Raw genomic sequence first — 288,358 nt, forward strand, 5'->3', positions numbered from 1 at the left:
TGGGGGACGAGGCGGGATCCCACCCGGGGGATTTGGCTTTGGCTTTGGCTGCAAAATAGAAAAGGGCCCCACATACGATGTGTGATTTCTCCCTCCTCCCGGTGCCCGTCCTGCACGGTGACAGCAGGATGAGCCCCAGGTATGGGTGGTCTCATCTCTCGTCTATCAATAAGGAGCTTACTAGCCGTACTGGAAATGGGAGGGAATACAATACCGTTGCAATTTGATTTTAAGCCCCACAGGTCAATCTCCTGAACCCCCTTTTCAGGCACTTTCTTTTATCATTCTTCTTCCTTCATCCTTCAACTCTCTATTTTGCTTTCTCTACCTGAGTCTCTATCAGTCTTTTTTTTTAACTAAATGTCTCAATCATTCATTTTCACTCGTTTCTCGTCTTTGCTCTTTTGGCAGGCGGCGAGGGTTTGTGATTACATCGAAATTTGTAGAAGTCACAATTTCAGACTGAAAATATCAGAATGACGTTTCTGTCCTGCTTCCAAGCGGCTCAGCAATGGCTGTCGCATATGTCTCTCATTGTATCCATGTTATAACAGTTATTATTCATAACTTGGTATTTATATTTAATGTAAAAAACATCCTGAAAAGCATTGACTTATGTACATTATATAGCCCACAGGAGTTGTTTCTATGAAGGCAGTGCTCATACTTTGTCAACACTTCCCCTGTATCATTTTACCCTCCGCACTTAATCATATTGATGACGTTGTTTATAAAAACTGCTTCTATACACCCTGTGCATTACGATTTCACACACTTAAATCTGAGAGTTAAAGTGATAATCTCGACTATCTCAGTTTCGTTCTCTTTGGCGCCACCTATGGCAAACGGTAATTGCGGGATTCATCTGAGCGTTGAATTTGTTTCTTCTTCTTTGGATTTTCACTTATTTTTGAAGTTGTATCCGTAGTCATGGATCTGTCCTTTGTTTGTTCAGCCATGTAAATTACTGTTTACTTGCAACACTCGCAGAGACCGGAAAAGCAGCCTCGTAGCTCCGCCTACCCTCTCTGCCAGACCAACCACTGCTGGGTGATGGAAAACGCGTCACTAACTACGCGCCGCTTGTGATTTTTTCCACGACACCCAGTCTGTAATACTGCAAATGCAAAAGCTTTCATCAGTGGGCCATAGGCTCAATCGCCATCGTGTTACCTCATTCAGCGATAGATAGCAACTTAACAGACATTTATTTAAATGTAAATCTTCTAGATCATTACTTTAATGCAACGAAAGCAAGGGGGGAACAAAGTCAGTAATTGCTGACAAACAGCTTCAAGTGGGATTGGACAGAAAAAAGAAGCCTGTTATGTTTTGTTTCTTTATTTTTATTAACATCAACATCATCATTATCATCATCATACATATCCTAAACAACATCCTCAATATCATCATCATCAGTACCATCAATATCATTAAGTGTGGAGGCGTTGGGTCTTTAGCTGTCTCTTAAAGGTGAAAGGAGCTCTGCAGACCGAATGGAGTTCCACCACCGGGGGACTACTGAGGAGAAGAGTCCAGTTAGCGACCTAGGGCCCTGTTGTGATGGGATTACCAGGCCGCTTTCACAGGCAGAGCGCAGTGGGCGGGAGGGAGCGTAAACCTGGAAGAAGCTGTTTTTGTTGCGAGCAACATGGTTTTGAATTTGATGCGAGCGGCGACTGGGAGCCAGTGGAGGGATATGAACAGTGTACAACAAATTGTGACATTGTAATAAATGTTTAGCAGTGGAAAACTAGCTCAAGAAAAAGCACGCTCATCATACATCCATCAACCTGATGAAATCATTTTGATTTGCAGTTGTAACATGACAGCAAATGGAATAGTTCCAGGGGAGAGAGCTCATGCAAGGCACTATCAGTGCAAGTCCGCCTATAATCTCTGTCTGTGTGCAAGCATACATGCGCCTGCAGGCCTGCACATACTGTGTGCATGCTCCTGTGTGTTTGCGTGTGTGCCTGCATGTCTTTGTCTTTTGTCTGTGTCGCTGTATCACTAGTATCTGATTGACCTCGCACCCCTGTCAACAAGACGTGGCCCCTGGGCTGTGAGCTCAGAACACCTTCGTCGGCCCCTCTGTATCGAAGTCGGCGTGTGTGGTGGACAACAAATTGGCTCCTTCATGTCTCCCTCTCCAAATGCTAAGGTTAGGCTTTAATTGTGGCACCTGGGTTGGAAAAGCAGCCACGTTATAGACAAAATAGCATCGCTCGTGTCAGTGGACGTGTTGTGAATAGTTCACATAATACCAGTGTATACACAGTGGACACGGAGCCAGCCACCTTTGCTCCTCTCCCCTGTTCTCACTGAATAAGAATCTGACATAAATTCTGCACATATAAAATTAGTAAATGCCACTGTAGCCGTAGTTAAATATCACACAAACCCCGGGGGAGGGGGAGGGAGGGGCTGGAGGGGGGAGGAGGTGCTGGCAAGTTACCTTGGCCTATTTTTGTGTAGGGAGGGGGGGAAAGCCCGGAGGAGGGGAAGGGGAGTTTGACAAAAGGAGAGAAAGGGATTGCGGGAGGTTACAGAGAAAGGAAAGAAGGAGGGGAAAACATCTGTACGTCGTCAGAGAAGGTGGGGTAAGGGCTGCCTGCGACCGAACGTTGCTTTCAGACACGGAGCTGTCACGCTTCACACTCCTCCCCCGCTCTCCCCCCGCTGCTCTCCTTCCTTTCTTCATATTGAAACTATCAAATAAAACAGCTTCGTGCAGAAACCTCTTTCTTCAGCCTCTCATATGGCATCATTAGAGGTTAAGTGCAGTCTAATCTCTCCCCTAATAAAGTTACTTTGAAGTGAGGAAAGAGGGTGGAGTGGGGCCAGGGGTTGTTCACACAGACTATTTAGTGAATTAGTTCAGCCGAAGCATCACTTGTGACGGCTGGAACCCTGTTCAATGTAAAACCCTAACCAGCCTCGTACAGCTGTGTTGATCCTCCAAAGAATCTTATTATTCTTGTAAAATGCTGGTTCTTTCATTAAAAAAAATATACTTATAATTAAAAAAATGTGACAGCTGTATACTTGTAACGCTGTTTTGATTTGATATGAGTGCTAACGTTTTTGTATGGCCTGCTGCAGTACCCTAACTCCTAAGCTAAAAACAAGCTAGCACTTAGAAACAAGTTAAGCTAACCCTAGAGGAAGCTTATCTCGCAGCTACGCTTGATGTCCTGTCCAAAACAACTCTCATTTTAAACTTGTAAAGGCTTTATTTTGCGTTTCTACAAGTTTAAATTATCTTAATTTTAAGTTTAAATAAAATACAGCCCAAAAAGTTGTGATGGGAAAACAATAATAGCTAAAAAAAAAAGTACACTCTCAGCTAGCAGACAGGTTGTTTTTTTGCTACTGTCTTATGATTATGTTCTGGAAATCAGTTATTATTTGCTGCTTTAAAACAGTAGTTGCTTGTGGCAGCCATAATGCTCATTATCATTATGTAGGCTAACGTTTGGAGAAGAAAATGAAAGTGTTTTTGGGGGTGCTAATAAATAATGGTATCCGATCAGTGCATTAACTGCCATACTCGCAGATAACCGACACCAGTATCAGAACACCTCTACTTCCTGATATTTTCCTGCTACAGACACATGAAGTGTCCTTGGGCAAGATACTAGGGTATAGCCCATGGGTATGAATGGGTATAGATCTGATTGGAGATTGGCACTTAGGCCTTTGCCATCAGTGTGTGAATGTGACATGTAGTGTAAAAGCAGCTTTGAGTGGTTGGAAGACTAGAAAAGCGCTATAAGTACAGTCCCTTTACCATTTACCAAGTGGTGCCTTTTGTGATATTTGAGCTTGAGGAAGCCTTGGATTTATTTACACCCTTTCAAATTAATCCCACTCTGTCTCCACAGTTTAAGAAAGTCAGCTTTGTAACACCTCTTTTCATCAGTTTTTCCTATTTCCCGATCTCCCTTCCCTCCTTTCACTGAACATTATGTTCCCTCAATCCTTACATTGTTATACCAGCCTGTTGCCTCCCAGCCTGGCACTGGCATGGTACCAACACTGGGCGTGAATTCCCCTCCTCCTCATTAATTTACCAACAGATTACCGCAGACTGATCACAGATCACTGACAAGGGGGTGTTTACAACTGTTAAATGACAGCCATTAAAACCTTAATGTAGAGCAGAGCAGAGCTTGACTCGGCCCTGTTTGTCTGGCACACATGATGACACAGCAGCCGGCGTGTTGTTGGCATTCTGCCTTAATTGGAAGTCCTGGGCTGCAGCCAACAACAGCAGCCAAGATGCAACAGGTCGCAGACGCACACAGCCCTGCCAATGAACAAATATATGCACAAATGATGCATGCAAATTGTAAATATGTGTTCTAACAGGAAACGTTTTCAAGCTATTCCTTCATTAATAGAACATAAGGTACAATTTACCGTGTGACCGGTTATTGTTGGGGCAGCTTACCTGATACAACACAGCCCAATGTGGTAGTGATTTACAGAGTAAATGTTATTGCACTAGCATGCATCAACACCACATGTTTTCTGTGTCTTTTGTCTGAAATTTCGCTGGAAGGGGGCAAGATTCTTTTCTCCAAAGGGATCATGTTAAATTACTCCGAACCGTTTAGTGTCCAACGCACAAAATGGCGTTTCTCAACCATATGGAAATGTTTTCCTTGTTGATATACAGAATCTTTAACAAATGAGAATGGTTTGCAGCTGTGGTTTGTGTCGGTCTAAAGCTTAATGGCTTCAACGTGAGTTGTTTGCCCAATCCTAATGTAGCTCTCCGCCCAACAATACCTGTCTCAATGGGAAGTTTATGACTTCTTTATTTGATCCAGTTTGGGTAAACTGGCTGATGTATGAAGGGGGGGGGGGGGGATTTAAAGCTGCCATAAGAAAGTAGAACCATTGAATGTGAGGGGATTTAAAGGAGCCCAGCAGAGAGCTCAAATCAAGAAGTGTAAAGAACAATCAGTCGACTTGTCTGAAGGTTCTCAGTCATCCAGGTCATGGTCATGTGAATCTTAATCCAAATGGTGAAACATCTTCAACCAAGTCCAGTTGCCTTTTGGATTAAGCTTCGAATCAGTCGACTGTTGATGTAAAAAAATGATGATTAATAAAGTAACAATGTGTTGGAAGAGCATGGAAAGTAGATATGATACTAATAAGGAACACAATGTCACTTTGAAGCAAATAGTACCTTCAAGCCTGTTTCCTGTTTCCTGTTAGCTTGTTCGCGCTGTCGCCTCACAGCTAGAAGGTTCCTGGTTTGGACATACGGAGCCTTTCTGAGTGGATTTTGCATGTTCCCCCCGTGCATGCGAGGGTTCCCTCCGGGTACTCCGGCTTCCTCCCATAGTCCAAAGAAATGCTTTCCGGCTTGCTAGGTTAATTGGTGATTGGTTCTCTGTCTCTATGTGTCAGCCTTGCGACTGACTGGCAATCAGTCCAGTCTGGTCCAGTACCCCACCTCTCGCCCAAGCTGCTATAGATAATGGATTTGTTGATATTTGGAAGCCTATATTCTTCATTATACCATAGACTGTATATAAGAAGTGGATCTAGCCTCTAGTTTCAAACTCCATGTGGAAGTGCCTTATTCCTGCATTCTTTCTAATGGCCACTAAAAGGGCTTGTCAGCTGGTTGCAAAAAGAAGTCTGATGTATGAAACCAGATGTGAAAATCTCCCTACTTCTCAGTTGATTTATTACCCCAGTGGACATTTTACTGATGAGTTTATGCTCTTAATCGCTACCTTCATGTCTTCATCGACAAAGCATGACTTAATTTCGTAAATTATGGTCCTGTTTAGAGTAAAAGTCACGGTTGGCTATAAGGCATGGCTACCTGGATTGAGAAGTTGCTACCATTGAAACCTGAGACCTAACAATATGTGTCTCCCCTGTTGTCCAAATTTGGTCACTTCTGGTTCCAAATAACCAAATGGCGACGCCATGATGTTCAACCCAAAGCTTCAGAAGAGGGGTTCTCATACCAATGGTTGATGTCAAGCTAGCTAAGTCGGCTTATTTTACAAATTCTACGCGATAAAGCTAGGACTCTTTTTGGAGTGGCCACCTGGCGGCCTGTCAAACCTGACAGAGATGCAACAATGTATCCACCCTTTTTTTCCAAATATGGTGACTTGTGGTTTAAAAAAACATCGTGAAAATGGCAAAAATGACAAGCTCAAGGCATCAACAATGGTGTTGTCAGCCTTCTTTTAGACAGTCTATGGATTATACCCATTAGTGTGTGGCTGATTAACATTAAAACAATTCTGGAGCATCTCTTTTATGAATTAGCTTTGAACTACTGAACAGCTGGTAACCTGATAATCACTGAATTAAATGCACGTAGATCTTGTTAAAACAACAAATCATAACAGATGGATACCTATGAGGTGACTAATTCTCATCAGCTGCCACCTCAAAGAAGGTGAGATATCAGAATGCAAAGGGGGAGGGCTTGTGAAAGCAACGTTCCTTGTCAATCACTTCTAGCAAACTTGTTCCTGAAAGATGGATGAGAGGTGCTTTGATAGAGAGCAAAGAGGGGGAGCAGTATATTAAAATGTGTGCTCTGGGAAAGGTGATATACTGTCGGTGACCACCAAAAAATGTAGGCGAAGCGGTGACAAATTGCAATACTGCGCAAATGGACAAGTTTTTGAGAGGGCCCAATTTGTCGTCTCCAATAAAGGCCATTGGTGCTCAACAGTCTGGGCTCATTGCCCAACGGCGGGTTTGAGCCAAACTGATTGGATGTAATGTCTGACAGCTGTCGGGGGGAGGGGGGGCTACAAGAACTGAATCAACTTGTACGTGTCATGCCAAGTTTCTGTACATCAATATGTATAAGACGAAAAGAAAGGCCAAGAGGGCAAAGCTGCATTACAACATACCCATGACTGCCTGTTGTGGTAACAAGAGGCCCCATCTGGCGCAGCTTTAGGTTCCCCAGGCTCCCATGTGCAGAGGAAAGAGGAGGAGTGGGGGTACTACAGTATGTGAGGCTGGAGGGTAGGGTTGGTGGGGGTGTTGGTGGTTACAGAAGGGACACCCCAGGCTGTGGAGGCAGTTGGGTGAGAGAGTGTCTGGGTCGAGAGGGTCGACTCTGTGGACTAGCTCGGGGGCCTGGAGTGTGACAAATGGGTTAATGTGGTAGTGGTGGAGATGGGTGGGCATAACATCAGCCCTGTAGGATGGGTTTAGTGATTATATACTGTTATGTACAATATGTGTACCCTAGTCTAAGCATGTAGTGCTTAAATGCAAATAGTCTTGGCTGTGTACAAAGACAACAAATTAAAAAGCTGTTCATAGATGGAAATAAGTTTGTTATCAGCATATTGGTGGATGGCCGTACATGGTGTCCTCTGGCACTGCATGTCTGCCTTCTTTCAATTTTAGTCTATGCATGTGTGTGCATCACATAGTGAGATGGTGAATGTTGTAAGACTGTAATTATTCAATGGTTTTTATGAGACCCTAGTAATGCCTGAACACTTTCTACTGTAAGTAAGGGGATTCCAAATGTTACATAACTGCAATCAAAGCTGTATTGGTGAAGTCAGGAATTCAGTGCGTCCCACCATAACGAGACCGTAACCTGTAATGTCAAGAAGATCACATATTTCTGCATTTTTCCAACATTTTTCCAACAAGCAATGGTTTAACCAGCGCTCTTGTGATTATGTCATTGCATGCACCTTCATCTGCAATGATACAATTGCACCTTAAAGGGCCAGTTCGCCAATGTTCAAACTGAGTTCTATCATGCTATTATGGGGCGCTGGTGACATTATGGTAGGAAAAATAAGCAATGTCATTCTGTGCCTTTGGAGGACGCTATCCGCTTGTCCAATGGGCCGTGGAAAACCTCCGCCAGACTACGTACCGCTCTGAGCCATTGCCTGCAGTGATCAATGTCCTTGACTGGAAACGGTATTATATCACTCCAGCATCTCTCGCTGGGCCGTTCCTTTCAGAGGGAGGGGTGCAATGCATGCTGGGTGTTGCACAAATGTAGAATGGGCGAAAGCACAAGCTGTTCGTACAACTTTCTCCACAGCTATGGCGCCAATTTCAAATATTATTGCTTCTATCGATTACAGAGAACACCAGCTTTGACTGACGGTGGCTTTTTCCAAGGGCAGATTGCTCCTTTTAAGTAAGCATTCTTGCCACCTACTTATTAGCTCAAATAGGCAACTCCTAATACATTTCTATCCACTCCTGAAACTCCTCAAAATCAGTTGATGGATTATAAATAAATTAGCATTTTTTGCAGATAATTTGGTTGAAATGTGCGCTTAATTTGGCTTAAAAAAACCTTGCGAGTGAACCCCAGAAAAATATGGTGTGATGGAAGTAGTATTATCATTTACTGAAAGTCTGTTACCATATGTTACACAGTACACACTTTAATTCGGAATGATATAATACTCGTCCCCTATTACTGGCACACCTAAATGGAATGCAGCCATTATTAGAAGTATTAATTACACCTGGGCTTTTCCTGTTATGTCAAATGTCGATATACACCGTACCCTTTTCAACTGCTGCTGTATTATAAATGCAATAGCTTTTGTATTCACTTTTTTTTATTGGTATCATTTGCTTGCTTATACAAGTGTCACATGCCCTTGCTTAACTTGCATGTGCATTAATGTAGAGTCAGCCTGTGTAGGTGCAACAGTCTCACTCCTCTCTTTCATGCCCCTCCCCTCGCCCTGATGTGTGAGTTGGATCATACCCCGGGGCTTTTAGTGGATTCCAGATCTCTGTCACAGATTATCCCGCCATTAACGCTCTCTGTTTGTTTGATTTCCTCTATCGATTAAACGCAATCCCCAATCAAACAAGCTTTATTGATGAAACAACACAACCTCCCGCTCCCTGGGTAAACACAACACGGCTGGTTGTGTACGCCGCCGCTGTTGGGGGCAACGACACCAATATGTTCCAGAATATTCTCCACATTTCATCACGACTGAACCCACCGTCGCTGTTTCCCATAAGAGACTTGTAGAGGAATTAAATCTGACAGCACAGGCAAAGGCATGTGATTAGCTGCCATATTGTTAGCGCTGCCATCTTTTACATACAATATTTATCCTATTGATTTCTTTTGATTAAAAATCTAAGCAGTTGGGGTTGTCCTGTCACTGTGAAATTCCTCGCATTCCCATCCTTTTGTGAGGGATGTGTGTCATGTGGATTAATATTTCAAAGTCTGGTAATTCATTTATGACAAGCTGCGGTTGTTAGCGGATGAAAAGACGTGTTTTCACAGGGCATGTTGCGAAAGAACAACAACCGTGTTGCTGTTGATGTTTTCATTTATGTTTGTCAACGAGGCGCCGCGAATCGCACCGAGGGAGCCGGCGCGAGAGGAAAAGAGAACGTGCTAAATAATACAACAAATTACATGCCGACTTTCTTCCTGCGTGTCGGGAGAACAGATTTGAATATCTATTATTTACACAAACATCTTGTTAGCTAAAGAGTAAGCAGTTTGTTTACTAAATATGTGTTTTGGGTTGGATGCGAACACTGCAGTTGCATAATTCATGCAGGCAGGCATTGTTTGTTCACGTAACTCAAGCGCTGTAAACTGTTGTGGTGTCAGGCACATCCCTGCACATTAAAAATAGACTAGTGCAACACAGCAAAAGCTCCTGCTTCCAAGTCACTTATTCATACTCCCTTCCACACATTAATATTGCAGATTGTACACTGGCACGCCAATGCTTCGTGTGTTTGTGTGTGCGCATGCACGCTTCCATGTGCCTGTTTGCTAATGCGCCTTTTCTCAGAAAACAGAGGATTCCTCTGCTGCTTCTTCCCCTCAGTTCCTCCATCTTCTCTCCTCTCCCCCCAAAATTAATCCTCATTTTAAACGTCTGCTCGGGTAGCAGATCAGGCCAGGTGAGAGATTGTCTTCTCTTCCCGCCTTCAGGGCATCTCAAGCTCCATTTAATCCAAATGCCAATTTGTAGCACACAAATAGGAAGAGGCTGCAGCCAGCTGCCTGGTTGGCTGGCTTGTTTGGGCATTTTGTGAGCACGCGGTGCAAAGGTGTGTATGGATGAGCATGCATGTGCGCGTACACACACGTGAGTTCCTCTGCATGAGGGTTTATACGTGGCCCTCTCAGCTTGGTGCATCTATAATTGGAGAGCAGGGAGCGTCCGGAGGTGTGGGGTTGTCAGTCACTGTTTAGGTTGCCCCGGGGCCCCTGGCACTCCTGTGGGTATCAAAGTGGCGCTAATTAAATGTGGGCCCCGCCGTACGGCCCTCCACATCACGGGGCCAACGGAGAGCCCCCGCCCGGCTGTCCTCCCCGTGCCTTTGAGAATCTGCTGCTTGCACTAATTACCCATTGTCCATTTGACTTGCCCATTCTCACACACACATTTCATCCCTTCTTCCTCTACCCACCCCCATCCCCATCACCCCCTCCTATATTTATTATTTTATATTTTCCCTGCCCACTCTGTCTTACACTGGCCAGCCTAATTAATCTTATGGAAATCTCCTCCAGCCAAGGTTGGCCTCCGATGTTTGTAATTTGATTTGGGGATGATAAAAGTGAAAGCCGGGTTCCAGGATGGTGAGGGAACAGTGTCATTTCTCTGTCCTCTCGCCCGTCCCCCTCCACATCCCAACACTCGGGAGACGCGCGGGGGCTATCAATCTTTCCCACGTGCCCAGCAAACTGATATCCCAGAAAATTAACTTCAATTAATAACAGAAATCCCCCGATGCGGCTGTGGAGGCAAGCCGGGGCTTTGAAGGAGAACCTTCAAAGATGTCTCTCTGCAAGTCTTTTATAGGCCAGCTGGGGAGGGGTTTTCTTTTCATTATCATCAGCCTCCATTTGAACACTCACTTTTTCCTCTTTTTTGGTCTGTAGCTGTGGACATTTGAATAAAACCGCTGTCAACACAAAAAATCGATTAGATTGCCCTCAGGCTAGAAAAGCAAAAACAAAATGGCTGCTCATTATGAAACTGCACAGTCTGGCCTTTGCCTTTAAGTGCTCAATAAGTCTCCGCAACAAGACCTTGTTTGAATGAACTGAATAAGCACAAAGGTCAGCCATCACATTAGCTTATTGCTGTTTAGTGTTAAAATGAGTCCAGAAACCTTTGGCTAACAATGAAGGTCTGACCTTATATTGTATTTTGGCATTAGGCTTGGGTCCAAATTCATTGCTCATGTTCATACAAAGAAGAGAACATAACCAGAGCCGTACTGAAGCTGATATGTAACCAGATTAGCAGATTAGTTTAACACAAATGTATCATATCAGCCTATAAATTCCCTGATAAGAATTTGCAGTGTAGAAATGTCTAGACTGTGACACCATTACTGTACATATCGGTAGTTTGTCCATCAAATGGTGCTGCCAAGTTTAATCTCAATTGTAAAATGTCCTGCTTGGTACAGCTTGACCGATATAAGTCTGCCGATATTATAAGGCCGATATCGGCCGATCACAGATATATCATAGTGTTCTCAGATATGTGCAATAACTGAGCAGACAGTGGTCGACAACAGAATTGATTAAAGATCCATCCATCCAATATCTATACCGCTTATCCTGTTCAGGGTCCAAGGGGCTGGAGCCAATCCCTGGACTGATCGCCGTCAATCACAGGGCTGACACATCGAGACAGACAACTTTTCACGCTCACACCTACGAGCTACAGTTTTAGAACGAGCATGTCTTTGGACTGTGGGAGGAAGCCGGAGTTCCTGGGGGGAACCCATGCATGCACAAGGAGAACATGCAAAGTCCACACAAAAAGGCCCACTACGTCCGAACCGGGACTCGAAATGGGAACCTTCAAGCTGTGAGGCGATAGCGCTAACCACTGCACCACCGTGCAGCCTTGATTAAAGATGTATGATAATATTAAATATTCTTTCATTCAGTTTTGTTTAAGAAAGCAGTCTTCCGAGTACCTTTGCATTATTTTATCGGCTCGAAATCCATGCGCAGTCCAAAAAGTAATGTGATATTTTATTTCTGGGTCTAAAATTCACTATATAAGCCACAATAGCGGTAACCAATGGATTTTCACCACTAAAATCAATGTCAGTATCAGTATCAGTATCGGTATCTTATCATCTGTATCAGTATCTGTATCATCCGTATCAGTATCTATATCACCTGTTTCAGTATCATCTGTATCAGTATCTGTATCATCTGTATCAGTATCATCTGTATCAGTATCAGCCTCAGGAATCCCATATCGGTCGCTCTAATGCTCAGTACATATCTTTGTGACAGTTTTCCAGAAACAATTGTAAGGAATCCTTATCAAATTTTTAGTGTATGAAAAGTGTATAAATGTAAAAATTAATTTGCACCAAAATACGATTATAAGCTTATAATAACACTATTATTTATATTGTTGTTTTATTGTGAAATTTGGTGACCTCGCAGCACTTTTTGGTGACCTCCTGAGGTCTTATAAGCCCGAACAACTGAAGACACTTGTTTGGCTGTGGACTTTTATTCATCTGCATTACTCTTGTCCTAAATATAAACAAATATTTAAAACCTCATATTTAACCTTTAACATCAAAATATGCAGGCCTGCAGCTGTAAATAGCCCAAGCAACACATGTCTCCATGGCTGTTGTGTCCTCACACGCCCCTTTAGCATCTATTCCCACCGAAGCAGCTTTACTTTAAGTGGCACAAATACAACAAATACACCATGCTTATCGAGTCACAGTCCCCTGCCACCGCCACAATAAAATACAATCCTGTTTTCTTCACGCCGCCTTCTGCGGTGCTCGTCTGCCATGGCGGTCACGTCTGGGGAGAGAGATCTCTGCTTATTTATTTGTGGCTGTTTCCTCGCCTGTCAGGATAAAGAGGGCAACACGGAGCCAGTCTGAGAACATAATTTCACTCTGAGTGCCTTAGCCTGAAGGGCTGAACGCACACACATACGCACAGCAGACATACTGTACACACAGGCACACACAAACACATACACACTCCCAGGCAGTGAGAGTGGCTGTTGACCTGCTGAATAATGCTTTTCGACTGGTGAAGCAGTACAATGTGTGTGCGTGTTTGTGTGTGTGTATGTGTGTGTGTGGCTGGTTAGCAGCTTAGCCCTCCTGCTGACTCCTGTTAAGGGCTAAAGGGATCCATGTCAACAACAAGCAATAAAGAAGATGCCTCATCCAGAGAGACGCACACACAACTGATGCACACCCAGTCCTAGCACGCAAACACACACACAAACACGTGTACACACAACAGACTTGGCATGTCTCAAATAAAATATAGATAGAGGTGAGAGTGTTTGAAGGGTCTATTAGCGCGGGCTGTCGGGGAGTGATAGGGGTGGGATCAGTGTCACAACTCCACTCGGCTCGGCTCGGCCGCGCTGCACGCTGTGGGGAGCTTGGAGAGCTGCCAGCTGCCTGTTTACAAGCCAGACGTGCGTTTGATACCGGCCTGCTACCACTTGATAGCAGCCAAATCCCCTCCCAATGAAAAATAAACCAGAGGGCTTCCTCTGAAGTGGAAAAGGCCGGCGCAGAGCAGCTCAGCTCAGGCAGGCAGGATGCTGAGTCAGTTTGTTTGGCTTCCTGAGAGTGACTGGATTGTTGGGTGATTTAACGGTTTGCTGACTGTTGGAGTGACTGGCTGACAGGTTTGTTGATTGACAGGGGCCCATCTGCCAAATAAATCTTGCATTTATCATCATAAATGGTTCATTTAGGGCCTTACACTTGCACCTTTGTAAGAACAAGTTAAAACTCAGTCATTTTATGTCATTTGTTTCCAGTTACAAGTTACTTGTTTCACAAATTTTCTAGATTGAAGAGATTTTCCTTCTTGCTAATGTTCCTTATTTGTCGTGTTTTTGGTATTAGCTTTGGCAAGTTACATGTCTGTATTGGGGTGTCTGATAATGTGTAAACAGTAACAACAGTTAACATTAACAGTAAATGTAGTAACAGTAACAATCAAATAGTTTTTGGCTGTCATGGCAACTCTAATTCACTCTTTGGAGAGCTATCGAGCTTCTGCTAACGTTACCCACTGCAGATGAAGCTGGGGCTGGAACGTCACTTATCAGTGCTAATAACCAAAGCTCGCCAACCGTGACTGCACAACAACAGGTTGGAGGCTGCACAGAGGAAATACTATCAATAACGCTAGCAATGGCGTTAGCTGATTTGCTAAAGCAGTCAAGCATGCTGCACTGCTTCAGATTTATAGACTGTCGAACTTGTATGGGTTTCGTGAGGTTGCTGATGTTCACCCCTTTAAACACAATTACCTTTTTGCATAAATTGCACGAAGATGCATTCAATTTGGTAAAGTGGGCCCAAACTATCCAACGCTTTGCTTCGTCCACTATATAGACCTACTAGACTTTCTCCTTTGTGCTAGCATGCTAACTGCCGGTTAGCTTTGCACTAGCATACTTACTGCAGATTAGCTTTGCGCTAGCGTGCTAACCGCCGGTTACCTTTGCGCTAGCATGCTAACTGCCGGTTAGCTTTGCCCTAGCATGCTTAACGCTGGTTAGCTTGTCCTACCCGGTTTGAGGCACCTACCTGTCCAACAGAAAGAAGGACAACTCTGCATCGCTCTCGCCATGTTCGCCAGTCTGAATGGGGCCCAGTTGCTAATCTGAACCACTCCCACACTCACCTATACGCTGTGATTGGCTCAGGGAACCACAACAGCGCCCCTCCTGAAAATGTCCCGTGCAAATAAAACAACAGAATAAATGCAGAGGGAAGGGTCTCACAAGGGTCTGCACACACACCTCTTGTTCGAACCTAGGTCTTCTGTTGAGCTTCATCTCGGATGTTTGGTTGGAGCTAAGTCTCTGATGATGTGGGGAAACATCTTTCTTGGTCCCATTTTATCCTGCTACTGGCACACATTAGCCAAGAGTAGTCTTGATAATGGAGCACCTTAGGTCCAAGCTTGGTTAGCTCAGCGCTCATACCGGTTCTTATCCTGGGGCCGTCGTTCATATTCATGCTCATATTAATGTAGCTTCTCATTGTGCTGGCAGGCTGTGAAAGTTGTACACAATGTTAGCATCCCGCGGGCAACCCAGCAGGTGGTTAATCAAAGGTTGTTAAAATTCAGAATCAACCGTTTAATCCTGAAATCATCTGTTGAAGATGTTCTCGTGATGAAGTCGTACTGGAATCCTACAGTAGAAGACTTTTATATGCTTATTGATCACTCCTAACGTCTGTAACCTTTAGGTGCACATGCTTACTGATTGGTCGGACAGCGTGTGATTACATGTAGAGAACAGCGTGTGCGTACTGTACATCCCCACGTGCCTCTGTATTTCCCTCTGTCTGATCTAACTGCTCATTAATTAGCAGCCATGTTAATTAAAAACCCACTTCCTTTACATTCAGTCTGGTGATGGCGCTTTTTATTCACTTACATCTCATGCTCGCCTTTCTTTCCTTCCCAACCTGCTCTGCCTTTTTTCCCCTTCTGAATCAAACTTTTGTGCATTAATTCTTCTTCTTCTTTCTTTATATGTTAGATTGAATTAAGGTTTTGATGTGAAAACTGACAAAGCACGCGATATCAGAGTCATAATCGCTGTGATTTGAACCCTTTGTTGCAGACACAACCGGCGTGTTTTGCCTTACTTCTTCGTCTCTTTCTCCTCGCGCCTATGTATATTGTAGCATTAATCATTCCCCGCAACCTGAATGTCACAGTCTGCCTGCTAGCCCTGAATAAACACTGTCATCCCTCTGCAGGAATAACCTTCACATATTGCTACTGCCTTGTGTACATGTGTGCGCAGTACAGTATGTACGTGCGTCGGCGAGCCTCACTAAAGGTTAGGAGGGCAAGTAAATAGAGGAAGAGTACATGGCAGGCTGCGAGAGTTCGCTTATGTATCTGTACATTCTCACCACCTTCCCTCGCGCTGCGTTGTGTTTGATTAGCGTGAGCCTTGGCAGAGTATCCTCTCTCTCTATGTGCTGCTTCGTCTCTTTCCCTCTCTCCCTCCGACTGTATCCCTCGTTTGTTTTCATTAGTGTGATCGCCTCAATGTCTCCCTGACCTTCACCCATCTTCAGCGCTCTCCCACAAACATTCCTCTGGATGATCACTTCTGATTTTGGAGCTCATATTTTCTTCCCATCCCTTTTTTCCCCCCTTCTTGGTTGTAGATTTTTCCAGACTCAAAGAAGTTAAGGAACAATCGTCTTAATTACACTTTGACTCATATTTTTTATATGAACAGCTGGTTTTTCGTGCCTTCTTCAGCGACGGTGCCGAGGAAAGACTTGCACGAGGATGTATTGCTGAGTAGCCATGACCTTCAGGAGCGATTAGGGACAATTAAGTCCTGAACAATCGTTTGAACCGTGAAGCCAGCGGGACAGAAAAGACGTCAAAGGAAAATGGTCACTGACATACGTCCATGCACATCTGCGATATCTGCAGCGTCCCCTCACATCTGTATTTATCACCCACAGCGTGCACACGTAAGCGTTGTTGTGCGAGGCTACGAGGGAAGGGGTGATTAATATTAATTTCGAGGGCTGATTGAAGGCAGCACTCGAGTGAAGTGGCTCATGATGATGTCTCCTGAGTGACTCCCACGCGCCGCTTCCGCGAGTGGAAGGAGGGAGGAGAGGAGAGGATGCTGGAAGTGACAGCGTGAGGATGATGCGGGATGTGATGCCTTCCTCCATCTGCCCACCCACTCTACTGTCATCATGCTGCGAGAAGAGATGCTCAGACAATACTGTATTACTCATCACAGGGAAAAATCATTGTTAGCATTTAATAGCTTCTGATTAGCACGCTAGCTAATGTATCTAATTGAAACTTGTTGCAAGTGGTTTTCTTTCTCTAATGGTAAAGTTCATCCCTCAGCTGATGTCTGAGGTGATTTTGTTCAAGTCAAAGGAAGTTATCAAACCAAAATATGGGACACAAGGCCTGAATATGTGTCTGTGTTACTTTGTGATGGGATATTCTTGCAGCAGATTTGAGCTTTCCGCTGGATGATCCTGGGCTTTTATTTAGCTGGATCCTTCTGCAATCGAGGCCTTCAGGGACAGGCCCAGGGTCTGGAACTTTGGCATCATTTGGGGGAAGTCAAATCCATGCAAGTGCACGCTCCCAGTTCATGACATTGTGCCATCAACACCAACATTTTAGCATAGTAATTATATTACTACAAAATGCCATGCAGTGTCTGATCGTACTTGAAGTTATTTGTTGGCACATGACTTTGTTCCCTCCTGTCTTGATCCTTGCTTACGTTATATTAACTCTCAGATGTACGCTTTGGACAAAAGCTAAATGAAACTGTAACATTGTATCTTGTATGCCTGTCAGTCATGGATGCAAACCTCACAACACCCTTCCTTGATTGTATTTAATCGTCTAGGTTGTCCCAAGAATAACAGGCAGCCACTGTTTTAAATGGGGGCCTGATCAGCGAGCTGCACGGTGGTGCAGTGGTTATCCCCTCGCAGCTACAAGGTTCCTGGTTCCAACCCCGGTTTGGACATGGATGGGCCTTTCTATGTGGAGTTTGCGGCAGGTACTCTTGCTTCCTCGCACAGTCCAAAGACATGCATGTTGAGAGTATTACTTGACTGCTTATGATGCATACTACTAAAAAAGTTTGTGTGTAAGGATTTATCCCCATAGTCGAGTTCATTTCAAAGCTTTCTCTCCCTCTGTAGTGACTTCTAAAAGCAGACCAGAGGTCTGGTTAAGTTATGCTAATGTTGCAGGGATCATCAGAGAGTACCGCCAGATAACATGTTAAAAAGTCCACACTGCTTAGAGGTTGAATGGCGTGAAGTAAGGGCGTTTTTTTGGGGGGGCTGTTTGAGTAGCTGAGGCTGGACGGTGTTGGAGGGGAGGCCAGAGGGGCTGGATTGGTGAAAGCACTGGGCAGAGAAGGGCACCCTTAGGTGCTTTGTGAAATTAAGAATGATTAAGTAGCGAGAAAAACCGGGAGCAGTGCTTTGCAGGGCCTGCTTAATGGACATCGCTGGAGGAGGAAGGGCAGGGTGGAGGCTCAGAGGCAGAGAGACAGAAGGAAAGAGGTGGAGAATTCGGAGGGTGGATGTTTTTTCCATCTTTAAAGATAATCCCAACACATTTTTTTCACAGATTTGGTGCTCAGATGTCTAACTGAAAGCAGGTGAAGTGCCTGCTGAGAGGCGAGGAGGTGTTGCAGCGTCCATCAGGGCCTGACATTTATTTTGGCGGGGACAGCTGATGTAATTAACTTTTAGACCTTCCTGTTCGTGGCGGCTTCTCCGGGCAGGTGCGCCAAGGAAAATAAACCAAAGCTAACCCACCCTGCGTTTCAGTCTTTCAAACACATCCACGTTCGTTTCAACACACACACACACACACACACACTCTCGTTCCATCTCTAACGTTCCGCCTCTTTCCCCTCGTTCTTCCCCTTCCAATCTGCACTTACTCTCTCCCTTTTTTGTTGTCTCATTCTTCCCGTCAGCAGCGAGGCGTCTTCAAGCTTCAAGCCTCCTCGTAACCACCAAACTACTTTCAGTTTCCCTCCATCAACACTAAAGTGCTTCCTTACTTTGTAACAAGTCTGCACTCTGGGGAGTGTCGCTCGGTAGGCCTTGTGAGTTAACTTCCACCGCTGCGATGCTCCAGAGTCGCTCGACACAGCACTTTTTTTTTTTTTCATCAGCCTGGCAGTTTTGCGTCGGGATGACTGACAACACACGGCCGTCGACAGCATGTTTGTAGGATGTATGTGTCGGGGGAACGACAGGAGGTATCCTTAAGTTAGAGTCCTCACAGGTTGTGATCTTCTTAGAGTAACTTTGGCTCAATTGACAAGATTGATAATGAACATATGAGATATCTTAACCATGCAGTTTTGGACATTAACAACAATCACTCAATACATTTAATTATTATTTTTTAAATTCAGTTACTTGACAGGCTAAATATCTTCATCTTTCTTTCTGTAAAACTAAAATACATAAACATCAGTAATCTTGTGGAATAAAAAATGCTAATTTATTGTTTAATTCACTGTCAATTTACAAAATAAATTCTATTTGGAACAGAAAATGTCGACAAATTTGAGCAATATCTTTTGCTTCTTTACGTTTTATTTTTCAAAATAAAAGCCCACACTTTTTCCTTTGCTGTTTAGTTTTTCTTTTTACTGATTTTGTATTAGGGCTGCTACTAATGACTATTTTGATAGTCGATTAGTTATCGATTATTGAAACGATTAGTCGACTAACTGGATAATGAATGATGATAATTGCTCTTATTTAGCCGTCAGCTTTTACATTTAGTTGGAGGTCCTTTGAAGCATGTGCAAACTCACAATAAAGTGAGTTCTCTATTCAAAAATATGTCTTAATAAACTTTGCTGCTCGTTCGGCTTCTGCTGATAGAAAAGGTAAATAAAAGGAGGAAGAAAAAGATGAGAAGGAGAGAAAAAGATGAAATGTTTAAGATGAGGGACTGAGAAAAATCCCACAGTGTGGCTGAAACTTTGGACCGTTAAGTTGATGTTTAAAAGAAGGATACGTCAGCTTCTTTCGAGAGCACTACACTGTTAATTCAACGTTAAAAGCCAGTACAACTCTATCTGTAGATAGCTAACGTTAGCTAGCTGAGAAGCTAATGATCTTACCTGGACGAGTCTGCATCATCCACAAGTCCAACGTGCCTTCTCATCAAATGCTCGCACATTACCGACGTGCTCCTGTGAAAAAGCAACGTCCACTTTACAAATGCATCTTTGTGCAGCGTTAACGGTGAAATGCTCCCAGACTTGAGAAGTTTCAGGACGCGATGGTGTTGCATCGGCCGCTGCGATTTTGCTATGTTTTGTTCACCTGTCGCTTCCCGGTCGCTGTTTTGCACGCGCAGCTATCAGCAGAGATAATAAGGATGCGAGATGGCTCACTCCTCAGCAAACTCAGCTGCTGGAAAACGGTGTTATGTCCGCGGACAGCATGAAAAACACGACGTTAGCAACTGTTATCGACTATTAAATTAGCTGGCAACCTCTTCTTTATCAAGTGTTGACTTGCCTTATCTTTGCACCCTGATGTTGTGTGTTTGTATAAGCTCTATATTGCTTTTGGGTGTAGTGTGCAGGTCTCTAACACACACATTTTCTGTCTGTGCTTTATCTTTGATATAAACTAAACTTAACTAAGCCATCACACCTGTGAGTAGCACTTTGCATCTCCCTTACGAGACCTGTTATGCAGACTGTCGCTCTTTGAGCAGTGCAGGTGTACTTTATAAACAGCCTTATCATCTTTAATAATGAATAATGATGCCTGAGCTCTGCTGTGTTTATTTGCAGGCCTGGAAACGGGATTATTTTGAAAGGATAGGAGTCAGATATTCTCTTATAATGGTTGGCAGATGCACTGGCCCCGTTCGGAGCTGCGGAGAAAGCGAGGTGTTTGTTTGCACAAGTTGATTTCTCAGACTAAACTGGTATCGCCTCCGACCAGCTGCTTTGGATCAAAACAGTCAGCCGGAGCAGGGAGGAAGCCCCCCCTTCCTCCCTCTCTCTTCCAGTCCACCTGGCAAAACAAGATGGGACCTCGGCGTGACAGCAAGTTTAACATCTAAGCTAACAAACGAGCAGTTTACTGAGACGACACATCTGATCTGAAAGGCCTGTGCGCTCTGTTGTCTTTGCTGTAAATTTAGGAACAAATCAGTCAGAAAAATGGGAGTTTAAACAAAAATAAGTCGTCTTCACATCAGGGTCAGACTGAAATATGGGATGTATCTGAGGCTACGAAAGCCAGACGCTATATTTAGTCTTTGGGAGTCATGAGCGGAGAGAAGGTGTCCTCACCTCCGCCTCTCTTTACTCTCTGTCTGTCTCGTCTGATAAACTCACCAGATGACAGCAGCCTTACATCGAGGACCTACTTTTTCAGGGAGGTATTTAGCTCAGCTTGTGAGAGCATTTGGTTAACATTAATCCGTGCTTTCTTTGTGCACGTGAATGCATCGCTGTTTTTGCCGTCACGCGCTGTTGCTCGCAGTCAGACGCCATCAATTCGGTGTCGTTGGCTCTGAAAGAAACGGTAAATCACATCAGTTATTCAGGTAAACAACTCAGGAACGGCGCCCAAGAGAGCCGTTGCGTTCACTCAGCATTTTCTCCCTTAACGGCACAACGAGAAAGAAAAACAACGGCCGACGTGCTGCTTTAACGGCAGGTCGTATGTTAGTTTTAATGACGGGTTCGCCCGCCACACAGGTGCGTGGAAGCTGAGGCTGCGGTAAAGGAGGTTAATGCTCTCAGACAGTCACACAAACTTTAAGTACAGCAAAGAGGAGGAGGGGGGAGGAAGAGTTTGGAGGACGAGCAGAAGAGTTTGAATGAGTTCTGTGTGTTCCAACAGGTTTCTGCATCTCGAGGAAAGCAGCGCGTCTCATTGGCCAGCAGGCCGCTCGCTGCCTTGGGGAATAGTGAGGAAATGTCCTCATTTTCTGTTTTTGGAGGCACACCTCTCACTCTCTGTGTGTGTGTGTGTGTGTGTGTGTGACCCAGGTGCAGGTGGGGTTTCTAGAAAGTCTTTCACAAGAAGAAGCAACTTTGAGCTTTCTGTCTCCAAAACTTACTATAATGTTAAATGAATTAGAATTATCGGTCTGACATTCATCACATTGTTGCCTGATAAACGTAATTACAGTGACATTCAAATGTGTCAAAATACAATCATTTCTCATTTTTCAAACTTTAAAAATGATGCCTTCAGGAACCAAACATGCAGTCATTATTAAAGCAGTTAAAATTACTCGCGCTGCCTTTTTATGGCACATTTTGGTTGGAGAAAATATCTGATTAGCTCAAAGTCAACCAACTTGTTGCTCAATTTTAAGACATTAGCATCCTGTCACTTTATATTACACCTGTTGTTAGTTTAAGAGCAGGAAAATTAGCAGAACAAGTCCTGATTTATTTATTTGATTGATTGTTTATTTGACAGGGACAATGCACTGCTTCTTAGCTAGAGTTAGCTATAAGCTAATTTGCATGTGTAGTCCTTGGGCAGTAAACACAATTATAAAACAAACAACTACCAGACTGCACATATTCACTATACAACAACAACAACAAGAGTCAACAACATAAAACACAACAGCTGTTTGCGTTTATGTGTGAAGTCTGCATGATTGGGTTGATTTCATCTTACATATAAAATCATTAAAACTGCAGCACTCTCTGATTTAACTTGGTACTGAATACTTTGTAGCTTAAAGATTATTTTTGAAGGAGAGGGCAGTGGATAGGGCCGGAAACAGGGGAAGAGAGCGGGGGATGACATGCAGGCAAAGGGCCCGAGGGTGAGGTCGAGCCCGCGGTCGCCGCATCGAGGACTGTGGCATCTGTATGTGGGTCGTGAGCTCAACCTGCGCCCCACTAAATAAGAATAGTTACTTCCCTGTGAGTATCATTTCCTGCATGTTTTTTAAATTCTTTTTTTTTTCTTTATGGTACAAAAATGTGAGAACAATAAAAGTGCTGGGCAGATAAAAAGATACAAAACATGTTTTTTGGGGGATGAGAAAGTGAGTACGAAAATAATCTGAATAAAACAAAGCCAAACAAGTTTTTTTTAAAAAGACAGAAGAAGGGGAATTTTTTCAGTTTCAGTTTTATGAACTGGCTTTTGTGCCTCAGAGTGCATCTAAACCTGCTTACACCCCTCTTGCTTGCTCAGTGGTTAAGGCTACAATCGCATTCAGACCCAGGTCAAATGACTCTGCAGTAGACCCTGGAAATTATCGCCTCCGCTTCAATCGGCATTGATGGGAACACAAAACCCGTGTCAACACCCTAATCTCCACCCCCTTTCCGACGCGATGCTATGATGCGCATTGCAGTTCAGGCCGCTGTTGTGTAAATACAGAAGAACATACAAAGGCGAATTAATTCTTTGTTTGGTGCAAGATGCAGCAACACTGACAAGACAGCGAGGTGAGAGAGCTTCTTCTCTGAGGGGAAGAAGAAAAAAGGACAACTGTTTCATGGGTTCATGCGTTTGTGACGTCAGAGAGTGACGCAGCAGAAAAGAGACCGACAGGAGTATACTTCACTGGCAGTGGGAAAAGAGACAATCAGCATTTATTAGCGAGTCTTCCCGGGTCTGAAAACCTGTGTGATCGTCGTGTATCAATTTATTTATATCTTCTTTAAAGAAAATCACTCACCTCTCACTAAAGGTAAACAAATTCCTTCAGTGAGTAAATGATCACCTCTGCAGCGGCCATATTTACCACCACCACCTACTCCTCCTCCTCCTCCTCACTCACACGTCAAACAGTATCAATCTTTAAAAAGCCACGAGGACAGCATGGCTGCAGGCCACCGCATGGCATCTCCTCCTTTATCGCCTGCCTGTTACTGCTGGTGCCACTTCATAAATAAAGCCATTACACAGGAGAGACACACACACACACACACACACACACACTCTGGGCAGGTACTCTGTCTCCTGTCGCTGGGGAGCTTTAACCCTGACCAGCTTAGTTCAGAGGCGAGGGGGGCTTTATGGGACATCAGGGAGCAGCTCGTGTGGAGTAAATAGAATATCCAGTGGTGTCTGTCCCAATCTCAGATTAAGCCACCAAAATCTCAGCATGCTGAAGTACACACACTTCTGCTGCACACTTTCAATGCTCCCAGTGCAGCTACAGGTTTACGCTGACACAAAAATGTGTTCATCTCGGGAGAGGGAGCCTTTTTCTTTGTTTTTTTACCCGCCTCTCTGCCTTGCCAACGGACTGACTGAGCTGCAGTGTTGTGTGCATCTAAAAAGTGATCTTCAAGTGATCCAGAGCTGATCCCAGAAGGCCCAAAGCCAAAGCCAAGCTCGCAGGGTGGGCCTGGAGTTAAGAGAGATTTGTCCCTTAACAGGAAAGTCCAAAGAATGTGTGTTTTGTCAAAAAGAACGACCTCTGCTCCGACTGTTTTGGAATCAACAAAAATGTTGCTGCCCTTTCCTTGAGAGCAAACCAAGAGGCGAATGATTCAAAGCGAAACTTTAGGATTGTTTGAAGAGCTCTGTGCTCGACAGAACGAAGAGGAGAGAGAGAGAGAGAGAGAGAGAGAGGAGGAATCTGTGCCACTCTCTCCGCGTTTTCTCCTGCCCTGTCCTGGAGACGGCAAGGTGGAGAGATATAATTCATAACGCGGGCGGAGGGAGTTCACAAACGCATCGAGCGCGAGAAAGAAAGAGTTGGTGCAGGATTGAAAGCTAAGACGCAAAAAAAATGAGTGGGAAAGTTAAGGTAGAAAAACAGACAAATGTGGGAGAAAGAGAGGACAGGAGGAGGAGGAGGAGAGGAGCATCTCTGAGATTGGGAAAAGCTGATTTGGAAAAAGGGAAAATTCAATATTGTTTGACACAGTGTAAGATCTAAATATTATCCCTTCTGTCTCTTTGTTAGCTCAGACAGCTCTGGAAACACTTTACCTAGTCACAGATAATATTGATAGTTTTTACATATGGCTTCGTAGCACATCCAGACGCGGTTTCGCTTTCTCTGTGACGTGCGTTTTCACACGGCGCAGGCATGATTGAATTCCAACCTTGTATGTAAGTGTTTTTTGATCTGCCAGGCTTGATCCTTGCACACCACACACGACACCGTATGCATGCACATCACATTATACGGCATCAGCCAGGCTCAAAGTGGATCATTATTTACTAAACAGGTTGCCTAACAAGAAAAGACTGATTCCCCTCTAGGCTTGTGTAGAAAAAAAAAAAACCCTGGAAGCATGGCGGCGGAGCAATATCCATCATAATTGATGTGTTGCAAAGCAGATTACACACATTAGCGCACACTGTTTCTAGCTATGACAGCTCCAACTGAACATGACAAATTCCATAATGTGGAAAAAAGAAGGTATTTTGGTCTCTCTGGGTATTAAAAAAGCACGGCAACCAACAAAGAGGAGTAAAGTGTTTGTGCGTGCATGTGTTAGCGTGTTAGCATGCTCTCATCTCGCCTTAATTACATTCTATTTGTCCCACTTGGGGCGGAGGGTCCTGTAAACTGTCCCCCCCCTCTTTGCTCTGTGACAAGACTTCTTTCAACACGGCTAATCCTAACGTAGCATTTTGGCTACAAGGATGACAGCTGCGGCATTATTTACCGAACGCAGCAACAACAGATAAGCCCATTGAAACGGCGAGCAGCTCGCTCATTGTGCGGAGGCGTCAGGAGTGTGCGGAGCCGCCTAATCAGTGGGCTGGATGCTGGAGGAATAAATAAGCTTTGGGAAGAGGGGCGGCTTGACTCGCTCGCTTGCTCCCTCCTCTCTTCTTACTCACTCTCTCAGTCACTCTGCCCTCACTCTTCTAATCAACTCAACAGCATTACGGCAAATCTGCTACTAGAGTTCCTGCTGGTTGCCTCTATTTCTGTACGAGTGCTTTTAAATTAGAAAATGTTGTGCATAACATGTCACTGATTTGCACTTGATGCTGTCTAATTTTCTTTAAAAAATGGCACTATTATTATTATTTTCTTTAAAAGGTTGAGGTTTGTTTTTTTGCAGTCCCTGCAATTCAAAAGTCTATCTGGATTTCTTGCAATTTTACATAATTCTCGCCTGCTGTTTATTTGAGCAGTAAGTAGCACTTAAAAGAGGCTAAAATAAAGAGTGTCACTTGTTTCCTTCTTTTCTGCCATAAATTCATCATTGTTGATGTGAGCCTGATATGTGTTAGTTGCTATAAAGACATAATTTCGATTTAAATGTGGCCGAAAAATTGTGTTTTTTTAAATGCAGGTCCTTATCTTTATTTTTTCTTGAATATATCAAGTGTTTCTGTGAGATGATTTAATTTCCAGTGTATTCCTTTCCTTTCTTAAACATATTAAGAGATATAATTCAAATTATATCCTCTGCTCTAATTGTGAAATCCATTTTAATTGTAAAAGAAGGCCTTAGCTCTAAGCACAGCGTGTGTGTGTGTGTGTGTGTGTGTGTGTGTGTGTGTGTGTGTGTGTGTGTGTGTGTGTGTGTGTGTGTGTGTCTGTGTGTGTGTGCCCGAGCTGTTCGGAGCCATGTCGTTAGCCACACACCCACTCCTGACGACCCACTAATTAACACCCCATGTTAATCACTCTCAACCCAGCCAATAACCGGTGACATGCCATCATGCAGATCACTACATCATAGCACAGCACAGCGGTGCATCGAATCCAGGCAATATTTCCTTTGCTTCTCGGTGTTGTGTTGTGGGGACGTCTCAGTGAGTGTTTTGACTGATTTGACGGAACAATTTGACTGTTTTCTTGAACAGGAAGTTTAGCATTGCTCAGATATAAAGCGTATCACTATATAATTTCTAATAACACATGCCACATGTATTAGAGTGCCACATGTATTAGATCTAATCCATGAGTCCGATCCTGCTTTACATACACATATTTAAGTCCATGTTGGTGAAGTATCTCCTCCGTGAATCTGCTGTTCTGGCTGAAATAGTGATTTTGATATAAGTTAAGCTGATTTGCCTAAGCTACCGAGTAATTAACTGAACTTAATCATTTCATTTCAATTCATTTCCATTACCTGAATTATTTTGCCACTCTCTCCACTCTTTTGTAATGTCTGTGTCTGCTTTAAGCTCACACCGTTGTCTGCTAGGGCGGTTAAAGAGAGGGAGGCGTCTGAACTCTGTTACAACACTGACCTCTAGTGTCAGCTCGGCCCCCCGCTCCAGCCTGAGTTTTTAAACGTGACATTTTTTAGCAGGCTCATTGGCAGTCCTATCTAAGGTAATGAATCCGCTTTGGACAAACTGCCGGGGTTTTGAAGCTTTAGCCTGCAAACGCCTGGAGCGGGGATTGCCCAGGATAGGGCAGATGTAGATTAGGAGTCAGTGTAATGAGAGGCAAAGCATCTCTTTAGCTCACCCTTTGTCTTTTTCCTCCATCCTGCACGCCTTGGAGGAGAAGGAGGGAGATACTTCTCTGGCCGGTGGCAGCCACACGGGCATTGGCTTTATTTTTCATCATCCTCCTCTCCTCTGCTCCCTGACGGCTTCTTCCTCTTCTCCCCATCCAAGCTTATTTTTTTACCTCCTTTTCTCTGTGGACGCCGACGCTCACTCGTGCCAAAGTGGCCTCACGTCCTCGACAGGGGATTGTCAGATCTTCTAGAATATGGAAAAACAGCAGCACGCTGGTGTGCAGCGCACGGGTAATAGGCATAATAGGGTCAGGCCTGCATTTAATAAACAATTACCCATCTATAATAGATGAGTCCGGCTCCTAAAGGCCCAGGCCCTGGTCGAGAGACGGAGCGGGAGAGAGAGAGGGAAGATGGATGAATAATGCAGACATGATGCCCATCAAGAGCGCCCAAACGCAGGGGCCCACCTATTATCGTCCCCTTGCTAATGATGCTAACAGCCACCATCTCGCTATGCTGCCTAAATCTGACACTTGCGCCCCACCATGCGTCCTACTCACTAAAACTTACGTAGCAACAGTTTAAAAATGTTTCTCTTCAATTTGTTTTATTTTGAAGGCGAACAGTAGCCATCGTTCTCCCCCCTTTTATTCGAATTACAAAGCAATCTCTTCAGCAGCTTCCATCCAGGCCAAGGTCACCCCGATTACACAAGGTTAAAGTGTGTGTTCGAGTGTGTGTTAGCATGCAGAGAGACCTGAGAGGGGCGGGCAGGGTGGAGTGTCGCGAGTTGGATTAGCATACACGTCTGACAGAGCGAGGGAATTAAAGGCAGCACAGAGGTACGACGGCCGGGCGAAAACGGTCTCCCCTGCTCTCTGCTGTATTTGAATAGACGGACTAAGAATCGTGAAAACAGGAAGAGGAGCTCTTTGGCCCGCAGGATCAGAGGTGGGGAGGGGGGGGCGAGGCTAGTTTAGTAGATAGGGCCCCTGTAGACTGCTTCAGTATGGGAAATACAAGCAGCCATTTTTTTTTGCTCCCTAAGGCCCAAACTCTGCGGTAATAATGGAATCAGACAGAGCCATGACCCTCCCAGGACACCGTACCACTGTTGGATATTCTATTAGTTCCCTCTGCTGTGAAAAGAAGTCCGCGATCAGCTACTTTTTCCCCATTCGGAATCACATTTGTTTTACTTTTATGTAGCTTTAACAGTGACTAATCAAATGATTTGAAAGTTTCCAGGAAGAGACTTCATTAACAATTGAGGAGAGTGCTCTGCTCCTTCTGAGCACCGTAAAACCTTCTAGTATATAAAGCCATGTATCTTCTAATCATATCTAATGTACTTTATGCATGCAAGGATATTGTAAGCTATTAACATATGCACAAAAAAAGCGAGGCCCCATAATTGTTCCTTTTTACCGTTTAATCCCGACACTGGAAGATACAGGCGAGATCACATTAACATTTACATTTGTGAATCCCTCCACCTCCTTGATACAGCTCCAGCATCTCATCTGCCTTTACATAATATCAGGCTGTATTAACGCTGCATACGGAGCTGCGCTGGATTTACATTTTCCTAATGATGTGCTTTCATTTTTCCCTCCTGTCCTTCCCTTCACCTCCAGCCCGCAGCCCACGGTGATTTAAAACACACACAACTGTACTGCTGTGTTTTTTTTTACTGCAGAATAACACAAAGCGCCGGGTTGAGACACCTTTGGTCGCCCCGGCCTCCATCTGTTGCACATCTGGAAGTGGTGCGCCGCACCAATAATTGGAAGTCAATTTGTTTGAAGTTATGTATTTGGCATCTGGCTCGATTCATAAAAACTCTGGAAATCGCATTAATTTTATAGCATCTCGAGAAGGCCCGGCTGCTTTTTTTAACTCTTTTTTTTCTTCATCCCTCTCGTGCTGCGTCGTTAATGCATGTGGGGCCTTGCTGGTGGAGTGACGTGGGAGTTTGTCGAGCGCTGGACAGGGTGTGGTCCCTTAATAAAAGCAGCATGCAGGCTAATGCTAAAGAATCATGAGATGACTTACTTTGGAGACAATTCGGATTGCTTTGAGAGCCTAAAAATTCTCCTTCCTCTCACTCTGACCTCAACCTCAGATCATTCCTTATTTTTCCTGAAGGTAAAAAAAAAAAAACTCATCCCGGCTTCTAGTTTGCCACATTTCCAGCAGACGGGGCTGACTGATTGAGAAGCAGCATGGTATTGTTTGTCACACTGCTCTGAGTCACGGCTGAAAATAGATATGACACTTGATGTTTGGTGCCTCACTGCCGCCTGTCAGATTGTTATTCCCACTCAAATTTCACCTAATTTGTGCACAAGTCTTGTCACAGTCCAGATCCTGATGAGGGCTTTTAGGTGGGTATTTTTTTCCCTCCTCGCATTTCTGCAGCGAGACACACACCTGTGCGTGTGTGCAACTTTGTGTATGCATATGTGTGTGTTTGCTCTTGCACATTTGATTAGGCTTGTTTGTGTGCAGTCCCGCGCGTGTGCATGTGTGTGTGTTTTCTCCAAAGTGAGTCACCTCGGCGGGAGGTGATTAAGAGTTGCCAATGGCAGGCTCGACAGGTGAGCGCATTGTAGCGCGCTGGCAGCTGTGGCATCTGCACAGGTGACAGCTTCTCCCGCTCAGTGCCGGTGTCAGTGTTGGTGGGTGGCAGGAGGTCTGACAACGTTGTTTTGGTGACAGAACGACTCCGCTGTGAGGTTCACGACATCACTTGCCTTCTTTAGATTTGTCAGTTTATACTGGGAAGTATAGCTAGTACCATGGAGTTAACCATATACTGCCAAGGAACTATTCCATATGTGAAACTACTGTTTACCAACTATGCTTATGTGCTAAAGAAATCATCAATTCATTCTCTTTTTTCCAAAATAATCCACCTCAAATGTTCTCTTTTGTACCAAACTCCTGCAGTGGTTTTCCTTTTATTGCCATTCTGCACAATATGATGACAAACGCAGCCCACTGCTGCCACCTGCTGTTCGAAATGTGACACAGCAGCAGCTCTGTGATCCTGGAAGTGAGGTAATTCTTTAATGCAAACCATTTTGCAGTGCATGCAACACAAAAACAAACTTTACAAGGTGCAGTCTATGGTAGAAATTGTGACAAGCTAAAATTGAGTGTTTTGTGAAGGAGGTTTGGTATTAAGAGCAGCAGCTCTGCAGTCCTGGAAGTGAGGTAATTCTTTAATGCAAAGCATTTTGCAGTGCATGCAACGCAAAAAAGAAACCTTTACAAGGTGCAGTCTTTGGTTGAAATTGTGATAAGCTAAAATTGAGTGTTTTGCAAAGGAGGTTTGGTATAAAAAGCAGCAGCTTTGTCATCCTGAAAGTGAAGTAAGTCTTTAATGCTCACAATTTTGCTCTGCATGCAGGAGTCGTAACCCAAAAATGAATGGCAAGATGACTTTACCAGGTGCAGCCTTTGGGTGAAACCGTAACAAGCTAAAAATGTGTGTTTTGTAAAGGGGGTTTGGTATTAAGAGCAAGAGGAAGTGAGAGCGCGATGAGGGGGTTTGTGGGATTACAAACTTTGCCAAATTTGTTTTACACGTTCAACTTTAATGTTCTCCTCCAGATAATGTCTCTAACATTACCTGCGCTGCCTCTTTCCCACCACTTCCTGTGATTTTCAAAACAAGGGTTGATGAAGTGTGATACCCCAATAAAAAGTCCCGTGTTCTGATGTCACCGTTGCCTCATCCGACCATATTTCCTTTTGAAGCCTGCGTCCATGATCGCCTTTGATATGGAGGCAAATGAAGGAAATTTCTTCTTCTCCTTTGTCTCTTGAGGTCTATTTTTTTTTTACATTCAGTCAATACTCTCATTAAGGTAAAGTGCATTCATTTGTATTATTCTACCCCTGACGTTCATCAATTCCTGCGCCACACTAATTGGATTTGTGTATTTCCCCAAGTTTGCAAAGACGAGAAAGAAGCAAAAAAAATCATTGAAAATCAAAATGTAAATGAAGCCTTTTGAAATTTCCCTCATGCTGACTTTTCCCTTAGATACTCTTCATGTTTTTTTAGCATAATGAAAATCTATATTTACCTACCTACCGCTTTGGCCAATTACCCGTAAACATCACACAGCACTTTGTAGCTGCAGTAACTGTACTCGGAGCGTGTGATGATTGATTTGTTCTGTCTTGTTTGCAGCTACAGAGCGAGGAATGTTTCGATTTCATTACAGAGAAACACGCCGTAATAACACTCTGAAACATTAATTGAGGGAAGCTTTGATGAGAAATCCATGTTGGGATGTATTGGCGTGTTTGTGCATTATTAATGCATGACATGAGGATGAGATGTAAATGATTTTTTTTCTGGTCACAGTGAGGTTAAAGTTTCCAGCAAACTTTACAAACAGCTTATGATTTAATTCCTTCAAAATAAAAGCGCGCAACTCCTCACCCAGGAAACTTTTCTCAGCTCTCACTGCAACTCTTTCTCCCATCGCCATTATTCATCCTCGAGGGCTCATCAGCTCACAGTAGGCTCATCAGAATTATTACTCCTCCTCTACTTGTCTTTATTATCCAATTTCCCTCCTCTCTCTGCTCCTTTCTGCTTCTCGTTGCCAATCAGCCACCTTGTTCGCCGGCCCCTTCACCTTCCACAAAGAAACTTCTCAGGGCTGTTGTCGTGCAGTGTTTTTTACCCAATTATGGCGCAAAATTATGAAGAATTATGATGTTTTGGCAAAGAAAATGAATAACTTTTGTCATTTAATTATATAAAATAGAACTAAAAGTAATTGTTGTCATGTTTTAAGGGTGTGTAGTAAATGATTCTTCTGTGAGATGACAACAAGAAGCCAGAATCAGGTATATGAAAAAAAGGGGTTTATTATATTTTTCCCACCCCTGCTAAGAATAAAAAAAGGTAACATGTTAGATAATAATATATATCTTTTTTATGAATACATGGATTAAAACATATATAAATACATGAACAAAAACACTTAAAAGACACAGACAAAGACATGTTAGGCGTTGCGGTGAGTACATGAGTTTGAATAAGGCACGTCACATGATCACAATCCCGAACGAAAAAAATCCTTTCATGATGTAGTAGTATTTAAAAAAAGTCAGTGGTTATTTTGCATATGTTACAGTGTTTGGCTACCACAGTGTTTAACAAAATAAAAGCAGACATTTACATTATGTATTAAAGGCTGATAAGTGTCTCCCTTTTTTCTTCTGAGTCTGTTTCCGCTCTGTCCGGGAGGCAGAGAAACGTGTGTATCGTCTATAAAATAAAGTTTGGTTGAGGAGCAGGAGGTCCGTGAGCTGCTCCTGGTCCCACTCAGTTTTGGTGAATGCAAAAATGACACTTTATATACACTTTTTTGGCACTGTCAGGCGTGTTAGCTGTCATTTAAATTACTTATTATAGCACACCCGGAGCCAAGAGTCTTTTAAGGGCTCTGCTCGAGCCTTATAGCTCGTCACCCTCTGCCGAGCTGAAGCTGCTCCTGCGGCTGCTGTCTTTAGACGCAGCTCCGGGCGAGCCGGCAGAAAGAAGGGGGTCGGCGCCAAAAGGCGAAAGCGGGTCGTCCATCAGGATCTCGTCCAGCCGGTGCTCCTCCTTGAGCGTGGCGCTGAAGAAGTCTGTGAAGTGGGACAGCGGGTCGGAAAACGTTGTGCAGCCGTCGGCGCCGGGGATGTGATCCTGCGGCCCTGCAGCGCTGGGGATGGACGGGATGCCGGCCACCCCGGGTATCCTCTGGAGGTAGTCGCTGTTGGGGTCCTCCTGGTAGAGGGGCGGCTGCTGGGGTTGCTGGGGCTGGGGGGACGACTGCTGCTGCTGCTGCTGCTGTTTGAGGAGGTGGGAGGAAAGTTCGACTGTCCCTAAAGCGGTCGCCATGTTTGGGAGGCCATGTGCTCGTGCCTGGATCTCAAGCTCCTGGGAAAACAAAGGAAAGGAATCAGAGTTAAAGATGGCATCTAATTGTGGAGTTTGAGCCAATTGGATAGCATTGGCGTATCCAAGCGGGGGCATTGGGTGGCATGGGCCCCCCTGAAATCTGATTGGCCACCCCAGGTGCCACATAATAAAATTAAAAAACCTATATACAAGAATGTATCATCTGCATGTCAGTAGTTAAAGATGATCATTAATGGGGACAGAAATGCTAACATGTTTGTGTGCGTACACGTACAGTCACCCCTGAAAAACACTGAATACCAGCCTGATTATCGTGAGTTCCATTGGGAAAATCCCAACCACACCTTGTCCACATACTGTGGTAATTTTGGAGTTAAACACAGTTAGGGAGTCTGGGTGTTGATATTCTCCCACACGCACACTTATCACGGAGTATACAGTCAGCACCCAATTTCTCAGCAGTGTCATCAAAAAAGCCCTTGCTTGACCTTTGTTTACCGTCTTTATTTCGTCAGCGTTTCCTGGACGGTTTTGTCATTGTTTTTTTTTTGTTTTTTTAGATTATTTTTTTGGCCTTTTGGCTTTATTTTACAGGACAGCTGAAGATAGACAGGAAATGTTGGGAGTAAAGAGTGGGGGATGACATGCACAAATGATCGGCAGACCGGGAGTCGAACCTGCGATCAGTGCGACGAGGACTGTAGCCTCTGTATATGGGGCGCCTGCTCTACCGACTGAGCTAAACAGCGCCCCTGGTTTTGTCATTGTTGAGTAAACGCTGATAAACCGCGATCTTTGCGTGCTTAAAAGTGCGTGAGTGTCTCTTTAATTAATGGTCATCATCTATTTCTGACTGGCTTTTTTCCCCACTGAAAGAGCTGCAGTCATTTTCTGTATTCATCAGGTAATTAGCAGCGAGCTTTGAGATCAGAGGAAAGGGCGGGGGCGGGGGGGTAAAGCTTTGGAGTTGGAAATGAGTTTATGTTGTTGGGTTGTAAAGGTGGAGGTAGAAATTAGCATAAGTGTGAAGTAGCATGCGATGATTGATTGAGCTAGGAATGAGGGAGTGAGACCTCTTGTCAATACACTGATCTTTGATATAAAAAAGCGGCACTTTTAAAGGCCTGCAGAAGGTTGTTTTCAAATAAATCCCTAATATTAAAGTTTCATGTATCTCATAGACAATTCTCACATAGTTTGAGCTCATAAAGTTTTGTTTTCAACCCTGAAAACATTCCCACTGTGGTATTTTATTACCTGGATCCTCAGCAGCAGCCTCCTGTTCGCCTGCTCCAGCTTCTTCTGACGGCCCTCCAGCTCCCGAGCGTGCTGCTGCTCCTTCTGCAGCCACCTTATGTACTCCACCGAGGCCTTCAGGATGGTGCCTTTGTTCCAGCGCATGTCTCTGCAAGAAAGAAGATAACCTTTTACACAGAACCCCCTGATGTCGGCAGAATATCCTCCGTAATAAAAGGGGGGAAAAAACGGGCGGGAAAAGTTTTAACACAGAGGTTCTTTCCCCCTCCTTTTATGATATGAATAAGAAATGGTGATTTACATGGGGCAATTATTCATCCTTGGACATTACATGGGGACACTGAATGGGAATTTTAATAGAATAGTTAAGTAGCTATGTGGAAAGTCCATTCTCGTACCTCCTTGTTCGGTAAAATTAATCCTCGAGTAAAAATAGGTGAGGGAAAATGAGCTAAGTAGGAAGACGGAGGGTGGAAATGGAGCTTTGGACTCGAGGTGCTAGAGTGCAAGTCATTCTTTTTGCAGATATTATTGCTTTTTTTTTTTTTTAAAGAAGGGAAAGGGGAGCCGTAGTAAAATTGTCCTTTTTCACAGGAGTGAGACGTTGGTCTGATCGGCGTTAATAATCTCTTTTATCCTGTGTTAATGGCACGACGACAAACCCTCACCTTCCATTTAAATCCGAAGCAAAGTTCAACCTGCGAAAGATGGCCGACGGATTTCGATTCAGCCGCACGCTCCGTCTCTATGTTCCGATTGTGCTTCAAACTTTGATTCAAATGGCGCGGCCTGCTTCTTCTTTGCATTTGACCCCTTTTTTTCCCCTCATCATTCATGCTTTGAGCTGAACTGCCGGGGACCCAGCGAGAGGATGTACAGCTCTGAGAGCGAGGACTACAATGGAGGTTCAAGTGCACCCTTGAAAAATGACTGAAATGTGCTCGAGTTCTCATTTGAATTCAATGGAGGACGTTTAGAGTGTCTTTGTGCTTAGAATTTAATACGCTTCCCCGCCAGACAAGTCGAGCAGCCGTTAAAATGAAACGAAAAAGCTGAATTGTTTCAATAAATACATGAAGATTTGCAACTTACGGGTCGTTCGACTTTGGTATGAGCGTCCCCAACTCCTTAATCCTGTAGTTGATGTTGTATCTTCGCCTTCTTTCAACTAAGAAGAACAAATAAGAGCAAGAAATGATTAGATTAGCATCTGCTGCTATACTAAAGGCTAGCAATAAATCACTTTCAAAGGCAGTTGAGGACACTTACTCAAATTATGGTTGTCTTTTTTCTGTCTCTCTTTGGCCATCACTCTTGTGTCGTGCTCTGTCAACAACAAAAAAAAACACAGAGGGGAACAAATTGGTTAGCAACGCACACAGATTTAGCAACTGTAACACAACGAACCCAAAACACCACAAAAGGTCCAGTCAGGACACACACACAAGCGGTTGTTTTGAGGGAGTTCAAGGCCGGGGTCACGCCAGAATGTGGAGTTTTTCCGGGACACTGAAAGAGCCCAGTTCATCCCCTCGCATGTCTGAAGGATCCTGTTTAAACTGCTAATTCTGTAATCAAGACACTTTAGCAAATTCGCTAATCTGTCCCAAAAATGCCACAGCATCCATATTTGTATTCGCATTCTTCCAAATTACATAATTGGGGACCTGAGATTGGATTTCCCAATTTGTCTCTGTTGATTCAATCAGGAGCATTTAAAGTCTGTGTAACAGCCCATTGTCCTCTCCGCCCACACTCCAATGAAACAGATGGCAATTTACTTACTTGGCCCCCGTTTGGAGTGAAGGGTTTTTTGGGGCGTACTTTCTATTTCCTAAATCAATTAAGGCACTTTCGCTTGATGCATGACATTAATAAGAAATGTCTTAAAGGGCCCATTGTGTTTTGGGTTTTTTTACCGAAAAGTCTACACGTTTCTACGGCTTGTTATCGGAACAAATGACAAGGAGGACAGTGTTTGTTAAACATGGATACAAGTCAGTGTACGCCTTTTGTTGGTCTAACACAAGTTGGATTCAATTTGAGCAGGAGCAGACACACAACATGCTGCCGTTTTTAATGTAAGATTTCTACTGGAACTGGACTTGGTTGAAGTTCTTGAAGACGTTTCCCAGCATCTTAGTGTCATACTAGGTCAACAACTCACCCTTGATTACACATTTATTAGCATACTAATGACCTACCGAGGCTTATATTTCTAGCTCCGTCCGGTTGAGAAGAGGTGAAACATCTTCAAGAACTTCAACCAAGTCCAGTTGCCTTTTGGATTAAGAACTTCTTCTTAAAAGCTGAAATGTGTTTTGTTACTCTTTCACCAATGTGTGAATGTAATAATCCATTAGGGGTTAAATCAGTGCTATGGTATGAGTGCATACCTGTGTATTCTCTTTTAACAGTGAGCTTTGTGGGGTTAGAAGTGGGGCTCATTCCACCATTAGGGGCGTTCATACCTTGTTCACCCCCATACACGTCCAGCATGCTGCCGCTGAGGGACACCTAGGAGGGAGAAAGGGGAGAGAGAAAGAGAGAGGGTCAGTCCCAGGGGAAGCATGCGAAGACATTAGCATTTCCCTCGCATGTAAAAAGCACGACACAAATAGTTGTTTTTAGCTGCTGTGTGGCTTTGTTCTGCATTGACACAAAGGACAAGAGGCAAGTGAGGCGATCAGAGAAAGGCTGTCAATCCTGCGGAGTCCACAGCAGGGAGCTGTAGTTTCCACGTCTTTCTCAGCAGGACAAGGCAAACCCAGTGCTGTAGGCAACAATTGCTGCCATGCTCAGATTGCTTTGTCATCTTGTTTTGAAGTCAACAAGATCTAAACCTTGCTGAAACCAGGTCAACAAAAGTCCATCCTCCAGCGTTACCCCACCCAACCCTGACCTCCGACCCGGGCTTGCAGCCCTCTGAGCGCCTTGGTCGTCTCACTGCCACCATTATCAAAACCCCTCCACTTGAAAGCGCCCCTAACACAGAGATGTCCTCTGTGTTGAAAATAGCATCCCATTACATGAAAAGGCTAGTTAGGTCAACTGCTCGAACAGAGGCAAAACTGTTTTCCTACGGGTTCATGCCGTCTGGGAAAGCCTCCATCGGTTTTGCGATAAGACGTCTTTTCATGGCCCCGGAGACATGTCAAGATCTAGCGTGCTGGCACACATGTGTGTCTAATTCGCATTTGTGTATTTATGGGAAAATGCTACAGAAGCCAGCATGCATTCCAAGATGCGCACAGCCAATTTTGTCCGTGACATGTGTGTCAAATCTAACTAGGAGATCGGTGAACGCGATAAGGCCGCATGTCAAGCCGAGAGATTTGACATGCAAGAAACAAAACAGAAGAAAGTGCAGACATGTCAGATATCTGCACTTGGTTTGGTTTGCATGTGCATTTTTTTCTCATTATCTCACCAAGATTGGAGAAGAGGAGGAGGAGAGGGAGGAGGGGACAAAAGTGCTTATCAAAATGAAAGATTGCAACAATTCCCCCACTACTCCCATTGTAATCACTTCAATCGCTCTCCGGTCTGTGTTCCTGGATGTGTTGACACGGCGAAACGACGTGATGCATCGCACTGTATGACTAATTAGGATGAATTGATCCATTTAAGCATGGTATCATTTCTGAACAAGCCCACGGGGAGTTGTGTGCATTAGCCCAACCCAATGGCTCAGTAACTCTGTCTCAACAAAACCTCCAACTCCTCTGTTGCGCTTGTTTCCTCAACCTACTGGCTTACCCATTCCTCTTTCGCTTCTCCCCCCAATGCCTTATCTTTTCCTTCACTGTTGCGTTATCTTTGTGTGTTATTCTTTGTCTGCTGATGTGTCTTTCTCTGTGTTTAAGGAGTTTCAGATTCCCAGTGTTCTCATCCCACAAAATGCCTCTGTTTTTGGTTCAGGTGTTGCAATGTCGCCCGGCCAAATGGACCACTTGTTCCAGATGTTTGCGCAGAGTTTTTGAATTCCTTCTCCGCTATGAATCGTGCTAATAGTGCCTGTCTGTGGTGTCATCTTCAGTTGGTAGGTTGTCCACAAACATCCTTCTTTTGCAACCTAATCTGCACTGTTGATCGTCTTGAGTAATGTGAGAAATGTCTCTAAGCCCAGATGAACTTTGACTCATCTCTAGACTTAAGCTGACCCCAAACTAAGTCCGGTCCCCTTCTTCCCAAGCTTGCACTAAAACGTTTGGCTGGAAGGAACCCCACTTTCAAGTCCCCATTCAACTAAAGAAGAAAGAGGTCATTAGTTAAGGAACCTAACTTGACTCAAACCAAACCGGAATAATGCGAGCAGGTCAACAAACAAGGGAAATGCTGCAGAAATCAATACAAAAGACCATCAAACTGTTGATAGTCAGAGTGATTCATACTTACATTGTTTTGCATTATGATGTTAGACTCCATGCAATCCAAGCCCCCATCATTGAACCCGGATTCAAGACTAATTAGGTCATCAATAACTTCATCCATTGGAAACTAAAAGAAAACAGTATTTTCAGTATACTCATGGACAGTAAATTATGTTAGTACCAGAATTGTTTAACACTGTCCAAGTCTGATCTTTTGCACCATTCAAACCAAAATAGACACCAAAAGGAAAGGGTTCTCTCATCAGAGACTGCATGTCTGAAGTTATTGATGAGCACATCAGAGAGAGAAGGAGATCAATAACGGCATCACTTTGTTTGGATGATTAGTTGGAAGCACTCTCCCAAAATCAAACACACAATTTAGACAGAAGTTTTACAGGTTGATGATATTTGTGATTTCTATTCAGACAGGAGTGTCAGCCATCATTGATCTCTCGTTGGAGGGCAGGATTAAGAGAGACAAGAATCTTACAAATCGCATAAAAAATGAAGTATTTTTGGTAGAAATGTGGAGCATTGACAGGAAAATGTATTAAATATCTTGCGAAATCTGCAAATGTTATGACCTTAAGTTCTGTGGGTCAAATTCCACTTTTGTCCATTCACCGTTTTGAGTTTTCCCAATTTCAGTTCCATATATCAAAAAATCATAAGTCACAAACAGACGCTTTCTGTTTCCACTCACCTCGCTGTCGTGGCTGGCCATAGTGAGCAGTGTAACAGGGCTGTTGGGGTTGCTGCCGTCGCTGACGGCTGGCATGTGTCCATTCCTCATGATCGGCACGGTGGCCAGCGCCTGGCCCGGGGTGTGTGGATGCTGAACGGCGTGGCCCTGTCCAGCTGATGAGGCCAGCTTGGAGCCCAGCGTCAGGTACTGCTTGACCTGCTGGTTCTGGGTCTGGTGGAGGTGGAACTTGGAGTTCTCCAGGTGGCTGTGTACCTGCAGCAAAAAAGGAGGTCAGTTAGTTGAATAGAACACCAGTTCAATAGGTTGGAGAGTGCGAATTGTTTCACCACCACTGAAACAGCCCTGACTAAGTAGAAGCGATTGGCAGCTGTCGGAATTGGAAAATAATTCAACACAGAAATAGTTGCGTGTCACAATTTTCCCATTATTACTAACTTGTGCCGAGCAAATTCAAAGACTTCTAGTTTCTTGTAGAACTCCTGCTTACACTCACATTTAAGTGAGTCATGTTTGGTGTGTTAAGCAAATGTCCTTCCGAGAATTAGGAGTCATTCCTGAGGCCTTTCATATTAAGTATTGTACTTTTTCCGCCCAAAACAGCACTTAGTTGATCAACAAATTCCAAGAAATTCATATTCTATTAGTCTACAATAGTCAAGATGGGCAAAACAGTAATAAAGTTCTCACAAATACAGGATATAGAACTGGAAAAAAAATTACAATCCTGTTCAACAAAATGTTTTTACCAAATAACCAACACTATTCTTTCATTTCCATATCTTACATTTGAAGCTCTGGTTGCGTCCCGCATCGTGAAGTAACCGCAGTCAGTTAAGTGTGGCATTCTCAGAAAAGCAGATAATCTTCAGGTTGGTTTGTTTGTTGTAGCAGCAGGTCAACTTTAAGGATCCAAGTCTGCTGCTGCTGCTGCTGCTGCTGCTATCCTGTCGCTCTGCTGACTCAGTGAGTGTCTGAACCTCCCAGTCCCTTATCAATGTCTTATAAAGGGCCCTAAGTGAACTAATTAGGCCCAAAGCTGGGGGTAAGCCTTTATGTTGCTTAGCATGATAATCACTTCAAACACTGGACTGTCAGATCACCCAGGGTTTGATCAGTGCAGGATGTCTGCCTTTAGCGTCTATCACTAATTCATTGGGACCGCCCTTTTTTCTTTGACTGACCAATCAGTGGTCAGCTCCCAAAGTCCTCTGCTGCCTGCTCCAGGGGTTGTGGCAGCACAATTGACCCTTGTTCCCCAATGGGGGTTTAAATAACTCCTCTAATGCCATTTTTAACCAAGCCTTTATATTCATTCATATTCGTTTCATAATAGTATTATCAGTTTGCCAAACAGTAACTGCAGTAAAACTATTTTTGTGCTTATTACTGTAGTTTGATGGCTATTTTCAGAGGTAACCTCTAACCTAAAAAGTTAACTCACTGGTGTGGAAAAAGTGAACTCACAAAGCAGCTCACTGTTATAACTCGCTTTATTAGTTTATGACCTACAGAGTATTTTTGGGTGTACGTGATAATAATACACGTATTGTTAGCCGCGGTACTATAATGTCAGTCTTGTTAGTAGCTGATGGTCATCTTGTCCAAACAATGTGCTCCATGGGCTTCTTTTTTGATACTTTTTCCATCTCTGACCTTAACTAATCAATTTAACGGAGAGGAAAGTCAGATAGGCAACAATGCTGGGGTAGTTCTTGGGCAGAATTAGAGGACTGTGTAATATGACTTAATCTAATATGTGAAACTGATACTGGAAAAAAGTTAAATTTAGGACTAAAATAATTTTCAAATCTTTAGACCATCTGCTACCATACAAATAATGTATTTTAGAGCACATTACAATGCCCACAAAAACATTGTTAGTGTCTAGAAATATACAAGATTATGAAAGCATCAAAGCTAGTTTGAAAGAGTGAATAATAACAATGCTAAATGTCAAATAGTGTTAGCTTACAAGCTACCCAACAATATCAGTTGCACAAGTTGAAAACAGTCATAAAGTCAGCTAACTCAGCTAACTTACTCTTTAAAGTCTAATGTAGTTACCTTAAGTTTGCCAAAATAAGCTAACATTAGCCATTATTGGCTACTAATGACACCAGGTCGAATAAAGCTGTAGCAACAAACCACAGTAGCATTACAGTATCAGTAGCACAAGTTGAAAACAGTCATAAAGTCAGCTAGCTCTCAAAACTTACTCTGTAAAGTCATACCTTATATTTGCCAAAATAAGCTAACATTAGCCATTGTAGCTACTAATGACACCAGATCGAATAAAGCTGTAGCAACAAACCACAGTAGCATTACAGTATCAGTGGCACAAGTTGAAAACAGCCATAAAGTCAGCTGGCTCAGCTAATTTACTCCGTAAAGTCTAATATAGTTACCTTAAGTTTGCCAAAATTAGCCACTAGTAGCTACTTATGAGAGCAGATCGAATAAACCAATGAGTGAAATTATTTAAACAACAGTGTGTCACATTGCTAATGATTTATAATTTCAGGTTTAAGGAGGAAGACTGTCATTTACTAAAGAAATCATTTCTGGAATTGGTTATTGCTAGCTTGTAATTAGCCTTTCTTTTTTCAGACTTCCAACAATTCAAGTATTTGGGGGTACATTTTTATAGCACAGCATTGCTAAAATGATAGGGACTTTTAGCTGCTACTTTGGATTTGCACTTTATTCTAAAACTCAGCATTAAATTGTACTTGTCAGCTAGACTAGCTGCACTTATTCACCACTCATCCACCTAGCTAAGACCAGGCTCATCACAATACTCGGCTTGTCAGTAGTGACTGAGAGCTCTTATCTGACTGCTCCAGGCCAAACAAGATGCCAGTTGTTAGCCAATCAACATTTTTTTCCGCTACGGATAGCAGGAGGGATGCCAGGACTGCGACACACCACATCTGCTTTGTGTGACAGCGGTTTGTCCTGGTTTCACTTCGCCTTTCTCACTACTGTAAATGCCGGAGACACGCTTGTTATCCACTTAAGGGGATCTGATTAGATTTGAGAGGTAATGGTGCTTCAGTCACCGAGGCGAACCTCGACAATGGCGGGCCTGTGCATGTGTGAAGCGGAGATGCTGAAAATTATCAATGCCCACCATAGAAATGGGGCAGGAACGAGATAAGAATCTAATAAATCAATGGCCAACTTTGGGATTGTAGTGACAATTCTGATGGTTTTTCTCTCTCTCTCTCTCGATGCGGCTGCTACACCTGCTGCAACAATTGGGGTAGTGTTTGTGGTTAGTGGTGGAGAAGAGGTCACAGGTTCACTTTCCATTTGCACACATTTGCACAGTTATGCCAGACACGCAACCCACATTGTAAAGACTAAAATTCCAAATTTACTCAAATCAAAGAGTCAGTGGATTTGATTGTTGCATGTCTAGACAGCTCCCGATCTGATGCAACATCATGTGATATATCCAATCAATCTACAGCAGTTAGCGGTATTTTTTTTCATAATGTTTGAACAAATGTATCCGGTTTGCATTTATACTTCCTGCATCCACTCAGAAGACAGAATTGACTGTGCTCAGGAGGTCAGCTGCATCTTCTTAACTTCATTAGAGACATTTGAACCACCAAAAGAGAGACATCTGAATCACACAGCCCCTCTTCATCAAACTTCTAACTCTTACATCAACATAAATTGAGTACAGTTTTCTTAATCGCACATGAATGCTACAGACTGATCAAATACGACAGATGCTCAAGTCACAACTCACATGTTTACCCAGCAGTTATATGTATCTATCTGCAAGCAAGTGCACCATAAAGCATGTCCTAGTAGAATGCTCACATTCAACTGAAAATAGCATCCATATCCTGCAATGTAAGACATATTTTCCCAATTATATTTTTAGTTACAAGCTCAAATTCGCCTCTAAAAGTAAAAAAAAACACAACTTTACATTACAGAAACACTCACCCAGTGCTTAATCTTATTCGGCCCCACTGAAATGCTGCCTTCACAGCCCCCTCTTAACAGACAATCTCACAGGTGTCTCTTCTAAATGAAAAGCTCTTGCCTCACTCAGTTTCAGTCTTACCCAAGTTCTCCTTTCACTTCAGAAAAATCCTGCAACTTATGAAACACCGGGCGACTGTGACATTAAGTCGCTGTACAAATGATGGACAAAACCTGGTAGGAGGTTTGGATTCATTTCTGCAAACTAGCTGTATTTGTTTGCAACATATTGACACAGTTATAGGAAATGCAGAGTAAAGATATCTTTTTCCCATCTTGGATCAGGATGGAACAAAAAACCTTCTCAGGCATGCTTACAGTTTTTTTGCTGAGCCTGCTAACCAGTAAATTGCTGTAACCACACACCCTAGATTGTGAAATGTGAGGGAAGATAAGAGCGGGACGGCGAGCTGATCACAAAATCTGCATCACACGGTGGCTATTCAGTCATTCTGCTTGTAAGTGCATGCCTTTTATAAAGTGCAGGCTATTTCTCTTGCATGCAAACACACACAAATGCACACGCAGTTACACACTTTTCTATATCTGATCTTGCTCCCCGGACGATTCGCTCCCCTCCCCCTACCTGTAGAAGCTGGATCTCTGTCAAGGTGATCACTTTGACCACACAACAACGACTCATGGCTCCCCGAGTGGCAGCGTCTCCCACCACAGGAGCTGCAAATAATTCTCACAGAGGAACAAGAACTGTCAGGGCTTCCAGCTCACCGAGACAGAGGGCGAAGAAGAGGAAGAAGAAAAAGAGGTGCCGCAGCCTCCTTCCTGAGCTTTTGCAGAAATATCAGAAAGGAAGGCATGACACATCAGCTTATTTGGGAGCCGTTTCCTGAGTGTGTGTGTTGCTACGAGTGTGTGTTTTTTGGTCAGGGAAAGGCCTGACAGAGGCAGAAATACAGATGGCAGTTAGGGGGGTTGGTGTGTGTATGTGTGTGTGTCGGGGTGTAATAAGTTGACAGAATGTGCTTGTGGATCAGCTCACTTTTCCTTCCTGCAGAACATCCAGCTCAGCTCAGCACATTCTCCCAGGTTATCTTCATGACACTCACTTCCCTTAGAAGGCTTTTTAACCATCAAACTACTGCCGCTGACAAAAAACTATAATCCGAGTATGTGTGCATAAATACTGAAACACACAGATGTACACTCACACAAAGCAGTTATGTCTCAATCAATGTCAGGCAACAACAAAGGCCGACATGGGCCTTCCCAGAAACAATCAATGACAGACAACGACAAAGACCAGCACGGGCCTTCCCAGAAACACTTGGAGAAATCCTGGACACAGCTTATTTAGAAGCCAAAAACCTATGAAGTACAGCAAAATGACAAAAAAAAAAAGGTTGGCAAAACAAGTAAAGCTAGTGGAAACTTTTGTATTGAAGCAACGGCGCTTCAATTCAACGGTGCCGGCAGCTGTAATCCCGTACACACTGCGTACATGTTCTTATTATTTGTTCTATGATCATTAAACTGTGGCAACAGAAGATCCTGTCTTTGATCCTTTTCCCTTTCTCCGTCTACTGTTTATGAGTTGCAATCTTCCGCTCTGTCCATTCATTAATGTGATGACGCAAATACATTTGAAGGCATATGACTGGTGTAACGTAACTAGGCAACAGTCAAGGTTATTATAGCAAACAATTTCTGGCACCTAATTATGAAGTTGGCAAAGTTTATTTTGTATGTGGGCGCTGGTTTAGTTCTGTTGGTAGAGCAGGCGCCCCGTGTACAGAGGCTATAGTCATCATCGCATTTCATCTTCAGCTATCCTATCAAATAAAGCCAAAAAAAAAAAGCTTTATTTTGTGTGTTATAAGCAATGTATGGATGTTCATCCAACAGGATATTGGAATAGATGTGGAGGCCTTCCACAAGACGCCAAATTAATTTCTTATAGGTAGGAATACAGTTTAATTTTAGTTTCTCATCTGGCTTTTCAATTGTTTATTGTGACGGTTATTGTATCCTGCTGCTGCATATTGTTGTTACAATCTTCATCTCTCTGCCTGGCTGTTTCTTTTGTTTTTAGGTTATTATGTTGCCATGTGATTAAATCAGTTGCCAGCTTAATATTTCCTTTTACTTCGCACCACTCTAGAATATCTGAAAGATCAGCTAGAGTCAGTCATCTCTCAATCGGGAGGTTGGAGGTTCAATCCCTGACTACTGAACCCCAGACTGCTCCTGAAGGCATCGCCACTGGGTATGAATGTGTTTGGAGATTGGCACTTTGGCCTTTGCCGTCATTGCGTAAATGGGTGAATGTGACGTGTAGCGTGTGTTTTTCAAGTCTTCTGACCACTCAAAGCGCTTTTACCGCTTTGAGTGGTCAGAAGACTTGAAAAACACTTTATAAGTCAAGCCCATTTATATAACATTCCAGTTCATTGCTCCCAATATTTAGCTAGCTGTTGTTTTTAAGGTAAGTTGGCTGGCTAAGTGCAGTTAATCCGAGTTCTGGTGTTACTGTTACCAAAGGTGTCCTATATGCGCAGGAATGGGTCGTGTACTATGAAATGTAATCATGCCGGCGCCACTGCTTCAATTTACTTCCTACCTGCCTAAGACTACGCATGTAAATTAGCATTCTTGCTAGCTCTGGCATGTTCACAAGTTGTATGTTGATGCTTCGTTCATGAACGTGCTCTGTCCCCGTCAGAAAACGGTAGCATCGTAGCAACGGTAGAATCGTTAGCATCACGGCTAAAAATTGTAACAGAGAATACTGAAGAATAATTTGTTGTGCACAACAAGCTAATATCTCTCTGTTAAACTGCAATGTATCTCACACGTCCACAGTGGCTGATTAAATTAAATATAGAATACCAGACTTGTACGGTGCTCAGTGAATAAAGGAGTTCTCATTATAAACAAACAGATTTGTAGCTTGTATAACAGTAAGCTGGGTGAGGAGGTGTTAGCATTATTAATGCTGCTGTAGCTAAATGATTTAGCAGCAATTTAAGGGTCAAGAAGACACATTTTCAGCTGATAGTTGTCACTGTGGTTTGTATTCTTACACCTTCACCACGTGTGTATTTGTCTGCTTTTTGTTTATTTGATGCCCGACGCGTGCTCGCAAAGTCTAGCACATCTAGCCAAATTCCTGGCTGGCCATTTTTGGCTCATCTCGAGGCAAAGCCACAAGTGCTCACCTTTGTTAGTCCCCCTGCACGCCATGTTTTAAACATCAGGGACTTCCTGTAAGAGTTGGCCCGCTTCTGAGACAACACTTCAAAGTGCGGCTCCCACATCTGAGGACTGTTTTATCCTGCTAGAAAAGGAATGCATAATGGACACGGCACCACTGCACTTTTAATGATTCTCATATGAATTAAATATTACAGCCATTTTAACTGGATTACACGTGAAAATATGTGTGCGAGGGTGTGTGTGCTTGTTACCTTGATGAAATATTGAATTTATGAAAATGGTCTGCCTCGACAGCGGTAAAAGAAAATAATTAACATTTGCACTTAAAGTAAAGAAGAAGACACATTAGGTACCACAATGGAGCTTTGATTGTAAATAGAAATAGATAACTAGATAAATAGACAGATTTTTAAAAACCACTATATAAACGTTTTAGTAGTAATTATATTATTATTATATCAGCTGCAGTTTTCATGCAGTGCTGTTCTCAAGTATCAGTGTTGTGATTGTGGCATGCAGAGGAGTGTAGAGCACAAAAAACCAATACAATATCATCAGAAAGATACAGATATTTCTTCTTTTTTTGGTGTTTGAATTCAATTCATGGCATCAAATATGATGTAAACGAGGGACTTTTATTCTGAAAATCGAGTGGTTATTGAAAGATAAATATATGACTTGCATAAACTTAAAATAACGTATTAAAGCACACTGAGTAAAGTATTGTATTACTGACTCATCCTATTTTACCCATACCAAACATTTAATTAAATTACAACAGTTTGAGTGAACTGAAAGAGTTGGGAAGGAGGGAGGAGAGCGATGAAAAGGGGATGCAGTGCAGTCTGTCCTTAGTCAGTGCAAAGCAGATGTAATTAGTCGAAATGAATAAATACAATTTTTGCTCCTAAACCAGTTACAGCTCGTCATTCTCTGTGACCAATGAATAGGAGCCTGTTCACAAGAACACCTGTGAGAAAGTAGACCCTCTGCACACATGCACAGACAGTCCTTTACTCGGGCACATACACAAATGCTAATGAGAGGTTAGATGCTTACGTATGTTCTTTAATGTGAATTTAGCCTGCGGAACTGTATGTACAGTATGCCACCCATACTAGTGTGTGTGTTTGTGTGTGTTCTGTATTATCAGTACTATCTACAATAAATGTAAAAGAATCACCCATGGCATGGGCCATCCCTTACCACGCCTCCAAATGTTTCAGCTTAACCAAAACATGTTCCTTTTTTACGAGGTTTGATGAAATCAACTTCATAAATGTACAAAGACGAGAAGAAATAGGACAGAGAGTGAAATAAAAATAACAAAGAGTTGGCTGTTTTGGGCAAAGGAAAAAAGTCCAGCAGACATTACTAGAGTAAGGCAAATGTACTTTGCGTGCTAACATCCAACTTAGCTAAAATTAAATGATAACATGTTGGCTAACCCACATCTATGAAAAGGCTTTTAAATATGACCACATCATGAAATGCAAGAAAAAAATGTTCATTAGCTTACTAAGAATGTTACAATCAAATGATAACATGTTAGCACTTTGCGTGACATGCCTGATGGAGCTGCAGTGTAGTGTTCAGGAATAATTCAACAGCCCATACTGCTGTATGGCCAAGACATTACTGTGACAAAGCTAACCTCTTATGTTGTGCTTAAACTAAACGCAAAGTGAATTGTAGACGCATCAGTGGCATAAAAGGCATTAGCATATTGTGGGTACACACAAGAGCTAACCACCGTACGTTATCTAGCAAGTTATCAAAATTATGTAAGTAATTAAGTCAACCTCATAAATGTAAAAAGGCAAGAAAAAAGAAAAGGAAAGTAGAACAACAAAGAAAGAGTTCTCGTGAGTCAAACAGAATCTGAATGTGCATTGCTAGCTAGCTAAAGCTAACATCCATACAGTCGGGGAATTAGCATTTTGGGGCGAAGAAATGCAGACAAAAACTAATTAAATGTAAAAAGTAATTTACATTCTGTCTGAACACTCCTTTATGATAAGCCTAAAAATTAAACTAAAATTGTCACTCTGAAATCAGTTCATGAAGGTAATTCTTCAGTTGAAGAGTTACATACATTCACATTGATAAAAGGACACAAACTTTAAATAAACAAAAGAGAATTAGACAAATCTTTACTGATCAAAGTCAAGGCCACAGAGCTGCAGAACAGAGGATTGTGGGTAAACCGCTGTGTAGCGGTTGTGGTCCTGAAAGGGGCACATCATCCCTGACCCTCACTGTCCACTGAGCTCGAACAGGATAGACCGGTGCTTAGCGTTGCCTTTCTGAATGATGTCAGAGAGCTGTACTGTAGACAACTTTAATCTCTCACTTTGGCAGACAGTGAAAAGGAGCCCCGGCGGGCTCCGACTATAACTACGAAGATGAAGTCTTATTAAAATTATGCACATGATTGATTGCGAGACAGTCCCAGCTCACCAAAGTAAAAGCCTGTCAGGCCTGGGCAGCAGTCTAAAGACAAAACGCTCAGGACTCAGAGACAGAAATCCATGTTAGCCTTTCAAAGTACTTTGGCTCAATGGACCTTACTAATTTCACGCTTTCATAACAAAACCTGCTGAAAAAATATAAATACACTTACTGTTTACTCAATCTGACTCATACCAGGGATCTATATTACACTGTATATTAAATATATTAGTGTTGAACGAGAATAAGGTCAAATTACTAATCTGTATGTCACCATTAGCCTGCCGTTAGTCAGCAGGCTAAAAAAAAAGTGCAAGGAAGTGTGATAAAAATAAGTCGTGATGCAGTGTTTGACTCTTTGTCCACTTAGAAGTGTCTATGTAAAGGCACTACAGTGAGACAGCTAGATTGCTATATTATAAGTCTGCAATATTCTTTATTATTTAGAAATAAATAAACCTTTGCATTGTGTGGTTCAAAGTCCATTAGCTGTTTTGACAATTTCTGTATATGTTAATATATCTATTATAATAATAGACCATTAATTGTAAAGCCAAAATGACCTGCGGGCCTTGTCCAGACTGTAGCAGAGAACATCACTCATTTTAAGGGATGAGTTGGAGATGTATTGATCACTCCCCTCTCTCTTAATGTGATTGGGTGAAATTAAATAATGCAGGAGCTGTTTAATGAGAACTAAGCAGACAATCGAATTAACGTTGACCTGTGATTTAGACTACGGATGAAGACCTGCTTGTTTGCTTTGTTTTGGTTTGGAGGCTGCAGGTTTTATGTACTCAAAACTCAAGTAAACAACATGGAAATAATTACTAGTTGAAGCAACTCAATAAAAAACATGCCAAAAATATCCAGTGATGTAGAAGTGCCAGGAAGGAGAGAGTTAATTAAGTCCTGGTTAACCTATTATAGACCGCTTAAGTTATGACACTATTCTAAGTCAATATAAATGTATTAGACAACATTATGTAACAAATCATTGTCTTGTAATATTTGGGATCTGTTGTTGAGTTTGAAGATGTCAGGAGCAATACAAGGAAGGTTTTGGATGATGTCGAATTTCTTTGCAAAAGTGTCAATTTGTATTTCTTTTCCTATATGTAGTCCTTTCACAGTTGCTTACTGCTTTGCATTTATTTAAGGCCTAGATTTCAGCATTTTGGTCATCGGCATCTTGTTTTTTGGGGCCCAGAAGTGACCGCATTTGGATGGAATAGTGAATAAACATTGCTAAATCCCTATCCAGGTTGACAGGTCGCCGTGTTAGCCACTTGCCTAAGAACAGGTAGCCACGCCCTAAGTCGCTACTTTTAATTTAAAACACTGTGTTAAAGAAGACCTGCTGAGGTACAAAATTGACTCGGCATTAGAGTCATTTCATCAACTGGTTGCGTACACGTCTTTGCAGCCTGTGCAGTCGCCCCCTATTGGCCATTAGCAAGACAGCAGGTTTAAGGCACTTTGACAATAGCTTTCCTTTTAAAATCAAAAAGCTATGTCCACCTCTTATATACAGCCTATGCATTATATCAAACTTTTATTATTGTCAAAGCTGTATCTGAAATTATTCACTATTTCGCTGTTTACTATTATGTTGGGAATCCATTGTGTCGTAGCATACAACAGTGGAACAGATCGCAATTTCAGACACTCTAGCCATTCTTGTCATCTGTCCAAGTTCTCTTAATGTTCCTTTTAGCCAATCAGCACATTAATGCGGTTAGTTCTCAGCCCGCAAAGCCTTTTTTATGACTCGTATTTGACCAATTACAAAGCTGATTTCACTATATTGGGTTACAATAATTCTTCAAACGCAGTCATACAAAGCTACAAAATGGCCACCCACGATTGAACCACTACTTTTAGCTTTTTAACAAATTCACTACTTTAAACTAAATATTTCCATTGTTAGCCAAGTTTTCTCAACCCTTTTTCCCATATTTTTGGTTAACTATAATAAATATTTTCCCCTTACTTTTAGCTAAGCTAACTATTTTTGATATTGTCCGTTACTTTAAGCTAACTCTCCTAAATTTCCATCCATTATGTTACGTAAACTATTTTATTTGTCCATTACTGTTAGCTAATGTTTCAACAATTTATCCATTACATTTAGCTATTTATTTCCTTCATTTATCCAGTATTTTAAGCTAACTGTTCAAACATTTGTCCAGTTCTTCTAGCTAGCCATTTTGTGTCATTGCTAGCTAGCTGTCACTTCCAACTGCACATAGGTGTTAGAGGTTACACAGTACATGGGAATATTTTAGAATCAAATTATCACTATACTACAGCATACATTAAAAACTGAACAATATTTGCTTAGGAGTACTATGAAACTACAGCTTTCTGGTAACCAAACAGAGTAAGGATAAAAAGAAATAGAGGATTGTGGGTAAACAGAAATATTTAAAAACGCAACTCCTCTGATCTTTAAAGTTTAACATAGCATCAAAAAAGAGGATGCTACCCTCTGTAACCAACATAAAGTGCATTTGTGAAGCCCAAATTTGCAAGCTACAGTTCAAAAGCTTTTGGTGGAGTATATCAACCCCGCCCCTCTTAACTTGATTGTGGGAAATTAAATAATGCAATAGCTGTTTAATGAGAACTAAGCAGAAAATTAAATCAACTCTGACCTAGCCAGAAATAATAATATATGGTTTGTTCTGCGGACAAAGAGCCGTTTGTTTGCTGTGTCCGGCTATCTTTATGCCCCGATCGTTTGAACGAGTAAGTTTCTGTGATGAAGAGCGGCAGCGATGCATGAGAGAAAGACGAAAAGTGAGGGGAGTGAAAGGTAAAGGCCAGAAGACCTCAGGCTTTCATAATATGCAGTTCTGTACCGTTTTTGTTCTGACTGACCTGCATCCAAGTCAAGCTGCCCTGGACAAGTTCTTTTGTATTTAGCTTTTATGTCTTTTAGGTACACAGTGTGTATTGTAAGTTTTTCCATTTGTTTCATATAATCAATATGAATTTTTCTAAATTTATTTTCCGGTTCTTTTATCGGATCATGCTACCCAACCAGTCGCCCTCTCTTATCACTCCAATGTCCAGTCTTTGGTAAATTGAGTAACAAGCTCTGCCTGAGTTCAATTTATTTTCTCCATCATTTAGTCACTGCCAGTTCCAAGCGTGGTTCAGAGTTTCAGTCCATTCTGCCAACTCCTCCAACCACGTGCCTTCTCCAGTGCACATGCCAGCGGCTCTTTCTGTCAAATATAGTTCACCAAAGCTTTGGACATTGGACTCAAAAGGCCTGCAGGTTTGGTTTTACTCTCAAAACAAGGTAATACAACTAACATCAACCACACAGTCATGAAGGAACTTGTCTACATTTGTGACAATGGTGAGTGTGACATGTAGTGTAAAAGCAGCTTTGAGTGGTCGCAACGACTAGAAAAGCGCTATATGAGTACAGTCCATTTACCATTTAAAATTATGGGATGGAATTCACGTATATACAATCCAAAATGCTTTTGAAGAATTTTTGCGTATCCAGCCCTGTGATTGACTGGTGATCAGTCCGGGGTGTACCTCGCCTCCAGATACTGGATGGACAGATGGATTGATGAATGTTTAATATCAACATGCTTGTCTTGCACTCGTATTAGAGACACCAAGTAAACCTGGCTTCTGGTCCAATGACAACGTCAAAGTCCTGTGCTAAATATGCTCATCCATCCACTCCTATCTCCAGGATAATCAGTATAATCCTTTAACATTTACTATGTGGGCGATTATTCTTTTACAATGCAGATACCTACCTTACATACCTTAAATTAAATCTACTCCCTGGACTACATTGCTCAAGAATCCAAAATGCATTTTATTTCAGTATCGAATTGGTCAAACAATGTCTTCCACTTAACTGACAAGTCCAATCCAAGAGCAGTTTCTATCTGAATCTTGTGCAAATTGCATTCCATGATTGGTCATCAAAATAGTTCAGATGTTTAAAATTTCTTTGATGAAGACAAAGTAAACTTTCCTTCCTTCAGTGGGTGAATGCAAAACCAGCTGTTTAATCTCAAATTCTGCATTTAAATCACTCTGCACAAAGAAGGTCAAACATCCAAGTGAAGTTTAAATATTTGCACATGTTCTGAAACTTAAATATACTTATTTCGGTTCACTTAAATACCATCCAGTGCAGATGTGTTTGACTAAACCCAACTGAAGCTCTCTGAACACTGCTCTCTCTCTTCTGCTCCCACCAGTGTCAATGTTCAAGCATGCTTGCATTTATTCTACTTATGCGTTCATAATGAATGCATGAACTGAAACCAATGCGCTTTGCTTTTTTTCTCTCCGCTGCCTGTGAAGTTTTCACAATGACACATCTCATCAGCGGACCTAAAATGACTGTGATACTTTGTTGTGATTCCGTTTTTAATAATCATGTCTGATCACTTTCATCACACTTTGCGAGCGGCACGATCCAAACTGCGTGCAAATGCATCATAGGGATTAAAGGACCTGTCTGACGTTTGTGCATGTTTTAGCAAACTACATACAAACTTTATGCAACCGTTTTCTCAAGCAAGTTTTTATATTGATTTCCTACCTTAACACAGCAATCGATCTCAATTATAGGTTTACAAATCTATCTACATTATCTGTCAGTTATGTCTGTTTACCTCAATGTTAATACTACGCTTATAGGCTAAAGTAGTGATGAGCAGAAACTGTTTTGAAAATCAATTAATTCATTTACGATAACACACCTGTTGTTTTTGAATGTACTGCACTGAAATCTTGGATCTCGGTGCGTCCATGAACACACCACCCTGCAAATATTAACAAAATATATCACTGGTTGATCCTCTAACCTGCAGTGCAACATGTATATTTGACAAAAAGTAATCAAAGGGAAAATGTTGAGTTGTTGTATTTGGAAATAAAAGGCCGTCTTAAAGGTAGGAAATCAAATTAAAACCGATTATAGTGTAAACACGATATTTAGTTCCAGCGCTAAAAAATGAAAATACTTTGATCCGTAATGCATTTCAGCTGTTGCAAAGCCAACATTAACACCTCCCTTTTTTTAGCGTATTTTTAGCACACCGAGCTACCCAGAGGTCATGAGTGCATCCAGTACTCAGCAAAGACTTCGTCCCACCAAAGCTAATCATCTTTTTTCATCCTTCCAACTTTTTTTTTCTCCCTCTCTGTCTATCTCTTCATCGACATCAGCCTCTCTCTCCATCTGTGCTTATGGTAATGATCTGATGTGCAGGCAGAGAAGGCACCTGTGCGAGGCTAACGTGAGACGACACCACTCGTTTCATCACAATGGGGAGCCCCAGAGACCAAAAGACTCACTTAAAAGGCGTATTTAAGGGTATTAATTGCTTGACATGGCTCACCCAGGTATGGGAAACCTTTTGTGTGGCAATTAAAGCACCGGCAGGGAGAGAAGACTGTGCTGAAGGATGGCTGGAATATTTCAGTGTGTAACAAGCGGTGAGGTATTGCGCACAGAATCACGTGTGGGGAGCAGACAAAGTTACGGTGATTGAGTTAGCCACCCCCTCCTCCTCCTCCTCACCCCTCGCTCTTTCATGGTGTGTCTGATTCTGTACGGGAGTGGGAGTAATTTCACATGACCTGAGGTTTTCGCTCCAAAACTGCAATTTCGGCCTCCAGGCAGATGAAGAGAGATTGAGGGAAATCAACAGACACTCGAGTGTTGCAAGATAGGAAAGGAAGTTGGATTAAATAAAATATTACGACAGATTCTCACACGATGAGCTGTACCTGAGTAATACCAGGAAGTGGGAATAAATGGGTTCGTAGTAACTACACATTAAATAAATCTAGATCGGAACTTAAACATTCCCCATTGAGTGATGTCAGTGAAAAATAGTACATTTCTACCTAATTTTAAAATACATTTGGAAATTGCATCAACAGATGACTTATAGAGATATAGTGTTGCCCAATAATGGGATGGATGTGGCTTCAGTGCGACCTCAACCTTTGAACACCGAAATCCAATCAGATCATCCCTGAGTCCAAGTGGTTGTTTGTGCCAAATTTAAAGACATTCAATCACAGCATTCCTGATATATTGTGTTCATGAGAATCTATGGGGCAAACAAAAGGGCAGACAACCCCAAAAAATCAATCATCATTTAATCCTACTGGATATTTACAAGAAATTGTCATCATTTGCGTATTGATTTTTGAGTTATGGCCAAAAACGTGTCATAATGCCTTTCACCTTTGACCTCCAAACTCTAATCACTTCATCCCTGAGTCCAAGTGGACGTTTGTGCCAAATTTGAAGCTATTCAATCACAGTATTCCTGATATAATGCATTCACAAGAATCTATGGGACAAACATACAGGCAGAAACCCCCCAAAAGTAATGTTATCCTATTGGATATTTGTAAGAAATTGTGTCATCATTAGTGTATTGATTCGTGAGTTATGGCCAAAATCGTGTCATAATGACTTTGACATTTGACCACCAAACTCTCTTGACTTTATCCCTGAGTCCAAGTGGACGTTTGTGCCAAATATGATTATGAATCATATTTATATGATTTGTGTTCATGACAATGTATGGGCCGAGCAAACAGGCAGACAACCCAAAAAAATTATCATTTTATCCTATTGGACATTTGTGTAAAATTGTGTCATGATTAAAGTATTAATTTTTAAGTTATGGCCAAAAATGTGTCATAGTGACTTTGACCTTTAACCTCAGAATTCCAATTACTTTATCAGTGAGTCCAAGTGGACATTTGTGCCAAATTTGAAGATATTCAATCAAAGCATTCTTGATAAAATGCGTTCACAAGAATCTATGTGACGAACAGTCAGAAAACCCCCCGAAAATAATTTTATCCTATCCTGTATTTTTAAGAAATTGTGTCGTAATTAGCGTATTGATTCTTGAGTTATGGCCAAAAACGTGTCATAATGACCTTTGAACACTAAACTCTAATCAGTTCATCCCTGAGTCCAAGTGTCGTTTGTGCCAAATTTTAAGAATTTGCCTCAATTTGCTGGTGAGTGATGCGTTCAAGCAAATGGGACTAAATCCAAATGAATCTATAAAAAATATTCCTGTTTTCAGCTGTGTGACGATGCAACTTTCAGATAATCCATTGTTATCAAATTGACTGTTACATTTAAAATTCGACATTTAACAGCCTTATTTCGAGGGTTTTATAGTGAACAACAAAACAATGTCTTACGTACTGTATCATAATGAAATTAAAATTATGCTTAATTATATCAATAATAATGATGATAGATAACTATTAATCAATTTTCAAGACTGTACCACACAAATGTACCATTAAAACAGTTGCCAAATAATGTTATAACTACAGTATTTGTTTGTCTGCTTCTTACGTCATCAGTCTCATTGCCTCCATTGCTATTTAATCTAGTTGTATTCATGTCAGATTTATCGTACAATGCTGTGCTTTGATGCTGTTTACTTTTCTATTATAACTCCAACAGAGATTTTAGTATTTAATTATTATAATAACCACTCTGAGTCATAAACCACAATTTTGACATGGGTGCGTCTTTCGCTCTATTGTCACATGTAACAGAGTCGTCATAGTTCTTACACGAACGTTCTCAAACAAGGGCGCTCTTTATCTAAAGCATGCAGACAGGCAAATTTGATTCAAAGTCATGGAAATACAGTTGGAAGTCTGCAATATTTGAAAGTAATTTGATTATGTTGCATGTATTTGTAGCATATTAACATTGTCTATATTTCTAATCCATTTCCATACTGAAATATTTTTCATTGGCTGAAAGTATGAGGCCCTTAGAAGACAGAAGTTAAGACATGTATAAAAGTAGGTGTGTGTGTTCCACTTACCTGTCCGTACCAGTTATATTCCAGCATCGTGACGACAGTTGTTGCATTCACAAACAATCGCAAAAAAAAAATACTCTTGCGCAGCGAATACAAATCTGGGCCTGTTGCTCTCCTCCTAACTCCGCTACACAACTCTTAGTTTCCCCTGTGTGGATTTGATGTCATCAGGACTTTGGGGGGGCCAGGCAAAAGCTAAGCCATTGCACACACATTTTTGTACACATGCACCGGCAAGCCGACACACACTCACTCACACACACCCCTGACTCTCCTGTTGAATTTTGGCACTCCCAGGGCTTACGACCTGTTGATAATGAACCTGAACCCATTATTTTGAGTCAATGAATTGAAAGAAATAGGGCAAAGAATGAAAGCCACAGGGCCAATTAACGGCATTCTTTGATGTATTACCCTCGCTCGCCACTCAACCAGACCGCTCTGCGCCTTTTGTCTTTATCCCCTCTGTTATTCATTAATTATTCTGAGCGGGGTCAGAGTTCGTGTGGCTAATTGTGCAGACAGTCTCTCTTTGAGGATGGCAAAAGATTCGCCCAACGCTGACACTCCCCCTGACTGTGCCCAGCCACCTTGAATTATGCCAATTATTCCAATTCTTTGATTTTTTTTCCCTCCCTCTCTCTGTTCTATCAGTGTACTAAGCTGTCTCTCTTTTTTCCCCTTCCTCCTGGCATGTCATAGTTTCTCCATCACTGGAATCTCTCGAACACACATACACAAACAAATACATTATTTTTGGCAACATCTTGCTACTCGGGTAAGCTAAGGACAGTGAAGGTCTTATCAGGTTAAATTCCACATGATTACATTATTGTAGACCTCAGATCACTGATTTGAAATATCACCATTTTCAACTGATCCTTTGAAATACTGTGTGTCACACACACTTTATTAAGTTAGTATGATGTTTAAATAACCCTCTTTTGACCCATAAAATATGTCATCTGAAGGCTGAGGTACTTCATAAGCTCATGCATTGGTGTTTATGTATGGTTTCATATTGTGTAAAAAAGGTTCCAATATGATCGGAAATATGCTTATGCAGAGTTGATACCACTTTCATGTCTGTATGCTAAATATGAAGCTACAACCACAAAAGTGCCAAAAACTGCAGTTCCTGAAGTGGCCACTTGAGGCTGTCGCCAAAGGTGAGTAAATCCCCATTAGGTCCCATGTTAAAACGCCAAATTTCACAGCAGAATTAGCTAGCTAGCTAGACAGATATGTTCAGGAGTGGAAAGGGTGTTACATTTAACAAGCTTTCGAAAGCTATTTTATAAATTAACAATTCTGGTCAGCTTCCACCACAAACACAACTTCAATCTGTGGGAAATATAATGGTTCCTGGAGCATGCTAATGCATAAGCCTGGGGAACACACTGTTTAGCTTTGATAACTTGGCATGTGCTAACCCATCGCTCCTCGCCAGCTCCACCGTCTCATCCAAATACCTTCACTTCTGGTTTCAGAAAACCAACATGGCAGCCATAAAGCTCTTCAAAGAGGCAGTCTACAAACCATTGGTACAGCCATGTTGGCTGTGTCCATTATGTTTTACACTCAATCTCCTAATTTAACTCTCACCATGACAACAAATTATTGTTGAGCTCAGCCTTTGTTAAAAAATATATGCAACCCTCCTTCCTCAAAAACATTGGCCATGAAACTGAAAGTCTTGTTTCCAAAGTTCCCACAACTGCTGACAGAGTTTGTGCCTCTGGATTTTTCACAGTCTGAACCATTTTTAACCGGCCATTGGAAACGCATTACTCAGTTTAGGATGAAGAAACACTATTATGAGTCACATCACTCTTTCATTTCTACAAAACATCTGCACTAGGCGCTCTAGTGCAACTTTTGGCCTTTTCATTTTGGTATATACTGTCCCTCTTCTTCTTGTGTCTAAATTCTATCTGCGCTATTTTCCATGGAAAAGAACTAGTTGTAATATCTGCCTCGGTGGAAAAACAAATTGACATTTACACGGGATGACTGAAAAAAAAACAAGAAACAAAGGCTTTTGTCCATTTTGCTTGTGATATCGGAAGAAAAGGGGTAATGTAATCAGATTAGGAAACGTCTATGGAGGCAACCCATTTTTTAACATAATTAGGAGAATAGACGGCCTATTTTGGTTTAATTATCAGTTTATAGTTCCCTCCATCTGGACCATGAATGTCGATGGTTTATCAAAAATCTAGGCTAATGTTTGAAAAGGTCTCTTAACACAGTTTCACAGTATACTACACTGTAAAAAATACAAAAGGGTACTGCGTTTTGGCCCAGGTCAATGTAACTAACTAAAGTGTCATCGTTTTGGATGCTAGTTGGAAGCATGCTGTAAAGCGTTTTGGCGGAATCCAACCCAATGAGATTATATTGAGATTAAAAACTCCAAATAAGAAAGGCCAAATGTTAAAGATTGAGGGAGATCGATTGGCGGACGTTAATTCTCATATTCATAGGTATGTTTTCATTAGTGTAAAATCCCTAAAATGAGAATTGTTGAGATTTCGTTAGAGCCCTTGAAATCCACACAGAGAGTGTTTTATGTGCATTCTACATTAGCCCAGAACAGACCAACTAGACACCAGCCATTGAGAGGGCATTTCAGGTTTTTTATTCCAGTAAATCCTTCCCACTAGTCTTTTTAGGAGCATGGAATTGAATTATAAGTCCGTCTTATCTTTCAGGGACATTTTTGTATGTAATTTGAAGATTTATTTCTCTCCCAACCAGCTGTAATATAGTAGTTCTTTTTATTACCTTCACATTGTCACGTGATTTCTCAAAGTGGATTCTTGGATTTAAGGTTGTATGACCATGTTTCCAAAGTCATTTCATGAGAATTTATTATTAAATTATGATAATTTGACTTAAATCTCATAATTTCATTAAGTTGTAATATAAAGCAGCTTGGTGAAATGCAGTTTAGTCTGTAGTATAACGCACTGTTTGCCTGTAAACAACAATCTATGATAAAAAAGTATTCATTGATGCCCTTTGTAATGTGAAAAAAATCTGAAAGAAGCATAAACTGACAAATTATGTTAATACAAGGTCTTCAGTTATAGATTGTTATAAGAAAAATCCAAAATGGCAATTGACTAATTAGCATTTTCACCAAACGCTTAAGGCTAAAACTAAATAAAACCAAGTGTTAAAGCTAACACTGCTATGAGTATCGTGTATTAAAACCATCATTAATCTGTTAACTCAGTTCTATTACTTTAAAAACCTAGATTGCATCTGCTTTATCACTTCCAGTTAGCTGGCAACTATCTCGTCAGCCCCTTTGTTGCCTGTTTGCCCCTGAAGGCCATTGAAGATCACTAAAAGTCTCTCAAGTCCTTTTGGATGGGTTTTCTTCAAAGGAAGTCCCTTGTTGTGAGTCTGGCCATGGGCAGCCTTGAAAGGTTAGGTCCTCGGGCCACGTCTGAGTCCCTGACGCCACTGGCTAAACACTGTGTCTCGATCTGACTTCCTTAATTTGGTTTGTGTGTGTGGGAGTTTGTGAAGCTTTGCTTATCATGACTACTGATCTTGTGTTTCAGCAGGGAACAAAGGGGGATGAGATGTTAACAAAGGGCCCTGCAAAAATTATGTAGAGGCCACAAGCTAAGAACAAGAAGGATTGAATACATTGACCGGCCTTTTATGTCCTTTACAGTTAAGTACTACTGTCTTTTGGCTTGAGGACGTATCACTGTAGATCATATCTTTAAGTTTCTTTCTTACCAGGAAGTTTTTGATGCCGATTTTTCTGTGTACTAAATAGGAAAGAGAAAGTGCCAAAGGAAATTCTCGATTTATTTGCAGTGCTTGCTATTCTCTAGCTTTTGTGTGCATCTAGTTTAGCCAGTTGTCAAACCAACTCTCAAATTTAATCCTTAACGAGTTATCCAAGGTCTTCACAGAAACCCAACTTTAATCCACCAATGATCAAGCACTTTGCAACAGTGGCAAAAATGTCCTTTTAACAGGCAGAAACCTCAAGCAGAACCACACTCATTGGTTAACAGCCGTCTTCCCCAACCAGCTAGGACAAAGAGAGGGATAGATGCATGTTTGCCAGAGTAAGATCAATTTTATAAGTGCTTTTGTACTACATCATTCTTTCATTTTCTCTGCCTATTGGCATTGCATTCTTCTGATACTGTTTACTGAAGTGTAACAATGTAGCTATGCGACTGTACTCATGCATGCAGCACATGTCCACTCATATAAATGTGATACTTTTGCTCCACAACACTGAATTCCCTCAAACATCACACAGATTATTACACATGGACCTAAAACACTAACACACAGACACACATACAAACACACTAGGGGTTCCTGAATACAAATGATCTTGTTCTTGTTCCCCCTATGAGCTTATCTAGCCTCTGGGGAGACCTCCAGCCCACTCCCTCCCTCTTCTTTAAACACAGTTCCCCAAACCCAGCAGGAAGCCCCTACTGGTCCCAGCACACAGTCCCTGATGCACACCAACCACTTCCCCAGCCACACACTAACACTACTACTCTCGAGACATTGTACCTTTTTCTCCCCCTTTTGAATCCTATTAGTGCGTGAACTTAGTTTAACTGAAAAAGACTGTCGACTTCACTCAATTAGGCCTAATAGGATTAGGTTGTTGGTATGGGCCTGGAGGTTTAAATAGGAATGGAATTTTGGCAGACACCTGCTCCATCCATTGCATTAATCTTATCAAGGCTACGGAGTATGGAGGGGCCCCGGTGACGCCCAGGGTTGAATGGTTGGCTGAATGGCTGTATTAGGTGCATTGGTTTTAGCCCAGATGGCATCAGTGCCAGAGGAATTGTGGCCTGGTGATGAAAGAGGGCACTAGTGAATCAGTAAGGTTGAACATACAGTAGGTAGCTATGCTCAAACATGTTGTTGGGTTCGAATTTGCATCCAGTTCCCATTATGCAAGTATCCAGATTTGATAAAGTTCTGACATTACCAGATGTCTAATCTCTATAAAAAGATTTTGCTCATAAAAACAGAATTTGTAGACAAGGGACAGGATTGTTGGTTTCAGAAGACTTCTGGTTTCCATTTGTAATCCAAGGAGTACTGTCGATTTGTTCTGGGGTTTAATCCAAAAGGCAACTGGACATGGCTGAAGTCCTTGAAAACATTTCATCTCTGATCTGAAAGGCTTCAGAACTGAAGAAGCATAAAGTTAGTCAGACTGTAAACAATGACAAACACCCCAGAAAAGGAAGTCTTGGCCTGGAAATAGATAGCTCTTCTGAATAACCACTGGCCACTCTGGAAGCCCTGAAAAATGGCCCATTTCTCTTTCATGTCTCCCTGCTTTGGCAAGCGTCCTTTTCTGCAAAGGTACCTGTTTTACCAAATGGTCTGAATGCTATTTAAGTTTATAGACATACTGTCGGATACAAATCTTGCCAAGGTTATCAAAATATGATTACCTGCTTGAAATCTAGGAGAATGGCCTAAAGGAACAAATACACCGCCATAGGACATAAACCCATTCTGGTGATGTTTGGGATGGTAGTGAAGGGGAAGGAAGGTGTAAACGTAGGAGAGATGTGGGTAGATAAGAGTGGGAGTAGAGAGTAGTGGGCTTTATGAGGCCAAGCTGTTATGATAATTATATGCATTGTCTCTTGTCACTTTGAGAACAATTGCCTTTCACCATGCCACTGATCGCTTTACTGCTTGGTCTTATCCACACTAAACATTATCGCTTGACCACTTGTCCCAGCTACCTATGTGAGATAAAGAAACCATTGTGAAATGTGACTTAAGGTTTAAACATACTGTATGAAGCAGTAATGCAACAAATATAATCTTGGTAGTTGCTGGCTGGGTCATGTTCAGAGGCGACTCTCTTTGAGTAATGGAAGCAATCGTTACTATCCCATACCAAAGTCACATTGGGAGGGTCGGGGGAAGACACTGGGCATTCAAAATGTAGGATAGTCTGACATTGGGTTTATTCAACTAACATACGTTGGTTAAGGTGAGGGAAGAGAAATTGTGTTGTCAAGTCAATGCAAAGAGTTGTCAAACACCATTGGCTGATGGTTCACCTGCAAAGCAACCATGTGAAGACCTTTTTCCCCGTTGTGGAACTTGGATTAACCAATGGCCTCGCCATGCATTCTCGAAGAATTGACCCATCGCATTAATCTGCAGTTAGGTTTCTATGGGGACTACTAATGTAAATTAGCATTCTTACCGAAAGTAACCCATTAATGTTTATAGAATTCCAGCCAATGTGACTAAAATGCAACGTCTTTACTTGCTCACTACCACTGGTATAATTTAGAAAGCACAAGTCAATGGTGTGTGTTTTCCCCATGTATTACCAGATGGTAACAAAAACTTAGAGTGCAGTCAATCCTCTTGGTTACTAATCACCATTCTTCCCAGGAGTGTCATACCAGGTCTCATACCAACACCTCACAATGTCTTTCCCGGAGGTCTCTCCATGTCTCTGGATGCTGTGAATAGCAATCTTGGTGGCCTTGAAACCCCCCCACCCTGAGGGATTATGATATGTTTTATCCAGAAGTTGCTTGTGGTTTTGTTCTGCGTGTCAATTATCGGGAGAGTCCAATGGCTTGATCTTTGCTTTTGTTAGAACAATCAGTGAAGGTAGAGGTCAAGGGTAAGCCGAAGGGGTGTGTATCTGTGTGTTGTTGGGATGGAGTTATGTCCAGTGTGAGACACCAAGGAATTGAACATGAAACATTTGGAGGGCTATTCTGTCTAATCCTATTAGTGTCTTAGATTATCCTGCCATATCAGAAGGGGTCAGGGGACAGACCTCTGTGGAAAATGTATCTACAAAAGAGACGATTTATCACCCAATCACCTTATAACAAAACAAAATGTCGATCATAGGCAATCAAAAGATGGTTGTTATGGTGTCTAAATGTTATTTTGTTGAGGAAAGGAATAATACATTCATTGTTGCTAATCTACAAAAAGATCCGTAGGAATGCCTTAGGCTAGGCTCCATACTTAGATTGGATAAGACAGACCATTCATGTTAATCTAGCCATTAGAAGTGTAATTACATCACATCCCCATCATTTGATCTTTTAAACTTCCCCAATTTCAGATTTTGTGTGTTAGTATTTGGAATATGAGCTACATCATGCTGGTCCTATTATGAAATAGATGATAAAGCAGGATATGCCTTAGGGTTTTATTACTTTTGATTAAGTTGCTTCTACGGGGAACTTCAACCAAGATAAAGACCTTGCAGTGCTCATGCAGCGTCGTCCAAATACGGTCACTTCTGCTTCCTGAAAACCAAGACGGCGTCGACTAAAATGCCAAAATCGAAACTTCAAAACAGGGCGTAGCCACCTTGTGACATCACAGTGGCTACGTCCACTTCTTTTACATAGTCTCTGGCTCTAGCTAGCAAGTCAATGCTTACCAAAACATGGATGTTAGAACACTGTGGTGGGACTTTTAGCAAGAATAAGATATTTTAAAAAAAGGAATCAATGTTTCCTTTACATGTGTTAATGCCAAAAACTAAAAAAAAAAATTTGGTACATTACCTACAGTATATAGTTCTGCCTTTACAGGAGTAAGCTGAAGAAACACAGTAAGAACTTTGTCCCAGGTCAAATAGAAAACACAATTTCAGCGTGAGACTTCATTTGATTAACTAATCTCATTTACAGTACACTGTGTAAATTAGACTGCTAATTAGGCATAAAAAGGTTCCAAAACCAGCAGTTGCTCTGGATAAAATGTTCCTAAAACTGGTAGCTGCTATTTAATTAACCTTTTTTTAGACAAATCTGATTTGCAAATATACAAAAAACTTCTCACCCTGTGCCCACTTGCTGACGCACTTACAATATCTACTGTGCTCAAAAATGAGAGGCTCACAGTCGCATTGTAAACTAAAAATCATCATTCATTGGGGATGTTTCAATCATTCATTATGTCATTGTCTTGATGAATACTCTTCTGAGTGGCGGCTGGGTGTCCTGATAATTCCTGACAGTTGGATACCTATGAAGAAGTTCCATTTAAACTGTCCAGTTCCAGTAAAGCTGTAAAGTAAAGCCGAAACATGAAATCATAGCAGCAGCTACAAGCATTTAAAAGCTAACATCTAACTACAACAATGACCCTCAATTTCCACATGATCTCTCTCCGGTGCGTTTGGTGTGCGCAGCGACCTCCGGAGTCAGTCGCGCCCATTCAAGTCAATGCTCGTGATTCCACATAAAACACCATGTACAGACTGGTACAGACTCCCGTTTTTGTTTTTTTTCAAAACAACAACACACTGAAATCTTGAAAAAATATTTTTTTAATTAAGTAGTGTACTCAGCCATGGTAGAAGCACAAAAATCACGGAATGATATCCAAATGAGTAGATAATTAACCTCAGAGGTGCAAACTGAACTGTTGTATGTGTGTTGCTCTGTTTAACATTGATGTTATCGGGTGATTTCGCAATTCTCGCGCAATAATGTAGTTCTCTCGCGAATCCAGCTGCTTGGCCCAGCGCTCCGCTGTGCTGTGGATCGGACACGCTTCCTGTGGGCGAGGGCTCGCGCCGTCTGACGGACCAGAACTCGGAGAGTATGAAAACTCTGATGACTACTGAAGAGAAAAAAACTCAGCAGTTACTTTTGTTGTTCACAATAACAAGCGCATCCTGTTAGCTTTCTGGCTCATAGCTTAGCTGAAACACTGCTGCGCGGTCTAGAAATGTCTCAGACTTAAATGAGTTGTGAACATTTCCATTGCATTAAAGCCTTACTGGAATAGAAGCGAATGCATATCTTGTCAAGCATTACAGAAGTAGGAATCATTGAATTTATTTACTAGTTTCGTAGTAAAATATTATAAAAGGGACTCTCTGCGATGACCACCCTGCATTTTGGGGTCACTGAGTTGAAAAGTGGTTGACACGCCAGATGATCATGTCAGGGGATGTGAACAAGGCATTAAAATCCAGCTGAATTCTGCTGAACTGAGACACCATATATGGATTAGCCTTAATTGCGTGCAGTTGCTGGTGATGGCATGTGTGTTTTGCATTGACATATTTAATGTTTCCAGCACATTGCTCCATCCATCTGAATCATTACACGGGACTTCTGTCCGTCTTTATCCCTCCATTCATTCATCCATCCGTGCATCCAGTCCAGCGGGCAAACCGCGGTCCAGCCAGCCCAGGCGCTCAGCCAGTCCAGATGGGTGGTCCAGACCGATCACCGCTGCTCTCCCATGCTTTGGCTTGCTTTAGTGTCCCTGCTGGCCTGACACCCTCAACATTTTTTTTATGTGTTCTCTCTCTGTCTCACGCATTCCTCTGATTTTTTATCCTCTCTTCCTTCACACCAGTCTTGGCTAAGTCTTTGCTTTTACCCTCTCCCTTGGCATTTCTTCTTTACGATTTCCACTTTTTGCCTCTTTTCTCTTCCCACCTATGCACTAGCATATAACAGCTTATTTTGCGATGTTGATCAGTCATTTGATCACACTTTTGGAATTTACAATGGGATGGGTTTTTGTATTTAATGGTTCTAAGAATAAGGGAGGTTGCACAGATAAAATGTAGTTTTTGATTGCCTCAGTGTGTAAAAGCTGGCGAGCTGAAGTTGTGTAAATCTTTGGATGGCTTCATTTACCACCCAGCAACACACAAAGTTATGTGTCAGTTTCCACCGTGACTCACAGGCTCTGCCATGGATATTAGACAAACAGACCTATAGTTGTAGTCTTACTCACAATGTTATGTGACAGCAGTTTCACAACACACCACAGTTACATTCGGAACTTACTCTGATTTTACACAACACTCTTTGTGCAGTCTGATACAGTGGACTGACAGTTTTGTTTGACTACTAAGCACAAAGAACCTACAGAGGATCTACTATATTGTTGTTAATCTCCGAAAATGATGACCATATGAAAAGGGTTCCTTTTGGGGCAGTGATATGTATTGTTAGCTTACACATCACTCAAAGTTCAGTTTTTGCTAACGTATTTTCATTTAAGCTACATTACTTGAAAGTTCCGTGAGCTACACTGCATGGCAGGCTGTGTGGCTGCTCTTATATGTTAACGTGTGTTGCAATGATGATTCACACTTGCTGCTCAGGTTTGCGTTGTGGCCCAGACAATCCGCACCTTGCTGCCACAGTGACTTCTTTTTTTTTCTAAAGCCCCTTTTACACTGCCAGTTCAAGGCGGGATTATTACGCCTCTGTTATGTTTCGTCTTCTATGTAAGTGGCACCGAGGCGTAATAGTGAGGCAAGTTTGTTTCGCTTCTGAGCCGGCAACAGTTGGTAATAGAGGCCTAACAGCGTCAGTGTAAATAACGGAACACCTTGCCACTGCCAGTTCAGCAACCGAACAACTTCGCCCGGCTATTCCGCCTCTGTGGCTTTTACACAGACAGCGAGGCGCTCCAGTCCAGTCTTGAACAGGCTGTGTAAAAGGGACAGATACAGAGCAATGCTAACATAAGATGAGAGCATTAACCGGAAAATAGAAAATCAGCTCAGTCTTAAGTGTTTAAAATGACCAGTTTAAGAAGATTTCATCCTGATAAAACCTGGGTAGAATTAAGAAGACTTGTTTTTCTGTATAGCATCACAGGTGGAAAGAATCTTCCTAAGATAAGATAAGATAATCCTTTATTGATCCCCAGGGGGGAACTACTCTTCACCTGCATCTCCCTCACGTCTTCCCTTCAAGTGGTTGAGGGGGCAGCATGTTCCTTGAGGCACTAATGGACTCACAAACACCCACACGCATTTATGTATGCACACAAACACACAAGAGCAGCTTTAGCACATGAAAGGCCTCCTGCAGAACTGAGACGCATACTGCAACAATGCTTTGAAGTCTATCAGTCATCCATCCAACGTGGGGATGTTTTCTGTTCCTCTTGCTCTAATAGTCTGATTCATATCTCCCTTCCTCCCGAAAGAGACAACTACAGCCGATATGGGAGTCATTTGGCTGCTTTCAAAACAGGCCCCGACGTAACATTCAAAATTCAAAATTTGCATCAAAGCAAAGCAGGAATCTATTTCTTCTTATTTAATCCCAAATGAGAGCTGCAATCTTTGTGCAATCTTTAAAAAAAAAAGGACGTACTGTATATGCAAGAGCCCATGAATACACGCATTATGCATTTATGGACGGGCATACAGTAATTGCAGTAGCCAGTTATGGCTCAGTGATCTGTCAGCACATTGTGTGGGGTTTTTTAGCGAGCTGGACAATGGTGCTACAATCCCCCGAGAGAGAATTCCAAAGAAATGACCCTAAAACACAGAGTTCATTCAAAAGCTTCCTGACGTGTTGAATAGCAGTAATATGGTTAAGCTAGCATGTATTATCCGCAGATATACTGAGAGGCTATTATTAAAAAATGGTCTTAACCGTTACAGCCCTGATTCATTAACCCCTGTCTGACAACAACGTGGCCTTGATGTTATTAACAGGCAGGAGGTGGTCCACCAGAGGAGGCCCGCTGTGTTTACGACTGAGTCTGGATTCATATTTATGACAGCTGATGCATTTGATTGGAGGTCTGTAATTATACATGTGACAACATTATTTTACCCGACAGCTCAGTAATTATCTGCCTGTGGTGATATATGGGCTATTAGAGAAGGTGTTTGGATAAGAAGAACTCACAGTGATGGTGGATCTATTAAACTGGAGGTGGTCCGTGTTTGCATTGTGATCACTGCTCTTTGTCTGGATGCCGTATAAATAGAATAGAATGTAATGTAAAGAGATTTAGAGGATCAAAGGCAGAGTAGGTAACTTTAAAAACAAAGCCACAGATTTATAGCAGATATTTAAAGATCTGTTAAATTGCAATATAGGGATACATACTGATCATTAATCATTAGAGAACACTTTTTTTAGGTATTGGATTTAAATATATTTTAAATCTTTTTAGGACAAATCTGTTTAATATTATGTTATGTATTATGATTTGTTTCTAAAATGCCCTATGAATATTTGTCCTGCCAAAGAATAAATGAAACATAATTAAATAAATGCCTTTAGCATAGTTTAGCTAAACATGACAATGCGATTTTAGCCATGCTAGCAACCTGGCTATATGGATGGCAATGTCAGTCAGTCCAAGGCTTTAGTCAACATCTGAAAACCTCAACAACTATAGGATGGATTGGCATGAAATGTATCTATCATCCCGCCAACATTTTAATTTTGATTTGGTTGGTTTGTGGCCAATTACCTTTAAAATACATGACATTCTCATTAGCCTCTGCTGTACTTTCTGTTTTGTTGTAATTAGTAAGTGCTGGCATGCTAACACCTCAAACTAAAATGATGAATATGGAAAACATAATGGATAAACATTAGCATGCTAACACCTTAAACTAAAATAACGAATATGGCAAACATAACAGAAAAACATTAGCATGCTAACACCTCAAACTAAAATGACGAATATGGTAAACATAGATAAACATTAGCATGCTAACACCTCAAACTAAAATGCCGAATATGGTAAACATGGATTCTAAACATACGTATTTCAGCATTGTTGTTGTGAGCATGTTAGCATGCTAATGTTAGCATTCAGCTCAGAGCTGCTCTGGGTATAATTACAGCCACAATAAACCAGTCAAGTGGCCTTCAGCCTTATTCAAATGCTCCTTTTTCCCGAGTTGGGAAGTTGTATGCAACCAGAAGACGTTATGTGGAAACAACAAGCTACTTAATTAGATGTGTTCAACTGTTTTGCTCAGAACTAATTATAGTGACCCTTTGTGGGCAGCAGATACCATACCATATTACAAAAACCATGTGAGCAAAAACCTGATATGCAATATGAGACATTTTTTGACCATCAAGCTCACTATTATTTTCATCAGTCCTAAGTCCTGTTCCAAGATTATGGTTGTTGTTTTGACTTTAGAGGGCCATCATGGGAATATTCCCAGACAACAAATCATTTCTTTGAATATAACCACATGAATTCAGGGTTAGCCTTGTTGAAACATGGCTGATTCATATACAGTATGTTACCATAGCATTTTGTAGGTGCAACCTACCTTCCATGTCTTTTGGGATTGGTACCAAACAGGGATATTGGCTCTGGTGTAGCCTCCACCATAATAGGGACGCTGGGAGTGGGAATGGTGGCCGGTGTCGCTGGGTCGGTGGGAACAGAAGTTAGACCAGTTATGCGGATGTGGTGCCGAGTCATAAAAACTCTGCCCGTCAGTTCTCTGATTAATCACCCACTGGTTGTCTCGGCCCGAGTGCGACTGGAACATTTCTGGACAACCCAAAACTGGATCAAAGCAAAAAGAAGGAAATGACAATTAGTCAGTAAATTAATGAAATTGTCGTATTATCCTTATCAAATTGTGATTTATTCTTACATTTGGTAGGGAATATCTTGTATTGGAGTGGGAAATGAAACAGCAGAAGGGAGATGCAATAGTGGATGTGGTTGTGTGTACTCTGGCATTTTCCAATTTTGCATGCGTTTATGTTGATTAGCACAAATAGTGTTCCACTAGTTAAAAAAGATAAACAGAGCTGGTTTCCATACTTAGCCTGACTGCTAATCTTGAAAGCTGGAGAGTCTCTTCTTACTTACAACAACATTAAAGGAACACTTTGCCGATTTTCAACCACATTAGCACACATTCGTCACAGTATGGTGTGTCAGTCAAGTCCACAACAACATACTTACATCCCATGTTGCCATTTATAGCAGAGTGTATACGTCAGCCTTTAACTGACATGCTTTACATCAATGGATTATCAAATAAAATGTATTATATTGACTGTATTTTTTGCCTTGCCTCACTGTCTACTGTCAAATTTGAGAAATGAGTTGCTGATAGCAAATTTTCTGTTACTCTATTTCCGTACTCTGGATCCAATCCAGTTTCTCTCAAATCTACTTATAAAAATATCTTGCTGAGGCTTATTTCTGAGATACATAAGTGGTCCATAACAAAAATATTGTGTTACATGATTCACACACAGTACATCAAACAAATACACAGCGAATATAGATAAGACGACCATAATCAGCTGATACATATAAGTGAAAGCTAATTTAGGGGTAAAAACATTGCTGCCAATCATCCTAGATTGATTCTATATAATATCACCAATTCACTTTAATATTGCAAAAGGTTTTGTTGCAAAGTCACCTTGATGCAAAAGAAGCCCAAATGTGTAATATCTCCATTGCATGTATCATCTTGATGCTTTTAATTAACTTGAGAAATTCTGACTGTTCTTTTTTTAGCCTGTGCCATTATACAAATTAAAACACAGTGCTTATATTCTTTGTTGAAGGCTGAAGTAAAGGTGACGGGCTACACCTGGAACCCGCTGGAGAAACTGGCCCAGGAGTGGATAAACTGGGGGAAACACGTCAATAGCTGAAGGTCCCAGGGGGAACCAAGGGCGCAAGTATGACTGTAAGTAAGTACTTCATGTCTAAATTACAATATCTGAGTGCAAATTAGCTGTCACTGCCACTGGAGTGCTAATGGAGAATACATGCAAAATAGGGGACTCGTACACTTGCTACAATGCAGAACTGATTGAACACAACGAAAGGGAAGGTAAGAAAGTGGAAATATGTGCGATTCTAATCACTGAATCTTGTTTCTGCCTCTCTTCTCCTTCTCTCTCCATATATGGGAGGTTAATTGGCGAGGCATATGGCTGCCTGGCTGTCCAAGCATGGTGCTAACAGTGTTTAATTGCCTTTATTCTGTCGTCAACATTGCAGAATACCTCCGCCGCAGAATCTGCCTGGCACTTGTAGGCACTGTGTAAAAATGCAATGATGATGATGGTGACGTGCAGCGGGCATGAGAAAACAGGTTTTTGTAAACTAAAGAAAGGGTTTTGTCCACCTAGCTGCATTCCTATAAGAATGGTCATTTGGAACAACTGGTATATTTGTGTGGGTTTAGCCTGCAGTCTTTGTCTGTGGTTTGTGGGCTTCTCTGTTAGCCCATGAGCAAGGCATCTTACTTAAACAACAATTAACACACGGAGAGTATTTTTATGGGTATGGGAATGCCAACTAGACTTTTGTCACCCATTGCCCCTGCTCCTGTGCAAACCCTAAAGAGTTTGTTTAGCATAACTCGGAAGTACGAGATTCAGGAGATTATTTGTCTTATAGCATTGGCCGAATGTAGAATATTATTTCTTCATACATTTTTAGTTTTCTTAATCTCCTGTGATACAACCTGACATTTAAGCAATATTACACAAGAGGGAGTGCTGTTGTACTGAATATCAGCACGGATGTGATTCGGTTACAGGCACTGAGGCACAAGGCCTGATATTCAGTATAACAGCACAACCTCAAGTGTTATATTTATTTTATACAACAGTTCTACAAGCAGCATGTATTAGTCAGTAATTAGCAACAAGAGCTTTCATTTTTTATTACATTATCGTTCGTTTAGCTCTGCCAAAACAGCTAGTCCCACGATGTGACTAGTGGTGCGTTCCATTTGTACTCGGAAGTCGGAATTTCCGAGTTCCCACTCGGAAATTTCAACTGGAACACCCCCTGAGGTCGGATTTCCGAAATCTCCATGCATCAACAGCAAATGAAAGCTGTAGAATTAACTGTTAATTATCACTTCTGTCTTATTTGTGTCTCATTAAATCAGCTGTACCCACAGTACTGTCCAACTTCTATCTGTGGACATGTTGTGGACCTCATATTTGTTCTGTAGTTGACTTGTTGAACTGGAACCATAGACTGTACTGGAACGGGGTCAACTCGGGTGTGACGGAATTCCCAGTTCCAACTTCCGAGGTAAATGATACACACCATAGAACAGCACTGTTCAAGCCAAGTTACACATAAAAAAAATTTCTGCACGCTTTGCTATATTGTATATGTGGACACATTACAATTCATAGTTTAATTTAAAATTTATTTGAGAAACTAGTCCATCTCTATGGTATGAAGTTTGCTATAATTTAGACAAAGACAGCTTCTTGTAAAGTTAAATATGTCATATTAATCAACAGTATCCAGAACACCTGAGGCAAAGTGGTGCACCTAGTTGAAAGTCCCAGCACTGTTATACTCTATATCAGCGCTCATGGAATGCCTGTTGTCCAATCATATTACTTGGTTGTAAAAAATCTTTATTGTAATAGTTTTTCTCAGCCTACTTTAATTAGCCTCAAATATATTAACCCTAAACCAACAGTCTGGCATATGAATGGTTAAATGCAGAGCTTGAATTGAACATTAACTTACACTTCTGACAGCGTCAACAGACTTCCAATTGTATTTCAGCCAATAAAAATCCTTTATGGCAAAATCAAAATCGCATTGTAGCCTCTAGGCTAATCTATGTATCAGTGTCAGTGGGCCGTTTACACACTTCCTTTTCGTTTTTAGGAATGTATTTCTTGTACGTCCATTGTTTTGTCTTTCTTTAAAATCTCCATTTCCTCCAAACTACCAATTGTCTGTGATCTGTGTATCGTTTAAACACCCTCAGGCCAGGGCTGTATTCTCACACTCTCACTATAAAGTCCAAACATAGCCTTGTTGTAAATGTAATTTAAGTTACTCCAGGACTGAAGGACTGAATCCTGTTTAGAAATGACCTTTATATAAAGGTCTTCAACTAGTTTAAATCCTGAGTATCAGGTGTCCTCTCCTCCACCATAATTAGCTAAAGCACATGTTAACATAGGCATTGTTGATTGTCTGTTTAATTGCCATGTTACGCTAGCAATGTGACTGTTATGTCATGAACTCTACCACCTTACGATTCCCTGGTTGTTCGACAAGCGTTAATTATATTGTAATTTATTGTGGCTTGTTTGACTTCCTTTTAATCTAACTGGGAACTGACAGTGGAACTAAAGGCCTCCTGCTGCTGCGAAGCCTCGGAGCTGTTGGAAAACAACAGGAGACACTGCTGTGACCTAACTTGTGTACTTGTTACCAGAGACATAACTCTATGTAGCTGGGTCGTATATTGTAGTTAAAAAAAAAAACATAAATGTGTCTATCTATCTACCCTAGGGGGGCTACAGTACGATCATTTAAAACGGTTGCGTGCCATTTTTAACTTTCTTAATTTGGTTTTTATTAGTAATGTAGAATATGAGACTTGGGATTTAAATTGTCAGAACATGTATAAAGATTTTGGTGACTTACAGGTGTGTCCTGCTGCCTGAAATGCCCCACACAGCTACAGAATAGCCTACAAGCCCAATCACTTTGGTAGCGCTAAGAGCTAGCTTATTTACTAGAATGCCTAACTGAGTTATGTGTGGTAAAGACTTAGGCAACATAAAGTAATAATTTGTCATAGAGAAAAAAAGTCATAGAGTTATTGTGCATTGGTGTCAAGTCTAGCTCGCTATCACGAGGTTAATGCTAACGCCGAGCCGCTAGCTTCTACAGAACAAGCTAGCATCATAACTTCAGCAGTTTGCTAATATCAGGAAGAAGCAGCTCTTTATGACTTTATAAGATATATTCTTTGAGTGTACAGCTAGAGGTGAAGGTTGAAAGATTGCAGGTAAGGTAAGCTGTATTTGTTCATCCGTCAGCCCTACTTGAGCTGGTGTTGTTAGCATCTGGACAACTTACATTGAACAAATAGCACCTTATTAACTCATATGTAACTTATTTTATTCAGACAAAAGTCAGCTGCGGACACATTCGTGTCAAATGTTTTTATGTTGACTTTTATGTAACAGGATTTAAATTTTAATGCAATATTTTATTTGAATTTGAAAAAAATTTAGTTTGAATTTTTGCAGCACTTATGGCACACTATGTTACTTATTTAAGCTTTTACATACTAGAATGAGTTAATAGCCTCTGTCCAATAATAATGTAAAGGATTTTATTAATTAAATCCACTACTATCATTCTGTCTATCTCACGTACATGTACATTTAGCACACACTTACAAATCCTCACCCACCCACATCGAGACAGGAAGTGTGGAGTATCATTGCTGAGGATTTTCTGACTGTCTGTGTCACAGTTGAGAAAACACACACACACACACACACACACACAGATATCCGCCTCATTAAAACCTTTCCCATAGATGTACTACTTTGTACAGCTCTCCACTCATCATCACCTCCAATCCGCTCAGCCCTCGCCTCCCTTTGAGCTCCAGTATTTATTTTCATCAAGGCCTCTCTCGCTCTCTCCCGTCTCTCTCTCGCCCTCCCTCTCATCCACAGCAGGCTTTGTTGCTGCGCTGTCATGTATTGAAGCACCTATTTATTTGCCTTTTTCACCGCTAATTCTCCCTTATTGTCCCTCCTGGCGTCCCGTTGCGTGGGGAACAAGGCCGCCGCGAGAGTTTTGTGCCCTTGTGCTCAAGACATGAGTCAGCGAGCCAAGATAATGATGAGGAGCTCAGACACGCAGGAGATCCAGCCTCTATCAAAGTCTTCTTAACATACACCCCTCACACAATGTCATTATTAGAGTGTATTGAGTTTGTGTTAAGAGGCGAGGTCACCATTGGGCTGTGTTTTAAAACTGTTTTTTGTTATTCCAAAGGGTTTTTTCAGGGCGCTGTAACTTAAACTTAAACTGTGACATCAACACAGACGCAGAACGTGCATGTGCGTTGTCAAATACACTCCTGTTCTATCCTACAGACGCGTCTCCTTCACAAGTCAATCAGATCCATTCTGTGACTTCAAAGAGGGCTTCCAGGAAGAGGCTGCAGACCGTGGATGAACATTCACTTTCACTTTTCATCGGTCAAGGGAGCACGCCACCGCTGAGAGGAGGTTACCGCAGCCGCACTTTGAAGTCGGCCCTCAGAGCAGACAATGTTTACATTCTTCCGGCACATTCTCCCTCCGGCCTGTCGCTTCTTCCACACATCTCTCCATCACACTGATTATACATATAGTAAAAGATGACATTCTTCTTCTTCTACTTCTACTACTCCTTCTCCTCCTCCTCCTCCTCCTTCTTGTTTGTATTCTTCTCCTCCTTCTTCTACTTCTTCTTTTTCTCTTCCTCATCTTCCTCCCCCTCCTGCTTCCTTTTCTTCTTGTCCTCCCTCCTCCTCATGTTTCTTCTTCTTCTTTATTTCTCTCCTCCTCCCTCTGCTTCTTCTTCTTCTCCCTCCTCCTCCTCCTCCTTCTTGTTTGTATTTTTCTCCTCCTTCTTCTACTTCTTCTTCTTCTTCTCTTTCTTCTTCTTTTTCTCTTCCTCATCTTCCTCCCCCTCCTGCTTCCTTTTCTTCTTGTCCTCCCTCCTCCTCATGTTTCTTCTTCTTCTTTATTTCTCTCCTCCTCCCTCTGCTTCTTCTTCTTCTCCCTCCTCCTCCTGTTTCTTCTTTTTCTCCTCCGAACATAATTCTTTCTTCTTCTAACATAAATAAATGCACATCTTTAAAAATGTAGATCAAATCCAGGGTGTAATTTCCAGACCAACCACAAGATGGTGCTGTTTAGCATTCATTTAACTTCCTCAAACAGACATTGTTCGTCCTCTTGTATTTCCTCCTTGAAACTGTGACTTACTCCCCCGCAAACTATGGTGAACAATGTTTTAAAAAGTCCTCAAACACTTGCGAAGGCGTGTGTGTGTCATAAACTGTCTGTTTGTATATGAGATTACTGGCAGGCCATGACTCAGACATGAGTGACCTCTCCCATTGCAAAACCCATTAAGGAACCCTGTGCTGAAACGTCAGAGCAACTCTGCACACTTCTCCGTAAAGCTTGCACCCCTTCCTCTGAACAAATAACAGCTTTGTGCACACATCACTGCGTCTGCACACTTCACGGCGACACACCAAATCTTTTCACCTGTGCTCCTCTTTGATAAGGCACACAGAGTGCTGAAATCTGTGCTTGAACTTGTAAGAAACCTTTAAAGTCCTTTATCTCTAAATTAATCCTTAATCCAATCGTTTGATTATCTGTGACAGATTTTTTCTACTGAGTCATCCTGATTGTGACTCATCGTCCCATGAGCCCTTTAAACACCCCTCCCTCTAATATGGCTCATTCTGCCCTCACGGCCCCCCCCCCGCCGCCTCGAACCTGCACGCACACGGCTCTGAACGCAGCATTCCCGTCATGTAAGATAAGAGAAGTTCACTGGGTTTTTTCTTCACAAATTGTAAATAATATCAGGTGACTCGAAACGAGGAAGTGTGCCTTAAGATTTTTCCCGCTGTGTCATTGTGATGTCTCAAAGCTGCGCTCGGACAGAAAGGAGGTCAGAACTAACGCAGCATGCAGAAAATGTGTTTATTTATGCATGTAAATGCTGCACTGTAAAAGTCAGTGAAATAAATGGCATTAATTATTATTTATAAATGAATTTAAAATTTAATTTTAGACGATATAAAGACTAAAAGGCAGATCTTTGTTATTTAAACATACAGTATATACAGCAGGGAATATGATAGTAGACATTCACTGTCATCTCCATCTTGGACATATCATTGCAAAGTTTTTGCAACCTAATACAGATTTAAATTGAACTGTTGACACGGCTGTGACTTACTCTCTAAACATTTAGACATTGCTCGCCCAAAGTGACATCCTCAGACTTTTTTTTTGTCCAACAAACGGTCCAAAGTACAAAACTCTTCATCAGTTATCAAATCAAATAATTTATTTTCTTTTAAAAAGCTTGAAAATTGAAATGTTACGCCCTAAAAGTAACTGAAAAGAAGAATTTATATTCAACACAGTTAGAAATGTGTTATTCAATTCAATAAATTATGTTTCAGCTCCCTCCTTGTTGCCTCCAATCAGTACATTACTCGCCCTCACCCACACAACTGATTTACATGCTCAGTTTTGTATTATATGTATGTCAAAAAATATATGTGTTAAAGAGCCAAAAATGTGTCCAATTACATTCCATCCTGGCGCTTATGAACTTCCTGTTAAACAGGATGTTGCTTGTGGAGAAGTGATGATGAAGGCTTTTATCCCCCACACTATAAACATTAAATCACATTACAGTTTACATTGAGTATTTGGCCAAAGAAAATCAAATCTCATATTCTCCTTTACCTGTTATTGGAAGCTCAGTCCACTTGGTGCAATGCGCGTCTCCTTATTTACTTCAAATAATCCACATTGACCTGCTTGTTTTTCTTCCTCTGGTGATGTGTAATCATTCCAGGAAGCATGGACGAGTGAAATTGCCGCACATTTAAACCAAAATGTGTTTCCTCTTTTTGGGGCGGCCGGGAGCGGGGCGCAAAGGGAAGCTTTTACGTAAACTCGCCCTATATCCCAGACCGAAATAATCACCGAAACCTGCAAGTCATCGTGTTACATCATCACAGCTGAAATGAATCATATAGAACTTTAAAAAAGATACCAAAATAAAAGCTTGAGTCTGGTATAAACAACTTTGTTCTGAGGTTTTACCGGAAACTCTCAGAACAGTCATGGTACTTACCTGGTAAATTACAACAGACACTTAAGATGATGATACATCGTTCACTCTCATATTGTTGTCAAGGTCGATACTAAAAATAAAGGCTTGACTTTCAAGTGTCGACTGATGCTGTTAATTTCAGATTCTTGAGACAGTTTGTCCATAACTGATCAGCGCTTCTCGACTTTTAAGAAGAAAACACACAAGTGTTTTTTTGGTCAGCTTTACGAACCGGCGTGAAAAAGGGCTCCCATACTGCGTTCACGGTCACACTGTAATCTGCATAATGACGACGATGAACAAGCCATCAGAGAGAAAAAGCCTCCAAACTCCCCTTCAGACGCATGTTGATTGTGTTTATTCACGGCAGTTAGGTTGATGAGGGAGCAATATGGAGGAGGTTGGATGGACACTTGTTATGTGTTACCGTTAGAATAGCAGACATCTCTCGACGGAGAACAAACAGCGACGGCAGACTGAAATCAAGGCGTCTGTGAAAGCTCTCAGGAATGCAAATTCAAAAGCACTTCATTACTCGCTTTTTCCCTGCAATCTTGTGTCTGAGAGACTGAACTAAGTGGTTAATCAAGCCAGAAACCGCAGCGCGTCTGAGGGGCCGGAGAGGAGACACCTATGCTCGCAGATGGGGCCGAGGCTGCGAGCGCCAGTGTTCACGATATGTGAAAGGACATAATGGTGTTTGTGCTTTGGATCCACAGCAGATCAGAGAGATCGATACTGCTAAATTACTGCATCTGATTTATCATAATAAGATCATCAAATGTTATTGTAAACTGGCATCATTTTAGAATCATACAGAGTTTAATTGTAATATTGTTTGATCTAAGCAAGAAGCCTAAAATATGTTTTATTATATTGTTACAAATAAAATAATCGAAAGGCCTAATATTAAGTTACCAAAACGGAGCATGAGGGCCACATGAAAGAACATATAATCTGAGGTTACAAGAAAAAAGTCGTAATATTAAGGGAATAAAGTTGGAAGAGAAAAAAGTCGTAATATTAGGTTATGGTTAGCCTATGTGTTATTTTGAAGGGGCGCTAAAATGACTAAAATCACAAGTCATTTTCAAATAAAGTCACTCTTCCTTTTCAACTCTTTTTCTCATATAATAAAGACTTTATTCTCGTAATATAACATCTTTTTCCTTTTCTTTTTAAGTTTACAAAAGCCTTTAATGGAGTTGATAAGAGCTAGCATTACTATGCTAGCAGCATGTGAGGCTACATTTTGCCACAGCTGTGCTTTAGACTAAATGCTAGCATGTATAATGTATAATGGTATAATGTTTACCATGTTCGACAGATAAGTTTAGCATGTTAGCATGCTAACATTTGATAATTGGCACTTAACCATAGACTGTATGAAGCCAAAACATCTCTATCACCCCCTGCTGACTGGCTGCAGTATAGGTCACAAAGCCCGCCTCCTCCATGTTAACAGATGGGACATGAGTCAAACTTTAAAATCAAAACACAGGTCAAATATTTTTTTCTCAAACATGGTTTCTGTCATTATAGTTAGTTCTTATCATGCTGATTTACGTCCAAGTGTTCATTTTTCTGACAGGTTTAGTGTTAATTAGTTATTTGATGCTGTAAAAAGGATGATTGACAGCACTGTTGACGAATATGGCTCCTGCAGTCGATCTGTTCCGAGTTAGCAGAGTGGAGGAGGAACAGCTAGAGGAGACGTAGCTTACACTAACAGTACAGACTCTGGCTACTTATTGGCATGATGGCAGCGCCCGCTTAGGGGGTTTCACTTTTGTACAATGAGAGTAGATGGACACGCGTCGTCCATCTTTATACAGTCATTGCACTTAACACAAAGTGGAGCAGAGGATGAAGAGAATGTTTTTGGTTTTGCAAGTATTTAGGAGATAGAAAACCAAAGTATTGGACATGTAAAATCTCGACTCGATGATTGGGCCAGATGAAAATTAAAGGGAACTTTTAATTTAGTACAATTCATCCTCGACACATTAACAGAATAAACACCCTGAACTCTTATGGTCAAGGCCGCAGCTTCTCTTTCTCACATAACCGAGGCCTTAACCCGTTTTTAATGCTGCGTGAGCGTCCACCCAGCGACACCGCCACTGAAGTCCTCTGCTGCCTGCAGTTGGAGCGTGCGTGTTCCCTGTCACAATATGGCCGCCTGAACTTTAATTGTTACACGGCTTTAACTGATTTAATGCCTCGGAAACATAAGACTTAATTTCACACATTCAGCAAAATACTATGAAATTAATTAGGCTAATTTGTGTGTCATTGTCTGTCTCATGACTGTTAATGCAAATTTGAACATTTGCACGATTGTCTGACTTTTTTTAACATATTTTCTATACATTTTTTAAGCATATTTTTCACGATACTGCTCTCAATTAATCCACAAACATTAAGGTATATTAAATGTTACTATAAAGTTGCTTGAGTTCTATATCAGCTCTACCTAATCCAGATATTAGCAGGATTATTCTAATTTTCCACGCTGTCTGCAGGCCTCAAATCAGCCTCAATAATCTCCACTGTATCCAGCGACATGTAATGCACTTGACAAATGACCGTGATTGACTCATGACGTAGGGATTTCTCTCCCTGATCTTGTTGTTGTCCGATCGCAGGGGCGGGGAATGTGCGGAATGCGTGTGTGTGAGTGAACTCGGCGGGAGCTGACACTCGACATTAGATTTATGGGTGGAGATTATGACCCAGGGCGCCCTGGCAGAAACAGAGAAGAAGACGGCCAAAGCAAAAGCCAAGTGCAGCGGGAGGGGGAGAGGTGGAGGATAGGAGAGGGTTGGAGGGGATAGGGTCATGAAATGAAATGAGGTGTTTGATCTCCCTGGGACAGGTCGGGTCTTACGGGTGGAGTGTGTGATCTGATGTGGAGGCTGTGAAAGAATGGATGCTGAATGTTCATTGAAAGGAGACAGTAGCTGATTGTAATCTATGTATTTATTTGTCAAAACACCATGTTATCTCGAGGAAAACCTCCTGCTTTTCTCTACTTTTCTCGCTACACTCTTTGTCCGAAAGTTTCCTTGAGAGGTCCTCGATTTTCCTCCAGGCCTCTGTTCTACCTTCAAATGCCCGCTCTTTTTCTTCTTCCTTTATTCTAATCGATGCACTCTGTAAAGCAAAAAGGTATCTGCCACATAAGAGCGTCTGAAATGAAAACTTTCCCCCCTCTTTTAGATGACAATTGTGTGTGCCTGTTTCTTCGTCTGGTTTACCTGTGGTTCTTTGATCATGACAGCATGCGACCGCGTTTGATTCCTGGGTTACTTTGACAGTTAGCAGGCTGGCAAAAGGGCCCCTTCACTGTCTGAAGTTAGATCAGAGGAGATGGGGCCTGAGAAAGCAGGCGTCCAGCTGGGAGAAGATCAGAAGAGACACAAACTTTAGCGAGAGCCATTGTGAAGTACACAGTGGGTGCCGGCTCCCATAACTTTTCCCTTTTGTGTGTTTTTTATATATCGCTCTCTTCTCCGTCTCTTATCTGCGGCTCAGAGTGTTGAATGGCTCAGTTAAAGGTCTGTGAGGTTTTATCTGATTCTGACAAAGAAAAAGACACCTTGTATTTGTTCCCCGCTTTCAGCCTTCTCTTGGGGTTTAAAGCTGGTCTGTGTGTGCACATTCACAAAAGTGCACATCTCCTTTACAGTGTTAGCATAATGCCATATAGTAGCTGTAGTAAAATAATAGAGGCTAATTAAAAATGACATTATCTCCGTCATTAAATGTCACATGCTGGATGATTAATAAACCCAAGGCTTGTTCCGGGAGCATTTATTCCATGGATTTAGTTAAATTTAAGATTGGATGTGTGTATTAAGTGAAATGAAAAGTACTGATCAATCACTTTAATTACTAGACATATTACTAAATGTATAGAATTATGTGATTATTTTACTTTGGAGGCTCAGATGATTGATTTGTAGAGATGGACGCCCATGTTTGGTAAGTGTGGTAACGGTGCCCTCTAGTGGTTCAATGACAGAACATATTGGAAGTTCCTATAAAATGTAAAAAACATGTCTGCCGAATGGTTCTTTTATTTTTTTGCCTTATACCTAAATGTAGGACAAAGTAAGTGTAATACTGCTGCGTTTGCATGGGTACTATTTTGTAAACAGGACTTGATTTAAACAAGTTTATGTTACAGGATATTTTTACTTAAATGTAATAAAATATAAGAGGTGGATGTTAACAATATTATTAATTGGCTTAAGGATTGCACTTAAATCACTTAATAGTGTCGATTAACATGAATATTTGCTGCTTTATAAAACAAGATTGATAAGAGTGTCTGTGTGCCCTCAGATCACCGAACCTAATTATAAGGCATCATTAATCGATCGACGATGCCTGAGTTCTGCTCTCGCTTAGCACTGCATTTGTTGTCTTTCTACTCGACTGTGAGGTACGCCCGTGCTCCGGAGAAATGGCAACGACAGTGAAACTCAACACCGGTGCACAAATGCCAATTTTGGGACTGGGGACATGGAAGGTGCGTTTATTATGATTCACTATGTTTTACCCTGTTAATAGTTAACTTCTTACATAAGCTTCAGTTAGCTGCGCGTGCCAGCACGAGGACGATGTGGAGACTGTTACATAAAGGAGTTGTTTGCATTCATTGGCATAACTACAACAATATAACTCGCCTTTTGTTGCACAAACAAAATATAACATGACACTAGATGTAGCGAAATGCATTCGAAGAGCAGGTTTCTATAAACCTGATTAGTGGAGGTTTGCATTTGTTGCATTGTAACGCTGTGAAGAAGGTGACCAAGCGTTGTTTAATGGAGGAGATCGGCTTCACTCAGTTTTCGTTAACTGAACTACAAAAGTCACTATTGCACTAGCTCAACTATATCCTACTGTATCCTCACGTGCTTTGAGTTTAAAGCCAACGTCCAGCTTGTGAAGCCAATTTCCTTTCATATTTGAGTACTTTAAAACACTATTTATTTATTTATTTTTACAGTGGATGAGATTTTATCTCCAGATATTATATACAACAGTTAGTTCCGACAAAGTAATTTGATTGGACAAGAGGAAATCCATGAGTGCTGATATACCTAGATAATGACAGCTATAGTTTTAACGATATGTATCATTTCGAATTTGTTCCGAATACTCTTAATTACGTAACATAATTACCATTGTAGCACATTATCTTTGCATAGATTGATGTAGCTGGTACCTCTGATTAACAAATGTCAATTGTCAACAGACTCTTATTACGCTGGTTGTCCAGTAATGGAAACATACTGATACACGATACAAAGTAGCTGGTCCACCATAGCTTGTAGACGTACACAAAGTAGCAAGAGTGGCAACAATTCAGGTACAGTCAAGTTAAGGAACTAGTTGTGTTGATGGATGAATTGTCTGTTGTTGCTTATCACTGTCAAGTGTTAGATCCCGTTGTGTAAAAGCAATATCACACTTGAGTTCATGCTGTATTTCTGATAGTAACCCTTTTTATACACAAGAATAACATGCTATCACTGTGTTTTAGTCTCCCCCTGGCAAGGTCACAGAGGCCGTGAAAGCTGCCATCTCAGCGGGTTACAGGCACATTGATGGAGCGTTTGTCTACCAGAACGAGGCAGAGGTGGGCGAAGGCGTTCAGGCCGCGATCAAGGATGGCGTGGTCAAGAGAGAGGATCTCTTTATAGTGAGCAAGGTGAGTTTTGGGTAATATTTTCCATATGATTAATTCCACATATAGGAATTGGATTTTATATGTATTTATTTTTGTTTCTGTGTCCAAACTGTTTCAACTTTTGATACTGGATATCTGAGCATTCATGTCAGCTCATAAACTTCCTTGTCCTGTTACTGCATAGCTGTGGTGCACTTTTCATGCGAAGTCCCTGGTGAGGCAGGCTTGTGAGAAGACGCTCAGTGATCTTAAAATGGACTACATAGACCTCTATCTAATTCACTGGCCCATGGGTTTCAAGGTAGGCGCACTATTAAGCAAGCAAGGTGAGCAAATATGTGCTGACAATTTAAGTGGAATCTTTTAGCAGATATGTATGGAGTTTTTTTGTATAAAGTTAAACTCCATATCGTCAAAGTTATATCAATGCGGTTTTAAGACAGCTTTTCTTCTTGTCACAGGCTGGCACTGAGCTTTTTCCTTTGGACAGCGCAGGAGAGGTGATCAGCGATGATACTTACTTCCTGGAGACGTGGGAGGTAAGTCAAACAGACACACCTCAAACTAGCAGATTGAAGATTCAAACAGGTAAAGCTTGTTTGAAATTGCTAACATCTTAACAATTGTGGAACTTGACGATTGAGACAGGTTTAGACGAAAATGTGATGGTGCAAGACCTAGGTTTGATGAGATAAAGTTAAGTAATGGTGTGTTTAACGGTCTGTTTTCTCAGGCGATGGAGGAGCTGGTGGACGCGGGTTTGGTCAAAGCTATCGGTGTCTCGAACTTCAACAAGGAGCAGATTGAAGCCATTCTCAACAAGCCGAGCCTCAAGTACAAACCTGCCACCAACCAGGTACACAAAGACACTTATTTACCCAAGTATAGGCACCTTTAAGGGATTCAGAACACAGACAATACAATATGTTAAGAGTGGAGGCGACCAAGCAGAAGGAAAACAGATACACTTGCTGTTCTTAAAGAGCAAGAGGCCATAATGTTATTATCTGTCTCCTCTGATCGGGCCTGAGAAATAAATGTCTTGTTAATCCGTAATGGACCAAGAGTTTCCCCTCAGGCCAGACCAATAAGAGGAGGTGACCTTATGTTTTTGCTGTTTTTCGGAGCCATTGCTCCCCATCAGTGTCTTATTTGGTTTGGTCTTGGCATGGATTCAATTACAGCACCATTATCCTTCTGTGCTTTGTCACCACACACAGCAAACACAGAGCAAAGGACCCATGTAAAAGAAATTCTCCCAATTAAGTACAGTGGGTTCTATCCGCTCATAGAAATGCGGTCATACACATGTACTCTTAAAATAAAGAGAATTAAAGAACCAACACTCCAAAGGCTATTTATTTGCTATCATGAATAACAAGAAGAGACTAAAAGCTTAAAGAGGGGGTATTATGCTGTTTCACATTTTAATACATATATATAATTTTACAATATTGGATGTCCAGACTAAACGTGGGTGAAGTTTCAAACCTGTAGGTAAAAGTATGTTGGAGTAATCCCCAGGCTTCTCAGCTCAGTCTGCAGGCTGCTGTGAACGCCAGGTTTCACACAGCTTTTTCTACACGCTGCACTTTGTGACGTCACAAAGTGCAGCCAAAGTGCAGGGACAAAGCTGACTGAGTCGTTTCAGGCAGAGGCTGTATGAGGGCCTGCACAGAGCACCAGTGTGAGAAAAAGTTTTTTAACTGTATATTATGCTAAGCTACTCCACAGGTATCGCAGAGTGAAATATGAAGCTTAAAATAAGCATAACACCCCCCCTTTAATAGTTTGGCTGTTCCCTACAGGTCGAGTGCCACCCATACCTGACCCAGGAGAAGCTGATCGACTACTGCCACTCAAAGGGCATCTCAGTGACAGCTTACAGCCCGCTGGGCTCCCCGGACAGACCCTGGTCAGTACCCATGACGCTCATAGTTGCTTTTTTTTTTGTCCAAGTAACATGTGAAAGGATGTTTTGAAAGTATCCGTTTCACCACACGATTTCCAAATGGGTCATATTTGGATGAATGCTGATTCAGTGTTACCTAACACAATTGTGTTTCTTATCCTTTGTTAGTTTCAACTTGTGACTGATGTTCCTCTTTGTCTATGTGGTGTGTCTGTGTGGGGCATATGTTGTCATGACAGAGTAATCACCGTTTTGTTTTGTTTTTCCAACAGTGGCCTTTAAAGCTCTCTAATTAGTCTGATATTGGAACAAAAAAACAAGTGTTGTAGGTTAGACTTTTTCCACAACGGCCATCTTTGTAGCAAGGTTTGATTGTGGTTACGAGTTTACGCCGCCTTTCTGGGGTATTCCTAATATCTTATTTAACTTTAATTGTCAGCAAAATATGTGTTTTAATATATATAATAATGTGTGAAGCATTTGACTTGCAGGGCTAAACCTGAAGACCCCTCACTGCTGGAAGATCCGAACATCAAAGCCATTGCTGAGAAGCACAAGAAGACATCTGCTCAGGTACAGCCGTCAAAGCTAAATGTTACATAGTAATTGTGCACACATAATAAGAATGCATCCTCCTGCTTTGTATTAAAAAACAAACATGCGTCTGATCTGAATCATAGCGTAGTATGAAGTAACACAAATTTAAATGTGCATGACTCACATGCCATGACCTCTGATCACGTTATTCTCCCTCCCTGCCAGGTCCTGATCCGCTTCCACATCCAGAGGAACGTGATCGTGATCCCCAAGTCGGTCACACCTGAGCGCATTCAGGAGAATTTCAAGGTAATTAGCTGAGAGATTGTTCAGATATTTTCCCGGATTAGCCTTCAATCTGCTTCACTTACTCACACTATTTGGCTCGTGCGTAAAGACTTTTTTTTTTTTTTTTTATCTTTGCAGGTGTTTGACTTTGAACTAACCGAGGAGGAAATTAAGACCATATTAGGATTTAGTAGGAACTGGAGAGTCTGTCCCATGCAGTGGTGAGTTTTTGTTGTTGTTTTTGACTTTGTCAAGAGCATGTAACATGCAAGGTAACCTTTCTTTTATGTTTCCTGTCTCTGCAGGGCCTTAAAGCACAAGGACTACCCATTCAACGCTGAGTTTTGAAGTAAAAAATGTGTTTACAGTGGACGCTGAGGTGTACCCTCTGGTCCGCTCGCTTCGCTGTTACTTTGAGCAGTTTGCAATGACAGTGTGGCCTTTGTAGCATATTTTTAGTTTCCTGAAACATTTTCCTTACTGGTATTCTCTTGGCACACTCCAAAGAGCTGTTTACGCCCAGTGTGAGATGCTCATTTGATCCAAATCAAGGCCATTATGGGTGTGAGGTTTTGCACTAGTATGATTGAGTATTTGAATCATTTCCTCTATTTTTAATTTCCTTTCTCACTCCGTTTAGGGCAAATTCGACGGAACTATTTTCTTGTCCGTGCAGCATTTACAGTTACTGAAGAAGCAAAATATGTGTCATATGCATTATGGAGTGAATGTGTTTGAATTGAACATTTGGAGTTGGGCCTGAGCACAAAACAGCCCTTCGTTTGTAGTTTCAAAAAAGCCAGACTTAAGAAGCTATAAAGCCCGAACTGTATGTGATGCATCCTGAATGCATCACATATCTTTGTGTAAAAAGGTTTATTTTGGCCTTTTAGCACATGAATTATGCTGCAAAAAATATCTCCAATAAATGCAAAACATGTTGCCTCGACTTCTCTTAGGATGACTTCCCACTGTTACTCGTGAGTCACACGTGGCACTTTCTTATCATGAGTGTGATCCCTGTTACAAAAGAGTCGCTTTCACTTCCTGTTTGAGCTTTTTTTTTTTGGGCAAGCAACAAAATAAAATCCTGTGGGTGAAATTTAATTTGTTCCACGTTTCCTGCACACATGAGCAGTGATGAAACCACTGAGGCAAGCAAGAGTTTCACCATTAGGGGGCAGAAGATCTAGACTGGAGTGAATATGTGAATGAGCTGCTGCAGCCTTGAATATTGCCGACACACAAATAAGCACAAACACACGTATACAGACAAAATGAAGTGTATTGTGATGTTTTATTTATTTCTAATCAGAGAAACACAATTAAGCTTTGGTTATCTTTCTAGTTAGGGTTTAAAAGTTGGATCATGACAGATGTTATACGCTCTGGGACGGCAGGAGAACTTGGCTAAGTTGTAGCAAAATGTATCACTTAGACATCTAAAAACAGACAAAATAGTGCATAATTGCCAAGCCATGATACGCTTTAAGCTTAGTGGGTACACTGATAAGGCAGCATGGTGTGTCTTGACTTAGTATTCTGTATTCAGGGGGAAGTCTTTGTGTTCTGAGCACCTGTAGAGAAGAGGAGGGGACATACATTACTAAAAGGTCCAGTACCAAATTACTGTTGTTTGTCTTCCTATGCACTCACCACTCGTACGTGAATCCTCTCCAGTTCCTGTTCAAGCTCAGCAAGGTCTTCATGTCGTCTTCGCTCAACTCAAAGTCGAACAACTGGAAGACAAAGAAACCGCAACTCTGAGCTTGAGAGAAACGACACAAGCTGCCTTCAGGGCTCTGCAGAAATGAACCCGACTAACAACATGCTCACACAAGTCACTGATGTTGTAATGGAAGTATACAGAACATAATTAGCTAGATCTGATCCAGTATGGTGAATGAAAGTAGCTTAATAGCCAGCTTGTGTAGTTTTATAACGAGCATACCTGTATATTTTCCTTGATTCGATGGGGTGTTGCTGACTTTACAATGACAATCACGTTCCTCTGAGTGTGGAACCTGATAAGAACCTGTAAGAAACATTCAAAGATATACTCAGGCAACAACCCAAAACTTAAATTTAAATGGTAGGAGCTCTCTAACAAACCATCACGTGACAACAGACCTTGTCCTTGCTGACTTCTGATCTTTGACTTTTGAAATAAAGCCCGACATCATTTTAGACAAGGATATTAAGTTGATTTTGGGGGGTTGATATCCAGCTTCAGCAGACAGAAATTGCACATTTGTTTTATTCTACAGTTATTTTTAAGATTTATTTTGGTCTTTTATGCCTTTATTGAGAGAGGGAGGACAGTGGATAGTGTTGGAAACAAGGGGAGAGAGAGTGGGGAGGACACGGCAAAGGGCCGATTGTGGGAGATGAACCTGGGGCTGCTGCATCGGAGACTGAGCCTGTGTCCATGGGACGCCCAGCACAAATTTTGTGCTGTATGTTGGTACTGCTGCTGTCTGTATTATCTTCAAGTCTCCGGCATGAGGCGTCTTGCAGAAATACGTTTTGCTTCCATAGTTATGAGAGTGAATAACTATGTTAAAGTTCATGTCAATATTTTCTTACCTGAACTAACCTTTGCATTCTGTAATTAAGATTATACTAATAGTTTTATGGACTTTTTTTTTCGAAGATACAGACAGGGTCAGATAAACATTAGGTCAACACCCTTTACCTGTGCTGCGGTCTTGTTGTACTTCTTAGCGATGGCCTTGATCTCAGGCTCCTCCAGCAGGGAGGGATCATCAGATGAAGCCCTTGTGAATAAGAGCAGAATAGGTTAAATAACTGGCTGCTTACACCTATCAGAGTGCTGTGTGTGAAAGGTAACGTGTCCCCTCACCAGGGTCTGTCCGGGGAGCCCAGCGGGCTGTAAGCTGTCACTGAGATGCCCTTTGAGTGGCAGTAGGCGATCAGCTTCTCCTGGGTCAGGTATGGATGAGACTCGATCTGGAGGAACATGCAAATTATTAAGTTTTTATTCTCTTCTTTCTAGTTTGTGTTGCGGAATAAGGATCTTTTGTTGTACCTGGTTGGTGGCAGGCTTGTATTTAAGACCTGGCTTGTTGAGTATAGATTCAACTTGGTCTTTGTTGAAGTTGGAAATGCCGATAGTCTTGACCAACCCAGCGTCCACCAGCTTTTCCATAGCCTTTGGGACACATTACACACACTGTTGTTAGTCATATATCTTGTTCTGCTCAATCTATTTTCATCTCATTCTGTTTACATGGTTTGATAGACCGATATCATTCTTCCATTCCTGATACCAATTCTGATTTAGATACCGATACTCGAGTATTGGCCGATCACCTCTAAAAGTACCCCTCCAGTACCAGTGCAAATAAAAAAATACAGTATATATTTTCTAACAGCTGTATACAACGAGCCCTGTATCGATATGATGTCATTAGCAGTATTGTTGTATGGCCTGCTTCAGTACACTGAAGGAATCCTAACCCAAAAACAAGCAGAGAAACAAAGAACAAGCAAGCTAACGTTAGCGGCAGCTCGGCTAGCAACGCTCTGTTTTCTCAGAGAGCGTCAGAGAACTTTTAAGAATTTAATAATTTTTTAATTTAACTGCTTTATTTTGGTCTCTACCTTTTTAAATTATCTTGAAATTTAAATATAATTAAATAAAAGCCTTTAAATGTGTGATAAGAAAACAGTGCTAGGCTGCTAGCTGATCTTTTGCTTGCTTTGGCCAATTGTTATGTGCTATAGTCGCATGATAATTTACTATAATATGATAATTTATGATAATTTTTAGGTACCGCATTTCAGTCTCGACCAGAAGCATTTCAGATGCTAGTATATGTTTCCAACTCGGTCACTTAAATTACCTCCCAAGTGTCCAAGAAGTCACTGTCATCAGAAATGACCTTGTTGCGCTCATCCAAAGGAAAAATGTCCTCCCCTGGCTGAAATGGCAAAGATAACAAGAACATTTAGCTCACTGTATGTGTCCGAATATAAACACATATAATATAATTTAAAGGCCATAGCTTGTTACTGTTGCACAGTTCTCGAATGTCAGGTTTGCTTAGGAAGAATACAATAAGCTGAGCCTTGATTTAGGTTGTTATCAAATAACAGACAGGCTGTGGTTTTCTAACAGTGTAATCCAAACCTTTATTCCCACAGGAGAGTGAATGAGGTAGAGGTCCAGGTAGTCCAGTTTTAGGTCACTGAGCGTCTTCTCACAGGCTCCCCTCACAAGTGATGGAATGTGGAAGGTGGACCACAACTATGTGAAACAAACAGGGGTGTTAATACACAAACGCTACCCGCTAGTAAGTGTAAAATGCGTGAAGACCCTGACTAACAATTTGTGAATAAGCATGTCTTTGCACAAATTAGACTTCACATTTCCAGACATTGTGATGCATTTACTTAATCCCGGCCAGCTGAAATACATGAGATATTAGGGGGGCTAATATGTGGGCTAATATTTATCACCCCACCTAAAAAACAGAAGGTTTCTGGTAAATGATCATGTGATGATAAGAAATAACAGAAGCATGGTGCTTGAGGAGAGTGTAGTGTTTGTCAAAGCTATAGAAATGTCAGCAATCAGTGCTGATGCGCACCTGTGTGTATGCACCTGTGGAGTACCCCAAGGCTCAATTCTTGGTCCCCTCTTCTCTTTATACATGCTTCCACTTGGTAATATAATCTATTTGCATGTCTCATTTCATAGCTATGCTGATGATGCACAGTTATACCGTTAAAAGATAATCATCCCACAATTGTTGTTTTATGTAAAGAACCTAAAAAAGGTGATGTTCGGATATACGTTTTTATTATCTGAGGGGTGCCGGGTATACGCTGCCTAGGTATCTAAATCATATCAGGAGGGGAAAAATGGCATGGGAACATCTCTAGTTGAAAACCCCCAGAATGTCTAGGGTTTTTGCTGCGTACCATACCTTACTGACGATGAATAGATCCTCCCTTTTCACTACTCCTTGGTCAATCATGGAATGAATTCCAGCTCCAACTTCTGCTTCATTCTGGTACACGTAAGCACCATCAATGTGCCTGTAACCTTCACTGATAGCCACCTTAACAGCCTCGGCCACCTTTCCTGGCTCAGCCTATAAAGGGAGGGGGATACAGACATTGCAGATACAGATAAGCACCATTATACTGAATAATTGTTTGTCAGTGGCAGTAATAAAAATGGTAAGAAATTTTGGTAAAAGGCATGCTTGTATGAAAACTACTGCAAAAAACAGAGCTTTAAAAGGGGGAGCAGGTTTTTTAGGTTAACATTTAACCTTCTGGAAGAGATCATTTTGAGGTTGCTTTTGCATTGCAATTGCACAACTTAGATAATAGAAATCTATTTTTTTAACCTAGTTTGCAGGTTACAGAGGACTTAGTGCATGAAAAGTATAGACATAGTATAAAATAGATCCTCATTTGTGAAAGTGAAAGAGTTCAGTTCACACATCTATCTATTTTCTAAACTTTATCAAAAGTATTAAATGCTCATCCATACCCTCCATGTTCCAAGACCCACAATAGGCATCTTTGCTCCATCGTTGAGTGTAACTGAAGGTATCATGTTGGATCTTCTGTCGCAGTTCAAACCAGATCAACAAATATGCTGTTGTAAGTGCAAGCAGACACTGAGAGAGGAGGTGGCCTCTCATTTAAAGTCAGCAAGAGAGGTGGGGTTAGTGCAGGGACAGAAATAACATGGGTTTGCCTGGGTTTGATTAGTCATGTCTGTTTGCACTGACAGACAGAGGGGCTACAGAGGGAAGAGTGACTCAGCAAAAACAGTGTGACTTAGTGCAAAATGTGGCGGTAAATAGCATGAAATCTTTGCAGAGGTCTCAGAAGTTGAACAGGAACTGCTTTCTTTTGTTTGAAGCAGCATCCTGAAGGGTTTAAAGGAGATATACTTAAGATCATGTGTTGTTTGAGCAGGCATTCTTGTGGCCTTTTGTCATTGTTTAAATAATGTTATAATTAATGAATAAATGGTGCTACAGCTGTGCTCAGATCATGAACTCGCCTGTACATAATGTTGCTTAACATTCACATGACATAACCAGAACGGCTTTAACATTTGCAACAAATATTGTGTTTGAAAGCTTAATAAGTGATCTTAAATTGGATTCAGATGTTTGACAGTGTTTTCAATGTTTGACAATGTTTGGTGCCTCGTCGTTGTCTCGTAATAACTTTATAAATAAGTCGAGACTGCAAGAAAATGACAAGAACTAACTTGTTATTCTGGGAAAACGGAGTAAATAAAATGTATGGATGCATGTCTGCTAAGGGCTTTTCAGCTGCCTGTAATTAGAGGAAATCTTTGATTGTCATCTTAGCTTCCAAACACATCGAAAAAAGTCGCAAAGTCGCGTTACAGTCACAGCTCCATTATAATCTCCAAAATAAAACCAATACTGTCTCAATCAGACCTTGAAAATAAGATTACTGTATCTCCCTCCTTTCTGGCTGTAACAGACGACATCACATCACCACAATCCTGCCTCCCCTACGTTGGCTTCCTGTTCTTTTTAGAATCGATTTTAAGAGTTTACTGATCATTTTTAAAGCATCTAGCAGAATGTTGACACCTTATGAGCCAGCTCGCAGCCTCAGATCAGGTGGGGGCCTTCTGGTTGTTGCAAAGTCGAGGCCTAAATCCAAAGGAGATGGTGCTTTTGCCATCCGGGCCCCTCCGCTTTGGAAGGACCTGGCTGAGGAGATAAGGCTTGCAGAATCAGTGACATCTTTTAAATCACTTCTTAAAACGCACTTTTATACACTTGCTTTTGTGTGATGTAATGTTGCTTTTACCCTTTGTCCTCTGCTTCCTCGCCATGTTTTTTAGCTTTTACGTCTTTTATCCTGTTGAGCCATCAGGTGAGTCACCTGACACAATGCATGCAGATGGGGAGTAGTAAGACAGGCAGGAAACACAGCAGTAAATTATCAGTGGGTCATGATTCTGTGAACTTGTGACCTTTTCTAAGGATAACTGATTAACTGGATAATTTGGAATATTGACTTTTTCAGGCGAAAGTAGGGATCATAAAGAAAATCTTATCACGTGCTTGTAGCTAAAACATATTGTCCCTCACGTTCTATAAGTTACCGTCTCATTTGCTTAACTCACAGATAGTGAGTGTCTACACAGCAAGTCTTAAATTCAAGTGTGCTCACATCCTCATTCTTTGTCTGAGGATCACAACCTGCTTTACAACTTTTACAAACATTAAAAGCCACCTTTGTTTCTCATTTTAGACTTGCAGCCACTTGCCATTGGCAGGCCAACAGTTGGCCACAACTTCATGAGAAGTAGATATTTGTATCAGACACTAATAATCCAGTTCTCCTGGAGCCTACCTGTCCAACACCTAGCAACAAACACGTGTTTACATGTTTTTAGCGCGAGAAGTTGGGAGGCTTGGCCGGCTAATGTTTATGTAATACATGAATGATGTCGTTGGTTTGAGTTAGATTGTGTTGGCGTTTAGCTGCTTTAAGGGGAACAGATTACTTTTGTAGGTGTTATCACTTGAAATTAATTGATTTTGATGTAGAAAGAGGAAACATAACTCTTCCTGTTTTACATGTACTTACCTGTACTTATAATCGTAGCGCTTTCTTCAGGGCTGCACGGTGGTGCAGTGGTTAGCGCCTCACAGCCAGACACAAGGTGCCTGGACCTAATCCCGGCTCAGATTGAAGTGGCCTTTCTGGTGTGCAGTTTGCATGTCCTCCCTGTGCCTGGTTCCCTCTGGCTTCCTCCCACAGTCCAAAGAAATGCGTGTTAGGTTCATTGGTGACTGTACAATTGCACGTAGGTGTGAATGTGAGTGTCTGTCTTTATGCGTCAGCCCTGTGATTGACTGGCGATCAGTCCAGGGTGTAACCTCTCGCCCAATGACAGCTGGGATAGGCTCCACCCCCCCTGCGACCCTAAACACGATTAGCGGTATGGATGATGGGTTGATGGATGGTTTCTTCTCCATAGCTTATGAAAGAGCGCCCTCTACTTGACTTTTAATCAAACTACAGCCTTGAAGGACAGCTAGCTTTACTCTATGGTAGAGAACACTTAAGTCTTGTGGACAGGAGGGTAGACAACAGAATAGAGAGTGGCATAAGACAAACAAAGACATTTGTGCTTGTAACTTTTTATTCATTCTCCAAATATTATGCAATCAATCAACATTCAGGCCACTATCAATCCACACACACACACACACACACACACACACACACACACACACACACATACACACAAAGTGCGGACGTTAGACAATGGCATTAACACAGCACTGTCTATGAAAGATAGGCAACATGAAGAGCAAAGGTGCTAAATATTGCACTTTAACATCAGTTTAGGAAACTTTTCAGACCATTCAGCTTCACTGGCAGATCACCCAATGTTTTTTTTTTACCATCTAAAAGTGGTAAGAAAACAACTGAGAGAGTACACAAACTGTACCAGCATTTGTCATAGGACTGATGTTAATTTCCTACCTGACTGTGTAAAGGTAGATGCAACTCTGCAGGAGGAAGCTGAGATGAGGTAACAGTTGCTAACTTGCACAAATCTGCATTGTTTGCATTCTTTAAGCTTATTTATAAAAACCGAAGAGGGAAAATATGCAAGAGTAGAGTATGCCTAGCAAAGCTTTGTTTTACATTAGCGAATGGTTTATATTGTAGAAAGCACAATATGAGTATGGCCTAAATAGCTGCAGAATTAATCAATCTTATTGCCTCGTCTTATAACCTTAGGCCATACCTGAGTTTTATAGATTGTACCATCATACAAAGTGAACACAAGTAAACACAATAAACCTGGAAAGCTAAATAATAGGGAGGTATTTCATATATGGCGCGATGAGCAATGATGTGTGAGTTATTGCTTGGAAGCAGCCGTTAAACAGGCCCGCTTGGATATTTGTTCCTGTTGGAAGTTACACACAGAATATTACAAAAAAGCCACACAAAACCATTCTCTATTCCGCCAAGTGATAAATTAGCATCAAATTCCAAAACCACAACTTAAAAACCCCAGCAGTGTCCCAAGAGCGTCGCGTTTCTGCTCATCTCAGGAGCAGTCGGTGAAGGTGGTCACCATGTTCCCCCTGCGCTGAGTCACCGTCCTGCAGTGCTGCTTCGCCGTGCCCTGGAACCTGCTCTCAGTCCTGGAGCTGTGCGTGTTAAAGGAGAACATCTTCTCCAAGTCCTCAAACACGTCGTCAAAGAGTCCTCCGCCGAACCCCCCCTGCTGAAACTGCCTCCTCTGTCTGTTCACAGCCTCCCTGTGGGCCTGGAAGTGGCTGTCAAAGTGTCTCTTTTGGTGGGCTTGGTTTTGGGAGTGGGAGTGGAAGTGGTGCTGGTGTCGCTGTTGCTGACCGAAGTGGTCGAAGTCTTTGAAAATGTCATCAAAGTTAAAGGACTGGTAGTGCTGGTTGAAGTTGTAGTTTCCTCCTCCTCCTCCTGCTCCTCCGTGGCCCTCCCCTGGTGACGGGCCGTGGCCAAACTGGTCGTACTCCCGCCTTCTCTTATCGTCTGATAACGTCTCATAAGCTGGTGGAGAAAGACGCATTACATCACTCATCTTGTTGGATGCTATGACGTGAGCACTCACAAGCCTGGGATCATTATAAGTGCAGTCTTGAGCAATGAAGTGATATGTTTGTTATCTAATTATTGCAAAACAAGGGAAACAGATGTTTAAATTTGAGTCCTGTTAGAGATTATCTACATATGATTTAAAATACAGTAGATCTTAATAACTTTAACTTAATAATACCAAAGAGATCAAGTTTCAAAGAGAGTTTAAAAGAGCATAACCTTACATTATGTCATGACCTAGTGACTCACTTACCCTCTGCTATTTCTCTGAATTTGGATTCTGCGTCTGGGCCCTTGTTTCTGTCAGGATGGTACTTCAGGGCCAGTTTGTGGAAGGCCTTTTTGATCTGTCGATCTGTGGCATCTTTTGGCACCCCCAGTATGTTGTAGTAGTCCCTCTTAGCCAGGATGAACTCGGAGATCAGCAGAATGTTCACTGCTAGCAGCAGCACCGACTGCGCTGTGGCCATACTGCTGGTTTTGACACCTTTGAGGCTGTGAAGAGAGCAGTTTGACAGCTCAGTTTCCGACGTTTTTCACACCCCTGACCGCTGCAAGACTTGAAAAACGGCTGAAAAATTCCAAATTCGAAAACAAACTACTCATTAAACAGCTAGAATAAAGGTTATAAGACGTTATTAACTGCGGTTACTATGCTAGCTAGTTTAAACAGAGGGGCGTTAGTCTCAAGAAAAATGACAACTCACTGTTTTGGTGTTAGAAAGGAGAAACTTACATCAGCTCTGTCTTTAAAAGGCTTGTTAATGATACTCTGTTGTTTGTTCTCAGTTACAGATAATCTACCCAAAACAAATAACGTTAATGCGCAATGGAAAAGAGGCATTACCTGGAGACGGCTTGACACTCAGCCTGAGGATACTCCGATCAGCCGCCAACAGCTCCAGCTGATGCGAAACGAAAGCTAGCAATTGTTGACGAGCTGCATTCCTGAGCTGTAACACCACGACTCGCAACGCTATTGGTCCATTTCTTAACACAGTGACTCACTTCGCTGTGGTTGGTGGAAACAGTGCGCACGTGGAGAAAGGGGATAGTCCAAAAAGAATAAAACGAGAGCAAGATGTTGCCCTGCGTGTACTTCCGCTATCGCTTTCCTCTGTTGTTTTGTCTTTATCGAGTAAGCTGTCAGACCTAAACATGTTTTGAGCCCGTTAAATGATAGTAGTTGCTTTATATGGCGTACTATTCTGAGTGTCTTTTGCATATAACATCTTGGAATGCTTAAAGAATACATTTACTTTATTTTAATCAATTTAAAATCCCTCGATTCACACTGTGGTTGTTATAGCTACCACTTTGTCTGGGACACTGGCCTAATAAAAATCATATTTCATGTCATGCATTCTTTCATCCTAACCTTTTCAGCCTCTTTAAATCAAGTCTGAGTACCTGAAAAACTAAACTAACACGAAAACTAAACTTAAACTAGTCAATTCCTCAAAATAAAAATTAAACTACATATGAGCTCGAAACTAGCTAAAACTAAACTGAAATTAAAGACGAAATAAAAATAAAAACGAAAGAAAATTTCTACGCAGTTGTGTAAGGGTTTGTAATGATTGACGGTAGGTTAACTATCTTGTCGTTAAACGGCGTAAACGTCATCTCCGCCGTGAGGTCTAGAACCCGGAAGTGACATTTAACGAGCTGCTCTGTGTTTTCAGAAATGTTAGCCTTCAAGTCTCTTTAAAGCCAATTTCATTAGGTTTCACTGCAGATATGCCACGGTACTGCGCTGTGAAATTTTGCAGAAACCGAGGGGGAGCTGCGGCTAGAGAAGACAACAAGAGAATTAGCTTCTACCCGTATGTTTTTAATTTCCCATTGGCTGTCCTTAAGCTACAAGTTCTTCTTTTCTGTTATTCCCCAGTACGATTGGTCAAATATGATAGTAGTTATAGTGGAAGTGAGAGGTTCCAAGTTATGTTACGTCAGGAGTATATACTGTATGTCATGGTTTCCTGCTTGTAATGATACAATGGGAGACTTTAAGACAGTTGGAAGCAGGAGTAATCTTGAATGGTCTCAGTTTACGCTCAGTCTTTTTCTCCATCTCCAGGTTTCCCTTGCAAGACAAGCTCAGGCTTCAGAAATGGGTGGACAACATGAAGCGGGAGGAGTGGACCCCGAGTCGACACCAGTACCTGTGCAGCGAACATTTCACTGAGGACTGCTTTGATATTCGATGGGGCATCCGCTACCTGAAGAACACAGCCATCCCCACCATATTTCCCTCCACTGAGGATGTAGGTATCTTTCTTTGTCTCCTGTCTCAAAACACATCACTGCTCCAACACGAAGTAAAGTTAGCAATTACATAACAAACTTATGATACATTTTCTGCTAAAGAAGGAATACAATTAAAACTAGTGGGAGGGCACACTTTAGATTTCAGAAGAAGTTTAAGGTTTATTGTATGTTTTTAATGTCCAACAAGCCTGTTCTTAACACTATTATGCTATTGTGCTTATACTTGCCCGTTGCTGACTTTGCATAATCCTATTTAATGAATACCCATTTTCTTTTGTCCCAGGACGAGGAGAAAAAATTAAGCACCATTAAAAGGAGCCCTAAAGCCAAACCTAGGACTCTAGACATCGAGCCCACAGGATTTGACTCTCCTATTAATAAGAGGCCACTCATTTTGAGCAGAACATGCAAAAAGATTCAGTCATGTACAACGAACAATATTCTTTCAAAGCACACAGAGGGGACATTTGAAACACCTCTGGTGTCAGACTCTGGCATCTCTTGTCATTCAAATCTCTCAGAGGTACAAACCACTGCTTGTGACACACCAGGTGACTGTGGAGCATCACCGTCCCCAAGTAATGAAGCCCGTTCTGCAGAGCAGACTGTGACTGTGCTGTGCTGTGAGACACTGGGCCCCCTCCCCGACGGAGAAAACATGGACGCAGTTGCCCTCCAAGCAGCCCTCGGTCAGGCTTTTAGCTTCGTCCCTGTGGAAATGGTCCACGACGATTCAACAGCCTGCTTTTCAGAGGAGAGAGGACCCGGCGAGGGCGAGCACATCTCCGTTTACGAGCACGCGTACTGCAGACCGGACACGGACAAAGATCAGCTTTGGAGTAAGATCTTAAGTTTGCACGCAAAGATCTTAGAACTGGATCGCCGGGAGGAGAGCACGGTGGCGAAAATCCGAGCTCTGGAGAGCGAGGTGGCGCTCCTGAAGAGGAACGGTGCTGTTTTTAAAGAGAAGCAGAAAGTTTTAGAGGATTATATATCGTCGGTGTTGCTCTGATTCAGAAAAAAAAAAGACATTTTTAATGTACATGTGTAATAATTTTTGAGTCACTATTGCTTATATGTTGCACAGGAGCTCAAATTGTGTCTTAAAACACTCTTATTGGTACTGCACTATCACTCTTGTAGAATTGAATTCAAAGGTTGTAATTATGTTGTTTGTCCACATGGTGGCACTGTTTGACCGTTCTACAGGAGGTGTTTTAAAGCCAACCTGAAGCATTGATGTTTAGTTGCTCTGCAAGAAGCATTACCAACACATCCAAGATTTCCTGTTAGGTGTTGAGACATAATTGAATCGATGGTGTGATAACTTCTCTGATCTGTGGTTGACTTGTGCCTTTGTGAACGTATTTTGGTCCATTCTATTATTTCACAATGCTACCTGATGATTTTTCATTTGCTTTCGTATTTTCTGTTTTTAGTGACATTTAAACAGCACATAAGGTACTTTTTACGTCGCACTGTGAATAACAAGTGTTCCAAAAAGCTACAGAGTGCTTTGCTGCCTGTCATTCTAACTGCACTTTGACTTTTCAGTTACACCACAGGCCCTCTTACAACCAGAACACCCTGCTGCTAAAGTGCTGTACCTGCTCTATCTAAAAGGTTAATAACCATAAGTCGTATCTGAACCCTTAAAAACTTGATATACAACTACATATTTGGGTGGTATTAGTTTGTATAAAGCAGCAAGTCAAGAGGTCTCATTTATGTTGCCAAATATCACAACACCCTTGATTCAGATAGGCAAGACCTTCAAAATAAAAGCCTTTTAATGGGGGAAAAGTGGATAAAATCCATGGATAAAAGGGTTCCTTGCGTTTTATCAGACTACACTGACGTAGTACAGTTTCAGTTTAGACAAGACAGATTGTAAAAGCAACTTCAGGCGTCTACAAACATCCAAGGCCACATGACTTCTTCTCCACCATGGAGACAGATAGAAGAAAGTAAATACACAGAGTGAGAGAGAGAGAGAGGAAAACATGCACACAAGGGAGGGCGAGAGAAGCGTGGAGAAGCCGAAGATCCGGATTCAAGCAAACAGCAGGGTCGGCTGCACGCTTGCTGAGTTAATACACATCAAATCAATGCTTTTGACTGTGCAATGGTGTTAGTATCCTGGAAACACTACGGCTGCACACAGGCTCCTTTCATTTCAGCGCCGTGCTTGATTGCAAGTACCCCTATTTTTCCAACTCATTCAGCTGTGAAGAGAAATCAGGAGCAGGTTTACTGAAGTAGAATCCCAGTGTGTGTCCCAGGGGGGTTTGTGTCTTTGTCCTCTGTGTCTCTGCTGATTGTTTTAAACCCCGACAACCACATGAACATGGACCAGCAGCAGGATTTCTCTCCCACTTCTCCCTCCCTTGGGCCCTGAATTAGTCATCATAGTATTTTGGCTAAACGAGATACCTAATCCTATTTGAAGCAGCGCTGTGTGCCATGGGCTGTCTCTGTACTGTAGCAGGCCTGGTCACACAATCCGGATTGGATTGTGACTATTTTATAACAATGTATTTATAACCTGAAGCTGTGATGAAAATAGAAACGACGACAAAACAAGGTAAACTACGTTCAAGCTAGCATGCTAGTGCTTATGTAAAAAGCGGAAAACACCTGTTAATGTTTAAATTGAGCGTTGCATTATGTCACTGTGTTACATAAAGATCGTAATTGGGCTGCAGAGGCAGTATACATTTATGATGTTGGCAGGGACTTCCTGCTTCTGAGGGTGAATTTTTCCACACCAGCTGCATGCGCGTGTGTGCGTGTAAAAGATAGGAGGCGGCTAAATTAGCTTCCGAATAAATGACAGATTGATTGCACATGTAAGTGTAATTTCAAATGACTCCAGGGTGTTGCTTGACATGAAAAAGTTACAAGACACATTTCCATCGCAGGGTATGATATAAGTGATCTGTTGCATTGGTAGGGTTAAACAGAAGTGATTCTTGAAATGAGAAATTAAATGAAACCGTCGTAATCCTGTCTGCTCTGTGTCTCCCTAGGAAAACAAACAACGCCACGCTGCATTAGAGGACTAATGCACTGTGAGAGCTCGCGGCTCGGGGCAGGGATGTAATAATCTTAGCTGGGATACTTGCAATAATAACTAAGTGACATTTATTACAGCAAGGGGGATTAAATAAGCAATATATATGTTTGGGAAATGCAGTGACGAATGCCAACAAGTGCTTTACATCTGTGCTACAACACAAATTGGAGGCAAATTAAAGAGAGCGATGTCAGTGCTGCAAATAGCAGAGCATCTTTTACTAGTATGATCAGTATAAGCAGTAGTAGTAAAAAGGCATAGATTATATGTCTCAAGTTTATAATATAATGTTACAAAAAGGAGTCAAATATGTATGTGGAGTTTTATTTTGAAAAGGCTTTTACTTTTCCTCGCTGAATGTAAACAATATTCTCTGTGGTATTATTGTGCCTTGGGGAAAAGACAGTTATGCAGCCATATTTTATTTTGCATTCAGCATTTTGTCTTCTTTCACAGGCGTAACAGTCCTGTTTAAACACATAAAACCAAACTTATCACTGAAAGAAAGGCAGCAATAAATCCACAAAATACTGCAGGATGCCAACAGAAATTCAGTTTAATTCTCATATACAGTGACGTCTGCGTAATCCAGTGAAGCTGTCCATCATAAAAGAGGTCATTCTTCAATTGTAGTCTTTTTTAAAAACACTTTTTACAGATTTACAAGCTCATAAATGAGCATTCTACTACACAACAAACGGTGCACTGACTTAAGCAGGATACATGTTGGATTTTTGGTGTTCCGGGTGTCCAGACTTGGACTTCCTCAGGTCCTGGATTGACTCTTAAGTGTTAAACCATTTGATATGAAACACCTGCAACACTTTTGGTTCATGCATGCTCTTGTTTTTTTAGCTGTAGTAGAGATAAATCCAGGGGTTGGTGCAGCTGTTGAGACTGGCCAGCAGCATGATGATGGCAAACACTGGACCTGTGGGAGAGACAGGGACAGGGAAATGTGTTAACAGGCTGAAATATATAGGCTCACATGTTGTTCAATATACGACACGTGGGCCTACAACAGAGATGTTACAGCTCCTTAGAAGAAATGAACCTGCTGTGCGTAATTTGGACACACCTTGAGTTGGCGCACTCATCGGGCTCCACGCAGACCACAACTGGACGACAAAAAACGGACTCCAGCACACTGTATATGCCAGTATGATGACAAAAGTCATTTTCACAGTCTTCAGCATGGCGTTGGACACCCCCTTCGTGCCCGCGCGCCCTGCCTGCAGCGCCTTCCTCTTCATGTTGAAGTAGATCGTTGTGCATATCCTAACTTGGCAGTGGAGCAGAATGACAGCAGGCAGGGCAAACACTGACAGAGTGATCCAGCTGATGTAGATCCGGCTCCCCCACGGTTCTATAAATGTCGCCCAGCAGTCGTACTGATTCTCCTCCACCTCCCGGAGAGAGAAGATGAAGAGCTGAGGAGAGCTGAAGGCGAGAGAGATGAGCCATGCTGCGCCTATGGAGAGATACCTCCTAAATGAGCCCTTTAAGAAGGAAACCATCGGCTTACACACAGCGTGGTACCTGTCTATGGTCATGGCTACTATCATATACGTGGAGGCAAACATCCCAACCACCTGCAGGTACTTTACGGACCTGCACAGGAAGTCCGTGCCGCGGAACCTGTGCGTAATTTCGATGAGAAACTGCGGTAGGACTTGGAAAAACGCAACCACCAGATCTGCCAAGCACAGGTGCAACAAAAACAACTGCGTCCTTGTGTTTCTTTTGCGTTTCTTCCAAAGTGTCCCCAAGAAGAAAAGATTCCCACACGTTGCGAACACAAAAACCAAACCCAGAATCCCGGCTCTGAGGAGCGCAAATTGTCCATACGCTCCTCCATCACCAGCTGGTGCCTTTTCAGAGCTGTTGGAATCCATTAAAGCGAGGACTCAATAGGTTCCCTTTACGTCCTGTAAATCCAGGGTTCAGTTACCATCCATAGTGTGGGAGTGATATTGCAGTGTTGCGGAGACGTCTCTACATTTTCCTCATTTGCGCGCGTGGTGCAAGTGACTGTGGTGGGGAGGGAGATCTATGACTTGAGGTGGTGAGGGGGTCAGTGTGCTGAGTGATGGCTGAATGTCAATTACAGGCTCATAAAACAGAGAAAAAAACGTAGAAGAAGAACGGTATTTGCTTAAAAGAAAAGAAAATGTACCAACATGTACATGTGTTTACAATCCTGAGATCTGGAACCTTAACAAATACACACTTAAGTAGAGTAGTAAGTGTAAAGTGTGTGTTACTAATTTCCATATAAGGCACTTAAATGTAATTTCCCCAATGAAATAATAGTGTCATTTAAGTTTTGCCCTTTTGTTGGCAGTTGACAGTAATTGCACCATAAAGTGCTGCAATAAAAGCTCAAACATTCAGACTGTAGATCCACAGATATTAATGCAAGTAACTGGAAACCACTCTGTGGAGTATGAGGCCTGTTGGATACAAAGGGCATGCACATTTTACAAATGCATTTCCGTTAGCTATAACAGTTAAAAGGAGGATGTTGGCTTGTTTAAACTGCCATTCAATCAAGCCATGCATGTAACATATTTTCAGATGACCTCAACTGCTTATTTAATTGTGGTCTGCACCATGCCCCGTCCATCTGTTTTCTGTACCACTTATCCTTCAGGGTTGCATGGGGGCTGCAGCCTATCCCAGCTGTGATTGGGCGAGAGGCGAGGTTACACCCTGGACTGGTAGACCATGCACACTCACGCCCACGCCTACGGGCGATTTTCACCAGTGAACCTAACGAGCATGTATTTGGACTGTGGGAGGAAGCCGGAGAACCCAAAGGGAACTCCACACATGCATGAGGAGAGCATGCAAACGCCACACAGAAAGGCCTGGATACGAACCAAGAACTGGCGACAGCGCTGACCACTGCACCACCGTGCAATGCACTAATCTTTCAACAGTTTTTAACACAGGTTTTCGGACATGACTTTGTCCTACATGATGATGTCATGAGGGAATTTATCTCAGACTTTTAAAAAATGTTTTTACAGGCCGAGTTAATTGTCATCTATAAGTACAAATGAATGCACTGTTCCTTTAAAGCACCACTACTTCACAAGTGTTTCTTTCCTTCTTTTCTCAATACTTATTTCTAATAATGCGTTACAGTGCATCATAATGACGCACAGGTCAGATAATGAAAGAGTGGCTATCAGTAGATAATTGGGACATACAGTGCAATCACCTCAACAAAAGAACAAGCTACAGAGTTGAGCCATTGACCCGTGAAAGAGGTTGAGTGGGCATGAAGCAGAAAAAGACGTAGCCTGCTGTCTTTGGCAAGTGAACAAAAGCTGCTTGTCGCTGAAGGATGCTGGTCACTGTCGATTTTGAGTAAGCAATGCGAAAAGATGCAGTGGTTTCCATTATGTTCGCCTGTATGGCACAATACCCTAAATAAAAAATAATAGCATGCAACAACGGTACTTTGTTGTCTGAAGAGGAACCGTAAAGTTTTTCTTTCCACTGTACTCTTACCTGAGTATAAATGTTCCATCCCCTGCGCACATTCCATTGGTAATAATTACTACCCTACTGCGATAAATGTCAGACACTCCCAGAGGTTCATTATAAGTATGTGCAGGCAACACTTCTCTTCTCAAAAGAAGTGATTTTTCAAGTGTTTTTTTTTCTCACAGCCAGGTGTTTCATTTCTCACCGTGTCAAAGAGGTCCTTTTCAGAAGGAGACTCCACTTGTATTAACCTTTGCCAGGGCAACCTGGTTCTGTCAGGTGGAGGATGTATTACTGTAATTTCCAGCTGACATATATATATCCTGCCATCGTCACACAGAAAGTCATCCTTTGGCTCTCTAATCACTGGAATATGACGACAATCAGCCCCACACAAGCTACAGTGTGGCAGGATTTCGTCTTGACTTCATTAAATCCAATACATTTCCCTTCAAAGAGACATTTTTAACAAGATATGATATGCCACAAACCACGCGACAGTTGGCTTCCCCCGGCTTGAAGTCTGACCCTGTTGAATCATTGATTACTTCAAGCCGAGGGAAACCCTGCCTTAGATCTCGGAAGCCTCGACATTAATTAAATCTAATAATTAGACAGATTCTACTGTTTTTCGCTCAATACACCAATATTCAGTGGAATATTTTAAAAGTACGTGGTTTGAAAAGCTCTTCCACAAAACTCATTTCACTTTGACAACTGAAGGTGCTCTCCATGGTGCTGAAATGCAGTGCTACTGCTGAAATGGTGAATTCAATACAACTCAAATACAATTAAATTACCAAAACAAACGAATCAAATATTGTCAGTGCATACAGATGTTTGTATATGCTGTTAATATTGTGTTGTGGATGCTTGATAATTTACTGTATTTGCTACCCATTTTGCATTAATGGTTTTTGATCAAAGTTATTTTGTCGACATCTGGTGGCCATTATAAAGCATTGCACTATACACGTATTTACAAAGAACCAGTCGTTTATTCGGCGTGGATGTAATACATTGAGAAGTGTTTACTGTAGTTAAAAGTTTTTTGTTTGTTTTTAAATAAACTTTATTGAACAAATATAATGCAAACAGTACAGACAAGTGCTCATAAATGCACTGTGCACGCATAGACTGTATTGTGTGCATGGTCCAACACGGCAGCTTAGTAGACCTACGTCACTTCCTCTTTTCTTCCTGTTTATTTTAACTTACACGCCCAGCACCCATACATTTAACATACCAGCACCAGTGAATGAATCATTTTGGCGACGTATTTAACTGTTCGTTTCATATGGTAAGACTGCCATTATTTGTTTATTTTGTTACACTTTGACTAACTAGCAATACGATGCTAACGGTTGTCTATTCTTTAGCTAACTTAGCAGTGGCTAATGTAACGTTTTTCAGTGTGCACATAGCATTCGCCATCTGTCTGCTTAGCAAACCAGCTTTCAAGCATCATGGTCGTGTGTTGTTTAACGTTATTCTTTTAAGTTGTTTAAGCATATAAGCTATTACAAACCGCTGCCTCCAATACCTTTGAATTAGCTTTAACGTAAAGCTTAGCCTAGCTAACGGTTAGCTTTATAGTTACTGTGGGACCTACTGAAGGCTAGTTAGCTAACAGTTGTGGGAGGTTTCAGTTTCAACTTAGCATCTTTATCTTATTTCGGAGGCGGATCAATACACATTAGGACAACGGATAATTCAAAACCACCCAGTGGGATTTCATGCGCCAATTTAGCAAGTTTAATCACATAAGTTTCTGTAAGAATGATCCAGAAGTCTCTCTCAGGGTGGCTCGGCGGTGTCTAACGTCGGGATGTTCAAAGGTTCACCGCTCTTCGGAGCAAAGTCTTGCTCTCAATAACGTCCGCGAGCCACTTCTCTCTGAACCTTGTCCTCCCGGGTGTGTGCACCAGCCTGTTCGACTCCACAATAAAGAGCACCTCCACGGGCAGAGTCTGGGGCTTGACTTTAGATATTCCCACGACGAAGTAGACGCTCGCCGTCCCTTGAATGGGCTTCCGCGGGGTCGGGGTACTGAAGCGGGCCCTGTAGTGATAGAAGGTATGGTGCTCCTCCGCGGTTGAGTGGAGGAAGTCCAGACTGTAAAGCCAGCAAGGCTGCAACTCCCAGGTTAAAATATAGTCCCTAATCTCCTTTTCCCCCACTTCGACTGTAAAGTCTTTGCATATCACCCAGTTAATAGTCCTCATCTCACTGTCATGGGAGTTATCTACCTGCTCCTTCCTGACAGAGTGGCGGTGTCTCTCCAGCAGGGTTTCCACAAGTTGAGCTGACTCTGCTGAGACCTTTAGATTTAATTCATGCCTGTCGTCCTCCATCATGTCTTTGTAAGAAGGAAGAGCAAACTGTGTGTCTGGGAACTGCAGGGTTTAAGTTGTGAGCACTGTTTTTGTTGCTGTAACGATTTCCATGGCGACCAGGTTGGGCAGTGTGTCACATAGAGCCCTCTACTGGCCATCTTTCCATTGCAGCGTAATGTATTTACTTCTATGAGAATGTGTTTTTTCTTGAGTTAATTTATTCCCTTTCTTTTTTTCCAGGAAACATTTGAACAAATTGCTCATTTCCCTGCAAAATGGAATTCCTACTTAAACCACTGTAGTTGATGGAAGGCAGTCTGCCAGAATGCTGCATGATTTTAGGCGTCATCCCTGATCAATTTGAAAGTTCTTCACTGCTGTTCCAAGCGAGCCAGCTAACGCATGTCTCGAATCAGGACCACACTGGACAGCGTCACCAAGGCAGTAGGCAGCACGGACCTCATCTCCAAGTTCTCCCGCTTCAAGCCTGGCTGCGCAGCGGTCGACGGCGCCCATGCGGAAAAACCTCTAGTCAAAGCTGAGATTTTAACCTCTACTGCCTCACCACCTGAAACCACCATGAAAGAAGAAGAAGAAGAAGAAGGCGGAGAGAGGAATACAGCGGAGGAAGAGCAGGTTACAGAAACGCCCTTTGTTGCTACAAAGATGCCAACGTCCAGTTTAGCTTCAGCAGCGACCGTGTCTGCGACGAGCTCTTCCTCGACTGTGGCTAAACAAACTTTGCAGCTGTTCCACCCAGGAGCTTTGTCCACCAACATGGATGAGACCTACAGGCATCTGGCTCAGCACATCAATAATTATTTTGGCACAAGCACACCAGTGGATGGAGGAGACAGCAGGCCGCCATCAAAACAGGAAAGAAGACCAGATGATTCTGCTTCCAAGCCCATTCTCAGCTCTATTACTCCGAAAAATGTGGACCACATTCCTATTTTGTCTCCAGTGGCAGAAGCTAAAAGTGTTGAAGCACCCACTACCTCTCCTCCTTCCTCAGAAAAGCAAAGTTCTCCACCCTCTTCTGACAGCCCCGCACCTGAAAGTGCAGCTCAGTCCACCCCTGCGCCTGCTACCTCCCCTAAAAAAGGCTTCACCCACTATCTCTCCTACCCCCGGCCCAGCGTTCAGGCGTTTGTCGGGAGCTACATCGCGCCACTGGTCCCCAAATTCAGAAGTGATTCCAAAAGCATTGCAGCTGAAAAAGACAAGCCAGCAGCAGTTGCTGTGAAAGAGAGCACTGTGGATAAGGTGGGAGAGAAGACGGATAGTGAGGAGGAGAAAGCAGAAAAGGCGAAGCAGCAGCTGCTGAGTCAAAGAGAGAAGGTAAAGTGCTCGAATGAATATAGAATGTTTTAACTGCGTTCGGTTCAAAATAGTCTGTGTCATGGTGTGTGTTTGTTATGCAGATAATAGCCAGGGTGAGCGTGGACAACAGGACCAGAGCTCTGGTGAAAGGCCTGCAGAGAGTCACTGAAGTCAAACTCCTCACCAGTCGAGTGGAGGAGCTCAGCGTTCACCTCCTGGAGTTCCCCGAGACGCGAGGTGTCGCCATCAAGGTAAGAGTGTTGCGATCACGGCGCGGCTCATTTTGATGTCAGACGTGTCGCAGAGTGCTCATGCGGGGGGAAATTTGCGATTGTGACCTTCAGGAGAGCGTGCTGCCCTGCCTGCTGCGTTTGCGCCAGGCTAGAGACCTTCCTCTTCAGGCTGCTGTGAGGGAAGCGCTGGCTCTGGTTGGCTACACTGAACCAGTCAAAGGCAGAGGAATAAGGGTCCTGGCTATAGACGGAGGAGGAACAAGGTAAACCTATTCCAGTGGGGAGGGGGGACTTAAGTATGTTCTGGAAAGTAACTGTTTTCTTTGCAGAGAAGTTCTATGTTTTTATAGCAGAGGATTACATATAATAGCTGTTAAACCTTGTGACTTTGTTACAGGGGCCTGCTGGCCCTGCAGACTCTCCATAAACTGCAGACCCTGACAGGCAAACCAATCCACCAGCTGTTCGACTACATCTGTGGAGTCAGCACAGGTAAACAGTCATCACTATTAAGTGTTCAGTAGTTTTACACAGACCCCCGCTGACTCTTCTGATACGAAACATGACTTGCACACTTGTTCTCTTCTCCTTCAGGTGCCATTTTGGCCTTCATGCTGGGAATCTTTCAGATCCCCTTGGAGGAGTGCGAGGAAATGTACAGGAAGCTGGGCGCCGATGTGTTCAAGCAAAATGTCATCGTTGGAACCGTCAAAATGGGCTGGAGCCATGCTTTCTATGACAGCGAAATATGGGAAAACATCCTTAAGTTAGTCTGCTTTCTTGCCTCTCTTGTTTCCTGTATTTCATCTTTGATTGAACAGACATTGAGGATGCCTAATTCTTCTGTTTGTATTTCCTGTAGGGAACGGATGGGCGAGGGGTTTATGATTGAGAGTGCCAGGAACCCAAACTGCCCGAAAGTAAGTCACAGCTTGTTTAGGCACTTTATATGACTGTGCCTGTTCCTCTCTAAATATTCCCTTCATATGTCCACCAGGTGGCAGCAGTGAGTGCCATTGTGAACAGGGGTTTACCCCTGAAAGCGTACGTGTTTAGGAACTACAGACTCATGCCAGGAGTGAGATCCCACTACCTTGGAGACTGCAAACACAAAATGTGGCAGGCTATCAGGGCCTCATCTGCCGCCCCAGGCTACTTCCAGGAATTTGTGCTGGGAAAAGATCTCCATCAGGTACGACATGGGAGTGAGAGACAGGGAGGTTCGTCTTTGGTCAGCTTAGGTTGAAATACTGAATATGAATATGGTTGTGTAAAGCTGAAACGATCAAACAAAAAATTATGAGACACAGAAAAATAGACCCATGAAGAGTTAAACCATATCGGGTACATTTTTAGGCATAAAACATCTGCATCAGTTATTGCCACAATCAATTTTGTCCCAAAAAGCAGCATGGAGATCAATAATCTTCTGACATAGTCCTTGAAGATGACTTTCCTTTTAACATTTGCATCAGTATTAGAGTAGTGCAGATTGCCAAAGTGATCTAAGGAGCCTAATTTACTGTGTAATCTCGCCATTCAACGCACTACCACTTTTCTGCCGCCTTGTGTCAAGGACACAAGCAGCCTGTGTATATCATTTCATTTTGCAAAAGCCATAACCTTGCAGGCGGTTTCCTAATTGGCTCATCCTCTCCTCTGGCTGTCAAGACTCAGAGCGAAAGTGAAGAGAATGAGAGAGAGAGAGAGAGAGAGGGAGTCCTTGGACCCCGTCTGTTCCCTCTGAAACATCAAAGGCTTCGTCCTCCTTTGACCCAGCCTGCCTTCCTGCAGAGAAATGAAAAGCTTCTGATTTGATTCCCCATGAAAGAGAATATCCAACAGGGCTCGTGCGTGTGTCACGGCATGTTTCAGGTGCTCCAAAATTGAAAAAAAAAAACAGTGGCTTAGTCAGTGATTTAGCATTTTAAGCTGATGAAAACATCAGGATCTTTCATTCAAATACTTCCCAGCCTGTAATGTGTTATTTTTCTATGAAGTTTGATTATTAGGTCAGATATCTTTAGATGGTCTTCACAGGCAGCGATTACACTCAAGGCTCGGTTTCATTCTGATAACCTACTTAAGCTAAATTAGCCTTGTCCCTGCTTCTAACAAGTGTCTTTCCCCTGTTGTTTCCGAATGTAAGAGTCCCTTTACAGCGTTTTAGTTAATAACAAATGCTAATCTGCATGTTTACTGGCCTAAGCCTTTATTCTCAGAGGCATTTAGAATTTGCCTTTGCCAAAAAAAGTGGCTGAAAATGCTTAAAATCAGGCCTGAAAAACTCGTGATGTTTGCTAGCTTGTTGCTAATGCGTTAGCTCGACAGAAATCTCCTCTTCCTCTTTGATTAGCATGCTAAGTAGCGTCCGTAAGTATCTGTTTTGTTCAGAGTTTCCCATGGACTCTGTATGGACAGCAGGGATGGAAAGATGGAGAGTGAATGAGTTGTGTGTGTCGTCCTCTACATTCCTCTTAGAGCTGTATAGTGTTTCATCGACAGTTTGAGCTGCCGTTGCCACCCACCGCTCTCACTCCTACTCTAGTTTTCAGCACTAGCAGCGGTATTTCTCAGGAAAAGTCTACCATCAAAACACAAGACATAAACGCAGTGGAAAAAGATGCGTTCAAGGACTCGATGTAGAAATTGTTCGCATAAAACCCCGGCAAATGCGTGCGTGAGGAGGCTGCATATTTATGTCTCTTGATTGGATAGCTTAGCTTGATGTCGTTCAGGCGACGCCTCAGGGTCAAAGGTTGAGGGTCAGAGCTGAGGAGCAGCTGTGTTATTAACCTGCTGTCTCAACGGTGCGCACTGTGTTCCAGTGTTTGAATAGTTTACACCTGAGGGTAAACAGCTTCATAATTAGGCTACGAGTGTTTTCGGCAGTTTGCTAATTATAATAGAGCAGAGCCCCTCTCCCCTCCCATCAGAGGCACTGAAATGACCTTTACCCCTGCTCTGCCGGGTAGGATCAGACCTCCTGTGTGCCAAACTCTCCAACAATATTAATCCACTACAACGGCTGGATGTGGTCCAGAGCTGGACTCGGGGAAAGACTGAGAGAGAGTGTTCAGCGCTAAATCTGCCCAGGCATCCATTCAGCTTGATTGTTCACTTTCTGTTATAGTTGGCATTAATCAGATCAACAACTCCAGTAACATTATCATGTGAGAAACAGACAAATCAAGCACATCATTTGTGGTTAGCGCCTAAATTCAATACTGAAATAAAAGATGCTTTTTAACGCAGCTTTTAGATTCTTAATCTTGCTTCAGTCTGCACCAAATTCCTTTTAAAAAATGACTAATTTAAAGGGGCCGTTCGCTCCTGGAAAAAGCTACTGTCAGTCAAAGCTGGTGTTCTCTGCAATCGATAGAAGCAATGATATTTGAAATTGGCGCCATCACTGTGGAGAAAGTTGTATAAACGGCTAGTGGTTTTGCCCATTCTACATTCCTACAACACCCAGCGTGCATTGCGCCCCTCCCTCGGAACGGCCTGAGCAAGAGACGCTGGAGTGAAATACTACTATTTTCCAGTCAAGGACATTGATCGCTGCAGGCTTAGAGCGGTACAGAATCTGAAATACGCTGAGAATATACCGGTGGATCGTCAAAAAAATCTTCAGGTCTGCAGTCTACATTTCAAACCTGACGATTTTGAACGAGACGTGACATCGGAGGCGGGCGTCCTAGATTGAGGAAGTGTAGTTTAGCAAGCTCAATGGTCATCTGGCGGGGGTTTTCCAGGGCCCATTGGAGAAGCAGATAACGTCCTCCAAAGCCACAGAGCGAAACTGCATTTTTTTCCTACCGTAATAGCATTAGCTCCTCATAATAGCATGATAGGACTGAGGTTGAAAATCAGCGAACTGGCAATAATAAACAGGGCAGTTTGCCAGCACATCTCTAGACAGGAAGCTTCTTTTCCTCTGGACTACAGCTGTGCAGCTCGTTCTCTTCGCCTCACTTGACCCCTGCATGCTGTCACAATAAATATATTAAACCTAGAGGCAAAATCTATACACCCAAAGTGCCCCTTTTTTTTCATTAACCTTGGTTGGTAAGCATATTTGGGTGATGAAATGCTGGAGGTGACTTTACAGCTTTAGGATCCATTCTCATCTGTCTCCTCCTTTTAGGATGGAGGGCTCCTAATCAACAACCCTACAGCGCTGGCCATCCATGAGTGTAAGTGTCTGTGGCCCAACACACCGCTGCAGTGTGTGTTGTCTTTGGGCACCGGGCGGTACGAGACGGCGGGAAAGAACGGCACGACTTACACCAGCCTCAAGGCCAAGCTCACCAACGTCATCAGCAGTGCCACAGATACAGAGGGTAAGACACATACTCATATTTATACACCACAGATAAGAGACAACAGGCACAGGTTTCTAGCTTTGATACCTAAATTCGTCCCCCATCCATCCTTATTCCAGAGGTGCACACTATGCTCGATGCCCTCCTCCCCCCCGACACCTACTTCCGCTTCAACCCCTACATGAGCGAGGACATCCCGCTGAACGAGAACCGCGTGGAGAAGCTCAACTTCCTCAAGAGCGAGGGCGAGCGCTACCTGGAGCGCAACGAGGCCAAGCTGAGGAAGGCGGCCAGCGTGCTGAACCAGGAGAAGAGCACCATCCAGAGGCTGGCCGAGTGGGCCAAGCTGAAGGCCGACATGTACGAGGGGCTCCCCTTTGTGTCCAAGCTGTAGGCAGTGGTTTGGCAGAGAGAGATTTTTAAGGTAAGAAGACATGGAGTGGTAAAGCTCCCAAAGCCTGGACGATTAAGCGTTGGAAAGGGAGCAAACTGTACACGCTTTTTAATGATGGTTTGATATGTCTAGCTAATACTGAGCTATCATAATGTATTAAAAAGGCATTAATATAAAGTAAATAACAGGGTGAATGAGCGACAGGCTTTTACTTTGAAAGGAACTGAGCAGGTTTGACACTATGAACATTCACTTGACTGATTCATAAATATATGAATTATAAGCTAGCTTGAAGTGTTTGTTTTGGAACGCACAAAGACAATGATGTGGTGCTGACGTGAGCATATCAGGAGTTGATGGCTGTAGGAAACTTTTATTTTGTAAAGAAACATGAAAGACTGACGTTCCTTTGCATTTCAGTAACTTGAATACATGATTGCACAGCGCAAACAGAAACACGACTGCCTATTTCTAACACTGAAGACGGACCTCATGCACTTTGTAAAGTAGGATTCTTAACCGAGGAAATGTAAATAACATTTGAAGTGATTATAAATTATTTGAGTGCTCTTGCTAGAATTTAAGAATAATGCAGCCACACTGAGATCTCTCCTGATACTAATGATAATGTATCAGAATGTGATTTACTGTTTTCCTCATAGTAAAAAGCATGTTCTCTATTGTGGCCGAATGATGAAGCTTACAAAGCTTTTGCCTTTAACCCCCCTCAAGAAAATCCTCAGTCTAAAAATACTTTTCACCAATGACTGTATATATAGATGGACGACGAGTCTCCCATCTGCTCTCATTGTATGAAATTGTTGGGAAAATAACCCCCGTGACAGGCGCTGCCATCTTCCGATGGTGACGTCATTTGGAGCCAGAGCTGCGCAGTAGTGATACGCGGGTGGAGCCGCTGTAGCCACTTCAGCTAACCAAAACACACGCTTAACTTACTTAAAAACAGCAAAGATGCTACACGTTAGCATATTTACAGCTGCTTGTGTTGGTCTGAAGCAGACGTTCACAGGTATTGAAACTTCAATGATTGTTTTAGTTATGTCTCTTCTCGCTGATCCTCGGAACAGATTGGCTGCAGGAACCGTATTCGTCAACAGAGCTGTCAATCATCCTTTTTACAGCATCAAATAACTAATAAAAAATTAAAAATCATTAAAAAACATTAAAAATCTTGTCAGAAAAATGAACACTTGGACATGAATCATCATGATAAGAACTAACTATAATGACAGAAACAATGTTTGAGAAACATTTATTTGGCGTGTATTTTGATTTTATAGTTTGACTCATGTCCCATCTGTTAACATGGAGGAGGCGGGCTTTATGACCTATACTGCAGCCGGTCAGCAGGAGGCGGTAAAGATGTTTTGGCTTTGCTTTTCGGGAGCTGTGATGTCGTCCATCTTTTTATACAGTCTATGCTTTTCACATAGTGAGAATCCTAACTGTCCCTTTTCCTCCCATCTTTGTTGCTTCATGGACGCGAAAGAGAAAAAATGTCATGAAGAAATAAAACCTGGTTTTTAAACCTTGATATAAATTCTTCTCTTGCGTCCTCTGTATGATTTCTTCCAAATGTATGAATGGGTTGGGAATGTATGTCAGACTCAACACAAACACAATAGAGTTGTCACAAAGGAATGCTTTGTGATGCATTGCTTTTTTATTCCACTTGCACACGTTGATTTTCTGCTTCATTGTTTCGATCCCATTGAAGATCCTCTGAAATTCCTCCCAGTCACTCTGTCGTTTCCCCAATCAACGTGAACAATGCGCCACGAGGAGGCAAAGCCACACTGCGCCGCAACAATGACACATGTCAGAAAGATATAGAATTATATGTCAAGTATTTCACACTGATGCTGCGCTGCTGGTTTCAAACTGTCAGAGTTGACGCAGGATTGACTGATAGATTGATGTCACATATTTCTGTTCCTCCGATGGCAGCCGAAGCTTCACTTCATTGCAGCTCTTACCGCCTCTCCCTCTCGTCGGTTTGGAATCGTCCCGTATTAGAAACTCAAATGCAGGCTCCTTACTGAGTAAATACAGACTGTCTGTATTTCCATGTATCCACGGCAACGATCACATGTATATGGGAATACCTCTCGCCTTTCAATCCCTCTTTTGAGTGGGCGGTGCTAAATGGGGCCCAGGAGACACGTGCGTACACACTTCCAGACGTTTGTGAATAAATGCGTCCCAGACCACCTCCGTATGTGGCCTGAGTGATCGGATCTGAATCCGTCCTGAGGGTGTTCACACCTGTACACTTGTGATCCAATCACAAAAACCACATGTTGATACCAGATGTGAACAGGAAACGTCAACAGCCGGGTTGTCTAGACTTGGCCTTACTCCGGACGGGTCTTTTAAACAAAATGATTAATTAATTAACTGAAATTTCCAATGTTTTATTAATGATTTTCTTCACCAACATGTTTTTGGGTGCATAAGAAGCAGAAAGTAGATGGCTCTGGCCACTAAGACGTTTCAGTCTGCATTGTAAAGCCTGCTGTAGTACATACAGCAGTCGTTTAATGTTCGTGCCCCTCCATGGCCGACAAAGTGGCTACGGTCTTTTTCTTATTTTCTTTTGAAAATATTCACAATAAAAATTGCCTGGTTTTGAGTCAAATTACTCCCTGAAATATGGAATATAAATTATATTTCAATTAAGGAAAACAGAAAACCGAGGCAACAGTTAAGCTTAGCGGCTACACCGCGCATCCCATGTACAGAGGCTCAGTCAGTCCTCAAAGCAGCGGCTCTTTGCCGCGTGGCTCTCCTCATCTGTTTCTGACAACACATTACACAACTCAACATTTAGTATTAGGGATGCACGATATTGGATTTTTTGCCGATATCCGATATGCTGATATTTTACAACTCATTTAGCCGATTACCGATACCGATATTTTTTTCCCGCACACCTGATTGCAGAGATCATCAACTCTCTTCTGTATTGGAATTAGCGTGCAGTATAATGGTGATCCTCTTATCACATTTGTTACAACGGTCGGGGTGACGCGTCATGAGATGGTTAATCAAGTTTGTAGTGTTGAAAGACTTTGCCTTGGCTCCTCTTCGCATCACCGAAGCTGAGCAGTCATTGCAAATAGCAGTTTTGCTATCTGTTGTGGACACTTTGAAAAACTTCCACACCACGGACATTTTGGATTCTAACTCTGTCATGCTGCAGGTAGACACGTGACGTCATCACGCTGTGCCGCACAGGTCTTCTTCGCGCCGGGGACATTGCGCCAAGTCGGGCATTTAATCAAGTATGCAGCAGCCCATTATTTTATCGGTTAATTATATCGCCGGATATCGGCGTGTTGGCCGATATCCGTTCATTTTTAAGCCAATGTCGGCCGATACCGATAACGTGCCGATAATATCGTGCATCCCTATTTAGTATGCAAAGAGAGCAACAAAACAAACAGATATAAAGGTACAAATCTGATCTCATCTACATGCATTATAAATAATGTTGTTAATAATTCTCTTGCAGATTCAAAAAGCAAATGCATGCACAAACATTAAGACAAAATATCGCTGAAATGCATATCACATATTAAGCAATTAAAACATTAGCTTCCAGGTGGAAGGGAAATAGTGCTGTGGCTTCATAGTCTCCTGAATTTGTCTGATTTACGATTAATGCCCAAAGACACCTTGAGAAGTTTTGGTGTCCTTATCAAAGAGATTTTTTGTCGTATGATTTAATAAAGTTTTCTTTCATAGCTGACTTCTGCTTGCCTCACTTCCCCGTTGAGCCTTACAGCATTACCCCACACCTTCCGCCAACCTGAAAGACTTTGAACACAGAGGCTTAATTGTTGCTGTGAAATTCCTCCAGTCAAACCCGGCATTAATATTATTTAAGCCTCCAGTTGGACTGTGTGCAGACTGAGCGTCTCTGACAGGCACAGCCGGGGCAGACAAATGAGGTGAACATGAGATTAACGCTCTGTGGCGATGCTCATCCTGTTGGCAATTCCTTCTAGCGTGAAAGGCCAAAGTGCCAAGGTGAAGCGAAGCCTGCCAAGCTGTGTTTACATGAAGAAGTGAGACATTTATATATAGTTCATACCGCTGCGCTATTAGTTGCTTGTTGTGGCAGGAGCTGTCTTCCTCCTCCTCCTCCTCCTCCTCTCGCAGAATCGGATCGTCTGGTCTTATGGTGTTCCCTAGCAACTGGTATATTCCCCCTCTCATTTACAATCTTCTCAATGTATGTGCACCCACGTTAGCCTAAAATTGTCCCTGATTTTGCAGGAGTGTGTTACACAATCGACCTCTTTTATTATTTTGGATTTTGATGCGCAAAGAAAGTGATCACAGTCAGCCAACCACCGTATCTTGTTTTTCACCCTCTGTCATTTGTACGCTTCATTAGCCGAACATGTGCCAGGATGTGCCACCGTCTTAATCAAACAACAAGTGCAGCATGTTTGAAGAAGTTTTTACAAGTTGTTCTTGCATTGTTTAGTCACGGCTCCGCTTTGCTTTTGAACGCACCGCAGCATCAGGACTGTTATTGCAAACATAAAAAAGCAGTTACACGTGTGATCATAGTCTTTACGGTAGCTCCAGTGGTGCAAATAAAGCAACAAATACTTCCCTGAGGGGGTTTGAAGTGTGTGTGAGGCGCACGCAGGGATAGAAGTGAGGGAGAAGGGATGGATTTGTGCATTAAAGTGTCGCTGCAGAGGGGAAATATCAGCAAAGGGCTCGAGGAGGATTGTATTCTGTATTTTCCTTCTGGGTCATGTCAGGTTATGAAGCATAAAGAAGCACCTACAAGATCCACGTTGGAAAGGGCGCTGTGTAAACAATAACAGTACCTGGTCGCTGTCAAAGAGACATTGTCCTGCTATAATATACCCTGCCTGTGTAAACCTGTTTTAAAGTACACACTCGCTCATCCCAAGACTGTAAAATGATACCAAAACATGCTGCGTGTTTTGTCTTATAAATGTAGCACAAATCCATTCAACTGAAATTGTTATGTTTAAAGCGCCTGGGAGAATGTAACACTCTGCAGCGGTATGTCTATAAAAAAAACCCACATCTGCGTGCCGTCGTGAAAAGAAGCCGTTTACACTGTGCTGCGGTTCTCCGCAGATATCTGCCAGTCGGTTAGCGTGGCGACACACCTGCGCACACAAAAACACACGCACACACATCCTGTTTGTCCAAGAGAATGAATGCATGAATGTCAAACAACGCTGTCAGTGCCCACCGTTGCAACGTACTGTGCGGTGGGAACGCAATCTGTTAGGTCAACATTGAAAAGAAAATGTTATTGTTTTCTAAGTTACACCCATAGAAAGTAATGATGCGTTCAAAGCAACACACGCATGTATGGACACACCGGCGACATATTTTTAGCTCGTGTTGGATCATGTTTAGTGAGACGGCCTAAATTGTTAAAACTCCTCCAGGTCTTGTCACCGGTACGAGTAGCAGCATTTCATGACTCACATGTGAAAGCCCCTTGGCCTGTGTGAGTGTTACATATGTTCGTCATTTGAACAAACTGTGCGTATGTAACCCTTTTTTTCCCACACTGTGCAGATGTCCTGAACATGCCTTACGGTGAGCTAACTGGTTGCATTCTTTGCACCTTTCATGAACGAAGACGGTGAAAATGTGACGGTGACATGCCTGGGCTGCCCCACTTATGAGGTTATTTAACACAGCTGCCAAGTGAGTCCCTGAGTCTGAATGGGATGTAGGTTGGTGGGCCAGTAATGATAATGTAATGTGCAGCGGGGCGTTTGACACCAGCAGGGTCTTGTCTGTGTCTGCATGGACCACCTGTGCTGTGTTGATAGAAGAGAAGCACCTGTGTCTCTCTTGTGGTCAGGGGAAAATCCAGAACCAGGAAGGATTTTTTCAGCTTTTATTAACAGTAGAAGGATGACATGAAATGGGAAACAGGATGAAACCAGGGTACAAAGCTGCAGTAATGAAAGAAGTATACAGATCCCTTACTTAATAACTGCAAAAGCCCCTTTTTAGAACCCTATAAAAGTACTAATTTGAGTCTGAATGTGACACTTAAAAATAATGTTAACTTATTTTTATATAAAAGCATGAAACCTGGTTAACTCTGACAGTTTTGGGCCCTGAACATATTCAGATATGAGGCCATATTGCGACTGTGGCATCGATTTTACTTCCCACCGTAACTGACTTACGTATACAGCATCAAGTCAGATGCTACCATGATTTCTCAAACTCTTCATATGTTTTAAGTTTCATCCTTTAATGAAAAAGTGACATTTTTTGGCCACTTGATTAGAGGGTACTTTACACCACTGCCAGGTTGGACCTAATACAAAGGACAAAACACTTTATAGTCTGCGCCCCAAACCCTTTTAGGCCACCAGGGTTCAACCGAAAAATGGATCATTAGTAGTATCACTACATTTGTTATGTTGTAGAAGACCGACTGATTAAATCCCAAATGAATACACTTTATAAAAGCTGGTTATCCAGTAATAAATATCATAAAGTATAAATTTAACCTGGTAAATTAAAAAAAATTATATATACAAATACAAGGAATATATTTTTTGAATTAGGTTGGTTTATATTGTATTACCACATAGCCTACACACAAGGCTATAGGTGAGTTTATTATATATATAGAGAGAGAGAGAGAGCACACATAGACACAATGAGGAACCGTAACAGTCCTCTGCAGGGTTGTTGTTTTGCTTTTTTATTTCACACATTACTGTCTGCAGGTCCCTCTGCTGCCGCTCATTAAAACGGGGTCGCTGCTGTTGCTATTTTCTGTTTCCTTTCTTCCTGCACCGGACTGGCAGCCACTGACAGATAACAGAAAATAAAAGAGGTCTCACTCTGATAAATTCTCCATGTACCAAAAGTCCAAAAGTAAAATATTTCAGAGATTGTGATCTTCCCAGTTTTAAAAAATGTTTCTTAGATATTCAATACATTCTTCCACTCTTTTCACATTGTCCCATTCTAAATTATAATCTAATACTTACCAATACGCTTACAGTCCTGCATAATAAATAGGCCTACAGACAAACAAATTATTGAAGTGATATAGTCCTAATTACACATTAACAGATTATTTATCCAACGACGTTATGTGGTTCAACTGCAACAGTTGTTGTGAAGATGCTAAATGCTTTAAACAATTAACAACCCTCGAAAGAGCCCACGAGATGACGCCCAGTTAAGAAGAATCGCTCTGGAAGGTTCGCCAGGTTTTTCGCCCAAGAGTGAGTCGTCTCACGCAGGTATAGACGATCTTTGTCGCTGCTGGTTTGACAGCGGCGGGGGAGCTGGTGAGGAGAGCGGGGGATCCGTGTGGACCACAGCTTGCTGCTGCAGCGGCTGAGTGAGGGAAGGACGCACTGGCCGGGCACAGTCCCTCTCACACACACACATACACACACACCTCATCCCTTTCTACAGCATCAGCACACACTCAGTAGCGGGGGAGGAAACGGGAGCCGGTTTGCTGCAGACGGTGAGTTTTTCATGCCTGCCTTTTTATCTTTTTTATTAAAGGATGGTGAATGCATTTTTCCTTCCCGTTGTCTTCAGCACCGCCGTGAGAATAATGGTGCAGTGGATGTGTCAAGCCGGTCTATTTTAATCCGCCACTGCATCCCGGTGATGCTGCTTGACGAGGGCGACCAGGTGCAAATAATCCAGCAAATATGGAGGCGCCTGACGCTGATTGTCGTGTTTTTATCCGGATTCTGCGGAGCATCAAAGGCAGACCATTGCAGCCACTGCACTGTCTGCACGCGCTGCATCTAGAGCGGCAACCATCAAAGCAGCATAAGGGAGGGAAAGCAATGTGTTGATCGGCTGTTGTGTTGAATGAAGCATAGGTTTGTGCGTATTGTTGCTGCTGCTGCCGGCCGGTGCGGACAGGCCCCGCAGGCTGAGAGGATTATTTGATGTCTGCAAGCGATGCTGCCAGATGTAGCTCAGCTCCTCGAGCTGTCAAGCCAATTCTTAAGACTTCAAGGCGGAAAACCCCACTAAGGCCTTGTTTTTAGATGTAAGATGTAGCGATATGAGTGCTTAGCAGGTGTCTACTGATCATCAGGGTGGGGGTTGGTCTACATTTTTCATTGATTCTTCTATGAAGTAAATTAGAGGCTTCCAGAAAGGATTTTTGTTGCTTTTTTCCCCTTTAATATGCTAACTTACTCTCAGCAGTTTCTTGTTTTTCATAAAGGAAATACATCCTTCTACTTGTCTCCAATGCAAAGACCTTAACAGACAGAAGGGAGTGGATAAAGATTGAGATTTACTTGGCAGTTGCAGTTGGTTGGAGTCAATCAAACAGCATGATTGATCTTTTGATGAATTCACTGATTTAGAAAAAGATTTATTAGGAACCTCATTTGCAAAAGAATCATACGGCAATTCAAAAGCAGTCAAAGTCAGTGCTCAAATTAGTCAACAAATTAATTAATATAATTATTAATTAATCAGTCAATATTCAACTCAAAGTGACAAACACTTTCTCCTCTTAGGCTAAAGACGAAATGATGAACTGATAATACGGTAATGGCAAAGAAACGTCATACACCCTGTCTGTCCATTTAATCTGTAAAACCTTTATCAAATTTTCTGCAGTTGACAGACAACTGTATCATATACTGTATGATGCTGGTGGTGTATGTGTGTGTGTATAGGAATATAGGGGGCATCAGCCCTACACGTGTCCCCCTCTGTCCTTATACAGAGTATATTGCACTTTTGCTGATTCATATTCTGCTCTAATCTCTGTTAAAAGACACTCTTGTTTCCACAATAGATATGCTGAGTTGTCCTGTTGATCAGTGGTTGCTTAATTTCCGTTGTGGCAACATATTGTGTTGCATCGCTTGCTTGATTGGCGATAACAGATGCTTGGATATATTGTTTGCGGTATACAGCATGCGACCATAGGTTTCACACCTGAGTGTGAAGAATCATTGTGATTATACTTCCAGTCAGGTCTGTTGATGTTGTAACACTATGTGGTGCAGTATGACATGTTTACTTGTGTCCACTTTGACCCTCAACCAAACTTCATGCAAATAAGTGTCGATTTTATTGCGAATTCCTTCTGAGCTATTGCATCCTCTTGTTGCACTGCACACACTTGGTAAATGTAATCCATTGCAGTGAATGGGAAGCCCTCCATTGTGTTGTGCACACCTGATACTGAGCTAACATGCTGATATCAGAGTGGTAACCTACATTTAGAAAGTTGCAGTCAGCATTTCATACTGCATTCTCGCACACAGGAACAGAAGGCTCTGCCTCCCTTTGTATCCAGCTAAATAAAGACGACCGTTAATAGAAATTGTGGCTTGAATTTCCACTTATATAACTTATGTTTTACTGGAAAGATTCAGTCATAATTATTAGTGCTTTTAGTGCTTCGTTTTAATGTCAGTCGGAAAAACACAGGTGTAATCAATCAAAGTAATTCCATTAAGTCACTTGAATGGAGTTGAGTCATCGTTAATGATACGAGTAACACCTGTGCTAACGAGTTAAACTGTCTGCTGTCTGGAAGGCCTGCTGTGCCGTTGTTAACAGACTAAATTACGTAAAAATACCTTAAAATTAACCTGTCCACATTTAATTTATGTGGAGTGGAAATAAAACAGTCTGATTAGGAGTAATTTCTCTAAAAAGCCTGCGTTATTACAGGTCGTATAATACTGTGCCATGTCATGGCTTGGCAGGTACTGTGTGTTGGCACCACCATTGCTGTCGGCCATCTTTCTCTTCCCCAGAGACATCACAAGGCATGACTTGTGACAAGTCCCCTGACTGTCAGTGCAGCAGCAAGCGCGGAGCCATTACTCACGCCAGATGCAGTGTCATCGTCAGTCTCCTGCCCCCCCCCCCCCCCCCCCGTTTCTCCACGGACCATTAGACACGAGTCAGGTGATGGAGTTTATACGAGGGGGTTTAGGTGCATTCTCAATTCTGCTCACCGCCGCCTTAAGTGATGACACAATTTACAGAGCAGGAAGATGCATAATGTTGCTTTCAGGCTGTCTGGGGATTAGAGGTCAACTCATTTCACCCAGGCGAGATTGAAACTGTGGCATGTGACAATTTTTATAGTGTTTGTTATGTATTGATGATATATTGATCAACATCTAAACGGAGTAGTTGAGTACTTTTTTTTTAGCAGTAATGTTTGACATTTTTCAGCCATGTTTTTTAGGAGAATGTGACGTGCTTTCACAGAACTTATCATTTGGGCTCAAACGTCATTTTTATTAATTATTCTGGCCATTTTCTTCTGCTTCTTCTTTTTTGTCTTCTTCTCTGATAGATTGATAAAGGTCTGTTCTGTAAGATAGTGACGACTGCAACTTCCTAATTCCCGAAGTGACACATTCAGATTTCGTTTTTTGTTCCACCAACAGTTGAACTACAAAAAATATTCAGTTTACAATTAAATAAAACCAAGATTGTAGTTTTTGTTGGGGAAAAAAACACATATATATATAATGTTACAATGTTTGATGTCCAAACTAAACGTAATCCCCAGGCTTCTCAGCTCAGTCTGCAGGCTGCTGTGAACTCAAGGTTCACACAGTTTTTTCTACACGCTGCACTTTGTGACGTCACAAGACTTTCAAAGAGCTGGCCAATCAGAAGAAAGCGGGCTTGTAGGGGCGGGACAGAGCTGACGTCGTTTTTGGCAGAGGCTGTATGACAGTCTGCACGGAGCACCACTGTGAGAAAAATTAGTGAGTTTTTTTAACTGTAAATTATGCTAAGCTACTCCACAGGTGTCACAGAGTGAAATATGAGAGCTTGAAATTGGCATAATACCCCCCTTTAAATAACTTTTAAATCAATAATTCCATTTTTGCTGATTTATATCATGCTAACTGACCTATCAACACATTTCTGCAATTTTGGTATTGGTTCCTAGTCCATGTCATACCTGAAACACTAAGGAAATGCCTTGTGAAAATTTGTATGCACATTTGCATTTTCCAGAAGCATAATGATGTCTAAGAATGAACACCATTCTGCAGCTATGACTCTGATTGTTAGTCCCTGCTCTGCTTCAGGCGCCGCCACAACAAGGAAACAATGCTTCTTTTTTTAATGCATCCCCAGAGGTTGTTAAGCTCATTCCCAACATAAGCAACCGACACTGAAGTATGCAGGTGCACGTGTTAATGAAGTCATGATAGGAACATACTGGGTGTTTGTCTCCTGGGTTATATCAAAGAGAGGGCTATGGAAGCTGCAGCCAAATGAATACAATTAGCATCATGTGTTCTGTATGCTTTGGGTTAATAGCATCAGCTCCCTGCGGGGGGTGATGAGGGGGCGTAAACTCACCCCAGCTGTGCCCCCACACCCTTGGCCTTGGACATGTTTGGGTGGCTGTTGTCATTAAGGGAGAGGGACACATTAAATTAGCTTGACTGGCTAAAGATTGATGAAATGGAAAATAAGGGACGGTTAAAAGCCGGGCCTGGAGAGCGACACTCTGCTGCTGCTGGGAGATTCCTGAGAGAGCAGATGCTGTTGTTCTCCCTGCCGTACTTACAAGACAGATGGTTTTTTTGTAGTGTTTTTTTTTTTCGTTTCCAATTTTGGAAGATGATGTTATTGCTGGGAGATGGGAGAGACCCAGTTTTGCGCACAATGGATGGTTATGAAGGGATGTGCACATATCAGTGTGTTGGATAGGCCTGTTATTAGCGTGGGGGTTTAATGTCACACAGCCTGAACTACAGCTGAGAAAATTAAATTTTATAGACAATCTAATGGACAACATGACATGAACATACTGTTTATAGTCATTAACTGAGGTTTATTAACCAGGAGAAGAGAGGACAGGAAGGGAAAGGAAAGAAGGGGAAATGAAGGGAAAGTGCAGGAAAGGTAAGGACAGAACAGAAAAGGACAGGAAAGGAAGGGAAAAGACAGAATGGGAAAGGAAAGGAGGAAAAGCAGAGAAGAGGGGAAAAGGGAAAGAAGTGAGGAGAGGAAGGAAAGAGGAGTGTAGAAAAGGAAAAGCAGAAGAGTAGAAAGAAAAGGAAGGAAAGACAAGGGAGGAGAGGAAAAGGAAAGGGGGAAAAGGAAAGGAGTCAAGAGAGAAAGGAGGAATATGGGAAAACTGATGTATGTATGTGAAAAGGAGGGAAAGGAAAACGGATATATGGGAAAGGAGAGAAAGATAAAAGGAAAGACAAGAATGGAAAGGAAAGGAAAGGAGTGAAGGAAAACATATGGGAAAGGAGGGAAAGATAAGAGAGGAAAGAAAAAGAAAGGGGGAAAGGAAAGAAGTGAAGAGAGAAGTAAAGGAGGAGTAAAGGAAAACTGATATATGTGGAGCAGGGAAAGAAAAGGAAAGAGAAGAGAGTAAAGACAATGATGGGTGATGATAATATGACTAATAATATGAGAATTTAGGAGAAGGCTGAATAGAAGAAATGTGGAATATCTATGGAAGCGTAAACTTGCAGTGAGGATGAGGAGAGTAGAAGAAGAATGGAGAGGAGCGATGTGCGGCTGTGATCTCCAGCTGTGCCAGGCCACATCTGAAGTAGAGCAAGAGATTAGATATTAACAATAGGAGACATGGCATGCTGCTACTGCACTGCAGATACACACATGAGCACATTCAGTCATGCTATCATACATCACATGTACACATATGATAAATTAGCTTAAAAGGTCAATTACTCCCACTTTGTTTCACCTTCTCTGTCCTATCAGACGCCTTTGAATGAAGCTAAATGTCACCAGTGGGTTTGAGTCTGCTTGTGGGCCCGAGATGAGTTGTTTGTGTGGATCAGGTGGGCAACAGATGGGCGAGTGGGTGAGAGCGGAGGAGATGCCAGACTGGTAGTAGCTTTCACTTGCTGAGTGTTGAAAATACATATCAGCAGATCCGTCTGAACGGCTGGTTTAATTTTAAATACCGAGCCATATGCAGGCAAAGATTATTTGGTTGCACTGCAGTTTTATTTGAGCGCCCATGACTGTGATTGATAGTGTTGTTAAATCCATTATTAGCGATATGATCAGATCTTTTAATCCAGAAATGTGGTTGGAGACGACATACTTTTCTTTGCAGATGATGTGCTCATTTAACCTTGTGACGGTCTGTCTGAACGGCTGATTTAATTTTACAATATGAGCCATTTGGAGCTGCGTGGTGGTGCAGTGGTTAGCGCTGTCGTCTCACAGCTAGAAGGTTTCTAGTTCTAACCCGGGTTCTCCCCATGCATGTGTGGGTTCCCTCCAAGCACTCTGGCCTCCGTTAATTGGTGACTCTAAATTGCCCGTTGGTGTGAATGTGAGCAGACATGGTTGTCTGTCTATGCTTCAGCCCGGTGATTGACTGGCGATCAGTCCAGGGTGTACCCCCACTGGCAGCTGGGATTGGCTCCAGCCCCCCGCGACCCTGAACAGGATAAGCAGTATAGATAATGGATGGATGGATGGATTATGAGCCATATGAAGTCAAAGATTATTTGCTTGCACTGCAGTTTTATTAGAGTAATATGTGGTTGACATTTTCAAGAGGACATGCTTTTCTTTGCAGATGATGTGCTCATTTATCCTTTGAACGGTAGAGGATATCAACTTCAGAACTGACTGTAATCCACATTTGACAGGAAGTAGGAAGTTTGGCCTCTTAGTTGGAGAGAGAAACATCATACATAAACTGATATCAAAGGCATATGGTCATACACAGCACAGTGTTAAGGAAAACAAAGGGAAAATGTTCAAATCCCAGTGGTGGGGAGCTTAATCATTGTACAGTAGAGGCTTAAAAATAATATTACCCCCCATCCACCACAATCTTTGTCACAGCTCTAAAATGATTAGTGAGGATTTGGGTCAAAAAAGCCATTAAAGCACTGCTCTTATCACACCAAACATCCAATTGGTTCAAGCTATCAGAATCACATGACCCGTTGTAACCAACCAGCCCTTCCAGATATTTCTACAGGGCTTAATTGAATTTGTCAGCTGTGGCTTCTTCTCTCATAGGTAGGTATCTTTTCTACCCCCAGCTATGAGGAGGGATTAGTATGATAGGGGGGGGCCTTTACACATGGTTTGTAGAGTGTGTTATTATGTATTGCTTTATTTCATTGGCCTCAAACGTTCCTACAGAGGACCCTATATGCTCCCTGTGGTGTCATCTATGGTGCCATTTCCTTTCACTTGTATATCCAGAACATTTTGGTAACATCTTTTGACACGTCATATACGCCATTATTTAGGCAGGTATGCACTTAGGAGCATTTGTAGCTCGATGCTATTTGGTTTTGTAGTACCAATTTTAGGAACCCTTTATATTGGCTTCTGCTAATCGTCAATATGAGTAAGGTGTGGGAAAAAGCGGCTCCAGTTCAATGGAGTCTGCATGTGTCCTCGTTCCTTCTCGTCTGACCCCTGAGAGAAGGCCTTTCCGAGGCCAGTCCGCCCTCAGTAAGTGCCCTATCGTCATGCTGAAAGAAGTCTTTCAGAGAAAGATTGACTGTCCAGCGAGCAGATGAGGAGGACGGAAAACAGAAGCGGTTCTCAGTGTGGAAAAGTCATCCATCACTATAAGCTGTGTCTGTTAACTGATAAACAAATTAAAGGCAGACAGATCCTCGTGTTTATTAGACGTGAAGAGAGAAAGAGTTGTGCTGTATCCGTCTTGTTAAACAGTCTGTTTATTCCAACTTTAATTCTTACTCAAACTTTATAATCTACATGTCAGCCTGTGCATTAGACTGTAAATTGGAACCCCCTGATAATACACACTTAATTATAACCTGACTGATGTGTGATTTTCTTTAAAAACAGACTACTGACTACTGATGTGGCAGCTGATACAGTTAATTTGGAGTAAGAATGAAAATGGACCTTTCCATGTTGACAGGCACCAATTTTGCACTGACATGACAATGCAAAGACACTCAGAAGGCTGATTTTAACAGTTAATATTATTTACTATATTCTAGTGCAGACAACCGTCTGCTGAGCTGTGATGCACTGCTACATGTGCTGTAGACAAGAGAATTTTAAACTAGTATCAGAGCATACTCTGCTTGACAAACTACATAATAGTAATATTTCTAAACCACCCTTAGCATTGTTTTTGTATTGTATGTTCTGTAATATAAGTTTTCATTCCGGCCATAATCGGAAAGACATATGCTGATACCGATATTTATGCAATAGGCCGATATCGGCCAAAAAATATCGGTCAACAATTATATGAGTCTGGCTCTACACTTAAACATTGTAACAATATTACATACTCTTCACATTTTGTATGAATTGTTAATTAAGGTTCATGATTATAAATAAGACTCCTCACCTGTATACACACCATACAGTGCTACTGCATGGAGTTATGATGGAATGGATGAAATAGATTAAATGTACGGTACATACAGCTTGTATTAGGGGTGGGAATTGCAGGGTAACTCACGATACGATACATGGCCCACGGTAATGATAATATCGCGATACAGCGATTCTGAGATAATTGATATATTGCAACAAATATATGTAATGATACATCATGATATCTGATATCTGACAATATATGTCCTAAAGCCAGTTAGGACCCAAGTACTTAAAAGCCAAATACCAGCTAACACATGGCTTTGGTTTATTGATTGAAATGCCACATGTAAGGTGATTAGCCCTTAAGTTGTAAACAGTCGTGCGTACTATGACTTACGGTAAGTCATATCATGTTTGTTCTTGCTCAGCATCATTCGATGCTTTTGGACGTCGGCCCATAAAAGTCAATGGCGTTTCACATCACTGATAATGCCCCACCCTGCCCCTCTGTCTCTATCACCTCTAAATCTGCTTAGCTGGCTGCTTTTTGGGCCTCTGGATACTCTGCATTGTCCTATCAGAGCCAGGCTGCTTTAGTCACCTTGCCTTTTTGCACCCTGACGTAATGCTGCCATGGCTGCTGGTTTAGCACTTTAGCTTATTACACTTGGATGACCCAAATACACTTCAGATGAAGATGTGCATATAATATTTTCTTAATTCTACTCAAGCTAAAATTATTCATATCAGCTTAGCATTAGACAAAGTTCCAATGGATTTCTTCCTGACACTCAGCGGCTGGCTGTGATCTCAAGGAGGAACAGATTTGGATCAGGACATATTTTTTCAAATTAGCTTCTACCTCTGCTCTCCTGATGTCTGTTCAGCCGGAAAGAGATAACCCTGATACCCCTGCTTAGATCACTAACATACACAGCAGCGATACTCAGATACACAGCAAGATTGAAATCAGACTCTCTACCTGCACGGGAGGAGAAATGGAGGGACTTGGAATACTGTGTTTCTAACACTTACAGTATATTCACTAAAATAAGATCTACAGAATGAGGTGAAGACATGCTGTGTTAACCTAAAGATAACCAATTTACTACCAGGAAGAAGGAAATTTAAGTTTTAATTAATATGGCAGTTTGTAATGCAAAATTAACCGTCTCACTTATGAAAGATAGTCTTTATAATCGTTTATTTTATAACAGAACTACTTTCTTACAGCTTCTGGAGCTAGACACAGATAACACAGATAATTAACTGTTTTAATGACTTGGCTCGGAGCCAGCAGCTATATTTGGTGCGAGCCAGCCATTTGTTTAACTGATGAATGTCTGTGATGTCTGTTAGGAGTGAAATTGTCTGTAGTTGTGACACTTTTTCACACACATTGTTATAATGTTCTATATAGGTTAAATAAAGAAAATAATAATTAAACCTACATTAATTTAATTGAGTTTTTCAGCCAATTTCAGCCACCATGCAACAATGTTAACACTAGCCTCATGTACTGTATTAGCATCTGATTAAGTCGATATGGCGAGCAAGTTAGCAAACAGAGGCTAATTAACATGTCCAGAAGAAATGTAGCAGCATTAGCATTTATTTGGAGTCGTTTTCCTGGCTGATAAATTAAAGTCCAATATTCACTCTTTACTTTTAGTTCTGTTTTGGTTTTCACCAACATTTGAAAAACAGGGCTTTGGGTCTCCATAGACACTAATTGCGACCCGCTAAATGCTACATGCTACCCGCCAAACTTGTTTGTTTGACGTTTGGTGTGGGCAGACAGAGTACAGTGGGTTTATCAGTACTTTTCAGTGGAAGAAAAGACAGTGAAAAGAAGCTGTGAAAGTGAATAAAACAAGTAAATTTTCCGGTTGTCAAGACCAAAACAGCTAGCTAAGATAACAAGCTAACAAGCCCACATAAGCACACACATGCTCCTCATCTGCTCGCAGAGCTTAGCTTCTTCTCACTTGGTCGATGACTCCCTCTGTGTTGGCCACTAACGTTACATACAATCTTTTCACATATAAGGTCTTTTAATCAGTCACTGATATATAGATGTGGACTAGAACAGCTTTAAATGAATAAATAACTGTTAAAACATTTGAAAATACAGCTTTTTTTCAGCTAAAGATTGCCTTTGTAACTTCATTTTAATCAGTTCAAGTTTATTATCCTTTTTTTGGAAATGCCATACAAACTCATTAATTCATACAATTGATGTGATCAAATATGACATTTCAACACATCCACATTCTTTTAATTGTAATCACTTCCATGCCAGACAGGGCTGCACACAGCTCTGCACTACGCCTGTTTGCCCAGCACCCCCTCCAGTGTCTTCCCAACATTTTCCCACCGTATGCACATCGCTGGTATTGACCCTCAACCCACTCTGTCTCTCCTCCTCTCTCTGCTCTGATCCATGACTCACAAAGCCCATTTAACCTTTACCCAACAAGATGCAATCCATCGCTCGGTTTCTACCCACTAGACGCAGTCTGATAGCTTTTATGACTTCCCTTTTACACCATAAAGTCATTTTATCTGGTTAAATATGCCCGCAAATACAGATGGAGAGAAAACTGGGGTATTGGTGTCTGCAATGTATCTGTGTGTCTTTTCTAGAGCAAAGGAAACCCCTCCACTTCACTTAAACCACTCATCCATTACAGCTGTGTGATACATTACCTGAAGATATCCACTCCACAAAAGGCCCATTAATAACTGGAAGAGCAGCTAGTTTTCTAAAATAGGTATCAGATACTTTTCCCACGGTGCACACTCGCATAACAAGGTAACACAAGCTTTCAGGTGTCCAGGGAGTGTCCCGTAACTGTTGGATCACATGACTGTTACTTGTTTTGTCATTGAGGATACAGTACTGTCAGCCTTGAGTAGCTGTTGTCCATGTGGTTATCAATCTGTGCTGCCTGGTTCTTCTTTTATGGTATTTTAATGGCGTTAAATGTAGCAGAGCTTTGATGTCACACTAATGCATGTCATGGCTCCCCAACTCTCTTATTATCCATCCATAGATACATCATTCTTTATCCCCCTCTGCTCAGACGCTGATGACTTCAGTAAAGCCCTGACTGATGTAGTCCAATGTACATCAACGTCCTAACTCGTCCTAGACGTTGCTCGCTTGAGCCTGCCATTGTTTGTATCATGTTGACCATAATGCAGAACAACTTTGCTTGAGTTTGCGGAATCTGTAGCGCGAGAAAGAGTATGATACGCAGTTCATACGCCATTGTTTGCCGCCGCGTATTGTATATGTCACTAGCTTTGTTACACGTCAGGGGTATAGCCTCCCATTTGGTTCTGCAATGCCGGAACGCTACGTAAAACACACACTGAGGCAGATTTACACTGCCGTTGCTTGGTGCAGTGTAAAATGGCACAGGCGGCGTAACGGTGGAGCCTCGTTACAGCCCTGTTGCGGAATGGCAGTGTAAAAAGGCCTAAATAGAATACCAGTCTTTGTGCCATGGAGGCTGGTAGACCACTGTTGACTCCATAAATGTTGTAGCAACCAGGAAACCTGCTTTGAAATACATTCACGATGAATTTAATGCATCAAATAATTTCATGGAGAGACCATTTTGACAATTAGGCTTGAGTCTGACTTTGAATTGATGTTAAAATTGACAAATTTTACTGGTTCCAGGTTCTCAAATTAAGAATATTCGTTGGTTTTCGACCATATTAAGTTGGATCTTTTGGGTGCTGGGCTGTTTGTCAGAGAAGCAAGCACCATGAATAAGCCTGGTTTGGCTTTAATGTTGGATTAATGGATTAATTAATGGTCAGATAATATGATAATGAAAATAATCTTTTTAAGCTGTTAGATGTCATTTTGGGACCATTATTTCTTGACAGCCCAATGGCCTTGCATGTTGAATTACCATCTAAAAAGGGCTTAAGAAAACAACAAATTTGGGCTGTCTGACTGTTTGGGTTGGGTTCCTCCAGCTATGAGAGAGGAGTCCTCTTTGAATAATTGATATCCTCTCAAATATATATGCAAAAATGTGTCTCTTATCTCCTTGCTTCGAAGCTTTGCAACTGCTTTGGCGTATCAAAGCCAGGCCAAAAAATACTATACAACGTGATGAATTATTGAGTGCCATGCCACGTCTTGTCACTTGCACTCAGGATCTTCCGTGTAGCAGGCTGGAATTTGGGATGATTGGGGATGCACTGTGCTCGTTTTGTCAGAGAAATGGGAGAGGGATGCCGTCTTAAAATCTGGTTTGTGGTTCTTTTGTTTCCGATTTCCTTTTATTTTCACCATTTTGTGATTTGAAATTGGGTCAAACCTTGGCTTTCCCAGCCTTCACGTTAACACACTGATTGATGTTGTGTGTCAGGTATCACAAATCCATGTGCCAGCACATGAGCTTGTATTGACACTCGCTTTATTGATCCTTGGATTAAGCCGGGGGACCCTGAGGGCATCCCTGTTTTTAAACCAGAGGGAAGCCTCTGTTTTTAGCCAGCTGTGTGTGATCCCTCACAAGCTCATTAACTCAAGCTGGATGGAGTCGAGCGGGTTAAATCAGTTTATCGCGTTTAGCCAAAATCCCTGCAGTCAGATGGGCATTTTGTCAAATAGAACCTCCTCAAAGAACAGGGGGATTCAGTTCCTATTATAGCCTTTTTCAAGAGACACTGAGCTACTATCCCACTCAATACCTCCTTTATTTTGGCTGAATCTGACTCCTCCTTTGAATCATCTTTTGGCAGAGATAGAAGATCGTAAACAACTTGTACCAATTTAGGCGATAAAGAATTGGCTTTACTTTAATACACTAAGAAATAAGAGTTCGCTAGAGGTGTGGTTTTCCTCAAACAAGGCATTACCTTAAATAGACTAGTTAGTATAAAAGAGACATTGGCACAGATGGAGTAGAAGGCTGTCCCAATGTAAACCCTGTGCTGCCTTGCTGCGGGGTGCACTCATTAACTCAGACAGCATCTGTTTTTAGAGTACCAAATTGCTGAGTGGAGCCTTTGTATAGAGAAAAGCTACAGCCTCTCTTTTACAGCTGGGTCTTTTCTGCTGTCTGGCCGGCCACGAGCTCAGCGCCACCGGCCAACAAGGCTGCAGAGCCCTGTGGGCGGCAGTGAATGGCGTAAAGCCTGTGCGTGTTTGTGGTTTGAGATTGAGTGATAGCGAACTGCTAGGGTCGGCTACTTTGATCAGTCTATTTCAGGGCCTAGCTTAAAGCAACATGGTTTCTTAATAGTGTAATTGGAAGCCATCGTAGTTTTTTTTTGTAGTCACAAGAGGAGCAAGGGGAAGCAAACAAAAACAACAAAGACACATTATCACCTTATAAAGCTGCTATTGTGAACCTGTTAGCTAACAGTTGCGTAACACAGCCAGTAGATACAGAGCAACGTTAGCATTCATTTGGAGTCTAGTTTATTTATGAGTGATGAATGTTATCAAAAATGTACTGTCCTAACTCTTTTTTTAGCCTCCACCAGCTTCTGAGGAAAATCTTACACTAAGTGCTATGCTAGGTTCACCAGCTAGTTGCTAGCTACATCTCTTCGACATTTGGTTATCGCCAAGAAGTGCATGGGGGGGTTTAGCTTCCTGTTTCTGCTCGAAATAACAAAAATAAAAGCGGTTTGATTTAATCTAAACAGTAAGGTTTGGAGAAGTTAAGCTACAACAGTTAGCTGAAAGATGCTAACATGCTATATAGAGCTAAGGGGGAACTACAGAGTCAGGTTAGAATTGTCTTGCCACTAACCCCTTTCGGATCATGTTGTCATTTGATCCATAGTCACGTTTATACTAAAATACTTTCAGTTACAGAACTAGACGCTGTAGTTAAGGCTAATTATATTTTATTACATTAAATATATTTAACAATTTGGAGGGAGTAGGTAAACATAATGCTTTGGAGTCTACTCTCCAGAAAGAAGAAGAAGAAGAAAGGACGAGGAGTCGATTTTCGTCATTTGAGGACTGGTCAGAGATTGGCAGGTGTGAAAGGAAAAGCACTCGAAATATTGATTTTTATCTCTGCTCCAAAAGCCGTGTTAGAGTGTCGGAGGATAGATGGAGTCAGTCCTCCTCAGTTCAGAGATTGGTGTCAAATAATGAGGTTATTGGGACACACACACTCAGTCTTTATTATCTACGATGTCACAAATGGATCAAATTAGCATAATAAAAAGATGCTTTTATCAAAAGGTTTTTAATAGCACTGTATTTACATTAGCCTTTTGACTCTTTCAGCCTTTTAGACTGGCAAGGTCCATTCTGTGGGTTGTTTTGTTCCCTGGATTTGACTGCAGGTTGTTGTTCCATTGTGAATTTGGTTAATGAAAATCAGGACAAAGGTGGGGAAGCAAATAAAGTAGGCTGTTCGTCTGCGGGTACATGAGAATCCATGTGTACACACTGCAATATATAGATGCATGTGTCCAGTTCATGCTACAGTGATCCTTCAAACAAAAGCCAGGAAGCAAGAACATCACTGCCCTACTGAACCGTGACAGCAACCAAATAAGCCAAACCAAGCTGTTTCATTCCACTGCTCGGGTGTGGTTATAAATCATGGCTGTCACATAATTCAAGAAGGAGCATTCGCACGTGACTTCTGTTGCTTTTAATGCTTCTTTTGTTAGCCTGCAATATGTAGTCACGTTAGCAAAGTTGAAAGCTACAGAAGCGAATGACACGCAATGGGCTATTGAGTTTATATTTGACCTAAAGTGCCATAAACAAATGAAGCAGAGCACACAAAGCTAACACGCTAGTGCGTCATGCTAATGTTTAGGTAGCGCTTTTTAGCCCCAAGTCGTTTTACAGAAGCGGACTGCTAATGTCAAGCCCAACCAGTCTAGTGAATTGTATGTTTTTAGAGCTTTCACATTGAATCTAGTGGAGCTGCTGAGTGGAGTTCAATTAGTCACTGTGTTAGCTTTGTAGCCACAGACACACAGATTACCACATCCCACTCCAATTAGCTTTTCACTGTTCTCTAGTGTTAGCTTATGGTGTCAGGACTGAAAACATGGCAGACTGGAAATTGTACTTTGGGATTCTTGTGCTGGGTAAATGAAAGCATTAATGGTTACGGTAAAACAGGTTTTTACGAATATGTTTTGGAAGAAATAGAATGCTATCAACATAACTTATCTCACTTTATTATATTTAAATTGCATTTTTTTCTAGTTTCAATGTAAGCTCTCAGCAGTTTAAGAATGTACTCTGCAACCATTTAAAGACGAAAACAAGACTAAAATGGCATTTCCACCAAGAACCTAGGGACCAAGAACCTTGTAGTCGCAGAACTCAGGAACTAAACCCGTGTTTCTGGAGGACCCAAAACGAAATTCTATAACTGTGTAGCTCAGACACAGCACCTGCTTCAACTTCTCTATCACTTCATTCACGCATCAAAGTCGTCAAGTAGAAGTGTAAGAAGTGTATTTCAGAGAGGCTGTATTCAAACAAAGTGGTATTTTGAACTAAAGTTTAACACTAGCATGCTAAAATGCTTACAATGACCATGCTAACACCTGTTTTAAGATGGTATATTAACCATGTTCACCACTTTAGTGTAAGGTGTTAGCATGCTAACATTTGCAAGTTACCAATAAAAACTCAAAACAAGCAATATGCCACAGAAAGAAAGTTTACTTTGAAAGGAATATGTCATAATTGTTTGACAGCCCTTACTAATCAATAAGAAACAGAGGCTCTCTTTTAGAGGCCCCCTGATCCATTAGCCACTCGGCCTGTGTCCAATGGCCCAGATCTATAATCCATCCACATTAGGGGAGGGAATCGCAGGGTAACTCACGATACGATACGCAATACGTGGCCTATAAAAACATTTTTACAATACAGCGATTCTGCGATACCCTCATTCATGTCATAAGCCCCACAGCGAGGAGTCATAAAGTAGTGACCTGGTGAGTCAAATCACAATCGCATCAATGGTTGTCAGAGCTCTGTCTGAATCCTGGGCTAGGACTGACATGAAATATCATGTCTGATGTTCTGTCACCAGTACATAGCCTGATCCAGTTCCACATTTACATACATCCCAAACCCCTGAGGGAGGCTATTTGTAAATGCTGAGCAAGATGAAACACCAGTTCTCACACATATGTCCTTGATTTCTCTAAAAATAGCAACTTCGTTTTTGTCTTCTGCCATCTGCTCGTCACAGGTTTTGATCTTTCATTCAAAGTGTTTCTAGTCTCACGATGGCTGCAGGATATACCGACTACACAGCTGTAAGGGGCTTTGTTCGTGTTGTGCGAGACTAGCAAATAAGTGAGAAGCATGTGTAGTCTTTTTGTCAGTCTGATAAAGCTTCAGTCTGGCACTACTTTCCCTTCAGTGGCTCGTTGATCCATTAAAAAAGCGATAACACGTTTACAGTAATCTCACTTGGTTACAGCTGCGCTGCCAAACAGAATGTAGCAAGTGTGTGTCTTAGCAGCCTTTGTGTTAGCTTGTCGCTACCTCATCACAGCTTTAAGCTGTTTTTTTTTTCTTTGAGGAGCCCTAAATTAATGAGATCACAGAGAAATCTCTCTCCACTGCTGTTACTAATATTAGGAGGCCTCAATCCTCTGCTCCTCTTCTTCTTCTCTCTGTGTGAGGTGGAATATATGCAGTCAATATTAGATGTCTCCCAGGCATCCTATACGTCCATACCCTCCACTGTTTGCCCTCCCTTGTCAACAGCCCCCTTTTGTTCCTCACACTCTCATTTCCACTTTAACATTTCTCATTGGCCTCCGCTCATTTCCACTCTACATCTGTCTCCATCTTTGTCTTTCATTTGCTTCCCCTTTTGTGTTGGTCCTCTGGGTGCTGGCTGCAGGGGCATTTTTCTCAACGTGTTACTGACATGTCATGTCAACGATGGCCAGGCTCCGTTCTGGGTGTTATTCTGCTTGTCTTTCTCCATGGTAACGTGATTCACAGCTTCTCAGATCCTGGTTTCTTTAAGAGCAGTCCTCTGCGTATAGAGGGTTTTCTGCATAAATTAAAGTGTTAATATTAATATGACTTATGACAGACAACATCTACAGTCCTCTTTTCATGCAAGCTTCTATGATTCAGATAAAGCTAAGATTTGACTTAAGCAGTCTGGGCGATCAAATGAGAATCTTACAAAGTAAAAGTCTATATAAAATGACATTTTAAACAGTAGAGTAATATATTATATATAATATAAATATTTTACCAGACAGAAATGTCTTAATCCATAATCGGTCTTTGTGTTTCTGCACCACTTGTTGAGGTTTCATCAACATCTACTTAAGCACGAGAGGGAGGGATGTTGCACTGAATATCATCACAACTGTAAATCGGCCGCAGATAATCACAGCAGTGCTGATATGCAGTATAACATCACAACCTCAAGTGTGATATTGTTTTTATACAACAGCTATACAAGCGACAAATAGTAAACTGTTTTAATCAACTCCAAAATATTTTTTGCTCTACCAACTCAACTAGTTCAAAAACTTAACTGAAATTGGACTTTTGTTGCCAAGCAACCCAAAAAGTCTCCTGCACTCTGTAGCCCCTTATACACTGCCAGTTCAAGGCGGGATTATTAAGCCTCGTTCGGTCTTCTGTATAAAATGTACAGAGGCGAAATGGTTTGGCAAAGTTGTTCTGCCTCTGAGCTGGCATCGGAGGTAGTAACAGAGGCATAACAGAGGCGAAACGGCGTGAGTGTAAACAGCGGAGCCGGAAGGGTTGAACAGCACCGTGGGTGTTTATGTGAAGCACGCGCTGTTTCTTCAGTGTAGACATACACGGTCTGTCGTAACGTTACTTAACAGTATTCAGAACACCTAGCTGAGGCGGAGTGACACACATAGTGAAAAGTCCCAGTGATGTTGTGCAGCACTCATGGGAGGCCTCCATCCGATCAGATTACATGGTTGGAACTAACTGTTGTATAATTATTATTTAATCAGTATCACTCTTGTTGTATTTCTTAACCACTTGTTATGTATCATCAACTTCTACATCACAATATGTAGTTTGTACAGCAGCATTCTGACTTATCATCGAGGAAAAAGCACGTGTTACTCATAACATTAAAGTAGCTATGGGGAACATTTGTGTTTTAGGAAAATGTTAACAAATGCACTTTCTGAGTCCATGCTGTAAATCATTGGGATTCGAACCAGGAACCTTCTGGCTGTGAGAAAACGGCGCTAACCACTTTACCACCGTGCAGCTCACGGTAACAATAGTGTCAGATAAAAATAACTAAATTGAAACAGCTTCTCGCTGATGTTCTGGTTTGCTTTTGGAGGTCATGTAGAGGCCTTGGTATTAAATTGAGAGACCTCACAGTAGGTTTAAGGATAGCATTATTCTATTCAGGTGTGTAATATTAGCATGTTGGGTTTTATCTCTTTTGGAGCACCATAGTAAACTTTTTCTTAGCATGTGGCTTCTCTCTAAAGAGAGACTAAATGTCAGACAGGTCTTTCTTATATACATGTTTAGGGGTGCTCTTTGTGTTAAATAAGGTCTTCAGATCCCCCCTGCACAGCCTTCAGAAACCTGCATTAACACAGAAATCAAACTCCATGGCAGGCCTCTCTCTCACTGTGACTGATTTAATGGAGTCGAGCATCATATGGCGAGGTATTTCATCTGCATTGATGGCGGCCACACTGCCGGTCTTCTTAAATCAGCTTCCAAATCATCCTTTTTTTCTACAGTCTGTTTCTTCTCCTGTTGCCTTGAAGCTCCCACTCTTCTGTGTACCTCTGTCGTTCTCATGTTTCCTCTCCTCTATCGTCTCTACTCTTGCTTTCATACACTCCCCCCCCCCCTCTCTGCTGGGGCAGTAAAATGAGTCTGATGATTGGATCCAATCCCCAGAGAGATCTCATACCTGGACACTTTTACAATATGCTCCCCTTCCTTCAGCTGCAGAAAGCTTTACAGAGGAATGCTACTTCCTACTGTTCCTTAATCTTGATTTATCTTTCTCTCACCGTCTCTGTGTGCATGTGTGACATTCTTGAAGACATCATTGTGTGCACTGTGTGGAGTCGAGTTGGAGCAGTTGCAATGGGAGACTGTCCCTTTAACCTCTGGAGGGAAGGAAAAAAATCTTCCCGGAGGCAGTAAATCTCTGTGATTAAACCCAGCTCCCTCTGACTGCTCTTTCTGTGTGTGACTGGACTGTGTGTGTGTTGTCTGTCCTCTGAAGGATGTACAGACTGTTGAAATTAAAAAAAAAACAAACCTTCAAATAACCATGGAAACCAATCCCCCCCTCTCAGTGTCTGTGTCCAACACACATTGAAAGGGGCTGTATGGGTGTGAACTCTTCAAGAGCAGCTGTAAAGGTCATCCTGATACAGGCTCGTGGGATTTTTTGATCTATACCTCAAGAAAGTGTGCTATTTTTATACATTTTATGGTCATTTATATTAAAACCTTAGTGTTTTCACAGTTTGATAAAAAGAGTAAAGACTACTAGCTCCACTGGACGACCAGTAACAGTGCTTGACTATTGACTAAAGCTACGTTTCCACTAAAAGTAGGACATATCGTACCAGGAGCTACTTTTAAAGGGACTACAGGATTCCTTGAAAAAAGTACCTAGAATTTTTAGTCTCAGGAGCTACTTTTTAAGGGATGAACAGGCTCCTTCATTCCATCGGAGTTTCCACCAAGAGCACCTGAAACGTAAAGTCCCAGGAGCTACTTTTTAAGGGATGTACAGGTTCCTCCATCCCACTGTTGAGTTTCCACCAAGAGTTCAAAGAACTTTTAGTTCCCAGAGCTACTTTTCAAGGCATGTACAGGTTCTTCCATTATATTGGAGTTTCCACCGAGACTACTTTGAACTTTTAGTCCTAGGAGCTACTTTTTAAGGGATGTACAGGTTCCTCCATCCCATTGTTGAGTTTTCAGCGAGAGCACTGAGAACTTTTAGTCACAAGAGCTACTTTTTAATGGATGTACAGGTTCCTCCATCCCATTGTTGGGTTTCACAGAGAGCACTGAGAACTTTTAGTCACAGGAGCTACTTGTTAAGTGTTATGAATGCTACCAGTACTCGACCAATCCAAAGTTTTCAGTAATGCAAGTCCTACAACAAAGTCCCTGTATTTTTAGAAAGAACTACCCCCCTAGCGCCAACTTTTTTAGGGCAAGTCCCTGGGACTTTATTTAGACCCTGCTCCCTAAACGCACAGTATGTTCTAAAGTCACTACTCCTGGGGAAAGTTCTTGCAGTGGAAACACAGCTTTGTTGATGGACTTTGGCTTATTCACAGTAGTAAATGCAAAAACAATTCTTCAGGAGGCTTTGTAAATTGCATTTTGGAGAATGATATATATGACACAATGCCACGGTGCATTTAACCCAACCTGGTGACCATCTTAATTAGGTGATTTGTCAATTTCTCTGACAGTACGTACATGTAAGCAGATGTTCATGGACAGGGAACACACACAAGGCAGAGTCATAAATAACCCCAAGGCCTCCACCAGAATCACACACAGATGGTATGTCTGATACTGCGAAGGAGCCTTCAGGCACCAGACAAACAGTCGTCGCTGCCCAGGTGCTGCTGCTTCTCTAGCTGACTACCAAGTCCATGAGGATACTCATGTCTCACAATCGTCATGCATTTTGCATGCCGTTTTCTTTACCTTGTAGATGCCTTCAACCTACTTCCTGAGTTAAGCTGCTGCTTATACTCTGGCACACATTTGGTTAAAGAAACATTTTCTTGGCTTTCTGATAATGTGCATTATTAACCCTGTGATGGGGACGTGACATGGGGTCATTTTAATTTACCAGTTTGTGAGTTAATATTGTGTAGAAATCAGATGATAATAGAAGTGGGCGTGGAGGCCAGGCAGTCAGGGTGCATGTTGTGTTTTTTTTAGGGGAGGGCAGCTGCTACTGTGGCTGATTGCTTAGGCCCCTCAGTCTAGGGAATTACAGCACACACACACCCCACAACACACACACGTGCATCCACATTTCTATTCATGCCTGAGGTCAGTTATTCTATCACAGTCTGAAAATCCCCCCGATACCACACACACACTGAAACATTCAGAGACATGCAGTGTATTGGTTCCCAGTGGATCCATAAACTCAGTCAGCTAATTGAAACAGCAGATAATAAATCAGAGTGATGTTGCACCAGGCTTTGGACTTTAGGCCTTCGTATCCATACACAGTGAACAGACCTGGACATTGAAGGAAATGTTGGCCTACCTCCAGGAAATATTTAAGTATTCACAGAGCTTACATTTCATATTCACACTGTTGTCAGAGATATTTTAGTTCCTTGCTCAGGGTATGAACGATCTATTTTTGGTTCATGAATTTCTTCCAAAGGCTCTTCAAACGGATCTGAAACATTTACTCCACACTGTTGTGGAATAGTTTAAAATAGAATGCTTTTTAGGTCGCTTCCCTCCTGTTCTGGTTGGCAACTAATGCCGATAAAGTTGGTTCAAAATAGAGACCTCAAGCTAGTACAGCAGTATTACACTTGGCTAGCTGGTAAATGTTTTTCACATTATGTTACATGTTTTGTATTTTGTCATGAGTGTCCATAGTAGTCAATTTATTTTGACGTTAACAAAATGGTTTACAGTAGATGGAATATCGCTTCTTGAATATAGAATAGAAGAACAACAGTTGGAAAGTAAGATTGATGCCACTCTCATGTCCGTTTGTTGAATATGAAGCTACCACCACCAGCTAGTTAGCCTAGCTTAGGCTGAAAACTGGGAAAAAGCTAGCCTGGCTCTGTAAATGCAAATAAATCCACTTACTTGCACCTTCAAAGCTTACTTATTAACACTTAACAAATATCCAAGCATAAATATGACAGTTTGTGGTTTTAAATTTGAATTCTTGGAGTCCTGTCACCACCAACAGAGACTCTGCAGATACTCAGCCTGGTCTCGAAATAATTTAGCACAACGCTTAACTAAACTAATTTACATTTTCAAATTATGGTGTTGTACAGATAAACAACCAAAATATATCGATTTATTTAATGAACCAACGTGCTGGTAGGTAAATTTGTTAGCTTAAAAAACTAGGCTAGCTGTTCCACTTCTTTCAGTTTTAATTAGAAGCTAAGCTAGTTTCCTTGTAGCTTGCAGAGTGGGCTCAATCTCATTATCTTGCTAAGAAAGCAAATAAGCATGTTTCCTTAGACTATTCCTATAAAAAGATTATTTTGCATGTCAAATGGTATCCACGCCTGTCTTTCTTTGTCTCACTAGCATGCGACTAGCGTGGGGTCAGCTTTGCTAGCTCCTCTTCTCTCTCCATCTACTCTGTCTCTGTATCTCTTTCCACCCCCCTCTCCTCTCTTGCGCTCTGATGATGAAGCGCTTTTAGATTTGCCTGTTAATAATGCATGTTTCTGATTCCCACTGGCACGTCATTTTTTCATGTGTTCTCTCTCTCTCAACACTATTTTGCCCATCAACCTCGCTCTGCCTCTCCTGCCAGGGTTTTCTGATGTCTTGGAGCATTCCTGTCAACGTTTATTAACATCTGCCTCTCTTTTTTTTATTCCCCTGTCTCCTAATGTCTGCCCTCTCTGGTCTCAGTTCGGCCCGGTTCAGCTGACATAAGAAAATGCAGTTAAATTCAGGATTTAATTAATTCAGTTCAACTTGTCTGTTTCCATGTTAGCGTGTCACGACTAGGGGTTGGGTTGGGTCGCTGGCGTTCCTCCAACCTCTCCCTCTCTTTCTCTGTGACAGCAGCTTCTCACCAATGTCATCGCGAGGAGTTCAAAGACCCCTTCCTCATCTTTTTACATCATCCGTTCAAACAGCTCGACCTCGGCTTATTAATGTGTACTCACATACTCCATCATCTTTCTCCTCTGAGCTAACTACAGTTTTAATAGCTCCACATCTAAAGCGCGCCGACGTTCTTTGTCCGTCACATTTGTTTTGCTAATGTGAGATGAATGGAGGGTCTCTCTGGAGATTGTGATAATGCATTCACGGTCACGAAGGGGAGCTTGTTTGTCGAAGGTGGGGGGCACCCACGAGTAACCTTTCATTTGCACGTGTCCCCCGCTGGAGGTAAAAGTAATAAAAACCGACTGGAGACATTTTGGTTATTGATTGAAGGCCTTGTGTTCAGCGAGACAGTCATTTACTGAGTATTCCCCTGAGAGCTTGGAGGATGTGCTTCATATATGTGAGAAAGCAGCCTGTATTGATGAATGAATTCAGGTGTTAGCTTTTAGCTATTTCATTAATCCATAGACCTTGTCTTTTAGATCTTCTTTCAACTTAATTTAGTCTCATTTTTGCTAATAAAACAGCCCCATTAACATGTTATGTCCTTCTTATTGTTGCAGGTTTGAACCACTTCCTGGAGACAGACAGTGGCTGAGATTAAAGCCTCACCTGTAAGTCAAACACTCCATGTAAATATACTTTATTTCTTCACTATTCAATCCATTATATGGCTGTTGTGTGCACCTGGTCATAAATCAGCTTTCAATGACAACAGTGACTCTTATAATTTGCATTCACTTACCCATAATGCCACAGCTTTTGATCACAGTGTTGCTGATGGCGTGTCTGGCCTTGTGAATTTAATAGCTCGGGGTTAAGGGCTGTTTTGCTTTGTTCAGTACCTCTGTGAGGGATTTGTTACACTTTATGCATCGATGTGTGGATTCCCATGTGCAACATTTAGTGTGACTGAAACTGGCAACGTCTTTGGGGTTTGAAAATGTCGTGCAAATGCATTTTTATCAGTTGTCAAACTATGTTACAGATATGTAAGCATGGATGAAAATTCCTGAGTGTAGAGGTGTGTCTAACAGCTGGCAGTGATTTATACCCTTTGCAGTTTTAGCTGTGCCCTCTGCACACTCACTAGGGACTCTCAGCAAGGTGCAGTAGCTTGATGCCTGTTGCAACCATATTGTCACTGGCATTTTAAGTTTGTTTTTAGGTCTGGACAAGGACAAAGATAGGAACCACATGTCCTGGCATCACCGGCTGCCCCTGAAGAAACACAAAAGAAATAGAGAACAGTGCACGGAGACCATTTATCACAGTGAGATGAACCATGCAGAAAACTTTGCAGCTTTATTCCATACCTGTTTCTAAATAAAAAAGGAGTCCCGAGTTACCAATTGCTTTCATACTTATGAATGTTAGAGGAAGAGACAGAGAGTGACAGACAGTACACAGACAGTTGATATACAGGAAATTGTTGACCTTATTTTTTTTACGATTTGCACTCATTTTTGCTTCTCCTGCATGCAAATGACTTGACACATAGACCCACCAATGCCATCTCATTATTTCACTAACAATCCCGGAACCCATCGGCTATAGTCTGAGGAGGATATAGCCTCCGGGAGTGACGGCCAACTTTTCAGGCACTCCAGTGTAGCCAGCGGTTAGAGATAAATGACTTCCAGCCTACCTCTTCCTTTTCTGTGCGCTGCATTGCAAGTTTAGAAGCGCTGCTGCATTGCCAAAAGTTTTTTACCGTGGATGGCGCATTGTTTTGGCCAAAACAGTGTAAATGATATATGGAGTGTCATACTGGCATCATATCAACAATATTAATGTCTATTTCAGTAAAATAAGTCACAGGCATTAAAAATAAACTGTTAACTCAGTTTGCTTTTCAAATTAAAAGCCCGATCTGGCATATCTGACTCTTCTCGTTGGTGCAAAAGGCTTTTATTTTGGTGTTTTTCCAGGGCAGTTGTTTGGTAGATCAAGTCACTCGCAAGGCTCCTTATCGGGCTCCCTGCTTGTTTTCTTTAAGAGAAGAAAGTAGTCATAAGCCTCACATGGGCCCATTTTTGTTTATAAGAGAAATAATATGAGGTTATAGGCGATTTTTCTTCTGGTGCGATCTCTCTCTCACACTGTCTTTCTCAGGAAGGTATTAGGCCGGAATGTGTTCAGCCCCTTTTGCTGTCCACACGGACTGGTTTTCCTGCCTGCAACCAAAGCCTGCTGATGCGTGATTGGTAAATACTACTCGGACTACAGATGGGAACAAGAACACTTCCCATACTAAAATCCAATCCCATGCCTGCAGATTTTTCTGCAGAATCTATATACAGATTATTCCATTTATAATCCAGTGGAGGTCACACGCCAGGACATACTGCAAGTCGCCAACAAAAGCTTCTTTGAGTAGAAGTCTGAAGCTATTAAACATTCATGTCAAAAAAAGCTTATTTTAAGACACTTTGCAGAAGGAAATGCACGTTCCTCACAGAAACACACTTTGGTGTAAGCATGACTTGTTTGATACTGAACACAGATAACAGGCCAGTAGTACACAGCACATTGTATCCGCCTTGTGGAAAACCCATACAACATATTTGTCAGTTGGGAGCTACATCTTAATATGAGAGCAGGCAAGGCGCCGCAGCACAGTATTACATAACACACCTCGACAATGTTTCCAATCTCCCATTACTATCACTGCTACCTGAATAGCCCCATGAGAGCACTCTGCCATATCAGTCTGATCCATAATTTTACAGTGAGTCATTAACAGAGCAGTTTGTTTGACTGGAAAGATGTCATTAAAAGGGGTTTGAATTCAGGTATTGTAGCTTGTCATGATGGATCTTTTGCCATCCTATAGCTCCCTCTCTCCTCCTCCATCGCTCTCGAAATGAGTAATCCTGATGAACAGATGGGTGGAGGAGAAAAAAAAGGGGCATGCCAGCTTGTTGCGCTGCCATAACACCGTCAATCAGTCCCCTCCCCCACTCTCACCTCCTGCACTCTTCCAACCATCACGCCTTTTATTCTGTCGACATTTCAGCCAGACTGAACCTTCGATTTTGATACTTTTGCTCTCAGGATATCATCAGTATGCTGAGCTTCCTGTGAAACACTCTTCAAGGGTGTTTCACAATAAAGGTCTCAGAGATTGATCAGGCCTCGTAAAGTTAAAACGATTTGGAGGAACCTTCGCTATTAGGACATAACAGTCTTCCCCTGAAGGACACACAAACACTATCATACAATTCCACAGAGACACACACAATCAATCATGTCATAGAGTCACGTAGCAAGGCCACGTGCATCTATGTGCTCATCAATACCTTTTACCTAGCAATAGCACCCAGGAATACCAATGAGGCCTCGTTTACAAGCCCAGCTGGCTTTATGTGGTTGGTGTCACTTTGTTGCACCGTATTAGAGGCTGACTATTGACTTCAGGTCTTTTTATGTGCATCTTTTTAAACACACTTTTTCACACTCAGTTACGCTTATGATGTTTAAAATTTAAGGACAGTGCTGCTGGTTTAACATGGTTAAGCATGTCAGCGATTGGTTTCTGGCCAGTTTACAAGGGTATGAAAGGGTTATTTTGCAGATAGATAATAGATAGACACACTGGACTCTGGCAGTGATGGAAAGTACGACTTTATTTTTGTAACATAACAACTTTCTTCTCTTACGACTCTATTCTTGTAAAATTAAGACTCTATTCTTGCAATATTACTACTTTCTTCTCTTAAGACTTTATTTTCATAAAATTACAACTTTATTCTTGTAAAATTACGACTTTACTCTTGTAAAATTATGACTTTATTCTTGTAATATAACGACTTTCTTCTCCCACAAATTTATTCTTGTAAAATTACGACTTTTCTTGTAATATTACTACTTTCTTCCTTTACGACTTTATTCTTGTAAAATTATGAGTTTATTCTTGTAACATTACGATATTCTTCTTTTACGACTTTATTCTCGTAAGTTATGACTTTACTCTCATAGTATAACGACTTTAGTCTGGTAACATAAGGACTTTCTTCTCTTAAGTTTTTATTCTCGTGAAATTACGACTTTATTCTTGTAGTATTACAACTTATTTCTTGTTATATAACAACTTTATTCTGGTAATATAAAGGACTTTCTTCTCTTATGACTTTATTCTCAAAAACTCCAACTTTATTCTTGTAATCTCTTGTAATTTTTTTTCTCCTTTAATGTGGTGCTAATACTCCGTTGTAATATCCCTTTTGCAGATGATACTGTCCTTTTCCTCAACGAATCTTGTTTTTCGGGCACAACAATTTTAAGGGAAATATTTTCAAAGCAATTATATTAGCGTTTGTGTACATTTACTTTTTTCTATTTTATACATTGCGACACAGTAGAAAACTATACTCATTTTTGCTGAAGTAAGAGTTATTCACTCTCGGGGCAGCTGTGGCCTCATGGTAGAGTCGGTCGTCTTTCAATCAGAAGGTTGGTGGTTCGATCCCGAACTCCCTCAGTCTACATGTCGAGGTGTCATGTAGACAGTGAACCCCAAATTGCTTCCGAAGGCATTGTCCATTTTTACACCCATAAGAAAGAATGTATGACTATAGGCTACAAAGTAATCTGACACCAGATTTAACTGTCACATAACTCAAGACATTTTTATGGGCATTGTGAATACCTCTCTATAACTCCTTGTAAACACAACACATACACAGAAAGCACACATAACCACGCATCATACACAAAACCGCACACATAATATAGCTCGCGTTGGCCCTCTGCTCTAGCTGAGTCCATGGCCTTTGATGAGATGACCCTAGACAGCCGAGACATGTGCTAACATACATGTGCACATGGGCACACATCCAACACCCAACCAAGCCCCAGGCAGCCAACAAACCGGTCCCTACGCCTGTTCCCAAATATCACAGCACTATAATTGGATGTCACATGAAGTGAATTTTAATGGCAGTTATGACTAATGGCTTTTGGTGGGTAACGCGTGCCTGAGTCCAGTGGTTTGTTTTTAAATTCCAATTGTATTCCAATAAAAATCTGTAATTTACTGGAATTCGAATTTATATTGAATGTTCTAGGCCTTTGTTTTAAATACATATTCTTTTCTGTCTTTTAGCTTAAAAATAGGTAATGGACTTTTACTTTGAGATACATGGGAATTCACTGCAGCAGTGGAGGAGGGATCAGCAGACCTTCACTTTCACTACTCCCTCTGTTCTATCTGTGCACTTGTTCTTTCCAGTTTTAAATGTCAGTTAAATGATGTCAGAATAGAAGAACTCCAGAGACAAAGAATAATTCATAGTTTGCCAAATGGAATCAATTTAAGCTAGAGCATGATTGAAATCAATGCGTAATATTATGACAATGTGGTGCCGATGTGCCAAAAGATTTAGTATTACGTATTTATGAAACCTACTAAATATAAAGCTGTGTGATGTGCTTGCGCAGTCTGCAGCGAAACCAAGGAGACTAGGAGGACTTGCATGTTCTCTCGAGGTACATGTATGCTATGCTTGCATGCTACCGGGTGTGTTCAATTTAGCTTTGGCTAAAGTTGTATTAAGTCTCCTGTGAAATTATTTACAAGCATGGCAAGCATAACACAAAGATGCTCACTGTGAAGTTATACTTCACATGTTCCTCATTTTAGCGCAGGTGGCTGGCTGCTCTTCTGATATTCCCCTTTATAATATATTCTAGGCTAACAATAGCCTAAAATTCCAACTTTATTCTTGTAAAATTACGACTCTATTTTTCTCATAATACAACTTTATTCTCGTAATATAACAACTATAACTCTTATCTTACAGCTTTATTCTTGTAATATTATGACTTTATTCTTTAATATTACGACTTCTCTCAAGACTTTCTTCTCGTAAAATTACGACTTTATTCTTGTAATATAACGAGTTTCTTCTCTTACGACTTTCTTCTCGTAAATTACGACTTTATTCTTGTAATGTAACAACTTCTTTCTTGTAATATAACAACATTAATCTCTTACGTTATTTTCGTAAAATCACAACTTGATTCTTGTAATATAACGACTTTCTTCTCTTACGAATTTGTTCTCATAAAATTACGACTTTATTCTTGTAATGAAACAACTTCTTTCTCGTAATATTAATATAACAACTTTATTTTCGTTATATTACACATTTTTTCTCTTACGACTTTATACTCGTAAAATTACAACTTTGTTCTCCGATTTTTTTTTCTTTAATGTGGCCCTAATACTCCGTTGTAATTTCACCTCATGCAGATGACACTGTCCTTTTCCTTAAGGAATCTTGTTTTTTTTTACACAACAATTTTTAGGGAAATATTTTCAAAGCAACTTTGTATAGAGTTTGTGTACAGTTACTTTTAGAAAACTACCCACTTTAACTGTGGCTACTTCTTTTATTGCCAAAGTTGTCACCTTGTGCGCTACAACGCCACTGCCATTTCAGCGATATCCCAGTGGTAAACAACATGAAGGACAAAAGCCCCATGGGGTGGATGTGGATGTGTGGATTTTGGGGGGGGCAGGGGGATATTGCCTGGCGCATGCTGACCATCAGCACTTCACAAAGCCCCAGAGAATAGCTGGCGGTGGGGGATTCTGCGGATGGTGCTAGAAAAACTGACCCCAAAAAAGGGAAGCCCCTGTGTGTGGGTGTGTTTGTGTATGTGTGCACGTGCAAGAAATAGGCTGAGATAGTTTGTCCTGATTAGGTGGCTGGCTGTGTGTGATCCGGTTTGGGGGCTATTGGAGACAAAAAGGCTGCCAGTTGTGTCCTTTTACTACAAAGAAGTGGTGTTAGTGTAGTGAAAGCTCTTACAATAACCTCCAATGTAGCGACAGCTTCCGATGATGTCAGCAGTTAAATCACGAGGCGCTCTATAATTACACAGTTGTAGATCATAACTCCAAATTTTGACAAGGAAACCAGGCTTAAGTGCTCATTGAGCAACAGTTAAACTGCATATAGGCCAAGTGTTTTTGTTGCGAAATTGTGCACATTAACCATACACAAAGTGATCCCTGGACATATTTGGTCAATGCTTCCAGGGAAATACGACATGTCATTGTCATTTTCACAATAAACCACACACCAGCTTTGCATTTCCTGGTGTCAAGTATTTGACACACCTTGCATAGCTTCATAGCTCGAGTGTAGACTGTATTCCCATCCCTCATACAATGCCTCTCTTTATGTTCCAAGGTGAGGAAAGTGTAACACTATCCATCCTTTGTCCACAGCACCAATGTGCTTTAGTAAATAATACTTAACTCGGTAAAAAGATATGAAACGTGAATGAATACTGGCCCGTCTATCAATCCGGATTAGTGAGCTATGCTACCCCTTGTTTTCCTTTTGGATCAAAAAGTCCAGTTGAGGCTTTGCCCCAAAGAAGTAGGGCTATTTTCTCACCTTACAATGGGCTTTGTTAGTAGCAGACCGGTCGCTTGATGTTGCTTTGTCAAGGAGTGAGCGAGAGGGAGAGATGAGGGGAACGAGAGACGCAGCAGTCGGCCAATAAAGTTATCAAAGTGACAGATGCGGAGACAAGGACTGAGAGCAGGTTGGAGTTTTCGACCCAGGGTCGGCCTCTTCTTCATGTGTTTACTCAGAGGACTGATGTGTTAACATGTCTTTGTGTCTCTCCTGGTGTTGTGTAAATCTGTCTGGTACCCACTGGCTTTGATTTACATGTTGCATTCCAACTCCACAGATACTTGAAGTGGCATTTTTTGTGCCTGTGTCTTGTCGTATGAGAAAGAGCAACGTATTAACAATGGAGATGGCTTACCTCAAGGAAGTTAAAATGACCCTCCTCTTCCTCTAAGCTCAGGCTTTGTGATTTTGGTGTTTATAGGCCTTCCTTTTGTGATTCACTTTCACAGACCCGTCAGGGTCATTTTAGGCCACCGCAGGAAGCTATTTAACAAAATACCCAGTAACAATTGACAGTTAAAGTTATCGACTACCTCGTGAACATATTGGAGTATTTAGCCGCTAAAGAGTCAGATTCTTACATCGGGAGCTGGTGAAGACCAAAAACAAAGCTAAAAGAGTGACTTTAGAGGTTTAATGTCGGATATTCATCAGGTCCCAAGAATCACAGCTCGAAATTTATTTAAATGTTGCCTTGGATGTTTCGCATATTCACCATATTAACCTTAAAGGTGATAGTATGCTAGTGTTGTTTACACCTTGTTTCTGGTGCCCCCAAAGTGGCCAAGAATATTCACGAAAGAAAGGTGTCTGGGTCAGTTTTCAAAGTACTTCAAAAAGTGTTTGTTTCTAGGAGGTTGTCTCCCTCTTTTTTGTTCTTCCATAGCATCTTTACACGTTCGGGGAGTTTGACAAGGTGTACTCTGAAACAATACCAGTAGTTCAAACAAAAGGCCAGAGTTGTAGGTATGACTTTTAAGAAGTTCAGCTCTCAAATGTCAGCAGTAAGGTGGCAGCAACAGTGGCTTCACATTTGGGCTTTCTTTGTGTCAGTGGGAACTCAGAGCTCCTATTCCAGTGACCTGTTTACTGGAGACATCCAGATTAAGTCAGAAGTAAGCCACTAGTTCAGTGTAGCCTGGTTACTGTGTTATGAAGCATTTGCTGAATGTCTAGGAGGGAAATCTCAGCCTCTACAAACACATAACTGATGTTAATATGAATGAAAGTGTGTTTATGTACTATCTTGATGAATCTGTGTACTGAGCTACAGATGAGAGCGCATCAACTCCAGTCCAATCTGGCTGAAAGCGGCCCGCTTTTCTTAGAAATATCTCTGTCACTGTGATTTGATGTGACTGCAGATGACTGTGTTTCCATCCCTCCATGTAATTCTCTTCCTGCCTCCCTCCCTCATCTGTCCAGTCAGGCTGTCATGCCTCAGTGTCTCTCAGTGTGACTGAAGGCTGTGGAGTGACCAACTTAGCACGTTGCTGCAGGGTTTGCAAACTGAGAGCCAGAAGGACTGTTGGGATTGTGTCAGCAGGCTTCACATCGTGGTTTGTTGTTGCAGTTTGTTGGCTATTGAATCCGCAACATATTTTAAGTCTAATCACTGACAATAACCTTCACACTACACTGAAGATTTCTAGTGACTGCAAATACTCAGGAAAGTCTGCTGGCCAAACTCTGTTCTCGAGGCCAAGACAGTTCAAAAGTTGAGATGCAGTTTAGAAAATGGCTCCTAAATAAGTTGTTTTAAAGGAATAATTAACATTTTCTGGCTGCAACATGAGACGTTGATCCCTCTATCATATCTGTGCAATGAATACTAATCTCCTTCCACCAGGAGGTTAGCTGAGCATAAAGACTTGAAACAGAGGACAAGAGCTAGCCTATCTCTGTCCAAAGCTAGCAAAAAGAAAATGTATCAATTTTCTCACATAACTCTTGACAACAGGTTGTTTAAATTAACGTTTCTGGCTGTTACATAAGAACGTTTCTCATATCAGTACAATAATGTGAAGTCCAGCACTAGGTTAGCTGAGCATAAAGAGTAGGAACCAGAGGAAAAGAGCTAGCCTATCTCTGTCCAAAGCTAGCATAACCAAAGTGTATCAATCTTCTCACATAAGTCTTGACTAGAGTAGGTTTTTTTTTAAAATAAGTTGTTTTAAAGAAATAATAAACATTTTTGAAGTGAGAAGATTTTCATATCTGTAGCCTACTATAATTATGAAGCTACTTCCAGCAGCCGGTTAGCATAGGTTAAGACTGTAGTAGAGCTAAAAGGCTAGCTTATCTCTGTCCAAAGCTAGCATAACCAAAAATGTATCAATCTTTCATAACTCTTTTGAAAGAGGTTGTTTTAAAGGAATAAAAATTGTTTGGCTATTACATAAGAATGATGATTCCTCTCTCATATCTGCACAATAATGTGAAGCTACTTCTAGCAGCTGGTTAGCTTAACACAAAGATTTGAACGGAGGGAAAAGCTAGCATAACTACAATCAATTAATAATCAATCAATCCTTGACCCTTGACTTTTAAAGTAATAATTAACATTTTCTGGCTGTCACATGAGAACATTGGTTCCTCTCCTATATGTATACAATGAATATTAAGCCACTTCCAGCAGCAGGTTATCATAGTTTAGCATAAAGACCAGAAACAGGGGGAAAAGAGCTAATCTGTCCCTGTCTTAAGCTTGCAAAAGGAAGCATAGCATAGCTTCGGCAGATGTTAAATTAATCCTTTAGGTTTTAATGAGGGAGCAGCAGCAGCTGTTAGCACGAGATAAAGAAAATGTAAATTAAATTTAAACATTTATTAAGGAGCTTTCCGTTACCAGTTTATCGCCCTGAGATTTACAGTGAGCCAAATCATGTTACAAACTTACAAAAAGGCATAACCATATTCAATAAAGCTTTGAGCCCTCTTTTCTTTATACAAACACACCACAGACACCGTCACTCATACACTGAGATATACACTAAGTGTTGCATGGTTTGAATTTATGGAGTGCTCAGCTCTGTCTTTATACAACAGGCTAGAAAGGGAATAGATTCAGGTTAATGTCCTACTCAAAACAACTGAGACAAACTAGTAATTATACTCTGACAGCCAGACTACACTGTGCTCATGGGCCTTAATTTAGGGCCGATGACAAAACACAAAATGACAGAGTGTAATAGATGGAGCAAGACAGGAAGTTAAAGAAAGAAAGAAAGAGACGAGGAAGGCAGAACTGGGCTCTTTGACCTCCGGGCTTTCTGACCCCTGAGTCAGAGAAGAGAGGGATGAGTACGAAGAGAGAGATGACCTGCCCACCAGCCGAAGTCGTGACGCTCATCCTACATCCTTTGAATCCTCTTCGTCATCATCATCGGTTTTTTTTGTCTCTGCCCTGTGAGAAAATGAGCAATGGGGATTTTTTTTTTAGTACGCGATTAGCTTTCGGATGAATGTTAGGTTGTCTGTGTGTGTGTAATTGTGCTTCTATGAGAGCCTTCTTTTGAATAAAATTGCCTCTAGAGGAATGTCTTCCACCACACAGCACAGTACAGCCTCATGGTGTAGCCTTTTTACTATGAAAAATTCACTCATAAGGCATCACAAACACGTATTTAACCGTGCTAACGACAGGTAGCAAAGCGTGTTTGTTTGCTTTACTTAAAAAGGTCAAAGTGCACTTTTGTTGTGCATAATCATGCAAATCAAACGCTGTGAGGAATTTCCAGCGTGAATCTAAAGCAATTTTTGCCAGCTAACACTCGCTGGCACTGGAGCTGTTGACATTTGAGGCTAATTTTATTTATGTGTGCGTCTGGTTTTCCGTCGTGCACGTGCGGAAGGAGTCATCTGTGTTGTATACTGATTTTTTTTTTACCCTCGGGCGGTTAATCTCTCGCTGACTCTCTGGAGATGTGACCCCGGTGAGACATAAAAAGAGACAGACACACAACAGAAGAGCAGATGACAGTTTAACAGTTTTATTCCATTTCCATGTCGGGTGATCTGTTTTTTCCAGAAGCTATTATGTTTGACATTTTAGGGAAAGACGCTTATTTGCTTGTAAGCAGGGAGTTAGAGGAGAAGATTGATACCATTACATATTATTAAAGGCTATTATCACATCTTGAGACACTTATTGAAAAATAAGTCTGAATGAATTTTAGGTAACAGAAAATTTGTTTGAATTAATTTAAACACAACTCAAGTTGTCGCTCAGCTGCCTCTTCTGCCAGACTTGAGCAACAAGCTAACGTAACTTTGAGTTGCACTTTACAAAGCCACCACACAGCCATACTTTTGTGGTATAAATAATAGTCGCTTCTATGGTGTTAAACCCAAAATGCTAATGTGCCATTTCATTAGCATAGCAAATAGCAGCCTAGCAACAGGGCTTCGTACAATGGAATGCCCCACTGAAGTAAAAGTCACGACCTGTTATGCTTATACACAATACATTTGTACTTCAATTTATCACTACTGATCTTATATTAAAGTGTTACCCCGAAGTTTGACTGGTCGGTCGAATTTGATTATAAAAGTAGCAACACTGTTACATAAAGGGATGGGACAAAATATCGATACGACAATATCATCATCCTGTCATCCTGTCATCCTGTCATCATGCAATACAATTATCAACAGGCTGGCGCTAAATATCGCTATTTTCTTTTACAAATATATGGCGCGCTAAACAGATTTCCCTGCCATTTTGACTCACGTCACTACCATGTTACTCCTCACGGTGGTGCTTATGACATGAATGAGGGTAACATGAATGGAAATTAATTGGCCGAAGAAGTCAGGTCAGCTGAAAAATGTCGGACAGCGGTGAAAGAATTTAAGAGATGTGCCAGCCACTTTCAAAGTAATTTGTTTTAACAGTTCTTCTATAGTTTTTTAAGTTTGATTTACAGACTGAAAACACGTACATTATTTCATCTCAGTTCATATCAAATTGCAGTGAATAAATACATTAATCCTGCACTTTCCCCTTATTAGGGACATTTTGTATTTTTTAGTTAATCAGATATCATGATGGATCATTAATATATGATTGTCTTGCAATTTCTCAATTATCGCAAAATCGCTGTATTGTGGTATTATAGTGGGCCACATATCATATCGCTTCGCGTATCGTATTGTATCACTTATCATATCGCGTATCGTATCGCGTATACTATCATATCGTGTATCGCATCGTGTATCGCATCGTGTATCGCATCGTGTATCGCATCGCGTAACGCATCGCATCACGTAGAGTGTATCGTATCGCGTATCGAGTATCCTATCATATCGTATTGTATCACTTATCGTACCGCGTATCGCATAGCATAGAGTGTATCATATCGCGTATCGAGTATCCTATCATATCGTGTATCGCATCGTGTATCGCATCGTGTATCGCATCGTGTATCGTATCGCGTATCGTATCACATATTCCCACCCCACTTACATATCAGTGTCTGCATGTTTGTTGGCAGACGGTCTTTTCTCCATTGAAGTTCTGCATAGTTGTATTTTATGTGATGTAATAGTATTTTCTGTAATATTTTGATCTGACATTGACAGTTTCTTGAATTCAATTTAAGTCTCTGAAGGTTCGGTTGTACACTAGAATATCATTACTCAGACATGTTTATTACACAATGCTAAAAGAGAGTGTCTGTTTCTGATTATTATTAATAATTATTCTCTAATAATGTTCATACAGGCCTCACACATTGGTATGAATTGACCAGGCCCTACTTGAAAGGGGAAGATCAGTGAAGTAATATTTGCTGCATTTCATTTTTCACACATCAGCTGTCACAATATCCCCCAGGCTGTTCAATTTCTCTTTCCCCTGCATCCTCAATCCTGTCATGAATGTGATCCTCCTTTCCATCCATTCTGCTCATCAACTTCCATCCTCCATTCCCCTTCGCTCTTGTTCTGCATTACCTTTTAGACAAAAGCCCCACTTATCAGCAGCCCTGCCAGGTGAATAGGCTCCACTGTCTTTATCACATGCGAGAAAACGGCCTGGGGGTCCAGCTCGGCTTAATATGGCCTCTGTCGCTGGGGGGGCGGGGAGGCCATTTCTGCTGCAGCTGCACGGAGCATTATAGTAATAATCTGTAGATGGGTTGTTACATCTGCATGATATCACATTGCCTTTTTTTCACAATGAGATTAGGAGATTTAGCATGCATGGCCGGCGTTTACTGCTCTTCATTGTGTTGCTCTCTCTCTCTTCCCTCTCGATTAACCAGTGAGAGTTTTATCCAATAGGACGTGTCGGCGTAATTAGCTGTGTCCTGGGGTTGTATTAGCTCACACTCTGCCTAGCTCAGCTGGATAGACTCTGACACAGTACTTTCTGTGTGTGTGTGTGTGTGTGTGTGTGTGTCCTCATGCTCTCCTCTATGTCAGACATGCTTCCTTTAGCAGAGTAGAGATGTAACAGGCCTGAATCTAACAGTGATAGTCACCTTCAGATGCCTTTAAAGTGTAGTTGTGCATGTGTGTGCGTGTGCGTCTTTGTATCCATGTGTCTTTGTTTCTTTCACATACATGTAGAAAATAATGAAGTAGCTTCAGCTAACATAGGCTTGCATACTGCAAGACAAAGGACATTAAAGGGAAAAACAAACACACTATTTCCTGCTCCCTCTGGTGCAGTTTACATCCCATTAATGCCAACATTGTTCTGTGTTTGTGGCGCCTGTGCGTATCAATCTGCGTCTCTTTGTCACAGACGTAGCAACAGAAGCCGGCGCTCCTGGGTCTGCACTCATGTGTAACTCGATCCATATGACACACTGACGAGGATGCTCGCGTAATGTGCTGTTTGCACATGCATGTGCCAAACTACTGCCATCATTCCAGCTGAGCGCACTCACATGCCATATGTTTACAGGCAGACACGTGGTACCCAGGGCCCTAGCATGGACACAGCTCGAACCAAATAACTCCATAAAGGCTGCCTGAATTTGTGTACAATGCACGACATGCTACGCTAATGCTTAAATGTAGCTCTTTTGATGGATCCCAAGAGAGGAGCAGGACTCTAACGTTGTTTTACTTACAAGGACTGGAATCAAGTTTGTTTTGACTTTTCCTCCTATTAAAAAGTCTCTAAATTAGCAGGATGACAGGCCATAAAACTGACAAGCCTCTTGCGGTGCATGATTTACACGCCTCTGTTTGGATGGTGAGCTGTGAAAATGTCAGTGACAAAGTAAACTTTCCTTTGTAGCTCCGAATTAATAGGCTGTGTACCTACATCCTTCATTTTTAAGGACAAAGGAAGGTTAGGGTTTGTGTGGTAGAAGTGGGATGGAGAGGGTTCATAGCACGATCAGCTATCTGGGCGGTGAGAGCTAGCATGGAGGGGGGTGGTTCTGCGACGCCGGAGCTAACTGTTGAGCCTCCCCGAGGTGTCGTGGGCCTAACTTGATGAAACACAGGTGAAGGGAGGCGCCCACTACGAGCCATGTGGTAGGGTAGGTAGTATCAGTGTTGTCAATACAACAGTAAGTAGGTGGTAGGTTGATTATAAGTAGTAGGATGACTTAAGCACTTATCATTAGGGCAAGTATCTTGAAAGTATCCTAAAACATCACACATTTTAAGCCCTTCTGTGTAAGCTCTTACATTTCAGCATTTTCTTTCGTATGTTTCATTTTGGTGCCAATTTAGTCTGAATAAAATAGTAGTAATAATATTTTTTTCTGTTTGTGTTCCTCTCTATAGTGTGGATCCAGACTTCTTCACTCCGTTCACCTATCTTGACTGAATTTGGACAATAAGAGTTTTCCCTGTGACACGCCCAACCATGGACAGGAACAGGAAGTGGGTGCCGGGCTTCGGAGCTGCGCTATTACTACTCTTGAGTCACGTGACCTCAGCGCTGGAAGTGCCACTTGATCGTAAGCATTGTCCTCGTCAATATCACATTTAATGATTACTGAAATAGTAAATTCAGACACTTTTTCAGCAACTTTTCTATGGAGTCAAATAAAGATCAAAAAGATTTTGAGCTCGCAAAATATTGTTCACAAATAATCACACAGCCTGTGGTTCTATTTCACGATTTCTGTGCATGTAAAAAAAAAAGTGACTTAATTTGTGAATGCATAAAAAAATGTGTATACATTTGTAAATAGGTTTCGCAGGTGTAGAAATATTTTGAGCAAATGTATTTAAAGTTTTTGTAGCTGGAGAAACAATTAGTGCACATATGTCCTATCTGCATGTGTGAACCTAAAGTTACAAGGACGAATTTTGACCTTCTCTTTAGGCCTCAGATAACCAGCCAATCAGCTCGCCTCCATGTTGTCCTCTGACCATTTAATCAGAGGAAGATAAACTGTCCAATCAGGTTGCAACTTATTCTAGCATGCAAGTTCTACAGATCGAGTCAACGCGCAACGGAGGTGCTCCAGGCCTGTGAGGTCGCGCAGTTTAACAGCTAAGAGCTAAGTTAGCCTTGCAGCTATCAGTATTACTCTCTGACTCTGCCCCGGGGGTCGAGGCTCTGAGTACGGGGGTCTATTACTGTTCACACAAGACGCGAAAATACGATTGCAAGCTGTAAAATGATTTGTGAACATTATTTTATGAGAATCTTTTTCACCTTTATATGACTCCATACTTTTCAGCTTGCATCGACACTTCTTGTTCTCTGGAAACTCATGAAAACAAAAACAAAAAGCAGCTCCATATTAAGCAGCAGTTTTCTGGTTCTCTTTGCATGTCTCGGCATGGAATCAAGTTTGCAGTTTCAGTAATGAAATGCAATAAAATTTCTTAAGAACTCTTCCAATATATAAAACACATCCTTTATACAATACTGAACTACTTTCTTTGCATTTATTGCGCCTGCCTAATTAAACTGAAGCCTATTAAGTATTCGCAAAGAGGCAGGCTCAATAAGCTGCTAAAAAAGTACTTGAACGTGCAACTATTTCACCTGAACATGTGGTTTACTCCTGACAAAGACTAACACCTTTCCCTCATATTCTATCACTGTGGTACGGCGTGTCACGGTGGACAAAAAGCTAAAGTTCTGGAAGGATGTAAGTTGCCACAAACACCGCTGTGACTATTTTTACTTGTGTTGATCCTAGCCATGTTAGAAGTGCATGCAGTTATGTCAACAGTGCTACTGTGTGAAGTGACTTGCTTGTTTTGGAGTGGCGCTCTGTTTATGTCAGTTCACGCACAGGTAAGCTGTCATCGGCTTAGATGTGTCGCGGCTTTGTTTGCAGCTCCGGATGGCGTCACACACGACCGTCGAGTTTGACTGAATGCTTGTTGCATGTTGTTGCACATCCTTGATTCTGTCAGTAAGAGTGTGCCGTGTTTACTTATCGTAGTACGAGTGTGAACTGTGCTTCTATTCATGTTTCTGCAGTGCCCCAGCCCCCCACTATAACGCTACAGTCCCCGAAGGATTACATCTTTGATCCCCGGGAGAACATCGTCATCCACTGTGAGGCAAAGGGGAAGCCTCATCCCAGGTGAGAAGATCACTCCTCCCAACACTTTGCTAGCGTATTTCTTAAGAACAAAAGCTCATAAAATCATAATATGTTGAAGAAATCAACAGTTTTTATCAGTTTTATGGTCCAGCCAATCAGCCAAACCCCCTGCTAAGAAACCACTTACTCAAATGCTTCCTGATTTGAACAAACGCGCTGTACCTTTCTGCTTCTTTCTTGGCTTCTAGCTTTTAGAATCTAGATATAATTATTTTTGTTGTTGATCCTAGCTTCTCCTGGACAAGAAATGGGTCCCACTTTGATGTAGAGAAAGACTCTAAAGTCCTGATGAAGCCCGGATCAGGAACTCTGGTCATCGACATCAGCGGGGAAAAGGCCGAGGCTTATGAGGGAACGTACCAGTGTACGGCCCACAACGAGCACGGCACGGCTGTATCCAACAACATCGTCATCAGACAGTCCAGTAAGACCTCAGATTTTATTAAATTACACTATTTCCATTGCTTATTCAAAGATTTGAGCTCCAATTTAGGTATTAATATGAATAAATGAATGTCATCTATGCTATTTTAAAGCGACAGGGAGCCTTTATTTGATGTTTGTGACTCGCAGGGTCCCCCTTGTGGTCGAAGGAGAGAAATGAGGCCATTGTGGTGCAGATGGGGGTCTCCCTGGTGCTGCAGTGCCGACCGCCTGCAGGGCTGCCCCCTCCTGTCATCTTCTGGATGGATAACAGTGAGTCTGTTGCATTCATACGTAACTGCACACACACGGTTCAAGGACATCAGGATTCATTCAATGGAACGATGCAAGACAAATGAAGGATTACACTCTGTAAATATGTACTCAGCATTCAGTAGTCATTAGACTTGTCATATGACTGTTCTCACCACTTTTTTCTACATTTCAAATACGACAAAGGATGAACATAATTTCTGTTTTAGGACAATAAAGACCAGAGGTTACCTAAGCAGAATTCAATTAAATAAGGAAACAAAAATAAAACAAACAGACACAAGAAAGATCAAATAGACAGAAATAGAGAGGAAAAAAGGATGATAATTATGTTAAATCAAGAGGTATATGTGGAAAGAATTGATGGAAAATAGGCCTCATGGACCCCAAGGAACCATTAACCAATCTTATGAAATACATGTATAACAAGTTATGTATATTAACAATATATTTGATAACGCTTGATATGAAGGTCCTTGTAATAAACGTTAGCTAATAGGTCATAAGACCCTTATAAGTCCTTAAAAGATGTTAATAAGACTATATAATTGCATAATAAAGGGTTTATTAACCTAAAATAGGCACTGTTCTCGTCTTAGATCCAGCAGCTGCAAAAAAGCTTAATTCACTGTTAATAAGCACATTGTTAATTGCTAATTATCGCATAATAAAGTATGTATTAATCTTAATAAAGCAGCTGTAAAGCTTAAGGCTTAACAATGGGTAAGTGAGTTAGACTCAATAAATGAGTTTGTAATGCTATTATAAACAATAAGAAACTTATAAGGCTTTTATTAAACTGTCTATAAGTTGTGTACAAGGTTCTTATAAGTGCTTTACATGTCCTATATCTAACAATAAACATGATTTTGATTCTAACACTTACCCTGTAGTCTTATTAAAGCTCCTGTGAGGAACTTTCGGTTTGTGTTGATTTTGGCGCCCCCTGTGGACAAAGCCGTACCTCTTATCTCTTTGCTGATTTTGTCCTGTACATGCTTAAGTGGTGGTTTTTAACAAAAAATCTCATCCTGCTGTCATATGTATCACTCACTTTACATTTTTGCCCTGGAAAATATAAACAAAGGCAACGTGCAGTTAACCGCTACATCTGACACCTACCCCCCTCCAGCGGTTTCAGGCATTAAAAATAACTATATAGAAATAATCAATGTTGTCGCTGGTCTGGTTTGCTTTTGTAGGTCATATTGAGTAATCAGTTTCAGGCTGTTTCATTACCAGTGAAAAACTCCTCACAGGAGCTTTAACATTTCTTTAATGTTATTAAGCATCTTATAAGGACTTATAAGGGTCTTAATTATGATTAAGTAATGCTTATTACAAGGACCTTAATATAAAGTGTTTCCATATATAATTTTATGTGTCTTTTCCTTCTTGTCTTTCAGATTTCCAGAGGCTCCCGCTGGACAAACGCGTCTCTCAGGCTCTGAACGGAGACTTGTACTTTTCTAATGTTCTCCCAGAAGACAGCAGGCCGGACTACATCTGCTACGCACGCTTCCCTCACACACAAACCATCCAGCAGAAACAGCCCATCTCCGTCACTGTGCTCAACAGTAAGTCAAGCTAAAAATTCCATCCGAAGATTTTCCCATTTAGTTGCATTTAATTTCTGATAAATGGGAACTGGTGTTACTCCCATTTCATCCACACTTGCCTTAGCTTTACATTCATTTTTATGCTGTTTTTTCTTTCCTACTTTCCCTAGCAATGTCTGAATATACATATCACCATGTCATAATAATGTAACTGTATTCTTACAACCATAACGTTTCTGTGCTTACAATGCATTTTCTTCAAAATAATGCATGTGTTAAACAGGAGGAGCAATGCCTTCTGTTTCTTTGTCCAAGCTTTTTGCATGCTTATAATGTTCTATTACATTACAGTGGAAACATTGAATGAGACTGTGGCTGCTTTATACAATATCACTGATTTCTATAGTGGTGAGTGCTGCTGGTTTATTCCCCATTCAGCCCCCTCAGTGTGAACCCAGTCCTGCTTTTACTCCCTGGCCTAACCACACCTGGCAAACTCCTCGACCCCCTCCTCTGTGAACACATTAACAAACTCCTCTCTCCAGTTTCTGTCAATTGAATCCTGTTGGTGTTTTTCGGAGTGATTCCTTTTGCAAATTAAAGGTCTAAATGTAAAAGAACTTGACTGAAAATGCATGAAACATAATTATCTGGCAAAACAGCCATATTTATGATCTCCATTCAAGCCTAAGATTATCTGAGCAACCTTCAGAGCATGAGTAACATTAAATGTCAGCTAACTGCATCTTCCCTGGAATCATTCAGCACACACACAGTAATCCAGACTGACCTAATGATCTATCCAATCAAGCTCAATGAATATCCAATATGGCTGCCAACATTGCATTAGCCTTTTTCTGCCTTCTTAAGTACAGGAGGATGATCTTATTTACACCGATCAGCCATGACATTGTGACCACTGACAGGTGAAGTGAATAACATTCATTATCTTGTTACAATGGCACCTGTAACGAGATATGGGTTAGGGTTAGGGTTGTTTGTTAGGCAGCAAGTGGAATTGGTGTGTTAGAAGCAGGAAAAATGGGCAAGCGTAAGGATGCAAGCGACTTTAACAAGGGCCAAATTGTGACAGCGCCTACAATGGGCACATGAGCATTAGAGCTGGATGAAGGAGTAATGGAAGAAGGAGGCCTGATCTGATGAATCATGTTGTCTTTTACATCATGTGGATGGCCGGGTGCGTGTGCGTCTCTAACCTGGGGAAGACACGGCACTAGAATGCACAATGGGATGAAGACAAGCCGGCGGAGGCAGTGTGATGCTTTGGGCAATGTTCTGCTGGGAAACCTTGGGTCCTGCCATTCATGTGGATTCTACTTTGACACGTACCAAAACATCATGTAAACCATTGTAACCCTTCATGGAAACCGTATTCCTTAATGACAGTGGCCTCTTTCAGCCCTGCTACACTGCAAAAATGGTTCAGGAATGGTTTGAGGACATCAACGAGTTCAAGGCGTTGACTTGTCCTCCAAATTCCCCAGATCTCAGTCCAATCGAGCATCTGTGGGATGTGCTGGACAAACTAGTCCAATCCATGGAGGCCCCACCTCGCAACATACAGGACTAAAAGGATCTGCTGCTAACGTCTTGGTGCCAGATACCTCAGCACACCTTCAGAGGTCTAGTGGAGTCCATGCCTTGACGGGTCAGGGCTGTTTTGGCACAAAAGGGGGACCTACTCAACATTAGGCAGGTGGTCATAATGTTATAGCTGATCAGTGAGGGACGTGTTTAAGGCTGGAGGGTTGCTTTTCCTGAAGGACTTCCATGTTTCAATAGCGACAAAGAGACAGCTACTTCTTTGGAGATTTCCTTTGCTATATTATAGGTCTTACTAAAAATATATATAATATGTTGTGTTGGCTCATCACTCACTCCTTTACTATCCCTTCCACCAACTTTGATCAATTACTTGGAGAGTATATATGGTCCTCGGTTTCCCCAATCATGTTTAAGGGTCACTCTATAGCAAGAGGACCCTTTAAATCTCATGTTGTGGTCTGGTTCTGATTGGTTTTGTGTCCTCATGTGTTCAGACAGCCCAGAGGGGGAGCGCCGCCCTGGTTTCATGATGCCTTTCGGCGCCACCAGCACCAAGATGGTTCTGAGAGGTGAGACTCTGGAGCTGGAATGCATCGCTGAGGGCTTGTAAGTAGGCACACAAAACATTTAATCAAAAATGAACGAAAAACAAAATGCAGAAATAGATAAAAACAAATGTGCTAAATGTTGTCTGTGACAGGCCCACTCCAGAGATCTCCTGGCAGAAGGATGGAGGAGAGCTGCCGAGCAGCAGGATGTCCTTTCATAACTACAAGAAAACACTTAAGATTTCTGATGTGAATGAAGGTGATGGTGGCGAATACCGCTGTACAGCGGTGAACAACCTGGGAAATGCGCACCACATCATCAAGGTCACTGTCAAAGGTGTGTAATCTCAACGGATTATTTGCATGTTTCACTCAAGTGGTGCACTGTGGAGTAATTTCTGTTTATCATCTCATCAGAGTTGGTAGGGCTTCTTCTGTAGTTCCAAGAGAATGTACATCATTTAGCTGCATCTTGAAATGTTTTTCTCTTTGTCGTCCACAGCGGCTCCTTTCTGGGTCAGTGCTCCCAGGAACCTGATCCTCGCCCCAAACGAGACCGGCATCCTGACGTGTCGAGTCAACGGGGAACCCAAACCGAAGATCACCTGGTTCGTCAACGGAGTCTCCATAGAGAGTGAGTATAATACGACCATGGGACATATTACATTTATACACACTTACATCCAAAGCACTCGACAACTCAACTCTTAAGGACTCCCTCTTGTCTCTTCTCTCATCTTGCTTCAGATGCACCAGAGGACCACACTCGCAAGGTGGATGACGACACCGTGATTCTCAGCGGCGTGCAGTCAGGCTCCAGTGCTGTCTACCAGTGTAATGCGTCCAATGAGTTTGGCTACCTGATGGCAAACGCTTTCGTCAACGTTCTTGGTGAGTTGATTGGAAATACACAAGCCAGTTAAGGAGACGGGGAAATCCAGAGCTGATGCTGATGTTGTGTTTTGTCTCTTAGCCGAGCCACCAAGGGTGCTCACCCCACCCAACCAAGTGTACCAGGTCATCACCAACAACCCTGCGCTACTTCACTGTTCCTCATTTGGCTCACCAATACCTGTCATCACATGGTAAGATTTACAGGTTTTACCATGCTGAAATTCTTTCTTTAAGACTGATATGTATGCACATGTTTGCATGGGTAAAGCCTGTAAGAATCAAAGGGAAGAAATTAGATAATAAACCTGTGTTGGTTGCTTTTATTGTGAAGGTTCAAAGACAGTCAGACCAGCATAAAGAATGGCGAAGCCTTTATAATCCATGAGAACGGCACACTGGAGATCCATGTGGCCCAGCCTCTAAACAGTGGAAAGTACACCTGCATTGCCACCAACAACCTGGGGATCAAGGAGAACCATGTCTACCTGCAGGTTAAAGGTCAGATGTGGACCAGTCACAGCTAGACTCTTCTATTAAAAAGACGAGTAGTTCATAAAGAGACTGTATCTTGGGCCTCTATAATTATATGGACATCTGGCCATCAAGTTGTGTTATTTATCAAAATAAATTCTTAATTTTCTCCACTTTCAAGAGCCGACCCGTATCCTGAAGCAGCCAGAGTACAAGGTGGTGCAGAGAGGAATGAGCGCTGCGTTCGAGTGCAAAGTCAAACACGACCCGTCCCTCATCCCCACCATGACCTGGCTCAAAGACAATGGAGAGCTGCCTGATGACGAGAGGTTCAAAGACACTCATTTATTTGATCTTAACACTTGTTTTTACCTCAGGGGAAAGTAAGATGCATTTTCCCTTTGTGATACTCAGGTTTGTGGTGGACACGGACAGTCTGACGATCAAAGATGTGACTGATGGAGATGAGGGCACCTACACCTGCATCATGAATACCACCCTGGACCAGGACTCTGCCAGTGCCATGCTGACTGTCGTAGGTGGGTGCACAGATGAACTTGCATTTTGGGGTCTTTTGCGCTCTGGTTGCCGGAGTTTGGGGATTTTGATTCGGAAATATTGTGATTGGTTTCGACTCAACAGAATCCCAAATAAACAGATAAGTCCTTTGTATTTGTGGAAGTGTACCTAAAGCTTTATTTAGACCACTTTCAAATTTGAGCATGACAGTTTTAATCTAATTTAGTGTCAGTATATTCTCTTCTTTCCCGCTTTTTCCAATAAATGCTACTAACCTCTGATCTCTCCTTGTACTGTACTCTTGCTTCTCGCTCACTCAGAGGCTACTCCTACTCCGGCTATTGTCTACGGTAATCTATGTCCACAGATTAGCATCAGTTCTGTGCCTCCATTTCACCTTAATGTTGATTTTTCTTTTTGCGTCTTTACTTCATATTGTACCATGTGATTTACGTGATTTATCTTTTATATACCAGGTAGGTATTTTGCATGTTTAAGCTGTTCTGAAATCCCTAACATTTGGAAAATACACAACCTCAGCCCGCCCATTGTTAACCCACACAGGTGTTTTCACTTAACCTGCCTGATTAGAGCTCCTCTCAGCTGTGGGCATGTGCAGACTGAGACTGATTGCAGGGGGCTAATTAGGCAAAAGTGAAAACACCTGTGTGGGTGTTCCTGGTCTTACATGTTTAATTGCACACATTATATTGTAATTTCTCAATAAAACAACAGGAAACAAGGTTTTCCTGACAAATAGACGATAACATTTTTATAGAAACTGCTTCCTGTGTATTAATGAATTTATATATACTATACACTGAACACTTGTTTTATTCCATGGCCTTTTTATCAAAAAGATACGAAAGCCAAATTTAAGCTATAGTATGTATCACAGTAGATTATCCCCCACCTCATTTACTGTAGTAATCTTTTTTTTTCCTTTTCTAGTGACATGTTTTAGTCAAAATACTAACAAGGACTCGCTGTAATCAATCGCAGGAAGCCAATATTCATTCTTTTGGTTCTTGGCTCCCTGTTGTGTTCGCAGAGAAACCTGACCCTCCGACTGACCTGGAACTGACGGACCAGACAGAGAGGAGCGTTCAGCTCACCTGGATCCCAGGAGACGAAAACAACAGTCCCACACAGAGTATGAAATGTTTTGCCATTGCTGCTCAAACTAAATTATTCCAATGCCAAACTTAGAATGAGAGAGAAACTATAGTCTATTCTGTCTGCTCTTCCTCAAAGTCTTAACCTCTGAATCCTTATCGTCTTCCCCAGAGTTTCTCATCCAATACGAGGATCTTCTCCACCAGCCAGGAGTTTGGTTGAACCTCACAGAGGTGGCTGGTACCAGCACCACGGCACAGTTAAACCTCTCTCCTTACGTCTACTACTCCTTCAGAGTCCTGGCCATGAATCATGTTGGCTATAGCGATCCCAGCCAGCCCTCAAGCCAATACAGGACTAACCCTGCAGGTGAGGAAAAATGCCACCCCTCCATAAAAAAAGACAATATGTGAGAGAATCACTGATTTAAGCTTTTTGTTTGTTTTCCTAGCTCCTGATGACAATCCATCAAATGTTCAGGGAGGTGGAACAGAGCCTGGCAACTTAGTCATCACCTGGACAGTAAGATATCCCTTTTTTTTAGACAGGAAGTCACTTATGCGATACTGAATGTAAATATATCTCAGGAAAAATCAGGTTATTATAGTGTGTTGTTTTTAAATCTCTGTCCAGCCTCTGACAGGATTCCAGTCTAATGGACCCAGTCTGGAGTACAAAGTGCAGTGGAGGCAGAAGGACGTGGATGACGAATGGTCCTCAAAGAACGTAGCCAACGTTTCCCAGTTTGTCGTGACCGGAACTCCAACCTACGTGCCGTACGAGGTCAGGGTTCAAGCTGTGAACGATTATGGCAGCGGCCCAGAGCCCGAGGTCGTGACTGGATTCTCTGGAGAGGACGGTGAGTGAACTGAATATCATCTACTTTTTAAGGGATTTGTTTTGTTAATTACTGTAGTGACTTGGAACAAGATCCGAACTCTTTCTCTGTGTGCTCTGCAGTGCCGTTATCTGCTCCTGATAGTGTGCAGGTCATGGTTCACAACAGCACACTCGCTGAAGTTCACTGGGAGCCTGTGCCTTTCCCGTCAGTCAGAGGGAAACTACAGGGATACAAGGTATTGTTTGATAAATGGTGATTTCAACAGCATGGCTTTAGTTGATGCATTTAGCACCCAGCCCCAAACACTGCTTTTTACAGAACGGGAGAAAGGACCTCTTATTTATACACACTCCACAAAGTCTGCCTCTTTATCAATTATCCAATGAGACGTAGCAACAAACTGGCCCGCCCCTCAGGAAGATGTACCGCCAACACAGACATTTCAAAATAAAATCCAAAGCAGACGGAACTACTTTTTTGCTCGTCAGATATAACCAACAATTCATGGCCAAACTATACGGGGGAAAAACAACACAAAAGAACATGAAAGTCTAGTTTACCATTCGATGCTATAGAACTTATTCATTCCTTTACAAGGGCATACCCAAAACATCCATTGTTTTATTTTGGCAGGTATGTGTTGTCGGTGTAACTTCTTCGGAGGATGGCCATCGATGTGTCTACTCTTCATTGGATAACTGATTAGCAGTCAGTGTGTATATGTAGGACATGCTTTCCTTCACTCTGTAAAGTTGTGTTGAAGGAGCCAAATACATGCAAGTGCTTAAACTTCCTGCCAAATGCAAATGTTTGTGACTGAGTGTGCACAGGGCTGTTTTGTAAAGCAATTTTACAATTTAAGCCAGGTCTTACATAGGCTTCTTTCAGGGAGTTTTCAGGGAAAAACTGGCTGTAAATAAGTCCAACCTGAGATGTTTGTGCACACTTGTTTTCTCCACACAAACTAGTCCTTGTTACACTCTACCAAAAAACAAAAAAGTATCACTGAAAATGCACAGCTTAAACCTGTCTAAACCCATTGTATCTGGACAGAATTAGTTCGTAATGTGCACACAGCAAAAGATGCACTTATTCTGTTTGATTAAACTGTTTCTTTAAAGTCAAGAGCACGAGGCACTGCTTTTGAAGTCTGAAGACCTAAGGTGTGCCTCAGGCTAATGTAACAGCTATATAATATGAATTCCTGGTGTGTTTCCTCCAGGTGTACTACCGTCGCGAGCGTGGCTTGCATGAGCCAGAGGGCGAGCCAGAGCAGCAGGAAGAGCAGGTTCTGACGTTCAGCGGGAATCGCAGCGAGGGACGTCTGCCGGGCCTCCAGCCTTACAGCGTATACAACCTCTCCATCAGGGTCCTCAATAGCAAAGGAGAGGGGCCCCCCAGCCCCAGCAAGAAATTCGAGACACCTGAAGGAGGTGCGTACGGCTGACATTGATTGATTTGGTTGTTCTTTATGCCTAGAGCGTAGTGAAACAAGCAATGACACGGTTTTTAAATCACAATTATTGGGAAGGTTGACAAGGTTTTTACAAGTCTGTCCCAATATACATTCACAATCCAAATTTTATATGGGTTATCATAGCTGAAATTGTATTGCACCAAACATTTTAATACATTAGAACTCCTATTGTGCTATATCTGCCTTTTGATTCCTACTAATAATGCTACTGTATCTGCTACTACTCCTGCTGCTGCTACTGCTGCTGCTACTGGCTAAAAATCCCAACAAGCATCGAGCAACCCCCCTAATCTATAGCCCCTTTCCCACTGGTCAAAACACCCACTAACACCCGGCTTTTTTGTTTTGTGGGAAAGGTTACAACCGGCATTCAGACCCGGGTCAAATGACTCTGCAGTAGAGCTGGGTAATTATCGCCCCGGCTGCAATCGGCAATGATGGGAACACAAAACCTGGGTCGACACGCTAATCTCCACCCCCTTTCCGGCTCGATGCTATGCTCCGTCAATAACTTTGCGACTCCTTTTCATCTCAGCTACAAATTCTGCCCGTCTCCATCCGAGCAGCGTTCTAACATCGTTCCAAATGTGTCAGCGCCGAGTTTGTTAAACAGACTGAATGAGTAATAGATACAATAAAGACCTAACCTCCGTAACATCTTCACTATTTACTAACCCTGTTTCTGGCACCAATGTGACGTCAGCAGAAAAGAGACCGAAAGGAAGTATACTCCACTGGCAATGGGAAAAGAGACAATCGGCATCTATTAGCGGGTCTTCCGGGGTCTGAAATACCAGCATCAACGCGTCATAGAACATCCTTTAAATCTCATGTTACACCCTTAAAAGCTCATGTGACATCCTTAAAACCTCATGGATCACCCATTAAAACTGACAATTATATGTCACAACCCTGATCTTAATCATTTTCTGGATTTGTTTTCAGTCCCGGGACCTCCTTCTTTTCTGAATGTCCTAAACCCCAGTTTGGACTCTCTCACTCTGGAATGGGGCCCACCAACGAGCAACAATGGACGCCTTGCTGGATACACGCTGAAATACCAACCAGGTAGATTACCAGCTGCCTGACACACCTTTTACTCCCTTAATTTTTCTAATTTTACACCTTCTCCATCTTCTTTTTTTTTATGTCTTCCACATTCTCTCTCTGTCTCTGCAGTCAACAACACCAACGAACTCGGACCCGTCAAGGTCATGACCTTACTATCCAACGAGACCACCATCACCCTGAGCAACCTGAACTCCAGCATGCTCTACAAGTTTTACTTAAGCGCAAAGACAATCAAGGGCTCTGGCCCCATCATCACAGAGGAGGCCTTCACGATCATGGACACAGGTGGGTTATTTATAGTTTTGCCATTTACAGCAAATTACAGGCACAATCGGAGGAAAAGGTTACAGTATTAAATCAGTGGAAAGGAAATAAGGAATGCAAGGGTAAGAATCTGATATTACCGGTTGCTATGAGCTTAAAAGTGCTGCTTTCCACACCTTATACCCCCTCTATCTCTCTCTTTTTTTCTTCTCTCTGAAGCTCGCACTCAGCCCACTGTAGTGCCGGGCAAAGGTAACCCGAGTTGCCACTGGAAGCACCTGCATGTTAAATATATCGTCAGATATAACAAACAGAAAAAGAACCTAACTTTATGTTATTTTAGTCGAATTATCCCTGCATGCTAATAGGTTAGCATGTCTGAATAAGTAGGATTAATGGATGAGTCTGCCAGCAACCCTGTTTGTGTCCTCCTCCGAGAGAATAGGATGCACCTAATGCAACATAGTTTTAATATTGCGGTGTTTACGTCTTGTATTTACCCTCTTCTAATGAATGTTTTCATTAGAAGCCTCTAGCATGATGCTTGTCCTGCACTAACACATTATAAACAGATGTATTATGTAGATATATAATGAGAATATGGTTTAAATAACATGCATGCTGCTGTGCTCAGCATGTCAGCAACAAATTGTACTGTAAAACACTGGCTCTGCAGGTTTTTTTTTTTTACTGTTTGTCGTCTCTTGTGGTGGGTATATGTGTTGTCTCACTCTTTTCCGTGTTCTTTCAGGCCCCACAGAGCCCCCTCACCCAACCTCCCCCATCACTCAGTCTCCGCATCCCCCACTTCACAAGGGTACAAGCACTCACTGTGTCCCCCTCTACCTCCCCTTATATTCTCTGCTCTGCTAAAAAAAAAATGGTGCATCTCAGTCTTTAAAATGTTAGTTTTATTAATAGAAAAATAATATTTGGTCAATATCACACTCTCAATATGTTTAACAATTTTGTAAGTTGATTTATGTTCAATTTCTGTCATCTAATTTGGTTTTTGTTTGGCTTGATTAAAGACAACAAATGAAAATACCTCACTGAGATGGCCATTTCAACAGCTATATTACTGACCTGTTTCTATGTTCTGGAAGGATCTGACACTACACAACAGCGGTGTTACCCAAATTAGTGGGATATTTTTCTGAAACTGACATTGTAGGTTGGACAGAAACCCAAAGTCTACGTTCCTGTGTCCCCTAACGGCGTGTTTTTGTGCTGACGACCACCACAACCTCAATTTCAGAGCGCTCCTCACCGGCGCTTACTGTTGCTAGGTTACGAAAGTTGTCTGGCGGTCTTTCCGCTTCCCGCGGTAGTGAGGTCTGTTTTAAATTGCTCTGTATGCTTAATATTTGATTTTATTCAAGAACATTTTACAAAGAAAACGGAAAAACAATGGTCAGCTACTCTAGACCTGGAAATTGTACCCTCAAAAAAACGAATGAATTAGCTTCTTCTCCGCCATTGTTGTTGACAAAGTTGATATCGTAAGTCCCGCCCCTTCTTGATTTTGATTGGTCAAGGAGGGAGAAGTGACATTGACGAGTGTGACGGTGTTCCAATAGTTAAACTATTTTCACCTCGGAGCACTGTGAGCGCAGCGACACTAAACAGCAGACGCCCAGAGTATTTTGCACTGGAAGCGCTGAACTGCATTGGTGTTGTATAAAAAAGTAGGTGCCAGCGCAAAAATTGCCGTTTGAGGACACAGGCCATAAACCTTTTATGTTTTGGTAAATTTAGGCTGTGATCCAATTTACATTTTTTAATCCAATCCTTAAACTGGAAGTAAAAAGGATATATTTCCTTTTTAAGTCAGTTGACTTGAAATTACTTGGTGGAAAACCTCAGATTTGTTCTTTGTTTTCTGCAATAATAATTTAATTTACAATCCTTGTTTATTTGTTGGGTATAAATTCAAACTCCCTAGTGCTTTTTGAAAGGATTTCATATGAACCTATTCTAATGAATTGGAAAATACACTTTGAAATTAAAGCCATTTATTTTCTTTCTCTCCTGTGTGCTCAGCGCCGCCTGTAGGCCCTGCGTTTGGCACAGTTAACGCGTCTGTATCGGAGGAGGGTGCGGTGATCAGTTGGGATTACTTTGGACACCATAAAAATGTTTATGTGGAATATAGTGTAGAAAACAGTAAGGCTTCACTTTGTATTTGCAGTAATACTCATTTAAATAAGTATGTTTCCCAAAGACTCCCTGAATGTAACCCCTCTCCATCCGCTATAACACTTCCAGGTAAAGAGGACTGGAAAAAGGAGTTGGTAAACGGTTCACACTGGCATATGATAAAAGGTTTAAAGCCAGGGACGTCTTATAAGGTGCGCGTGGTCGCTAGAGACCCGGCTGACCCGACGGTCCACAGCACAGACGAGGTGCTGGTTACGGTGCCAGGTGAGGCGGCATGCCTCGGGATAGATGCTCTTTGTATTTTCTGTCTCGTTTTCCCATCCCCTTTCTGTTATCAGACATTCAATGCTACATCCAGACATGAATGTACAGCATGGAAGTTAGTCCACTAGTTAGCATGTAGCCATCAAATCAGTCCGTCGCATGCCAATAAAATCATGTCAATGAAATCATTAATAACTCATGCCAATTAAATCATTAATAAAAGGTCCATTGTTTTACTGTTGACTTTTTATTTGTCTTTTTTTGTGTGTGTTTACAGTCTTAACAATGATTGTATATTAACCCAATTTAAAATTTCATCACTCCATTTACAGCCTCCGTTAATCTCTATGATTCTCAGCATGAAGATTCCAACATTTAGCGACCTGGGTTGAGATTTGGACAGTTTTTCTGACTGTTTGTGTCCTTCTTTCCCTCCCTTCCTCTTTATTCGTGTGTCTTTGTGTTTGTGCTTCTAAAGCCGTACCCAGCCGGCAGGTAGACATTGCCACCCAGGGATGGTTTATCGGACTGATGTGTGCCATCGCTCTCCTCATATTGGTCCTCCTCATAGTGTGCTTTATCAAGAGGAACAAGGGCGGCAAATATCCAGGTAATGCACACATTATTAGCACTTTTTTCCCCCCTAATCTTTGACAAAGATGTAAACAACCTTTGTCTTCTCTGCAGTGAAAGAGAAGGAAGATGCTCACCAAGACCCAGAGATCCAGCCCATGAAGGAGGATGATGGGACTTTTGGAGAGTATAGGTGAGTTAGGACTACATTAGCGTACAGTTAGCATACAATTAGCATGTGTGTGAGTCTTATTACTCATTGTCCTGATTTGACTGTATTTAGAACATTTTACCAGGCTGCAGAGACACTCTCTCCACCAGACTCCATTACCCAACACTCCACAGAGGCAAGACAAAATACTCTTGTGTGTGACAGGCCATCTAATCAACAACAGCTTTTCAAAATAAAACCATTTAACAAGTAATCTCATCTCTGACCAAGTCAACTGTATCCTAACTGTTCTAGAAACAAGCGTAAAACAAATTCCATTTTAGTTTTTTCATCACATTTTTCTCGGAATTTATGACTTTAAAGCTTCTCAGGATTTTAGAGGCTTACTTTTAAGGAGTTTAAAACAAAGTAGCTGCTTTGAATGAATGAACGAACTGTGTATTTTTAACAAAATGTGGATGTCACTGTGCTTTCAATGTTTCCATAAGCACGCTTTTGTCCCGTCTGTGTTTTGACTCTCATTGTGGCTCGTGAATTGCTTTTCATGTGTGCTTCCATTCTTATCTCTGTTTGCCGTGTTTAGGTCTATAGAGAGGTAAGAGATGTGGTGAAATCCAGCATGCATTTGAGCTACCATTCTGACATCAGTGTAACTAAAATCAAGGAGACAGCACATCAACTGATCAAGTTAACTATGTCTTTGAAGGCATAGTCGACACTGTAACCATAGTTACAACACTAAACACTAGAATTTAACCTTTAAAAATAACTGCTTCTACTTCCTTAGCTTCCTTTGTTTGATTTATTTTAATACAAATGCATTGTGCTTGAAAATAGAGTTGAAATACATTAAATTCTGATTTTTGAGCTTGCAACCTGTTGACTGGAAAAGGAACAAATTAACATATTGTCAGAAAGTTAAAAGACTGGTTAATAAGAGTGCATTTTTGATGATTGCATGTAAACTGAAAGCATATTGGATGATTACATTTCAGAGATGGTATGTGAAGGTAAAGTATTGCAAGAGACTGAACAGCACGCTTTGCAAAATGTTCTCCAGCAGTGGTCACAAACCCTAAATCTGATCAACACCAGACTTAAATCAGCACTAACACAATAGATGATACTATTAAGTTCTATAGATGTAGCTGAGCTGCTCCACTGTACAACAACCCTTCAGTATAATGTTAAAGGCATCCCATTCTTAATGTGAGAGAACTTCATATAATTAGCATAGTCACTGCAGCTTGTGGCACCGGGGTCTAAGCACATTTGTTGTAAACTTGAGCCCAAACAAACACACCGCATTTCCCCAAATAATAACCAGGGCCTTTATTTGAATCTGAAATCTGAAATTAAAAATTAATTGACTTCCGTTTGCTCCATTAGGTCGTTAGTTTTACACTTCCTGTATCTGTCAAAGTAAAAGCAGGCTTCAATTTCAGTTACCAGAATCCTTTCATTTCTTATCAGGGTTTTTATTGTGAAAACATTTGCAGCACTGTTGTTGAAAACTCAGAGATAAATTTGCTTATAACTACGCATCATGACTGCCACTAGCTAGCTGGGTCTATTGGAGTGTCAGCTGTGTCATTCGGCTGCAATTTGTGCGGCCTTGCGCATAGGACCCAAAAATACAGCAGTTCCTCAATTGACTTATTTTAGTAAAAGTAATAAGAAACAAGAAATCATTATCTTTTGTTTATTTGTTAATCCATTTGACTCCAGACAATAGATCTTGACTGGATCTGAACAGTTTCCAAGCAACACAAACATTTTCCTACAAACATAATAGTAGCTCTATTATGTGCACTAGGGCCGGCCCGTGGCATAGGCAGTATAGGCGAATGCTAAGGGCGCATCCGTCCCAAGATCAACTGAAACTGTAGGCCTATTTGAAAAATGTAATTATATAACACCAGTAAACACAAAACACAAGGATTACAATGGTGTAATAGAACATATTCTTTTATTTATTACCAGATCGGTAATCACTATTTACAGATGCTACAAAGAAATGTAGAATTTGTAGGCAGGGACGTGGATTTTAGGGCTGGCTGGACGCTTGCGTAGTGCATAGACAAGTATGCGAACAATTACGTTCATGACACAGCCGGTTGTGTACGCCAACGGAAGGTTAAAAAGCATGTATCTCCGGCCTTAGGTGCACAGCTACTGTACAACACTAGTAATGTAGCTACTGCCATCTTGTGGCACTTGTACGTGACTACAAAATACAGTTTGGAATATAATATGAAATTAACAAACATGATTTGGATTTCCACACTTTATTTGAAAATCCCAAGCCTGTATTTGGCAGGTTGGCCAAGCCCCAGGCCATTATTTTAGAGCCATTTTTATTTGACTACCAGCTCAAATACGGTAGGTGGCTTTGTGCAGTGGAGAAGCCAGACTACTCATGTAAAATGCTAATGCTTGGATATATAGCTTGACCTCTCTGTAGCACAAGGGTTTCTGACCACTTAAGAAACGTTTGCATGAATTATTCTCTGAATAACCTTCCTTCCAACCTTTTCCTACCCTTCACAGTGACACAGAGGATCACAAGCCGCTGAAGGGCAGCCGGACGCCGTCCAACGGGACGGTGCGCCGCGATGAGAGTGATGACAGCCTGGTAGACTACGGGGAGGGCGGGGACGGACAGTTCAACGAGGACGGCTCCTTCATCGGCCAGTACAGCGGCAAGAAAGAAAAAGACACACACGAAGGCAACGAGAGTTCGGAGGCCCCGTCGCCCGTCAACGCCATGAACTCGTTCGTCTAACGAAAGGGGGCGGCGGCCTGGCTGCGACGATTGCTACAGCCACTCCTTGTCACCCTGGCAAATGTAACCATGGGGACCGCCTCTGTGGTGACAGCTGCTAAGGTGACAGTCGATGTGGACTCTTACTTCTGCCATGGTGGAATCATCATGGCTGCCTGTCACCAAGACTGCTGACACACCCTCATCTTCAGCCCCCCCTGTCACACTGTGACCTCTGATCAACACACACCCAACACGGAAAAGACCGACACCACATTCCCCCATCTCATTGGAAGACGGTGTGAAACGAGGGATGTGAGGACTCTGAGGAGAAGAGAGAAGAAGAAAGAAGCAATACAGAAAGCTGAAGGAATGTACACGAACGAGTTGACTGAGCAGAAGCGTGGCCGAGTGTGCGTGTGTGTGTGTTAGTGCCATATGATCTCCTTTGCTAACATACTTAAACATGTATCCAAATATATATTTTACAAACGACAGTACATGACCCGCAGGCAGGCAAATAAGCATCGAATCACTCATCTGCATGGAGTAAATCATGATTCTATTATGCATTTTACCATCCTCGTGTAAGGTGAGCTGCGTGTTGAGACTGTTTATGGTGCACGCTTAGTAGCGTCTGGATATGCCTCTTATTGTTTTCCCTTTGTTTTTCGGTCAAAGTGTTCAATGGCGTATGATATATAGAGAAAAAAAGGCAGCAGTGTCTTTGTGGACACTAGCACTAGAAGCTAGCATTTGTCTTTTTTTTAGACAGATGAACTGTTTGTACATATGTAATAGAATAAGAAGAAAGCTATATTTCAAGGTCAGGGATGTCCGTTGGAAACCTGGCTCGAAACACTTTGAACTCAGCGTTGGGTCACTCCTTACCACACCAGCCAGCCAGAACTCCCACACTTTCAATCGGCCTCTTTTTTTTATCGCTTGTTCTTCTTCTGTTGTCTTTTGCTTTTCTTTCCCAATCTTGTTCCTTCACACCATCCTATGCTTATTGTTACTGAGCGTTACCTTAACACAAGCGGAGTTGTGTTTAATCCAGTGTCGTAGTCAAGTGCTTCCACCCCACTTATCTGCTAAAAATACGAAGAGAGAACAGATGTTGCAGTTGTTGATGATCGAGAACCTCTCAGCACGGTTTCTAGTGCCTTTGTAGAGAACAGTGACTCAGATCCATAGAATTACATCCCTCTTCATCTAAAGAACAGGCTTAGGCTCGGCTCCCACCTAACTGTAAGGAAAACTCTAAAGGCGTTGCTAGTATTCAAAACTACACTTAAAATTCATGGAAAATAAGCTCTACAGGGTTCTGCTGATGTTGGAGAAGTTGGTCAGAAGGGACATTAAAACTAAAGCCCTTTATAGTGAGCTAAATGGTCATTTAGTGTTGTGACACATCTGTTTGGGCTAATACACCTTGAATAGCCTCCTGAAGTCTTCAAATAGTTCTCAACAGGGCTGAAAACTATTACTACAAATGGACTCTTAAAATGACCGTTTCGTAGATGAACGCTGGCATTAGTTGGGAGGAGTAATTTCAGCTATAGATTGTTATGGCCTTGTTGACAATCATATACCCATACACATATACAGACATACAAACAGAACACCTTAAGCTAAGAATTAAAGGCAGAGGAAATATGAAGGAAATCTGAGGCCCGAGTCAGACGCCTCGTGTGATGTCGTCATTTCAAACCCATTCATGTTGAGGAGGAGCCGCTGCTCAGCAGCACCAAACTACTGCCAACCTGCTCACCAGGTAACTGCCAACGGGAACCAGACTCACCACCTGGCACAGACTTTTATCAGGGCGGGACTTCCTGTTACTGGTAGCACTTAAACGAAGGGGTCAGAAAACCACGTAATGATACTGAATGTGGAAACAAGTGTTATCTGTTAATGTGAATGAAAATGTTGCTTGTTTCACTGCGAAATGGTAAACACACTGGTGACTTTGGTTTATGCATTTAACCTTCTGTCTGTGTATGTTGTCAGGGCAGCACTCGGTGAGTTTTCTATTACTGTAAATGAATGAAGCTTGTGTGTGAATGATTGCGTGCATGAGTGTGTGTGTGGGTGCAGCACATGCATGCTACCGTGTTACAGCGTGCGTGGTGTAAACTATCGCTTTCAATTTCCATGGATAACAGTCTATGTGTGTCCAGCAGTCTGCTCCGACTCCCAACAGGAGGTACAAGACTTTTTTTTTTTTCAGAAAACATTTCCACGTCTTACTTTTATCATAACTTGCATCAAGTTTTTAGGTTTGCGATGCGTCAGCTTTCCACGTGTAGATATTTTTGTTGTATTTTGTAAATAAAGGCTTGAATTGAGCGTAGATGCGTTGGGGTGAGAGGTGAGAGCTCGACCTCAATCAACCTTGCTGCATTTTGGGTAGGAGGGTAAAAATGGCGTTGCGTGAGATGAGACGATTTACAGTTTTCACTCTTTCATTTGCTGTGAACTTTTCTTTCTTTTTTTATTTTGAACTCGTCAGGTGAATTTGCTAGCTCAAATGTTTAGCCTATCAGGTATCAAAGGAGATTATTTAACTTGTGACTGAGCTCTCGTGACACCTGTATTGTTTCTGTCTCTGACAATTCACGCACCTTTTCTGTATTTTATACAAAAACGCACACACTTAAAGAGGATGTACCATTTCAAACACATCTGTGCGTCAAATTTAGGACAACTTCTGGTGTGTGAACGCAGCACACTGGATAAATGTTGTCCTAAACGAGACATGAGATGAAACTTACACGTCCTTTTTAAGAGTGTGCATCTAAAAATCAACACGAAACTGTAATTCGGCGCATACAGAAGGACGGCCGGCACGGACAGCTAAGCAGACTGGCACATTGGAGTGTGAATACCCTGGACACAATGTTCTAGTGGCTGGTGAACATACAGTAGGCTATACAGTATATGATATGATATAATATGACATTCTGGTTAATGTTGAAGCTATGAGAAGCATGAACGGCTGTCAAAATGGTTTTACTCTACAATATAATATTGCAAAATATTTTGTATTTTAAATGAAGTTTAAAAAAAATGAAATAAATGTTGGTTTCAGGATTTCAAATCACCTCTGTTTTTCTTTGTGGACATGTTAATGCAGTGCAGCATGCTAAAGTGTGTGTACATGGCTCCACCTAGTGTATAAAGTTGGAATAATGTTTTTTTTTTTTAATCTTTCAAATAACCCTCAGAGATAAACCTCCAAAAGTTAATCCTTGGAAGATTAACAAATATCTGGTGTGCGCGCATGCGCGGTGCGTCTGTCTCTTCTACTTGACAACCGATCAAAAAAACACCAAACTGCTAAAATGCAGGTAAAAATTCAACATGAAGATTCAAGCTCATACTATATGGACAGTGAACGATAGGAGAACTAAATAAAAGCATATATATAATAAGACAGATAAAAGACAACAAAGAGCAGATATTTGTAAGTGTAAATTGGCCACGTGACCGACTTTCAACCTTTTTTTTATTATTATTTCAAAATAAGAGCATCAAAGCGTCTATCAATTACTATCACAACTGCTGTCTGGAATCTGTTATTAATAATAGATGTATCTCAAGGTCATTTATGATGCAGAGCACATGGTGGGGAGTAAGATACAGCCTATGGCTTGGGCACTTTTTCAGTGTTTTGTGCTCATATTTTACTACATATAGCCCACGCCCGAACTATTAGCCTACACGGTTATTTTTGGGTTTATTTAGGTACTGAATGTACCAAGATACAGTAAATTATTGTAATGTTTGCACGAGCTGGTACCATATAACGGTATTAATGTAACCCAATAATATTATTTTAAGGATTCTTCGTCACATGTACGGTTATTAAAAAACGATAACTTTAAAAAAAGGCTTTATTTCGGTTGTCTGGGATGCGCAGCAGCATGATAACCGCATCTTTCCCCTCCTTCCTCTCTCGTGCACCAATCGCAGCCGCATCCTCGCTGCAACCCAGAGGTGTCACTCCGCCGCTCTCCTCCAATAGAAAAGTTCGTTTGAACGGGACGCTCCGGCGGGTGGGCTGTGGGACGATGCGGTTCGGGTCCAGGTGTGCCATGCGGACTGTGTACTGAAATTTGCTATTCTGCCTTAAAGGTAAGAACGACACCACATGAGATAGTGTGCACGAGCTCTTACGGGCTCTTCTGTGTGGGCTTAGTGATGATGAACTGTGTGTTCGGCGCTGTAATGCTGAAGTGGACCGGCACAGGAGTACCGCAATGCAGAGCCGTGAATTGCCGGTGCCGCTCAGTCGTCATTGGGGTGAAGTGATGTAAGAAGCTGCGCAGTCGGTTTTGAGACTCGGGGTTTAGGGGAAGACTGCGACAAAGTGGGCAATGTTTAAGCTACCTATTTTGCACTTTTAGTCACGGGGAGCACATGCAAGACAAGAAAGTGTGTCTGCAGGGGAGGAGACAAGGTGAAAGTGTCTGATACTGTATGCGTCAAGGACGCAGGAAGCTGCTGAAGCACCATGTCATCTATCTGTTTAATGGCTTACTGTCCTTCATGGGCAAGAGGGCAACTCCCTTTATATCAAACTGTTTACAGATTGTATTCTGTACTATGCTGTCATACAATCTGTTGATTAATAAGTGAAATATTTTTGGTTTTAGACTAAGTTAAAGATTGCAATATTTAACTGTGATGGATCTACTTTTACTTGTGCATATAAATGACTTTTCTCCCCCCTGTCCCTTGGACTGTAGCAGCAAAATGCAAATGTACAAACTGTCATGGCTGCAAGATGGCCAGAGGGAGAAAGGATTTATCCTCCCCTTACATCCACAACATGAGGCCAGATTTGATTTCCTGTCTATAATTTGACATACACATGCTCTTGTGGTGCAGAACAGATACCCAGAACCAGCAAACAAATCAAATGAAGCCCCTTTTTTAAGGAATTCACTACTATCTGAGAATACGCCAGCGTCACAGGGATGTACTGTGGTTGAATTTAACTTAGAATGTGATTTTTCTGCAGCTGTAAACCACAGCAAACGTGGTTATTCAGGGATTCACTAAGACACTGGGTTTAGTACGTGCTGACCTAAATTTCGCTGGTTTGTCCAAAGAGGATCTGTGATGGGATTATAGTGAGGGGGGACACAATCTGATGAATTGATTGGAATTATTGGTGGAACAGATTGCTGCAGCTGTAATCTATAAAGCCAAAACTGTATATAAAGGTGTCGGGAAAGCTTGTATGTTAAAGTTTAGTGATTGTTTGCATGATTTGAATTTGATATCTTTTGGATAGTTTCACTTTGTGCCTCTCCTCATCTCATTTCAAATACAAATAGCTCTTGAAGTGCTGCAAACTGCTGGTATATTGTAGTGATATTAGTGTTGAGTCATCAAGAGTGCACATGAGGAGTCAGTGCTGCAGTCTCTGCATGTGGATGAGCAGTGTGCTGGGTGTGTGCCGCTGTTCTCGGTCTGTTCTCAGTTTTTTTCTGAAGAGTGGAGACAAACAGGGCTGCTGAGACACATGGGAGGTGGCTGGCTGGCAGTTAATCCCTCCTACATTGTGCCTTTTCTTTTCGTTCTTCTCATCCAAAGTGGCCAAGCAAAGGACTGTGAGACTGTCTTGTAGATGGCCCAGTATTTACCCCAAAAACTTAGCTTCAGTTATTTTATTCTATTATTTAAAACTGTACTTACAAGTGAGCTAAAGTCATTTTTAATAACACTTTTCATAAGCATGAATACAAAGTATTTCTCCAACAAAATGTTCCATTGACACTAAAATGTCAAAAGATTAATACCCTGATTTCCCCTTCATTTTCTGTCGCTGATCACATCCTCGTGACCTTTGACACCATAGGAAGATTATTGTCAGACTCTGAGCTTTAAGCTGACTGTTATGTTCCACTGTCTGTGATGCATTTTAGAGTAAACATGGAGACATGTAGCTAGTATTGTGTTCGCTCTTATACTGTCAAGTATATGCTTACTAAAGTATCTGCTCCACCTCCTACCAACTGATAACTACAATTAGACTGGAACACTCTGTGCAGTTTTATCCACCTTTGATGCATATTGCTACAAAAATGAGAGTAGAGGGGACTCCATGTTCAGGGTTTGGAATAACTAACTGATACTAAAATTCATGCTGATCCCCCCCAGTGGAAAAAGCACTCAGATCTTTTACTGGAACGAGTTGTTCTGAAGTCTAAAATTTACTTTAAAATATAATCTCAAAGATCTCACTTTCTTTTTCTTTGGCGGCACCTATGGCGATAAACGGTAATTGTGGGAGCAGGCTTCCCAGATATCCAGACAGTGTTGCATGTGTGATGTCCACGGTTGGCTCCGGTTGCAAGTCTTGCTGGCGGTTGCTTTCCTTTTTAGACTGTTTGCCTTCATCTGAGCGTCAAATTTGTTTCTTTTTTGGGGGATTTTCGCTTATTTTTGAAGTTGTATCTGTAGTCATCGATCTTTTCTTTGTATGTTCAGCCATAGTAGATTACTGTTTACTCGCAACACTTGCAGAGACCGGAAAAGCAGCCGCTTAGCTCCGCCTACCCTCTCTGGCAGACCAACCACTGCTGGGTGATGGATCACTAACTGGGTCGCCACCGACACCCAGTCTGTAATACTGCGAAGGCTTTCATCAGTGGGCCATAGGCTCAATCACCACTATGTTACCTCATTCGGCGATAGATAGTGACTTAACAGACATTTATTTAAATGAAAACCTTAAAGATTATTACTTTAAAGCATCTAAAGTACTTTCAGGGTGTTATATATCATTCTCTTTTGATCACATGATACATGTAAGAGCATTTAGATGTGGTAATTTGTCAATGCGGAGCTTATTTTAAATATTTTGGGTAGGTAAGTAGTGTTGTATTGCATCATATCATGAAACATTTTATGTTCATTCATGTGAAAAATGATCTTTTTTCTTCATTTAAAATCTGTTTACCTGACTGTGTGGCCTCATTGAATGTATGCTATGATAAGTTGACCTGAGGCCAGAGGTAGCTGTAGTGTTAAACTGTCTGTGACCGGCCATAACTGCACGATTGTTACTTATAATAGAAACACTGGATTTTTAATGACTTTGACAAAGGAGCTATATTCAAAGCGGTTGTCATGGCTGATACCAAATCACCTCAGTAACATAATTTTCAGCCTGTTGGATCTGTGCATCCTCTAATTTACACTGTTGCAATGGCATACTTATTTAATGGATGCATGCACATGTTTCCTTGTGTAACGTAACTCCGACACAGATAAGCCCTCCCCCAGTTCATCTAATCCTGTCTTCATCAATCTTCCCTCCAGACTCTTCTCTCCCTCAACAGCTCCACCCGTATGTCTTGTTTGACAGCGAGCATTGAAACACTGCAGTTGCTCACAGCATTGCTGCTATTCCACCCTCCAAAAGTTCTGTGTAAGCATGTGTGACGGCACAGCAGGAGCTGTCTAGGTACCGCAGTGCTACCTTATGCTTTGTTTATACACAGGCCCGGTGTTTTAGTGCCGGTGCGTGTCCTTGTGGATGTGCACGCACTCCGCATAACTATTTGCAGTGTTCTGCTGAGTCATTCACATCCTGAATCATTTATATACACTGGAGGGCTCGAGCTAGTTCTGCACACGCTCTGTTTCTGGTGTGGGAAGTCATGCACAGTCATTAGTCTGGTAATATATCTTAAGGGGCCAATGAGTGTGTGAATAATAAACTGTTGCCAACAAGATAATGTCAAATATTTTCTTTTTGTCTCTCACTCAGCCCTCTCCGGTTCATGTCCAGTCCATTGGCTTCTTATCCGTGCCCCTTTGCCCATCAGCCTAACTCACGTGGCTGCAGTAAGTCCCTTTGTTGACTGTCATGGCTTCCGCTGCTTTACTGCTCCTGGCCCTCTCCTCCTCCATCTCCCTCACAGGTAAGACTCAGAGTGATGCCTAAAAATATAGCATTCACACCCTTAAAAAGTAACAAAAAGAATATCAGCGATCATAATGGTCTTATTCAAGTGTAAACCCTGCATATCATTGGCTGACATGACCATGTTTGTGCTTCATCATACGATAAAAGCACAAAATTAATTATGGTGTTCCTCAGGGTTCAATACTAGGTCCTATGCTTTTTACCCGTTCTTGCTGCCACTTGGAAACGTCATCAGGAGGCAACAGCATAAATTTCCGTCACTATGCTGATGATACACAGCTTTATATTGCAGTGTCTACTGGTCAGGTTATTTATAAAAAGTGCTATACAAATTAAGTCTAATGTTTTGATTGCTGTGGTTGCTTTGTAGCGGCGGTCCTATTCGGGGAGCCTAGAATTTATGGAGGTGAGTTAATGCTTGTTAATGTTGCTGCACTTACTTTTCAGGCTGATTTTAAATGAGCACATCAGCTAATTGTTTGTAAAATTTGTCAGAGGACGCTACTGGATACGGTCCCATCTTTGAGGAGGAGCCTGTGGATGTGGTCTACACTGAGGACTCACCCGATGGGAGAATCTCCATGAACTGCAGAGCACGAGCGAACCCACCAGCTTCATACAGGTTACTCACATTCAAGAAAGATTCTCAGTCAAAGCAGTCACATACTGTAAACTATGTCTGTCTTACTGGCTTTGCTGACGTTGTTTCACTGCCAGATGGCGGCGTGACAACTGGGAAATCAAGCTGATGGAGCAGCCGGATGAGCACTACAGCCTGGTGGGGGGGAACTTGGTCATCACCAACCCCAGACAGAAGAAACACGCGGGGACCTACGAGTGTGTGGCCAAGAACATCTACGGCACCGTTATCAGCAAGGAGGCCAGGGTCAAGTTCGGATGTGAGTGGGAACTGTTGGTGCTGCTGGTATTTCTCAGCCGGACAGGTTCAGAATCAGATAAGAACCGTTTTTGGAGTGTCCAACCCTCTGGTGTTTAAAGGTTATGTTGTGTTACTTCTGTTTTTTTCCACTGTTCCATCAATTTTTTTGTTTTCGCCTCATCTGTGACACAGTTGTCGAGGAGTTTCCCCAGGAGGAAAGAGACCCTGTATATGTCAAAGAAGGACAGGGGGCTGTCCTGCTGTGTGCGCCTCCAAAAGCCTGGCCACGTACGTATAAGCCACATACAGCTCCCTCATGTCTTCATTAGTCAAGTCAATCATGTGAATATATCAGTAACAACTTTCCCTGTTCTGTCTTTTCCGTTTCAGTGGAGGTGACCTACCGCTGGATCTACAACGAGTTCCCAGTTTTCCTGCACACAGATCGCCGTCGGTTTGTCTCCCAGAAGACCGGGAACCTGTACATCTCCAAAGTGGAAGCTCAGGATGCAGGAAACTACTCCTGCTTTGTTTCCAGCCCCATCACCGGGAAGAGCGTCTTCTCGAAGTTCATCCCCCTGATTCCCTTATCCCCTGAAGATGGTTAGTAGAGGGAAAACTTACAGAGAACAGAATTAAAAAGAAAACTGTTCTCAGAAAACATGTTCACTCTCTCTTCCTGTTTCTCTTTTCTGCCTCAGGGGAGGAGAGAAAATACCCAGCAGACATCAGGGTGAAGTTCCCAGATACTACCGCCATGCTGGCCTCTAATATCACACTGGAGTGCTTTGCTCTGGGAAAGTAAGCTTTAATTCATGTGTTGATCTTTCCTCCAAGTACTAAATTAAAGAGAGGAAAAACTTAAATCAATCACTTTGTGTCTTTATAGCCCCATCCCTGATATTGTCTGGAGGAAGGTCGATGCCACAGACCTCCCGCCAAACCATCAGATCAGCGAATCAGGAGCTGTGCTTCACCTGTACAACGTGCAGTATGAAGATGTGGGCGCATACGAGTGTGAGGCTCTCAACACTAAAGGAAAGGACTGGCACAAGGCCTGGCTCTATGTGGAGTGTAAGTGAACTCAGTATTTGATTCAAGAGTTTATAGTGTAGACGTCATGACGTCACCTATGGTAATGAGCTTTGGCTAGGGACCAAAAGAATAAGGAAATGAGTTTCCTCCGTAGGGTGTCTGGGCTCAGTCGTAGAGATAGGGTAAGGAGCTCAGACATCCGGAGGGAGCTCGGAGTAGAGTCACTCCTCCTTCGCATCAAAGGGAGCCAGTTGAGGTGGTTCGGGCCCGGGGCAGACCCAGAGCTCGCTGGAGGGATTATAGATCCCCCAGGAGGAGCTGGAAAACGTTGCTGGGGAAAGGGACGTCTGGGTCACCTTGCTTAGCCTGGATAAGCAGAAGAAAATGGATGGATGGATGTCATGACATTTGAATATACAACATTCAATATAATCTTATTTATGCATGTCCTATTTCTGCAGCTGCTCCAGAGTGGGCAGAAACAATCAACAACACCCAGATCGACATCGGCTCTGAGCACACCATGCGCTGTGTGGCGTCAGGGAAGCCCTTCCCTTTCATCCGCTGGTACAAAGATGGATATATGGTAAAAAATCTAAAAATTCATATATATGGGGCTACATGGTATAAAAGTTAGGTTTTATTTGATATTTATTCAAGTTTTCATCTGTGTTTGTTTACCAGTATGGCAAAGGGGAGTTGAAGTTTTCCAGTCTCACTTTTGATGACTCAGGAATGTACCAGTGCATCGCTGAGAATTACTGGGGCATCAAATACGCCAACGCTGAGCTGAGAGTCATTGGTGAGTCCATTTAAGAAACTGTACATCACTGATTATTCAGTATTAGGAAGCACAGTTGTGTTTTAAACTGAGGAGTAACCAAAACAAGGTGTTAAAATGGGGACAACAATGACTGCTGCGCATTCTCCCTTCAGCGTGCCCTCCTACGTTCGAGTTTAACCCCGTGAAGAAGCAGCTTCTCGGAGCTAAAGATGGCCGTGTGGTGATCGAGTGTAAACCACGAGCTGCTCCGAGACCACGTTACACCTGGACGAAGGGCAAAGAGCTCCTCTTCAACAACTCACGGTCGGTCCCACTTCTAATCTACTCAACAATTTTCTTGATGACAGTGTTCATCCTCTTTTAAGCAGCTTATCTTAGTTTATCTTGTTCACTTTTAGCATTTCCATCATGTTTGATGGGAGTCTGGAGATCCTCAACGCCACCAGAAACGATGAGGGCGTCTACACCTGCTTTGCTGAGAACGACAGAGGAAAGGCCAACAGCTCAGGCTTTCTCACCATCACAGGTCAGTGAATATATTATTTCTGTGTACATTTTTAATTACAGTAAACATTGGCAGTAACAAATTCTTGCATTAGTATGTTCTTACTTTTATCTGTGCTGTTTTTTAGAGGCTACTATCCTCACAGAACCTCCCGAGGACACTGAGGTGACGGTCGGAGATGAGGTGATTCTGAGGTGCGCTGCTTCGTACGACCCCATGTTGGACATCACATTCATCTGGGCCATCGACTTCAGGGTCATTGACTTCAACGCTGAGTGGAAGCACTATGAGCGAGTTATGGTAGGGTAAAAGTTCATCTGAGCCTCATTTATCATTACAGTTCGCTCACCTTATGAATTTCCCTTCCTGTTGCTCAGAATGAAGACGGCAGCGGTGACCTGAAAATAATGAATGTCCAGATTTGGCACGAAGGTCGCTACACCTGCACGGCTCAGACAGTGGTGGACAGCGACACGGCGTACGCCGATCTCAAGGTTGTAGGTCAGTCCCAGCATGCTTTACCTTAAAAAATCAAATTTTTACTTTAATTCTCATTTGTGATGATTATTAGATCCCCACCCAAATGTACCTTCTTTCCATGGGATTTTCCAGGTGTTCCCGGTCCCCCCGGTGTGATCCGGGTGGAGGAGATCGGAGACACTTGGGTGAAGCTTTTGTGGACAAAAGGGGCAGATCACAACAGCCCAATTCTCTCCTACACCATCCAGACGAGACACTTCTGGGCCCTGAATGAAGACGACTGGAGAGACGCCAGCACCTGTGAGTACTACTCACCGCCAGTAGAGGGCAAAGTTAACCAAATGCAACACATTTTGTCACACAAAACAATGAAACACGACATGAAATCTTTTGCTCCTTCAGCTCCAACCTTTCTTGACGGCAATGTGGAGAGAGCAGAAGTGACAGACCTTTACCCCTGGATGGAGTATCAGTTCAGGATCATCGCCACCAACGAGTACGGCTCCGGAGAGGCCAGCATCCCCTCCCTCAAGATCAAAACCTGGGATGCTCGTAAGAGAAGATATCTCGAGATAAGTAGAAATATCTTTAAGTGTGAACAGATGAGAGAAAATAATACTTATATTCCTCTTTTTCTTCTCAGCTCCAGTGGTTTCTCCCACTGATGTATCAGGTTATGGAGGCAGAAATGGTGAAATTGTCATCACATGGAATGTAAGTAATCCCTAAGATCATGATTCTGACTATCACATACCATAAATACTTCCACACATCTAAGGAGATTGTTTTTTTTCTCATTCCTGACCGGTAGACTGTAGAGCCGTGGTTCTTCTACGGCAAAAAGTTCGGCTACATTGTGGCATTCAAGCCTCACGATGCTTACGACTGGTGGTACGAGACCATTTCAGACCCCGAGACGAGGCGCCATGTTCACAGGGACACTTACTTCATTCCCACTGACGAGGATTTCCAGGTCAGGGAGTTTCAAGTGAAGATCAAGTCTTTTAATGTGAAAGGAGACGGACCATACAGCCTCACCAAGGTCATCTACTACCCGAGAGATGGTGAGGATTTTGTTTTTTTGGTTGGTTTCAGTTTGAAGTTTGTGATTCCCTTGGAAAATAAAGGATGTAACACTTCCCTGTTTCCCCAGTGCCCATAGAGGCTCCGACAGATGTCTATGCAAGGCCGGTGTCCTCCACTGAAGCTCTGGTCTGGTGGTTGCCTGTGGTCGACACTGGAACAGGCCTGCAGCAGTACATTGAGGGGTACCAGGTACAGAGCTTTTACTTGGAAGTGCTGACACTGAGAAAAATTTTCGTCTCAAACTTAAGAATTTTTATTCTTTATAAAGAATATTTCTTAAAGTTTACGCAAAGACAGACTTGCTCTGTTGTCTTTAAATTATTATTCACTCACATTAATCTACTCAAATCTTCTGAAAATGTAAAAAGATTGAAGTGCTGGTGTATTTATTTACTAGCAGGGTTAAATGTATCCTCTTTTGCCCTCACTGTGCAGTTAGCTAGGTGCTAGCTAGCTAGCTATACTCGTCCAGTTAAGGTGGAAGACAGCTGTTGGCCTTTAATTTTCTTTCTTGGAAGCAATTTTGACTAAAGTATTTGACTAAACATCAAGTGGTTACAAGTCAGAAAAAGATATCCTCAACCAATGGTGTTTTAAAAAGCTATTAGCACAATAACAAGGACACTGCATTTACAAAAGTAGGCTCATGGACTAGCTAGCTTGCGGTTTAATTTATAAACATAGCCTAAATTGTGCTTCATGTTAGGAAGAAAAAATGTATAATTCAATTGAAAGTGAAAAACAGTAAAGTACACATTCCAACAGTCAATTAACTCTAAGCTATTCTAGAAACACATTAGCCTTAAACTGCTAATACAGGCAAAGCTACCATGGTAACTAATCATGGATAAATGGATTTCATCTTTTAAAATCACAGAATAAAATTCACAAAAGAGGAGCTACATTTAATCCTCCAGTAAGACTTTTTTGGGAGCTGAGAAAAAGTTAGCCAATTTTTTATTCATATGACCAAAGTCAGCTAGCTAAGCCTTTGCGGCTACTGCTAGCTACATAATGTTCAACTGAAACTAATTTTAGTGGCAAAATAATGACATACGTTTTTCCTGAAAAAAGTAAACTATCTTTCTTATAAGTTACATCCTATTAATGCTTTCTATCTTATTTTGGATGTATTTTAACTTTGATGCTAATGTTTGTTAGCTAGCAAAACACCATAGCTTTTAATTTCTATATCCTTTGATTTTTATGTTCTTTGATAAAAAACAAACTGACAAACAATTATGTTTTCTTCCTTCTCAAACCAGGTCAAGTACTGGAGAAAGTATGATGATCCGGAGCCGGGAGCACACCGTATATTTGTTACAGCCGCAGTCAATCAGACCAGGTTAGAGAACATGCTGCCAGACTCTCACTACCTCATCGAGGTCCGTGCCTTCAATGGAGCTGGCCTCGGACCGCCTGGTGAACACTGTGAGATGTTCACAAAGAGACCACGTAAGACAGATAACTCACAATCGATGGAAAATAAACACTTAAAATAAAATACAGATACAGGTTAGTGTTAAGTAAATGCTTTTATTTTGTTAACAGCACCACCAGACCCTCCCAGGATGTGGCGGTATGTCACCTGGACAGGACAGTGGATGTATGTGTGGTGGGATCATATCTCGTATGACTGGTTTGGCAATATCTCCTTCCCACTGTACTACAAGGTGGGTGTGGAAAGCTTTGCGAAGCCAAAATATTCACTTTTTTTTGGTTAGATTAAAGACTAACTTGGAATGTTTTTGTTTTCCAGGTCATGTTCAGAAAGACCGGCTATATCTACGGGAAAGTCTACATCACTGGCTGGCACTTCATGGACTTCCCCATGCCTCAGTTTGGAGACTATGAGCTGATGGTGCGCGGCCGTTATGAAGGAGGAGACGGCCCAGTCAGGAAAATCAGGATTCAGGGTAAGACATACATAATTATTAACTTATTGATTAAACATTTTTCTTCCCTTGCTTTAATTGTTTCATCTTATTTTCTCTTTTTCAGGTAAAGCATCGATGACCACGTCCACTCTCAGCCTGGCGACTTTGCTGCTGCTGGCGCTGTGCATTGTGGGACTGGAAATTTAAGTCTACCACAAGTGAGATGTATATAATAGACTCTGGGAAGTGCATATGTGGACCTAAAATGATATCCAGTCTTCTCGAAACACTCTTCGCACTGATAGTCATCGATTAGGATGCTATGTCATGTGTTCTGCAACCACACAGGATGTTTTTTTCACTAAATAAGAATTGGGTGTCTATCATGAGAATTTTTATGGACTTAGGTCTCAAATAAAACAACCCAACAGTGCAGCAAAACTGCAGGATTCATATAGTAAAACATTGGACTTCTGCATCCAGGTGTATTTTTCTATTAAGTTTTTGAATTTACAAAAAAAAATTTACCAAAATGTGTAAATCAAATCCAGATGCTTCACTTTAACCAACATAGAGTCAGAGCTAAAACGATGCTATGATGAGGTACCTAATTCTGCAAATGAGCTACTCACAAACCGTTCGGATCAATGACTGTATATATAGATGGACGACGCATCTCCATCTGCTCTTAATCGACAAAATTGAAGCCAAAATACCCCCGTGACGGGCGCTGCCATATTGCGCTGGTGACATAATTTGGAGCCAGAGCTGCGCAGTAGAGATCGGCGGGTGGAGCCGCAGTAGCCACTTCAGCTAACCAAAACACACACTTAACTTACCAAAAAAGATACAGCGTTTTTAACAGCAGAGAAGCTTCTTGTGTTCACAGATATGGAAACTTCAATGACTGTCGTGATTGTATTAGTTACGTCTCCTCTCATCTTTCCTCCTCTACTCTCCCCGAACAGATTGGCCGCAGGAGCCGTATTTGTCAACAGAGCTGTCAATCATCCTTTTTACAGCATCAAATAACTAATTAAAACTAATAATAACTGTTAATAACTAACTGTAATGACAGAAACCGTGTTTGAGAAAAAATTATTTGGCGCACATTTTGATTTTATAGTTTGACTCATGTCTTATCTGTTACCATGGAGGAGGCGGGCTTTATGACCTATAATGCAGCCAGTCAGCAGGGGGCAATAGAGATGTTTTGGCTTCACTTTTAGGAGCTGTCATGTCGTCCATCTTTTTATACAGTCTATGTTCGGATAGAAATACAAGCTTGCTGAAAAGTCATGTTTTGAGTTGATAGTTGAATAATATTAGTATCACTTTTGCAAAATGTCCATTTCAACCACTAGAACAGGGAAATGTCATCTATAAAAAGCACTTTGAATTTCTCAGATGGTCAATATTATTAGTAGAACTGTATAATAATCACTGAAAGATGAAGTTGAGTGAACACATAATGCCACTTCTCTATTTCTTAAAAAACTTGTCACGTATTTGAAACAAGCTCCATTGTAGCATCAATGCTACAGATTTTGAATTGTATTTACTGTAGTACTTTTTAAAATCGGAATTTTCAACGGTGCTGTATGACAGGATCAGAGGGTGTTTGCTTAATGTTTATTTAATTGTTTTGCTGTTCTAAAAGCCGATATTACTTTGAGACTTTATTTGACAGATGATGCAAGTGAAACATTTGAATGAACCTTGAGGTCAGACATGGACAGAAACGGCTGTATATCACATATTTATGCTGATTTACTTCATGAAAAAACCATTAAACAGTGTACAACAATCTATAATGTCTCACTGGTTGAGTATTTATGTATCCGTCATGTCAGAAAAACAAAATATACTTGTAAGAAATACAATTTGAATCTTGAAAGCACGAAACTTTATTCTTTTATTTTGAAAAATGGGTTAAATATTTAATAATTTTCCATGCTACTGCTAAGGAATTCTACTCTGTGTAGTTTCAGATAGTGTTCGGCTTTAGTATTGACTCTTTATAGCTGTTTATTCTAAATTTGGAGAAGAAATAATGACATTTTTCTTATATGACTTCCTTGTCTGTTTGAATTCTTACAGCGCTTTTATACTAAAATGTTGTTTGTGATTTCAACCAGCAGGTGGCAGTATAACCATGTGCCATTTACTGACAATACAGCTATCTTTCAGTCAAAACTCATACATTTACTTTACAACACTGTTTTTAATTTATAATCTGAATAGTGACTTATTATCTATAGCTTTCTTATAATAAAAGTTTGCAGCCGTGCAAAAATATTCTGACTAGACATAGAAGTTTCTCTCTTCTATATGTTTTGCTATTATATTCACAGCTACAATGAGGTTCTTTCAAAATAAATGCCACTGTAATATTAGTTTCTCTTAAGGTCACTCTGCTTATTCCCTCTACAGAGATGATGTTTTATACGTCTGTGTGCTTTTGTTTGTTCTTGCTTGCATATTGTACACCACTCTCCGTGTGGGTGGCTTTTATCTCTCCTATTTCCACCTCCATTACCAGCATTTCTCCCATTTTACCTCCTTCTCTCTCCCCCCCCCCCCCCCTCCCAAACAAATTACACGCACACAGAAAATCCCATGTGAGGCTGAAATCAATGCTGCCATCATTCGCAAACAATCACAACAGATGCACAAAGGTGAGTCTCACATGGCAGGGGAGAGAGTCTTCCTTCGGAGGAGGATATTGAAGAGGCTGTTGTTGTGATACATGGTTCCTTCTGCTTTTATTTTGACAGCACTGGTCTGGCTTCTCGGGGGACAATGGAACAACAGCAGCATACTTTGTCCATTTAGTCTGTCTATTTGGATTAGGAAACTAGAAGGAAATCCGATACCATCCTGCATCTTATTGCAAATGTGCGATAAATCAAACCATAGCAGAAAAAGTTCTTTCAAGGGTGCATAACAGTGGGTTTGAATGCACTGACTATTTTAAGGTTACAGGGCACGTCTGCCCGTGCATTTGCCAGGCCACCTCTCCACAATCATCCCTTTTAAGCAACATTAATAATCTGACTTTCAAGTGAGAGAGGCACAAAACCCCAGGTTACCTGTGGCTGGCTCAGTCAGAGAGCACTGTGTGCATGCAAAACATGGAATACTGCTAATATTTTACTTTGAAAGGGTGTGAACTTATTTGTGTCAGGTCGGACTCTTATTGTGCTAAGATATGTGCAGGAAGCACTGCCTTCCTCGCCTTTATTCCTGTAAATAAGAAAGGTTATTGGTCAAGTTGCCTGATCAAGGATGCATATGCAAACTATGGTCTGGCCCTGGCTGCGCTTTCAAAATAAAATGCATCTGCACAGGGGATCTGAGCAACTGATTCATGAATAAAATACAACTGATAAAGGTGTTCCTCTAAACAAACTCCAAGACTTTTATTTATCAATCTTGCTCAATAAACTCCCCAATTACTGTCATACGTACCCCAGGTGTCAGATCCATACCTAAACTCCCATGATGCAGTGCAAAGCAACTGATTATTTACGTATTAGATATTCCCTTTGCTGCTTCCTGTTTGATCAGAAGACGCTCTCTGGCTGTCAGGTTGGACCTGTGATGGTTGGAGCACATAAATAGATTTAATAATACAGCTGCAGCCCTTAGTGCTCACTCTGAGCTGCTTCAGCGCGTGCGGTTTCTACCTCTCACACGCACTCATTGCATTTTTATCAAACCCTCTCAACCCTTTTAGCCCCATTTCCTTCCTCGGAATTATCCCCATCATTGTCTGTACACCAGTGGTTTTGTTTTTGCACAACAGTAATTGAAACAGAGAACACATTTTCTATAATTTAGCAGCACAACAGGGGATGTAATGAATACTAGAAGCAGGTATTGGAAAGTGAAGTGTAGCCAGCAAAGAGCTAAACCAGGACATATGCTAAGCAGGCTGCATTAGCCTTCACACTGACCCATAAATCAAACACACTTGGCAGGGCCCCCTGGCTTGCTAGCTAGTTAGCGTGCACTAGATTAGCCTCTCCTGCTGGTCCCACAGAGAGGAGCAGCATCAGATGGCTCCTGGTGGGCAGAGAGAGCCACACTAAATCTACCAGACCAATTTCTAGAGGCAAGCAGGCCTGCGTTAGCAGCGCGGCTAACCTGGTTAGCACCCCGTTGGAGGCCCCTCCTGCTGTTCGATTGGCTGAAAATGGGTTCCAGTGTCAGATCAGGAAGTAATTGCCTCTTCTAGGGGTTGTTTATGACCCTGTTTACCCTGTGAAGAATAGCCCCTTCGCCTATCCCTCTTTCTGGTGGGGGGTACTTTGTCAGGCTGATGGTTGATGTAGCTGCCTTCGCACTATTAGCGAACAAAAAGAATGTGCACCTTGAGGGTGAAGGAAACAATTTTAGCTGTATTGTGTGGCATTGAGAGGGGATTGATTGCCTACTGTGTGTTGTATACCCTCAGAAAAAAGGCTTTTCCTGTCCATTGGCTAAATTGGGGGACTTCATTGTTGAAATATTCCCTAGATACCCGGTTCCCAACAGTGCTAGCTAAATTCAAAAATAACAACAGACCGGTTGCACTATTGTGTGGCTTGGTTTTGTGTACTTCATCAGCCCCTGCCAGATTTGTGCACCAGGACCCCCAAGTCTCCTTTGGCAAACACACCAAATCCTCTTTCTCTCCTCCTCTTTTCTGTCTTGTGCTGGCACACCGGACGCTCTGTATCGCTGATGCCAGAAAAGCGGTTTCCAATCCTCTTTGAGTCCAATTAAAGATTAACAGCAGTACATCCGCAGCGCCAGGAACCTTCATAGCTGTAAATACCTTCACCAGCTTGTTTTTAGGAGGTGTTCTTTCTGTGTGATTGCTGGAAATGGGAAATGGTCAGTTCACACACAAAAGATGCTGTTAGCAGCTGTCATTGTTTGACATCTGTAGCAGTGCGACAAGTAAACAGAAGGGACAACGACAAGGTGTTTTACTGCTTGGATACATTTATTCCAAGATTTGGATGTAATTCTTCACTGATGAACAATTCTTTTAATGGTTACGGGGAAACAAAATTACATTTTATACAGCAATTCATGGTCCCCAGATGCTAACTCCTAATGGTATCTAATCCCCTGACTTCTCCCCTGTACTTCCAGCATGTTGACATTTGATGTTTGAATTGGTTTTTCTTCCAAACCATTTAGAAATGTGTCACTCAATTTGGTTCAGATGTTATTTGCCCTCAGAGGATGAACCCTGATGACTTTGATGATGCTCTGACTTTTCCTCTAGAGCGTCCAGTACATCCAAATTTCACTTATCCAGTGAAATATCTTACATATTAGTTAGGAGCATACTGTTGTAATGGCTGACATGGTTCCCAGATGATGTATCCTTTGCGGTTCTTCCAATCTTTTATGTAGTACTACCATGAGGTAAAAATTTGAATTCATCCAATAAATGACTGAGTTTCTGCGGCTTGGCTGTACTTTTATTGTAAACTTCTATTTAGCATGCTAACCAGCTGTCCAACGATTAACATTATACTTGCCAAACATCAGCATGTCAGCATTCTCAGTGTGACATGTTGACATGCTAGCGTTAGCATATAGCTCATAGCGCAGCTGTGTCAAAGTGGTCCAAGGCCCAATCCCACTCTCAGGCATGTAGTTCATGAGAGCGTGAGTCTGTGAGGGCTCATGAACTGTATATCTTTTTTTGTGTGAACTTTATTTGAATACTACTTCAATGTAAGAACACTTGTTTACATCAAGTGGGGGGGCTGGACCCAAGTTTGCTATGAACTCTGGGTAAGTCCCACAGGAAAGTCTACAGATATGCAGACTCAGGAATGTGCATAACTTGGTGAAAAAGTGCGAGTGTGGAGATTGTGATTGGGCCCAAGAGTATAGTCTTAATAGCAGACACAAGATAGGTGTTGACATTGATCAGAGTTTTTTAAAGTTGACAAGATTTTAAGTGAAACTTTCTCTAGGGAAGTAACTTGATTGTTTTATGAGTGTGTGTAACATCAAATAATTTTGACCTGCACCTCTCTGTTGGAAGAGAGTTGGGTGTCTCTCTCTCTCTCTTGCTCTGTGTGTGTGTGTGTTGCAGGTCTGCCAAGCCTCTCTTGCTCCTGGTTTGCCACACTCTCTGAGATTTCCCCACACCTGAGACCAATCAGGTAATCAGTGAAGCTGTGGCTGTAAACCCCATCACCCAGTGCTTTTGTTTTGTCCTCCTCTTTTTTGCTTGTGACAGCAGTGCTGTAAATTGTGTTGGTGCTTTTTTTGAATGTTTTGAGTGTGCTTGTAAACCTATGTTTTTGTTTATACTTATACTGGGGCAGCATTTTCTTTTGTTTGTTGGTTTATGTTTACTTCCTATATGACCCTTTAAGTTCCCACTAGACAAACTTAAAGCGCTCGTAACACGCGGCCTCACAGAGCTGCTAGCATGGCTGTAGATCTTTTGTCTTATAAGGAAACCTACAGAGCTTATATCTCTTTTCACTTAGTTATCTCTTGTCTGATTTAATCAGCCCTTGATGATTAACAAGGATGAAGAAGTCGGAGGTTTTCTGTGCTTCTCATTAAAGAGAAAAGCTGCAATTAGCAAGTCGATCAAGTAGAGCGCTAAGAAGAGCACAACAGTCAAAACACTCTTTTAGTATTCACTCTCAATATTACATTTACAATAAGTAAAACAACTGTAATGGGAATTAATAATATTAATATTTCCAGATAAAGATGTGTAAGAATTTCAGGCTGATTGTTAAATTGCTGAGACCCTGCTCTATTTATTATCTGCCCTTGTATCTGGTGCAGACAGGAGAGAAGGGCTTTAGCCATTAGCGTATCGCGCTCTCAGCTGTCACACAGGAGGCCGTGCAGAGAAGGATGGATGTCAGCCTTATGAAGAGAAATGTGACACCTGTGCTGTCAGGAAGGAAAAGCTGGAGGGATGCAGGCAGGAAACAGCCATGCAGGGCAAAAACAGAAGCGATAAAACAGAGTGAGGAATAGGACAGGCAGCATAAAATGATACGGCACCAATCGGACCCCATGAGGCGAAATCACCTCCATTTCACCTGTATTTATCATGCATTCAATTCTATCAGGCTCAAATCCCCTTTGTTGCGCTGGAAGACTTGTGTCTGGGAGCCATGATGACTTTAAAAGACTTTCAAAATAAAACGTCATCTTCATCTGCGTCTGAAGTGGGAACATATGCTCAAAAGAAGGCCCCTGTGTGGTGTTTGTCTGTGTCTGCACATTTTGTTTGTGCGTGTGCGTGCGTCCTTTGTCTCACTTTTAAAGGCAATCCTTGTGGGAATTTTCTGCACACAGACTCTCACCTCATCTAGTTGCTTGCGAGGCTCAGGTTCAACCACAGTGGCAGGCTTTATTGTAGTGCTTACATAAAGAGTCATTAGCGGCGTTGCATTGTTAAGCCAGGGCCGATCCTTGTCCTTTGTGCGTCTTCATCAGTACGCAGCAGACATTGTCCGTTTTTAACAAGAAATTTTTATCCTCTGTCAGTCATAAAATTTTATTCCCGCAGAAAAAAACAACACAGCAGTAAATATGTCACCGCCTATGAATGATGACTTCCCTGTGTGGGCCAAAGAGTAACAAACATGTCACATTGTTAGCTTTAATGGTACCCCTGCTTTGTAATGAGTGTGTGACATTTTGGCTACATGCTTTTATTTTGAAAGAAACAACAAACAGGAGGTTTATACGTCAGAATAAGAATATAAGGATGTAAAGAGTTAATGTGTTATCACCTTAATTGAGATGGATGCATTTTTAATGAGGGCTACTAGCTCAAAGCTAGAGAGGAATCAAATTATGCTAGCTAAGTGAAAAATGCTAATGGCTCTCGGCCTCCGCTGACACACGAACTTTGCAGTTTTTTAATGTCCTTTCCCCCTTGGTGAAATCTCTTAACCTGCATTTGCTTTATTCCCTGAAAGACTGGAATGTTTTACTTTCAATTTTGAGGATAGCGGTGTAATTTATAAGACATTTTCCTTCCTCCAAAAAAGCATTTTAGCGTGCTTGTTTTTGACTCAAGCGTGTAGTAAACAGAGACTTTTCACATGTTCACAATCACCAAACAAAACATCCGTTTTCATCCACAGTTCAGCTGCGTTTATCACCAAGCTTCAGCTCTGACTTCGCTCGCCTGAGGTGGCATTCAAACTCCGTTAACACCGGAACAAAATGAGGCAGATATCAAAGCAGAGACATTTCGGGGATGCGGGGGACCATTTGTCAAACACACACAGAAAGTCTGAAACACGGGCCTGCAAACACGAAGCGCACAAATTTGTTTGCACATATGCGGATGGAGGGAATTGTGCATACAGACACAGGCGGGCACATAAACAGACACACGAACACACACAAATGCTGATTTCCTGTGCGGCCATCTGTCAGTCGTGGAAGCCTCAGGGGAGTTACAGTATGCTGCAGACTGTGCCACAGTTGGGTGGTAAAATGAACAGCATAGCAGATGTTTGGGTTCCTGTTTAGTAAGTCCTGATATCGACCTCCAGGTGAACACTGCCAGTTTCACTCCTGTCATTTAATAATGTCTTTTATTTAATGAACCTACTCGAATTGGTTGGAGACACATCTGAGTTCTGTTTATGCCGTTCTTTGTGATGGAACGGCTGCAAAGAAAGTCTCAAAACTGTGATTACAATTTGGTCTTTTAAACCTTGAACTATTGTCTTATTATTTATACATTTAATATGTTTCTCCATAATTAGTGTTCAACGGTTTTTCCCAGTAGTGGCTGGAATAAAGACCATTATATCCCAAATGCACGCCAAGTGGAGGCAGTGCAACAGGCTAACTTGTAAGCTTACAGTGGCCTATGTATTCAACACACTCAGAGTAAAGTTGGCCTTGATTAGGAGTTTGTATTTTTGCTCACCTGCCACTTGTTAGTCCAATGATTGAAAAAAATCCCCTCCCCCTCCGATTCTCCTCAACCTGCCTCTCTGCTTCCTGGATGGGCGGAGCTTCAGAGTTGATAAAGGCAGCCAGCTCACCTGTAGAAATCTCTTTGAGAACAAAGGAGCTGGCTGGCCACATGTGGCTGCCTCGTCGCTCAGATAGCTTGAGCTGTGTTTTTGCGATATAAACCACTGAAATTACATCTGACAATAAAGAGACTGGGCAGAAAGTATTTGCTTTTGCTTATCTGTCTTCAGCGACCATCCATTAAGTCGGTACTGATCTTTGAAGTAGACTATCCAAAGAGAAAACAGTATTCCTTCAAAGCTGAATGTTCTTCAGACTCCTTTTAGCTCTGTTTTGGTCCCCACCAATTCCTGAGCAGCTTGAATGTTTCAGTCTGTTAGCAGCTTATTGCTAACTTTGTATGATTCAGGTTTGGTGCTGGGAAAGTAGTGCACAAGGCTTTTTCTTTGGTGTAAACAGATTTCAACTGTATCTTTACTCCTTGTAAAATAAGATCTGTGCGAGCAAACCGAAACAGTATAGTTATTGGCTTTTAAACCAAAACAAAAGTTTAACAAAACGTGTCTTTAATGACGCCCCATTCATAAAGAGAAGGATGCTGAAGAATGAAGAGGAAAGATTGAACAGCTGCCCCGACATGACATCACCGCCACATTGCAAAGCACGCCTCTTAAACAATAGAAACCAAAGACTATCAATTCCCAGTAGAAATGATACCACAGCATTAGTCATTGACGGATGACACAGTGAAGCCCCTCTCTTTCCATTGTTCCCAAACATTACCCAAATTAGCTGAGTCTCTAAGCTGATGTCACCACCGCTCCTCAGCGAGAGCGGATTAGTTGCTAATATCCTCTGTTTGAAGGAGTAAGCCCTTTCTTTGAGGGTGTGATATACAGTTCGACTTTTTGATCGTTTGTGTTTGGATAAAAGATCAAAGTCGTCAGAGAGAGGGGTGTCTTTAATTTTTAGATCTGTCACCCTGATACAGGCGGAAGAAGTGAGTGAGCGAGTAGGGATTAAGTAGGGTCTTAAGTTAAGGACACTTCACAAGGACGCACAGTTTTAATAGCGTTATTTCCTGGATAGAAATCAATCAGTTCTAAAAGTAAAATCACCTGGCTTTGACATTTAACTGTAAATTATCTTCATTCTGTGCTCTAAGCTTCCCTTTAGAAGGCGACTGGTGCTGTTTTGAAATGGTTAAACGCCCTCTTTTGACACAAATCTAAAAAGAACCCGACCGTTTATGGATCATATCACAAAGGCACAAACTATAAGCTTCAGATTTTAAGGTTTGGTCCATGACAGGGTTCACATAACGGCATGTTTTTGTCATTCTCACATGTACACTGTCCAACAAGAGCAAAGTAAATCCTTAAAAGCAGACAAACCATTAACCCTGCGTGCACAGTGAGGCCTCACCGTCGATTCCAAACAACCTTTTGTCAGGTTTCATTTCTGAACCCATTTCTCACTCTCCTTTTAAAAGTACAGGGTTAGCTCTGTGGATCAGACAAGGGCACCGCACTGTGAGTTTGAAATGATGGGTTGGCGACCACTGAAAGAAAAGAAAAACAATGAAACGTCACAAACTCAACTGTTCACGACAACTTCTACAAGCTAAACATATGAAGGGTAACAAGTGGAGCTCGTCAACCTCCTTCGACGAGTGCGTGGTTTCCTTTCCTTCAAACGTTTGAGGAGCGACCCTCCTGGACAGAGGGCGCGACCCCGGTGTGTGCGGGAACGCCAGGATGAGGTTAAAGGTCAGAGGTCAGTAGCTTTGGGTAATGAGGTCGGACAGTGATACATTACTCAAGCGTTAATGCAAACAACGCTATGAAGAACCGAAGATGAACAATGATACTAATATTATTGTAAGACACAAAGGTTGGTGATTAGTCCAGGTTACTGGATGGCCTCAGATTTTCCCTCCTTTTTCACCATCCACACACCTGTCCCCGGTTATAATCAGCCCTGTCGTTACCTGACCTTCCCCACCCACCTGTGTCCACTTCACTCATTGCCATGTGCCTCTCTGATACGCTTCATTCTTTTGTTACTGCTTCCCATGCTTCTGTAACTTGGACCTACTTTCCTATTTCTAGTTTGCCTGCCTGTACACCTGCCAAAAGCTGCCAGTAAGCACCAATCTGTGTGTGAGTGTTAATTTTGGCAGCTCTTTTAGATTTAGTCCTAGTGTTAGTCTTCAGAAGAAAACGGTTATTAATTTAAGTTTCTTAAATGTTCAAATATTACAATTAAAATGTCCGCATATCATCTATACAGTAAAAGAAGAATGAAGACACTGCATCTAAAGATGACTTTTCATCATCGCATCTCATTTAAACAGTCTGACTGAAGCAGACAGCCGACGATCGCTCCTTTTTGTGCCGAAGAAGCGCTAAATGGCGCGTAAAACGCCCATTTTTCATGAGCGTGCAGAGCCTGAAGAAGAAAGTTCACTACCATCTTCGTGTTACCCGTTTTCTCCAACCGGGTTACCCAGTAACAGGAATGAATTGCATGTATTTTGACAGACAGATTTGACGCACAGTCGGGGAAAATATGCATTTTAAATGTCTGACAGCCCACCACTAACATTTTAGTCCCACTCGTCTCGTCAACGAAAACAAAACATGCGTGTCGGCACAGTTTTTATCATAGACTGTATAAAAAGATGGACAACATGACAGCTCCCTAAAAGTGAAGCCAAAACATTTCGGGCACCCCCTGCTGACTGGCTGCAGTATAGGTCATAAAGCCCGCCTCCTCCATGTTAACAGGTGGGACATGAGTCAAACTATAAAATCAAAATACACGCCCGGTACATTTTTCTCACACATGGTTTCTGTCATTATAGCTAGTTATTATCATGCTGATTTACATCCAAGTGTTCATTTCAAGTTTATTTTTAATTAGTTATTTGATGCTGTCAAAATGATGATTGACAGCTCTGTTGACAAATACAGCTCCTGCAGCCGATCAGTTCCGGGTGAGCAGAGTAGATCCGCGAGTGGAAACGTAACTAAAACAATCACTACAGTCATTGAAGTTTCCATACCTGTGAACGTTAACCCCAGACCAACACAGGGGAGCTGTTCTGCTGTTAAACACGCCGGTGTGCGGGATCCTTTCCCTTTTTTTTCGGTAAGTTAAGTGTGTGTTTGGGTTAGCGGAAGTGGCTACGGCCGCTTCACTCGCTGATCTCTACTGCGCAGTCTCTGGCTCCATATGACATCACCGTTGCAAGATGGAACAACCTATCACAGGGGCTATTTTGGCATCAATTTCATTCAATGAGAGCAGGTGGAGACGCGTTGTCCATCTATATATACAGTCATTGGTTTATATTATCAACGATCTAATTTTAGCTCGTCAACGTCTTGTCTTCGTCTTGGAAAAAAAGGTTGTTGACGAAACATTGTTTTCGTCATTATTTTCGTAAACGAAATTAACAGTACTGTGTGTTACTGTGTTTTTTGGGTCACTTATTTATTATTTATTTTCTTTTTCATTTAACCCAGGAAAAAAACTCTTGGGATTAAACATTTTCAATTGTGTCCTGGCCAAGACAGGCATTAGCACATTTAACAAAGTTCCTGACTAACAGTGAGCAGCCATATATAAAAGTTAAACCTACAATAAAAAACATGAAATATCAAGTGAAACTTTGTTTTCATATCGACCACAATTATAAATATATCAGGCAGAACATCTGCAGCCATGATCAAAGCATCCAAAGAGACAAGTTCCTTAAGTTATAGCTCTTTTTGTAATCTGTCCAAGTGTGAAGCAGCAAACTTTAAACGCCTTTTTCCCCTGTTCAGTTCTGACCTTTGGGACAGACGGTAAGTCCCTGCACTCTTCTGTCCAATGTAGGTTAGAAGGTACAAGGGAAGTACACCTAAAAGACTTGTAAACAAGAACACGCCAGTGCTTTGATCTACGTGATGACAAGGCAGACCTTCCAACGCATACATACAGCAAACATGGCTGAGGGATTTAAAATTAGCGATGAACCTCAAAGCTCCATGATACGTGGTGTCCAGAGCATGTAAGCTTCATCATCATCATCATCATAGTCCAGCACAGACATTAAAGTGGCGGCAACCAGTCTTTTTTTTTTTAGACTCGAAAGAATTCTTTATTCTAAATCCCCATTCGCTTCAACTGTTAGCTTTAACTGTTATCTTCAACTGTTAGCTTAAACTGTTAGCTTTAACTGTTAGCTTCAACTGTTAGCTTAACGTTAGCTTCCATAAGGTGGTTGCTAGTCTTTTGGGGTGTTTTTAATATCCAAAACTTAACAGAATGTAGCAACATGGGGGATGTGCAATCTGTTAAACCCTATTTGTATATTACAATAATTAAGTTACATGACTGTACATGCTACACTTTGTTTTTGCTAAAGATACCTTTTGTGTTGTGAAAAAGGGGATAAAATGCCAGCAGAGCATGAAGATTATTTAGTGACCCTTGACCTTTGGAATGACCCCAATCACATCTGAGTCTGAGGTGTAACTAACAATGAGTAATTATGGTTGTTAGCAGTTATTAAAGATTGAGAGAGGGACCTGGCCACTGTTTCATCTTTCATCAATAGATCCGACGGGTTAAAAGCTTTAGTAAAAACATGGCAGAACACACAAAGTCCCCATATTTCAGTTTAGCAAACACAATCTGACACACTTCACAGGCTGCTGTATCCTGCTGCGTATGCCCAACACATTGTCACACATAATTTGGAGATTTTTTTGTTTGCAGATAATGGAGTGATCTGCCAAATTCTGCGTGCAGAGCTTGTCACTGGAAATCTGACATGGCACGAAGCTGATGGATCACAGTTGGCTGCTGATAGGTACAAAGCTGTTGCGGAGGGTGTGGAGAGTTTTGGAATGACTCTTAATTAGAGGTAGCATCTGGACTTATCAGCGCGGAAAAAATAAAACATCAGGAAGCCATGACATTTAGAGGAAAAAAGCGTTACTTACAAGACAGGATCGAGGCAGATTAGTGTTGTGTTGTCTAATGTGCACTGATGTTGAATACAACCATTTATACATCCAAATATCACAAATCAAGAAGCCGAGCATCTTCCAGCTTGCTACAAAACAGACCTGGAACATAGACAGACCATAAAGACACACAGGTGGCAAAGCTGTAGCACACTATACCCACAGATACCAGACGAAAACAAAGTAACAGAGGCAGGGATCGACTAGTAAAACACAAGGGACCAAAAGAGAGAGACAAGATAAAAGCACTCTCTCCTCCACATGTTTCCTGTCTCTCTTCAGCTGTCCTATTGAATGAAGGCAAAAGCCAATAAGAAAGAAAGTTCATAAAACCTTACTGGAAATGATGCTAAGCTTTTGGGGCTAGGTTGAGCTTGCGTATAACTAGAGTCCGACCGATGTGGGATTTTTTGAGGCCGATACCGATGTGGCATGATCAATCCATGGATTACAGATATTGCAGCCGATGACGTGAATATTTGAGCTGGAATTCTATGTGGGTATGCACTGAATTTGGACTGACATGACAATGCAGAGGTACACAAAACTTTTACATCTTCATACATTGTCAGCTGATTCTCCTGCACCCACACACGGTTTAGCTGTGCTGCTATGATACATGTGCAGCTGACAGAAGCCCCTTTTACACTGCCAGTTCAAGGCGGGAATATTACGTCTCTGTTATGTTTGGTCTTCAATGTGAAACACACAGAGGCAGAATAGTGGGGCGAAGTCGCTCCGCCTCTGAACGGCATCGGAGGTAGTAACAGAGATGATATGTTGTCAGTGTAAACAGCGGAGCTGGCAGGGCAGAACAGCGCCGTGTATGTGATGCATGCGCTGTTTGTTTACACTATGCGCATGTTATGCTTCCGCAACGCTGGAACGCTTAGTAAAAACCAAGCGGCAACCTCCGTTGTTAAAAAATGAAGCCAATGCGGAAGTGCAAAAACGTGCAGTTCCTCGAGTGGCCACTTGAGGCTGGCTCCAGAAAACAAGAAATAACATTACAGCAGCTGGGAAAATGCCAATTTTTACAGCAGAAATAAACACGTTTACAGCCTGGTACAAAAAACGGTTTTGTTATAAATAGCTAATTTTATTGTTCAAGATAACTGTACGGGGGTGAATTTTTTTATAACACACACACACACGTTTTAATTATATTAAGCCTTAAAGCATAGGCGCATCACTTGATTGACAGGTGGATCCTGCTGGCTGACTTTTGGGGATTTTTTCATTCAAAGTTTGGACAAATAATCTGTCTCTGTGGGATTTATGGAACTTTATGGCTGTGCAAGAAGTCTGAGCTCCAGCTTTTCGGTGAGTTATATGTTAGTGTTACGGTACTGAAATATTTTTAGCACTCATAGCAGGTATACTGTGCTCACTTTAGTTGCTTGTTAGCCTGTGCAGTGTTTATCAAACATGTTTCCCTGCGTGTCAGCTCGCCGCTCTCTCACCAGGGCGAGCGAGCAGCGAGTCCGCTACTTCTTTAGTCTGATAAATAAACACCTGCAGTCAGTCGCCGACAGAATCTCCTCCTGGCAAAGTCAAACTAGCTCATTCATTATTTATACAGTCTATGGCTAATAACCGCTAGCCACACTGAGGAGCATATAGCCTAGCTTCATAGCTGTAGCTGGCTCATTCATGCGGCCTGCACATAGAGCTCAGCCATAGGCTTTAGCTCGGTTGCGCTCCGCCTCCTTGCCTGCCTCTGGATTAGCCGGCTCTGGTATTTCCAATATGGCAACCTCCTGCGGCGGCGCAATTCGGGCTTCAAAACGCTGCTTCAGAAACCAATGGGTGACGTCACTGAGACTACGTCCATTATTTATACAGTCTATGGTAAAAACACACACTGGGGTGGCCTTTATGCCGGCGTGGCTTGGTCCAGTGTGAAATGACAGAGGCGGCATGATGGAGGAGCTTTGTTACGGCGCTGAGGTGGAACCATTTTTCGATCGCCTCAAGCATTGTTTTCTGCATGATATACTTTTTACAGCAAGTTCTGTAAAAAAAGAAACACATATTGCTGTATATTGGAAGACATATACGCCTAACCGATATTTCTACAAAAGACCTATATCAGCCAATAGATATGTCAGGCTCTAGATTTATAACCAGCAAGCTACCCCGACTGAAGCTAAAATTGTTTCAGATCACAACAAGCTAGTATGCACTTGGCACAGAGAGTTAAAAGAAGAGTAAAGATTAAAACAGAAAACCTCAGAGGGAGAAACAGTAGAAAGTGGGAGTAGATTTCAAAGAAATCAAGATTCATGTCACAAAAAAGCAGCGCGTACGCCAGCAGTCAATATGCGAAACGCAGCCCAGCATTTCTCTCTATAATGACTGCTACTCTGAAACCCTTCCCTCAACTTAAGATAGAGAGTGTTGTTGTGAGGACATTATCTGCATATGCAGTGAATAATAACACTGTGACCTGAAGACCCCGAGACTGATGAAAGTGCCGGGTTCCGGATGTGAGCCACCAGAGTGACAAGCCTTAGTAAGAGAGCCTGTTCCTCAGACAACAAGAACTGCAATTATCTCCACCGCAGGCCAATCAGACACACCGCACACCAGCAAGAAGACTGCAATCAATCTCCAATACTTGTAATGAGAAACATATTTTTCTCTGCCAGTGAAAAGATAATCAGCAGCCAAACGGGAGGGTCAACAGGTCCTCTCTAGAAGAATGAAGCGAAACAAATAACACAAATCTCTATCAGCCTCCACAGCTTCAGAGCTGAATACTCAAACAAGGTTACCTTCAAACCTGCAGACCCTTAACACAGCTTCTGGCTGTGGCATCGATCAGTGAGTGTGAATGTGCACAGAAGTATCATGGCCTATATTACCAGCAGTTTTCTGATGCGCCCTATGTAAAGCGTGTATTGATTTTAATGTGTGAGATGAGACTTTGTAAACAGATACATTTCAATTCAAGGGAAACATGTGTTCCTTTAAATGTGAAAAGAATAGAAGCTTTGTTAAAAAAAGAATGAAAGTTACAAAGTGCTCTCAAAATGTGTTAAAGGGAGTGATACATTTTTTATACAATTAGCCAACCAGATTCATAAATGGAAAAAAAATCCTAACAAATCTCACATTTTGGCTTAAAAAGAACAGCTTTTAAGATTAACCTGAGGAAAAAATGTTGAAAAATTACTCAAGAGAATACATTAGAGCCACATGCTGTTAAAAAAATACGAGTTTGGGTTCACTCATTATTAATTTCAGTGCCTTTGAAGTACATGTGTGCTACATAATTTACCACTTCTGGTCATTATACAGAGGGGATGTATATCCGGTACAATCAGTATACTTCTACTGTTCTCTTTCAGGGGGGTTGAAATGAGAGCTATTATTGTTTAAGAAAAGCTGTCTAATATAATCTTACACATAATGCTTTGCTCCAAGATGCTGTAGTTCAAAGAAATAATTGCAAAGATTCGGGAAATGTACCTGAAGCTAAAGCTAGCAGCTTGTTGCATAACACTAACACTAAAAAACACCCATTGGCACTACTTCATCTCACCAAATATTAAATTATATTTAATTGTTAATCATTACAAACACTTAAAATAACATATTTCTTAGAAAATACACAACAAAACATCTTGATTGCTGGTATTAAAATTTGGTTTTCTTTGGAGGGCGCTAAGCTAGCCATCTATTTCTAGCTCTGTGCCACACTAAGCTTCACAAGTATGCTAATAATGTTTTTTTCAAATGTAAAACTATGGCCTAAAACACGATAAAAAGATCACCACTCCCGACTTATTAGACCAGCACGGAAAATTAGCTAGCATAACCAAGCCGTTTGGATCGAGCCAGGCTAACTCTTTCCCCTGTTTCCAGTCTCTATACTAAACTTAGCTGATGGCTTACTAAATCAGTAGGACTGCTCTTACCTAACTTGACAAGGTAGTGACAGTCAGCAGCTTGTTAGCTTAGCACAAAGACTAGAAACCACCCATTTGCTCTACTTAAGCTCATCTGTTACATTATTTAACTGTTATCTGTAAAACTTAAGTGTACCGAAGATTTAACAGATTTTTTTTTAACGTGTTTAGTGTTGCTGTCCAGTAAATTTAATTTACTTTGGACAGCGCTAAGCTAGCCGTTCCACCCATTTCTAGTTCTGTGCCACACTAAGCTAACGGCCTCTTACTGACCACTTGACAAGTAGGCTATGCTTACAAAGGTATTTTCCGAATGTAAAACTATTGTCTAAAAACGCTTAAGAGATCTAAAAAAACTCAAAGGCACCATTCCCGACTTATTATACTAGCAAGGAAAATTAGCTAACATAACTTTTGCACCAAGCTAGGCTAACTCTTCTCCCGTTTCCAGTCTGTATGCTAAACTTAGCCGGTGGCTGTACTTACCTTTCACAATTCAGTGGCACTGCAAGTAATTAAATAAAGATCTCAAAATACTTATTTCACACATTAAACCATAGAGTCAACTAAGGTATTTGTCATTTGCAGTTCTACATAGCAGTTTCGCCTCCAGACAGAAAAAATACCAACCCTCCAAATCCTGCTGTGTTGTTTAATTGAACAAAGCAGCTCATGATTGCATACAAATTGCTTTGTATTATTTAATATTTGTAATAATTACTTTAATTTGTAGCGTTATATGATTTCTGTGATTTGTCCCTGCAAGTAAAAGTGTGTTTAGATGCATGTTTATGTGTGTGTTGGCTGTGTGCTGATGTGTGGAAGTTAATGGACGTTTTTATTTTGTCATTGTTTGTGAGATGGAGGTGAAACCAATTTTAGATAATTGGAATCAGTAATTGAAATTTATGTTGCCACTTAGATTCCCTTCTACAACTTTTATTTGGTCAATTAGTGGAATAAATGGGTTCCAAGTTTGAAAAAGAAAAACATTGAATCCCATAAACTGAGGCAGAAAAACATGTTTAATAATACAACAAATCCATTCATTACGCTCCCCTGTTTATTAGAGGCGAATACCCAATATCTCATTTCTCATGTCCTGCTGTGGGGTCTTTGAAGCTTGTGTGTGTGTGTTTTATTTTTGCAATTTGAGATTAATTCTTGCTCAGTTTTGATCATCACATAACAGGTTGTCCTTATCTTCGAATAGTTTTCTTTTATTCAAATAAGTAAAAATATAAGACCTCAAAGGAAATGATTGCTTTGAAGGTAGTCTTTAATATCCCCAAGTATTTGCCTTTACCTTTTGTGGGATGTGTCACATAAACATTGAGTTATAGCTGTGGGCACAAAAAGACACACACAGATAACTACAAATATTAAATGGCGGACGGGATGTTATTCAGGGTGACCTCTGTTCATCTGACCTCTTGTGACTCCCTGTTTACGACCTGTGAAAGAATACAAAGGCCTCTGACCATACACATAAATCCATATTAGGCACTGTTAAGGGGATAATTGGACCAACCCCATTATTCCTTATTGAAGGTTGTTTGAGAAGCTACATTTTATATTTGTCAGGTGCTACATGGACAAATTGCTTTTGCATTGATATGGGTTCGCAGTGGCGTAACTTAAAGGCCCTAAAGAATAAAATTGTCAATAAAGTTCTCATAATAAGGAATGGTGTCCATCATGATCACACGTTTTTCTGCCAAAGTTGGAGCAGTTTGTAATGTCGCATAAGTGATTTTGATATTTCAGTTTTTCTCAGTTGGTTCGAAGTGGGCAGGGCTTAGTGCAAAAGTTCAAGGTGATGTCATGTACTTTCTGAATCAGATTGTGATAACATATTATTTTATATTATATTATATTATATTATAATATGTGTGTTTTTTCTTTCCCAAACTTTACCTCTCATTGTTCCTTTTGTATTTACTTTTATAGCAAACTTTGAGATAGTGAGCCTTTAAACCTAACACTGCCTCTATGGGGCAGACAACACCTTAGCCAAGTTTTGATTGATGTCATACATGAGGGGAACATTTGCACAAGCCATCAGCATATACCCATACATTACAGTCACTCTAATCCCAAATTATCTGGAAATCAAAACAAGTGTTTCTCGTCCAAAGCACTTATTGACGGCTAAAGTTTTGTGCTGCAACACTCGCAGGGTGTCATCTCGCACAGCCTTGTTTTTTATTGTGCACACAGTCTGAGGCAGGATAATTGTCATGCATTGGAAGCAGGGGAGCATGACAGGCACAGATAGACAGGGAGACACACCATATATATACTGTTCTAGATACTGACAGAGCTGCTGCCATTTATCTCACCCAGAGCGGGACAGGCCGACCCCGTCTTCTGATCGATGTATTTTTTCATCACTGCGTCTCTCTCACCCTTTACCCCTCACTTTCTGTCTGTCTTTGTCCATCTTTCTTAATGTCTCTCTCATTTTTTCATTTTTATACCCCTCTTTTTTATGTCAGCTCTTCTTATATCGCTCTCCTCCTTTTTCTCTGAGATTCATACCAATATACTTTTTCTTTTATGGACACCAGAGACACGGTTGCTTTTATGTGGGCTATTGTGTGAACCATAGTGGTCAGTTAGGTTGTAAACTGCATCATATAACCTTCTAAATCAGGATTTAAATGGTCAAGCCATGTGCTTTAACACTGACCCTTTGTTCAAATAGTCATGTATGGTCCCTCGATACAGAACAAAAGGGGCTATCTATATTATGTTACAGAAAGGACATGGTATGATTACCTTTAATGGATTTGGAACTACTAGATTGACTCTGGCAATCCTCTATGTGTACTAAAAATACAATCAACAAGATATTTATGTTCACAATTTTGGCATCTGATGTGATTCATAATTCATAAGTGACCCGTGGAGTCCAATCTGTTTGTTTTCTGCCCCTGCCTCACTAGAGCGACAAGCTAACGGTAGCCTACTGTTTCACAGTTGCGTTGCTAATTTAAAAACAAACTTCCCTTCATTCACATCTATGGTGTTAATTCCAAAATTGCCTCTTACATCATCTCTCACATGGTTTGGTGTTTTAATGATCTGTTTGGCATGGCTCTCTATTTTCCAAAGAACAATGATTTAGCCTTGCATACAGAGAGGACATGGCGTGATTACCTTTCATAGATTTGGTACCACCAAACTGGCTCTGGTTATTCCCTATGTGTACTAAAACAACAATGTATGTGACATTTATATTCACATTTTTGGCATCTGTTGTAATTATTAATGGGCGACCAAAATACATTATTCCTTTGTTTTCTGCCACTGCCTCACTAGAGCGACCAGCTAACGTTAGCCTACTGTAAGACAGTTGTGTTGCTAAATTCAAAAACAAACTTCCCTTCAATCACTGTTTTTACATCTATGGTGTTAATTCAAAAATTGTCAGATTATTCCTTAGATGTTTTGTGTTCTGAACATCTGTTCTGCATGGCACTCTATCTTGCGTTAGCAAAGAACAACGAATTAGCCTAGCGTACAGAAAGGACATAGTGAGATTACTTTTCATGGATTTGGAACCACTACATTGACTCTGGTAATTCTCTGTATGCTAAAACAACAATGTAGCCGATGAGACATTTACATTCACAATTTTGGCATCTGATGTGATTATTCATTTGAAAGCAACCCATGTAGCCTAATCCTAAAATACATTGTTCTTTTTGTTTTTCCGCCACTAGAGAGACAAGCTAATGTTAGCTTACCGTTAGACTGTTGTGTGGCTAATTTAAAAAACAAACATCCCTCATTTACCTTTTTTCAATCTATGGTGTAAATCCCAAAATTGTCTCTTGGATTATTTGTTAGATGTTTGGTTCTCTAAGTATCTGTTCTACTTGGTTTGCTATTTTTCTCTAGTTTCCGTTAGCAACGAACAATGATTTAGCCTAGTGTACAGAGAGGACATGGCACCTTTCATGGATTTGGAACCACTTTTGACTGTGTATTTGTACAAATAGAGAATTAGCAATGTATGACACATTTGTGTTCACAATTTTGCCATCTGATGTGATTATTAATTGCCGACCCGATTGCTGTCTGCCACTGCCTCACTGTAATGACAAGCTAACGTTAACCTACTGTAAGACAGTTATGTTGAAAAACTCAACAACAAACTTTCCTTTATTTCCTGTTTTTCCATTTATAGTGATTCCAAAATGTTTCTGGACATTATTTCTTACAATAGATGGTTGGTGTTATGATTATCTTTTGTTTTGTAGTTTCTATTTTCCGTTAGCAAAGAGAACAAAAATTTAGCCTAGCTAACGACAAGTCAACAAGGCATGCAGAGGACTTGCTTTCCGACATCCGTAGAGTCGAGTGGGAACTACAGAATTCCTTGAGACATAGGCCTGTAGTCATTTGATCTATTATTGATATGAAAATATTGATAAAAAGCATATTTAATTCAGTTTTTGTCGTCTTTTTCAGGCTTTTACTCTTACCAAATGTAACAGCTACCTTTTATCAAGTTTCTCAGTCATTGTATCTTCTTTCTCCTACCTACCATGAGGCTGCAAGGAAATTAGTGGTACAACTTGCACTTTATGAATAAGTTATGGCTCATGCAAAGCCAGAGTGGCAGGATTACTTCACTGCGTATTAATATCATTATGGTCTGGTTACAGCTCTGATGCTTAGGTCACAGTGATAATGGAATGGTACTTAATCAAGAACGATGATATTGCAGACCTTCTATTATTCTTGTTCTCATACAATGATTTTTCATTGTTGATGCCAACACTTTTTTATCCAAAGCCTTCTTTTCCATGCTCTTTGTATGTCTTTTGATGCTCGACCAGTTTCCTGAAAATGGCGACAGCACGAAATGGACGGATAGATGTATGGATGGGCTGAAAATGCTTGGAAAATTGAAGGCACTGATGAAAACGTAATAGCTGGGGGAAGCAGAGAGACCTGCCCAGTGAAGTGCCCTGTTAAATGCACCTAATATTCTGCCATTAAGATCTATTAGCAAGCTATGCCTATGTTTGGCACGACTGGATGCTAGGACCTTTTATAGAGCTCTTCGTGTTTTTATCCCACATGCTCTAAAAGCTTTGAGTGGTCTTGGTTGCCACTGCGGCACTTGAAGACACTCATGGATGCTGCGAGCACAGACCGAGCTGAAATTATCATAAAAACCCAACCAAACATGGCCTCTCAGGTCAAGTAACAACAAAAATAAAAAAGATACAGTGGTAATGTGGTTGGAACAAATTTATAGCTCATAATGTATGTGTTTTGAACTTTTTAAAACTCCTTTAAATTGCCTGCTTCTTATTGCTCACATTAGTATTCTTATATTTTTTCTTTATCTGTGGCCCAAGCAAAATCAATCTCCCTGCAGTAATGTGTAGTAATATCTGGGGGGTTGAGATGAGAGCTAGTTCAGAGAGAGATCTTGTACTAGCCTGAAGTGTATAGAACCATAATGAAGACAAAAGTTACTGCACTGCAACGCTCATGCTCTAAAGCGGTAGAGAAACACAGCAAGAGTGATGGCTAATGAGAGGTTTCAGTCTACAGAGAGAGCTTTGGAATCAGACTCGGACTACAAGCTATTTACCATTCTGCTAGCTTTACCCAAGATCCCCCATCAGGGCAACCTAAGGGCTTAACACTAACTATGAATTTTTGAAGTAACCAAACTTTGGTAGATAGTTTGCACAGAATGATCTAGGAGATGAAACAAAGATGAAAAAGACTGAAAGGTTGAGTGATGCCTTTTGAACTCTGACACTTGACTGACCTTGTGCCATGCTGGATTTGCTAAACAAGCTTCCCTCTCATGAGATTTAGCCTCTTAACCATTTTGATCTTTTTGACCGTAAAGGACCCCCACTGGGACAGAGGGTGACCCTAACATGCCCTTTTGCTCTGTTCTGATGAATTGACCATTTGAGGTCAGAGGAAAGTGCCTTTTTCCAGTGCTTTATCAGGTAAAGTATTATATACTATACAACTTGCAAATATTGTAAAAGTCGGAAGAAATTTAAGGTAACGTACCTTAAATTAGTTAGCATGAATTTCGAAAGCAACCCATGTAGCATAGTCCCAAAAAGGTTGTTCCATTTGTTTTCCGCCACTGCCTCACTCGGGCAACAAGCTAACGTTGGCCTACTGACAGTTGTGTTGCTACATAATAAAACAACCTTCCATTCCTTCACTATTTTTCCTTTTAAGGAGTTAATTCTATAATTCTTTTACAGTATTTCTTAGATGGTTTGTGTTTTGATTATCTTTTAAACATGGCTTGCATTTTTCTCTGCTCTCCGTTAGCAGAGAACAACAAATTAGCCTAGCTAACGACGAGGCATGCAGAGGACTTGCTTACTAGAAATAGAAACACTTTTTTTTCAACATTTAAATTAAATATTATACTTCAACTAAAGTGACAGTTTGGGGCGTTGGCAGTTAGATCATGCGTAAGGTTACAGTCCTTGACACGGCGGCTCAGGGTTTGACTCCCACCCTCGGCCCCCTGCCGCTTGCCATCCCCACTCCCGTTTCCGACCCTATCCACTGTCCTCCCTTTCTCTCAATAAAGACATAAACAGCTTTACAATGTAGAGATTTTGGTTAAATGTGTGTAAAGACATCAACAACATGCAGAATTTTAGCGGCAACCCTTAAAACTTTGTCAAACACATCAGAAGAAAAAGAAAAGAACTTGTGGTGCTTTTCAAATATAGCTCCTCTATCGTTTGTCATTCTTGTTTTCTGCAGGTTTCTCTTTCTCCTACAGCCCTGACTTTAAAAGAAACCTCATCCGTTTTTGTCTGTCATCAACACTGTCACGCTGTCCAAACACACTTGACATCGCCTCTTTGTCATGTTTGTGCCGAGAGAAGAACTCCCAGATCAAATCTAACGAAAATGATTTTGCTTTTCTGTGGACACAGCAGAAGAGGAAAAAGTAACGGTACATGCACATGCGTGTTGATTGATCTGTGCGCCCTCGCACACTTTGTAGTTTAGACACACGCGCAGGTACACAGATCATTATAGCATGGCTCCACCATATGAGGCTATTTCGGTGACAGATCTTCGCTTAGCGCTCCTCTGTCATCAGCTCTGTCATATGGCATAGTTGCTATGACAACCAGGGAATGATGTCAAGCCAAGAGATGGAGGTAAAAAAAAAAGGTCTTAGTGCCAGGCATCCTACCATTTCTAAATGAGGTAGATTTGATTAACACATATGGCACATACAGTCTGTGCAGGTGGAATGTGTTAATTCATGCAAGTGTGATAATCACTTCAGACAGCCTGGTATGTCTTTAACAAGCAGTTAAAGCGTTGTGAAATGCATTTGACAGCATTATGACTATGTACCAATAAAAACATGCTCTCTGACCTTATGTGCTTTTTTTCCCATCTAGGGTGGCTGTAAAAGAAATGGCTTGATATTGGATCATAAACAACTGACAAGGCTGCTACTGGATAACAAAAACAAGACATCTCATAAGGTGAAAAGAGAGCTGTAAAGTTGAGTGTGAAAATGTGCTTGTAGCTCTGTCCATGTGGGAGCTAAAGGCCTGGTCACACTGGCAATTTATACAGTTGCAAATGGTGTTGCAAGGATTTTGGACTTGCCTTGAGACGCTAAGTAGATTAGCAGAAAAAACATTGGGAAAGGTAGACTTAGCTTGTTTGTGGCGTGCTCTGAGTTGTTTCAGATATGTCTGTTCGTTGTCCTGGTCTGTATTATTAAGTCCAATTAAAAAGATGACCAGGCAGGGCAGCGTCACAGCGAAAAAGTTGTAAGGAGGTTCAGATTGGGCCTGCCTCCTAAAGCTGCATGTCTAATTGACTTGTGCTTGTAGGGGAGCAGGGAATGCATGGGCCATCCCAGGTTCAAACCTGGCTCTGATAGTCGGCAGCGGGGTTGCGGGGAGCATGCCAAGTTTACTTAATGTTAAATCCAGAGGGATACCTGCCACTTCCAGGGTTAGGGGTCAGGGAACAAATTAAGTCAATAGAAGATCCAAAGTAAGCTACAATTTTATGCGTAAGCGCGTGTGTTACCATACCCAGTTCTAGTAAAAAAAGGCGGTCCTCCACAATCCTCATTAGCATTATAAAGACCAGGGCCATCTAATCCTTGCATGCCTTTAACCTCCGGGGTCACATCAGAGCTGGTGTCAGAGCTTTGTGTGTACCAAACCGTCTGCTTTTTTGGGCTTCTTTGAACCGGAGCATCAGTCTATGATCTATGAAATGACCTCTGTGTCAATGCTAAACAGATGGTTGACAATGCTACTTCATAAAAACAGACCGTGCTAATTAGTTGAATTTAAATTTTACGTCACCATGGCTTTCAAATTGGAGGATACCAACGCTTATGAAATTAGCCCAGGCTTGTAAATAAAGGTGACGATGCATTTTAACGTTGGTAGTTATGAGATTATTTGTTGGAAATATATTCTGTGTATAGCAAGATGAAATGAAACCATTGAATTGGACGGTGATGGGTCATCGTCTCCTCGTAAACCCATTTTTTCCCCTCTGTTGTACGGCCGGCGTGGGGACAGTAAAATGTTTATTGGTCACTTTGGGCCAACTCTGGGACCAGCAGGGTGCTAAAAGCACGCCCAGCTGATCAAGCAATCAATCACGTTTATTTGTGTGTAGATCATTTTACAGACCAAAAAAAAGAGACATTTTGTCTCAAAGTATCTGCCAATATTGTGCATTGGAAAGAAAAGCAGAGCATTGGCGAACATTTGTAGACCTTGAAGCCTTGTGGCTCTCCGGCAGATCAACAAAATAAAATCTAACTCTGCCAATGTCATTTTCCTTTGCTTTTCGGGTGTTCTAGGCTCGATTAATTGGTCTTACAAGGCTTCAATACACTCAGAATTAGAGGCATGGTATCCCAAACTACAATATATAAACATATGTGTGATTAAGAAAAGAGAGACTATAAAACTGATGCTATTAGAAGCTGAATATAAAAGCCCCAATCCATAGAAGCATGTGTAGTTAAATCCTTGACGGACATAACAATGGGAGGTGAGGATGTGATCCCTGGGCAAGTTTGCTAGCTCGCTCAATGGTAATAATCAATTTTTAAACATTTCACAATGGCATTGTCACAAAAAGCAAAGTATATCACATTATGAACATTTCCTAATAGCAGTTTAACCTACAAAACATTTATGTAGCATTTTGAAAAGGAGGTGTCTACAATTAGGAGGAAAGTTAATGATTTGCAGTTATATAAGGTTGTGTAATTTAAGCTACAACAATGCATACAATTGGGGACAATTCCAACTGTAATTAAAGAACTCAACAAATCTTAAATGACCTGTAAAATAGACATTTATGTCCATTTAATAGTAATCCCCTCTGACCCTCTTGTATAGATTTACACAGTATAGATCTGTGTTCTTTGGGATTCGCCAAATTACTGTATGTTCTACAATCTCACTTTATTGAACATATTGACTGTAAGGCCAACTGCTGCCAGTTAGGCAGCCACACCCGGAGACCCAGAGGGCCACCAATCAATACTGTGTGCTTATTCACTACATTTGCTCAGCCCCTGTTGATATGGATGCAATGTAGCGACACATTGCATTAAAATGTAGACTCACACTGGGCTTGACCTGCCTTGTAAAGGAATTGACAGCAATGAAACTTTCATGTGAATAAATCAGAGACGTCCAAGATTTTATTGTGCTTTTATTTTGAAGGAGCTGAGAAATTGTGCCTAAAATTTCTCCAGCAACCAAGTGAAAGGTTAATTGCAAGAAACAGAACTCTAAAGTGAATTTTGTGTGCGTACAAAACATCTCAACATGTGTCAATTTTGTGCTTCTTCTGTTCCAGATGGAGCCATTGTTCTCAGCGCTTTTCTGCTCCGACACACCTCAGGTTGGCACATTGTCTCTTACCGTGCTTCTTATGTCAGACATAAAGAGGATCAGGGAGACAATGGACACTTCCTTATCTTCCTGGCAGGCAGTAGCTTGTCCTCCATCAGGATTAGACAGAAAAGAGGGGCACCAACAGCTGGAACCAGGAAGTTAGACGACACGCGACATAGCGGGCCCCGCTTCGAGCTCAGTGGCATATGACTAATCTTGTGTCCTCTGACCGAACACGCTCCGTCTCTTACACCGCTTTATCACCGCGTGTGGGGGGCCAGATTAAGGCTATATTAATTCACAACAGGGAAGCCCTTTTAAGCCCAGTCGGTGCACTGATAAAAATCGAAAGGGCTCTGCTCCGCCAAGGGAGGATGTGCATGCAGAAGACAGAGAAGCAGGGGAGTGGGAGGCAGAAGACTTTGTGGAGTATTCTTCAAAAGGGAAATCTTTTGCCTCCCACTCATAGAAAAAGTTTTAATTACATTTGGAAAATTATATTGAGCTTGAATGTTGAATTAATTTAACGTGTTATTCAAGGTCTTGATTAACAAAGTAAAAGCACTTTCACATATTTTGATACCATTCATTATAACAAAATAAACCTTAAGAAATATTTCAGTTTCAGCAAAAATTAAACCTTAATGTCCTTAAAATATTTACTTTTTTGTAAACTTCAAGGGCAAAAGTGGTCCATTGATGTCCAAACTGAGCAAGTTGTACACATCAAACATGGCCTGGATCGACAAGACTTTAACAAGACGAACCACAACAGGATTAAATTTACATGTATCCCACTTACATGACTGTTTTAATCAGGAAGCTTTATAAATACTGGAAAAAGCTTGGCCAACAAACTACATCATTGATATAGCCAGTAATGGGTCAGCCAGACCAGATGGTGGCAGCAGAGAGCGAAGCTTACCAGCAGCACAGAGGACAAGAAGAGGTCCCTGCAACACCTGAACCCAATCTCGTTAAGCCTTGTATTTAAACCCATGGTTTTCGTTGCTTAGCGCTTGTTCTTCAGTTTTTCCTGGTGACACTGCGTCGCTCTTTACCTCAAGTCTTCTCTTGTCTTTTAAAATTTAACAGCCTTGTGGGTCCATATTTCATCATAAACTTGTTTATGACCAAAACCTAACCTAAGAAATTAATGACATGCCCATGAGCCTGATCCATACTTTGTGTTAAGCGGCTACTAATCAGAAATGTTAGCATGCTAATGCCCTAAGCTTAGACGGTGAACATAGTAAACATTATACCTGCTAAACATCAGCATGTTAGCATAGTCATATTCTTTGAAGCACTCTTTAACCTTGGTTTTGAATAGTGATACATAACTTCAGTTTTACTTAGATGCTTTGTTTTTAAGTCTTGAAGTGAAGTGACCAAATTTAGATGAGAGGGTGGCGCTGCAGAAAAGCGAGTGTTTGAAAAATGCCAGGTTATCAAAGCTTAACAGTCTGTGTCTGTGCTCTATTAGCTAGTGAATTAGCTGGTTTGACTTTCTCAGGAGGAGATTCTGTTTGTGACGGGGACTGACAGCTACTTCTTTAGTATAAATAAAAACCTGCAAACTCGCCGCCTGCTAGCCCAGCAAGTTAGCGGCGGGTGACCGATAAGTAACAGGAAACTTAAAATAACCGATCTTCTCATCACTACGAACCTCTGTTTTCTCTCCCGGGAGAAGCCAACAACTTCAGACTCCTATCTACTGGCCAACAATTAAATAAATGTTTGATAAACACTGAACAGGCTAACAAGCCAGGTATGGCGAGTACAGTATACCTGCTATTTAGTGCTAAAAATATATCAATACAATAACACGAGCATTTAACTCACTGAAAAGATGGAGCTCAGACTTCTTACACAGCCAGAAAGTTCCATAAACACACAGCAAGTCACATTATTTGTCCAAATTTTGAATGAAAAAATCCCCAAAAGGCTCCAACAACACAAACTGGCGCAGTAAAGTTCAGTGACTGTGTGTCTGCGTTGACGTCTAGCAGACAGCCAATGGGATCCACCCGTCACTCAAGTGACCCGGCTCCTATGATTTAAGGCTTAATATAATTGAATTGGTGTTATAAAAAAAAAAAATCACCCCAGAACAGTTATCTTGAACAGTAAAATTAGCTATTTATAACAAAACTGTTTTTTGTACCAGGCTGTAAACATGTTTATGCTGTACAAATTGGCGTTTTCCCATCTGCTGTAATGTTATTTCTTAGATTCTGGAGCCTCAAGTGGCCACTCAAGGAACTGCAGTTTTTTGCACTTCCGCATTTTTCAACACCGGAGGTTGCTGCTTGGTCTTGACTAGCACAGCCCTGCAATGCCTTGGTACATCTATCTGCATTTAAAAAATGGCAATCGCTGCTGCTAGTTTAACAGTACTTCTTCCGAATGGAAATTTACTTTAAATGACCACATTCTGTTAAACCAAAAAGCAGCACCTTGGTAGTGGGTAACACAAGGTTTTCCTGTCACCTTTTATTAAATAAGGCACACATTAATATTGATAGCAGGGTTGAATTACTCAATACAGTGTAGTTTTGTTGCCTTTTCTCTGTTTATTTACACTATTTCTGTAACACTGAACATCCCAATATCGCAGTATCTGCATGCTTGGTGAAGCATGGCCCCAGTAAAACCGAGGGATGAATTGTCCTTGAGCTTCTCCGACTGCCTTTGAAGTTTTGGACTAAGTCTGTGTATGGAAGTGTGTATGTGTGTGTGTGTTTGTGTGTGTGTGAGGCTGGCCTTGTGCCCCCTGTAATCCTGTTAAGCACCTGGACAATGGAGGAACAGCTGGCTTAGCCTTCCTGCGCTCTGCAGTGTTGACTGGAGGAGAAGATGATGTGCACAGAATTCAGGTGGCAACGAAAAGACTGACAAATTTGAATATCTATTGATCTACTTTTTGTCTATCTTTGGTGTCTGTTTTATCCATCTTCCACCCCTCCCGTGGGTCGCCAGTGGTGCAAAGCTTGGTCCTGGCGCTCCATCCATCCTCATGGTTAAATACTGGCACAGATGTTGTGGAAAGATTGAGAGGCCCACTTGTGCCATTAGTCCAGCAGCAGGGCCTGGGAGCAGCAGGGGAAGACTTCTCTAATCAGTTTTATTGGAGCTCTGCTATTGGGTTAACACAACAGGGACAGGCCCAGAGCCCAGCAGCACTCCAGTGAAAGTGTGTGTCTGTGTGTGTGCGGTATCTGTGTGTGTTTACACCCTAAGGCTAAGCACGGATAGTATTTTCTCTACCTCTCTGTCTCCTTAATTCACACACACATTCGTGTGTTGGGGTGGAACCTGAGTCTCAGCTGTGTGGCAGATGAGCTCCAGTTGGTTTAGGTGCTTTGATCAGATAGCTGCATGGGATCACAACCCACTGATATTTTTGTTGGAATTAATGATAATCATGATTTGAATGAATGAAAGGCTTCTACAGCCTCCTTAGATGCACTGCGAGTCTGTACTATAGACTGTATTAAAGAGGTGGATGGAGCCACTGTGACCATTGCTTTGTAACCCTATTTTAAAGGCTCAAGTTTGGCATCATGGCCGTCGGCATCTTTGTTTTTTTTTCATGTTGACCATATTTGGACATCAGGGTGGGTAACCAATGCCATGTCTTTATACCCGCTTACAGAATGCCTTGGTCGTGACTTGTCAATCACAGGTAGAACTGGCCTAAAGCATATCCGGCTGTGGCTCAGTGGTAGAGTTGGTCGTCCTTCGATCGGAAAGGTCAGAGGTTCGATCCCCAGCTCCCTCAGTCTACATGCCGAAGTGTCCTTGGGCAAGACACTGAACCCCATATTGGTGTGAATGGGATGACCGAATGACAGTTGGGCACTTTAGGTAGTAGCCTCTGCCATCAGTGTATCAATGTATGAATGTGGCATGTAGTGTAAAAGCAGCTTTGAGTGGTCGCAAAGACTAGAAAATTGCTATATAAGTACAGTCCATCCATTTACCATATTTTTCTTTAAATCATGTGTTGTTGAAGAATACTTGAAACTAGCCTATGAGACCATATAAACATTAGAAAACTATTTATAGAGGTAGTAACTCAGCCAAAAAGAAGGGTCTGTTTCTCATATGGTTCCATACAATCAGACTTCTTTTTGCTATCAAGAGTCGCCCTCCTGCTGGCTATTAGAGAGAATGCAGGTTTGGGGCACTTCTGCATTTGTTTTACTTTTAAAACCAAGAGACTACATCCATTTTTCAGACAATCTATGGGCTGTACCAATCACTCAATTTGGGCTAAAGGCTATAGAGTCAGCATGCTAACATACTCCATAATCCATTGTACATAATTTAGTTCATTAGCATTATAAAATTAGCTTATTAGAACCAAACACAGTACAGCTAAGGCTCGTGGGAATTACTTTGGTTTATAAAAACTACTACTACAAAACCAAAGCAATAGCAAAACTACAATTATGATTTATACTGTTGCTACATCAAAAGTGAAGGGTTCACGAAATACTTCAAGGAAATCCATCAAATAGTGGGAACATTCACGACCAAAAAATGTCAACCTCATGGTGGTGATGCTAAAGGAAAAGCCTGGGTATCACCAAGGTTGGTAGGATTCATCCTCTGGTGACCATGAATTGGTACAACTTTTGTGGTGCGCCATTATGCAGATGATGATGTGATATTTCATTGGATAAAATGAATTTTTAACCAACTGGTGGGACTAAAGGAAAAGTCAGGGGAACAAGAAAGTCAATTAGGATTCATTCTTGGGTCACAATGAATGTTTGTACCAAATTTGAATGAAATCCCTCCAATAGTTGTTGAGATATTTAATTTATCCCAAAGTGGTGGACTGTCTGACAGATTTTGGCATCCTTAGAACCACAAAAAAAAAAACATTTTCATGAACTTGGACCAGTAAACTTAAAAACATCTTGTTGTGGTTTGGAGCGAGCAGTGTTGTTCAAAAGTTAAATCTGTTTTAGTGGAAAAAAGCTCTTCCATTCTTCGTGGGCAGATTTTGAGCGTATTCAAGCTGCTCAATATTTAAAGAAAAGCTGCTGAGGGAAATCTGAACCTGTGTCCCTGTGCCTGAGGACATCTCCACCCTTATGGGCTACTTGACCCTGCATGGCCAACGTGGCGTGAGGTCAGCTGGTCAGACGCCAGTTTGGCTGCTGGCTTATTGAGTAAAGAGGCTGTCGGGGTCTCATATTCCCCGCGGTCATGCTGCACTGTGGTGGTTAAGTTGCTGTATATTGAATAGTGAGCAGGGAGAGGGTAACACAGCCTCTGGGTGTTTGGTCACAATGGTTCAAGACAGATCCTGAAATGTTGCCATTCGATTCTCTAAATAGCCTCGCTCAATGGAGCAATGAAAGGAAAGTGTTAGCGACTGGTTCAACAGTGTTTGACTTGTTTTAATGGATGACTTGGTTCATTTGACGCCTGCTTTGAATAGCTTCTTTTGTGTGTGTTCGTTTTTGTCGCTTTGCCTGGATGCTCAAAGGGGACATAACTAAAATTAGATGTTAAAACACACTGTTTCTACATCTACTCACTAATGAATGATTTTTGCCTAACTGGCAATCTGCAAATTCTGAACAAAAGGTCTCTTTGTGTTTCGTTGAATGGATCCCAGTTTGGTTGTTTGGCTTTTTCTTACTTTTTTTGCGCTGACAGCCTTTTGTTTCTCTCATAATTCTGCTCATAATTTGATAATTAACTGACTAGAATAGTGCTGGTTCTTCTTTTTTTTAACAGAGTCAGTCGTTTTGCTTCAACAATCGGGATCAGGAGACAATGAGCTGAGAGGAGATAGTCATTATGAGGATTGGATCTGAACGCTGGCCTCCTGCAAAGTAATTAGACAATAATGAATAGTTACAATGCAATTACTAGAACAAAAAACAGAGAAGGACGCCGCTTTTCAATTACCATCACGTACCATCATTTCCCCTCAGCCTTTTGCTCAGTGCTGTAAGTAGCACTCTATTTGTGTTTTTACCTAGATGAATGGTTCAGAGTGTTAAATAATGTATGCATTATGGCTATTGAGAGCCGTGTGTGGGTCGCCCTCAGGCTTTTCTCACGCCATTGGCTTTGAGACGCCCAGCTGTCTACGTTCGCTTGAATGCTGCTGTTCTTTGTTTTGATCTTTTCACACATGGTGCGACACCTAAAAGGCAATTTGAGAGCAAACTTTAACACTACAGGTGGTTGAGAATTGATTGAGCCTTCTGAGTCGAGCTACGTGGCTAACTGGAGACTAAAATTAGCACCTATTAGCATGTTGGTCAAAAATAGAAGAAGCTACAAGCATTACAGGTCTGTTCGGACTTCTGTAAAGCAGAATCTGGTGCTGTTTTGAATATTATTTCTGTCATCCCAAAGACTTTTACATGACATTGCATGAAGGACAATCTCAGATCATCATAAATCTAAGATTTATGAGTCCTGGAGGTGTTTTTAGTCGGTTGTGCTAACTTTAAAAAGCGTCTCTCCAATGTGTCCTGGATGCGTCGGCACTGATTTGCTTCAGGGCAACTTTGTGAGAGAAAAGTTTTCCCTGGTAACTTATTGAACTGAAGTTTGTTGGTATTCTGCAGGGCAGGCCTTTGAGCGCAGCCCGAATACGTGATCATGGTTCCCGATTAGATCAGCTCTCTGCCATGACGCACTCCTTCGTCTGTCGTCAAGGATACTGTGGCCTTTGAACATCTCGGTGAAGGATTCACGCAGCTGTAATTACCCGCTATACTTCTAACTCTGACAGTTTTCAAAGTTTGTACTCAGATTTACTTCAGAGTTAGGACTTAAATGGCTTCAGAGCTTACCTAACAAGTTTCTATTTTCAGAAAGGAACATGCGAAGTGGCCAATTTTCTTTCCATCACAGCCATATAGGACATTATGCGAATGAGGCGTTTAAGGCTTCCTTTGAAGTGCAACACTTTCCCCCTGCAGCAAGCTTTTTTTTGGTTAACCTTTGACTGGCTGGCAGATCCCACTGACGGACTTTACCATGAAATATCAAATGACTGGTACAGCTGTTTGAACCCACCTTAGACCTCCTCAACCTAAAGTTAACTACATGTCTGAGAATTTATTGAACATACAACCTTACAGGTATGACACCACTCCGCTGCTGTATTGCCAGACATCAAAGACCATGAAGCACATTTTGTCTGTGCAATATTCTACATACAATTTCTGATCTGTGGGCTTCAAATCTCTCGTCTCTTAAAGTTTTATACAAGTCTCTTCAATTTTATATGAGACCATGAGCCACACATCTGTCCAGTGTCTCATATCAGCAGAGACACTAGAACAGGATGATGAAAAGGCGGAGGAGAGAAGTTGTGGAGATGATGGAAAGTGGGTGATGTGAACAATAAAAAGGATGGTGAGGGGCCATAAATGACCACAATGATGATGTCACCTTCAGCAGAAATGTCAAGCATCTAAGATTTACTTTCCTCTCAGGGAAAAAAATGGAGGAATAAGACGGAAAATGTCACTCTTTGTTGTATGTGGACAAACGTTTAGCTCTTGTGTGTCCGTCAGCAAATCTGAGCTTATAGAAGATCACAGTGGCAATTTATCCGGAGTCTGGTTATTTTGCTAATCCCGTACTCAGACCGCTCAGACTGCAAACATCAGCACCGGAAAGAGCTGGGAGAGACTTACGGATGAGACGAAAAGAACAAAAGAAAGAAGAAGTCATAAAAGGAAGAGACGAACCCCAAAGTTCATTAGGTGGTGATGTCACCCCTGAAAAGTCACACTCAGAGGTCAGCGGGGAAAGCGGTGACCTCATCAGAAGGGGACAAGAGTAGTCGGCGTGAAAGGGTTAAGTGTTATCTTGGGGGCTGTATCTGGATCTGCTCCGACGCCCTTGACTGAACCACTATGGTCCTTGTACCTGCATGACTGGTGATAAGGAGGATGACGCATCTGCGCTCTCTGCTCATAGTCTTAGCAGCGACAGCCATTCGTCATGTAGCACTGTATCTGCACCATTTGCCACAACAGATACCGTTAGTCATTGCAATTTTTGCATTGTAAAATAAATGACAGTACAGTCTGAACTTCCCTTACCTCTTGGGAAGAAAGGATGACCCAAGCTAGTTCAAGGAACCCGAACACTCGAGGCTGAAATAACGCAGTAAGGTACATGGTGAAGCATTGAGCGTGTTCCATACTTCCCATTGTGATGCTGAAGGCTGTCCTTGCACACTATTGACTGAATGTCCCTCAGGATGTTGTTTTGTAACATAAGTTTCATTCTGATATCTGTTTATTTCTATTTGACTGAAGAAAGAACCTATATTCCTTATAGGCATGTCCTGGGGGAACACAGTAAAGGCTTCTATATGTTAATTTATACAGTATAAGTGAATTAATATTCAGTCCTTCCTCTGAGACAGTGTGTTCTAATTTGGCTAATTTGTTTTGCAAATTATGTTTTCAGGGAAAATTGGTGCCTTGGTTATAAACCCTGGCAAAAAAAGTGCTACTTTTCTGGATGGCAACAAAGACAGTCAGGTGGACGGCAGAGTTCACTTCCTGTTTGGCTGGTTGCACGTGGCTAGGTTTAGCCTACAAGATATAGACTTTAAGGCTATAGTTGATTCCAAAATAGAATTATAAAATTGTAGGAACCAAAATATCTGCTGTGTTCAGTTCAGTTGGCTCAGCAGGTTTTGAATTAATGACCCAAAGTATTGTCTGGTTAAAATTAGCGCTAATGTTGGCTAGCTTGGTCTGATTTCCCGAGGAGAAGCTACTTAGCCTAGCTTGCTCTTTTCTACTTGGCATTAGAAATACAAACCAAATACAAATATAGAATGTTGTTAATGGAACAGTGTCTTAAATCACTTACGGTAAGAAACCAGCGCTATTTAAGCTTGTTGAAACATGTTCATTTGCTGCAAAGGGCCATAGAAATGGTAAAAAAATATCAGTGAACATTGCCATGGAAAAGGCCCCCTGAAAACTTTGTAAACGTTTCAAAAGTGTTCCCAAAAAATTAAATTATTCTAGTCACTTTTGAAATTTTCATTACTATACCAATACAACAATCTTTCTCTTACCTTAACAAAGTGCCTTGAGTGCCAAAATGTAACCATAAAAATATTCAATGACAACCTTTTTCCTCATTATTTTAAGAAATGAAATCTGGCAACCACTTTTGTCAAAACACATTTGCTGTGGTGAATTAGCATAATTCCGAGAGTGACAGGTTTGTAATGCCATCACTGCTTTTCCATTTATCTTTGCTGCATCTCCAATCCTCTCCTCCTTCCATCACCCTCTCTTTCCTCCACTCCCCCCCTCTGTCCCCTCACCCCTGTGGAGGGTGGCCAGTTGGGCTGGAAGCTAATTTGAAGCCAATCAATACTAGTCTGTGTTTCTTCCTGTGTGTGTCAGCGCAGTCCGGTGCCCTTGTCTAACTGCCGGCAGAGAGGGGGAGCATCTGTTTGGTGACTCTCACTCTTTGACTGTAAATCTATGGCGACCACTAAATGCCACTCCTCCAGCCATTGTACTAAGCGCAAAACGCTATCTGATTGAATCCGAATGAGATTGATTTCCATGACAAATCCAGTTGTCAAATGCGTGTTAAGACAAATAGCCTTCTCAGTAACTCGATTAAAAACTCCTGTTTGAGTATTTCATGTTAAAATGTAGGGATTCTGGGATTGCGCATGTTGGTTGAAACATACACAAAGATAACAAATGGAGGCACTCTTTGGCACACTGAATAATACTTTTTAAAGGAATTTTTAAGCATTTTGGGAAACATTTTACTTTCTTCACGAAAGAAGGTTGATACAACTCTCATGTCTGTATGGTAAAAATTAAGCTAAAGCCACCGGTTAGCTTAGCTGAAAAAACTCAAAGCAGGGAGAAACTGCTAGCCTGTCAAAGGATAACAAAATAAGAAATATAAAAACAAACAAAGAACTGTTGGGCATTTTGGGAAAAACGTTTAGTTTGAGAAAGTTTATCCAACTCTCATGTCTTTACTGTAAAAATGTAGCTAGAGCCAGAGGTTATATTAGCCTAGCATAAAAAACTTGATACAGGGAGAAACAGTGGGCCCGACTCAAACCAAGGATAACAAAATCAATCTTGGAGACAAAAACTCTTTAGTTTGTTAAATGTGTTTTAAAAAGTGTAAATAAAAACACTTTGTGTGTTTAGCTTTGCCTCTATGCTAACTTAGCTAACTGACAGCTGGCTATGGCTATGCAGCCTATTGACGTACACTCATGTACCTCTTCGCAGTGGAGCAAATAAGCAAATTTTCCAACATGCCCTGTGCTTTTAATGAGATGGTGGATTTCTGTGTTGTCTACCTGGATGGAATGCAAGAAAATTAGTCATGTCAGTTAAAGGAAACCCTCAGAGGTCATGGCTCCTCAGTATTGTTGAGGGGAATGGAAATAACTTGCGAGAACAAAGGACCAAGCAATTTTCACTGATACCACTCACGTCAGTAGGCCTACAGTAAAGCTAAAGCCAGCTAATAAGCCGAGTTAGCTTAGCAAAAAAACTGAAACGAGGAGAAACAGCTAGCCTGATTCTGTCCAAGTATAACAAAATCAACCTTCGAAGCTCACTATCTTGTTTGTTTAATATGTCAAAAAGAAACGATGACCACTTCCTGTTTAGCATTTCCTCGTGTTACAAGTCCTTGATGCTAATTAAGCTAATGCACCCCCTTCCACAAAACAAATAACAGCACACATGTATGTGACTCGTCCTTCTCTTTGCCTGCAAACACCAACACTGATGTTCAGATAGTGACCCTGCCTAAGATAACAACAGTCCCCTCCCTCTTCTCCCAGCCCCCTTTCCTTGAACAGCCAATCAGGAAGCTGTCTATTCATGAGCCGGAGTAGGAGCAGGCATGTGTAGACAGCCTGCCACAGGAGGAGGTGTGTCTCCATGAGCCAAAAGTGTGTGTGCTACGAGTGTGTGCTCACATGAGAAGAGGAGGTGGTGGAGGAAAGAGAGTGTATGTAGGCATGCAAGTGAGAAACAAGGGAAGGAGTGACAGGAAAGAGCACTGATACACTCCCCAAAAACACACATACAAACACTTATTTTGAAGGAACTACTTCCACACCCTCTAGTCTGCATGTGTGTGTGTGTTTCCTGCACTGGGAGCGACAGAGGGGGATCTCTGAGGATACACGGATGAGAAAGAGGTGTGGGGGAGCGCGAGGAAGAGGAGCCCGAGTGTGTTTCGCCCCGGGGGGAGCTCACACACACGCCACAGACTGCACACACACTCCAGCGGGCTCTCGGCACTGTTTCCCTGACAACTAGAATGGGCTGCAATTTGTGCACCTTGCAGAAACGGGAGGAACACTACAAACTGCTGTATGAGATTGCACAGGTAAGTGAGACTTTTAGGAGAAGGCTTGATGGTGGGAATCATCACTGTGATGAGCTTAACAGCGCAGGAAGTAATGATAATGATGGCAGGGTTGATTTTAGCAAGAGATGTAAAAGTGTGTCAGAGGAACAAGAAAGAAGTGGCAAAGTCGGAGCGCTTTTAGGAAAGACAGCAGGTTGAGTGTGGAAACCTGGAGAAAAATGGGAAGGGGACATGAGAGAAACGCAAGAAAAAAACGAGTTACTTCCAAGCAGCCAGGCAGAGAGCCAGTGTGTGTGTGTCTTGTGTGTCTGTGTGTGTGTATTCCTCGCTCCATCAAAGTGAGTGCAGCTAGTTATTTCTCTTCAGCAGCAGTGAGATGTGAGAACAAGTTCAGCTCTTTTTCCCGCGCTGGCTCCAGGGGAATTCATCACGTCTCCACAGCACTGCGACTGTCGGGAAGCAATACAGTTCAAAGAACGAGCAGCAAATGTGTTCTGCTGTTTTTCCCCCCCCTCAGTTGTTTGTCAGAAGTGGACTTGTTTTGTTTTTTCCTTCTTCTGACCTGATATGACAGTTTTCACATTGCTGCCACACCATGCTTTTTTTTTATTGAAACCATAGTGGATCCTGCACCTTTGGCCCTCATATATATATATTTTTGCAATATGCATGAAAAGGCAGGCATGAAACATAAGCAGCACTTCTAAAATAGTCATTTTATGTTCTTCCTTTCACTGCGAAAGCCTCAGATTCTCATTATTACCTCCACAAATGATCATATTCCCATTATTAGCAGTTAAACACTGTGAATGTATAACTTGTCATCTTGTACTGGGCTTGGCTGGAATGTGTTGATTAGATAGGAAGTGTCAATGAGTGTGAAGTGAGTGTCTTCTTAAAACTGTCACTGGTATTTTATAGGTTTAATCCTTAACGTGAACTAAAAATTCAAGTATGGTGTAAGTAGCTGTGCAGCATGTAGCAACACGCTTTTTACAGCAGCTATATGGTTAAATGTGTGGAGCTGATTGTGTGGAAACACGTGCGTTGGGGTTTCTCTGTTGTGGAGTACAGTACAGGCGAATACGAAGCCGGCAGCGGCAAGGGTTCATTCATCATTTAGTATCTTACACTGTTACAGACACTGGATACAGCATAATGAGACTGAGCAGTTCTGTTGAATACTTGGTTAGTTTTGTATACTGTTATTCTACCATCCAAAGTGTACAGTCATCTCACAAATGTGTACATTTATTGCACTGTTTGGAACTCTTACTATGTGCAATAAAAATGACAGTAAGGTTGTAATTAATGGTGACAATACCTGCTTGTTTTCTAGGCTCAGTAAAGTGTAAGAAATACATTGTCGCTACACGACTTTCCATCGGGGCTAGACGCTGCTTTTATGAACGTTATTCACAGTGCCGCAGGCTCGAGCTCATTACGCTAACTGCCCCTGTGCTTTAATGAGATGGTGGATGTCTGTGTCGTCTGCCCGGGTGGAGTGCAAGAAAATTAACCATGTCAGTTAAAGGAAACCCTAGGAGGTCACGGCTGCTGTTGTATTGTTGATTAGATTCGAATAATCTGGCCAGAACAAAGGATAAGTACAGTTTGTTTACAGACTGAGCAATTTAGCATTAGTTGGCTATATATTAAAAAGGGAGCTAGCTAAGTTAGTTATAAATAAGATTGTTTAAATGTATAATTCTTAATTTTGGCAAATATATTCACTTTATTAACAAAAGTTAGACAAGAGGGTCGACACTATTCTTGTGCCTGTGCAGTAAAATGTACCTAGAATGAGTGGTCAGTTAGCTTAGCTATGAGCAAAATCTAGAAATGGCAGGAACAGCTATCATGTCTTTGTTAAGGATAACAAAAACCACCTTCCAGCACTCTAAGGCCCTTATTGTTGGTTCATTTTTGCTAAATGTTTTAAAGATAGCCACTTTCTGTTTAGCTTTTTCCCCCTCGCCAATATACGCTAACTTAGCTAACCGACTGCTGGCTGCGTAGAACAAAGACACCAAACAGTGGAAACAGCTAGCTTGACTCCAAGCAAGGATAACGAAATCCACCTTTAAGCACCTCTTTATCTCACAATCTTGTTTGTTGATGTAAATTGTAAAAAAGTTTAGCTTTTACCCATGTATCAAGTATCTATGTTAGCTTAGGAGCCAGCAGTGAGCTAGCTAAGTAGCCTATTTACGGTCACGAACATCGTATCTAACCCTTGGAGTTTTGTAGAAACAGGGTAGACTTTAATGGCTTAAAATACTTTAAGCATTACATGTCATCTTACAGGCAACTTTTGCTTCTCATAACATAAGAGCAAATGTATAATTGTGTCCTAAAGCATGGTGTTTGAATGAAGCTTGGCAAGAACTAACATTAAAATTACCCTTATGCTTTCCTCCCATTTCCTCATCACACTGCAGGTGTCCTGCCACTGTGGCAGACGTCCAAGAATATAGTGTGTGTGTGTGTGTGTGTGTGTGTGTGTGTGTGTGTGTGTGTGTGTGTGTGTGTGTGTGTGTGTGTGTGTGTGAGCGAGCACACCAGCTCACTGTTAAACGCTCGGTGGTGTGTATCCGACAGTCAGCGAACACCTACAGTTCTCATTACCAGCGCAAAAAAAGCGAGAAAGAAGGAGTGAAAGCAAGAAAGAGAGCTCACCAGGCAGTAAGTGTGTCAGCGTGACTTTGTCCCGAAACTGGTGGCTGAGGGGATTCTGCAAATCCAGAGAGACTCTTCCACAATCCCTCTGTCTCTTCTCTCTTTTATCATTCCAGACTCATTTCTTTTCCTTCGTTTTTCATAAATTCTCCTTCTCTATAACCTTCATTAGTCTCTCTCCCCCTCTGTCTTTCCTCCCTTTCTGATTTTAATTTGGCACACACACGAGACTACAGATTCTAAAAGTGTTTTTGTTCTGTTGCACTTCCAACAGTGCTACACAATAGGACACCACCTGCTCATTATAAAAGTGGAAAATCAAAGGATGCTGATATTGTACCAATGCTTTGGCAGGGATAGAACAGGTGCACAATGGTAGTAGACTGGAAATCTGGACAAACTGTTCTCATTTGTCCCTCGATACTTAGGTGTTGTACTCTTTTTGAGGGTTTTGCACTTTCTTGTGTTTTGGTCGGTGAGTTCAGACAATGTGTTTGACTTTCAGCTGGCATTTGTTTGTCTGCTGATCAAATTAAGTTGAAACTTAACAAATTAACAGACTGTTTTGTCTCGTTTGTGGACCAGTTCATTAGTCAGTTGGTGGCATCATCAGTTCAAGTCTTGGCTTTTGTTAGACATTCATGGCAATGGCAAAGTTTAATAGAAAACTCAATACTTTCCAATGGAAATTTGTGATTACTTGATTCTATCACATGAGCAAAGTAAAACTAGAACCGTCGCAGTCAGCCCTACAAATGGGTAAGTCATTGAGTAACTGACTGACTGACTGACTGAGTAACTGACTGATTGAGTAACTGACTGACTGACTGACTGAGTGACCGTACTTTCACAGCCGAAGAGAGAGAGAGTGTCCCGACATCGCAATGGTGGATCGTGGAGCATATTGGACTTCACTGACGTGACTCTCTGTCTATAGGGCTCTGGATACTTAGTTCGGGGAGTAGGTGGGGCTGCTCCTCTGCTGTCCTCACTTACGTCTGCAGTGCGCACCTGCTTTCAAACACGTTGTCATTGACCTCATCAGGACAGTCCTTGTAACACATTGCCAACAAAAGCGCACATTGACCTGATGCGGTCAGCCACATACTAGGTTTTGACCTAGTCTTGTTTCACATCAGCTTCAATGAACACAGTGCCGACGAAGTAACGACACAGTCAAGAGAAAATCTACTATCTTGATTGACATTCCCTAGCATTGCTCTGGTAGCTATTGTGTTAGCAGCTAGTTTGCTAAAAGATCTAAAAGAAAGGTATCAGGGCCAGCCATATAGAGGAAATGGTAAAATGACTTATAGCGCTTTTCTAGTCTTCCAACCTCTCAAAGAACTTTTACTCAACATGTCACACTCGCATACTGATGGTAAAGTTTTAAGTGCCAATCTCCAATCAGATCTATGCCCATTCATACCCGATCGCTATGCCTTTGGGAGCAATTCAGGGTTGAGTGTCTTGCCCAAGAACACTTCAACATGTGACTGCAACAATCAGGGATTGAACCCCCAACCTTCCCACTGAGAGACGACCAAGTCTACCACTGAGCCACAGCCACAAATGGACAGAGCCTATTGTTTAAAAAGTATGTTGAAGTGCCTTAAACCTGTATTTATTCTAAAGGCCAACAGGGGGCAAGAACAAGACGGGAAAATTAACCTACTTCTCACGTAATGCATTACCTCAGAACACATTATCCTAATACGTTTGTTTTCAATCGCTAGTTTCAAGTCTTCTTCCATACAGCATGACGTCCATTTTTTAAATAATGCTCTCATTTGGAGAGATTGATGATAACAGGGTGTTCTCCAGGGCGTGGCTACCTGCGATGAAACTCGTTAACACCACACCAGGTCAACCAAGATAAAGACGTAACTCTGTGTATCCACACTGTTATCCAAATATGGTCACCCCTGGCTCCAAAAGAACTAGATGGCGATGGCGACGGCCAAACAGTCTATTGGGCCAATAAAGGCATTTATAACTGATTGATAGAGGCTACATGAGCAATATTAATACTAATCCAATCCCTTGTTCTATGTAAACTGTCATGATGTTGTTTTTATGCATGAAGCTTTCATGCACACCAACGCAATGAGTGCAGCCATTGGGACATCTCAACAAGTGCTTCCCCAACTAGTCCTGCCAGTAATTATTGGGTCGCAGAGACTCTAAAACCAAATATTTGAACAAAGACAGGCTGTTCTGTTGTGACTAGGCCTTTCAGTATTTCATATTGTTAAATGTCAGTTGTGGATGGATTGTAGCTATTTTGGAGTCATGGTAATGATTTCCACCCTAAATGGATATATGGTGTTTAGAACCGACCTGTCCAGCACCTTTCATTTTGAGAAAGTAACGGAGCATTTCAGAGGCCAATTCCAGTTTTCAGCCTGCAGGCCTGCCTCGCCACCACCACCAACACAGTAGCTATCTCTGTTCACACAGCTGCACCATTCTGACAGGACTGCCCGACCCCAGCTGCCCAGTGGCCACTGAGAGATTTATGACTCTCGTCAGACTATTTACATTCAACATTTCATTTGTGATTGTGTGTGTGTGTGTGTGCATGCACACTAACACCCCGGGGCTCAATTCGAGCTGTAGCAATTGCCTTTCCATGTATTTTGCTTGTGGCTGTGTTAAATTGTCTCCTCAGCCTCTGGCCCCCAGTGCCTCACAGGACCCAGGTGTTTTGTCCTTAAACTTGTACCAAATTCAGCCTTATTGTATCACACAACAATACAATGCAGCCTACAACTACACTATACAATAGTCACAAACTATTTAGAGCAGTGCTTGGTTTCTTTAGAAGAACATACATTAATTCTACATCATTGTGGCCAGTCTTTGGTGTGGGCCTGTCCTCCGGAGACAGATGCTGTGCCACATGTCCAGCCTGTTAGACAGCATGGATGGGGCTAGACAGACACCCCTCCACCCCGCCACCACCTATGGTGTCCACGGCGTGCCACACAGAGCAGAGGAAGCTGTGGTCAGACCCACACAGCCGTCACCTCCATATGGCCGCCTCAGACCTGGACCACGGCTTTGTCCAGATAGGGATGCGAAATATGTCAGGGGTATCAGTTGCATCTGACGGAGAGGTTGGAGGCTTTTTATCAACCACATAATCGGAGAGGCACAACACTGAGTGCCGTGTTTTCATTTCTCTGTGTCTGTCTCTGTCTCTGATGGGATTTTCAGCTTTTTCAGCAACCACTGACTGAAGTGACCTTTCCATTTTTTCATGCATTCTTGGCCCAAACAAGTTGTCTTCCTGTCCGTACGGGTCGTTTGGCGTGACCTTCTCACCTGTGAGTGTAATTCCACTTGACAAGTCTCTCCAGCGCACACACTTGCTTTGAAATCTACAGTATAAAAAAACAGACAAGACTGTAAAAAGAGAAAAGTTTTACGGTCGCACTTCCAAGGCCTAAAGGTACTACATAATAAGCCCCTAAAAATGTTAATCTAGCATTATGGAAATGAACTCTGCAGCCGCACACAGATCATCTGGTGTCTTCCATCATGGTTATAGTTGCTCGTTGGAGCACAGCATGGCGATAATACCACATGATTTAGAGGTGCATATGGCCTCGTCACCGGCGCCGTGGGTAGCACGTCTTCTGGTCGCCCGCCAAATATGGAACTAGGAAATGGGTGATTATTCAGCATTGGGTTAAAACCACTTCCTGCTGTTGTTGTATGTGTTTCCACGCAATAAAAATATGGAAACAATGTATGTATCTTGCTGTAAGAAATCATACATACATAGATGGTTTTTGTGTGTGTGTATGAGGGGGATCACAAAGTCAGGGGAAGCCTGGTCTTGTGTGGAGGGGGGAACAGCAACAGTCGCCGTTTCGCTTCACCAGCCAACGATCTCCCCCTGCGTTGGCTCTGATAAGCCCAGGATGAAAGCCCTTTCTGTGGGCAGAGTGACACTCCTCACCCCCTCCTCCTGCCTCCCCTTCCAGACAAGGCAAAAGATGCATTTACACACACCTAAACAGCAGCGTTAAGAGACGCCTATTTGCACATGCTGTGTACATTCACACAAGGTCCGTCCATTCATCAGCTTTACGGCGTGTTTTCCCGTTTTTTATGACTGTGTAAAAATGTCATTCAAGCTCTTAGCGCCTGACAAGAGGACTTATCAGTTGTTATCAGCCGCAAGCTTATTACCATGCTCGCCAATCGGCCAAGTGGCCTGGCCAAGATGATAGGAGGTGAAGAGAGGGAGGAAAGGTAGACGAGGGGAAGATAGCACGAGGGGAGAGAACCAGAGCGAGAAAAAAACGAGACGTGTGCCATCGATAAGTCCTTTAAATCCCTCCATTTTCCTGATTTAACCTCCCTTCTCTGCGAAACAGAAAGTCTCGCCCTCCTCCTCCTCCTTCCGTCACTTATCAGCCACCAGACACTCTTCCAAGTCTGTTCCATTCCACTGCCCCTGTCTGTCTTTCTCCTGCATGTCACTGTCTGTCTATCCGACTCATTAATCCACTTTGGTGTGACCCCGCCCTCTGAGGTCGCACGGGATTCTCTCTGCCTGTTGGAAGAAAAACACAGACTTTCTGTCATTCATGTGAGGGGAAGAGTCATTTTGTCAGCTCTCAGTGTGTGTGCTGTCAGCGAGTGACTGTAATACGGTTTGAAAGCAACCTTGTGCCAGAATAACCCAATAATACCCCTTATGGCTACATGCTGCAGGCTTTGTTTCAGCAGGTTAGACAGATGTTAGATTAAACCATCTGGAGCTGTTATGGATATGTTGCTGCTGCAACAAAAATGCACACGCACACACGAAAAATCCCTCTGGATGTTTTGCAGTTGCAGGGAAAAATGCTAAAACACAAGTTCTGAAAGATAAAACATTTCAAATTAGCATAAAAAGTCTCTCAGTCAGATCTTTTTTGGAGTTCTTTGGCAGGGACGGTGCAATTCTCATCTGATAGTAAATGTCAGTTATGGTATGAGGGGTTTTGATGCCAGAAAATGCTGTTAGCTAAATGCTAAATGCTAAAAGCGCATGGATTGTTGTTGCCACTGTCAAGGTTGTTTTGAACCCTTGGGGTGAATCCAGGGTCCAGGTGGTCTAAAAGGCGATTAGGTTACAACAGGGCGCTGGTGTCCGATTCCAACTTAACCAACTTGGGTTTTGGACTCATTAGGCCCACTCAGAGCCTGGCATCGAGTCCAGTTACAGATAGAATAACACTAAACCATCTGCATAGTCGGGGGGTGTGGGGGGTTATTGCATTTAGCGCGGGGTGTAACCATAAGCCTTGTGTTGATGTGGGAAATGCCCTCAGGATGGAAGCACAGCGGCTGGGTCTTTGTCGGTGGTAGTCTGAGGAAATGTATTAGATTGTGTCCTCTGTGTTGCAGCTTCATTATATCTTGTTAGGTTTTAGGAATTATGTTTATACAGACTGACTTGTGAGATTGTAGGGGCATGTTAGATCCATTAAAAATGCCTCTGTGTTGCTTGACAAGAATGTTGTAAGGTCAAGTTTCAAGCCATATAACTTGGTCTTCATCCGTCAATACAACTTGTCATCCATGATGGCTCAAAACTTTATCTCGATCGTTCAGCCTTGACCTTTGTCTTGGATAAGAGAGGAAGTGGACCATCATGAATATTTTGGTGATTCCAGTGGTTTGGGAAAGATCATGGTCTTGGAATAGAGACCACCACTGACTGTCGGACACCAGTCATTTTGCTGACCCAACCATCCACCCCGATTTTGCCCATAAATAGGCTTTGCTACTAAAACAATGTCACACATAATTCCAACAAAAGTAGCAGCCACTAAATCCCCTTCATGTACAACCAATGCTGTAGGTTTTGTCATGATGGCAACCTTCAATCCTTTTGTGGTTGACCAAAAAGTGCCAGATTTTCCAGCCCAGTATTCCAAGGAGATACTTCCATATAGGGCAGTTTTGCACCATTATGTCTCAAAGTAAGGGTGTAGAGGTCAAGCAGCTGGCTGGTCATGATGAAGACCACCGTTTGTATCACTATGAAACTTTTAGCCAAACAACCCTGACTTTAACCCCTTCCAAGGCCTTTACCACACTGTATTTTCATTGTGCAGAAATTGCAGAGAGCAAGAATTTAAAGTATAAAAGTATTAGATGTAAAAACAAACAAACTGTCATTTAATGTCAACCAGAGTTTTGCAGAATTGTGCAAAGGGGTTAGATGTTAGAAATCAGTCTTACAACATAACACTATGGTTCACAGTCTCACAAAAAAATGGTCTTGTGACCCATTTTAAGACACAGAGTCTTGATTTTAAGAGTCAATCTGTGATTGATTTGGAAAATTACCCGAACACGCTCACTAATCATCATCCGACTGATAATACATGGGTGGCGGATGTGATTAGCCATTCATTCAGTCATGTTGTACACTTGCACTCAGCTGCCTGAAACTGCGAATACAGGCCAAGTCTTGATTGAGCCGGGTGGAATGAGGGCTAAATTGCACCACCGTGTATCTCTCACTTAACTAACCAACCACGCTTTTGGATGAAGGTATTTTTCATCGCATTAAGAGCTCCTCTCTCTTGCTCACAGTTGGCCGGGTGTGAAGTCGTTTTTCTTCTCCACCAAAGGGCGACCAAGGAAGCTTCACGTTATGAATAATGCTAATGGCCTAGGTGCTTCCAGTGAGCATAAACATGCATCACTTTAAAATGAAAAAAAAAAAGCAAAGATTTGGTGGGTGGAGGGGAAAACTGTTAAGTTCGCTCTCTAGGCTTCTTGGAAAAACAACTTAATTTTATGCAAAAAGCAGCACATAAATCTTTTATTTTCCTGCTCGCCAGTAAAATGTTTTCGCTTTCCAAGCTTTAGCATGTTTTGCTAATTATGCCCCTGAATCCAGAGCTGGATCTTTTTTTTGCCTTTAACCATATCTGTGCTCATGTTAATAACAAAGGTTCATGGGTAGGCTGTATGCAATAAGTATGCATCCTTTTCTGAATTTAAGCTAATTATCCCATTGATTTATGGGGAAACTACTGTAGATTAACTCATTCCTAGGGGACTTTTGAGTCTGGTTTCAGCATTTACTCAGGCCCAGGCCAACCTGTTATCTTTGTCTGTGTCCTCACTTCACTTCACTTTGCAAGTGGTGTCACATTCATGACACTTTTAAACCACAATTTACCCTCAGCACTGCTGTTGTTCAGAAGTAGAATTTCTTCTTGATCTTGAAAGAGCCAGTGTCATCCAACGAGACAAAAATGAACAATTGCAAACCAATCCATCTCCCAGTATTTTCTCTACCGTGTCTGTGGTCTTCAACTCCTTGCCCATTGGTTACTTCTGACAGAAATCTTGGTTACAAATATAGAGTATCATCTGTCTAAAAAGCCGAATAGTTTCCTAAGAAAGTTGGGCATTGCAGATTGTAATGAACATTACTCAACTAGGAGAAACTTGCATTTTTTGGGTATTATTTCCAGCGGTGGATGAACACACATTTGTTGCACTGGCAGGTACTTATGGAAAAAGAATTGTGGAATCCATTTTAATGGTCGTTTTTTGACTCAATGGGATTATGAGACAAAGAGGAAAAATATAGCGTGTCTCCAACTAAAGAGTACGCGCTTGGATGGAGAATGTATGATGTTCAGTTTCCCCTCATAGAGGACTAACACGTAACCTCTTTGTGAACTCAGCCGTCTGGATGAATTATGTGGGTCTAATCGGTGACCCCCGAGAGCCTAATTCAAACTCATTGCTAGTATGTGTCAAGGGGCTGGAGGAAGGGGCCACTGTATTGTTCAGCCCAGCTCACTGGCTGTTGTTTTAATGGCAGATGAGAGATTAATGGTGATCTAATGACTGTGGGGAGGACACGGTGCAACAATAGAGTTCTGGTGCTGCGCAGGCCAAGTACATTAGTCAGTCAAGACAAGTATCTGCTTGGATGCACACACACACAAGCATACAAGCGTAAAATGTACACACAAACACATTCCTGGAATCCCCAGACTCACAAATGACATTCATATGTACAGACGCACGCAAAGTGAAAATGAAAGTGACTTCAATTGATTTGTCAGGAAAGAAGTTTTGCAGTCATCTTCCTTCAGTGCACCCCGTCTCATCACGAGCAAAAACAAACCGTGCTAATTTTCAATCCGCCAGCCCCCCAATGTGACAAAAGAAGGCTAATTTATGCATTGGCGACGTGGTGTGCGAGGAATAAGAGCGTGTCAGCGGGGCTGGATGCTCACTCGTGGATCCGTGGTAATTGTGATTTGGTTGCTAGGATGTTGAGGGTAATGAATGTCTTGTTGATGCAGTTTGTCATAACCCTGTGCCATCCATGGCTGCTTGAGGACACATTGCCTATTAGTTAAACACAGACACATTGGCCCTGCCATGATGTATGAGCCCACCAGGCTGAGAGCATTAGTCATTTTATGAAAGAAACTGAAGAAATCTGCCAGAGTACAGTAGATGTTGATTTAGATTGTGGATTTAACTAGACAGTGTGACGCAAACCTCTTGAACTTTGCCATTGGATTTTCACTCATTTAATCTACCATATTCACTCGGCTGCCATTTTCCCCTGATATCACCATCGGGGCTGGGATGTTCAAATGGTGTTGTAGTGTTGTACCACTGTGTTCTAAGTTGTAACACATAAATGTAGATAATCTGAAAAATCATTATCATTTCAGCGCTTCCTGAACATTAGAAACTTAAAAACTATGAACAGTGAAGATCTGCAGGGACATAGGGCAATATTTCAAAGCCAACCCATATATTTGAAAACCCGCTAGCTAACATAAGACAACAGCTAATATTAGCATTCAACACTTTTTGGCAAACATTACATTAGCTTGTAATTTACACCTTTCCTATTGTATCATGTAACACTGCCAAACCGTAATATTACTTTTTAGCCACTTCCTAGCTAACGGTGATATGAGCTAGTAAGTACCTAAATGCTAAGTTAGCTGTTGTCTGACTGCAGCTAAATGCTTCTAAATTATGTTGATATACTTTTTCCCTCCAAATTTTCTAGATACGATAAATGACTCGTTTGTCCTATATTTATACGGTAGGCTATGACTTACAGCCTGGAACACAGCAGTACAACTTACTTCATATTAGCTTCCCACCCTGAGGAAAATGGCTGCTGTGTGAATATTGTCAGTAGCATAGTCTAAGTTACAAATTAAAACAACATTTCCTGGAAAACATGGCATTAGCTCATTAGTATGCGTTTCCTATTTATCATGTAACACAAACGGTGATATAAGTATTTAGCCACTTCCTAGCTAATCTTAATCTTAGCTAGTACTTAAATGCTAGGTTAGCTGTTTTCTGACTGTTACTACTGGGTTAATAATTATGTTGATTTACTTTGAAATATTGTCATATTTCATTGTTTCTTAAGTTGCTGATTAATCTAGCAGCAGTAATAATAAGGTTTTGTCACACCACATATACAACTTACACCCTGGAACACAGCAGTACAACTTAACAGCATATGAGCTTACTGAGCGCAACAAAGGAAAATTGCTGCTGTGTGAATATTGTTAGCATACTGTGGTACAAATTAAACCGATACTTCCTAGTAAACATGACATAAGCTAATTTGTATGTCTTTCCTACTTAACTGTACCAAATGATGATATTAGTATTTAGCCACTTCCTAGCTAACGTTAATATTAGCTAGTAATTACCTAAATTCTAGGTTAGCTGTTCACTCTGAGCACGCAACAAAGGAAAATGGCTGCTGTGTGAATATGGTCAACAGCATACTGCTTTACAAATGAAAACAACTGACTTAATTGGACATCATGTGCGTACAGTAGGAGGTTGTTACCCCTTGAAATATCACAAGCACAAACACTGTTGTTGATCTATGAATAAAAGAAAATGTGCTGTAATCCCAAAAAGCAGAATACAAGACAAATCATGTTTCATTCCAAGGTTTTACCACTGGAAAGGATCTGTATTCATGAAGCCTAATTGAAAGGAAGCCACCCTTGCATATGGAAGAGCTACAAAGAGCAGGCAATGGGATGGTTCTTAATGCGTTCACTGGCAGATGATAACCTTTGATTTCCCCCCACTTACATCAGAAATGGCTGCTTGGAATGACAGTCACAAGCCAACAGTCTCTGATGTCTGCGTTTGTGTTTCTACTGCTTGTGTTGCTACACTGGGGTGGGGAAAGACATGTGCAAGAGCGAGAGACAGGAAAACCCTTGAGACAAACACAAAGAAGACATAGGTAGAACAGAAAATGACATACTGTCTGTTTTTAGAGTGCTTTGGCATTACAGATCCTTTTATACCCACTGAATCTAAATGAAATGGGCTCACTAACATTGACAATGACAGACAAAGAGGGGGAAAAAAACCTACACAGCTTGACAAAGACAAAAACACTTCAGAATTGGGGAATAAAAGAACCAGCAAGGTTAAATCAAAAATCCTTGAGTCATTTGAACGAAAATTGAGCAACATGCAGCCATTAAAGATCACCCATAAACATCCATTTTTGTTGCATGTTGTAAGAAATGGAACCCATTTTAACTCTGCATGTGGTGCCAACATAAAAAAACATTCTTTATAGCGCCAGTGATACAGTGAAGTACTTCAAAACGCTTTACAATGCAGTAATGAAAATAAACCGCTTTAGCCACAAAGCTCACGTTAGCTAGTGTTGTAGTATCGCAGAATTACGAAACAAGCTGTAGCCTAAATGACTAGGGATGTCTATCAGGATCCACATTTATTAGATGTATGTGTAATGAACTGCGGAATTGTGACTGTTTCCCATCTACTAGCATAAGCTGTTGGTCAGTGCTCAACTGCTAGCAAGCTAACAGTGCAAGAAAATGGCTATGTAGTGGCAATACAGGCAATCTTTGCTAACTTTTAATCACGCAAAAATAGAGAGTGGCAAAGAGTTCATTTATAGTTTAACTAAATAACTTGACAAAACATATGTAATGAAGCAAAATGGTGCTCCAGCCATTATAAAGAATTTCTAAAGGTAGTCTGGGAAATGTAGTCAATAACCTTTTGCTTAAGCCCCCAAATTGAGGAACCGAGTATAATCAGCTGTAGCAGCAAAGTCAATCTAGTTGAAGGACACTTCAGCAGTGCAGAAGCTTCATGACGACGTGCTTGGATGGAGGATAACCAGTTGAAGGACAGCACTCCAGCTTGTTACTTTTAACAGGCATTATTGAACAGGGACACGTTGCAAGCACTGTTCTCTGCTGTTGCTGCGAGACATTTCAAGCACACCACTCTTCTGCTAAAAGTTCATACATTTTTAACTTTGAACGCTCACTCTGAAGCTGAGATCTAAAGGCTAAAACATGCCATTGCTGTGAAGAGCGATTCCCAGAGAAAACACAGTCTAATCTACTTGCACACAGATACATCGTGATGTAGGAGGGATTAACCTGAGCTGGCTACTTAACACCCATCCCGACAGCAGCTATAAAATCCATGTTTCATGTTGTCATGCGGTCTTCGTCCATGCAGAACTAATTGGTTGTTTTTGCCTGTTTTGCAGGAGCCCATGTCTGTGTAAAAATGTGAAGGACACTCATAACAACTTGTACACAGATGTGGGCGAAGATGCAATCATGGGTGCAGACGAGCTCATAAATACAGGAAATATGGAACTCTATTTGGTGAATAAGGGTCCTAAAACGAGTGAAATCTCCTTGAACCCGTTGCCATAGCTTATCACACACACACAAACACAGGCGCACACCCCAAGCTGCCAACAGTGCCTCAAACAGTAACTCACATCTCTTACACCCCCTTCTGCACTCCTTCCATCTGATTTGCATTTTGGTTAACACTCTAATTGCCTCTCATTAAATACCTTGTCACTTTGATTAATTGGTGCGATACAGAAATGTAAAACAGCAGAGCATTACAATGCACGGGGAACAGTTGCTGATTGGGAAAGACGGAGGAAGCCTGGCTGAAAATGCAAAACAGCGGTGAAATCTTGGTGACTTTCTCATGCACTTTTAAAGTTGAGTCAGGGTTTTTCTTTTCGAAAAGTGATTCTCTTAAAATTTGAAAAAGGCCACAGTTTCAGGCCTTGGGTAAAAATCTGGCCTTTAAATCCCATCTAAAGATTGCCAAGACATTCAAGACAGTCTGTCAAATTGATTTAATGACAGGGAATAACATCCGCCATCCGCCTCGAGTTTCTCTCGAAATCGCCCGTATGGCTGCTACACTTAAATTCTGCTCTCCCAAACTGATCTGTAGGTGTCCAAGCAAGAAAAAGTGCCCTTGACTTCCTCCCCAGCTGCTCTAGCAAAAGTTGGTCAGTGGCCAACACTATAAGACCTCCCTGTTCGACTTGTACTGAATAAATAGATGCTGCTAAGATAGGAGTCACATGCTCATCATATCTTCCCCGAGCTAAATATATGTTAAAATGACTCAGATCACAGCATAACAGCAGTCATTTTCGCCAGAGAGTCATTACACTCAGCTTGAAATTGGCTATAATTGTACTGAATTATACATCTTAGCCGCTCTCCGCCACATCTTACACCAAGCAATGGGATTCTCTATCTCCTTTGAAATGGCAGGTGCAGTAATTGTACAGTAAGCAAGGTAATATCAGAGTTGGGCTTTTTACTCTGTGCTTTCAGCTTACTTTGTGAACTTTACAGTTTCAAAAGGTAGCATGTAATCTTATAAAACCTCGACACAGAAAAGTTCAGTAACTTGAAGTTTTTTCAACCTGGGAGAAGGCAGCATGTCCCTAGTCCATGGGAGATGCTAGCGAAGGGACATGCTAACAATGGAAGACGCTAATGCAGAGCCAATTTCAAGAAGAGCAACGTATCAGAGCACTATTAGCTTTCTTAAGGCCTTCCAAATAAACTTTAATTGTCATTTGATAACTCCAACCTAAAGGAAACACAGTATTAGCCGCCTGGATTAGCAACTAACTTTAGCTAGCTGCATGGGAACAGGGTATCTTGCTAACCAAACTAGCTGCCTTAATTTAAATCTTTTACTGACTATTTTTGGAAATAGTTAGGAGCTTATTTAATTATTTTATACTAAGCTAATAGAATAGTAGAATAGTATAGTTTTGAAAGACTTAATAATGGAAATAATGTTTTTTTCAAACCCGTCAATTTGGTTTTGCTAGCTTGCCCTGGGGGCTTGTCACAAATGCATCAATAGCATCATGGTATTCTCATCCCGCACACGCCAAGGGTCAATGTGATTCAGCTGACCGAGCATGGTCAACCAGTTGCTCAACCTGCCACTCAAGTGTATGAAACCATCATCTTCGTTTCCTTTGCTGCAGTCAGCCTAGGTGATATTGCATGTCAGAGACTTTTATTATTGAAATGAGACATTTATGACAGTGAGCTCTTGTCACATGAGAGCAGCCTCCTGAATCATCTCAATACAGTGAAGAGAAATGAGATTTGCCAGATTATTGAAGCGTGCCACCTGCGCTTCCTCTCTCATCACAATATGTCAATTTCAATGAATGAAAAACAATTTTATCTGTATTGAGCTTAAGTTCACAAAAATCATGATCTGGAGGATTGTGGTGGGAAAGCTTGCCGGTGGTTTTGAGCGCTTTGTTTCCTCAGGGGCAGACGAGGTCGGTTTGAATAGGGGGTCTCTCTGCGGCAGCTTATTGTTTCCTGGTCCATTGTTTGGCTATTCAGTCTGAAATACTTGAATTATTCAGACAAACATAGTCAATGCAAAAGCCGCATTGTTGAGCTGTTTTAAGTCTCTCGGGAGCTGATGTAATGTTTAAGACGTGAGTGTGTATGTGGCTTGTGTATCTGCTTCCATTTCCTCACAATGACACCATATCTGTCAGATTTAGCTGCGAGGTTGAGTGGTTTCCATCATGCTCTTATCTCTCGGCAACAAACACATCCATTCACATGTACACCCACTCAAATACACACACAAACAAAGTCTTATCTCTAGGCTACCCCTATCGCTCCTGTTTGTATTCCAAAGTGGAAACAACATTTAGCCATCTTTGTGGCCAACTGATTACATCCGGTGACACATTTAAAGGTTGACATGTGCCCTCGTATTTGAGCGTATTGGCAGCCTCAGGCCTGACACTGATTGGCTTTCGCTGTGCTACTTTCAACCCCATCTCAACACATGTAATAGCCATTTCCACACCATGGTCTGCTAGTACCCCCTCATATTCAATCATGTGTGTAATTGCTGCATCACAGGGAGCACAATGCTACATTAGTGGCTGGTAGCTGAAACTCACAGTTTGAAATGCGTGACCTGAAAAAAATTCAATGGTTACCGCATCAGGTAGTGAAATATCAAATCTTACTCAAAGAATTTACTGACTTTTCAGAGACGAAGACAAATGAGGAGACATTGCTGTAAATGTAGGTTGTTACCATAGACTGTATAAAAAGATGGATGACATCACAGCTCCCTAAAAGTGAAGCCAAAACATTTCGGGCGCCCCCTGCTGACTGGCTGCAGTATAGGTCATAAAGCCCGCCTCCGCCATGTTAACAGATGGGACATGGGTCAAACTATAAAATCAAAATACACGCCTGATACATTTTTCTCAAACATGGTTTCTGTAATTATAGCTAGTTATTATCATGGTGATTCAAGTCCAAGTGTTCATTTTTCTGACAAGTTTATTTTTAATTAGTTATTTGATGCTGTCAAAATGATGATTGACAGCTCTGTTGACAAATACGGCTCCTGCAGCCGACCTGTTCCGGGTGAGCAGAGCGGAGGACGATCCGTGTGTGGTAACGTAACTAAAACAATCACTACAGTCATTGAAGTTTCCATACCTGTGAACGTTAACCTCAGACCAACACAGAGAAGCTGTTCTGCTGTTAAACAAGCCGGTGTGCGGGATCCTTGCTGTTTTTTCAGTAAGTTAAGTGTGTGTTTGGGTTAGCGGAAGTGGCTACAGCCGCTTCACTTGCCGATCTCTACTGCGCAGTCTCTGGCTCCAAATGACGTCACCATCGCAAGATGGCAGCGCCTATCACAGGGGCTATTTTGGCATCAATTTCGTACAATGGGAGCAGATGGAGACACATTGTCCATCTATATGTACAGTCATTGGTTGTTACATTGTTTTGCTACAAAACCTAAATACCCATTTGTTAAAAACTCCAAAATCTGACGTAATATGATGCATGTATAAATACTTGGCAGTATTCTAAGCTAAAAACAAGTAAGCTATATGCGGTTCAAGCTAGCTTAACTGAGGATATAGCCAAAGTTAGCTAGCTGGGGATATATTTACTTTTTACTTTTTCCAGTTAGTCATTTTTGAAGATTAAACATCACATTTTTTTGTCTGTAAGTCCAAAACATGATCAAGATAAAAAAAAAAGGAGCTTACTCGTTCTGCTTAAAGGTAACTAGCTAGTTGATTTAAGCAGAGTAGCATTAGCAACAACTGCCTCCTAAGCTTCTGAGTCTAAAAAATTAATCTAATATTAATTAACTTTCTTTGTAGACGCTGTGTTTGTCTCCTTGACATATTTTTATACGCATTAAATCTTTTACATCCATCCAATAAATGAGTTTGTCCAACTAGCCAAACTTTGTTAACGTTCTAACCATTTTCCCTTCCATTACTGCGTCTACAGTCACAAACTCTCTGTACTTGTAGGCCAGTAGAAGAAAGGACAAAAAATATGTAATAATCTCAGTATCTCAAGGAGTAATAGCTAGCATACAAAGTGGGCCTATAACAAGCAAATGACATTTTCAGTATGGCTGTAAATCAATGATGACACAGCGAACTCACTGAACACACAACATGGAAACACACACATAAGCTACAGTATCCTTCAAAAGCAGCACACCACTTTAAACCTTGACCTTTGGGGAGACTGTTTGGACAGACGAGACGCTTTGGTGTAGGGCTACTGGGAACCATTTTTTATTGGCAATGGTAACCTTTAACTTGAAAGGTATATGAAGGCTGCGCTAGATTGTTGGTTCATTACATGCATCCCAATGGAATGCAGAGAACTGCCAACTATTTTTACTGTTCTCGTGGAGCCTTCGTGGGTTGTACCAGATGATGTAATGAGTTGATATTGTCTCTCTGTCAGCTTGGTCACAGGAGCGCAGTGGAGTAATAAGAAAGGGAACTTGTAATCAAAATGGAATTACAGTCTGATATTGAAGGAATCTGCACACCGACACGACTCAGTAGAGATGTCACACCTTCATGTACAATTCCCATCACACACACATACAGACAGAAAGGAGGATCCAGTGCTATGACAAGAGTATGTGGACGTATAGAAAATAAATGCATGAGTGGGCTTGCTTATTCTGCATTTTGCCCAATCCACATCTCAATTGTCTCAAAGCTTTAAAACCCTTATCCAACTTGTCTGCTCCGCTTTATCTCCTCATTTGAGGTGTAATTATGCCATAATGCTCTGTAAAGTCGGTGTATATGATGTACTAAACACACACACACACACACAAAACCTGCCCGTTCTGAGCCATTATCCCCGGTCTTTGTCACATCTGCTAGCTATTAATCAGCCCCCAGTTAGCTCATCAACAGGCAGATTGAATGTAGGAACAACAGCAGGTAAACATACTGGCAGGTGTACCGGCACAATCACTTCCCGCCTTTTGGAGCATTCTCTCTGATTGGAGATTAATGTGTCCATCTGGAAGTCGTTACAACTTCGGAATGTTGTAGAACTTTTTTGTATTCTTTCGCTGGCATGCACAAAGGTTAAAACAGGATGATACGATGCAGTAAATGTGTTTGGAGGACAACTTTATGTAGCACGAAAAGTCTGTCGTAATGAAAAAGGTCGCAGGATGCAACGCAGGCACAAGTTAATTGCTATTATAGCAAGAGCTGGCAGCAGGACGTGGACTGTTTAAACACTTTTATAATTCTTTGCGCCAAAAAATGTTAAGAAATAATTTGCGGCTACTTTGCTCTTCCACCAGGCTTAAGTGTATAAAAATGTAGCTCCTCATATTTCCAAGTCGTTCTCCCAATAATAAACCTGACAGTCATCCAGAAATCAATGCAAACGATTATTTCACAATGTGACAGGCTGAGAATGAACTTGAGCACAGCCTTGGTATTCTGAGGTTAAACTAATTGGGTTCAACTTAGTGTCAGAGAGTAAATGCATACCGTTGGTTTGTGTGCTTCCACATTGACAGCTGTCAGTTTGACATCTCTTCTCCGTTGACTCCCTTGTGGTCCAACCTTTTCGGATTTTGCAAATTAAGTAGGAGCTGCTTGCTAGAGCTGTTGTTCTTAATGGAGCATGGTCCACCCCCACTGCTTCTTCCCACTCTCCTGCTCATTTGCTTAACTAAGTATTGCTGTTATTATTCGAATTCTAATGGGCTTAATGGTAGAGGATTAGATGCTGATAATGGATTTCAGCTGATTGGTTAGAAAAATGTTGGTGCAAAACAGAATGAGATAAAATTGGCTTATTAAGGAGTTTTTCTCCTTCAGCAAAAGCTGCAATTTAGCACATTATTCAGTCTCTGCGAATGTGGCAGCAGCCTTAAGGTTAAAGAAGCACGTTTGGGAAAAGCTGGTCAGCAGTTAAAATTTCTAAAGCTGCTGAGAAAGTGTACTGTGTAGGTGAAACAAGGGAGAATGTGTAATGCGCTCCCTGCATCAAGAATTACTGCCAAAGTGCCCTTTATAAAAGCACTGAACAGACGAGTATAACTGTGGAGACGTGTGAAGGTACTGTGAGGCTCCCAGGTGTGAATGTGAAACAGGTTGTGTCTGAAAAGAGCAGTGCATGTCTGCCGGATCGTCCTTGGATAAATGAGCGTTTAAAAAAAAGCAATTGGTTGTTTAATAAGTGTGCAAGGTCTCCTCTTTCTTTCGACTTACTAGTCTTCTCTATGCGACAGAATATATTGTCACTAACAAAGGAATTCAGCCGCTTGAAAAGAATATGTTTGCATTTGTTCACCGTAATGTAAGACCAAGGAGGACAGAGTGTCCTGATGATTGGGTTTCTTCTTCCTCCAGGTGAATGCGCGAGACTTCTCAAAGGTCGACCATGACGAGGCAGTGGCCGAGGCCATCAGGCGAGACCCCATCGTTGTCCAGGTTCTCCGGCGGACACCGACAAGAGCAACGGCCGCTGTTGCACACAACCACTGCGGCACTCCAGAAGATGTGTGTGTGGTGGATGTTTGCACACAAACAGACATCACCTTTGAGCACATTATGGCGCTGGCGAAGCTTCGGCCTGCGACTCCACCCGTCCCAGACATCTGTCCCTTCCTTTTGTCTGACAGGTGAGGACAAACATCACAAGTCCAACTGTAGCAAATGCTGAGAGTTTTCACTTTCCATCTCCTGAGAAGTAGCTGAATATCAGTGGTACATACTCAGATGAACCTTTATTGTCTTATCTGCAACCAGGAAATAGTCCTTAATCCAAAATGATCCTGAAGCTTCCCTGAGGGTTCTCTGTTGTTCCCTTTCATTTGCAGGTAGTTATTAAGCAGTGGTATCACAGTCTGGAACCCCCCAGCATAGCTAAGTACTTTGTCCCTGTGATATCATTATGCAGAGCCAAGCCTGCTTGCAATAATTGCTTCTGTGCGCTACATCCATTTTCTTTAATGGGAGCTTTTGCTGGACGATTAAAAGCCAATGGGCTGATAGAGCAGGAATTCTGGCACTCCCTCCATTCTGTGGCTATTTATAGGGCTTTGCTGGGCCATTGATAAAATCAATTTGTCCTATTAAACTACAAATCTGCCAGTCTTGGTCAATGATCATGGCGAGGCAGTTATCATGCCGACAATTTACAGAGGTCAAGGCTGTAATGGGACGAATGGTTAATGTCTACATGGCTTGCTCTGAGTTTTGCAGCAAATAACTTTTTATGGAAGGGTCTGCTGTGTTGAATGGTAAAGATGATATGATTGGACTCAAAGAATCCCTTTAACTTCCCAGAATACCAAGGCTATTCAATTCAGTATCAACCTACAAACTTAGAGATAACAACATGAAGTCGTCTGCATATGTGAACATTCACCAATGAGCTGTTTCTTCTTTCTTTCTAGTTGTCATTCCATCCACACAATGGAGCACGAGTATTATGAATGTCCAGAGTACCTGTCCAATACCCCAGCAGAGGTGGAGAGGACTGAAGAGTACGAGTATGAGGTACAATTTTGCATCTTTGCGCTGTATGTGGTTGCTTTAAAGTTCTACTACTCGGACAGTACAATATGTTTTGCCTTGTCTGTCAGTCAATTCCTGCACTACTTGTCTGGAACTTGTCTTGGTATGAAATTTGGTACATTGGAATGAAATTTGGTACAATGGTCTGAAATTTGGTATACATCCATAGTTGCATCTCAATTGGCTCTCCTGTCTTCTAATAACACCTCCCTAAGTTTGGCTTTCCAAACATAAAAATGTCCAAAAGACAATATAGGAAAAAGAAATACCAAAACAAATTTCCACTGAATTGGCATGCCCCCGAGAGGATGAACCTTTTCCATTGTGGACAATGTATTACCCTTTGTCTGGTGCTTTAACTTTACCATCTTTTGGCTGTTGCTGAAAGGGAAGGTTTCGACAGACAACTAACTTGATGTTCAAAATGCAGAGTATGTAGTTTTCCAATGAAGAATCATGTTTCATTAAACTCATATGAAGCCAAGGATGCTTTAGAAACACACATTTTGAGGCTATTTGGGACTAAAGATTTCATTCTATTATAAGATTGAAAAGCCTTTACTTTTTCCATTGATGCTGTCAGACACAAGGCCACTGTTCGGTCAGTAATACAGAATATAATCCCAGGATAGATTTAGGATGCTCACAAGTCCCACAATAATGTGAGAATAATTATCTTCCACTATAAAAGAAGAAAATTGGCTGTCCCTTGTGGAAGTTGCATCTACCATACTGATTGTTTGTAGCAATAGCAAAGTCCCTGGGTTTAAGATGGAAGGCCATTCTTCATATAATGGTACCAAAAGAAAAACCTCTCCAAATGACCTCCCTGTTGAATTACCAGTGTGTTTCGTTCACAGGCCAGTAGTTCCCCTTTCATCATGCACTGTCCTTCAGAATTGTTTGTGTCCCTTTTCAGACAGACACTTAAAGCTGAGTCTGTTATATGGTAAAAAGCAGGCACTCACTTGAATGAGAATTGAGTTTTCAGGCCACAACTAACACAATAATAGTTAAATAGCAATTTCAAGGTTTGGGTGAGCAATGCTACAGAATGTCCTGACCTTGCACTGATTAATTAATGAGGTCATTTTAAGGTAAAGGTTGGGCATGGTGGATTATCTGCCATTTATGGTATTTATTAAGGCAATCTGATCTACTGTATTTTTAGACTGCAGTCCAGTTTAAACAATGTAAACCCTTAAAACTAAACCCATGCTAGCAGTTCCTTGAAGCTGTCTTTGGGATGAACAGTTCTTTGAGGTAATGGTAAATGTTGGCATGCTAACATGCTCACAATTACAATGCTAATATGTTGATGTTTTGCCGTTAGTGTTACCCATAGAGGGTTGTATAAATAATGGACATAGTCTCAGTGACATCACCCATTGGTTTCTGAAGCAGCGCTTTGAAGCCCGAATTGCTTCACCGCTGGGGGTCGCCATATTGGAAATGCCAGAGCCGGCTAATCCAGAGGCAGGCAAGGAGGCGGAGCGCGACCGAGCTAAAGCCTTTGGCTGAGCTCTATGGGCGGGCCGCATGAATCCGCCAGCTACGGCTATGAAGGAACTGCAGTTTTTTGCACTTCCGCATTGGCTTCATTTTTCAACACCGGAGGTTGCCCCTTGGTGTTACCCTGTTTACCATCTTTGCTTTGCATATAAATATGCTAGCATTTGCTAATGAGCACTAAACATGATGTACAGCTGAGGTTGATGTCAATTTGTTTTTCCATTTAAGAGGTCATAAATCTAATTACTGGACAAATAAAATGTTTGACCTCATAATAGCCCTACTGGAAAAGTCAGCAGATGATCAAAGTCTGTTTTATGTGTTCTCTGCAGCCAGAAAGGTCTTTCTGTTCATATGAAACGTAACTCCTAAAATCTGTCTACTATTTATACATATTTTATACAGTTCCCAGTGTGTTTTACAGTCAATGGTCCGTACCCAGAAGTGTCTCCATTCTAACAGATGCATCATGCCACTCAGACAGCGGACCTCGACGTCACGCTAGGTGACAGTGATGGGTGACGTTTGCTGCTGTCAGCGGTACCCCCTAGTTTAATAGGCACTTCCTGGTTCAGTGAACTGCATTGTGGGTCATTAGGATTCCTCTGCTGCCAGCTGTGGCCTTACCTCACAGCGTCATCTGGATGAAAGAGTCTCCAGTGTACGGTTGGAAGGGGAGGGGTTGGAGGGCTTGTGTGCGGTAATAGCAGTGGTATCAGAACAAGGTCGGCTTTACAAAGCTAACACACATACAGTCAAACCCCCACCCCAACCTCCACCTGTCAGATGTACACACACCAAATCAGCCATCCTCACTTACCTCTGTCCATCCATGTGTATCTAACTGAAACATGAATGGCTTTCCTCTCGGATGAAACAGAATAGGGCTGCCATTCCCAGGAACATTACTTCTGACAGGTTTAGTTTCACTTCCATCTGATTGTCCACATGGTTACTCGTACGGACATATAATTCCTGCTACTTCTTCCAAAACTTACACTATACAATAATACTTTAAAAATACACAGCCCTAGTTCTTCCCTTAAAAATCAATAGTCTTTACTCAATCCAAGAGAACCTTAATGGCATAATCTGGATCTCTTTGTCAAACTGTAACTTGCAACCACCTTGCAAGCACCAAATGGTTTGTGTTGATGTTGTCGTTAGCCCCCATAATGTAGCAAATATGTCTGCATAAACCAAGCAGCACTTAAGGAAATGAAACAGCGCTGTAAAGCGCAATAGGACAAAATAATTCGCAACCCTCTCCTGGTTGAAATATCATCAGTACACCTTAACGACTGCGGCTATAAAATAGTGACAGCTGAAGCCACATCATCATCTGCAAAAGTGGAAACAATGAGCCAGTGAACATTAGGCATGGCAGTAATTCCTTTTCAATGAAACATGAAGTAGTTGTTAAGTGCATATTGGATTGAAGTGTTGCTAACAGATGTTTAATGTGTCTCTAAAAGACAGGGCGCCACCTATTGTCATGTGTCATCATTTTTCATTTACCATGGTAGCATGTGGCAAATGTGATTTTTTTTTCTCTCCCATTTAAAATTGGGCAACCACATTCTGAAAATTAAGAATATGTATTCAATTGTCACGTGAAATTACTTTCGGCTGTGCCATAATTTAAACTCCACAGTGGCACTGTTTAAAGCCGTGACTTCACTCAGAGAGTTAAACAAATCAACCGGTGTACGAAACCAGTGGGAACTGCTGGTAGTCAAGACAAGTGCAGGGTGTTATTATATTATAACTCCTTACACACCCCAACCTTTGAAGGTCAGGGCTGTCTGCACAGGGGGTTAAATGCCACAGAAATTAATTACTTCCCCTGTCAATCTCTGCTATCGTGGTTTCCCATGACAGAAGAAAAACGGGGGTTGGGGTTTAATTCTTGCCCCCAACTCTCACCCCCTTTTTATCCCCTCCTTTCACAACTTCACCGCGATGAAATGAATTAGGCAGCATGGGGTATATAAAGATTACCCCCGGAGTTATCTTTATGTGATTACCTTTATACACAGCAGAGATCAAAAGGAGCCAGTAGCGAGTCGGGGCTAAATTTAGAGACGTTTCCCGTGGGAGTCAACCAGCCGGTGAAATACCATCACTATAGTCATCAAAGAGCTGCCCTGTATGTTACCACATGCTGGTCTGGTTTGATTCCAACAGGCTTTTATTTCGCTGATGTACATAACACATGCTGGGGACATTTTTATGTGTATTTCTGTATTTAATTGGCCTTGTGTCATTGTACTTTGCATTGTGCCGATGAGTCTTTGTAGGCTAACTAGTAGACCATGCTTGCCTCATTCCTGACTGGTAGCAGGATTTTCCCGCTCTTTATTAAAGTTATGGACATTTACCTAGGACACGTTTGACAAAACTCACTCAATCACAAAAATCACCAACAAACCTGCCCTAATTCAGATTCAGATTTACCGGTGTGTAATATAAAAGGTGTCAGCTCTAACGACTGCTAGCTTCTTTTAGCTAACTGCTTATATCACTGACGATGTCTTGTTGTGGTTAATCCTCCATTAACCCCTTTTTCCAGTCACACAACAACAGTTTTCAACATTGACGCTCTGATAACTCAACTTACGCTGCCCAGAACCAAACGTTAGAGAGACAAAGTTAGCTTTGATTCAGGGGCTGCATCGTTCGAATGACGCGGCCTCCAAAGGATGAATAATTCGTAGCCTGTGTTGACCGCTAACACTGAACTGACATGAGTAGGTGTGGTCTGCTGAGGATTTTGTCACCAGCTGTTCCCGCCCTTACCTTTGCGCCGCTCCAGTCGCCTAGCAACAGGTAGCTAGCGGGCTAACAAGCTATAATAACTTGGTTTTTTTTACATTTGGAGTTGAATGATACCAAAAAAAGAGTCCAGTACTCGACTCCAGATGAATGCTAATGCTGCTCAATGTTGGATGTGTAAATAGGCAACTGTCTGCTAACATGTTAGCCAAATCAGCTTATGAGGAGCTAATGTGTTTGCTGCTTTAATGTAGTTTCAAAGCAGTTAAATGAAAGAAAAGCCGTGTTACCTGGATGTTGTACCTCAGCGTTATATTAAAACAGATGCTCCTTGCCAAGCTAACTCACTTTTTACAATTTTGAGCAACAAAACTCTCCTAAAGTGATTAAAACTCTAATGTAAAGCATGAAAATCAAGTTGCACCCCATCTACCATGGATGGTGCCATTTCAGCTGCTAATGATGTGGTTTTAGAATTCATTCATCAAATCCACTGGGGAGAACTGTAGTCGCACAACAGGTGCAACATGGGTAAACATGTTTGATTTAAAACATTTTTTGGTGTGTTACAGGAAGTGGAGCTGTGTAGGCAGAACAGCCAGGAGAAGCTTGGCCTGACGCTGTGCTACAGGACGGATGATGAGGAGGACACTGGCATCTATGTTAGCCAGGTAGCGACAGATGTTACCCTTATTTGGTTATAATGCTTTCTATCCCATTTCTTTGCCTACACTGACATTTATAGATAGAACATTACACCTATAAATGTTACATTTACACCCAGCTACCACATTTTATTTTTGGATTTCAAAGGTAATTGCTTCTTCCTGCGACACAATTATCTACTAGATAATGTAATAACTCTACTGTAAAATAAAATGTAGTGCACTGGAGTAGAAACCCTGATGAGGCCTCATGTTGGTTTGATCAAACTCAGACTCCCATGATCAGTTTCCTTTCTCGCAGGAAGTTATTAAAAGATGGCGTGAAATACCATTTGAATTCCCATCTTTACATCCTGACTCAGAGAGCAAGGCGAAATGAATTAGGGAAGAGGGAGACAGAAATGTTTGCCAGTCAAATATCAAATCTAAATGAGCCACGCATGACCAAAGAGGAAGTCAGGTTTGAAATGCGATTCCCGTCCTGTCATTCTCATTCCTCCTCCTTTAACGTCTTTTAATTGAAGGTTTTAATTAGCTCTGAGCGACAACCTTCACTTCCCCGCACCCAGTTTGTTAAATGACACATTCTTTCATTTCCCGTACCCCATCTGCATACCAAACACATGAAACAAAGCAGGGACATGCTAGAGATTCGTATTAAAATTCAAAATTGCAGCTCGGAAAAATTATACTTCCTGTTGCAATTGTTGATAAGAATCTTTTCCGAGACAAATACTGAAAGAGTGACGGTATTACGGGAGCTTTAAGCACTACAAACTGAATGAATTTGACAAGTGTTGAGTCTGCAGGTGCATTTTCAATCCCAGACAAAAAAAAGGCGAGAACGCTGTTAGGAGGATTAGGATGTTACCAAAAGGATATACATGGCAGAAGTACATGTTATAGCTTCTTTTAGCATTTATACAACTACTTGAGAGGTGTTTATCTGGTTTCTACTATTTTGAATGTTAACTCTGAATGTTGAAAAAACCCCACAAACAACACAGACACCTGCTTAACCTCAGTGGAGCAGACGTAACGCTTCTATTTTTGCATGTTTGATAAAAATGCTAATTTGCCTCATTAAAATGTAAACACGCGTAGTATTTGTGCGACTCTGGGAAGAGCATTTCCCAGTAAGGTTTTTATTTGTTACCACATGTAGCTCTCTCTCTTGATCTTCAATGCAAGAACAACAAAGTGTATGAAATGATTATTGAGAGGCTTGTTGTGTCGCATATCCACTGGGATGCATTTTGAAGAAGTGCGAGGTGTTGATTCATTCAACTAGAATAGAATCACGTCTGTGCCATAAACGGCCCGACTGTCTCTTCAGGTTTTACGCTCATGCGGCAGTCTTAATGCTCTTTTGCATGATGTCAAGGACTTAGATGTTGCATCTGCTAGTGTCCTGTAAAACCCACCTGTATCATACGAAGAAAACAAGGTTGTCAGCGTGAAAATAAGCATGAAAAAACAGACTTTTATTTTGACAGCAGAGATGAAAGAGCAGTGGTTAAAGATTGGCATGATACACAATGACCGGCTGTCAGGATTGATTTTCATGTTCTTTCGTGCAGGTCGAGCCAAACAGCATCGCAGCGAGAGATGGACGCATCAAAGAAGGAGATCGTATTCTACAGGTGCGTGTGTTCATCTATCCAACATACTTTCACACAAGGTTATATTAAGAACTTGCATGGTTTTTCCTGGTCCTACTTCCTGTTTATTCTTTCTGCGTCGAACAAACAAGCCAAGGCAAATCCTCAAAGTCTTTTCAGAGAACACCCCAGCTGCTGGTTTCCCCAGTCTGGCCCAGCATATGTATATTTAATCACCTCGTTTTACCGAGGAAATTAAAGTCCTTAGTTGCTGCTACACCCAGCACTATATCATCTCTAGCACTCTTCCATGTCTCAGTCTTGCTCTGTCTCATTATGCGAACACACCCATGGGGTCTGATGCTGCACTCGTGCGCTCCTCGGATGATCCTTTTACTCCAGTTTAGAAGTGGTTCTTCTGACTTTGGCACACTCACAAGCTTTAAGCTGTAACACAGAAGCAACACTGACGCTACAAATAAATTCTGTTGTATTTTAATGCTTAGAACTGAAAACAGGGACAGATTTAGGATAGTTCTCTTAACATGTACGTATGAAATGTTCCTTGATAAGTGTTCTTCTTTGGGTTGAGTGGACTTCAGATCAAAAATAGTTCCAATGCTGAGTGTTGGCTTGACGAGGAGTGGCACCAGGTGTGTGTCGTTAGTGTGATCAGTCCCTCTTTAACTTACTATGTGTCACTACAGATCTCACCCTTGTGTCCTACTTTCATGTTTCATACTCTGTTGTCTCAGTGGTAGTTCTTTCTCACTAATAAATTAATGTTATGTCATTTCCTGTTATGACAGCCATATCTGTGATCTTTCATGTAATACTGCCCATGTTATTATTGTGTGTTTTTTTAATTTCTAACCTTATAGAAATATAAACTATAATATAGACTTATATATGGGTGCATGTACAGTACATATGTATGTAGATGTATTTTCTACAGAAAAAGGCATTAGATACCTTTGTAGGCCTGACCTTGCCTGCATTGTTGATTAGTTAATTGAAAACACCTTCTGCCTCTGACTGCCCTCCTCCTGATTGGTTGTTGCTTTTCCACCTATTTAAGCCTCCAGAGCCGCACAGCCTGCTTGGAGCTAACAGACATGTTTGCAACAGGGGAGTCCCTTAGTGCTTTGTTAGCTTACAGGCATGAAAGAAAAACCTTTTTGAAGGTTTTTTGAAACATTGCTTTTGAAAAGCGCACCTTCACCAAACACGAGGGAAATGTAGTTTGGAATATGAAACTAAAGTATCCTCTACAGATCTTGCTGCAATATAATCAAGGCACCTCGCCATTTTTTCAATGACTTTTTGAGTCAGTTTGTCGTGCAAAACATAGAAAACGATGCCATGTTTGTTAGAATGTCATCTAAAATCATCATGCATGCATCCACAATGTGAATGGAACAAAACATTGGAATTAATTTCAAATATTAGGGTTAAAGGCTCAAGCTTGTGGAGTGTAATACAGAAATAAGCTTAAAGGGGCCGTATCTTTTGAATTGATATTCTCATATTGTGCATGGGTTTCACATTTTTTGGGTGTTTATTGTTCTGAGGAAAAAGTGAATCCTGCATAATTACTCTGAAATGGGCCGTTCAGATTAGCTGTAGGTTTCTACACAGAACCTTGCTTTCGCTGAAATCGACCAATTGTCATTCACCATCATTCACCTCAGGCTGCTTTCTTTTGCACTAGCTTGTAGTCAAGTCGTTGATTTCAACTCAGCATTCCGATACCTCCTGGCGATTCTGGCTCGTACATATAAGGCCGAATAACCAATCCTAGAGCAGCCATGTTTTCTACAACTTCAGAGTGACATTGCAGTGTGGCCGCTCCCCCACGGGCTATGCGGTCACTCCAAATCCCGTCAGCCAATCGTGGCTAAGGTCTAACCCTTGAATGGCAAAACGGCTTGTTCATTTCAGGAGGAAGGAGAGGCTCCGAAAAATAAATGCATTAAAATATGTATACAATTTGTAAAAAGAAACAAACTTTACCAATGTGAGTCAAAAACATGTTGACAAAATTGATTTCATATCTAAAATATATTCCCTTTAACAGCTATGAGTAAGCGATATCTCAACTTCCTTCCCCTCTGAACAATATGCCAACATTACCCCTCCTCCATATTCATTGTTTATACTACATCACTCCCAAGTACCTCCATCCTCTCACTCGACTGTTTCTGTGTCCCAGTTGTGTGAATGATTGTGGGGTGCAGGGCCGGCTGTACTCCTGGCCCTATTATCTTCTTCTGACAGCCCCATTACTCTAGTGAGGAAAAGATGAACGCCACCTGTCAGAGAACAGTTAATTGTGTGTCTGGATGTGTGGGGAGAGCAGACTCTCGTGAGGTCGGACTACGCACTCGCAATTGACTCCCCTTTCGAGGCGTGCAGTCTACCCATGCTTTTCCTGGGGATTGCGTGGAGTTCGAAGATGTGATGGCAGAAGGGAGGAAAGACAGGTGGTAGAGGAGACATACGGGGAAAGTAAAGTGTGAAAACATATGATTACTTAAGGTGTGTCTTGCTGAAATGGTTAGTTGTGTTAGACTCCTCTTTTCTTTCATGTCAGTTTAAATGGCTGATGATGATGGCTAAATTACAGATTGTTCTTTCTTGGGCTGTTCAAGTTCATTCCTCTTAACATGACCGTCTACACTTGTCTTTGATGTACAGATAAATGGCTGCGAAGTGCAAGACAGAGAGAAAGCCGTTGCCTTGCTGTCAAGTGAAGAAGCAAGGAGCATCATACTCCTGGTGACGAGACCAGAAATTCAGGTAAACACTCACACACATACACAACCTCCCTGCCCTATCTTGACAACCTATGTCATGTCAAATAACCACAGCTGCCTGCTAAGTGCCTCTTCCCTTCCTTCAAACTGTCAGCGTGATTGTCTGGAGTTTCTACACACACACATGTACACAGAGAGAAAGAGAGACGGGGTTTCTGACAAGATGTTGTGATTTCAGCTGGAGGAGGAGGTATGGCTGGATGATGAGCAACAGCAGCTTGTGGAGGAGCTGAAGATGGAGATCCTGGAGGAGAGGAGGAAGCAGAGGGAGCATAACTTTGACAGGGGTGATGAGGTGAGAGTGTAAGCTAGGAGACACTCATCAAAACAAGAGACAAATATTTCTAATTTAGAGGAAGATGGTTGACAGGAAAGGAGAGAAGAGTGAGAGCGCAGGATTTGATTTATAGAACCGTACCATCGTTCCAACCCAACAATCAACCTTCTTGATGATTGTTGGACAATTACACAAAACCCTGAATTCAACGGCAACATTTTAAGAACACGTAACTCTCTTTGGTATGGTTCGGGAAAGGTCATAGCTGTGACAAATGATCAATGGTAAAGATTTAAGATGTTTTGATACCATTATTTCCTTCCCTATATAGAGCCTGATATCTAGATTGCGGCCAATACCAAGCAAATAATATACATATAATTGGAGGAAAAACACTGCTAGCTTTGACGAACATTAAACTCCCCGCTAGCGCTGCATTGTTGTTGTTTATCTTCTAATGATAGTTTACCTGAAACCAGTTGTTTTGGAATTGGATTGGTGCATTTACAAGCATGCTCGCTGATACAATACTAAATTTAGGACCGTATCGGAGGTCGATACCAATACTGGTATTCGGTATTGGGACAACTCTTGTTAAGGTTTGGCAATCAAAGCACCTGCTTACAGGTCAGACTTGCAACATACCCATTGACAACCCTTATCTCATGGCACTGACTTTAAGCCTCTCTACATAAAAAGAACACTACTTCCTGTGTTGGCCCCCGGACCATGCATTTGACTAATGACAAGATGCAAAATCAATCAATACGGACTTAATTCAGTGGGATACTTTGCTGATCATTTATCCTACACCCTGCACTTAGTAACCAAATCATGAATCGAAAGAAGCTTTTGCAAGTAAAGAAAATTGAAAATTGTTTTTATCTGTCTCCTAACACCAGCATCTGATTGAAGACGAGACAACAGACACAGCTACATGTTCCTCCAACAACCAAGACAAAGACAGTGGGTTCGGACGCAGTACAGACAGTCCAGAGCACCAACCCCTGCTAGCTAGAATTCACAGGAGGTCCCCAGCCCACTGCCTGAGGGAACGATGGCGGGCAGAGCATCCACACACAAGACGAGGGACTGTGGTACCACAGGAAACCCAGAGTTTGAGGACCAAAGGCCAAGGCCATGAAGGGGTAGTTGGTATTCGCAATGGTGGAGGTGGGGTTCTGGGGTTGGAGAATCGCTTCCAGCAACTCCTGGAGCTCAAATGTCAAATTAGGAATGGAGGCGAGTGTGGGGTGTACTCCATTCGACACAGTATTGAGTGTAGTCTCACTGAGCAAGCAGGAGGGGATACTGATGATATGGATGGTGTGGGAGGAGGTAATGGAGTGGAGCAGGAGTTAAGGATGCTAAATGAGGAACTGCGCAGCATTGAACTTGAGTGCCAGAGCATCATGCAGGCGCACCAGCTCCGCCAGACCCACCAGCTGGACCCATCACCATCTCCTTCCTCACCAGGACGGAGCCCCAAAGATGGACACAAGCGACATGGCAGGTTGGCTGACATCCATGAATACCCGGAGAGGTCGGACAGCGATAAGATCCGAGAGAAGGACAGCTCCAGTGCCTACAATACGGCAGAGAGTGCGCGATCAACACCACTAGGTATAGAGAGATCTCCTGATCATTCTCTGCAGAGACACATCAGCATCACCAACCAGAAAAACCTCAGACTGGCTTCTTCCACAACCTCCAGCCCAATTCCTATCCCCAAGCCCCAAGGTACACCCAGTCGTGGTAGACCCACAGACCCAGGCCCTGTTATCTCAAGCAGCCCAGACCAGAGCAACCCTTCCCGGTCTGAGTCAGACCCTGCTCTGCCTGCAGATGATGAAAGATATGAGAAGAAAGGTAGAACAAGAGATTCAAGGCGAGGGCTTCCCTATGGTTCTCCATATCAGACAACCCCTTACCAAGGCCAGGGAGGATCCAGGCAACTTCAGGTAGGTATAACCAAGAAGACCAGGTCAACTTGATGCTGATATGCCTTTGAGTGAGGCACATCTAAAGACAAATTTGTTCTAACTATGTTCTCTGTGTTGCAGAGCTACATGCAGCTGCTTCAACAGCACTCATCCCTGGAGTATTCCCAAAGCCAGCTGAGTCTTCTCAGCCTCTGCAGAGATCCAGTGCACCGAGGAGGGCGCCCTGGGGAACCCCGTCTAGAGTGGAAGGTTAAAGTTCGCGCTGACGGCACACGTTATGTGGCCCGGAGGCCTGCTCGTGACCGCATCCTGAGGGAGCGGGCGCTAAGGATCCGAGAAGAGAGGAGCGGAGGCATGACCACAGATGACGATGCAATGAGTGAGATGAAGATGGGGCGCTACTGGAGCAAAGAGGAGAGGAAGCAACATTTGGCAAGGGCCAGGGAGCAAAGGAAGAGGAGGGAGTTCATGCAGAAGAGCCGCCTTGAGTGTCTAAAGGAGGGGCCAGCTAGTGGAGCCGAAGGCAGGAAGGAGATCAATATCTTGGAGCTCAGTCACAAAAAGATGATGAAGAAACGAAACAAAAAGATCCTGGATAACTGGATGACCATCCAGGAGCTGATGAGTCATGGGGCTAGAGTCCCAGAGGGCTCCAAAGTACATAATGCCTTCCTGTCCGTCACAACTGTCTAGCGGACATACAATACTAAAAACTTTGAAGTACTGAACACTTTAACATCAGGTAGCCTGAACTTCTGTTTTATGTACAAAAAAGGGTCAGTTATTGAAATGAAAATGTCACTGCTGAGGAACTTTGTAGCATCCCGAAGGCAACTTTGTATCTATCACTTTAAGAATGTTTCAAGACCTAAGCCATCAAAAACATGACTACTTTTCACTGTTTTTACACTGGCTTTTTGGTAATGCACTGGCTTCTGACAGCAGATGATTTTGGTAGCATTTTGGTTCATACAAATTCACACAAAAAAGGTGAAGAACCAACACGTTAACTTCATGTATACAATGCACAACTGCTGCTGCGTGTCGCCATCACGAGCGAACCCTTTGTATACAATGTTTTGTGTTTCTATGTTCTCAACTCTTCTGTTTCATTGCATATGAAGCGACTTCACTTGCCTCGTTCAAGTTGGCATTTTTTTATAAGGGAAAATACAATATTTTTCACACTTTGTAAACTAAGTAACTTTTTTGTAAGGAATCTTTTACACTGAATGTCAATGTACTGTAAACATTTTATTGCAATTTCTTATTTATGTTTTTATCACCGGTCAGAGCTGACACTATTTGATTGTACTGTAGCCTGCATTGTATGCCAGACCAACACAAAGAGAATGAGAAACCTTGTAAAATTGTGTTCATAGCATCACTTCAGTCAGAGTCATCTGAAAAATTTAGAGCACTCAATTAAAAGCACTGGAAATATCATCATGCTCATATTACCCATGAGCTGGGAGGGGGTTTTTGAAACAGTTTTACCTCAACTTAGAATCTCTTAAAAAACTCTGATCTATCAAGTGGTTGCATCCCTGGTTAATTCAAACCCGAACCCTTACTATGAACCATAAATGTGTGAATTATGTTTAAAATGTAAAATAGATTCATATTTATATTGTTTACTGTTATTTCTATTTATTGCAAATTAATTTTTATCTGTTTTTGTCTGTCTGATAAATGTTTCACATTAAGTGGCTGACCTTGAAAGGAGTCAACAAAATGTATCATATTACAGCCTTTAACTCAAACCTGCAGCTTTTCACTGTAAAGTCCATTGAAGAGGCCTTGAGTTCAGTATTTGTTGATGGTGGCATTTGTAACAAAACAATAATAAAAAAAAATAATGAGAAAGATTTCATTTTTAGTCACTAATTATCTTGAATTTTTTTCTGGTTACTGAAGTTGAAGAAAAGGGCTTTAAAGTGTCAACCTAAATCTTCGTGGATGGCAATGGTGTTTTGTCCCAGCAATTTGATACTGCTTTAAAGGGGGGGTATTATGCTAATTCCAAGCTTCATATTTCACTCTGTGATACCGTGGAGTAGCTTAGCATAATTCACAGTTTAAAATATTCTCATCATTATTCTCATACTGGTGCTCTGTGCAGGCCTTCATACAGCCTCTGCCTCAAATTACTCAGCCAGCTCTGTCTATTTAAGAAACCCCGCCCCTACAAGCCCACTGATTGGCCAGCTCTCTGAAGCCTGCTGAGTTTGCACTTTGTGATGTCACAAAGTGCAGCGTGTAGAAAAAACAGTGTGAAACCTGGCGTTCACAGCAGCTTGCGGACTGAGCTGAGAAGCCTGGGGATTACTCCAACACACTTTACATACAGATTTGAAACTTCAGTCACATTTAGTTTGGACATTGTAAAATTATATCTATGTCTTTAAGTGTGAAACCGCATAATACCCCCTCTTTAAAATATCACGACAAATGGTGACATGAAATTTGGTATACATATCAATGGTGTCCTTTGGGGGAGTCCCAGACTTTTTTTCGACTGCCAGCATGCCAACTGCCAGCTGAAACCTGCACTTCGGAGTGAAATGTCTCATTGCTTATTGGATGGGTTGGCATTAAATATGCTCCTGAGATAGTGACAAATGTGTCCAAGCTTTAGTGTTTGAACAAATACCTGCAAAACTGACCTTATTCCAGTCAGCCTCAGCTGCATTTTAGAGTAAATATGAAACCACTAGAAACCACGTACAGTATGTGAAGAAGACTGTGGCTGACCTTTTCTTCTGTGGAAATTCAAGAACTTCCCTGCCTGACAAAATCCATATCATATCTCTGCTATCTGCTTAATATCAAACACACAGAGCTCCAAAGTTTTTAGAGATTTACTTTGAATGTGGCACAGTTAGAGATGTCTCCATCTTATCCCCACATGCATTATGCATGTGGGGGCATGCAGTTTACATGTTTGGATTTGAGAGGCACAACACAAACACTTGCATCCACCTGCTCTAAAATAAAAATTATATATTCTTTGTGAAGAAAGTGTATTGTCTCCTGCAGAGAACAACACATTTGATCCAATGCCTGACACACATACAGGCGCACAGAGCTGAGGATGAGAAGAGGCAGCCTGGCTGTTGATCTAAGATACAAACTGCAAGAAAATCCTTGTAAGCGCTGCCAGCTTACCGTGCTGTCACCCAAACTCTATAAACATTTGTCAGTGATTATATATAAAATGATTGCTAATTGGTCACATAGGAGAATCATGCGAACTGCAATGATTCCTGATCTGGAAAAGCACCACACACTGAACCAAACTAAGCTTCTGGCTCTCCATACTCGAAATCACTGGAAGCCATAAAGCATTTTGATGCTTTATAGCTTGATAGCAGCAGTAATTTACTCTGTCACTACAGTTTACAGTATTCATGTATTCACGCTGGGATGACTGACTGACAATGTGTGTGCGAGTGGGGGGGTGGGTGCATGTCCATTTAGCGATAGGAGGCATCAAAGCTAAACTATACTCCCATTTCAAAGCATTAAGGAGACACCGGTGAAGTCTCCTCATCCCCCGTCAATCTGCTGTGTCTGTCCACAGCCCATTGAACTGAAGAATTAATGAGAGACATCAGACTGGCATCCCCATCGCCAAAGCTTTTATGCATAATATGAAATCAGGTAAGCGCTGCACCCACCCCCAGCTACCTTTCTCCATGTATAATATCCAACCAGTTATCTATGTGATGGAAATGGCACAGGAACTGAGGAATAATTCGTAGCAGTAGTATTATAAATGATTAATGCCAATGTGCATAGCAATGATAATTGAATGTATCTGAATATTGATCTGTTACAGTGGTTTCGTGTGGATTAGCTTACAACGTAATAGGCTTGGATTTCCATTCACGCTATAAGGCACAATGGCATGACTAAAATACATAGCTAGCTTAATGCTCAGGCATTGATGCTAAGCTTGTACGCAAGCTCAGGCATTTAGACATGATATAATAAAAGAATTACTCCATTAAAATACAGAATATGTTGTGCAAAGTCACTGCCTTTGCTTAAATGCTTCATAGCTATGAAGATAACAGACAAAACAGTCTACAAATTTGTGTTAGCTTGGAATAAATATAACACCGTGTGAAAAAGCTAGCCTAGCTATGTCTAAATGCAGAAAAAAATGACGAAACACTAATTTTCACTATATTTTAATGCATATCAAAATTGAAGAATTATAGTTTTTTTCAGTCTTTATGCTAAGCTAAGCTATGCTAAGCTAATCACCTGCAGCTGTAGCTTTGTGATGAATGGCCACATATGGACAAAAAAGGGGTTCAATCCAGGTAACATTCATTATTTTTTGTTATAAAAACTAAAAGAGCACAGTGCAAACTCTTTGAGGAAGACATGTTGGGGATTTTCACACAGTAATTAGCATTTGTGGAAGAGTTAGGTAGATGTTTGTAGGAAACTTTACAGCTGCTTAAACCCTCAAATCTGAATCTGTCCTCACAGTGGGGTGTTGCAGCTAACATAAATATGAATATGTCAAATCCATATCCTGCCTCCTCTTCAACCATTCTTCTCATCTAGATCTGTCTCATTCAAATTCCAACAGCTGAGCGGCCTAGCGCAGCACCGTAGCACAGATGAAAAAGCGTGGTATCCTGGCTCTCTTTAATCTAACGATGCCTTTGAAGCAGCTGGGAATGAGTGGGACTAGAACAAAGTGAGGTGTTCTTTACTTTAGACGATATGATGAGTAGTAGGTGACATTTTGTGTGTGTGTGTGTGTGTGTGTGGGTGTCCTTGAGCCTGATTATACAGTGTTTCATTATAATAAAAAAACTTGGCAGATCCTCGGCTGTTCATTAAAAGAAGGAAAAACTGTGAAAACCCAGCATGGCTTTGCTTCATTTGTTGAAGAAATGGTTTCTCTCTTTGTCAATATCATTTTTCATGATTTATAAAGTTTTGGTCATTGATAAGATTACCAATCAATCTATGAGAGCATTACGATTTTTTTTTCAATTGTACCCTAACTTACAATTTTCTCAAAGCCCCTCTATCCATTATTTATTTTTTCTACACATGACTAGCTTTCCATGCTAGCATGGCGCAGTTAACAGTGATTACAGTGGTCAACTTAACTCTTAAAATATGTGGTCTTGTGGTGAAACACAGGGTCATGGATAAAATTAAATGTTAACAAATGAAGGCTTTTCATTTCTAGCTAATGACAACCATTGCTGGCTGATATTTCAGGCTGTAGCTAGCTAGCTAGCTTGTTAACTCTCGTTAGCCAAAACTGTCCCGAGGTGAATTTTGATGTAACCACCTGCTTTAAAACTAGTATCATGTGAAGAGCTCTGTCTACAAATGGCCATTTTCTCTTTAACTGTATGTTTCATCTTCACTTAATACAAAGATTCAAGGATGAGGACTGTAGTATTTGTCCAACATAATGCTATCTCCCGTTGTGTTCTTGCTCCGATTCAATAATTAGCAGAACAGAGCCCACAACATTGGCCTAAACTCATCCAGGACAATGACAGCGGCTGCGTTGGATCTGAATGGGGTCTTCATGTAACTAACCCCAAGTGAATTTCGTTCGCTAATGATAGTTATTGACCTTAAAAAAGGTTTTCTTCTGGCGGTTGTTAGCTAGGAATGCCAAAATTGGCAACTAATGAAACAAACACTGTTTAACACATTAGGCCTACTTACAATTTTGCTCAAGTGTTTGTTTTTTCAAAAGATTTAAAAAAGAGAAGCTAGTTAGCGCTTAAACGCTTACATTAGAAGCTTACGTTGAAGCAGGCAAACACACTTTATTGTTATTATTTTCGGCCCATCCAGTCGAGGCAGACGGCTGTTCACCATGAGCCTGGTTCTGCTTGAGGTTTCGGCCTGTTCAAAGGAAGTTTTACCTGCCACTGCTGCCAAATGTTGCTCAGTACTGCTCATGGTGATTCCTGTTGGGTCTCTCTCTCGATAAAAGAGTACGGTCTAGACCTGCTCTTTTTGTAAAATGTCTTGAGATAACTTTGGTTATGATTTGGCACTATACACATAAAATGTGATTGATTCTGTACAGCTTTTCTCTTGTGTTTATGTTTTAAAGAGCTTATTAAAAAAAGGAAAGCTAGTTAGCTGGACATGCTAACATAAGAAAAATGTTTTTTCGAATCATGCCTTAGGTGACTGAAAGATAATGATGTGGGTCAAATTTTGCATGAATTTTACCGGTACATCCCTTTTCAGCTAATCCCCGGAATATAGCCTAAAGGTTAGCTTAGCATCCCTCTGTGTGGAAATCTGCTCATTTGAATCTCTACACCTTGGAAAGCCTCAGTGCAGAATGAATAATGGTCTCTCCTACCTCAGCAGCTACCAGCCAGGCGCCCCTGAGCATGGCAATTAACCCCCAATTGCTCCAGTAAAACTGGTAACTGGTAAACAGCGTGAGGCTGTGGTTATACTGGGTTGCTCCCAGGTATGAATGTGTGTCACAATATTCCAAAAGCAGACCTGCTTAGCAAAATGAGAGGGGGAAACTATCTGCAAGCACACTCCGTCACGCTCTGTGTTGCGTTTGAATGAACAACCTGCAGATGTAGATTTGATCAGTGTTGTTTGTCGTGCCAACAACAGCCAAGCCTGTCATATATTATGATACACCGCACAATCAAGAGTTGTGTCTTATTACGGAATAAATGACTGATTAGGGTGGGGTAATGACTGACAATTTTCCATTCATTAAACCGCTATTCATGGCCTCAATTATGTGCTAATGGCTCATTCAGACTTCTAATTAACAAAATGGATATTTGACAGGGTCTCTTCCTCGTGAGGGATAACGAACTGCTCAACGGTGGAACTTCAGTCAGCGTAAAACAGAAATTTCACCACAACACTGTTTGGCATTGCTGCTCGGCATCTATGTAATAGATCATGCTGCTTTCTAAGTGCCACAAACGAAGCCCATCATTTTGGTATCTTACCTTTTAAGACTTTCTTCTCTTCGTCATCCAGACTTACTGTGAAATCGGTAGATGTTCCATGTCTTTCTCAAAGGCCAAGATTGAAGAATTCGAGGGAGACATCTGGAATCAACCATGTGACCCAGGTGTTGCTTTACAAACACAGGCACCAATGAGCCGTGAGATAAGCTTTATTTTGCCCCTGCAACCACAGGCAATGCTACGTAGGGAGGTTTTTATAAAAATCACGCAGAGCTGTAGAAGCAACAGCAAAGGTAGTTAAGGGGTCATATTAAATATTCAGAGGACTGGTCCCAACGCAGATTTAACACTAGAGATAATTGGAACAGAAAACATACAGAAGAGTTGTGGGGGGGAGGGAACACAAAGGCTGTAAGTGTTCCTGTGTGGGGTGTTTGGGGGAGACGAAGATGTTGTATATGAGTGAGAGGAGTCAACAGCTTTCTTTGCGTGCATGAAATTCCCTTTTGGGTCACCTGAAGGATGCAGGTTGATGAAACTCTAAATATGTGAATAACACATTAATTAACACCTGGAAAAAATGTGAAAAACCTGACAATATAATGACTTTTTAAGACAAATGTTCCAAGAGAAAAGTAAAAGATGCCACCTTTTCTTCTCTTCAAGTAGCTTCTTACCATCTCAGCAGTGACAATAGGGTTTGGTTGCAGCTGGTTTCATAATCCAGCCAATCTGACACCTGGTTTATCCGGGGAGACAAACATATTCTGTTTCAGTCTCTCCTGTGGGGTGAAGGCTTTGATTAGCCACTGATGTGCTCAACTATTGATCTGGCTGACTGCTCCTGATCCCGCTCCGTTATTACTGGTTTACTGCAGGCGTCCTGGTGGGCTCAGTGGTTTCAAGTGTTGTGCAGGGAACAGCATCTCCGCTCTGCTCTGGGGGAATCAAAGCCCCCTTGAGCAGAGGAAAGGGCGTGAAGGAAGGAAGAAAGTGTGTTTCTACAACCTAGTTTTCTTCAAAATGTTCTATTAAAAGGCGACAGCAATACAAGAATAACAATTTCATGTATTGCAAGTATATCAAGAATTCAATCTTAAAGTCAGACATTCAGGAAGACAACAAAAGCAGAATAAAGTCAATGTCAATATTGAAAGGGGAAATTGAAGGTGGAGGCTTTCCCCAGTTAGGTGGCCTCGCTGCTGCAACAATGAAACAGAGAAGGTGGTGGCCTTTAGGGTCAGCAAAAAAGACCCCAGAATGGGTTCACCAGGCTGGGGATGAAATTGCAATCCTGAAGGGCCTGCAGAGTCCGGACCCAGACACTTACTGCAATAGTGTGAGGAGGAATGGCTTTTCTTTTGATAAAGGTCATATGTGTCATAACTTTGAACTCCCGGATCAAAGTCTGTATGCTTACATGGAGGACAGAAACAACCAGTGACAACGTTTCGTCAGATTATCAATTGGCAACAGCCCTTTTTCAACCTGAGAACCATGGGAATTGTACATGCAGACCCTGGTTATCAACTACAAGCAGCCGCCACTGAGGTAAAAACGATTTCCTTTGTTCGGGCGCGTCATGATTTTGCTGTGCAGCCTTAGTATTGTTGTGCGGAACACTAGCACTAGAAGTAATGCTGCAAATTCCCTTTATAGGGGACCTCTGTGTGGTCCCCGGGCCTGGTAGCTTCAGAGCTGGCGGCTGGGTACCCACCCTATCCTGGGTGGGTTGAAATGGGAAGAGCTGCGCTTCTTTATAGAAACTAAGGGCAAGCCAATTTTGTGCTGGATTTTTACAAAGGAACAAACTATTACAGCAGACTAGTCAGAAAATTCAAAATGCAAGACCTCTGAGGAGTTTGCCTAAAGACCTGAAGGTTCTGCTACAACCATTTTTCTTACTCGCAGCTTACCTGAGTAACTGAGTTATCATTTTCATCACTTCCTGTTATTAATTATATATGTTATATTAAGATGCGGATACAGAACTTGCCATTAAACATTAAAATTAGGGATGGATACTTAGCTTAACTACTCGTACTTGTAAAACTACGTCGATACAACTGCACCCGATACCACTTTACAGCTTGACGTTAGCCTGTTAGTTGAGCAGGCGGCGGAGGCGGTAACCTGTGATCAGTTCGTCATATTTTATAACAATGCAGCGCAGGGAGGACATAGACGTTTAATAACGTTGATCTGTGTGTTAATCACGCGGCTCTTTCTGTCTGTCTGTCACTGTTAACAGACTCCAGTCTGCTGTGTAGTTAATATATTCTGGCAAGTAGCCAAATGTAAGTACTTGTACTTGGTCGGTGCATCCCTGATTAAAACATTTTAATACACCACTAAGTGACGGCATCATGTCAGAGTATACAGTATTTGTCCTGTACTCCATTACAAAATACCTGTAAACCTGTAAAGAGCCTAAACTGCACTATACGTGAAGTGATGATTAGCAAAAGTTAGCATGACAGGCGAAAAGGCTAATTTTGATGGTTATTAAAGATTATTCCTTTTAAACATAAGGATTTTAGCATTTTTAATGTGAGCATGTTAGCATGCTAAAGAGCCTCAGCTGCCCTATGCATTTAGTGGTAATTAGTAAAGGTTAGCTTGGAAGGCTAACAGGCTAAGATAAGATAGAGAGTCCTAATAATTCCTGCAAATCATATTAGCACTGTTGTTGTGAGCATGGTAGCATGCTTAAGTTTAGCATAATGTATTCCTGTCATTTTTGTTCATTTGTACCGCTTTATTTGTTCTCTAGTCCTTTGTATTAGCATGCTTATGCTACATGCATTTTATCAATGCAGTTGGTTTAAATTTCTTATTTTGTTCGCTAATTAGGTGGGAATAAAGGACCAAATGCCACCGCGGTATTAAAGATAATACACAAATGGGTTTTGAAGGGCCATAAAGGACCATGCACCACATAAATGAAAACAAAATCAACAGGTAATTAAGTGAGTTTCACTTAAAGGTATATAGTTTTGTACACTTCCTTTGATTCAGCAAAGGCTATTGACCGTATGGATCCTGAAGTGTTTTCACAAAGTTACTTCACCCTCAATGAATAGCTCCCTGAATGGCCTACTTGGAAATTGGAGCCCTAACCAAGTGTCATTAGGCCTGATGAAAGCAAATTGATTTCAGTGGCAAGAGGATTCCCAGAGAAACAAGTGCCTCCATGAGGCTTAAACACGGTTTACTTCTGTTTGGATAAAGGTGCACAGATGGTGCTCCCTTCCTCTACAGTCCCTGTGAAGCTGTGAGAAATGAGGGAAGGAAATGAGACAAAAATTAGGTCCTACTTGGAGTAATTGATCTGGCTTTATGAGAAACTGCACAGTAATGTTGTAGTTAAGTCTGTGGGCCAATCATGCTGAAAAAAATTAGGTGAAAGGCTGCTTGAAGATGCACCATGTGAGCCTTGTAAATTTGTGCAAAGTGCTATTTTAGCATATTAGCTTGCTAACTTTTTAAAGTAAGGTAAGGAGAATGTCATTACTTGAACAATTATTAGTCAAACATATTTTGAAATAGTAATGGTGCAACATGAAAAATAAGATCATCAAAGCTATTATAATTAACCTCAGGGGGCATGCATGTTTATACCAAATGTCACTGCTATCAATCCTGTGTTCAGACATTTATCTCCGAGCCATTTCATGTTAATGTCAAAAGCTCAGTCTGCTCAGCACCAAACAGAAACGGTGAGCGACTACCTTGTGAACTAAGTGGAGAATTTAGTAGCTAAATAGCTAAATATTTACCCAGGAGTTGGTGGAGAACAAAACAGAGCTATAAGAGAGGGAATATTGGACCTTAAGTCTTGCTGGGACCTAAAATATGACTCAAATGTGATGTTGGGTTTAAAAAGTTGTCTGTATCAAAAGGTGCAGGTATGTCAATAGCCCTTTTAACGTTACGATTCCGCCTTAGTGCCGTAACGAAGCTCCATCGTCATGCCGCCTTTGCCATATTATATTGGACCAAGCAACGGCGGCATAAAGCAGCCACAAGTTGTGTTTTTACATAGCGCTCCGGCATTACGGAAGCAGAACTTGCGCAAACAACGCATGCCCTGCCAGCTCCCCGTTTACATGGACGCCGTTTCACTTCTGTTATGCCTCTGTTACTACCTCTGCTCAAAGGTGGAACGACTTCGCCCCAACATTCCGCCTCTGTGCGTTTTGCATAGAAGATGAAACATTACAGAGGCGTAATAATCCTGCCTTTTTCCTCAGCCAAAAATCAAGTCAATGTAAATAATAACCTTTTGATGGGAAGAATCCAGATGCCCCCTGCAAAAACCCTCTCTCGTGTTAGGAGACAAATTTCCATTCAGTTTTCATCGTCTTTTTGCAATAATCATCCACTCAATAATTGATTTATGATGTTATCAATCAAAACATGAGAGACTGAAAGGCTAAGTTCTGAAGATCCTCTAAATAAGATTTGTTATGCACTGACGAGGTGGGGGCATGCTGTTGAATGATTATGACTTATTCATAAAGGTCAAAAACAGAATCTAACTTTTTTTCAAAAGTACACCTCTGGCATTTTGCAGGAAATGGAAGCGAGCATTTTGAGGGTAGAAATCAATAAAAGATTCATCTGAGTGAGGAAGGTAAAAAAGAAAACAGGAGAAACATCGAGGAATATCAATAAAAACAGCTTTAGACCAAAGCAGCGTATTTGACAGCATGACAGAGAAGTGTATGCTCTGGGATCGATTACGCTAATGAACTGTTTCACACAAGAGCTCTGTAAATATCAACTGAACAGCCAGTCAATGGAGACAAACTCGGTACATTCTACGTGTTGCATTCGTCTGCCTCAACAAACTTACATTTGCTTCAAGCGCGGATCGATTGAGTCGCTATAATGGGAGAGTTTGTCATGAAAGTCGACACAAATGTTCTGTTATTGGGAGCAAGCCCTCTTATGATCTGACAGAGTAATAGTCTTATAAGTAATTGCCATTTGACAGAGTGAGGCTTAATGGGAAAAGAGACAGATGCATTGGTCACCACAGTTGCACCTAAGCTGGGGGCAAGGCACTGTGTTGTAAAAACTAGGTCTAATATACTGGCTTCTCCTGTGTTAGCATATTGACAGTATTCACACAGTTAGCATAACACTTGGCTGTGAGAAAATCTGGGAACATAGTAAGGGGCAACCAGTGGGATATTATAATTGAAAGGGACCTTCCATTAATATCTTTTATCACAATGTAAAACTGACTTCATTGGACTGTAAAAATCAGGTTAAAGTTGAACCAGAAATTAGCTTGTCAAGAGGCCATTACAAAGTTACGTTTAGGTTACGTGACGTTTGTTATGATAGCTAGTAAGCCAGTTAGCTACCTGTTGCTAGGCTACAGTTGCAGCGTTTGGTGATGCAAGGGTAAGGGCAGGCGCAGCTGGTGACGCAAACAGGAAATCCTCTGGAGACCAGACCGTCTTACCTTAGTTCAAACTTCGCGGTCTACGCAGGCTACGAAAGACTCATCCTTCGTAGCTCGCGTTCTTCGAAATGCAGCCCCTGAATTGAGCTGTAGCTGGATGATGTTAAGTAGCTCGGGATCACAGGAGATTTTGTTTTCATTAAATAAAATCAATCCTGTTCACAAACAAGGTCTCAAGTCATGTGTGTTTGTGTTGAGTCATATCCTCACTCTTACATATCATTTGGTGTTACCTTTGTTTCCCTTGAAGACGTGTGACTGATAAAACACTATTACCTTAAATAAAATTATGAATTCATCCTGTGATGGAACGTTTGGAATATGCAAGTTTTCTAGTTGTATTTAGATATTTTTAGTGCAGAAATCTGACAAATTTAGGACACACAAATTAGTGAAAGCTTAAGTTACTGCATGTCTTCTGACTTCAAAAGACGAAACTGTAAGCTAACCGTAGCTGACGTAACCATTTGACATGTGAACTTAATGAGGTGCTGGAGCCAATTTTGTTTTTACAGCTTTTTGTGCTGGCCCAAAGTATTGTATCTGGCCTATTGCTTGTTAATGAAGTAGATCCTTCCTTGTATTTGTAGAGCTGGTCGGTAAAATGCTATCACAACCAAAAGTGATGATTGGACAAACTGCCAAAATGAGGCTTGGATTGTAAAAACACAATTTTGTTAGTGGAACTACTTTGCCTAAAGCACAGCAGCATTATCAGAGTGCTGTACAGTAAAAATGCCCACAAAATCCACCAGTGTCCTCCTCTCTCTTCTCCTGTGCTAACTGTATCTTCATGTTTTCTTTCTCCTCAGCTGGTTGCCTGTACTAACATCAAAGCTTCCCTGCAGGGCTCTTTATAATCATGTAATCCAACCATTCACTAGATGGAACCTCCTTAAATCCCCCTTATATTTACCTCCATGTTCTCCTCAGGGCGTCGAGGCCAACTAATAAGCAATAAGCTAGAGCGGAGCAAATGCTATGAATCCTCCAATCCTTCATCACTGATAGTGGAGAGACCCGAGGAAATCCAGGGAGGGTTAGACATGGCTATTAACACTAGACCACCTCCACTGTGTGTACATACAAAACATCCACATGTGCGTTCAACTTCTATCTCCTAGGCCCTCCGTGTCTACCTCTGCGTCTCTCTGCCCCTATATGTCTGAATCACGAGGCCATACGTCTGTGTTGCGTGTCAACACACAATCTAAATGCAAATGGTTAATCGTTTCTTCTCTAGCCCGAAGCCTCCGAGAAATCAACACACACCGCCCAACAGACACACATGCCATTATTAGGTTAGACGGGAAGCGATCACAGGTACGATCAAATAATTAAACCTGCATTTTTAAAAGCTTCCATTGCTGTTCCCCTCCTGTGAATGGCCAAGGGACGCTCTGGCTGCTTATTTGTGTAGACGATGGCTCCCACAACAGTCACTGTTGCCTCAACGCCCATTTATATTTGTGTTTATTTCAATAACCTCTTTTAAATGCTATACATATCTTAAAAGGTATAAATGTTTTTTGTGTTCTTCCTTCCTTCCTTGTTGGGACGAAAGCTTAATTACATTTTAATGCCGGTGTAGGCGTTTAACCTTTACTGACACCGATACATTAGCTACTCTCATTGTTCAATATAAGCACCAGGGAATAGATCCTCAGAGCCAGACCAATTATAGGTGGGTAGTTAAAGTCTGCAGTCGCTTCCAGGTTGGGGGAAGAGGAGAGTGAATCTCACGAAATAATTTTCAATCCTGTTATTAAAGATTAGTAACAATCAGAGCCATGTGCTAATGCACCGTGCGGCGGACCACCCAGGTTTCTCCCAGACAATTTTAGAGTCGCTGAGGGGTGGTAAAGTGAGGAGGGGCAATATGTTTTGATGTGCAATTATGCCTTAAAAAAATTGCTCTGGAACAATCCCATGTGAGCACTGAACTCAAACTACAGGCTACGGTATAACACGTCTTGCAGCCTTTCCTTGTCAAATAATTCCCTACTTTCTGAATTAAAGTGCCTTCATTTATATGGTTTTGTTAAAAAAATAAAAATACCAAAGGTGGCCTAACAAAATGCTGTTTTACAGAGATAAAGAAATGTATTGATTTCACTGCTTGGGGCATTTGTGTCCTGATAATGGGAAGCTGTTTTCGTAGCTGTATCAAAAAGGCACTGAGGCAGCCCCCTCCTGTGATACCGTTTTCTCACGTTTTGGCATGAATCCCTGAAGACTGAAAAGTGGTGGCCTAGTTCGGGAGCTACCAGAAGGCAAAAGAGAGTTTAACGTATTTTGAAACACAAGCAAAACAAACCAGATTGCTGCAATAAAATTGCCGGGACGCCTCGGCATTAAACTCCCGGCTGCTTTCGTTAAACAACTCAACGCATCACAAAGATGTGTAATTCACCTCAAGGCGTTGCAAGCATCTTGTAGTCGTCGTCGCCCCGCCCTTTTTTGTGTATCGCACGCATTGAGGTGCAAAGCATCTGTCAAAATACATATTCCCCCCCGAAGCATTCCCAAACTCCTCCATCCAAGGACAAATCAATTAGCAGTGAAAGACAGGCAGATGGTTTTGAAGGACGGCGGTGCCTCTGCCTCAGGTGAGAGGCATCGGATGGCGCATGCAACTGTCAAGTAGGATACTCGTCTGAGCGATTCCCCGATGTCATCCACACACATGCACACACACTCACGAATCTCCCCGAGAGCCTTTGCTGATATCAGACACACACTGCCACAAAAAGGCAGTTCACAGCTTTCTGTAGAGGGAGAGAGAGGAGTGAATATTTCATATACGTATTATCAAACTGAATGCTAGATTAGCATTCCTACAAAATGACCCCAGGTGATGCTGAGGAGGCGCCGTGGAATCTGGGTTCATGAATACTTGTGCACCTAGAGAGCAAAAACGAGGGATCAGAAAGTTAATTATTCACTAAAAGAGATTACAAAAAAGCAGGAACAAATGAAAAGGGTATTGTTAACTGGGATTTAAGCAGTGGAGTAAGCAAGCTAATCTTTTAGCTGATCGTTTATTTACAAAGGGACAATACATCAAAGCGGCTAATTAGGTGATTTCCCGGCGTCTTTCATATTACCTCCCAACTGATGAGATAACAGGCTAACGGAATTAGCCTAGCTGCTTATCTGCAGGTAACCAGGACAACCGTGTGGTTTGTTCATAATTGAGGTAGCCATTTTGAGAACCTGTGGCGGGGAATGATAGAGGACCTGGATGCTGAGAGAACAGCCTATCAGTTAAAAGGGCCATTGTCTCCTTTTCAGCCATAATTAAGGCACACAAAGGAGAAAGGATACAGTACACAGTAGCTAGCATGCAGAGACAAAGCAGCAAAGATAGGAAATCATTAATTATAAGACAAAAAGGTGACAACAACGGCAGCAGCTGAGGAAAATCATGGAAAAGAAGGCTGATTTAGAATGAATTCAGTCCACAGGCGGCAAAATTAAGCATAAGCGTGAACCTCACTTGTTAGCAATAAGTCAGCATGACACTGCTACATATCATATTTTCTTTGGCTGTTTTCAAAATATTTCCATCATCTGCAGTTAATTAACCGTCTGACAAGCAGGCAGATTCATATCACGGAAACGGACACAACCTATCTGCCAAAAAGATCCTCATGCTCGCTAATTGAGATTCATGGCTTCAAATACCAATCAGATAAAGTGATTAGCTTGTCCACATCTTTAAATCATAGCTTCCCCTCCCAGTGTATCATCCTCTGCGAGTCCATGTCTCATCATTTCATTATTAATCCGTCTTTGTTTAGGAGCAGTGTGTCTCCCTCGAGAGCTCCGTCTTGGTACAACTAGAGGATGTAATTATTCGTCTGCAGCGATGTAAATCTAAACATTCATACTGCCCTCTATACACTTGATGCATGTGACTCAGTTGCATGCTGTACAGTGTTTTGACCATACATATTAAGATCACAAGGAGAATAATGCTTGCATCCACACTTCCTCAATTTTGAGTGTAGTGTTTGACTATTGTCACACAGTGTGCGGTGTGAATTGGCAATGAAGGCTCTATTCACAGCTGGTGTAACTGAATAAACACTTCAGAAAATGGAAAACACAGTAAGAAATACTTGAAGGAAAAAAATGTTGTTGCTTTTTCTGAAGACAGCTCTTCTTTAAACAATGTATACACTGCCAGCAATCCTTTCTCAACATTGGCATAATGTATAGTGTACTGTAATGTATACTTGTAGAAGTATGTAGAAGTAACTCACTACCTTACAAGATGACTGCCATTAAAAGGTAACGTGTTGCGTTACTGTGTTACCCACTGAGAAAAGTAACACAAATACTCTTTTTTTTAAAAGAGTACTTTCTTTGGCTTTTTTACCTTTATTTGAAAGGACAGCTGAAGATAGACAGGAAATGTGGGGAGAAGAGAGTGGTGGATGACATGCACCAAATGATCAGCACACCGGGAGTTGAACCTGCGATCAGTGCGACGAGGATGATAGCCTCTGTACATGGGGCGCATGCTCTACTAACTGAGCTAAAACCCTGGTTACGACTTGCAACTCCTTACACTGGTCAGTTATATTGTTAGGACGGCGTGTAGCCAAATGTACTTCTACATTTGAATGTATTGACTCAACCATCATTGCATAGCCACGTTTACGGCCCATAATCTGTAACTCTGCAGCCTATGACAGACACAATATAACCTTTACAGCTCTTTATTATGCTAACAATTTGACAGCGATCTGGGCCGAGGCATATAGTATCACTCATTCATCACTACCATTGTGGCTGAGCTGTGTCGAGCTCTTCGCAGCTGACAAGCACTTATCCTGCAGGCACAACTTACATTTCACCGTAAACGCTGTCCTTTCTGCCATCTTGCTAGTTGAATTAGCTAGCTACGCATGCGCACCGACACAACTGTCAGTTTACCTTCCACTGGTACACAGCTACCTGTGTAATACACAAATTGCATAACATATTAAAAATAGACTCAATTCTTTGCTTCAAATTATGTACAAATATGTGTACAAGATAACTAAGAGAACAGAGAAAACATGACAGCAAAATCTTACAACATTAGCAATGTAGCTAACATGCTATTCTTGCTATGCAAAACATTAGCTGAGTGTTAAATGTGAAAAGTGCGTCTGAAAAACCTTCAATATACCTGCTAAAAAGTGATAAAATCTTAACCTGTGTTTCAGCACAGCAGCTATAAGCTAAATGCTAACATGCTCACCACTGGTCCTCTGGTAGCTCACCGAAAATGTGCAGACAAATATTCGTACAATAATAACGAATATTCGGTTATAGAAGATAACTTGAAGATGCCTCTCATATTTCCTACATTTAATGTACTTCACAGATGTTAACAACTTGGCTCAAGTTTGTTCCTCTCATTTGCTAGCTTAATTGCTATTAGCTACTGAAAATACATCAACACAGAAAAGTATTTTGTGTCATTACCAGGAGGAGTAAATGACCTTGCCCTGCCGTGACAGCTTAATCACTGTTGACCGTTATTGAGAGTCTGAATCACCAATGATCAAAATTTAGAGCTTTAATCAGCGTCGGCCAATATAACGCTGACAGTAAGCCTGTAGCCGGCTGACAGCTGAAATAGGGTCCACTTCCACAAAGAGTGTGTCTTTTTACGATGGCACTGAATCAAAAAGGAATTAGCCACTTTGCAAACACAACATTACTGTGATGAGCTTGGGATAAATTATGATTGGAAATTGTCATCCTACTGCATACATGGATCATTTTTGTTGCCATCTGTTTTTATTACTCCCAAGTGAACAAAGAAATGGAGGGGTTTTTTTTTAGTTAACAGAACAATGTCTTACACCAGCTGTCGAGTTCATATATTGCTCAGTCATAGAATATAATAATCTCTCTGCCAAAATCTCTGCTTTTTTATTCAATTCACTATATCCCTGAATAAATCTAGAGTCAGCTTTGCTATATGAGAGTTTGGCTCCTAAGTGTTAATTAAACCATAAATTGAATGTGGTTGTGAAACAAAGCAACAGCCCATATCTATGATGGGTATAGGAGGAATGGCGTTCACTGTAGAAGGGAGGGGTCCATTCATCTCGACTTTGAAGAACATTAGGGCCAATGGCTGAGCACAGCACGGTCCATCCCTCTCACACACACTTACAGTGAATGTTCCGTTGGACGTTAAATTAATTTCTCATTTCGAGTCATTAACCGTTTAATGAATGAGTCCTGAGAAAGTGGAATAATTCCAGTGGACGCTTAGCGTATTCAGGGCATTGATTTCACTTCTATTTCACCATCCGAGCAGCAGCACGGAAACATTTGGAAGTCGTCACGCTGTGCTCGACCTTGACTTTGGCGTGACTGTTGTATTATGTTTGAAATGCCCCAGACCTCTCCACCAGTCCTCTTCGATTGAGACGTTCCTTGTTCAAAGCCTGCATGTGTCAGTGTTGTTCTCTTTTGCTTTGTTACCCCTGTCTTCGTTCCGGTCTGTCTCCACGTCCGTGCTCTCAAAAAGAGCAAGTCGTTTCCTTCACCAAAGTGGCGTTGATCTGAGCGACAGCCTGGGATCTGCTGGTTACGTAAACTGTCAGAACTGAGGACTCTGTGTATTCCCGCATCAAAGTGAAGCCTGTCTGAGCAGCTGAAGTGCCCTTAATATGTTCGTCTACGCAGGAGGATACACAGGCTGGTTCTGCCTGCCTCACTGCTGCTGGGTCGTGACTCGGAAAAGAAGAGGGACTGCTATGTTTGATAAATAGGTAACTCGTGAGTAGCTCAGCCCCACACCTCAACCCGGCAACCGATATGATCTCTTAGAAGGAATATAGACCCAAAAAGATAATATGGGATTTAAAACAACGTTAGTCTTGTACTGTAATAGTTTGGTTGAAATAACTTGAGGTTAAGGCTCGCTAAAGTCCTTTAAAAGAGAAAAGATAACTGATTTGAAGCAATGTTTTTCATGCTAGTTTGGAGAGCTAACAAGGCTAACTGCAGGACTAACAGCAGAGCTAACAGGTTTTGTTGCTTTGGCATCATCAGCTAATTGGTTTCGAAACATCTCTGCAATGAATTTAGCCTTCAATTTAGCAAGTTGGCTAACACTGGCATATTACCAGAATTAAGCTCCTTTTACACAGCCTGTTCAAGGGGGAAAATGTTGCTTCATTATTACGGCTTGCCACTTTGTATAAAACATTTAAACACGAAATAGGGGGAGGGTTTTTATTCCACTGTTAAGGTGGCAGTGAAGGTAGCAGCAGAGCCTAATCAGCAGCAACGGCTGCATCCTTTGAAGGACGCAGTCTACGAAGGATGAGTCTGAAATGAGACTGTGTGGGAGACGATTTCCTGTTCACGTCACCATCTGTTCCCGCCCTTACCCCTGCGTCACCAAACGCCGCTCCTATCGCCTAGCAACAGGTAGCTAGCAGGCTAACTAGCTATCATAACTTACGTCACGTAACTTGACCTATTGTTTTCGAGATAACTTGTTTCAAGGCCCCTTTCGTTTCTTTTTTTCCCATTTGTATCTCTAGCTATTCGATTGAGTTCAAATCAAAAACTTTTAAATTTAAAAGTGTGTCCTTCGGCCGTTTAAGAGTCCGCCATCTTGTTTGAATTGGCGTGCAATGATAGGGAAACATTGGGCCAGGAAGGATGAACCTGATGGGTCCTTCATGGACCGGGAAAAGGAGGACGCATCTGAAGGAGCCTTCAAAATGGGACCGCCTTCGATGCGGAAGGCTGTGGCGCAATCGGCCTTAAAATATGTCCTTCAATATGTCCTTGTGTGACCCACAACCTGGATTCAAACAGGAGCTACATATCTGGTATCATTTTGCAGAACTAGTATGGCTAGCAAAAGCATGTCAATGCACAGTTCACCTGCAATTATTATTGGACAGAAAGCAATGTCAACATCTTATTCTCTTATTGATACTAAGCAATAACACAGTGATAGGTTAAACTTCTATTAAAAGTTTTAAAACCTAAAGCCCCTTTTACACAACCTATTCAAGGAGCGACTGTTGGTGGTTAAATGAATATAATTTGTTCCAGAAAGAAAATGTGGCATGTCCCATTATTTGGGCCTCAGGATTTCCAAAATCCTGGCCATGGCTCTGGTTTAAATATAGATTAAATAGTATTCAAAAGATATACTGTATATTATACCATGTAAATCAAGCATCTTCTATTTTCTGTCTTCTTATAATCTTCTAACAGAGTGCAGGATTCAGCTGTCTCTCAAGTCATTGACAGGACCAACAGCTATTGACAGCCAAACTATTAGCTGTATTTGTCTTTGATATTGACCTTTTATTTCCCTACATCCCTCCTTCCCGAGCAGAATGAATCCATCTTTTGAAGGAGATAATCACGACTTCTTCCAATTATATCCTTTACTCCGTGTTCCTTCGTTAGGAGACCTCGTTAGTCCCGTGTGATGCTATCAGTGATTGATCCCGACCATCAGCCTCATATCCTGTCTCACATCCTCCGCCCGGAACATCAAGAGCGCTAAGCCTGATAAAGATCGCTGATAAAAGGCTGAATGCATTTGATTACAGCAACTTGGAGCCTAGCCAAAATGCTAAACCATTAGTCGCTTTGCATTTAACTCATTGAAATCATGTCGGAGCTACAAAGCAGTCAGTAATAGGACGCGTGTGACAGCGAATCATCTTCATGCTTCACTGCTTTTACCTTGGGAAATAATAGAGATGTAAACAGATTGAGAGACAATTTAAAGTCCTCCACTTAGTGAGTCACATTATTAAACTATGCTGTTCCTCTTCGTGTGTGTTTTTGAGTTCCTGTAAGCCCTAATGGCACACTTTAACCTGCCCATCATATAACATAACGGCGAAGTAAAAGGCTTTAATTAACAGAGTGGATCCTAATCATCATGGGAACTGATGTGATAGGTTGTTACTGACGTGTTTTGCCACCTTGGGAGGTATGAGAATTGCACAGTGTGAAATACACACACATACATACACGTTAAGCTCCCGTCAATTTGTAGCACACATTTTGGCTCGTCTTAACAGAGCTTTAGAGCCGTACATGTGTGTCCAAGCAGATCAATAAGTGCTCACTGTAAAATGGACCCAGGCGTAAATTAACACCCAAGGGAGCTGCACAAACAAGACACCAGCGAAAGATTCACCAGGATGTAATATGGACAAATACACCACAGCTGCCTGAGAGAACAACATGTAGGTGGGGGTGCAATTTGCTGTACACCGTTTTTATATTCAAAACAAAAAATTGAGCTTGCTGTAGAACAGCTTTATTTGCACATAGTTATTACACACAAAAACTGGGTTACTATAGGTAAAAACATTTAATACACTGTATATTTTCAAAGTGTGCTGTGGTGCTAAACCTTTTTACTCATGCTACAGGCTAAATGCAATAACAGTGATCTAATGTGCTTTCATGCGCACTTTATTTCCACTTAAAAATGGCTTCAGATAAAATGTTCCAAATGTACTCTTTCTACAAAATTTCAAACTACATGGACATAAAGCGTATTAAAAACCAAAGCCAGCTGAGTTGAAGTGACATGTTCACACTTCATTTGCATGTCGACGATGATGAAAATCAGTAGTGCCACAATTCTCCGGCTCTCACTTCTTGCCATTAACGCAAAAGAAAATGAAAGGATGTGACGCTAAAATCTACTACTATCACTACACTACTATTTTTGTTACAGTTTGACAGTTTTAATTTCTCTACATTAAAATTAGCATGTTTGTGCAAGCTCCAAATGTCACCTGATAATTGGTAAGGGAAAAGGGTAATTTGAACAGGAAGATTAACAGCAGATTGACAGCGAGTGTCACTATTTTCAGAGATGCTAGTTCAGTGAGCAAGTATAAAAGGTGTCAGTGCAGCGACTGCAATTTCAAGGGTTTAAGCTTACATGTCAGTTAGCTTAGTCAGTTTAGAACAGGAGTCACCAACAAGTAGCTCGCAAGCTACTGGTAGCTAGCGGCCTGGATTTTAGTAGTTCGCCAAGAGGTTCACAGACTCAGTACAAAAAATCTGCCGACAATAAATGCACCTTGAATGTCTCTTCCCACTTCAATTCAGTCAAATACACATTTGTCCCACCCCCTCCAATACAAAATAATAGGATAGGCCTATCAGCTGTCAATAAAAAAGGTGATGCTCCTGGCAAGTTTGTTGACGTCTGAACCTAACCAATCACAGCAATGTCGCGGCAACCTCCATAACAGCGATGTAACGCAAGTAGCTCTTGGCCACTTCATTTTTCAAAGTAGCTCTCAGATGAAAAAAGGTTGAAGATCCCTGGTTTAGAAGCTGTGAGCCCACTCAGTCATACGCTTATCCAAAATAAAGATTTATATGAGGAAAACTATTTTGTTCACGCTAATTAAGGCAGTTAACAGCACTAACAGCAGAGCTAACGAATTCTGTTGTTTTGCTGCTAGCTACATCCCACAGTAGCTGTCGCTACAGTAGCCACAAGTTTGCTAATAACCGTTAGCAGTTAGCATCTTATCGTCTCCTTCCTTTGGGACGCTAGAATATATTAAAAGGTATGTACGTCATACCTTGGTACACAATACTGCTGTGGGTTTCATGCAATTACCCTGTTCAACATATGTTGGCAAAAACGCAAC

General features: G+C 41.7%; 10 protein-coding genes across 13 annotated transcripts; 6 read left to right on the forward strand and 4 right to left on the reverse strand.

Annotated features, from left to right (window-relative positions):
* Nucleotides 1-31,909: 31,909 nt before the first annotated feature.
* tfec (transcription factor EC) lies at nt 31,910-43,909 on the reverse strand. Its single transcript, XM_069671335.1, has 9 exons — nt 43,850-43,909; nt 39,259-39,513; nt 38,578-38,679; nt 36,576-36,696; nt 35,449-35,505; nt 35,272-35,347; nt 34,180-34,327; nt 32,801-32,940; nt 31,910-32,722 (listed from the first exon to the last, which is right to left on the reverse strand). Exons 1-9 carry the CDS (start codon nt 43,904-43,906, stop codon nt 32,473-32,475), a joined length of 1,206 nt encoding a protein of 401 aa, XP_069527436.1. The 5' UTR covers nt 43,907-43,909; the 3' UTR covers nt 31,910-32,472.
* A 38,714-nt stretch (nt 43,910-82,623) lies between these two features.
* Nucleotides 82,624-87,772, forward strand: LOC138599783 (aldo-keto reductase family 1 member B1-like). The gene is made up of 10 exons (XM_069671539.1): nt 82,624-82,761; nt 83,782-83,949; nt 84,113-84,229; nt 84,390-84,467; nt 84,662-84,784; nt 85,737-85,843; nt 86,332-86,413; nt 86,603-86,686; nt 86,804-86,886; nt 86,971-87,772. Exons 1-10 carry the CDS (start codon nt 82,696-82,698, stop codon nt 87,011-87,013), a joined length of 951 nt encoding a protein of 316 aa, XP_069527640.1. The 5' UTR covers nt 82,624-82,695; the 3' UTR covers nt 87,014-87,772.
* Nucleotides 87,773-87,943: 171 nt separating this feature from the next.
* Nucleotides 87,944-93,350, reverse strand: LOC138599784 (aldo-keto reductase family 1 member B1-like). Of its 2 annotated transcripts, XM_069671541.1 has the most exons (11): nt 93,283-93,350; nt 92,193-92,268; nt 91,618-91,785; nt 90,819-90,935; nt 90,532-90,609; nt 89,715-89,837; nt 89,529-89,635; nt 89,361-89,442; nt 88,617-88,700; nt 88,322-88,404; nt 87,944-88,242 (listed from the first exon to the last, which is right to left on the reverse strand). In XM_069671541.1, the coding sequence occupies exons 2-11, from the start codon at nt 92,256-92,258 to the stop codon at nt 88,200-88,202; spliced, it is 951 nt and encodes a 316-aa protein (XP_069527642.1). In that variant the 5' UTR covers nt 92,259-92,268; nt 93,283-93,350; the 3' UTR covers nt 87,944-88,199. The 2 variants fall into 2 exon arrangements, with proteins under 2 accessions (XP_069527642.1, XP_069527641.1); XM_069671540.1 differs by lacking the exon at nt 93,283-93,350 and having other exon boundaries at nt 92,193-92,287.
* A 1,491-nt stretch (nt 93,351-94,841) lies between these two features.
* On the reverse strand, nt 94,842-96,922 carry LOC138599491 (dnaJ homolog subfamily B member 9-like). Its single transcript, XM_069671187.1, has 2 exons — nt 96,558-96,922; nt 94,842-96,256 (listed from the first exon to the last, which is right to left on the reverse strand). Exons 1-2 carry the CDS (start codon nt 96,772-96,774, stop codon nt 95,775-95,777), a joined length of 699 nt encoding a protein of 232 aa, XP_069527288.1. The 5' UTR covers nt 96,775-96,922; the 3' UTR covers nt 94,842-95,774.
* Nucleotides 96,923-97,963: 1,041 nt separating this feature from the next.
* LOC138599733 (THAP domain-containing protein 5-like) lies at nt 97,964-100,074 on the forward strand. The gene is made up of 3 exons (XM_069671488.1): nt 97,964-98,130; nt 98,385-98,571; nt 98,859-100,074. The coding sequence occupies exons 1-3, from the start codon at nt 98,045-98,047 to the stop codon at nt 99,585-99,587; spliced, it is 1,002 nt and encodes a 333-aa protein (XP_069527589.1). The 5' UTR covers nt 97,964-98,044; the 3' UTR covers nt 99,588-100,074.
* A 2,145-nt stretch (nt 100,075-102,219) lies between these two features.
* avpr2l (arginine vasopressin receptor 2, like) lies at nt 102,220-103,546 on the reverse strand. Its single transcript, XM_069670953.1, has 2 exons — nt 102,730-103,546; nt 102,220-102,582 (listed from the first exon to the last, which is right to left on the reverse strand). Exons 1-2 carry the CDS (start codon nt 103,544-103,546, stop codon nt 102,503-102,505), a joined length of 897 nt encoding a protein of 298 aa, XP_069527054.1. The 3' UTR covers nt 102,220-102,502.
* Nucleotides 103,547-106,326: 2,780 nt separating this feature from the next.
* Nucleotides 106,327-115,292, forward strand: pnpla8 (patatin-like phospholipase domain containing 8). The gene is made up of 10 exons (XM_069671044.1): nt 106,327-106,446; nt 107,723-108,823; nt 108,907-109,056; nt 109,150-109,301; nt 109,436-109,530; nt 109,633-109,804; nt 109,901-109,958; nt 110,036-110,230; nt 113,186-113,381; nt 113,483-115,292. Exons 2-10 carry the CDS (start codon nt 107,885-107,887, stop codon nt 113,755-113,757), a joined length of 2,232 nt encoding a protein of 743 aa, XP_069527145.1. The 5' UTR covers nt 106,327-106,446; nt 107,723-107,884; the 3' UTR covers nt 113,758-115,292.
* Nucleotides 115,293-121,171: 5,879 nt separating this feature from the next.
* On the forward strand, nt 121,172-180,990 carry LOC138599311 (neuronal cell adhesion molecule-like). Of its 3 annotated transcripts, XM_069670911.1 has the most exons (32): nt 121,172-121,297; nt 144,535-144,585; nt 159,157-159,332; nt 160,464-160,481; nt 160,820-160,925; nt 161,177-161,370; nt 161,520-161,642; nt 163,049-163,219; nt 165,262-165,373; nt 165,468-165,652; nt 165,818-165,949; nt 166,063-166,206; nt 166,289-166,400; nt 166,541-166,707; nt 166,862-167,009; nt 167,095-167,219; nt 167,520-167,549; nt 168,251-168,352; nt 168,487-168,684; nt 168,767-168,837; nt 168,949-169,174; nt 169,276-169,391; nt 170,379-170,589; nt 171,579-171,701; nt 171,813-171,989; nt 172,188-172,220; nt 172,720-172,785; nt 174,012-174,134; nt 174,237-174,392; nt 174,871-175,002; nt 175,080-175,158; nt 177,688-180,990. In XM_069670911.1, exons 3-32 carry the CDS (start codon nt 159,239-159,241, stop codon nt 177,920-177,922), a joined length of 3,909 nt encoding a protein of 1,302 aa, XP_069527012.1. In that variant the 5' UTR covers nt 121,172-121,297; nt 144,535-144,585; nt 159,157-159,238; the 3' UTR covers nt 177,923-180,990. The 3 variants fall into 3 exon arrangements, with proteins under 3 accessions (XP_069527012.1, XP_069527014.1, XP_069527013.1); XM_069670913.1 differs by lacking the exon at nt 172,720-172,785; XM_069670912.1 differs by lacking the exon at nt 144,535-144,585 and having other exon boundaries at nt 121,279-121,297.
* A 972-nt stretch (nt 180,991-181,962) lies between these two features.
* On the forward strand, nt 181,963-194,310 carry cntn1b (contactin 1b). Its single transcript, XM_069670914.1, has 24 exons — nt 181,963-182,041; nt 185,691-185,844; nt 186,220-186,255; nt 186,345-186,471; nt 186,567-186,748; nt 186,922-187,017; nt 187,120-187,332; nt 187,431-187,530; nt 187,619-187,803; nt 188,226-188,350; nt 188,449-188,566; nt 188,701-188,851; nt 188,947-189,074; nt 189,181-189,353; nt 189,431-189,554; nt 189,666-189,833; nt 189,936-190,085; nt 190,177-190,247; nt 190,345-190,597; nt 190,687-190,808; nt 191,885-192,074; nt 192,171-192,292; nt 192,379-192,535; nt 192,621-194,310. The coding sequence occupies exons 2-24, from the start codon at nt 185,790-185,792 to the stop codon at nt 192,701-192,703; spliced, it is 3,129 nt and encodes a 1,042-aa protein (XP_069527015.1). The 5' UTR covers nt 181,963-182,041; nt 185,691-185,789; the 3' UTR covers nt 192,704-194,310.
* A 37,369-nt stretch (nt 194,311-231,679) lies between these two features.
* Nucleotides 231,680-266,625, forward strand: pdzrn4 (PDZ domain containing ring finger 4). The gene is made up of 9 exons (XM_069671157.1): nt 231,680-231,748; nt 252,492-252,763; nt 253,541-253,643; nt 258,521-258,619; nt 260,194-260,256; nt 262,912-263,013; nt 263,209-263,325; nt 264,210-265,268; nt 265,371-266,625. Exons 1-9 carry the CDS (start codon nt 231,680-231,682, stop codon nt 265,941-265,943), a joined length of 2,457 nt encoding a protein of 818 aa, XP_069527258.1. The 3' UTR covers nt 265,944-266,625.
* The last annotated feature ends 21,733 nt before the right edge of the window (nt 266,626-288,358 follow it).

The sequence above is a fragment of the Semicossyphus pulcher genome, unplaced genomic scaffold (assembly GCF_022749685.1).
Source record: "Semicossyphus pulcher isolate SPU_LCO1_2020_fin unplaced genomic scaffold, fSemPul1.0.p SCAF_20, whole genome shotgun sequence".
Classification (NCBI taxonomy): domain Eukaryota; kingdom Metazoa; phylum Chordata; class Actinopteri; order Labriformes; family Labridae; genus Semicossyphus; species Semicossyphus pulcher.

Coding starts and splice junctions, on each gene's coding strand:
- tfec (XM_069671335.1), bottom strand. CDS start 43,906: ATGAGTCGTTGTTGTGTGGTCAAAGTGATCACCTTGACAGAGATCCAG. Junction 39,514..43,849: donor CAGAGATCCAGCTTCTACAG/GTAGGGGGAGGG, acceptor TTTTTGCTGCAG/GTACACAGCCACCTGGAGAA. Junction 35,506..36,575: donor TGTTAAAAGAGAATACACAG/GTATGCACTCAT, acceptor TGTTGTTGACAG/AGCACGACACAAGAGTGATG.
- LOC138599783 (XM_069671539.1), top strand. CDS start 82,696: ATGGCAACGACAGTGAAACTCAACACCGGTGCACAAATGCCAATTTTG. Junction 85,844..86,331: donor GGCTCCCCGGACAGACCCTG/GTCAGTACCCAT, acceptor TTTGACTTGCAG/GGCTAAACCTGAAGACCCCT. Junction 86,414..86,602: donor ACAAGAAGACATCTGCTCAG/GTACAGCCGTCA, acceptor CCTCCCTGCCAG/GTCCTGATCCGCTTCCACAT.
- LOC138599784 (XM_069671541.1), bottom strand. CDS start 92,258: ATGATACCTTCAGTTACACTCAACGATGGAGCAAAGATGCCTATTGTG. Junction 89,443..89,528: donor GGCTCCCCGGACAGACCCTG/GTGAGGGGACAC, acceptor CTTATTCACAAG/GGCTTCATCTGATGATCCCT. Junction 88,701..89,360: donor ACAACAAGACCGCAGCACAG/GTAAAGGGTGTT, acceptor TGTTTCTTACAG/GTTCTTATCAGGTTCCACAC.
- LOC138599491 (XM_069671187.1), bottom strand. CDS start 96,774: ATGGCCACAGCGCAGTCGGTGCTGCTGCTAGCAGTGAACATTCTGCTG. Junction 96,257..96,557: donor ATTCAGAGAAATAGCAGAGG/GTAAGTGAGTCA, acceptor TTTCTCCACCAG/CTTATGAGACGTTATCAGAC.
- LOC138599733 (XM_069671488.1), top strand. CDS start 98,045: ATGCCACGGTACTGCGCTGTGAAATTTTGCAGAAACCGAGGGGGAGCT. Junction 98,131..98,384: donor AAGAGAATTAGCTTCTACCC/GTATGTTTTTAA, acceptor CTCCATCTCCAG/GTTTCCCTTGCAAGACAAGC. Junction 98,572..98,858: donor TATTTCCCTCCACTGAGGAT/GTAGGTATCTTT, acceptor CTTTTGTCCCAG/GACGAGGAGAAAAAATTAAG.
- avpr2l (XM_069670953.1), bottom strand. CDS start 103,546: ATGGATTCCAACAGCTCTGAAAAGGCACCAGCTGGTGATGGAGGAGCG. Junction 102,583..102,729: donor GATGAGTGCGCCAACTCAAG/GTGTGTCCAAAT, acceptor TCTCTCCCACAG/GTCCAGTGTTTGCCATCATC.
- pnpla8 (XM_069671044.1), top strand. CDS start 107,885: ATGTCTCGAATCAGGACCACACTGGACAGCGTCACCAAGGCAGTAGGC. Junction 109,805..109,900: donor ATATGGGAAAACATCCTTAA/GTTAGTCTGCTT, acceptor TATTTCCTGTAG/GGAACGGATGGGCGAGGGGT. Junction 109,959..110,035: donor GGAACCCAAACTGCCCGAAA/GTAAGTCACAGC, acceptor TATGTCCACCAG/GTGGCAGCAGTGAGTGCCAT.
- LOC138599311 (XM_069670911.1), top strand. CDS start 159,239: ATGGACAGGAACAGGAAGTGGGTGCCGGGCTTCGGAGCTGCGCTATTA. Junction 161,371..161,519: donor CATCGTCATCAGACAGTCCA/GTAAGACCTCAG, acceptor TGTGACTCGCAG/GGTCCCCCTTGTGGTCGAAG. Junction 172,786..174,011: donor GCATCCCCCACTTCACAAGG/GTACAAGCACTC, acceptor CTGTGTGCTCAG/CGCCGCCTGTAGGCCCTGCG.
- cntn1b (XM_069670914.1), top strand. CDS start 185,790: ATGGCTTCCGCTGCTTTACTGCTCCTGGCCCTCTCCTCCTCCATCTCC. Junction 187,804..188,225: donor GGCCTGGCTCTATGTGGAGT/GTAAGTGAACTC, acceptor CTATTTCTGCAG/CTGCTCCAGAGTGGGCAGAA. Junction 190,598..190,686: donor CATCTACTACCCGAGAGATG/GTGAGGATTTTG, acceptor CTGTTTCCCCAG/TGCCCATAGAGGCTCCGACA.
- pdzrn4 (XM_069671157.1), top strand. CDS start 231,680: ATGGGCTGCAATTTGTGCACCTTGCAGAAACGGGAGGAACACTACAAA. Junction 231,749..252,491: donor TGCTGTATGAGATTGCACAG/GTAAGTGAGACT, acceptor TTCTTCCTCCAG/GTGAATGCGCGAGACTTCTC. Junction 253,644..258,520: donor CTGAAGAGTACGAGTATGAG/GTACAATTTTGC, acceptor GGTGTGTTACAG/GAAGTGGAGCTGTGTAGGCA.